General features: G+C 35.0%; 3 protein-coding genes and 2 long non-coding RNA genes across 42 annotated transcripts; 4 read left to right on the forward strand and 1 right to left on the reverse strand.

Annotated features, from left to right (window-relative positions):
• The first annotated feature begins 25,562 nt into the window (after positions 1-25,562).
• Positions 25,563-47,973, forward strand: LOC129923930 (uncharacterized). Of its 11 annotated transcripts, none has more exons than XR_008775879.1 (12): positions 25,565-25,633; positions 25,884-25,984; positions 26,088-26,182; positions 26,353-26,494; positions 26,589-26,752; positions 26,908-27,095; positions 28,645-28,773; positions 29,899-30,074; positions 43,604-43,642; positions 44,571-44,844; positions 45,846-45,946; positions 46,075-47,973. It is a non-coding gene; the product is annotated as an uncharacterized LOC129923930 (long non-coding RNA). The 11 variants fall into 11 exon arrangements; XR_008775881.1 differs by having other exon boundaries at positions 25,577-25,633; positions 25,852-25,984; positions 43,583-43,642; positions 44,131-44,844; XR_008775876.1 differs by having other exon boundaries at positions 25,578-25,633; positions 25,852-25,984; positions 44,131-44,844.
• An 8,295-nt stretch (positions 47,974-56,268) lies between these two features.
• Positions 56,269-71,704, forward strand: LOC106070657 (ras-related protein Rab-22A-like). Its single transcript, XM_056017052.1, has 7 exons — positions 56,269-56,526; positions 61,856-61,952; positions 62,457-62,526; positions 64,025-64,118; positions 65,802-65,831; positions 66,543-66,668; positions 67,127-71,704. The coding sequence occupies exons 1-7, from the start codon at positions 56,469-56,471 to the stop codon at positions 67,315-67,317; spliced, it is 666 nt and encodes a 221-aa protein (XP_055873027.1). The 5' UTR covers positions 56,269-56,468; the 3' UTR covers positions 67,318-71,704.
• Positions 71,705-72,745: 1,041 nt separating this feature from the next.
• LOC129923942 (uncharacterized) lies at positions 72,746-88,634 on the forward strand. The gene is made up of 2 exons (XR_008775899.1): positions 72,746-74,269; positions 88,468-88,634. It is a non-coding gene; the product is annotated as an uncharacterized LOC129923942 (long non-coding RNA).
• LOC106070658 (uncharacterized) lies at positions 76,919-92,914 on the reverse strand. The gene is made up of 4 exons (XM_056017210.1): positions 92,742-92,914; positions 89,746-89,895; positions 88,494-88,629; positions 76,919-85,875 (listed from the first exon to the last, which is right to left on the reverse strand). Exons 2-4 carry the CDS (start codon positions 89,886-89,888, stop codon positions 79,177-79,179), a joined length of 6,978 nt encoding a protein of 2,325 aa, XP_055873185.1. The 5' UTR covers positions 89,889-89,895; positions 92,742-92,914; the 3' UTR covers positions 76,919-79,176.
• Positions 92,915-101,134: 8,220 nt separating this feature from the next.
• LOC106059486 (intermembrane lipid transfer protein VPS13C-like) lies at positions 101,135-243,375 on the forward strand. 28 transcript variants are annotated; one of them, XM_056016728.1, is made up of 94 exons: positions 101,135-101,364; positions 102,302-102,325; positions 121,181-121,224; positions 122,094-122,136; positions 123,655-123,750; positions 124,438-124,539; positions 125,897-126,066; positions 127,334-127,393; positions 128,212-128,292; positions 128,943-128,966; positions 130,777-130,831; positions 131,980-132,110; positions 133,318-133,424; positions 134,079-134,253; positions 135,519-135,581; positions 136,067-136,196; positions 136,723-136,823; positions 137,625-137,689; positions 138,225-138,311; positions 139,307-139,508; positions 140,418-140,476; positions 141,452-141,604; positions 142,750-142,834; positions 144,048-144,132; positions 144,233-144,350; positions 148,104-148,218; positions 148,370-148,450; positions 149,740-149,808; positions 152,192-152,348; positions 154,253-154,291; positions 156,621-156,703; positions 157,738-157,847; positions 158,105-158,244; positions 159,133-159,261; positions 160,117-160,220; positions 161,361-161,528; positions 162,394-162,522; positions 163,186-163,364; positions 164,113-164,266; positions 165,787-165,910; positions 166,555-166,694; positions 167,541-167,710; positions 169,366-169,490; positions 170,649-170,798; positions 171,310-171,443; positions 172,695-172,808; positions 174,193-174,297; positions 175,686-175,838; positions 177,062-177,155; positions 177,519-177,542; positions 181,119-181,189; positions 184,646-184,774; positions 188,544-188,663; positions 189,484-189,609; positions 190,566-190,715; positions 192,192-192,314; positions 193,610-193,759; positions 194,482-194,622; positions 196,232-196,395; positions 197,911-198,037; positions 199,824-199,955; positions 201,905-201,991; positions 202,342-202,359; positions 204,533-204,664; positions 206,613-206,714; positions 206,917-207,018; positions 208,368-208,391; positions 208,701-208,724; positions 209,032-209,055; positions 209,369-209,392; positions 217,592-217,702; positions 218,962-219,108; positions 219,564-219,695; positions 221,860-221,993; positions 224,921-225,053; positions 225,173-225,295; positions 226,027-226,139; positions 227,252-227,405; positions 227,715-227,849; positions 228,092-228,173; positions 228,760-228,829; positions 228,964-229,072; positions 230,709-230,828; positions 231,790-231,911; positions 232,550-232,631; positions 233,224-233,337; positions 233,627-233,702; positions 233,808-233,971; positions 234,764-234,845; positions 235,219-235,306; positions 236,910-237,119; positions 237,431-237,554; positions 239,131-239,202; positions 239,902-243,375. In XM_056016728.1, exons 1-94 carry the CDS (start codon positions 101,265-101,267, stop codon positions 239,959-239,961), a joined length of 10,077 nt encoding a protein of 3,358 aa, XP_055872703.1. In that variant the 5' UTR covers positions 101,135-101,264; the 3' UTR covers positions 239,962-243,375. The 28 variants fall into 28 exon arrangements, with proteins under 28 accessions (XP_055872703.1, XP_055872696.1, XP_055872717.1 ...); XM_056016721.1 differs by lacking the exon at positions 209,032-209,055 and adding an exon at positions 215,434-215,496; XM_056016742.1 differs by lacking the exons at positions 184,646-184,774; positions 209,032-209,055 and adding exons at positions 186,055-186,072; positions 215,434-215,496.
• Positions 243,376-243,793: the final 418 nt, after the last annotated feature.

Here is a 243,793-nt window from a genome sequence, read left to right on the forward strand (position 1 = left end):
ACAAAAACAAAAAGAACAAAACCAAAAACAAAAAGTTGTTTCAATCATATAGAACTATATAGATCAGTGCATCCATGCCGGAAATGGATTATCCTTACCACGATATTTAACTTTTTCTTTTCTTGCGCTGATGCGCGAAGATTTCAACTACTGAACTAGACATCTAGACTAATTATTACTAATTAGACCTAGAATATCTAGATCTTGCTGATGCCAACAAAGTGGAGTACCTTTCAATGTGTCAGCTTATTCCTAGACTTGTTATCTAATGGTATGTACTAGTACTACATCTACATCTAGACTTAATTTTTATCTAGATCTAGATTATATTTATTATTGACTACATCTATTATAATCTATACTTATACTAGATCTACTAGTTAGTTACCTAGATCTAGTAACTATACTGTTACTATACTATTATTATTATATCTGGATCTATACTTTTATATAGATCTAGATTAGATTTGATTAGATCTAGTCTAGTCTAGTCTCTCTGTCTCTAGTCCTAGTAAGAAGTAATTGCTACTAGATCTAATAGTAGTATTTACTAGTATATAGATCTACTAGGCTATTTTTTCTTATAGCCATAGATTATGATAGATAGGTCTACTACTACTACTATACTAACTACTAGAATTACTAGATCTACTACTAGAACTAGAGAGTCTATATTTGGTATTAATATTTATATATATATATTATATAGAATCTAATCTAGAAAAGTAGAACCAGTTACCACTACCAGTATCCTGAGTCCTGAGTATCATGAGTATGACTATGCCGTATGAGTATAGATTTATATATTATATGAATCTAACTCCAACCTCACAAAGTATATCTTATTATCTAGATTGAAATTTTGAATCTAGAATCTAGATCTATTTATTAAATTCTTTTAGTTTTAGTATTACTACAAGCAGTACTTCTTCTTCTAGCCAGCTTTATTGCTGCTGAGCTGTGAGCTCTTTTGCAGACTGTGCCAAGGAAAAAAAGTGTGCTGTTTTCTTCAGCTGTTCAGCACTGCCATACAGGGTGTTGGTTATGTTGGGCTGTAGTGGAAGTAGGGTCTGCCTAAGGTGGATTAGGGAGGGGCATTCAAAGAGGATATGGTTTACGGTTTCAAAGGGGTGGGCGCAATGTCTGCAAAGGGGTAGTTGTGTGGAGTTTATTTTGTTCAGGTGGTAATTTAATAGTGGTGTGTGTCCTGTTCTTAGTTGGAAGATTGTAGATTGTTCTTTGCGGGGGAGGAAGTTAATACTGTCCAGTTTGTTAGGCGTAGTCATTTCTCTGTACATGGCTCTGCCTGTGTTTCCTGATGCCCATTGGTTGAGCCACTCCTCTTTGTGATTGTTGACTAACATTGACCTTAGGGTTTAGGGTGAGGTAGTTAACAAGTCTATCTGGTTGTTCCATAGATGAACCTGCCTTTGATAGCTTATCTGCCTTTTCATTTCCCATGATGCTAATGTGTCCAGGGATCCACTGTAGTGTAATATTGATATTTAATTTTGATATCATCTGGTGGATTATCACAATGAGTGTTGTCAACTCTCTTGGGCTGTTTGAGGTGCTGCTGTTAAGTGCTTGCAGAGTAGATTGGGAGTCTGTAAAGACAACAATATCTGATGGTGGTTGCACTCCTTCATATAATTTGTTTTCCACTGTCTGGAGTGCTATGGTAATTGCCTCAATTTCGGCTTGGAAGTTTGAGCAGTAATCACCACAGGGTGCGCTTATCTCAAAGTGTTTATTTTTAGGGAAGACCAGGAAGGCACCAAGACCAGCATTGATGGTAGCTTTGAAAGCCGATCCGTCTGTATAAATATGGATAGCTGTTTTTTGATAGCTTTCGATACTTTCAAGCGTGCCTGCTTTGAGCTCCAGTGGATTTGATTCTTTTGTTAAGGTGTTATTTAGTAAATGTGTTTTGATGGTTGGTTGTTTGTAGTTTAGTCCGGGTGTAATGTTTGAAAACCTGGCAATTTTTTCTCTGTTATTGGGTAGGTGGTGTTTTAGGGCTAGTTCGTCAGTAAGTTGGATCAGAGTCCTTTGCTTTTTTTGGTTGTTTTTCCTATTTCTCTGTGTTAGTAATTTATTTGGATGATCGTCCTCCAACCTTCTGTATTTCTCAATAGCTTCTAATGCTGCTCTGTTGCGCCTTAACTTAAGAGGTTCAATATTGGAGTCTATTTCACAGGCTGCTGTGGGAGTAGTTCTCATACCTCCACTAATTAACCGAAAGGCTTGGTTTTGGATTGTATCTAATGATGATTGATATGTTTTGTTGGCAGCTACTTGTATGGAGAGACAGTTATCCATTACAGATCTGACATATCCAGTGTATAACTGTCTTAAGGTTTTCTTTTCAGTTCCCCAGGATGTTCCTGCTAGGTGTTTTATTATGTTTAATCTTTGTGATGCCTTTTCTTTTAAATCTGCCATAAAGTGTTTTAGAGACAGTCTTTGGTCTAGTTTTACACCAAGATATGTTGGATTTTCTTCTTTATTTATTGGCTGAGAGTCTATTTTTAGGATGTAGTTTCTTTTTGCTGTTTTGTTGCTGTGGCTAAAGATTTTCTTTGTTTATTTCCATTTTCCATAATTTTGAATATGTGGAGATAGTTGTGAGGGCTCTATTTAGTTTGGATCTAGTCAGCACTGGATATTTCTCTGTAGTCCAAATGAAAAGGTTGTCTGCATAAAGTGCCTTATTGACCGAAATGAGGTCCGGGAGGTCATTCATGAAGATTAGAAAGAGAGTGCAGCTAAGGGCTGAACCTTGTGGTAGTCCTTCTTCCAAACTTTTTTTGCTAGAGATGGCACCTTCGAATCGGGTTTGGATGGTTCTGTTTTTTAAGAATGCCCTGATCCAGTTGTACATTTTTCCATGGATGCCCATTTTTTTCATCTTCAAAAATAGACCTTTTCTCCACACTCTATCATAGGCTTGCTGCAAATCTATAAATACTGCTGTAGTGTGCTTGTTTTCATGAAACCCTTCTACTGTGTCCTGGATAAAACGAAAGAGGTGGTCTTCTGTTCTACTTGCTTTCCTGAAGCCAGCTTGTACATTGTGGAGTGAGCAAGTACTTTCTAGCCACCAATAAAGTCGGTTATTGATCATTTTTTCTGCCATTTTGCCAATGTTGGATGTTAGAGATATTGGTCTATAACTTTTTGGGTCTCCAGGTGGTTTATTTTTCTTTAAAATGGGTATTATGTTTGCGGTTCTCCATTCCTGTGGTATGTCTCCAGTTTTCCATGTATGGTTGATAAAGTTAAGTATACAGTTTTGGGCCTGTGGTCCTAGTCCCCGAATCATTTCATTTGTTATTTTATCGGGTCCAGGGGATTTTCTTGACTTGAGGCTTTTTAGGGCAGTATTGAGCTCATGTAGAGTGAAGGGAGTGTCAAAGATCTGACAGTTGACTGTTGGAGCTTTTTATTATATTATATTATATTACTGAAGGCCTGGTCCAGTTGTTTTCTTGGCTTTGACTTGTTAATGCTGTCAAAATATTTATTGAAGGTTTCAGCCTTTTTAAGGTTTTCTGTTATTATGTCGTCAGTGCCTTTATAGGTTGGGGGTTTGTTATTTGTTTCTTTCCTGCTAGCCGGTGCAGAAGGGTCCAGGCCTTTCGACCATCCTTGTTTAGATCTAGTTGTTCGCATGTTGTCGTCCACTTTTTCTTTTTTTTCTGTTTTAATTTTGTATCTTATAAGCCCTGTCAATTTGTTGTACGTTGTCTTGTTCTCTCTAGTAGGATTTTTTTCTATAGTCTTCCTGGCCATTGTTTCTTTCTTTTACTAATTTATCTAATTCAGGTGTCCATAAAGGTTTGTATTTCTTAACTTGGCCTCGGGGGATGTATTTTTTTGCTGCTTGTAAGATGTTGGAGACTATAGTTGTGTAGGTTGAATTGACGTCTGTCTCAATTATACTTGATAGTCTTGTGTCTGTTTCTTGTGAAAAAGCTACAAGTAGTACAAGTAAGTACTAAGAGTCTAAGTATTAGTATTTTATTTATCGACCTAAAAAAAAAGGCTAAATTTAACTGACTAGGTACATTGTAGCTTTAAAAATTGGGCAAATATAGGTCTAGTGACTAGTCTAGTAGTAGATCTAGAATTCTAGATTCTAGTATTTCACATTCAGGACATTAGCTTACAATTCCATAGAATTATTAAAATAGCTATAAATTAAATAGCCTATGGCATAGGCCCTATGCACACTAAAACCAACAAACCATTGATGAATCTGCCCCAGCCTCCAGATCAGTCACCAGTGGGCTCCGATGGGGACGCTATCTGCATATCAGCCGTACTAAGAGTTTTAGTGAATTGCCACTAGATAAAAAGTATGTTCTACTTTGAATGATGGCATTTTCAGATGAGGTTATGAAACCAAGTCTGCTTCACGAACATATATATAGCAATATAAAAAATAATTTTTAAAAGAATATTCATGAACAATTATAAAGATCTACTATTAAAACAACATTAAAAACATAAAACGGCAAAGCTGGATATGTTTTGGTAGCCTCTTAGAAAAATGCATAGCTTTTTTAAAAGTCTTATGATACTGTTTGAAAATTGATTAAAACAAAATTTTTTTTTTAAAAACATGTTATACATCTGTTAGTGATGAAATATTATTTTAAAATTGTCTAGTTATGTAGCTTATAAATGACCACATATAGGAAACCATCAGTGGTTGAACGCAACAATGACTTCATAGTAATATAGAATAAAGAACAGACCTATTCACACTATTCACCTAGTAAGTTATAATACACAAAAAAGTTAAGCCTGCAATTTCATTTCTATTTGAATCTAATGAAATAAAATTGTAAATAAAATACAAACCCATGCCAAAAATAATCTCATCTTTCAACAGTTTTGTGAAACATGATAAAAAAAGAGATTAGACTAAAAACTTAAGTTCGCTGGGATGTTAACATAGAAGGCACACACGTGGTGTAGCTATGGTGGGGGGAGGAGGGGGAACAATTTGAAAATCCCCTGGGCCCCCACTTTGTGGGGCCCCAAATGAGTGTCTTTTTAATTAAATAAATTAAATATTACGCAAAATGCAGGGGCCCCCAAAGAGTTCAAGCCCTCCTGGCCCCCAAATGATGGAAAATTCCTAGCTTCGCCCCTGAAGGCACAACTGAGATGTGGCTGCATTTAAATGTTTCAGTAAAGTTTCAAAACTGTGGTCAAAAATGGAGTTATGTTTTAGCTTTTTCATCAACATACATGGTTAACCAAGATTTAGTGGGTGACAAACTTAATGAATAAGCAAAGTAATAGACTGGATGTAGCGACTAGAGGAGACCTTTGCCTTGCTTTGGCTAATTTAAAGCTTGAAATTTCTAATATTGTCAGACTGCAGGAGGCACAAGTTTCCCATTAGCTTAATTTCTTTTTGTAGTGAATTCAGCAATAATAATGTTTATATTAAAAGAATAAAACTAAATTTACAATTAAACTAAAAACAGTAGGCCCAAATATTTAAAAGGGGGTTATTCTTAAGGATTGGAAAGAAAGTTATGACAGTGAGATTAACTTTTGTGTGTAATCACTGCAAATTATTTGACATCATTTTTGTATAATAATAATATTGGCTGTTTGCGCCTTCAATTCCGAAGATTACGGGTGAGAGCAGTAACATAATTACGCAGACCCAGTTGAGACCTGCATATTTTCCAGAATTTTGTGCAGACAAAGCCATTGTCTGCTGGCGGTCTATTCTAGTTTTCTTTCCATCTTTCCGTCTGTCTTCAATAATGGCTTTTCTTTGAGTCTTAAATGTTTGTTCCGCAGCTTTTGTGTGATAGCTCTTCAACTGTCTCTTTCAGAGGACATCTGCTACCAGGTATTTTTCCTCTATGCCAGTGAGGGCAACAAAGAAGATCACCTTTGGCATGCGGTCATCTCTCATCAGCATAAAAATTAATTTAAAAATGACATTTTGTTCAAATTTGCCTTCTTAACCTTTTTTATAAGTGTTTTTCTTAGAGAGGGGGCGCTGGCAGATTTTTTTTAAGAAAAAAAAGGGGGGAGGTAGGCCAAGAAAGGTTGAAGACCACTGCTCTAGATTTAGATATGATTTTTGTAAGCTATTATAATACAGCAGATGAAAGTGAGTAGGGCAGAGGTTTAAATGGACAAAATGGTGGTTAATCTCTCTCTCCCTTAGCATGACAAAGGGAATCAAACTGATGTGCCCTGATTCAAAAATTACAGAAAGTAGGAAGATCTAAAGCTACAGTTATAGTCACTAGTATCTTAACTATGTTCCATTACTTATGAAAGCCTGAATTCAAAAAATAACATCAGGAATATTCAAGGCTTACTTTGATAACAAAAGAAAAGCCTTTGCTTATGCAGAAAAAAGCATTAACTTTTTTATCCCATGTGCCCTTCTTCAACACATCTGTTTGTTTTCAAGCATAAGAACCTAGAATAAATAGCCTTATCTTACAACAGCTAGGGAGCTTATATAATTCAGCAGACTCTATATTAGAAACAAGTTCAATGACTAGTTAGGATTGTATGTCTTTTAAAACAAATCTTTATTTATTTTTATTTGTGATAGTAAAGCATGCCAAAGCTTTCATTGTTGAGTCTGCAAATAATATTTTGAAAATTAAAATTTGAATACTTTAAAAATGTGAAAAAAATGTCCAGTGTCTGCATACTCTACTGGTAGCTTGGTGTCTGCATACTCTACTGGTAGCTTGGTGTCTGCATACTCTACTGGTAGCTTGCAAAGAAATCGCTCATAAACAAAACTAGATGTCACTAGATCCAGACAAACAAACCATTGCATCTGGTTTAAGTCTAAATGCACTTCTAGCATAAAGTCATATTCTTTTAAATGAATTTTCTGTTGGTGCCATTACGGAATCAGGAATAAAACACTAGAAGCACCATGATCATAACATCATTGCCAAATGTAAAGAACTGATTCCTATTCTAGACAAGTCTATGAACTACGACAAAGACTAAAAGTGTGAATATTTTGAAAACTTTACAGCATGTCTTATAGAACTCTTAGACTGTGTTATTTTTTTTTTGGTTGCTGCATGCCTGTATTAGTGTATCTTACTGAGATTGAAGGATTTTAGTCTTTCCTGAGTATATTTCTTTATATTTAGAAAAATACACAATTGCCCCTCAAAATACATATTTCCAGGTCTGGGAATACACATTTCCATTTTGGCATGTAGGCATCTCTTGAGTCTTTATAATTCGTCCTATTGCGACGGCCTAGTTCTATTGGGAGATGGTATTACTACTTCTAATCTTTAAAATAAGTAAATTGTAATTTATTTCTCAAGGGTGGCCAGTCTTCAGAGACGACTTTAGCATTGGATGAGGCCCTGATCGAGTGTCTTTAGGGGCACGAATATTTGTTTGATGAGCTGAAGATGACGAAAGATTCTCTTTGTGGCGGGGCTCCGATCGCTCTCTCTCTATATATATATAATATATTTATCTCTTTCCCTCTCTATCTTTCTCTTTCTATATCTATTTTTCTCTTTCCCTCTCTTGTTAGCTTAAAATAATGGTACACTCATTAGCCTAATATAACACTAAAGAACACTGCACGCTAGATACACGAGACTCTTTCATAACACACTCTCTAAAACACAGGTTACACACAACACAGTATGAACTTTCTTACCAAGGGGAACAACTACATGTGGCAATTTACGTCTCGAGAGACGATCTTTTCCCTTTGCAACTTCTTGTGTGACTAAAGAGGCCAATCCTTGATACACAGCTGCGATCGCAGGTTGGGCATATATAATCACCAGGCGCCGTTGCATTTTCACCCTTCTTTCTGCTTCTGTTGTGTATGACATCTGCAATCTGTGACCCTTTCTTTATGCTCTCTCTCCATGTGGATCTGTCCAGTGCCACCTCTTTCCAGTTGCCAGTGTCGATTTTGAAGAGCTTCATGTCGCGTTTGCATACATCCGTATAACGTAAAACGTAACACACATACATAAATACAATGTCAACATGTCTATTTTTTTCTCTCTTTCTTTCTCTCTGTCTCTCGTTCTCTATGCCTCTCTCGTCTGGTATGCTTTGAATCTAGTATCCTCCTTTGGTTTCTAATAAAATTTATTTAAAAACAATGAGGACAGCATTGCTACAATAACACATTGGACGGGTATCATCGGGGCTCCAATCTCTCTCTTTTTCTCTTTCCCTCTTATGTTAGCTTAAATAATAATAATAAGGCTTGTCTTCGAGTCCCAAGATTAACGAGGAATGCAATACTTCTCATGGATACGCAGTCCCATCTGTGACCTACATATTTTGCCACTTCATTGTCCGCCGGTAGTCGATATTAGATTTTCTGTATGCGACGCTGGGTACATCAAACTCTTTCATAACACACAACACACAATAGGAGCTTTCTTACCAAGGGGAATAACTCTATATTCAAACGTCGTTTAGTATGCAATTATTCTTGTATCCTCCTTTGGTTCCTACAAAAATTTGTTTAAAAAAAATTAAAATAGCATCACTACAATAACAAATAATCAGAGACTGTCTCATCACTGGACCTGGCCCTGGGCGAGTGTCATTAGGGACACGAATATTTGTACGATGGGCTGAAGGTGACAAAAGATTCTCTTTGAGGCGGGGCTTCAATCTTTCTCTTTCTCTTTTTTTTCTTTCTGGTTTTCTATTTCCCTCTCGGTTTAGCGAATTTAGGAAATTTAGGCACCCGGATAATTAGGCACTTTTTTGACAAGACGGAAAATTAGGCACTGGAAAATAGGCACTCTTTAATTAGCGACCTTAATTTTGAAAATAATATTAAAATTTTAACGTATATTTCATCCTTAGACCATGGGCTATCAGTGACGTTATAAAAAAAATAGCAACTATAACGATTCTTTCTGAATTTTCTTGATATAAAAGAAAAGCTGACAAAACGGGGGAAAATGACAATCACGAGAATGTGTGGGTGGAAAAAATGACTCCGGATTAAGAGCCATTATAAAATGATGATTCTCCTCTCATTTCTTCACCTCCTTAGCCCTCCCCCCTCCACGCACTTCCACTAAAAGGAGAGGATTTGTCGCGGGTAGATGTTGAGCTAGGTCGTGAAAATTACGCAATGAGTCTCAAGGCTACACACTGAAATTAAGGGCAGGGAACAGCATTGTACCAAGGTGTTAAAATTAGAGTGGGAATGAGGAGGAAGGCTTTATGCGCGTTACTTATAGGAATTAAAATATACTGATCAACTTACGTAGTATTCATATTTTATAAACAGTCTTAATCTCTTTTATCAAAACTCCTTCTTTCTATTGTTAATGGGTAGGCCCTTTGTGAAGATCTATTGTGTGAGTGTATAGGTGTGTTACCTCCTTCAAATATTATTTGTGGTAATTAATTTTTATTGAATATATATGTAAATTTATGTAATATAATATTTGTATAAAATGTATATGTTTGGAAATTGCAAAACGGCTAGAAATCACGATCAAATATGTTTCGAAAAGACATGAGTTAAACATTTCTATGTCATGTTTTTTTTAATGGAATATTGGTCTCTTGTAGATACTTAGTCTGCTTATAGCAGATCGTTGATGTTCCAATTTAACCCCGCCTTCTCTATCATAAACCAAATTTAATATATGACCTATTTACTACAATTTTCGAGAAGGTATGATATTCCCCCATTCCTTTTATGTTCAGTACCACATACAATTTTTTTGCTCTTTAGAATGAAAAATAAAAAAGTCAAAAAAGGTTTCATACACACATTATTAAACAAACACTTACACACACACATATATATGATTAAAACAACAACAAAACATTCGTTTCCCTTTCAACACTGCCCAATGAAATTTAACTATCTGCATTTCCTTTATATTATTATTTGTATTACTGTTATTAACATTATGATGGTTAAAACTGAAATTCGTCTACCAAAGTTTTTGAAAGCTCTGCAAAGCCTATAAAATTGAACTCCCCAAACGTCCATTTGTACTATATGCTGATCTACTTTCCTTACACCGCCAGTGTGTAGCCTTGAGACTCATTACGTAATTTTCACGGCCATGTTCAACATCTACCCACGACTAATCCTCTCCTTTTAGTGGGAGTGCGTGGAAAAAGGGGGGGGGGGCTAAAGGACATTACGCACGTTACTTCGAGGTTTAAACAAGACCAATCGTTGTTATCGCTATAACAATAGGCAATATGTCTCGGTTTTTATGTTAATAAACTAATACAAGTATTTAGTTTATATACAATATACAATAGTAATCCAAATATCTATAGTTCTCTCTTTTTATATTAATTAAAAATGAACAATTCTACTTGGAAGAGGTAGTTCCGAATTCCCCCCGAGTCACGTGGTTGTGTGTATACAACGCGCACCGTGCTTAGTTTTAGTTAGTTTGTAGTGGGACTCTGAAGCGTTTTAAGTCAATATTTAGTGGTTTCAATTTACTCATTAGCGCTAAACTATAATTTGTTAATAACAGGAGAATCTAGAGATACATTTTTTAAATAGTTTCAACTAAAACAAATAGTTACGTTGGCCTATAATCTGCCATACTGAGATCAAGATTACTTGATCTACAATGAATGATTACACTTACAGTTCTTAGCATTCGGGTAACCAGTCCTAGAAAAAAAAAAGTAACACTTTCATCCCCCCCCCCTTTTTTTTTCCTCTGCCCAAAAGTAAACAAGCTTGAACTTGAGTACAACACTAAAAGTTGGACAGCAGACCAATGTGTATTGGTCAGATAGCTCTAGGGCTAGTATGTAGTCGATATGTCGACTAGTTGTTACAAAAGATAAAAAGACTGCCATGAGTTTTCCTTGTGCGTATCTCACTCACAAGGAGGTCTACAGAAGCTAGTGAACGCCTTAGCAGCTGCTTGTCAAGAGTTTAGCCTTACTATAAGTCTCTCCAAGACCGAAATCCTGGCACAAGACGTCGCAGAAATACCTATAATACAAATTGGGAACCACACCCTTTCAGTGGTGCAGGAATTTACCTACTTGGGTTCAACAATTGTCAGTAACCTAGACTTAGACATCGAGCGAAAAAGGATAGGAAAAGCTACCACAGCATTGGCAAAACTCTCCAAGCGCGTCTGGGAAAATGGTAAATTGACCACAGCGACCAAAATCCTAGTCTACAACGCCTGTGTTGTGAGCACTCTCCTTTATGGCAGTGAGAGCTGGTCAACATACATGTACCAAGAGCACAGATTGAATAGTTTCCACTTGCGCTGCCTGAGACGCATAATGGGCATCTCTTGGAGGGACCATGTCTCCAATCAGGAAGTTTTAAGATTGGCCAATATGAACAGCATGTATGCTCTCCTGACACAAAGAAGATTACGCTGGCTCGGAGATGTCACCCGCATGCCAGATGGCAGAATCCCGAAAGATATCTTATATGCTGAGCTTGTGGAAGGAGTCAGACCCAAGGGCCGCCCAAGACTAACATATAGAGATGTCTGCAAGCGAGACATGAGAGCCTCAGGCATCAGCGAAAGTATGTGGGAAAACATAGCCAAAGACCGGAGTGCATGGAGACAGACTGTGCGTGCTGGGACAACCCTTGCTGAGAACAAAAGAATTGAAGCGGCTTTAATCAAGAGGGATAAAAAGAAAGCTGCCCTGTCTGCTAGCCCTAAATCAGAGGCATGCACATGTACGAATTGTGGCAAAGTCTGCCGTTCTAGAATTGGCTTGATTAGCCACACCAGATTCTGCCCCGTCTCAAGATTAAGCCAAAACCAGTGACTCATTTGGGCGCATCCATTGCCTTTCGAGACAAAAGGAGCCATATAATAGGCTTGAGTTGTTTAGCGAACAAATAACACATCTGATAGTCAAGGATAAATCTAGATCTACTCTTACAGTTACACAGGTCAAATGTGTCTTACCCCGCCCTTTCATTGTTAAATTTGGTTTCTAAGTAATAAAATGGATCTAGATCTATTTCGTCGACGCATTTTTGAAACTTTAATGTAACATTTTGTGAATTTCTTAAAAATGCTAGAACTTTTAATAACATAATAATGCATCATGTATCCAACACAAAAAATAATTCTTAATGTTATCGATGTGCATAATGTATTAACGATTGGCGTAATATGAAATACATATAACGTTAAAAAATAGCTGAAGTTTATGAAAATAACAATGTTTCAACTAATATGCATATTATCCCATATATAGGCCTATAAATATAAGTAAATAAATTTATAAAAAATTAATAAAAAAAATATACGTGTGTGTGTGCGTGCATGCGTGTGTGTGTGTGTGTTTTGTGTAGTTTATACCAAGCCTTTTTTTAATCTTACAAGAACGTTTGTAAAAACATCTTTTTCTGTATGCATCATCGGCAATGTGTTGACGCTTGCTGTGAACTTTAAAGGAAATATCATTGAATGATTGATAATTTAAACCAGGGGTGGGCAACATTTTTCTACCGAGGGCCGCATTAAAAACAATTGGGGACTGGCGGGCCGCATAATTTTTTTTTACTCTCAATTGAGGAATTACAAAAAAAGTTAGCAATATCTTGAACTAATTTTATGAATAGTTTTTTAAATTTTGGTATTGTCCTTTTACATCACAACATTTCACCACAAATGTACAATTGTACTTAATGTGAAGCATTTAACTGTTTACATCCGTGCATCTGTAACTGTAGAACTAGCCTGCTAGTTTTTTTACTCTTGCGACTGCTGTCAAATTACAGTCAGTGAGCATCGGCCTGTTATATAACACTTGATAATTTTGAAACAAACGAAATAAAGCGTGTTCACAGATAAATCAGGTTCAGAATAATGTGAAAGCTTCGCAGCAAAGTTTTCATAAGTATAGGAATACAGCTTCTGGCAGTCATGAAACTTCTGTGGAAGAACTCACTGGAATTACTCTTTCATGTCATATTTTGCTTGGAGGTATGTCATCCGGCGCTAAATCAGCTTCTGCATTAAATGGTGAGCTGATGGTATAAAAACTAGTTCCAATTCTTAAAATTTATTTTTAAATTCCACAATAAAGGAATCCAAATAAGTCTTGTACTTTCAACCATTTCAGTAGAAATAGTTTCACCTTTCAGCTAAGGAAAATGATAAGACCCGATTTCACTCGCCGCCTCAAGAAGTGGAATAACTTTGTTTGAAAAAATTTAAGATGCAGATATATTTCATTTGCAAACAAAACATTGCAATGTCTCCAATGATAAGCATGAAGTTTGTCTTCAACTTTTCATTAGAAATATTAGTAACAAAGTCACAGTCAATGCCCTTCAATGAACCTAACTATTTCTTCCTTGAGATTCCATATTCTTCTAGTCCAGCGGATGTAACCGAACATCGGAATGTTTTGTTTCCAAATCGTCAAGTACTTCTCGGAACTGCCAGTCATGGCCGGCAGATAATTGGAAGCCCTTGGCAAAGTGACAACAGTAAAATATTCAATTTATTAAAAACCTATGGTTCTTCAACAATAACATTGAGGACAAGTTTCGCTATTTCTTCTCTAAATAATAAAACAGTAGTTAGTGCAAGGCCCTCACCAATTGGGGACCCTAAGCTGTTTGTCTATGCCTAAGGCTGGCCCTGTGCCAATAATAAGATCATTGAGAAATCAATTCCAACAATATATTTGATATTCAATGCTTTATTTAATTAAAAAGCCTGTTTTTCTTAGTCAAAGCACCAGCTCCGTTAGTTGTTACACTTGCCATCTTGTACAAGCCGACCCAACACTTTCAACACAGTTTTTGATAGAATTGAATAAATACTGGCCCGTGTTTGTCTTTGACTGAATGCTTCGAAATATTGCCATTTTAAATAATCTTCGCTTACTTTAAACTTTTTAGAATGAAGTTTAAAGACAATGTTTATTTTGCCCCTTCGTGATAAGTGATAAGAATCAAAAGTTTCAATAATTTCTAGATCTATAGATATTTACAATTATTTATTTAAATATTTTTTGCATTTTTATATGTGTAATGTGTGGAAACATCTAATCGAATTAGGCGTCGGCGGACCGCATAAAACACTTCGGCGGTCCGTAATTTGCCCACCCCTGATTTAAACCCATCCTTAAACAGTTCTTGGCCCTTTATGAAAACATTTGTAAAGTTATTTGAAAATTCAGGGAGTTCGTTGATGTACTCTATATATTTTAAAATGTTTGTAAGTGTAAAATTTCGTAAAAATAGAGGAGCAACAGCAATGGAATTATAAGAAGACAAGGCCATTCTCCTCTTTGTTGTCCAACAATCACGTGACTTTGGTTAAAGTAGGTCAGAAATAAGGAACTACCTCATTCAGCGGTAGAGTTCTTACTATGAGTATTACCTTGAGTTCTTAAAAAAAATAACCAATGAATCAGGCTCCCTTACACAGGCGACTATCTCACAAGAAATAAAGGTTTATGTGCCGATCATCAGCATCCACATTTTTACCGCCCCCTCCCCGTTTCAAAAGTACGAGCCCCCCTTTCCTTTTTCAGGAGCACTTCGGTTAAGGGTTAAAGTAGATGAGGAGAGAGCGATTATATTTATCACCAACACTCTCCGACATAATATACAATAAATATTTTATAATATTATTTAATCTAACGTATTTACATTGGTAACTAAACATGTACACAAATCGCGTAATTATCAATTTCAAAAACTCATCCGACAACCATGGGGGTTGGTGATGGAGGTGTAGCAATGAGTGGAGAATCATCTCTACCTCCCCTCCCCTGAATCATGTGATTTCTATATTATATAATGACTCTTGATTGGGAGTCTTTTTTTTTTTGCCACACATTCTCATGATTATTTTTTTTCCCCGTTTTGTTTCAGGTTTTCTTTTGTATCATGAAAAGTAGTAAGAATCGTTATATTTATTTTTAGGTCAACGATAGCCCATAGCCTAATAATAAAATATCCGTTAAAATTGTTTAATTATGTTCAAAATTAAGGTCGCTAAATAAAGAGTGCCTAATTTTCCGCCTTGTCAAAAAGTGTCTAATTATCGGGTGCCTAATTATCCGGTTGCCTAAATATCCGGTGCCTAAATTTCCGGTGCCTAAATTTCCAGACATCCTTGTTAGCTTAAATAATAATAAAAATAATAAGGCTTGTATTCGAGTCCGAAGATTAACGAGGAATGCAATATTTCTCGTGGATACACAGTCCCAGCTGTGACCTACATATTTTGCCACTTCAGGGCAAGCATAACTATTGTTCGCCGGTGGTCGATTAGATTTTCTATATGCGACGCTAACACTCGATGCTGGGTACATCAAACTCTTTAATAACACATAACACACAATAGGAGCTTGCTTACCGAGGGGAATAGCTCTATATACAAACACATCAACACAATGTCAACATCTCTATATTTTTCTTTCTCCTATTCTCTCTCTCTTTGTGTGTTTCTCTCTCTCTCTCTCTCTCGTCGTTCGGTATGCTTTGATTCTACTATCCTTCCTTTGTTTCTACAAAACTTTATTTAAAAAAACAAACAAACGAAGATAGCGTTACTACAAGAGCAATTAATCAATGGCGTCTCAGCATTGCATGGGACCCTGGGCGAGTACCAAAAGGGACACGAATATTTGTACGATGGACTAAAGGTGTCGAAAGATTCTCTTTGTGGTGGGGCTCCAATCTCTCTCTTTCTTCCCTCTAAGCCTTAATCTCTCTCTTATTCTCTATCTCTTCCCCCCTTTCTATCTCATTCCTTCGCTCTCTTTTCTCTCTCTCTCTATTTCTCTCCTTTTTCCTCTCTTTGACCCACTCTCTCTCTCTCCCTCTTTCTCTCTCTATCTCTCTCTCTCTCTCGTTGTAGTTTTGACCTGGTATGCTTTTCGCGCCATTTGTCACGTGAGCCATTGGTCGATAAACTCTTTGTCCACACACGAAAAACACACACACACACTCATAACCAGCGCTTTATAAATAGACTTCTATGAATTCTCGATGACAGAATGTTTTTTTTTTTATGTTGGTCATCCAGGGTCTATTATTACTGAATGTTTTAATTTTCTTCTTTGATATAATTATAGTTTCCACAGAACTGGATGTACGAATTAACAGTTGTGGTAAGTTCATCTGTCTGGGCAGTTGTTTACAAACATGTCCCAATCTGTTTGCTCCAGGCAACTTTGTGGCTGTAAAACAGCGTCGTCAGACCATGACTGGATGGACTGTACTTCGGGTTTTGTTGTTTTTAAAACCGATTTGTACACGGGTGTAAGTGTGGTCCGACTCTCCGAGGGAAAATAACGATCGAGATGTGTAGGCCATTTTTATGTTGCTATAACACATGTCCAAGGTTTTATCGTGCCTTGTGGGACAATTAACATATTGACTATGTGTTGGCAAGTGTTGAGCTAACGAGAGATGATCGAAATCTCCCATAACTAGTCGGTCAGCATCAGACCTTTTTGTCCCAATTATATGTACAATGTTTAGTACCGGGTATATGTTTTGCTGCTTTCTCTGTGTTGGCTGTGGGTGGTATATACTCAAGTATGACGTAAAATTGTGTAAACTCTCTCGGCAGGTAGTATAACCTGAGATTGTTACATAGTAGTTCAATATCGGTCGTGCACACTTTAGTTTTGATTGAGATATAAGGCAAGATGATAAGGTTGCGTAACATGATCCACTTTATTTAGAATCTTATAATGGCAAGCGATTATAGATCTAATTGTTATAACAATAAGCTACATATTAGAAATTTAGTTTTCAGTTTTTCAACACCGGGAAATATAGATCTATTTGAAATATGAAATTTTTACAATTTATTGTAGTAGCGGTATCGTAATATTATTGGGTTGGAAAGATTCCATGTCTCTTGCAAAGCAACACCAAGTATGCAACGACATCTCCAACCATTAATAACCTTGACCTTGTGCTAGTACACGTAGGGAAAAGAATTAGTTTATTTTGATTTGATTTGGAATAGTTTATTTTGGGAAAGGGGGTGATATGATATGACCATTACTTTTTTTTTTGACGGTACGCACCGCTACGGCGTACCGGCACCTTTTTCAATGTGGGCAAAAAATTGCCTTTCTTATATTTTAACGTTTATTATTAATTTATAAATAGTTAAAAGTAAGGCAATCCATCACTGAGTGCCGGCATCTATTTTCTTTTTACAAAAATAAAAAGCACTGGGTAAGACCATTAACTTATTGGCACGAGTCGCCGTGGTCTATATTAAATCACGATGTTTTGCACTGAGCCGACTTCTGCACTGATCGCGAAGGACCCGCTCGGGAAAGACAGCCTTATGAACTCTCCGTGACCTACGCTTTCTTCGATGTAGCGCAACCAGAAAAAAAAAATCTCAAGCATAGAAGATTACTTCATAGACGGTTGTGATGGTAGACTGGCAGACGTCTGTAGCGCGGGAAGACCTGTAACACTAAGACGGAACTGTTCGATGGGTCAACCGAACTGGACACTTCGTAACAGTATAAATGTCAGTTGGTCGACACAGGTGAACGTGGGTGGGTGCACTATGAGCTACAACCCCAGCTCCATTTTGTTTTATCCGCTCTAAAAACTCCAAAAAGGGGGGGGGGGGGATAAATACCTGTGTGGTGAAGCACTTGGCTTCCTATGGTTCTCAGCAAGAATTTCTGAAGACTGGTATTTTTAATTTCGTGATAATTATGACGCCTGTGTCTACACAACTCTAATGGGTACCTGGCATTAATGGGGCGGGGTAAAGGAGGTTGGTCGTTGTGCTGGCCACATGACACTATCGTTAAGCGTTGTCTTTTTAAACAGACAGGGCCGGATTAAAATGCGTCCAGGCCCCGGGGCAGGATTTTGTCCCATACACTTTTTCGAAAAGCTTTAAAAAGACTTATATGATTATTATGAATAACAATACCGGTACTTAAATCCGGAGCTACATTTACATATTATTATTATTATGAAAGACTCATGAGCATGCAACAAGCGGGCACTTGTTAATCACGACAATGTTGCCAACCGACGTAAGATTGTGGTGGCAAAAATACAAATAGAATGTTTGACCAAAAAAAAAAGTTCAGACCCGTCATAATTCGGTTATATTTTTCTTTTTTTTTTTATAGAGGCTGTAGCCCGGCATGATCTCACTTAAATCCGGCCCTGAAAACAATGGCCTTTACATCATCTGACCTACAAATGGTGAGGTCTGAAAGGATACTTTTTATAATACCGGTACTAAAAACAAGGGAGAGAAAGCATGTTTGCTTTCATTGAGTAGTTCCACAAATTCAGTTTTAAAAAAAAAGTCTAATTATGCTTCCTAACGATTTTCTACATGTTTTACTTTTGTTCATTTCCCCATTATTATAACATGTAGTTGATACAAGTTTAGACCTGACCCTGAATTCTGAGATCCAGCTAGGCTCTCACAATCTCGGGGACTTTAAACCAGTCGTGCAGACCGACCTCCGTCTCTATTTCGTAGGTGTTGACTCGCACCCTCTTTTTTTCCCACACACACAAATGAAGAGATGGTGCGAGAATGGATAAGTAGGCCTATTGCAACAGTGGGCATCTGTTCATTAACAGCACATCAATCTCTGGTCAGGTGTGTTGTGGGGTCACGGAGGTCACGGTTGTGGCAGCGAGCAGTGAGAAAAGGTTACATCATACGATATCACCAGCTGCTTGCTTCATAGTAACTTTATACATACTCATCTCTTTGCCTTTGATTCCGAAGATTGTGTGACTAAAGATGAATGCCCCATTTAACGTGGCAAAGCAGACCCAGTTGCGACCTGCATATTTTGCCACAACTTATGCATAAAAAGCAGGTTCTCTGAGGCCTACGTTCTTTTTTTTTTTTCGTCGACTGCGCCTGTCTTATCTGATGAATTACAGAGTTACTTCAAAGGAAAATTACGGCCTGTGAGAATCCAGTTATCTAGTTAATTAGTGATTTAGTATTTTCCAAGTCATTGCTTTTCCTGGCTGATTCAGACAACCCATTCCATGCTCTAATACCACCATTGAAGAAGGAGCACTTGTACACATTTGTCCTAGCACGTGGAACAAGTAATGTGCTTTACCCTGCTGTCTTTCTGAGTATTTTATTTTGTTTTCAGAAAACTTTCAGACAAGATAATTTTTATTGATCCAATCAAATGGAAATTGTTTGTCTAGAACTGTCTTTGTCTTTGACCACCTCAAGTAACTACTGTAACAATAACAATATAGATGCAAATGCGAACACCATTCACACACGGAACACATACACCCTAACAACCAGCGCTTTAGCAGTTAGACTTCTATAGACTTCACAACCAGCGTTTTATAAATTAGACTTCTATTGACTTCACAACCAGCGTTTTATAAATTAGACTTCTATTGACTTCACAACCAGCGTTTTATAAATTAGACTTCTATAGACTTCACAACCAGCGTTTTATAAATTAGACTTCTATTGACTTCACAACCAGCGTTTTATAAATTAGACTTCTATAGACTTCACAACCAGCGTTTTATAAATTAGACTTCTATTGACTTCACAACCAGCGTTTTATAAATTAGACTTCTATAGACTTCACAACCAGCGTTTTATAAATTAGACTTCTATTGACTTCACAACCAGCGTTTTAAAAGTTAGACTTGTATGGACTTCTCGATGAAGACAGATGACCTTTCGTGTTTGTAAATTATGGTACAGCTAGTGTTATGTAGTATTGCTACTTTACTTTTTAACCTTCTGAGTGATTTTGATCATTGTGCTACTCTAATCAAATGTATTCTTTTCTGGCAGTTGTTTTTCTCTGTCACCTCGATCATAATGGCGATTTGATCTTTATAGCGCCTGGGGGAGAGGGGGGGGGTCTCTGTTACGCCATCCTTCATTACGCTTGGTTTAAAGATCGCGTTTGGCATGCAATCATTCCAATACACAATACTCATATATAATAGAATAATTTTGGGATTAATTTCCAATTGAATGACTAATACGTGAGGTAGATTTAGCAAATTTTATAACCAAGTGCTTAAAAAAATTAATTCCAGTAGGAAAAATAAAAGTTTAGATTTCAACAGTAGAAAGGTGGAAGAAATTGGTGTTAATATAAAGGCCTATAGGTCTGTGATTTGTCTCAATTTTGAAAGAAAAAAATATATCACGAGATTTTTTAATTAGGGATCACTAAGTGCGCAAACAATTCCCGAAATTCGCAAAGTAGGCCTACTTGAATTTTATCTAGTGATCTTAATCTTCGCACATTTTAAGAATTTTTAATTGAAGTAGAGCGAGAGAGAGTGTGTGTGTATCTATGATGCAGATATTCTGCTCTATGACAAAGTTCGTTGGTTATAGAGAGAAACATTTTAAGCTTCAATTTTTACCGATTAAAAAAAAACATCTTATTATTCACTATTCACTGTGCAGAGATAACGAACGATCTGTAGATGACAGCTCTTTTATTTTTATTACGAACATGTAATGCTAATTTAAAAAAGATCAACAACGTCATAAACATAGTCAATATTTGATGGAATGGTTATTAATTATTTACGATGGGGGATTATTTACGAGGATGGTCGTGCGGTATGCGCGCTGGACTGTCGTTCGCGATGGTCTCGGGTTCAAACCCAGCCCGCTCCCCTCTCCCGTCGTCCTGATGACGGTTTGGACTAGGAAGTAAATTATCTTCAACTCTGAATGAACATCCGAAACATGTAAAACATTTTACAAACAAACATAATAATTTAGTGAAAAAAAAAGGACATGTTATTACGCAATCCTTTGTGTAATTTAACCATCGAATTTGTCGGCACATCTGGGAAGCGTGGTCGAGCGTGACCTCCGTGACCTATGTCGAAGGCGCCGGGTTGAGAGACTAAGAACGCTTGAGCTTAACTTTGCTTGGCTACCTATAAAAGGGGCTCGAGGTTCGACTCCCGACTCGAGCAGTTAACAAACAAAAAATGTAGGCTCAAGGCCATTACAAACTTTAACAGGAGAGCTAAAATGACACAAACTAATCTAAATAAAAAGTTTTAAACAGATATGTCTTATTAATGTTCTTCTTGAATTTAGTGTAGCATGTCTGTCTGAGATCAATGGGGAGTGAGTTCCAAACCTTTGGTCCGTGCACAGAAATTGCCCGCAGACCGTAGCTTGTGAGGAAGTTATAGTTCTAACATGTGTTGCCTATAGGTAAATCCGGCCCTGGTATAATACTAAGTTTAATTTGATGTAGGCCCCCCAACCTAAGACAAAGGTAACGGTAGTCGCGAGATTGTACTTTAAATCCTAATTATTTCAAATAAAAGTGTCTCCAGGGCTACTAACTCTGATCAAACTTCAATTTTGTATTGTTTATATTGCTCTCTTTTGGATGACGAGTTTGCCGACCACTGGTTAGTATATTGTGTGTATGTGTATTGAGGGGTCACGGGTCAGAGTAATTTAAGCGATCTATTGTGTCATAGCAACTAAACGTCGAAGTGTGGGTCTATCTAGTTCCGGATGTAACAAATGCACATGTCTCGGATAAACTGGCCAATCCCAATCTATTAGACGTAATCTCGGTCAAGTTTTGACACAGAAGCCTATTGGTCACGTGCGGTCGAAGTGAATAGAGCTCAGTGTGTTGCCAGCATTCAAATGAAATGGGACGCTCCTATGAGGCTAATCCTATCTATTGCCTATCTCGTTATATCCCTTGTGTCTAATCTTCGGTTCCAGGTATGTTTGCAGTGTCTTCTAGATCTAATTTAAATTTAGTAATGCCATCTTATTATCTAGTCAATATTTACTTGCTTTGGCAACTAACTCTTTATCAACTTTATGGTAATTCTGTCAAAGATTAAATAACTTTTATAACATGATTAATTTATGTCTAGATTCTAGAGATGTATAGGCTATAGACTATAATATGGATTATAGATATAGACTATTCACTCTTATAGGGAATATAGGCCTTTTAGATAAAGTAAATTTGCTTACGTCACGATAACGATAACCGGCTCATCTGTATCTAGATCTAGAGACTCTTAGTATCTAGAGGTCTAGATAGATCTAGCTCTAATCTAGATTGAGATTCTAGTGGTCTATAAGCCTAGATCTACATATTTATTACTATATATTTCTAGGCTAAAGATCTATATATATAGTATATTATATATATATATATATATATGGAGGCGCAGCGGCTGAGCCGTAAAGCGCTTGCCTTCTGAACCTGGGGTCCCGGGTTTGAATCCCGGTGAAGGCTGGGATTTTTATATCGGGATCCTTGGGCACCTCTGAGTCCACCCAGCTCTAATGGGTACCTGACATTATTTGGGGAAAAGTAAAGGCGGTTGGTCGTTGTGCTGGCCACATGACACCCTCGTTAACCGTAGGCCACAGAATCAGATGACCTTTACATCATCTGCCCTATAGACCACAAGGTCTAAAAGGGGAACTTTACTTTATATATATATATATATATATATATATATAGAGAGAGAGAGAGAGAGAGAATTCTAGATCTAGTAAACATCTAACTACTGTTGTGTTATTGTTACCTGCATCAAGTGTATCCTAGGCCTAGTCTTACTTTGTACTTATCATATTTGTGAAAAGAAAATGCTGCCTTAATAACATAACTAGTTACTTAGTTTAGATTTTAGGTCTTAAGTTGTTCATTTGTGTCGAAATATGCATTGACGACTTGGTCTGCATAGCCATGTGAAATACTGCAGGCCTACTCATCCATAATCTTTGTATTAAAGATGGTGTTACTCATCCATAATCTTTGTATTAAAGATGGTGTCACTCATCCATAATTTTTGTATTAAAGATGGTGTCACTCATCCATAATAATCTTTGTTTTAAAGATGGTGTCACTCATCCATAATCTTTGTATTAAAGATGGTGTCATTCATCCATAATCTTTGTATTAAAGACTGTCTGCTTATCCATAACCTTCACAGTCCTTTGTATTAAAGATGGTGCCTTATTATGCTAGAAATATAACTTAGATCTAGTGGGAAGCGTGGTCGAGAGACTAAGTGTGCTTGACCTTGTCTTGTCTTGGCTACTTAGAAGGGGGCTCGAAGTTCGACACCCGACTCGGGCAGAGTTGCGCTTACTGAGCGCCTAAAGGCAGCACGGAAAACCAATTCCTAGATACCCCCCCCCCCACTGGTCAACAAATAAGATTGGACCAAAGCGCTCTGAGCATGCTATAGGCATGAAAGTAGCGCTATATAAAAGCTATAATAATAGTGTTTAAAAAATTTAGCAACCAATTATATTTTAAACAGGAGTGTTGTAATGAATAGTTTTTAACTTTTCTTTTCAGATCAAAACACAGATCTCTTCTTTGTAATATAAAAAGGGAACATCATACAGATTGCTAGAAATTATTGCCTCTGAGAAGCAGACAGTAAATAAAAACGCTAAAAAAATTGGTGTATCAAGGATGCCGGCATTCTTTAAGGCAAGTAGTCATTGACAAAGGTAGAATTTAACAATTTTGAATTTAATGTCATTGTCATAAAATTTTCCTAATAAGCAAGGGCAAGCTATTAAACCACTGATTTAGCAAAGCAAATATCTGTAAGTTTCATTCTTTTTTTGTGTGTTGCTTTATCTTTTGTGTTATTGCATGCAAATTGAGCATGTTTTTTTAGATGTTATTTAAAGAATAATTATGTTAATTAATAACTCGTTAAGCTTCATATAGTTTTTATAGATCTATTTTTAATAGTTAAGTTGAAATTTTATCTTCAAAAAAACTTAACAACTCTGATTTCATAGTCCAATGTTTTATATATTCATTATCATAATTAAATTTGTGAACATTTTCAGATCAATGTCTAGTTATCAGATGATTATAACCATCACTTGTGAGGAACTGGTCAGAAGTTAAAACATGTGTAAAGTGTTATGCTACAAAGTGTTATTTAAGGCAAGTAATCCATTCATTGTGATTTAGGCATTTTTCATTTAAATTCATTGTTTCATTTGAATTATGCTAATTAGGAACAGGAAAGCTGTGGAACTACTGATCTAGCAAGTTGTTTTTTTTTTGTATTTTTTTTTTTAATGTTTTAGTTATGTTCTTTTTTTTTTTTTTTTTTTTGCATGCAATTTGAGAATATATTTTTAATGTTTATATAACATTTAAAGAATAATTTTCTGATTTTATAGAACATTTTGTAATTAAAAATATATGCATAACAATGGTTGAATTTCATAATGCTTGATGTGCATCTCGAAATAATGAATTCAAACTTTTTTTTGTTAGCAGCCAAAGTTTCAACACAAGCTTCATATCACATTAAAAATGTTCAGAACGAGATATTAAGGTGTACAGCCTTGTGAGCGAAGTGAAGGACAGTTGACAGATTGTGTGTGGTGCCCCAGCAGTTCAACAAAGGAACAGGTGAGGGTGTTGTGATGGAAAGTAGTGAAGATAAGATGATCAAGTTTTTTTTTTTTCCAAAGACATTGCTTCAAATGCTATAATTTATGTAATTTAGACTTAAGTTTCTTTTGATGCTTGCTTAATAAAGAATAGGCAGGCAGTTGGTATATATAGATATTGAGCAGCACAGTAAGTAATAGTATAGTTTTTTTGACTTTGTACTGCATGCTAATTAAACTTGTTTTTAATATTAACATAACACTTTGTATATTTTTCTGTTGTCTTAGTTTTTGGAAACTAGTTTTAAATATATGCATATTAGAAAAGCCTGATTATGATTGATGTATTATTTATGAGATAGGTAAACTCAGGTTTAGCCTTACTAACTTGGTAATAAAGTCAATATCTTCAAAATAAACTCTTTCTCTTTGCAGTCATAACATCCATATTCTCATATTTTATAACATTTTCAGTTCCAAATGCAGTTTACAGCCAAGTGATCTAGAAATGGGATCTAGATTATGAGAACTATGACTAAGAGACATCTGAGAAATAAAAAGCACCTATAATCAGAATTGTAGCAAGCTTGTACCATATTTCTCTTTTTAAGGCAAGTGGTTCTTTCCAATGTTACATTTAACTACTTTAATTTAATTCATTTCTTTTCATGTATGTTAAATAAGAACCAGTTTCTTACTACAGACCTATCAAAGCAAGTATATTTTTTTTCTATGTATTTGTATATTTTAATTGCATTTTTTTTTTTTTTTTTTTTTTATTGCATGCTAATTGAAAATGTTTTAAATATTTTCCTAACAATTTAAGAATATTTGTTTTCTGTTATCTCTTAGCCTTATGGTAATTAGTTTCAAATGTATACATAACAACTTTAATAAATTTTCTTCACTTTAATATTTAAAGTGCTAGATCCAATTGGGGATTATCTCATTATGAAGCTTAGTCAAAATCCCAGTATCTTCACTAAGACTTTTGAATAGCAATTTTTTATTAGATGCCATTTATTTGTTTAAATGCTCAGCTACTTGATATCTAGTTGAATTCAAATGATAATAATTGCATCTTAATGTGTAATTATACAATTATTTATTTACCTTGTAGTTGTTTTTTTAATCAGTTCAAGATGAGTATTGATTACTAATCAACTACTAGCCTGGAAGATAAAAGCCAAAGCTGTAAACAGACAGGTCAGGTAAATATATGAATGAAGAAATTGAAACTAGAAGTAAACATCATGGGAAGTCTAATTATAGGGCAAGTATTTTTCCTTCATATCTTATTTAACATAGTCAAACCATGCAATACTTATAGGCTTAACTATTGTTTTCATAGAAACAATGTTATTTTAAATATCATGATGAGATAGTGTATTTAAGAGATATTGTAGTTCAAGTTTCCATATTTAATCAGCTTAACAAGTGCACATTCTCTGCTGCCAACAGTACCAATTTGTCATCCAAGCAACAAATATTCCTTGGTAATCTGCTATCAGATGACAGTTATCTCTTTGGCATTTTTATGAATTAAAGCTTTCAAAGCCAAAGTAAGACTTAATTTTTTCTTTTCTTTAACTGCTAATTCTAAAATAATTTATCATTGCATGTTAAAAATAACTTGTTATACATTTTTCTGTGTTTTTGGTCAAGCTTCAGATTTGCTTAGCATATTCCTGTACTACATATCAACAAATGTTTGATGGTTTGTCTGGTTCATCTCTTAACACTATGAAGATGGCTACACTGTGAGTACAATGTTTTAATTTCATTCAAATCACATTTTACAAAAAAGATAATGGAAATTAAATTAAATATATTATTTTACTATTATTATATAACAATGTTATTTTAATATCATGAGATAGTGTATTTTAAGAGAGATTCTAATTCAGTATATGATGTTTCCATATTTCAGAATCTTAACAAGAAAACATTCTGTTGCCAACAGTACCAATTTGTCATCCTATCCAAGCAACTACTATTCCTTGGTAATCTGCTATCAGATGATTACAGTTTTCTCTTTGGCATTTGTATGAATTAAAGCTTTCAAAGCCAAAGTAAGACATTTTTTTTCTTCAACAGTTAATTCTGAAACAATTTATTCAAATTTTTTAAACATTATTCTGAACTATTTTCTGTGTTTTGGTCAAGCCTTAGATTTGGTTAGCATAACCCTGAACTGCATATCAACAAATGTCTAATGGTCTGTCTGGTTCATTTCTCAAGACTATGAAGATGGCTACACAATGAGTACAAAGTTTTATTTTCATTCACCAAACAAATTTTACAAAAGAAGAAAATATTAAAAGCTATAGGTATTTATTTTGTTAGATAACTATCTTTGTTATTTGATGCATTACTTAGCCTTGGACAATGCATCATCATAACTAATATAATATTAAAAGGCATTTATTAATTTACCAAATTTAGGTCAATCAAATAAGATTATGTAATCACAAACTGTTTTCAGGGTATCAGCTATCAGCAGTGCACCCCTATGATACACAAGTCTTCATTGCCAAGTCACTCTGCCAAACAGTGTGTACACCTTTCTTGCATTGGTAGTGACCCACTTTACTGTCATGAGTCTGGATATGTCAGGCCAAGGAGATCAAGTTTGTGTCCAAGGTTACTTAGTCAATTCTCTAAGAAAAATAGGTGAGTTGAATTCTAGTGTACCAGTCAAATATCTTAAAGCAAAGTAAAAAAAAAAAAATAATTTTAAAAGCATATAAAAATCTGTTATAAAAACATAAAATGTTAGTTTTAGAGTACTAGTTTTAGAGTACTCGTTTCAGACCAAGTGATCATGGGTCAGATAGTGTCAAGCTCAACTGTTTCTATGGCCATTGGTTAACCATGGGTTGTTTGGCCAGCAAATTTTCAAACATTGCTCTAGTTTTAGGTTTATAATCTACATGTTTTCTTCTAAAGTTAACAAATTAGGACCAAAATGTGAACTTTTAATAAGGTGGTGTAGTTGCAACCACACAAGAGCTGCTTCACATTTACTATTTGAATGGTGCATACATTTTTATAATAACTTACCTTCTGATTTGTAAGGTTGATATTTTATTAATATATATATATATATATATTATATAAAGCAGAATGTTTGGCGTATGTATGTTCCAGTATAGAAATAAAAACTTGATAAAACTTGGCAGAAATGTTCCTTGGGTACCAACTTAGACCGTAGTGTATGTATTGTGGCCCTAAAACAAACTTAAGACCATCAAAAAAAAAAAAAAGACCAGCTCTATTACAGCTATAGTATTTTATGGATCTAGGCGATGTTTACAATGTTGACATGAGAAAAGATCGAAAGGATTTAGATCTAGATCTAATTTTTAGAACTAAACTTTGCACTTATTTTTTTTTTTGACACATGAAAATACAAAATATAGTTTATTTATTTCATTATTTAATAAAATTAACCTTCAAATTTGTGTTACAAAATCATTTTTACATTAGTTCGTTATAGTCTATGCCTAGGTCTAAAACTCTTATTGAACTCTAAGATGATAAAACTTTTTTTTGCAAAGATAGTTTTATGCTTTAACACATGAACATACTAATTATAGTCCATTCATTTCATATTTTAATCAAAGTAACATTTAAATTTTTTTAATACATTCGTTCGCTGTTCGCTAAAGCTGCGTAGCCGTGTTGAGATAGGCCTATATTCATTCATGAAAAAAGTTCACGCATGCGCAGCACAGAATGAACTCTATAAAAGCCAATTTTTAACTCTAGATTAGTCTAGATCTAGATCTTTGTCTACCTCAAGATCTACTTTATACTTTAACACATGAACATACAAAATTAAGTCTATTCATTTCAAATTTTAATCAAATATATGTAGGCCTACAAGCAAATGTTTTAATTTGAAAAAATGGATTTAAGTAGATTAGCTATTTTGATTTGATGGCTTCATTCATACTATTTTTATATTTACACATTCGCTTTATTTATTACATTATTATTTCGTTTAAATGTTTTAAAAACACTATATCGACAGTAATAAGCAAATAAAGACCCGCGGGTCGCTGGTAAAATATATCTAGTATATATATATATATTAATACACTTGGGCAAGGGCTATTACTGTTTCCTTTTTTTTTTTTTTTTTTTTTTTTTTTTTAGATTGACATTTTTCTTTTAATTTGTAAATTTGCTTCAACATTCAAGTTTGTTTTTTTTAAAGACAGACTCTACATGCTACTGATCTGGAGGTTAGTGGCTCAATCATTGTGCACTGATTCTTCACTGATGCCTTGATTCTCCACTGTCAACTTTATTGTCATAAAGTTTATCTAGTGATCTACATATCAAGGTAATAAATATTTTTTTACACTATAACCCAAGAGCTTTTGCTTTAAGATGCATTGTTTTTACAATAGGAGCCTAATTCTGATGTATTTTTTTAGGACCCTAGCAATAGTTTCTTAAACTTTCAGACAATAAGAGCTAGTTTAGAACGAAACACAAAACTTAAGCCAGATCTGTATAGTCTTTTGTTTTTCTAAAAATATTTTAAATAAAAGTCTAGATAGGGTAGCTTATAAGGCCTACTTGTGAAATTAGATATTTTTAAAATGTGTACTTATACTTTTGATATTTGAAGTATTTTAAAACTAGCTACATTTTTCTATTTATGTAATTTATTTATTTTGTTTGTATTATTTACTTATTTATTTATTTATTTAATTATTATTTTAAAAAAAAATTAGTTACCTCCTTTTGTTTAATTGGATAGCATTTCAAAACCTAAAAGATGGAGCTGTTGGGTTAAAAACACAAATTAATGAACTCACATTAGACTGCATTACTTCCTAAATATTTAAAATAAGCAATTTGCTTCATTCTTCGTGGCACATTTATGTATATAGCCAAATGAAAAGTTGAATGTGATTTTCTTATTTAAAAAAATGTTCCCCTTTCAGACCTTGCGATCTATAGGAAGGATGATGTAAAGGTCATGTTTTGTGGCCCACAGTTAACCAGGGTGTCATGTGGCCAGCTCAACAACCAACCGCCTTAACTTTCCCCAACTAATGTCAGGTACCCATTAGAGTTGGGTAGAATCTTGACGTACCCAAAGGTCCCAAAATTTAAAATATCAGGATTCAAACCTGGGACATCAACTTTATAAGCTAAGTGTGTTACCGCTCAGCCACTATACCTCCTATCAAAGAGAGATACATAAAAAAATTGACATTAAAATACCATGAAGTCTCATAAACCTTTTCTATTTTTCCATCACACAGTGAGATAGTATGACTATTATTTGAAAACAAAATGACCATCACTAAAAAACACATTCTTTTTAAACATTAGGTCTGAGACAGAAAAAGCTCTTCTTGAATGAAAAGAAATTTTATCAATATTGCATTTAAAGGTTATGCATTTAAATGTGATGTATTTGTTAAATAGTGCATTTTTCTTATCTCACTTATAGACTAAATGGTCAATTAAACATGAGGTCAAGGAAAAAGGATGAACATTTCAAGGCTACTGAAGGAACATTAAACGTCTCTCTCACTGTGAAAAGATTCTACCGATCTACAAATGATCAACATGTTTTATCTTAGGTTCGTCTGCCATTTCTTCAAATGGAGCCATATTAAGAATAAGGTAAGAAATATTCTTATACTTCACAGCATTTATTTTTTTGTAAAGTGATGATCCTGCATTAGTTGTATGTTGTTTGTGTATGTTACTTTAAATATCCTGCATTAGTTTTATGTTGTATGTGCATGATAATTTAAATATCCTGCATTAGTTGTATGTTGTATGTGCATGATACTTTAAATATCCTGCATTAGTTGTATATGTATGCATGGTTCCTGTATTTGTTTTGTATATTATGATGTCAGTAATTACTTCACAAACACTTCACACACAACTTGTAAGTTCACCTGTCTAGTTAAAGAAATCTGTATTGTATTTGTTTTAGTAGTGTCTAGTTATGAAAGTAAACTGAATTTTCATTTGTTAAACTTAGTGATATACCATTTTAATTTCAGTTAAAATATGTGGATGTTCCTATTAAATTTTTCAGAAAAACTGCATTGCTCTGAAATAATTCCAACTGTATAAATGTAAATATATTTCAACAAATAATGGAATTGGATTCTTTGTCATTTGGATTAATTCAATAGTAATGTATTCTAAATATGGAATTCAAACACAAAAATGAAAAGTTGTGAATCACCATCAACTTTCACTTTGCCACTTGGAGATTGGGATGATTCAAATTACTGGAGATTGGGATGATTAAAGTTACTATTGTAGCAACTATGTGTTAATGTGCATGGTCTTAACACCCCAGTACTTAATTGGACAAAAAAAAAAGGATCTCCAATTCACAGTGATATGTACTATTGCATAAACAAGTTGACTTGACTTCATGTAGATCTTTAACTAAATAAACTGTTTCAATTCTTCAGTGTGTGATAGTGTGAAAAAAAACATTTATGGTTTCTTGTGATTATGTTCAATATAATGACATATTAAGTTGACTTGAATACTCTTAAAATGTTTCATTTCTAAGGTGTGGAAAAATGTGCATTATATTTTCATGTTGGGAGTTAATGTGAAAACAAAAATCTACTATTCCATGTGATACAATTGCATGCAAAAAATCCTAACCCTAACCCATTCAATGAACAATCAGTATGAACGTTTCCACCAAAGGAAATGTTGCCGCTCATGATGCATCTATTTATTTGGCTCCAGATATTCAACTGATGCACATTCGCAAAACAAATGTAAAAAAAAAAGATTTAATCCATTACATGTATATAATTGTGCAGGAACATTTGGGATTGTCATTTGTATCACACTCATCTCTCATTCATTGAGACTCTACACTTAATCTGGTGATCTAGATGTATTTGCAATTCACAGTGAAATCATTCTTTGAGTGCTTAAAAAAGAAATTCATACGGATGTATAACTGTGTTAGACGTCTTCATTTATATTCCAATTGAACGTTTGTAACAATAAATATAACAAAAAATGTGTGATAATTAGCAGGTCTTTGACCTCTGCACTTAATGTGGTGATCAAAATGTGTTTGCAATTCCCAGTGAAATCATTCTTTGAGTGCTTAAAAAAGAAATTCATACGGATGTATAACTGTGTTAGACGTCTTCATTTATATTCCGATTGAACGTTTGTAAAAATCAATAATTAAGTCACACTCAAGGAACATATGAACGTGTCCATCAAAGGAAATATCGCCGCTCGTGATGCAGCGCACACTAATCAACATTTGCACTTGCAGACCAACTAAATAGTTGCGGAGAAAACACATTTAATTGATGACATTACTATGTTTAGCTTAGGACTTTTCAAAAGCGAAGACTGGACTCTTTAGCCATCTTCGTGTTTATAGGAATGATTAATGGAGGACTTTTAAAAGCGAAGACTGGACTCCTTAGCCATCTTCGTGTTCATAGGAATGATTAACGGAGGAATTTTATAAGCGAAGACTGGACTCCTTAGCCATCTTCGTGTTCATAGGAATGATTAATGGAGGAATTTTAAAAGCGAAGTCTGGACTCCTTAGCCATCTTCGTGTTCATAGGAATGATTAATGGAGGAATTTTAAAAGTGAAGACTGGGCTCTTTAGCCATCTTCATGTTTAAAGGATGTAGTTGAGGATTTTTTTTCAAAGAAGATCGGTCTCCATGACCATCTTCGTACTTATAGGAAAGGATATTGTATTCATTTTTGAAAAATTGAGGATTTTTAGCTGAGGACTAGATGTAGTAATATTGTCATCAATTGAATTGTTGATCCAAGACGAAATTGTTGGTTATGTCTGTGCATTTGTAGACAACCCAACAGTGCACATCCTTTTTCTTGTTTTGCATTTTTTTCACGTGCTACAATGCCTTGGACAAAGCATCATCATAACTTGGAATGTTAAAAGGCATTCAAAAAAACAACAAAGAAGAATGAGTTTGTAAAATAACCGGTTATTTCGGCTCAGTTGAATAATAGTTGGGACATAATTAGTTGAGTGCAAGCTTTGACGCTGATTCAACTCACTCAACATTAGTTGAGTGCGAAGTTTGTGAGGCTGATTCAGCCCTCAAACCGGATGCTTGTAGACCACCTTCAATAGCTTGAACACGACGTCATCAAAAATATTGTTACAGTCAGTTCATCAAAATGAAGCTGTAGGTCAACAAGCTCAAAACAGGAGTCAGTGAAAAAAGCAAGCCTGAAACTTTTTATTGGGCTCCAACTATTCAACTGATGCACGTTTGCAAAACAAGAGTAAAAAAAAAAGGATGAAAATATAAGCCATCAGATATATGATGATTGTGCAGGAACAGTTGGGATTGTCGTTTGTATCACGCTCATCTCTACCCTATCCATTGAGACACTGTGAAGTGATGTAACCAGTGAGGTTTTGTAACAACTTTATTGAATTGTAATGAGGATATCTACAAACATTTGTGTACAAATGTGTGCTAATTAGCAGGTCTTTGACCTCTGCACTTAATGTGGTGATCAAAATGTATTTGCAATTCCCAGTGAAATCATTCTTTGAGTGCTTAGAAAAGGAAATTCATACGGATGTATAACTGTGTTAGACGTCTTCATTTATATTCCGATTGAACGTTTGTAAAAATCAATAATTAAGTCACACTCAAGGAACATATGAACGTGTCCATCAAAGGAAATATCGCCGCTCGTGATGCAGCGCACACTAATCAACATTTGCACTTGCAGACCAACTAAATAGTTGCGGAGAAAACACATTTAATTGATGACATTACTATGTTTAGCTTAGGACTTTTCAAAAGCGAAGACTGGACTCTTTAGCCATCTTCGTGTTTATAGGAATGATTAATGGAGGACTTTTAAAAGCGAAGACTGGACTCCTTAGCCATCTTCGTGTTCATAGGAATGATTAATGGAGGAATTTTAAAAGCGAAGACTGGACTCCTTAGCCATCTTTGTGTTCATAGGAATGATTAATGGAGGAATTTTAAAAGTGAAGACTGGGCTCTTTAGCCATCTTCATGTTTAAAGGATGTAGTTGAGGATTTTTTTTCAAAGAAGATCGGTCTCCATGACCATCTTCGTACTTATAGGAAAGGATATTGTATTCATTTTTGAAAAATTGAGGATTTTTAGCTGAGGACTAGATGTAGTAATATTGTCATCAATTGAATTGTTGATCCAAGACGAAATTGTTGGTTATGTCTGTGCATTTGTAGACAACCCAACAGTGCACATCCTTTTTCTTGTTTTGCATTTTTTTCACGTGCTACAATGCCTTGGACAAAGCATCATCATAACTTGGAATGTTAAAAGGCATTCAAAAAAAACAACAAAGAAGAATGAGTTTGTAAAATAACCGGTTATTTCGGCTCAGTTGAATAATAGTTGGGACATAATTAGTTGAGTGCAAGCTTTGACGCTGATTCAACTCACTCAACATTAGTTGAGTGCGAAGTTTGTGAGGCTGATTCAGCCCTCAAACCGGATGCTTGTAGACCACCTTCAATAGCTTGAACACGACGTCATCAAAAATATTGTTACAGTCAGTTCATCAAAATGAAGCTGTAGGTCAACAAGCTCAAAACAGGAGTCAGTGAAAAAAGCAAGCCTGAAACTTTTTATTGGGCTCCAACTATTCAACTGATGCACGTTTGCAAAACAAGAGTTAAAAAAAAAAGGATGAAAGCCATCAGATATATGATGATTGTGCAGAAACAGTTGGGATTGTCGTTTGTATCACGCTCATCTCTACCCTATCCATTGAGACACTGTGAAGTGATGTAACCAGTGAGGTTTTGTAACAACTTTATTGAATTGTAATGAGGATATCTACAAACATTTGTGTACAAATGTGTGCTAATTAGCAGGTCTTTGACCTCTGCACTTAATGTGGTGATCAAAATGTATTTGCAATTCCCAGTGAAATCATTCTTTGAGTGCTTAGAAAAGGAAATTCATACGGATGTATAACTGTGTTAGACGTCTTCATTTATATTCCGATTGAACGTTTGTAAAAATCAATAATTAAGTCACACTCAAGGAACATATGAACGTGTCCATCAAAGGAAATATCGCCGCTCGTGATGCAGCGCACACTAATCAACATTTGCACTTGCAGACCAACTAAATAGTTGCGGAGAAAACACATTTAATTGATGACATTACTATGTTTAGCTTAGGACTTTTCAAAAGCGAAGACTGGACTCTTTAGCCATCTTCGTGTTCATAGGAATGATTAATGGAGGACTTTTAAAAGCGAAGACTGGACTCCTTAGCCATCTTCGTGTTCATAGGAATGATTAATGGAGGAATTTTAAAAGCGAAGACTGGACTCCTTAGCCATCTTTGTGTTCATAGGAATGATTAATGGAGGAATTTTAAAAGTGAAGACTGGGCTCTTTAGCCATCTTCATGTTTAAAGGATGTAGTTGAGGATTTTTTTTCAAAGAAGATCGGTCTCCATGACCATCTTCGTACTTATAGGAAAGGATATTGTATTCATTTTTGAAAAATTGAGGATTTTTAGCTGAGGACTAGATGTAGTAATATTGTCATCAATTGAATTGTTGATCCAAGACGAAATTGTTGGTTATGTCTGCATTTGTAGACAACCCAACAGTGCACATCCTTTTTCTTGTTTTGCATTTTTTTCACGTGCTACAATGCCTTGGACAAAGCATCATCATAACTTGGAATGTTAAAAGGCATTCAAAAAAACAACAAAGAAGAATGAGTTTGTAAAATAACCGGTTATTTCGGCTCAGTTGAATAATAGTTGGGACATAATTAGTTGAGTGCAAGCTTTGACGCTGATTCAACTCACTCAACATTAGTTGAGTGCGAAGTTTGTGAGGCTGATTCAGCCCTCAAACCGGATGCTTGTAGACCACCTTCAATAGCTTGAACACGACGTCATCAAAAATATTGTTACAGTCAGTTCATCAAAATGAAGCTGTAGGTCAACAAGCTCAAAACAGGAGTCAGTGAAAAAAGCAAGCCTGAAACTTTTTATTGGGCTCCAACTATTCAACTGATGCACGTTTGCAAAACAAGAGTTAAAAAAAAAAGGATGAAAATATAAGCCATCAGATATATGATGATTGTGCAGGAACAGTTGGGATTGTCGTTTGTATCACGCTCATCTCTACCCTATCCATTGAGACACTGTGAAGTGATGTAACCAGTGAGGTTTTGTAACAACTTTATTGAATTGTAATGAGGATATCTACAAACATTTGTGTACAAATGTGTGATAATTAGCAGGTCTTTGACCTCTGCACTTAATGTGGTGATCAAAATGTATTTGCAATTCCCAGTGAAATCATTCTTTGTCTTTGAGTGCTTAAAAAAGAAATTCATACGGATGTATAACTGTGTTAGACGTCTTCATTTATATTCCAATTGAACGTTTGTAACAATAAATATAACAACAAATGTGTGATAATTAGCAGGTCTTTGACCTCTGCACTTAATGTGGTGATCAAAATGTGTTTGCAATTCCCAGTGAAATCATTCTTTGAGTGCCTAAAAAGAAATTCATACGGATGTATAACTGTGTTAGACGTCTTCATTTATATTCCGACTGAACGTTTGTAACAATAAATATAACAACAAATGTGTGATAATTAGCTGGTCTTTGACCTCTGCATTTAATGTGGTGATCAAAATGTGTTTGCAATTCCCAGTGAAATCATTCTTTGAGTGCTTAAAAAAGAAATTCATACGGATGTATAACTGTGTTAGACGTCTTCATTTCTATTCCATTGAACGTTTGTAACAATAAATATAACAACAAATGTGTGATAATTAGCTGGTCTTTGACCTCTGCATTTAATGTGGTGATCAAAATATATTTGCAATTCCTAGTGAAATCATTCTTTGAGTGCTTAATAAAGAAATTCGTCTTATATTTACCTGTCATATTTTCTTAGTTTTACCTGTCATATTTTCTTAGTTTAACATGTCATATTTTCTTTGTTATGCCTTTCATATTTTCTTAGTTTTACTTGTCCAATTTTCTTAGTTTTTCCTGTCATTTTTTTCTTAGTTTTACCTGTCATATTTTTTTTAGTTTTACCTGTCATAAGTTCTAGTTTTACCTGTCATATTTTCATAGTATTACCTGTCATTTTTTCTTAGTTTTACATGTCATATTATCTTAGTTAAGCCTGTCATATGTTCTTAGTTATACCTGTCATAGTATCTTGTGTAACACGTTTATCATTTGTAATGACTGTGGTATATTTCACTAGTACACCATTAACATATGTTGGAAAAAATTATAGTTCTAGTTCAATATTATACACTGTTGCTTGAACTTCATTTATATTAACATTATTACTTTGTTACCTATTCTGATTTCCGATTCCTTATCTATTTATTTCTTGGTACATTATAGTTTGGAGAATTAGATTCTTGTCTTTGATGTTGATAATAAATTTCTCTTTGGTGATCTAGATTCCAATAATATTGCTTTTAACAGGATGCATTTCTTTCTTTGTTCTTCTATTAATGAGTTAATAACACTCAAAGTCTTGCCACTTAGTTTACAGATGAATATATTAGAACAAGTATCTTCATTGTAATTGCAAGTTTTACAGATAGTCTGAAAATAACTATTTATTTCATCAGTTTCATAAGGTCCCTCATTTTTTGCCTATAAATATTCTCTTTATGTTCACGCTTGGTAGTTTTTTTGTCTCCCTTGTTTTGAATTGCAGCTTTTATTTTTCAGTTTTTTTTTTTTTTAATTTCTGATTCTTTGTCTGGTTTTGCATCCTTTTAATTTCTTTCAGCATCTAGTTGCATTTCTCTCTTCTCTTTGTGCTATGTAAATATTCTCTATATGTTCACGCTTGGTCGTTTCTGTTTTGTCTCCCTTGTTTTGAATTGCAGCTTTTATTTTTCAGTTGTTTTTTTTTTTTATTTCTGATTCTTTGTCTGGTTTTGCTTCCTTTTAATTTATTTCAGCATCTAGTTGCATTTCTCTCTTCTCTTTGTGCTCTCGCCAACTCTTTCAATATCAACTTGATTTTCTTTCCTTTCCATTTATGTCAAAACATCTTTCTTTTCTTCATCTTTAAGACCAAACGATTCAGCAACTTTCTTTAGTTCAGTATATCCATCCATGTATCTATTAATACTTATCAAAAGTACAATGGCATTCTATACTTTTTTATAGATAATAATGATATCTAATATCTTTTATAGTTTACAATCACTTACAATATTATCAAGCCAATACTATTGTGATTAACATAACACACTAAATTGTCAACAATCTAATAATCAATGTCATAATCAATTATTATGTTTTTACAATATATTATTTGGTCATATAGAAAGAGAAAACAAAATTAATAAAATATTATAATGTAAAAAAAAATGTAACAAAGTTTATACCAAAATGTTACAATTATATAAATGATGATATGATGATGACTCAGTGCACTGAAAACTTTCATTAAATTGAGGAGGATTCGAGCAACACATTGACCTCACTCTCTTACCCTAAAGCACAGCAGGAAAAAAAGACAGAAAATTTTCAAGAAATACTACATATACTTACAAATATAAATAAAAATGACTTAAAGACCCCAAGAAATTGTGCACAATATTAATACAATGTAAACATTAAAATAAACAATAGTCTAAACACAAAAATCTACTAGTGTTAAATCTGCAACCTCTAAAACCTTATGTTCTGATCATATATATATATTTTTTTACACATTGAAAAAAGACAAAATTTAACAAGGACACAATATCAGTGATACCAAATTTTTACAAGAACAATACTGTCAACAGCTTTCTAAATATAGAACATAAAAATTAAAAATGAAAATCAAAATTATCAGTAATATATTTCAATACTGATTATCTTCCTGTAATGTCATTGAATACTAGCACTGATATAGCTCATCACTTTGAAGAGTGCTTCTTAATCTTTTCACTGTCCAACTTCAATAGAATGTATATATAAATATATATACTTTTACTGCACAAAATTACTGACTATTACTTGAGATGTATAATATACATCAGCACAAAATTACTGCCTGTGTCCAAATTTACAATTACTGTCCAACTTCAATACAATTTTATATACTTGTACTGCACAAAATTACTATTATTTGATGAGATATATAATATACACAAATGTAATGTCTGCCTGTGTCAAAATTTACAATTACAGTTCAACTTCAATGCAATATATATATTTGTACTGCACAAAATTACTGACTATTACTTGATGAGATATATAATATACATTGGCATAAAAATATTGTCTGCCTGTGTCAAAATTTACAAGCACCTGAAGTGTCTGGTAGATTTTTGGGGCACCTTTTTCATCCTTCAACTGTCTACGAGTGTTTACATACTATTTACTAATGAGATATAAAATATACACAAATTTACTGTCTATGGTGTCAAAATTTACAATTACAGTTCAACTTCAATGCAATATATATACTTGTACTGCACAAAATTACTGACTATTACTTGATGTGATATATAATATACATTGGCATAAAAATATTGTCTGCCTGTGTCAAAATTTACAATCACTGTCCAACTTCAATATACTATTTACTAATTAATTGTTGGTGCACCTGAAGTGTCTGGTCGATTTTTGGGGCACCTTTTTCATCCTTCAACTGTCTACGAGTGTTTACATACTATTTACTAATGAGATATATAATATACACAAATTTACTGTCTGCCTGTGTCAAAATTTACAATTACAAATCAACTTCAATGCAATATATATACTTGTACTGCACAAAATTACTGACTATTACTTGATGAGATATATAATATACATTGGCATAAAAATATTGTCTGCCTGTGTCAAAATTTACACTGTCCAACTTCAATATACTATTTACTAATTAATTGTTGGTGCACCTGAAGTGTCTGGTCGATTTTTGGGGCACCTTTTTCATCCTTCAACTGTCTATGAGTGTTTACATACTATTTACTAATGAGATATATAATATACACAAATTTACTGTCTGCCTGTGTCAAAATTTACAATTACAAATCAACTTCAATGCAATATATATACTTGTACTGCACAAAATTACTGACTATTACTTGATGAGATATATAATATACATTGGCATAAAAATATTGTCTGCCTGTGTCAAAATTTACACTGTCCAACTTCAATATACTATTTACTAATTAATTGTTGGTGCACCTGAAGTGTCTGGTCGATTTTTGGGGCACCTTTTTCATCCTTCAACTGTCTATGAGTGTTTACATACTATTTACTAATGAGATATATAATATACACAAATTTACTGTCTGCCTGTGTCAAAATTTACAATTACAAATCTTCAATGCAATATATATACTTGTACTGCACAAAATTACTGACTATTACTTGATGAGATATATAATATACATTGGCATAAAAATATTGTCTGCCTGTGTCAAAATTTACACTGTCCAACTTCAATATACTATTTACTAATTAATTGTTGGTGCACCTGAAGTGTCTGGTCGATTTTTGGGGCACCTTTTTCATCCTTCAACTGTCTATGAGTGTTTACATACTATTTACTAATGAGATATATAATATACACAAATTTACTGTCTGCCTGTGTCAAAATTTACAATTACAAATCAACTTCAATGCAATATATATACTTGTACTGCACAAAATTACTGACTATTACTTGATGAGATATATAATATACATTGGCATAAAAATATTGTCTGCCTGTGTCAAAATTTACACTGTCCAACTTCAATATACTATTTACTAATTAATAGTTGGTGCACCTGAAGTGTCTGGTCGATTTTTGGGGCACCTTTTTCATCCTTCAACTGTCTACGAGTGTTTACATACTATTTACTAATGAGATATATAATATACACAAATTTACTGTCTGCCTGTGTCAAAATTTACAATTACAAATCAACTTCAATGCAATATATATACTTGTACTGCACAAAATTACTGACTATTACTTGATGAGATATATAATATACATTGGCATAAAAATATTGTCTGCCTGTGTCAAAATTTACACTGTCCAACTTCAACATACTATTTACTAATTAATTGTTGGTGCACCTGAAGTGTCTGGTCGATTTTTGGGGCACCTTTTTCATCCTTCAACTGTCTACGAGTGTTTACATACTATTTACTAATGAGATATAAAATATACACAAATTTACTGTCTGCCTGTGTCAAAATTTACAATTACAGTTTAACTTCAATGCAATATATATACTTGTACTGCAAAAAATTACTGACTATTACTTGATGAGATATATAATATACATTGGCATAAAAATATTGTCTGCCTGTGTCAAAATTTACACTGTCCAACTTCAATATACTATTTACTAATTAATTGTTGGTGCACCTGAAGTGTCTGGTCGATTTTTGGGGCACCTTTTTCATCCTTCAACTGTCTATGAGTGTTTACATACTATTTACTAATGAGATATATAATATACACAAATTTACTGTCTGCCTGTGTCAAAATTTACAATTACAAATCAACTTCAATGCAATATATATACTTGTACTGCACAAAATTACTGACTATTACTTGATGAGATATATAATATACATTGGCATAAAAATATTGTCTGCCTGTGTCAAAATTTACACTGTCCAACTTCAATATACTATTTACTAATTAATAGTTGGTGCACCTGAAGTGTCTGGTCGATTTTTGGGGCACCTTTTTCATCCTTCAACTGTCTACGAGTGTTTACATACTATTTACTAATGAGATATAAAATATACACAAATTTACTGTCTATGGTGTCAAAATTTACAATTACTGTTCAACTTCAATGCAATATATATACTTGTACTGCACAAAATTACTGACTATTACTTGATGAGATATATAATATACATTGGCATAAAAATATTGTCTGCCTGTGTCAAAATTTACACTGTCCAACTTCAATATACTATTTACTAATTAATTGTTGGTGCACCTGAAGTGTCTGGTCGATTTTTGGGGCACCTTTTTCATCCTTCAACTGTCTACGAGTGTTTACATACTATTTACTAATGAGATATAAAATATACACAAATTTACTGTCTGCCTGTGTCAAAATTTACAATTACAGTTTAACTTCAATGCAATATATATACTTGTACTGCAAAAAATTACTGACTATTACTTGATGAGATATATAATATACATTGGCATAAAAATATTGTCTGCCTGTGTCAAAATTTACACTGTCCAACTTCAATATACTATTTACTAATTAATTGTTGGTGCACCTGAAGTGTCTGGTCGATTTTTGGGGCACCTTTTTCATCCTTCAACTGTCTACGAGTGTTTACATACTATTTACTAATGAGATATAAAATATACACAAATTTACTGTCTGCCTGTGTCAAAATTTACAATTACAGTTTAACTTCAATGCAATATATATACTTGTACTGCAAAAAATTACTGACTATTACTTGATGAGATATATAATATACATTGGCATAAAAATATTGTCTGCCTTTGTCAAAATTTACACTGTCCAACTTCAATATACTATTTACTAATTAATTGTTGGTGCACCTGAAGTGTCTAGTCGATTTTTGGGGCACCTTTTTCATCCTTTAACTGTCTACGAGTGTTTGATTTGTGATAGGGCAAAGCAATTGTGAATATATAATATTAAAAATAGATTTTTATTAATTTATGTAAATGTTTACTATTTTCACCATCTGAGCTGTGAATGAATCTTGTTTTTAATGACCCAACTGTATAAAACTTAGCTCTTGAGCTATGAAGGGGGAATAACCCTTGAGAGATTATGGGCATGACATAGCCTTAATTGTGCTGATGTGCCAAAAACAAAAAATATCAATACCTTCCAACTGTTGGGCACCTATAAGGTCATCAATTGTTGGAATACTTCATCCCTCATACCAACTGCTGGGCACCTCAAGTGTGTCCTGTCAGCTATTGGGGCACCACAAGTGTCCTAACAACTGTTTGGGCACCTCAAATATCCTTTTAACTGTTGAGGCACCTTAGGTATCGTATCTATTGTTGAAGCACTTCAAATGTCCTATCATTTGTTGGGGCATCTCATTTATCCTAACAACTGTTGGGCACTTCAATAATCTTATTTTTGGGCACTCCAAGTGTTCTATCAATTGTTTGGGCACTCCAAGTGTCCTATCAATTGTTAGGCACCTCATCGATCATACCAACTGTTGTCCACCTCAAGTTTGTCCAATCAGCTGTTGGGGCACCACAAGTGTTTCAACACTTTTTAGGCACCTCAAATGTCCTTATAACTGATGGGGCACCTCAATATCCTATCAATTGGTAGGGCACCTTAAGTATCCTAACAATTGGTAGAGCACCTCTAGTGTCCTATCAATTTGTAGGGCACCTCTTGTCCTATTGTTTGGTAGGGCACTTCAAGTATCCTATCAGTTGGTAAGGCACCTCTTTTTTCCTACCAACTGTTAGATAACCACAAGTCTCCTATTAACTGTTGGGGTACCTAAAGTATCCTATCATGGGGCATCTCATTCATCCTAACAACTCAATGGTCTTATTGTTGGGGCACTCTAAGTTTCCTATCAATTGTTGGGCACCTCATCCATACCAACTGTTGTTCACCTCATGTTTGTCCTATCAGTTGTTGGGGCACCACAAGTGTCCTAACAACTGCTTGTCCTTTTAACTTATGTGGCACCTCAAGTGTCCTATTAACTGTTGGGGCATATCAAGTATTCATTCAACTCTCTCTCTATATATATATATTATATTATATTATGTTAGTTTTGATTACCATTATAAATAAATAAATAAATATATATGATTATGGTTATTATATATTATATATAATCTGCAGTGTTTTTACAAATGTGTAGTCCTGCTTATTACTCCCAGAACCACTTTTTTTTTTCAGTTTCATTAGCAACATATGAATTTATATATTTGAAATGTTTAATCACACTTCTTTTTACTGAAGTTTAATTTTTTGTTAACAGATATCAAGCTACAAAATAAAATTCCAATTTTTTAGGTTCTCGCCTATATCTGCAATTTATATCTATATATTAAGTTTTGTTTCCTTGAACTCTTTCAAGTTTTTGTTACACAACTTTATATTTCAGATTCTTTTTGTTCTTCCTTAGGTTCAAATGTATCAGTTGTTTTTGTTGACAGATATCAAGGTACAGAAATAAGAATCTAATTTAGAGTTTTTTAAAGCTTGATTAGTCATATTTGCATTATTATTTCCAATATGTGCCAGAGTGTCTGCTAAATGTAACTAGTATGATTAAAAACATGGTCATTGCAAAGTCTAACATATGGACAAGTAGGATGCTTGGGGCTTGATTCAGTGAAAGAATGTTGGACAAGCAGAAGTGTTATGGAGTGTGTGTGTTTTTATGGTGACTGTGGTAAGAGGTAAGCGATTGGATGTGAATGATGCAAAAGTGGCATTGTCGTCACTGGGTCTTAGTTAGGGGAGACGACTCCAGAATGTAAGACTGAAAGGTTGTGTTATTGTAGTGAGTTAGATTGTAAGAAATTTTATTACTTAAGTCTACTACATTTATTTCATGTGATCACAAGTATTATAAATGTTATATTTAGTTTTGTTCACAAGGAAGTTGTTCAAGTTCTTATTAGCTAAGATATATTATGCCTTCAACAGTTTAGTTGCCTACCAGCAGTTTGGTGCTACAAGTCAACAACAGACTAAATTAAATAAAGCCATGTCTATTTCTACATGATTTTGTTGCTACTAACCTGGTGTTACTAACAACTAACTCGAAAAGGGAGAGGGGAATTATCATCTTATTCATGTACTATTTACATTAGATTTTTACCAAATTATTAAATTTTTACTACCCTTACTATTTTAACTGTGAATAGACCTTGATTTTAATGATTTAACTGTATAGAATTTAGCCCCTGTTATGTAGAGAGAGAGAGAGTAGTCCTTAAGGGACTGCAGGCACGACATGGCCTAAATTGTGCAGATGTGCATAAAATCAAAGAAATAAAACATTAACAAAATGTGTATTATAATTGTCACTTTTCCTCTACTTAGAATTTTTTTCTCTCCTAGATTTTCATAATTTTTTGTTGAAGTCATTTCAGTTCTCAATTATTTTGTGCACCAAGTTACAAGAAAAAATTTAAGCAAGAGAGGTCACTACACTAAGACTTTGTCTTCTCATAAAGGATGGCTGCCTGGTCATGTGATATGTGCACTGGACTGTGTATGGTCATCTTGATGCTCATATCTTGCCTGATGACATTTATTCTGCTGAACATTTGGTCAAGGAAGTAGATTCTCTTCAGCTCTCAAGAAACATTCAAAACATGTCAAACATTCGACAAGAATATCAAGTGCAATGTACATGTAAGTAATGTTGAAACATCTGATCTCATTTATGCATTCTTGAGGACAATCTGCAGCCACTAAACCAGTTACATCAGATCTGGATAAAGTGGTCGCTTCCTCTTCATTAAGGCTAGAACAGCAAGATTTTATAACTCTTTTACTCCACTTTCTGTCAGTGTGTTTCATGGTCATTAGTCACATCACAAAGAGGTTTAGTTTATTAACCAGTGGTTGTGTATGACTGTGTCTTTGTATGTTTTGTGTGTGAATGTTGTTCCTGTTTGTATCTATATTGTCGTTGCTATAGTGGTAATCCTCCGGGTAATCATAATCAAACTAAATTTTCATTTGTTTGGATCTTATCTGGTGGGAATTTTAAACTTAGTAATCTGCTCTTAGCTTACTTTTTGATTTTTAAGTACATTCTAAAAGAAATACAATAGATAAGGATAGAAAAAGAAAAGCAAACAATAAAGAGATTTGCTGAAACAATATAAAGTGAAATAAAAATATATATAAAAAAAAAAGAATAAACCTGGAGATTTTGAAGGAAAGACTGCTGTTGCCAACTCAACAAAACCAATGAGTTTGTACTGCAAGCAAAAGAACTTAGTTGTGATTTCATTTTGCTAGAAATGCACAAACTTAATAGCATAATTTTCACTCTAAATATTAAAGCTTTCTGTATTCTGTACACCAGATACACTACATAGCTAGTTATTTATTGTTTTCTGGCATAATTGAAAATCTCCAATAAGTTCCTTAGACTTAAATGACTTAATTAACCTTAAAATTTTTAAAACTTTATTTGTTTGTTATTCTTTGCTGCTGTATTAGATGTCTTGGGTGTATTTTTTTTTTCTTAAAAGTTTATTCATAAAATACTAAGTTAAAACATAAAGTGAAACCTGCATCATCATAATAGTTTTGTTTAACATGAAAAGAAAAGCAACAAAAGAATTTTTTTTTTCCTTTTCAAGGCAAAAGTTTTTCTTATTAATTTTTTTATTCTTATATAGACCAACATGATGAAAAGGTAGACAACATGATGAAGATGTAGACCAACATGAAGATGAAATGTAAACCAAAAAATGGGTCAAGAGATGTATGGAATACAATGGTAAGCAATGCTGTGTATATCTCTTTATATTTTCTTTATACTAAACCCCTGAGTAAAGCTTTGCCAAGTTTTGTGTTTCACTGACTATAAAAATGTTTTTATCAAATTTTGTTCTCTTGTATTGACAGTGAACATCTTGAGAAGTAAAACAATTCCTAGAGGCAAAGACACAGACACACCGGATCTATTAGAGATTTTCCTTTTCTACCATCATTTAGAGACTTCCTTGTGCTCTAAGGGAACCTGTCATTATCTTTTGATTGCTAATTGGCATTGATGTTTTTACATTCCTACTGCGTCTGAAAGAAATTAACATTTCCCTAATGCTACTTCAAAACCAGACCTTCTCAAGACAATTTTAGTGACCAAGCTGCAATATGGGACTCAGTAGGAAACAATGAAGAATGCTCCTAACCTCAGGTTGAGTAACCATGCTCACCTACTAGAGTGGCGACAAATACTTCTACACCCACAGTTATACATCCTGAACCCTGTAACCCAACCTCACAACATGGTTACATTACCGGAAGTGGTCGCAAGGTCAGAAAACCTAACAGATACAATGGATAGAACAATGAACAGGTACAAGTACTCAAGTGATGTACTTTGTGAGAACTATTTAGGTGGAATCACCATAATTGACTTGTATAAATCTTGTTCTATATTTAGGTATATCTTGACAATCAGTCCAGTCATTTGTTCATTTTTTTTTTAAATATTCCTTTTTTTTTCCCTCAATCTTCTTGTTGTTTCAGTTACATGTTTTTGTATTTTGAAGGAGGAAGGTGCTTTGGTATATTATCGTTATTATTATTGTACCAGTATTAAGCAAACTTGTATATCTTTAATTATTCATGAATTCTAAAGCAGAACGTCACTTCCACTGGAAAATGTTGTAACAACTATACGTGTCTTCAGTTAACATTCAATACTCTGTACAGTAACAACGCCAAGGCCTTGCTAGATTATGCTTTTAATTCAATTTGTTATCTCCCCTGCTTTAGTGTGCTATCATATAATTTTTTGTGTCACATCCCTGCACAATTTGTTCTATGCTTTTTTACAGTATAAATAGCGACTTGACATTATTTAGCTCTATTATAATATTGTTATATTATTATATTTAAAATAAAACTGTTAACATATTCTATGCTGTTATAATATAAATGTTTTGCTGTTACCATGAATACAGTTTTGAGTTTTTGTCTTATTTCTTAGAGGAGAAATTTTTCATAAATAATAATAATAAGGCTTATCTTCAAGTCCGAAGATTAGTGAGAAGTATGCAGTATTCCCCAGCTAGGACCTACATATTTTGCTATAAATAAAGATTATAATAATATTTACTACTTGGTATTGTCAGTCTTCACTAAAGCAATGAGTTTATCCCCTTAGTGTGTTTAAAATTTTCAAATACTAATTCACTTTGTATTATCTATTGGTGATCATGGGGTATCCACTTTGTCATCTCCATAGTCTCTGGTGTTAACACTCACTGTCCTGTTGGAGGTTACGGCTAGGATGTTATCTCTCTTTCTGATGGAACACATGTAAAACCAACAAAACAAACATTAGACCTAGACTTTATTAACAGGTAAATTTTTATAATTGTGAACTGGCGCTCCCAAAGCTACTTTTATGTATTTTTAATTTTATTTCTGTAGGCTAGTGCTAAGCTGTATACTTGTATTTCTGCCTATTATATGGGTTAGGGTGGAGTACTTAAAATAGAGCCTATGCTGTTTCCTGTACTGTTGACCAGTGGTATCTGTGTAAGTTTTAATTATTCTGTAACTGGGACTGCCTGTAAGTTTCAGAATTTTTTTTTTATTATTCAAAATTTTACTATGTGTAAATCTGTTTTGAACAACTGTCAAAATAACTAGCTGTTTTTTTTTCTAAAGTTTGTTTTAAAACTATGGCCAAGCCTCTGCCCAGTGCTGTCATGATGGCCACTTCTAATGTTTATGTACTAGATTGTAACTGCTGCCTTAGTCATTGAAATTAAAGTCTCATTTTTGAATTTCTTCTTTATGTTTCTAGATTTCTTTTAGTTCGCTAGTTTAGTTTAGTTGTCTGGTTGCTTAGATGACTCAAACCCCTTGGTCACAGAGGTGCACAGATACAACCCACCCAGTAGTGTTACAATCTGGCAACTGTAACTTCTTGTTATCCCAGGCTAGACATGACCTTAGGCCCCGCCAGGCTAACATATTCTCTCATTCCAGACAGCATTGTCCCTAACAATACATAATTACCTTGCTTTAGTTGTAGAATGAAAGATGAGCAAACAGTTAAAAGTTTCTATAGAATTCACTTGGAGCTGTGGTGGCTAAGCGGTAAAGTGCTTGGCTGCCAAACATAGGTCTAGGGTTTGAAGACCATTTTTTTTATAATAGTCCTAATATAAAGAAAAACAATTAGGCACCTTTCAGTCCACCCAGCTCAAATGGGTTCCTGACATTTAATGGAGAAAAGTAAAGGTGCTTGGTCATTGTGGTGGCCACCTGATACCCTCATTGACCATAAGACACAGAAACAGGATTTTTTGTATCATCTGTCTTACAGATCGCAAAGTCTGAAAAGGGAAATTTATTTTAACTTGAATATTTTCACATTTTGCCCTACATCAAAAAGCTTCTCCCATTTTTTGTCTATCATTCACTTTGTCTTTGGAATGGTTTCTTTTTGATAATGATTGAATATTGAGGTCAAATTAGACTAGTTGACTAAGAGTTTGTATAGTGTAATCACTGACTAAATCTTTTTGGTAATTTTCCATTTCATGGCTGATTAAAATTCTTCATGTTCATTGAAGTAATTACTGTACATTTCAAGGCGTGTTGAGGCCATCACAATGACCTGTTGCAGTTACTTCCCTTTATCATTAACTTTCAAATCCATTAATAGTTGTCTCAAAATATAAATTCAGACCGAACCTTGATGATAGATAAATATATGTAAAAGGCATGTTTTATTTAATTAATTATCCAAGAGGTTGTTTAGTAAATTACTATTAATTTAGAGTTATGTCCTCTTGAATCAGTTATGATACCAATTTATTTACCCAAATATTTTAAAAACTCTCTTAACTACAAATTTAAAATACCTGATACCTAAAGACCGGATACCCAAAGACCTGATACCCCCAAAGACCGGATACCCAAAGGGATTTAAACTAAAACTTTTGGTTTGCTTAATGATCAAGATTCTTCATGTTGCAGTTTCATTCAAATATTAATTTTATAAGCAGCTTATTATTGTATTAGGAAAAAGTTAAGATATTGTTATGATTTTCTATAAACCCTTGACAAATCAATGTGGCTAATTCAAGAACCAGACAACTTGGGCTCTGATACAACGAGACACTTTAATGAGTGTAATAAATAATGATGAGAAAACAATCAAATACTTTACAAATGGGCAGAAGTCAATGTCTGAATATAACAACTATACACAACTTCTACTTGAATCTCGTTCTCACCTTAACCTTCTTGGTCCTCTCCGAGTCAGACTGACTTGACTCAACAGCTCACTGTTCATAGTCAGATAACCAAAACACCGTTGACCTACACAGAGAATGTTTACATCAGTACTTTTTAAGTGCACAGTCCTGTGTCGCATGTGTTGGTTGATTACACAGAGGGCTACACTGACCAGCATCACACTTCAGTTACAACACTTAAGTTTTTCTTTATGACGCTGCAGTCATGTAGCACTATAATATAGTCAATTCATCATATTGACTATATGTGTTAAACTAATAGACTTGGTTCCATAAAGTTGGTACATATAAAATGGTTCCAATGGAATACATTTCTGACAACCAGTCCATCTCCTGGCTTTCACATGTGGCTCAGATATTGGGTACTGCAGAACTGTTTTTACTAATAGGAGAATGGGCAAATGTGAAAGACCAGCAAGCAGGAGGGGCTTTTTAGGCTTGGCTGGCTACCCACCTAAGAGAAGGAAAGCCTCTCTTGTCATGCAGCTATAACCAACATAGGGAAGCCTCTGTTGCCATGCAGCTATAACCAACATAAGAAAGCCTCTGTTGCCATGCAGCTATAACCAACATAGGGAAGCCTCTGTTGCCATCCATCTCCTCAACACTCCATCTCAGACTTGGTTCCATAAAGTTGGTACATATAAAATGGTTCCAATGGAATACATTTCTGACAACCAGTCCATCTCCTGGCCTTCACATGTGGCTCAGATATTGGGTACTGCAGAACTGTTTTTACTATTACTACTACTACTACTACTACTAGATCTCAAACAAGATAAGATCACAAATTAGTTAGATAGATCTCAAATAACATAAGATAAAATGTGTAAATTAAGGAAATAAAGCATAATAGAGGAAAGCAAAATTACAAGATAGATATCAAACAGTATTAATCATTTAGCCTTTTTTCCCAGCTAATAAATTTCATCTTTGATTCGCAAACAAAGTAAAATGAGTCTTTAAAAAATTCTGTACATTTTTTTTAACAAAAGAGAAAAAATAATTACAAAAACTAAACAAAATAAATGTAAAGGGCTTTCAGTGACTTTAGAACAGAACAAGTTTCCCTTAAACGTTCAATCTCCTCAACACTTCATCTCCTCAACACTCCATCTCTTCAATACTCCATCTCCTCAATACTCCATCTCTTCAATACTCCATCTCCTCAACACTCCATCTCCTCAATACTCCATTTCAACACTCCATCTCCTCAATGGTCCATCTCCTCAATACTCCATCTCAATTCTCCATCTCCTCAACACTCCATCTCCTCAACACTCCATCTCAGACTTGGTTCCATAAAGTTGGTACATATAAAATGGTTCCAATGGAATACATTTCTGACAACCAGTCCATCTCCTGGCCTTCACATGTGGCTCAGATATTGGGTACTGCAGAACTGTTTTTACTAATAGGAGAATGGGCAAATGTGAAAGACCAGCAAGCAGGAGGGGCTTGTTAGGCTTGGCTGGCTACCCACCTAAGAGAAGGAAAGCCTCTCTTGTCATGCAGCTATAACCAACATAGGGAAGCCTCTGTTGCCATGCAGCTATAACCAACATAAGAAAGCCTCTGTTGCCATGCAGCTATAACCAACATAGGGAAGCCTCTGTTGCCATGCAGCTATAACCAACATAAGAAAGCCTCTGTTGCCATGCAGCTATAACCAACATAAGAAAGCCTCTGTTGCCATGCAGCTATAACCAACATAAGAAAGCCTCTGTTGCCATGCAACTATAACCAACATAGGGAAACCTTTGAGGAAAAATCCGGAGGCAACCCTTTAGTTTGCAGCCTACAGTGCTACTCCCTGGCAGGGCCTGCGATGCCTCAAACTGTAGTGGCACTTTCCATTCCTTTGAATATATAGCTGTGTGGGTAACATCATTGCAACCACAATTGATGTCAGGAAAATGAGATGATTCATAGCTAATGTTTGGGAAATGAGATGATTCATAGCTAAAGCCTGGGAAATGAGATGATTCATTGCTAATGTTTGGGAAATGAGATGATTCATAGCTAAAGCCTGGGAAATGAGATGATTCATTGCTAATGTTTGGGAAATGAGATGATCCATAGCTAATGTTTGGGAAATGAGATGATCCATAGCTATTGCCTGGGAAATGAGATGATCCATAGCTAATGTTTGGGAAATGAGATGATCCATTGCTAATGTTTGGGCAATGAGATGATTCATAGCTAAAGCCTGGGAAATTAGATGATCCATAGCTAATGTTTCGGAAATGAGATGATTCATAGCAGCTTTGTGACTGAAGGAGGCCATAGAATCAGATCAAAGATTGAGATTTGCTGATAGTTTAGACAGAAACTTGCTCAAAAACAAATATTGTTACAAAGCAATTAGCTAAACAAACCTGTTTGTAAGAGCTTTTAAGTGACATATGGAAAAGCAAATGATCTCAAATTAGATCATATAAATCACCAACAAGATAAGATAGATCTCAAACAAGATCATATAGATCTCAAACAAGATAAGATCACAAATTAGTTAGATAGATCTCAAATAACATAAGATAAAATGTGTAAATTAAGGAAATAAAGCATAATAGAGGAAAGCAAAATTACAAGATAGATATCAAACAGTATTAATCATTTAGCCTTTTTTCCCAGCTAATAAATTTCATCTTTGATTCGCAAACAAAGTAAAATGAGTCTTTAAAAAATTCTGTACATTTTTTTTAACAAAAGAGAAAAAATAATTACAAAACTAAACAAAATAAATGTAAAGGGCTTTCAGTGACTTTAGAACAGAACAAGTTTCCCTTAAACGTTCAATCTCCTCAACACTTCATCTCCTCAACACTCCATCTCTTCAATACTCCATCTCCTCAATACTCCATCTCTTCAATACTCCATCTCCTCAACACTCCATCTCCTCAATACTCCATTTCAACACTCCATCTCCTCAATGGTCCATCTCCTCAATACTCCATCTCAATTCTCCATCTCCTCAACACTCCATCTCCTCAACACTCCATTTCAACACTTCATCTCCTAAATACTCCATCTCAACGCTCTATCTCCTCAACACTCCATCTCAACACTCCATCTCCTCAATACTCCATCTCAACACTCCATCTCCTCAATGGTCAATCTCCTCAATACTCCATCTCAATTCTCCATCTCCTCAATACTCCATCTCCTCAACACTCCATCTCAACACTTCATCTCCTAAATACTCCATCTCCTCAATACTCCATCTCAACATTCCATCTCCTCAACACTCCATCTCGACACTTCATCTCCTCAATACTCAATCTCAACACTCCAACTCCTCAATACTCCATCTCCTCAACACTCCATTTCAACACTTCATCTCCTCAACACTCCATCTCAACACTCCATCTCAACACTCCATCTCTTCAATACTCCATCTCAACACTCCATCTCCTCAATGGTCAATCTCCTCAATACTCCATCTCAATTCTCCATCTCCTCAACACTCCATCTCCTCAACACTCCATCTCCTCAACACTTCATCTCCTAAATACTCCATCTCCTCAACACTCCATATCGACACTTTATCTCCTCAATACTCAATCTCAACACTCCAACTCCTCAATACTCTATCTCCTCAATGCTCCATCTCCTCAATACTCCATATCTTCAATACTCCATCTCTTCAATACTCCATCTCAACACTCCATCTCCTCAACACTCCATATCAACACTCCATCTCCTCAACACTCCATATCAACACTCCATCTCCTCAATACTCCATCTCAACACTCCATCTCAACACTCCATCTCCTCAATACTCCATCTCAACACTCCATCTCCTCAACACTCCATCTCCTCAACACTCCATCTCCTCAACACTCCATCTCCTCAATACTCCATCTCCTCAACACTCTATCTCAATACTCCATCTCCTCAATACTCCATCTCCTCAACACTCTATCTCAATACTCCATCTCCTCAATACTACATCTCCTCAATACTTCATCTCCTCAACACTCTATCTCAATACTCCATCTCCTCAATACTCCATCTCCTCAACACTCCATCTCCTCAATACTCCATCTCCTCAATACTCCATCTCCTCAACACTCCATCTCCTCAACACTCTATCTCAATATTCCATCTCCTCAACACTCCATCTCCTCAATACTCCATCTCCTCAACACTCCATCTCCTCAACACTCCATCTCCTCAATATTCCATCTCATCAACACTCCGTCTCCTCAACACTCCATCTCCTCAATACTCCATCTCCTTAACACTCCATCTCCTCAACACTCCATCTCCTCAACACTCCATCTCCTCAATATTCCATCTCCTCAACACTCCATCTCAACACTCCATCTCCTCAACACTCCATCTCAATACTCCATCTCCTCAACACTCCATCTCCTCAATATTCCAGCTCCTCAACACTCCATCTCAATATTCCATCTCCTCAACACTCCATCTCCTCAATACTTCGTTTCAACACTCCATCTCCTCAATGCTCCATCTCCTCAACACTCCATCTCAACACTCTATCTCCTCAATACTCCATTTTAAAACTTGAGCTTCTAAACTGAGGGAGAGCCACTTTTAGTCTAGAAACAAGTAAAAAGAAAAGCCAAAAACTGTCAAGGAAGGGTCTAGATCTAAGTTTAGATGTCAACACTTCATTTCTCAGTATATTTGTTTGTTTAGATTTATGAGCGAGGATTTAGTTCAAACATGGTGTTAGAAGAAAGGAAGAATTCTAAACTAGGGAACAAGACAGTTACTGCTTTAGTTGCTCCGAGAGTTGCATCTTGATTTATAGGGTACTGCTTAGTTGAAATAGGTTGAAACCATGTTCTAACTCAAGCTTAGTGATGGTTATCTTTGTTTTGGTTATAAACATATTCACTGTTACTTGCCTATCATTTTCCAGGATGAGGGCGTGATGGCTGAGTCGTTAAGGTGCTAGGCTTCTGAACCTGGGGTCCTGGGTTCGAATCTCGGTGAAAACTGGGATTTTGAATTTCGGGATTTTTAGGGCACCCCTGAGTCCACCCAACTCTAACTTTAGTTGAAGAAAGTTAAGGTGCTTGGTCGTTGTGCTGGTCACATAACACCCTCGTTAACTGTAGGCCACAGAAACATGACCTTTACACTATCTGCCCTATATAGGGCAATATAGACCACAAGATCTGAAAGGGTACTTAAATAAGTATTTATTTAACAACCAACACTATAAGCTTGAAGGGCAAACTAAGAGCTTTCACAGACCCTAGTCTATAACCATCTTTTTGCATTATCTTCTTCTTCTTATCCTAGATGATTACATCCTACTCAGGTCCCTAGGTCAATCTAGTCATGCAAGTTAGTCTATGACTTAAACTCTGCCGATGCACTGGTTTCCTGGCTGACTCAGGCAACCCATTCCATGCTCTACTAGCATTAGGGAAGAAAGAGTATAAATTTGTCCTAGCATTTGGAATGAGGAATGTGCCTTTATCTTTGTGTCTTTGTAAGTATTTTTTAAAGCTTTGTTTTTGTATTTGAAGTTTATAGTTTAATGTTTTATGCATAATTGCTACTTATTTATTTTGAAGTAAACTAAACATTTAAGGGCACATTGGGATATTACGTGACGCCCAAAAATTACTTTGTTTTAAGCCCAATCCCCAAGAGAGTAATGTAACAAGAAAATTAGAATTTTACAAAAGACTTATTTGTTAATTTCCATTTTCACTAATAACATTTGTCATCCTGGTAGCTATAGAAATGATGGGAAAAGTATCGACCTTTATAGGCACTTTGATGATGTGAAAAGTATTGACCTTTATATGCACTATGATGATGGGAAAAGTATTGACCTTTATAGGCACTTTGATCATGGGAAAAGTATTGACCTTTATATGCACTTTGATGATGGGAAAAGTATTGACCTTTATAGGCACTTTGATGATGTGAAAAGTATTGACCTTTATAGGCGCTTTGATGATGTGAAAAGTATTGACCTTTATAGGCACTTTGATGATGGGAAAAGTATCGACCTTTACAGGCACTTTGATGATGGGAAAAGTATTGACCTTTATAGGCGCTTTGATGATGTGAAAAGTATTGACCTTTATAGGCACTTTGATGATGGGAAAAGTATCGACCTTTACAGGCACTTTGATGATGGGAAAAGTATTGACCTTTATAGGGAATTTGATGATGTAAAAAGTATTGACCTTTATAGGCACTTTGATGGTGGGAAAAGTATTGACCTTTATAGGTACTTTGATGATGGGAAAAGTATCGACCTTTATAGGCACTTTGATGATGTGAAAAGTATCGACCTTTATAGGTACTTTGATGATGTGAAAAGTATTGACCTTTTTAGGCACTTTGATGATGTGAAAAGTATCGACCTTTATAGGCACTTTGATGATGTGAAAAGTATCGACCTTTATAGGCGCTTTGATGATGTGAAAAGTATCGACCTTTATAGGCACTTTGATGATGTGAAAAGTATTGACCTTTAAAGGCGCTATGATGATGGGATATTATCGACCTTTAAAGGCGCTATGATGATGGCAAAAGTATCGACCTTTATAGGCACTTTGATCTTGGAAAAGTATCGACCTTTACAGGCACTTTGATAATGGGAAAAGTATCGACCTTTATAGGCGCTTTGATGATGATGACCGGCCATGCAAAATAGCGGCGTATACTACGCCGCCGTCGCCGGTTGACTAGTAGTATATATAACTCTATGTTCTGAATCTTCCAAATCAACCTTTTTTTATTATTATTATTATTGAAATACACTCTTGTGAAAAAAGAAACGAAAAGAAAAAAAAATGAAACCGGAAATGGTCATCAATAGGATTTCCTTGTTTACAAACAACATCAAGATGGCGAAGGTTTAATCTTTTAGTTTTATCAGTGACTCATTACTTAACTATCTTAGTGGTGGGGGAAAAAAACACATCGACTACTACAAAAGCATCTTTCTAGATTACGTTATTTAAAAATAGACTCTAGATTTAATTTCAACAAAGGAAATCAATAGTCTAACCGGAAATGAATGATCTAAACATGAAATCTCTAGAGGCGAAAGTGGTGGTGTTAGGTTCACAAGGTAACTTTCAATCATTAGTTAGCACATTAAATATATTATCTATAGATCTATTAAACATTGATTTTAATCAATCACAAAATGACTATAGAGTCCTATAACTTAATGTAATCTGAAACTAGACTAGATCTAGATTAAGATTATAAGATAAATAGATTCTAGACTCTAGACTTTATATATCAACTTTCTTTACTTTAATCTAGTTTATTATTAATCTAGTCAATTCTAGTCTATAACTATAATAACCTATACTCTAGATCTATGACAAAAGATAGAAATAATCTGTAATCATGTAATTTATTGTAATAAAAAAGTAATGTAAAATTTTGTAATACATGTTTTGTATAATATAGAGTATAGAGGGATCAGATCTAGATTTAAATTCTAAATTTATCTTAGCAGATTTCATTTCTAGTCTAGATTCTTAAGCTAAGACAAAGAGGACTGTTTTTCTATTGGCCTATTCATTTTTATAACACAATTCTAGCCAAATCAAAATGAAATATGTTTGTATTCATTAACTGAAATGTTTTGTTGTTTGTTTTTTTCAAACAAAAAATTTTATATTATACAAAACATGTATTACAAAATGAATGACATTATTACCAAATTTGATAGATTTTATAATAGTTTATAATAGTACAGGAAAAGAAATCAAGGATTTTAATATGTAAACATCTTTCTATTTATATCATGGTTTTAAAAAAATGCAATAAAAATAATGTCATCCCTAAAAGTACAAAAAAAAAAAATTCAAATTAAATTTATTTCATGATCTTTTAAAGAAGACAGATGTCTTATGAAATGATCACATAATGTTTATTGTCGTCTTTTTATGTTGTGTATTCAATTAAAGGAGTTACAGATAAACACACAATTTTCTTGGAAATAATCTCTGTAATATTTCCAACATAGAAACAGTTAAAGCAACAGTGCTCATCAAGAAAATGAATTGTTCAATTTCCATTTCGAGATAATCTAGATTTAGTTTATTGTGATATTTCCAATATCAATAGTGACAGATAAACTCCAAAGGATCACAAAGATTTTCCTTGCTTTTATCCAGCGTAAGTTTACATTTTCTTGTGCGTCTCAAATATCAGATTTATTAGGCCACAAAATCATTTCGCTGTCTACATTGCATTATAACTAATTATAGTGGAACAACCAAATGTTACATTCATGAAATTTTATGTGAATGAAGTGCCTTCTCCTGAAAGTCTTGCTAGTGGTTTGATCTGTGGACAACACATTGATTTTTTTTTTCTTTTCTTCTGGAGGCATTGGTAATTCGACTAAGTCTTCAATTTTTCATGCTCAATAATTGCAGTTTAAGATAAGATAATTTTTATTGATCCAATCAAATGGAAATTCAGTTTGACTACAATTGACAACCTAGCGTAACTAGTGTACAATAACAATATAGTTAACATTTTTTAAAATATTTTTTATTTCTGATGAAGCTACTCTAAACCGTTAGAATAATGCTTTAAATTTCAAATAGTTAAATTGCATATATTACCTATTACCTTCATTTGATCTCAACACATCAACTGATACTTGAAATATGGCAAAGGCAGAGTGATTGTGTTTATGATAGGTTCAACTTAGTTTTTGTTCTTCTGCATCAGCCTGACACTGAACGCTGTGGCAGAAAGAAGAATTCAAGCCTTTGAGAGTAAATGCTACAGAAAAAAATCCTTCTTAGTAGTCATAAACCATAATCACAAATTATTCTTTTCTTCCATCTGTAACACAAGACGATATCAATGTAAAAAAAATTAATAAACATTAAAAGTTGTAAACAATAAACACACATTGAATTCCTTTCTTTTATGTTGCTTTTCCATTGCTTTCTTTGTCTGCCTCTTCTTTTTTTCTGTAACTGTTCCCTGAAGAAAGGTCCTTGTGAGCCTTGAGGATCTCGTTGTGGGCTATAGAGTTTCAGTTTGCATTTTTTTATAGTGGTTAGTTTCGTGTGCATCTAGAGCTGCTTGTGATGATTCTCTTTTGTGCACCATAATGGTTTGTGCATTCTAAATTCCTAAGAACGCGCTTTTGTTGATGTCATTTTCTTCTTTGCCTCTGTTGTGGTTGTGCTGATGGCGGATCTTTTGTTGCAGTTGTTTTCTTCCCCAGTATTGGGGACGCAGGCTTGGGACTGTGAGGAGTCGAGTCTGTAGGCTTGGTATTTGACTATCACCCATGGTGTTAGGGTGTGGGTGTTGCGAGCCCTGATCGACTGTGGCACTGAGTTTAAGGTGTGCTATAGTTTCTTTGAATATAACTTGTACTTGCCTTGTAAAAGCTACTAGATCTATTATTCGTTCATCATAATATTTCATTTGCTCATTGAATTTCTAAACTTACGATTTTGTTTTTAGCTAATGTAAGTTAACTGATCGCTATCGTTGAACAATTGTTGTATTCACTAAATGTTCAGTTGAATAACCTTTATTCAGTGTTAGTCAGTCACTGTTTCCTATGCAGATAATATTAACTTTGGTTTGCACTGTTCAGGGTGGGAAGCACGGGGCCGTAATATCATACCCTATTTAAACTGTTATCCCCCACCCTGACAGTTAGCAGGTCATCATTGGGTCCCCTTGTTTCTAATCTCTTCCTTTTCGATCCAGTATTTGTAGGTGATACCTAGAATCCTTGTCTAAAAACTTAATTTCATTGCTAGGATCTTCCTTTCCTCTAGTTCTGCAGTTAGCAAACATATAAGAATGTAGCCATAACCAATCAGTCTTATCAGCTTCCAAGTAAAACTAAAATTGTATTCTTAGCTTGTGGTGTCTGTACTCTCATATGGTTGTAAAAAAATGGACGCTGAATGCTAAGGCTAAAAGAAAAAATCAAGCCTTTGTGAGTAATACTAGAACTGGTGGGCATCAAATACCAGGAAAAGAAGACAAATGAGTTTATACTTTTACAAGTCAACACTCTGGCTGGTTAAAAAGAAGAAACTCCCCAATACTGTTAAGAGATGAAAGCTGAATTGTGGAAAGACATCCTTCAAAGTACAGAGCTGGCTGGTCAATGTAATAGAATGAACTGGCCTCTATCTAAATATCCTGCTACGAACAGTTATTGACTGGGAAAGGTGTAGGAGTTTGGTTGCGCAAACTGTCATAACACCCCTTGACGAAAGTCAAGAGACAGATGATGATCTTATACTTGGATGATGGACAACTAAACTATTTATTCCCCAGTGATGTAACAGTCATCATTATAACAACAATAAAACACTCCTTCGTAGGGACATGATAAAAAATAAGAAATCTATTCCTCTATTAATAAAAGTATTGTGGGACTAGGAGAAGGAAGAGAAGGCCAAGGTCACCCCATGAATTATCATGTATCTAAGTAATAAATTTTTTTTTAAAATAGTTTTCTTATTACAAAATCAGCATTTTTTTCAGCTGTAAATGTTCATGCTTATTGTAATATTGGCATGCATGTAAGGACTTTTAAGATATGAGAAATTAATTTGCAGCATTAACAATAGTTTCCTTGTTCTTCCCTGACATAAGTATTTATTCAGTAAACCTACAAACTAGTAATCTATTAGTATAACTTAATAGCAATTATATTAAGAAGTTGTCAGTGTAGGAGGGGAAAAAAATAATTTAAACATGAAAAAAAATTTTTTTTTTAATGGAACCATTTTTTATGGTTTATACCTGAAAAACAAAAAGTGTACATAGACAGAGTGGATAACCTTTTATTTATTGAACTGAGTCAACAAAATGACAACATAGAAAAAGACTTGGAAAGAATGAAACATTGGGAAAATATATTTAATTAAAAAAAAATAATTTATATATGTATTTAATGTCTGGACGACCTAACTATTTAACAACAGTTATACAACCCTATGTCTTTACCAGTTTTCATGTATCTGACTAATATGTTGGCCTCCTTCAGTCGTTGAATGACCATGGTTCATTTGATAGAGTACTTTTTCATGTGACTTAACTCTTTCTCTCCGTAATTATTTACCATATTCTGGTGGAATTAACGTTGGTATCGTCAGTTAGGAGAGAAAGAGTTAAGAACCCATTTCTGGAGAGACATTCCTGTCCACATACAATGACTGTAAAGGTGACATTTGCATTGATGGTAGAGGAACACATTTTTTATTTGACTCTCCTTCCTCCTGACTTGAGGTCAAGATTTCTTCAATGTTCATAGCTTTCTTACTCATCATCTCTTTCAACATAGTGCAGTCTAGTTAACCAAAATAGATAAAGTCCAGTTGTGATCTTTACTCACCTACCTGTAATTACTGTGTGTTACTTCTTAGAGTGTTAGTCAGTAGACTAAGCTGCTTGTGTAGAGTATATATATATATATATGGCTCCTTTTGTCTCGAAAGGCAATGGATGCACCCAAATGAGTCACTGGTTTTGGCTTAATCTTGAGACGGGGCAGAATCTGGTGTGGCTAATCAAGCCAATTCTAGAACGGCAGACTTTGCCACAATTCGTACATGTGTATGCCTCTGATTTAGGGCTAACAGACAGGGCAGCTTTCTTTTTATCCCTCTTGATTAAAGCCGCTTCAATTCTTTTGTTCTCAGCAAGGGTTGTCCCAGCACGCACAGTCTGTCTCCATGCACTCCGGTCTTTGGCTATGTTTTCCCACATACTTTCGCTGATGCCTGCGGCTCTCATGTCTCGCTTGCAGACATCTCTATATGTTAGTCTTGGGCGGCCCTTGGGTCTGACTCCTTCCACAAGCTCAGCATATAAGATATCTTTCGGTTTCAAAGGTTGTCATGGCCAGGGGTGTCAATGGGGTTAAGCTCCCATTGTCTATAAAATACTCCTAATGGCATGCGTCTCAAATAGCCTCTGACAACTAAGTCCAGCACCTGGCCTGCTCGTGTGGCTTAGATATTAAGCCCGGCGAAACTGCTCTTACTAACAGGTGAAGGGGTGAAGGCGGATACCTGGCGCCACAAAACCGGGAGCTTCGGGCAGATGTAGAGTATATAAGTATCTTTTTATCTTATAAATTACAGATGTTACTTCAAGAGAGAAGATAAGTATGTCCTACACCAGGTGCAAGCTGGCTATATGGGCATTCAGGGAAATGGCTGAAAGGGCCCCATGGGTGCCACTATGGCACATGTCAGACTGTTCAGGGTTTTATAATGTTCTCTAATAAAACAAAGAAAGTTATTCTCTTTAACATAATATATGCACATTACCAATGTCTTCTAATTATCCTGATCAAAAAAGTTATTCTCTTTAACATAATATATGCACATTATCATTGTCTTCCAAGTACCGCTGATCAAAGAAAGTTATTATCTTTTCAGGAGTGGGCAAAACCAGTGTAGTCATTCGTTATGTTGGTGGCATGTTCAGTAAAGCCGTGAGCCCGACTATTGGAGCATCTTTCTTCACTTACAAATTGTACGTGGGAGAACTAGTTTAAAGTAATCTGTAAACATTGTTGTTGATAAAGAGACTTACTACATCAAACTATTTAAAGTAATCTGTAAACATTGTTGTTGACTTACTTACTGCATCAAGCTGTTTAAAGTAATCTGTAAACATTGTTGTTGATAAAGAGACTTACTACATCAAACTGTTTAAAGTAATCTGTAAACATTGTTGTTGATAAAGAGACTTACTACATCAAACTGTTTAAAGTAATCTGTAAACATTGTTGTTGACTTACTTACTATATCAAACTGTTTAAAGTAATCTGTAAACATTGTTGTTGACTTACTTACTACATCAAACTGTTTAAAGTAATCTGTAAACATTGTTGTTGACTTACTTACTACATCATACTGTTTAAAGTAATCTGTAAACATTGTTGTTGACTTACTTACTACATCAAGCTGTATTTTTTAAAAATCTTTTTGTATGTCATTGATAAAAAAAAAATGATTTCTCTTGTCACTGTTGTAGGACACTTGAACAATACAGAGTCAAACTTCAGGTCTGGGACACAGCGGGACAGGAACGGTTTAGATCTATGGTAATAATATTTTATTCTGGACTGTTCAATTGTCTATGACCTTTTTTATGTAACCTGACTTGTAAATTATTGTCACACACATACACAAAGATTTAAATTCTCAAAAGAAAAAAAAATGTTTAGTTACTCAAAAGAATTGATTTATCATTTTTTTGTAGGTAAGTTTGTGTTTATTGGAAACGAAAATGTCTATTATCAAACGGATGGATGACTGCGGAGTTTTGTGGTTAGTGCTTTAAAATGTGACAATGCTTCCATCCTCTGTGAACCTCCAGGAGCTATAAAGTATAGCTCCCTCCCCCTTTTCAGACCTTACAATTTGTAGGGAAGATAATGTTATCTGTTTCTGTGGCCTACAGTTAACTAGGGTGTCATGCGGCCAGCACATTGACTAACTACCTTTACTTTTTCAATGTCAAAGGACCCCCTAGGTTCAGAAGACTAGCGCTTGACCTCTCAATCACCTCAGGCTAGGACGTAATAATCTATGTGTCTGAAGGAACATTCCAAAAGTAGAAAATAGAAACAAAAACTTTTCAATTTCACTGGAAAACACTAAAACTGGGAACAAATTTTAAACGCTGAAACAAAATAAAATAGCAAGTAGTGTGCGCAAGTTCTAAAAGTTAAAATAAATTCTATAAAAATTATCTTAACATTGTTTAGTTTTTCTGAAATAGTATAGCCTCCTCAGTTTCTCAATTTATATTTATACTGGGATTTTGAAATACATGATTCTGGTGACCCTGTCACATTCATCAATATCTTACTTTGTTGAGCCTCACATGGTCTGTCGATCATCTTTCTGCGTTCCTCTCTGCCTTTTTCCTTGCTCAGAATCTTTTTCAAAGACAGGCCCGTCCATAATTTGTTTTCTTCATATTCCTTTTTTTTTTTGGTCTGTTTCTTCTTCTTTTCTCTGGTTCTGCTCCTTGTAGGAAGGTCTTTCCAAGCCCTGAGTGCGTCATGATATCAACATACAGTTTAAATGTGTTTTTTTTTTTTTACAGTTGTCATCATGGGACCCACCTTTGGGATTGTTTTGAATGACTTCAATTAATCTATTAATGTTCCATGTATAATTGATTGCTTTTAACTGATATCAGGTCTATGTTTGAAATCCAGTATTTTTTTACCTTTACCTATGCCTTAGTCTTTTGGACCGTTGGGGCACCAAGCAAGACTCATCGACTGTCTTTCTCCATTCCTCCCTGTCTTTTGCCCTGTTTAGAACCTGTTTCAATGGCAGGCCCGTCCATTCTTTTATGCTGTCCTCCCATCGCTTTCTCTGTCTGCCTCTTTTACTTTTTCCTGGTACTGTTCCCGGAAGGAAGGTCTTTGCAAACCCAGATGATCTAGTATTAATTAATCTTAACCGGTAAAAAAAGAAAGATTCATCTCTTATATTGTTTTTAGGAGTACATTAAAAAAGAAATAGCAATGCTTTCTGTCAGTTATAACCAAATCTTAAATGTTCTGATTTTTTTTTTAATTTCAGGCTCCAATGTATTACAGGAAGGCCAATGCTGCTATGTTGGTCTATGACATCACATCATTGGAGAGTTTCTATGACATCAAAGACTGGGTCAAAGGTCAGTTTGAAACTAAGGTTTCTTCTTTCACATCTATTTATGTGGATGGATGGTGTCACCTGATGATTCTGTAATGTGACTTTGGGATTGTTTCTCTTTTAGGCTTTCCATCTGTCAGGATGGTTAACTAGACTTCACTAGAACTAATATTTGATGAACATTTCAACAGATTACTTCAAATAATTGTGAAGCTTCCTTTGTAGCTGACACACTTGTTTTTAGACAAATTCATTGACACCATATAATTTCAATATATCCGGTATAAGTATTACACAACCTGAATTAGTGCACCAGTTGTAAGTCCTTCTATCAAATCTTTATAAATCTGACTGAGACCTTTAAAAGTATTTTTCTTGTATACAGACAGGTCTAGATAGGAATTTTCCTGCTTATATACAAGCACAAAACCATTTCCCATTTGTATCTTGATGGCTGTTCTGTTTTTTATAAAATTTTGGATGTTCCTTCAGAAATAAATATTTTTATGTCCTAGTCCAAACACCCTGCGGGACAGCAGGGGATGGAAGTTGACAGGATTTAAACATGGGACCATTGTGATCACATGCAGAATGGCATACCAGTTATCTCACTATAAATTGAATATAAATTACAGAGGTTCCTTCAAAACAGAAGATTATTGTTTCCTATGCTTCTTCATGTGTTAACCCAGTCAGCATGTTAATTTGAGACACTCTGCTGAATCATTGATTTTCTTAACTGATTCAGGCCACCCATTCCTTTCTCTAATGGCAATAGAGAAAAAGGAGCACTTACACTAATTTGTCCTTGCATATGGAATAAGAAATGTGCCTTTATCTTATGTCTTTTCAAGTATTTTGTTTGGTTTTGTATTTTAAAGTAATTGTTTATTGATAATTGCTGCTTTCCTTTTTAGTCTTCTCTTAGGGATTTTACTAATGGTGTTACTCTAGTAAAATGTGGCCCTAGTTTCACATTGTAAGCTTTAAACAAAATTAAAATTGATTGTTATGAATTGGGTAACTTCCTCCCCCGCAAAAGCCATCTACAATCTTTCAAGAACATGACACACACTTCTGTTAAATTACCGTCTTAACAAAATAAATCTCACACACCTACCCCTTTGTAGACACAGTGCCCACCCTTATGAAACTGTAAACATCTTCTTTGAATACCCCATCTTAATCCAGACCAAAAATGCGAAATAACTAGGTATTATAATAAATAAAAAAATATCATGGAATCCCCATATTGATGAAACTATTAAAAAATCAAACATTAGGGCTTTTTATAAGAAATTTCTACAAATCAAATAAAAACATAAAACTAAACTATTATTTAACCATGGTTAGGTCAATAATAAAATAATAATAATCTTAATTGTCCGTAAATATGCATCCTCTGTTTGGGATCCCTCAACTCAAGAAAACATTAAGAAACTGGAACAGACACAAAATAGAGCAGTGAGATTCATAACAAATGAATATTCACATTTGACTATAGTAACACCTTCACTAAAATCATTAAATTTTGAAAGCCTTCAGGCTAGAAGACTTAAAAGTAAAGTAGTAATTATACATGTCATGATTAGACAAGAAAGTAATTTCAAGTGCAGTAACATTACCCCATTCAAAATCAGCTAATTATGTAATTTCTTTAAGTTCTTTAATTTTTAAAATACATTATTTTTATTTCTATCTTCAGAACTCAAGAAAAATGTGGACACACCAATAGGTAAATCTCTCCTTTGTCATTCTAGATGTCATCTTACTTACTTTACAATCAACAAATATTATCAGTTGTAAGAAGCAAGGTTCCTGGGTGAAGAAAATAATGACCAAATAGAGATAAGCTTTGAGGTTGCTAAAAATACTGACTTGAAACATTCTTTTTTGGGGACTTGAATGGTCCAGGTAGGTAGTAGACTGGGACCAGGTCCCTGCTTGGCAATGGGGCTAGTTTAGAGGTCCATGGTTCAAGTCTTCTTTTAACGTATCTATGTTTTAAAGTGAAAGTTCTCCTTTCGGACCTTTTTGATCTATAGGGCAGATGATTTTAAATGTGGCCAGCACAATGACCAACCACCTATACTTTTCCCTAACTAATGTCAGGTATCCATTAGAACTGGGTGGACTCAGAGGCACCCAAAGATTTAGAAATTAAAAATCCCAGTCTTCACCAGGATTTGAAACCAGGACCCCTAGTTCAGAAGCAAAGCGTTTTACTGCTCAGCCTCCTATCTATGTTTTGTCATATTCTTAACCTTTTCTCTGAAAAGTGGAAGTTCTTGAAGGGAGACAATCATTCTCCCCCCCCCCCCACACACACACACATATAGATACACACATACATACATACACACACATATACATACATACATACATTTACTCTCTAGTTCAACTAATGTTGTTTTATTTCTTTGTAAATGTAATAATGTTTCCTCAGTTTTATGTCTCCTGGGAAATAAGAGTGACCTTGACAGTGGGAGAAAAGTCAGTAAAGAAGATGCAGCAGAGTACGCCAGCTCAATAAATGCTCTATTTTATGAAACCTCAGCCTTAAAAAACACAGGTACTGGTACTTTTATTAGTATTTAGTGTCTCCCCCTTTCATCCTGTCTTGCCCCAAATTTAAATTTTACCAATAATTATTATGTTACTTTGATATGTTTCTCAGATAGTAAAAGCAAATAATAAGCCAGTATTTCCTGATTTTAATGTGCTTAATCTTTCCTATAATCATTGCAAAAGTTTTTAAAATGATTATTAGTTTATAAGAGATATTTTTTTTAAAAAAGACGACAAATGTTTCTTTGACACAAAAGAAATCTAAAATTATTTTTCTTAAAAGAAAAATGATTTAGATATTACCTTCACCTATTGCAACTTGGGGCATCACACATGATCTGTTAATTGTCCCCTATCCATTGCAGGCTTGTCCATTCTTTTATGTTGTCTTCCCATCGCTGTCTCCTTTTATTAAAATGACCTTTGCCAGTTATTTCAAAGCCATTTATTTGTATTACACAGGTATTGAAGATGCTTTTCTTCAAGTTTCCAAGCAACTGATCCACCTGTATGAGACAGTCCCTAACAGTGGGATGGGCTCTCTCATATCTCAGCAACCACCAGACATGTTTGCAGGAAGCCAGGCTCTAAAACTGCCAGACCGACAGGAACCAGGACAACAGCAGACGTCAGAATCCAACTGTGCTTGCTGAGCATATTTGACGTCTGCTTAATTGAATGCTTGTTCCAGTCGTCATGAAACATTTTGTCACATGACAGACTTGCAGTGTGAAAGGTCAGACATCGCGTGAAAGACACTTCTCGTGGATGTTAACAGAAAAACATTTCAATTTCTGATCAGGATTATAACAAGACATGTGTTTACATTCTTTCATCTCACAGGAATGAGCTTTGACCTTTGATTTTCTTGCCAGATTTTTCTGACTGCCTCGTGTTGCTGACCTATATTTCTTTTTATCTTTTTTCCCGTTGTATCAGAACATTTGAGAAGAAAAAAAAATACTTCCCCAAGCTCAGATTGTTGCAATGGTCTAATTTACTTTTGTAATGGTAGCTAATATAAAAAGGCTTTTATGATGTTGATAATGTTTTTTGTTGAACACTGTTTATCCTGGGGAGCTGGCGTCATCATAAATGCCACGTTGTTTTTATACTAATATTATATTAAATCCCAGCAATCTATGTTTGCAGTACCAGCTTGTTTTAAAATTGTATTTTATTGACAATTTTGTAAAACACATTAGAAAAAGCTGTTTGGGATTGTAATATTTTTGTTACAAATAGAATTTTTGTAAGATAATACTGTACTTTTGGTGAAACCAAGCAGCTATTACATTTACTATACTGAATACAGTTGTGTTAATAGTGCATCCCTTCATAATTTTTGTTGTTTTTACGTAACGGTAATAATGGTCTTGGTGTATAGTAGATTAAAGAAACACTACTAAAAATAATAAATCTTTCCCTGATGGGTTATTAGTTTTATTTAGGGAATCTTCACTTATTTGTTGAAAGTGAAACTTTTACATTCTATAGAATTATTGTGTCTTATAATAACAACTGTACAGAAATACACTTACACTTAAATGAAGCATTGCAAATTAGTATATATACTCTGGTTCAATATTTAAACAAACTTCTGGGGATGAACTTGGGTTTTTTTTCTTGGTTGTGATACATAATTTAAATAGTCTCATTTATTCATACATCAGCAGTTTATAGGCTATCTTTTTTTTTTTTTTTTTTGTTATTCAAATAGGTTGTGATGATAGATAAGAGATGCAGAAAAAAATATGCAGAGAGGTGAAACAATGAACTCACCCTTAATCTTCGGAGTCGAAGACATAGCCACTAGGTTGTGATAAGGGATCTTTCTCTATGAACAATGTTTTTACTAAGCTCGTTTTGAAAGTTATTCTCGAAATTTTACCCGACAACTTAAAGTGGTTACTAATATTTTATTTGAAGAATTATTGTTTCTGTAAAAAAACATGTTTAAAAAAAATGTTTTTATTATTGCCATCAGTCTCGTCCGTACATTTTCAAATAGTTATACAAGCTAAACAAATTGTATGAAATGTATATTTTTATCATTTTGTATTGCATTCATATCAGTAATATGTAGAACTTTTTCATGATGTAATTAAATACAAGGTAATGCCAGTGATGATTAGACAAACCTTTTCTTTTCATTCACTTAATGACAGTTTTTACTATTGCACAATTCTGGAAACTCTAGTCAGCACTATTTCACTTCATGTCCTGAGTGTCACTTAGTAACGTGTATTTTACTTGCTTTAAGGTTTCTTACATTGTCTAAATTTTTTTGTGTCTACAAATATTGAATAACTGTTGAAAGCCTATTTCAGTCTAATACTTCCATGAACTGAGAAGTCTTTGATTAGTTTAGATTTGCAACCATATTTTCAGTGTTGGTTACACTTCTCATAAGTTTCCAAAGTGCATGATAAAGTGATACTAAATAAGCTGGCAAATAAATTTATTTGTTCTTGTCTGAAGACACAGAAAGGAGATTTTTAAATAATGTCTTTACATCATGTTAATTAAGTCAAATACATTATTGAAATGAGCTTGTCATCAACTTTGCAAGGGTTGAAATGTAAACATTGAATAAGTGAATTTTGGTGTGTGTAGAATAAAGATGTTTTTCTACCCTTTGAAACATATGGTATCCATGTTTTATGCTGGTGTCAACAAAGTCTACTTAGTATTCAACAAACAGAAGATACAGATTTTCTTCAGTTTCCCAATGAAATGTAAAACTAAAAGCTATTTAAGTCTAAGTCTTTGTTATGGTTGCCTTATATTGTCAAACTATTTTCAAGACAGCCTTGTTCTATGTCACAGATGGCATCTTTCATCTGTTTGAATTGCAGTGCTTTCATTTGTACACATTTTGTATATGAGGGGAGATAATTTAGTAAGTTTATATACATTGATGTATGGCTCTTGTTCCTAGACACAATTGGTATTCCCGCAGTGTCCTCTCTGAGGTGCATTCCTGGGTGTAAAATAAAAGATAATGGTCACTCTCTTAACTAATTTGATTCGTAGACATACTATACATTACAGTTGGCAACCCACTTGGTTGCAGGTGCTGGTTGAGAGAATACCATAGAACTCCAAGATTGCTTGGGTAAGAGTGCTTGGGTTTGAAATCACAAGTACAGCCTCTTCTATATGAACAGCTCCATCTGCCCAAAGTTCAAAATTAGTCAAAATGCCAGGTATCTGCCTTAAAATCTTCGTGGGTCTGAGAGAAGTTTGGCTGGGCCAAGGGCTTGACCTGAATAAAATATTTACTTATATTGAGATTGACATTTTCATCTTGATTAAATTAATCATCACAAGTTTATATTAATAATAAATGTACTGTTATTTTTTGTATATTTTATTGTATTCAGATTTTTAAAATTTGAATTTGTCACTTATTAATGAATTCTCCAGACATGTCTGTGTATATCATCATACAATGGGATATCAACTATTATATCAAATTGCTCTTTATGTTGATAGTATTTTTTTATTTTTTTTGCTAAGAAGCGTACATGACCTCTGCGTTAATGATTACGACTGCACATGTTAGTTCCTGCTAAATTAGTTCTATTGTCGCTGTTGTGTCATTAAGCATGGCTGCTCCATGCTCTGTTTGCATCAAAGAAAAGCAACATGGTTCAAAGATGATATTTTTTAAAAAGTTTTTGTGGTTGAAAGGTTACCAAGGGCTGAAATTCATTGAAGACTTTCGATACAGTACGGGAATAGTGCGTTGCATTATTAGATTGTCAAAGAATGGATTGAAAAATTAGACAATCATCAAATGTTAAGCATGATGATGGAGCCAGACCATCATTTACCACATCGAGGAAATCATTGAATGTGCACTTGACATAATTCTCTTAAACACACAAGTAACTATTAATAGAGTGGCACATTGCAAATTAATCATGGTTCTGTCTATGAAATCTTACATAACAGACCGGGTTTCATAAGGTCTGTGCAAGATGGGTCCCAATTGAGATTCAATGTTGAAAGAGGTGGTGCACTTCAGACTCTAGCTAAATCAAAAATCTCCAGAAAGCTTGTGCAATGGTGAACCAAGTGCATTGACAAACAAGGGGAGACTATGTTGAAAAATTCTGTACATGTATGTTTCCTATGTGTATGACAATGAAATGTTTTAACCACATTGCAGACTTTCCCTCATCTATATTCAACAAGGGAAGTTGGCCAGTAGCACTCCTAAACTAAATGAACTGTCTATATAAAATACATGTATTGGTTTTTTGTCAGTTGTCTACTTTGGTAGACTTTTTTTTTTATGACATACATATGTTACAATGATCCGTGAATCATTATAAAACTTAGCAAAGTTGATATCTAGCTAAAATAGTAAATATGTGGAAAAAAAAAGGTTGAAATTTTTTTGTTGCAGAAAATCTTTACCCATAATTTTGTAAATTGTTTGCAAAAAAAATTACTGCCTTGAAATGCATTGATAAAACAAAACAAAAAATTATTATTACAACAGATTTTAAAAAATATTTATAATTTAATACCTTTTCACTTTCACTTTTTCACATCAGTACCATTCTGTCCATCATAATCTTATAAAGGGACAAATACTATTAGAGTTTAAACATATACTTACTTTGATATTGTCAGATATTTTGTTTAATATAATAAATAGCTATTTTATGTGTTACTCATACTGTATGTTTATTTTTGTTCTAAGAGCCTCAATGTATTTATATGAAAGATTGCGAAAGGTGCCACTGTGAGGCTAAAGCATAGACACACCTTCTTACAGATGAATTAAATACAAAATAAAAATAATGTAATCTAGGTTGCTTGTGTGTACACATATCTCTCTTGATACTTGCATTAGTTTTGTCCCATAGTCAAATAATCAATGTACAGTGGAATTCAAGCCTGCATAAATCAAAATTCCTCTTGACTGAATTCATTGTTTGTTTGTTTGTAGTTTCCTTCTTTGTCATTGATGCCAAGTCAGTTAACCCAGGATTATTATAATAAATACTGACAATATTCATGCAACTTTTCACCTATTTTCAATCATTCTAGTCTTATCTTATCAAATAATAATAATATTTATTGTCCACGTGGAAATCTATCTTACAATTTGTGCATTACCCCAAACAAAAAACATAAGAAACCAAAATGTACATTCACGCCGGACTCACTCATAATTTACATGTGACAAAGTTTATATCAGATAGTTCCTATTTAATGATTTGATTGCCAGGGGACAACGTTACTTCAAAAAATAGGATGATTGCGTCCTAGGCGTCATGCATCTAGTCATGCATGTTAACCAATGACTTAAATTCTGCCTAGTCATTGGTTTTCATGGCTGAATCAGGCAACCCATTCCATGCTCTAATAGCATTAGGGAAGAAGGAGCATTTGTACACAATTTGTCCTAGCTAGAACGAGGAATTTGACTTATCTTTGTGTCTTTCTGAGTACTTTATTAAATTTTGTATTTGAAGATAATGGTTCAGTGTTTTGTGTATAATTGCTACTTTACTTTAGAGTCTTCTATCCTGAAGGCTTTCTAAATTTAGTGATTTTACTAAAGGTGTCACTCTAGTCAAATGTGAATATTCGTTTGTTATGAATCTCACTGCTCTATTTTGTGTCGGTTCCAGTTTCTTAATGTTTTCTTAACTTGAGGGGTCCCAAACAGAGGATGCAATTATACATAAAACACTGAACCATAATCTTCAAATACAAAAACAAAATTTAATAAAATACTCTGAAAGACACAAAGATAAAGGCACATTCCTCGTCCCATATGCTAGGACAAATTTGTACCAATACTCCTTCTTCCCTAGTGCTATTAGAGCATGGAATGGGTTGCCTGAGCTAGCCAGGAAAACCAGTGACTTGGCAGAATTTAAGTCATTGGTTAATATGCATGACGCGTAGGACGTAATTATCTTCTTTTTTTTGAAGAAACGTCTGTATTATATAAGATAAGATTTAAGCGTGTATACGCCATCTAGGGGAAAAGGTCATGTACCTATCCGGGTGGACAGTATTTAATTAGGCTACATGACTGATCCAAACTAATTGATACAGCTACACTTCGTATAAAATTTGTTTTTACAAAACAAAAAGTGTTTTTGTTCTTACAAGAGTATTTTAAAATCTTGATTCAGTTCGGGGTAATGATAGTTCGTTCGGTTCGGTCGTACGTGAGGTTCTAATTCGGTTCGTTTGTTTCGGTTTGTTTTTCCCATCGCTAAATTAGAGAGCTCATAAAATATTTGCCGCCCATATACTTCCTGTCATCCCGTCTATTTCTGTCTACGTCACGACTACTTAGACGTCCGCTTAATCTATATTTAAATGCGTTTAAAAACATTTTTTTTTTTGGGTTGGGTGTTAAAAAAACTATACGTTTTCATTCACGCATTCAGACTAGACGAAGCTTTCACTCATTGGAAACAAATCGCATTACCTACGGGTAAATCAAACATGAACGCGGATTCACGCATAACACATTTTTGTATTTTAAATAGTTTTTTGCTAATTGTATTTTTGATCTAGTGTGAATGGCGTTTCGATCGTAGTGTTTGTATTGTACGTATATATGAAGTTTCGGTTGTAGTGTTTGTTGTGTACGTGTAAATGACGCGTCAGTTGTAGTGTTTGTAGTGTACGTGTAAAGCTTCGAGTTTATAAACGATTTTTATATATTGCAAACAACACCTTACACAGATACTAGGGAAATTACTTAAATCATGCATCCCAAGCCAGGCGACATTTCTTTTTGTCTGCATACATACAATGTTAGATTACACCCTAAAGTGCAAGACGGTGCAACATAACAAGACTTTTTTTTACAATACAATTCAAGTCACTCCTATATAGAGGAACCTGAGTGGACAGCTGATCTCAAAAACGTCTCGAACGATTATCCTAGAAATGTAACAGAAATGTGATAATAGATATGGTCTCCTTCAGTAGCGAAGCGATTATGGATCATCTCATGGAAATAAGATGAATGCCTGGGCATTAGCTGTCGTCTGAGCAATGTCGCCAGCACATCAATTTCTCCCCTCTTCACGCAGCTGATGTATCCAAAGGAACTGCAGTGCCGATTCAGCTAGGGGTCAGCGACATCGAAGGTTCACCCAGGGTGTAGCTATAATTTGGGTGCTGTAAACTGCCTTATGCTCCTGATTTTTCCTCAGGGTTGACTTCCGAAGCCTTTTCCATGATTGGGTATAGCTGCTAGGAAACAGGTTTGAATTCAGAGTTTTCCTTCTCCTAGATTGGTAGCCAGCAATGGCTAACGAGCCCCACCTGCCCGAAGCGCACTGGTTTAGGCGCCAGTTACTCGCCTTTGCCCCTTCTCCTGTTATTGAGAACAGTTTCGCCGGACTCAATATCTGAACCACAAGTGAAGGCCATGAGTTGGACTGGTTGTCAGAGGCTATTTTAGACGCATGCCATTAGTAAGCATTTTATAGGTAGTAGAGTACCATTACCACTTCCGGCAGTTGCAACCTTGCGTAACCTAACAGAAATGTATAACGCTGAGAAAATAATTACTAGCTCTTTAGCCACACGAGGAAAACTCAATTTTGAATGGTATCATTTTTTTTCAAAGTACCGTAGCCATTAAATAAAAGTAAATTTGCTTTGAAACTAAATCTAGTCTAGATCCAACATCGGTTTTGTAAGGACTATTACGTTCGTGAAACTCCAAATGTAATTTTGCGCACTCTTCTTAGTCTATTTGTAAATGTCTATTTATTTATTTAAATTATTCAGTAGCCTGTTTAACAAATGGGATGACGCGATAACTTAGTAGGCCTACATTTAAAGCTGCTTCAATTTCATTAAAGCTTTTAATCTGTGCTTATATTTTTGACGTCAATCTAATATAAATTACATCTACATTCGAGATCTAGAAGCAAATCTCGGCTAGATCTAAATCAGAACTTTAGGTCAAGTGTTAAACCTAGATGTCCATGTAATAAATTCAAATTCAAATAATCGCACAAGTATACCTTCTATGCGGACGAAGATATCTATTAAGTCTTCTAATTTTCACCTGAAGATCGGTAGTTTGATTCCACTTATTGTGATATGGCTATTGCGTTTTTGCAAGTTTATAAATGCTGAACTAATAATTACTTCTCTTATTTGAATCACATTCGTCACCCTATTATTACAGTTCCTCTTTATCTAGGATTCCTGCACTTGACATAAATAAATATACTTTAATGTAAATTTAGCGCACCATCTTGTGTAGAAATTAAACATATGGGCGAGGTTTCCTGTGTTGCCTTTACTTTAGGCGCTCCTTAAAAACAACTTTTCTCGAGTCGGGTGTCGAACCTCGAGCCCCCATGATAGTCAGCCATGCCAAGTTCAAGTGTTTTTATCCCCTCGGCCACAAATCTCACACATCTTTTCTTGTATTTCGATGTTCACGTTGACACATAGTCGATCTATCAACACGAGAAAACACATAAACGTGATGTGTGTAAAGAGCTTAGTAGAAGTGGTATATTATTTCAATTACACGGAACTTACAGGCATACGGCATTCTAAAGTTGCCCTTTCCAGGGTATAGGTAAGAAGTCCGTTTTAGAACATTTTAAATTGTACTCATTTTAGTGTCACACACTAGTTTTAGAACCACTGTGACACAAGGTGAATTAGTAGTGATTTAGTAATCATGTAACTACTTCGTGCCAATGCACGAGGAAACATTGGGTCGGTAATTGACCACGGGGTGATTTCAGTGAGTTGATCTTGGACTCTTCTAGAGAGAGGGGTATAATGGATGTCCTTTCCAGTGTAGTGATGTATAAGTAATAAAGTTATTATAATTGATTTGTATTCAGGATATATTTCATTGGATTATGATTTATGATGGCTGAAGTCGCCAATATCTTTTGTGAAATATTTTATGTAATAAAAACCATGTCTGCTGACCTTGCGTCTATTAATGATTCTAAGTGTTGAGGTCGGAGAGTTCAGTATGTTAGTGTTCTTACGCACCAGCAAATCTAGTGCGCGAGAGAAAGTATTTAGTTAAGAAGTCAGAACATTATAGTAGTACCAGAAGAGGTATCTACAACACACAGAGGCAGACCAATTCAAGACCGTCCAGGCCTATACCAATAACTAGGCCGTGACACTTAGGTCATTCTTGAGTTGCTTTTTAGGATTGACAAAGACTGGCCCAACTGATAGCTTCTTCCATCCATTACTTCTATCACAGCCACATAGACAATACCCAAAGGATAAAAATGATAATCACTTCATAATCAGTAGGAACTTGTTCTTAGCAGAATGACATGGTCAATTTCTTAAAAGCACAAATCTCTTATAATTGTTATGAAAGTAAAAACCACCTCACAAGAACATTTCAGCAAGCACTTTGTCAACAAAAAAAAGTCAAGAGTGAAATATGAAATATCCTGTTTGATGACTTTAAAAGCAAGGGAAGTAATTTCAACACATTTTATTCAGTTATTTCCCTTGTTAAAGAGAACATTGATTTTTGATAATTCAACCCCCCCCCCCCCCCTATCATAAGAAGATAATCAAGCACAAGTACATAGATGAATTATGAAGCTAAAAACAACATTGGCACAGAGCATGAGCTTAAGGAAACATAGTGGAGGCTTGTTGTTCTGGCCATTTTACACCTTCAGTTCGCGTCAGGACCTGTCAGAGCAATTTGGAAGTATAAAGCTTAGCTACTCAATAGAACTGGTTTTTGAGCCAGATACAATTCAACACAACCAACAGGAGTATGGGAACCTTTGGTATGTTTGGACTCATCCCTAGCATTCTAGAGCTGTGCAGCTCAAGTTCAAAGAACTGGTTCTTGAGCCCAACAAAACCAGCAGGAGTATGGGAACTTGGTATGTTTGGACTCATCCCTAGCATTCTAGAGCTGTGCAGTTCAAGTTCAAAGAACTGGTTCTTGAGCCCAACACAACCAACAGGAGTATGGGAACTTGGTATGTTTGGACTCATCCCTAGCATTCTAGAGCTGTGCAGCTCAAGTTCAAAGAACTGGTTCTTGAGCCTAACACAACCAACAGGAGTATGGGAACTTGGTATGTTGGACTCATCCCTAGCATTCTAGAGTTGGTTCTTAAGCCCAACAGAACCCAGATTAGGTGCTGAACACTGAATCATAGGAACTCAACTTGGTCAGCACAATATCACTATAGCTCTACCTCTGTCCCACACAAAAACAAACAACATGGAAAGTGATGAAACAACAGGAATTTATTACTAAAACATACAAATACACAAAAGAAAACAATTCTATGATAACAAATACTGTTATTATAGTTAGAAACGAAATAAAGCCAATTTGAACACAATAAAATAGACATCAAAATGTTCCAAGATTACAGACTGAGTTATTTCAGTGAATGTTTATAATCATAACTCTAAAATGTACAGATAAATCATTTATTACCATATATATATCAATATATCAATTTTTGCATGACGAATAACAAAAATGGTCAGCATATTTAACTTTATTTGGTATGATCAATCTAATTATTATGGCAGTCTCTACGTGGTATGATCAGCCTAACAATAAACAATTGCAGTAGTCCATGAACCACAAAATCCAGATGTCACACCCACAATTCAAAACTAAATCTTGTAAACAAACAAAGAACTTTCCCATACCATAGAACATATAAATATGGTTCAGTTGTTAGAGATGTGCTTGCTAATCCTAGAGGTTAAAGACGTCAGGATTTTTATTAAGAATAGTACGCCTGTACTGAATTCTCTGAGAGCATACTCAATTTCAAAAAAGGGGTATCGAGGAAAATAAAAGCAGGTGTCGATGGGTCAGCCACAGTAACCTCTTATAAGCTAGAACCCAAAAGCATGATTTAATTACTTTATGGTAAAATATATTTAATAAAAAATTAATTATTAAATACAAATTAAAGCAATTAAGATATAAACTATTTAAAGCAAGGACATATAATTGTCAAAGTTATATTTAGAAAGTAAGTAAAGTAAGTAAAGATAATATGTATATGTTTTTAAAACCACAAAAGTTGGATTAGATTGGAAGAAAAGGCTGTGAATTAAAAAAAAAAGAGAGATATGATTTAATGATGAAGGCCTATTACTTTACATTAAATGTCTGTAATTAATTGAACAATATGAAATGATTATAGATACAGAAAAATGCTATGTACTTTTACTGGCTGGCAAAAGGAGGAACTCCTCAATACAGAAAAGAGATGAAAGCTGAGCTGGTTCAGTCATATTGCAAGACATGACACTATCAAAAGTCATTCTTCTACAGTGGAGGGGGAACAAAAAAAAAAGGGTGGTCAAAAGAAAAACTGGCTGGACAGAATACAAGAATGGACCAGCCTATCTCTTGATGTCCTGCTAAGAACAGCTGCTGACCGGGAAAAGTAGAGGGACTTGGTTACTGTCACAGCACCCAACATTGAAAGTTAAGGGACAGATACATGCACCAAAAAGTTGTTATCATATGAAATATTCCACACATGAAATAATACAATAATCTTAGCATTGATAGTGTGGACCAAAGATTAATATATGATCATAAATAATTGCATCAAAGGAGCCAAAAAAAAGTGGCCCATTCTATGTAAAAAAAAAGTGGCCCATTCTATGTAAGATACCATAGTAGGAGAAACAGAGTCAAACAAAGGTTATCATCAGTTGAAATGAATCAAAAATATCAATACTAGCTTGACTTTTCTTTTCCCTTTTAAAGATATTATTATATAAATAGGAATACTTCACACAGATTAGATCAGACCCTCATCACATTTTGTCTTCTTATGTCATCAGCATTTTATTTACTCTATTATTTGACACAAATACTTCTCAAATGGGGAGTGGTGGATAAGCAATAAAGGGCTTGGCTTCTAGATAGAGAGGTCTCAGGTTCAAATCCAGGGGAAGACTGGGATTTTGAATTTCAGGATTGTCAGGATCAAAGTACAGTGTACTTTCAATTAGAAAAAAAGAAAAGCGCCCTAATGTACTGCTTACTGGGGCTAGTAACCAACTTTTGCCAAATGGTGTAGCATTTCATAAAATGTACTTCAAGGATTACAAATGAGTAGATTTAGCCAACCAAAAAAAAAAAAAAAAAAAGAGTTAACACTGAACAGAACAACATTTTCAGTTTTGGTTGAAGCAAGACCTTCAAGCTCCTTTCATCAAGGTTATCCAACTTCACAAATGTCTGGTATATAGCATACTTTAAACAGTCTGAGAACATGGTTATACAAAGTTTTGTATTCTCAAAGCAAGAACTAGAAAAACTATGACAGGAGCAGACAGCTTATACTCAGACCCGGTGCAACACAAAGTATCTGTTATATGATTGAAATGAAATGGTCCATAGGAATTAAGGCTAAGCTGTAGCGTTGCAGGCCATCAGAAACGCAACCACTCACACATACAGCTATACACTGTACAGTATATACACATCTTTAGAAATAAACCATTTAACCCTCTGTCCACCTTGACGAGTCTGATTTGGGCTGCCGGCCAGCAAAATTGACCACAGGTTTCTTGGGGTGGACGTAGATCACTTTCGGACTTTTCTGCAGTCCGTTGTGAGACAGTGACGTAGTCAGATTACTCTGCTTGAGAGAAAATGAGGTATCTATGCAAAGTGATGGTTCGGCATGAGCTTTATTTGGTGCCTGTTGGGCTCCAGAGGTTTTTGCAGTTAGGCTCATTGTGTGTTGTCTCTCAGGCAGTAGAGATTTTTTTTCTGTGGGTAGATCCTCAATGTCTGGATCAACACCTTTTCCTTTAGCTACAGTCACTAAGTCTGAAACAGCTTCTTGTCTAGCGTTTTTCAATTCAATGTCTGACATATCAACATAGATCGACTTTCTCCCGAAGTTGACAACAGGTTTACTTGGATAGACCATAATGAGCTCAGATTGTGGTGGAGCTTGAGAAGTTTTTTTAGGTCGACCACATTTAACTCTAACGTTTTGAGAAAAAGTAGATTCATTTCTATAGATGAGATGGACCTTTTTAGCGTCATTGTCTAAGGTGGGAAGAATAAATCTATCACTTTGTGAAGATCCTGATATAAGGGGGACCATTTTCTTGAAGTCCTCTTCCTGTACGAAACAAGTTTCACCAAAGGTTATCGGTAACGACTCTTCATCGCTGTCACCCTGCAGTTCGTGTTTAACAACTTTGTCACGTGACATCACATCATCAGCTGGTTCCTCTTTGATTGTAATGTCACATGGTAATACATCATCACCTGGTTCCTCCTTGACAACAATGTCACATGATAACGTATCATGATCTGTATCCAAACCCTTGCCCATTGAGTTATGCCCGGATAAGGAATGGTCACTGAAGGTTTTGTTGCGACTGACGTAACCTGGAAATAAAGGTTCCACTTGATCACTTTGGTCAGCTGGGTTTTTAACATAAATATCTGTGACAGAAGTATCATTAGGAGTAACATTATAAGAACCAAAATCAGAGACAGAAGCAACAGTATCATTATGAACTTTGTCATCAGATTTTGGAGTGTATGAAACATAAATGTTTCCTTCATCGTCTGTCTTTTTATCCACCAATTGCTTCGCTCCCGATGCTTCATAGGACTGGCTAATAGAAACAGGAGGTGTAGTGCTTACGTCAAGATTCGTTTTCTTGACTTTGCTGGTGTAGTGGACAACTGGTTTGGTGGGCATGACATAAACTAACTGAGTTTTACCCACTGTGACATTTTCATACACGTGGCTAGCCAAAGGGTCAGGCTCCTCCTCCTGAGAGTTTTGTTTTGACACGCGGTTGGGATGGTTACACGATGAGCTAATTCTCTTCTTTGCAGAAGAAATTATAACTCGGTTTTTCTTGTCACAGCAGCCAGGATGTTCTGTCAAAAAATGTCTCAGCAACTCCTTTAAGAGTTTAAATTTAACATTACAAATGGAGCACTTTAAAATATTGTCCTCCTGAACACAGGGGTAGCGTCCCTTCTTTCCCTCCTCATTGCCATCATCCTCCTCATCACTGCCCTTTCTTTTATGACCAGTGCTACCATTGCCTCTGACAACCTCCCGCCTGTTGGTGCTCCTGCAAGAGGTGCGGTGGTGACCCTGACTGGTGGGTCTGTGGTTGCTGCCGTGTTCATACTTCCCACGGGTTCTCATACAGACACAACTTCCTTTGTCTTTTAATGGTGATGATAAAAATGAATGTTTCATGTCTGATTGAGATTTGTTCAATCTATACAAAAATTTCTGTCTGATTGGAACAAGTTTTTCTCTCCATTTTCTACAAGGTTTCTTCACAGACCCAACATTCAGTTTCCTATTTGACTTCTTCACAGTGCTCAATATATTTCTTAGTTCTAAAATGTTACATCTCTGAAAGAACACATTTTCATGGATGAAAGGCTTAGTGAAACATGTCCATGCATGGCAGTGACCAGGATAGAGGACTTGAGGCAAGGAGAGTTTATGTTTAGCACTGCAGTAAGGTCTTTCATAAAGCCTTTTTCTCACCTCTATCCTATGTGCATAATTATCAATCCCATGTCTGCAGCTAGCTGGAGCTTTTAGGGATTTAGTATTTCTGATTATATGAGACTGTGAGAAATGTAACCATTTTGATTCTGGTCTTAGTAAAACAATCTCTGGAAACACACTCTTGCATATTTGATGCTTTTGTTTAGAAAACTTGGTCAACATTCTCGACACTTCTGAATGATACTGACAATAGTGTCTTTGTTTAATGATGTTTTTCTTTAACAATGAGATCACTTTTCTTTTACTGGATGTTCGATTTACTGATGATGGGCAGAAAGTTCTGAAACCATGTTTTTCCCAAAGCCTATCCAAATGTGTAATGTTATTCTTTAAAGCCAATGAGCTCTTAAAGGAACATGTGGTGGAGGTGTGCAAGGGTTCACAGTCTGTCGGACTATCATTCTGGCTATTGCTGCTACCACTATTGGTTGTGGCACTTTCTTGGTGCCCAGTGCAAACCAACCCATTGGTGTGAGGTCCACTGGGGTTATTTCTTCCTCCACTGCCATAGCTATCATCACCATCTCTGTCTGCATCATCCTCCAAGTGAGAAGCAGGTAAGTCTATGTCTCTGCAGGAGTTTCGCCCAGGAGATCTCTTCTTGAATGAGCTACTTCCCACGGCTCCACTACCCTCTACATTTGTAGCTGCAGAAGGGCCTAGCTCTGACTGGTCCACATCGGAACTTTCATTGTCACCAGCTGGAGTAACTGCATTGTGGATATGTTCATGTTGATATAACTCAGTGCAATTAGCATCGCTTGTAGATGCACAGATTTCTGAACAGGTTTCACTACCTCGAGTTCTTTGCCCTAGACAATCAGATGGAATGTTGTTCTTTGAGTTTATGACAGAGTTTTCATTTGTCACACCAGAAGTCATGACATTGTCATTTGTCACACTACAGTCCATAACAGATTCTGTGTTTTCATTTTGTAGCTGAATTTGATTAGTCTCTTCTCCTATTTCTACTTCATGAGGTAACAAGGCGAAAGATTTGTTCATCAAAGTTTTCTTAGATTTATTTTGGTCATCCAGAGAGTTAGGCTCAGATTCCAACGAGACTGGAGATTGTAAAGATTTGCTCACTTCAGCTGCCAGGTCACTGTCCAAAAGAGGACTGAATGACTCCAAAGTTATTTTATGTACCTGGCTGTCCTCTCCCTTCTGACTTAGAGACACAATGCTGGTGGTAGCATGACCAAAGGAGCTGAAAGAAGACAATTCCTGAGTTCTATCATGGTTTGATGTGACATTCTCATTCTCAAGGTTTCTCACTTGAGATTCGTCTCTCGCAATCTCGCTCAACATTTTTGTATTTAAATTGCCCCCATCCAAACAAGAATTAGCTTCAGTCTCAGAAGAGGCTTCTGAACAGATGTCTTTACTATCATCTCTTACACTGTTGGTGACCAGACTATTCATATCCACATCCTTGGGGATACGACTAATTTCACAATTACTACCTGCCTCTGAATGAGTGTCATGTGTGTTACTGGTCCCACAGAATGTCTCAATCTCTTGACGCTGAACCTGTCTGTCTGTGCTTGCGTTCTCTTGTTCAGCACAGTTTTTAGCTAAGGGTGTATCATCAGAGCCTGTCACCTCCATGTTGTCTTGACCAAGCATCTTGTCATCTGTGCCATAATCAACATTATGCTCTGAACTGTCTGAGACTGATAAAGACTTGTCTTGTGTTTGTTTCATAATGGTATCAATTCCAGTCTCCGTTTCACTGTTACCATTTGTCTCTGAAGCCACAAGGTTATCTTTTGGACCAGTCTTTGCTTTCAAGGCTGAAGAGTAGTCTGTTTTCTCTGATTCAGTGCCGCTGTCATTCCCAGAGTTCTCCTCTATTTCTTTGCAAGTTTTCTCAATTTCTGAGAAGATATCAAGTAGGTTGTCCGTATCCTTGACAAATGCAGGAAAGGTCAATGGAACTACACTAGATGAAGATTGTGAACTGCAAGAGATAGAATCTTTAGAACTTTTCAAGTCACTTTCTTGGGTCTTGTTATTTGCCAGTTCTTTCTCGAGCTTTTCATTTTTTGTTTCAGAGTTGTCGTGATCCAAGTTTTGAACATTTTCACTCACGCTGCAAGTTTTAACATTTTTGGAGGAAAGCTCGTCTTTCTCAGCTTCACCCTGGCATCCAATATCTGAATTTGAATTGGTATGATTCTCTTCTGGAGATTTCTCTTTCCTATTGGATTCATCTGCATCAGAATCTGAATCAGAATTTTCTGCAAGGCAAACTTTCCATCCCTCAATGTCTTCTACCTCTAACTTGCTGCTTACAATGGCTGGATCACTGAGAGAATCAACAGAATTGATTCTCGTCAGACATACAGAAGCAGTCAAGCTGAGTTTGTCGTCTTGGCCCAAGGGCGACTGTTTATTGTTGAGTTTTGGGTCGATTTCCTTGATGATTTGTATGCTTGATTCTGATGTGTCCTCTTTGTCTACGTCTATAATGACTGTGGATCTCTTCTCAGGTTGAGAAGGAGCATTACGGCCTGACCCAGGTTCATCCTCAAACATTATAACAACATCATCGTCATCATCCAGGACTATAACTTCATCAGTGGTTGGCACAGGTTTAGCAGCAACTCTCGGGGCAAGTGTCTTGGCAGGAACAGTTGATCCTTTGCCTACACCTCTCCCCATTTTTACAGGGTAGGCAGTGTTCTGGGCTATAGTCCCCCCTCTTCCCCTTGGAAGACTAGCAACAACACCGCCTCGTTCCCTGGCTCTAGGAGCCCTAATGTTAGATGGGCCAGGGTACCGGCCACCGTTGTTTAAAACTCCTTGTGGTGGCAGCCCTGGTTTTGAAACATGCCGCATTTGTCCACTGAAGTTTAAAGAATCTAAGAACATGCCACCTCTTCCAGGAGCCACCATTCTACTGGTTCTGCTTGGACCAGGAAAGGCTGGCTTAGCATGAGATGACCCAGTAAGATAATTCTCAGTCTTCCCAAAAAATGTTGTGGAGTTTGAGAAATTTTTGTTCATTTTATTTGGGATCAGCTCATCAGTGAGGGTCTGCAGCATGATTTCAACATAATCCCTGGAATCTTGTTTTGAGCACTCCATACTGCTAGAAGGGGTTACCTTGTGATCGATTCTTTTAGGAGCTGTTACCCTAGAATACCTCGGCACTAAGTCAGTGCCTTTATTAGGTACTATCCGCATAGCTTGGGATACTATTTCCACACGATTTTGGATCCTAGCAGGGGGGAAAGGTGTTTTTATTTTCAGTTGGTTAGCAATAGCTCCTTGCTTATTCGTTTTGACATTAGGAGTTGGCCTGTTGGCACTTGGAGCTATTGGAGGACAATAGTTTGGGTTAAATCTGGCATAACCACCTAGACCAGGAATAACAGGAACAGGGGGAACAGGCGGAGGTGCTGGTGTTGAAGATCTGATTGAAAGCGACGCTGAGCCTCGAGTGTGGCCTCTGAAACCTCTTGAGCCCCTGGCCTTTGTCTTGCCGTGAGAACGGCTGTAAGGAGAGTAGTCTCTGTCTTCCAGTTCAGATTTCATCATGATTTTATTCAAGGGCAAACTCTTATCAAACCCCAGTCCAGCAAATGGTGATGTATTACTACTGCCTGGTTTGCTTACTTTTTTTCTTACACTGGTGTCAGGCGTTGATGAAGATGAACCAGGGCTGGCTTTATCTCTTGATTCAACATTTGGCTGGGCTTTAGATTCTTCTTTTGGAAGGACTTCATCAATGCACTTAGGTTTGTCTTCATGTTCAGTTTTTGCTTCATCCTTCGAGTCAGTTTTAGATTCATTCTCAAGTTCAGTTTTAGGTTCAACTTTACTCTCAGCTCTAGGTTCAGACTCCTTAATGTCTTTAGTAGGTTTAGATTCTTCATTCTCAACTAAGGGTTTGGATTCTTTACTCTCGGTTGTGGATTTGGATTCTTTACTCTCGGTTGTAGATTTGGATTCTTTACTCTCGGTTGTAGATTTGGATTCTTTACTCTCGGTTGTAGATTTGGATTCTTTACTTTCGGTTTTAGATTTAGATTCAGCCTCTCTTTGTTGGTTCAACCTTTGCAGTCTCTGCTGGAGACGTTCTCCCCTGGTCTGCTTTCCACTCTTTGGTAACACTTCCTGCTCTTCCTCCAACAGAGTGTCGTAGTCTAAGTCTAAGTACTCATATTTAGGACTCGCTTTCTTGGGCACAATCATTTCTTCTGGTATGTTTAGGGTGCCCCTGTCAATCAGCATCTTGCTCCCTCTTCCTCGACCCCTGGCCAATGATGCCCTCCTGCCGCGATTTCTGCTAGGTGGGTGCCCAAATGCTGCGGGGTCAACAGTGAGACCCATCTGGGTGAGACTCATGAGGTATGCCTCCACAGCTGGATCATTGTCTTGGTGGGAAGGATTTATTGGTTCGGGTTCAAATCTTTGTACACTCTGGCGCCGTCTCTTTGTTTTGGGCTCATATGAGATATCTAGCAGTTCCTGTTTCACAACCAGAGGCTTGTTATTTATCTCTGGCTCAGGGTCAACAACTTGTAGCACAGGTTTGACATCTTCTTCTTCATTGAACTGCTCATCGTCATTATACTCTATCGACATACATCTGTCCGTGGAAGCCACTTCTTCCTCTTCTTGATTCTGCAGACAAATACAAATATAATGTAAATCATAATGTCTTGAACTAAACTAACTTATCTTATAAATAACAGATGGTGCTTAAAAGGAGAAGATAATCATTTCCTATGTATTAATCTAGTCATGAGTGTTAATTAGACTGTAACATTGGTTTTCCTAGATGACCCAGGAACCTGCCCATGCTCTAATGGTACTAGGGGAAAAAAAAGAGCACTTGTAGTAATTGGTCCTAGCATATGGAATAAGAACTTTGCTACTGATACATAACAGTCTATCTTGAAGACAAAGTTGTCCATAAGGGGGATGATATAACTTTGATCCATTTCTGTATCGAAAATTGATCAGGTCATTTTTAAATTGAAGTTTCCAATGTTCCATAAGAAATGTAGATTATTACCACCAAGTCCAAATCTACTACTACTTCAGCACGGGGTGGAAGCAGACAGGGTTCAAACTTTAGGTAATGTCTTAACAACAGTTCAAATCACATACCACACAATAAGCCAGCCACCCCTCTATCCAGATTCAAGCTGAGTTGTGTTTGCTGAGCACTAAAGGCACAGCACAGATACGCCAGCCTGCACAGATACGCCAGCCTGCAACAGATATGCCAGCCTACACAGGTCCACACAAGAGATTTGGACCAAAGGGCACTGAGAATGCTATAGCATGAAGATGCGCTCTACAAAAGTTTCTACTTGGAAAAAAATTTCGCCCTTGCATTTTAAAATCTAAATCAATTGAGGTAAAGAAAATCCACTTCTTACACGGATGGCTGCCTAGTCGTGTAGTATGTGCTCTGGAATAACCAGAATGGACCTCATTCACCAATCGTAAACAAAGAACATTTAGTCACGTGATCTTATTGATAAAACAATGAAAAAAAAAACTGTCACGTGACAACCATCATGAATTAAACATGAGATCGTAAATTATATAGAAGAGATAGAGCACCACATGGCTAAATGTTGTTTGTTTATGATTGGTGAATGAGGTCCATTCAAATAATTAGTTCTGTGTTCAATAAGTTGCTAAATTTAAAATAATTAGTGCTGTATCCAATGAGGTGCTAGATTTATAATAATTAGCTATGTATCAATTAAGTGCTAGATATAAAATAATAAGTTCTGTATCCAATGAGATGCTAGATTTAAAATAATTAGTTATATATCCAAATAGGTGCTAGATTTAAAATAATTAGTTTTGTACAATGAAATGCCAGAGTTCAAATAAATAGTTCTGTATGTGGTTAGTGCTATGGAATGTCATGTTGAAGGTCCTGGGTTTAAACCGCTGGCCTACCCACCATAATGGAGGTTGGGGCTACGATGTAATAATCTTCCATTTTGAAGGAACATATGAAACATGTCAAATAGAAACAAAACACTCTGTGTTGTACTTATCTTATCTTATCTTAAATAATACAGACGTTACTTCAAAAAAGAAGATGATTACGTCCTACGCGTCATGCATTTAGTCATGCATATTAACCAATGACTTAAATTCTGCCAAGTCACTGGTTTTCCTGGCTAGCTCAGGCAACCCATTCCATGCTCTAATAGCACTAGGGAAGAAGGAGTATTTGTACAAATTTGTCCTAGCATATGGGACGAGGAATGTGCCTTTATCTTTGTGTCTTTCAGAGTATTTTATTAAATTTTGTTTTTGTATTTGAAGATTATGGTTCAGTGTTTTATGTATTATTGCTACTTTACTTTTGAGCCTTCTGTCCTGAAGGCTTTCTAAATTTAGTGATTTTACTAAAGGTGTTACTCTAGTCAAATGTGAATATTCGTTTGTTATGAATCGCACTGCTCTATTTTGTGTCTGTTCTAGTTTCTTAATGTTTTCTTGAGTTGAGGGGTCCCAAACAGAGGATGCATATTCTATTATTGGCCTAACCAAGGTTAAATAACATTTTAGTTTTATGTTCTTATTTGATTTATAGAAATTTCTTTTAATAAATCCTAATGCTTTGTTTGATTTTTTTGTAGTTTCATCAATATGTGGATTCCATGACAGTTTTTCATTTATTATAACACCTAGGTATTTTGCGTTTTTAGTCTGTGTTACTGGTTTGCCATGAATAAGATAAGTGGAATTAATTTGTTTTAGTTTTTTTGTTACTCTTAACAACTGACATTTTTCTGGGTGGAAAGACATGCTCCAATTTGATTCCCATTTCTGTAATTCATCTAATTCTCTTTGTAAAATATCTGTGTCTTGTGTTGTTTTTATTGTTCTATATATTATGCAATCGTCTGCAAATAATCTGACTTTTGTTCCTGAAGTAATGCAATTTGGTAAATCATTTATGTAAATTAAAAATAGTAGTGGACCCAAGACTGTTCCTTGAGGTACACCTGAGTTTACTGTTATCGGTGTTGATTTAGAGCCATTTATTATTACAGTTTGTTCTCTCCCTATCAGAAAGTCTTTAATCCACTGATGCAGTGGACCATTAATGCCGAAATATTTTAATTTTTTAAGCAAACTATGGTGGTGAACTTTGTCAAAAGCCTTAGAAAAATCTAGTAAGATAGCATCTATTTGTTCACTATTTCTTTCACTAATACCATGAAATTTAATTTGCAGACGTCAGCCTGACATTTCCACCTTACCTGCTCCTTCAATTTAGCCTGGGATGAAACAAGGTGTTGCTCAAAGATCTGGACATCAGAAAAGGTCAGCCCACAATGGACACACTGTCCAACCAAAGAATAACCCTTCTCACTGGCATGGATGCTGATGTGAGTGCTAAATAGGAAAAGTTAATTACAATTGAGAGTAAAAATACAAATACAAATATATACAAATATGTCCTCATTAACACATTCTTATTTGTAACTTTAGTTTTCATCTAGTATCAATCCTTGTTATCGAAAGGGCAGAAGATGTAAAGGTTTCTTCGGGTGAGGATTAACAAAAAGATGATTATGTCATATGAATGTTCCTAGGTCTATCTTGTCATGCATAATAACCATGAGGACAACGGTTTTGTCTGCATCAGATGTGGCCAGCATGACAAACTGCCTTTACTTTTTCTCAACTAATGTCAGGAACCTATTAGAGTTGGACCCAGGCTTGCTACAAATCCAGAAATTCAAAATCCCACCCTTCACAGAGACTCAGTTCAGAAGCCAATCATTTAATTGCTCAGCCACCACACCACCTATTTTAAGATGACTGGTATAAATTAATTAATAAAGAAGTAATTCCTAGATTCAATATTATAATATGTAAACAAAATCTAACAGTCCATTCAATTTTCATTCTCTTAAATTCTCATAACACAAGGAGTTTACAAAATTAATAAAAACTCTTATACCATAAACATTCAGAGAACATTCTAATACATTTATTTAGACCTATAATTCAAGTTTCACTAAGTGTTGTTTTGCTTTTTACAATGATGTTCTGAAAAATGTACGACCTAACAATGAAATACTTTTTTACAAAGGTGAAGGCATCATTATTAGATAAAATATTCAAGTTCACCTTTTAGTTTAGGAAAAACATTAATTAAGCCTACTTTTTGGACCAGGTCGCCAGAGATATGTGAGCATTCTGGGAGACGTGCATAGATAAACAAGAATAGTATGTAAAGAAATATAAAAAAAACTAATTTGAAGAAAAAAACTGCACATAGTTTTTTGGGGCCACAAACAACATTATTAGGTCAGAAACTATTCAGACCACCCTTGTAAGTTGAAGAATAAATCAATATTATGTTCTCTTCTGGGTCCAAAACCATTTGAGGGCAATTATTTGAGTGCTTAAATTGAAAATATGACCACTATTTGATAGTACCCAGTACCTAACTATTTTTGTATAGATCTACTATTGCTGATCAGTTATTTGACTTCTGCTCACCTGAAATAAAAAGGATGTGAGAAAATTTTCCCACATTCCCCACAGGTTTTCCCATCACCAGAACAATCAGGATTGTCAGAAAATTCTGGCTCTGTCATATTAGTATCATCATCTTTTGGTGGGGATGTTGCCAAGTTGGACATTTTCAGCCTGTCGTGGCAGAGAAAAAAAAGTACAAAATAGGATTATAATTGAAATATTATATTTCTTTTGACAGAAATTCTAGAATTTTTGTATTAAGGGTCAGACTTAAACATGAGAAACTCCTAAAGAGATATTTTAATTTTAAGAATATGCAGTTCATCGAAAAAAAGAAACCAAGTTCTAACATACTTGTAATGTAACTGAGTTGTTTATTTTCTGCGATTCCACTGTGTCAGAAGGTCATGTCCGCTGTGTGTGTTCATAGTACTTAAACAATGACATGTGAGACATGTTTGTGCATGCTCACTGCTTATTGTAATCATGTTGAGTAGAGTTATTTCTATACAGTGCTCATCGAGAAAAGTCTTTTTGTGAGACTATAAATAAATTGTAATGAAATAACTCTACTAGAATACCAATATCATGGCTTTATTCAACAAGATAAAAGTAAAGGCAGCTCCAAACCTACAGATATTATTATTACTATTATTAAAGCAAGTAGCGCTTTTGGGTGCCTCCAAGTGAGGCTTTTGCAGAATGTATCACTCCAGCTGCCTACAAAAATCTGTTTCTACCTAGAAGTGGTTCTCACCACCCTTTTGTATGGCTCTGAGACCTGGGTGCTCTATTGAAGGCTCCTTGAATGCTTTAATCAAAGGTGCCTCCACTTTATATTCTGTCAGGCCCACATGTTATGTTCTGCTGGAAACACTAATTACCTTTCGACAATTGCACTGGGTCTGACACTTATTCCGCACAGTGGATGACCCCATGCCAAAAGTGATCTTTTGGCAAGCTTTACCATTTAGACACTAAGCAGTTGACAGAAACTACCTCCCCCATCCCCAAGAGAAGACATATAACTCTGTGTCAGTTATTTTAAAAAATCAATTTTTACTAAATTCACAGAAAAAAACTAATAAAACTCTTATAAATATAAAGAAAAATAGACCTAGGGATTAGCACCATGTTTCAATTCATAAATAGAGTCTACAGAGCTCAAAAAACATTAAAGTTTCATTTCAGGTTTAGTTACCTTCTGATCTATCATTTGACTCTAGAGAAACTATAGAAACAGAATAGATCTATTTAAATATAAAATCCATGATGACATTCAATGAACCATGCCATAAAGTCATAGTCTTTGGACTTAGGATGGCACACCATTTCTAACAAACTTTAAAAATAACTTTTGAGTCTTTTTTAATGTATATATAGATCCAGATCTATATATATATTTAAAAACATCAATATTTATCTAGATCTATATTAATCTATAATAATATAAAATTTACATTTTATTAATTTCTAGCATCATAAAAATATTGTATGATACTAATTTATTATCAAACATTTGTTGTTGTTGGAAAACATTTATATTTTAAAATAAAATTTCATCCTTCCTGAGTCCCTTTTTTATTATAATTTATTATTTAAATTTAAAGATCTCTTAGAGACAGTGATTTGATTAGAGTCTGGAAGATCTATTTAAAAAATTAAAATTTAATTTTTAAATTACTAAATTTTTAGTCAAAACACATTTTAAAAATTTATCAATAACATTATAATTCACTATAAAAAATTTAATTGGTAGACTAGAACAGAACAATAGTGATGTCTTAGATTTAGATCTAGAGTCATCGACTTCCGGGGCGCCCTGATTACATTGTGGCATATGATAATCAGCATTTGTTTTCTATCATTCCTTTCATATTTTGTTATCTCTATAAACTAGACATATATTACCCGCGGCCCGCTGGTTTTTTGTTTGCGTATAACTGTCGATGAGTCACTGAGAGTTGTTTGTAAACAATTAAATGAAATAATAATGTTATATATATAAGTAAAGCGGATGCATAAAAATGTAAAAATAGTATGAGTGAATGATGCTATCAAAATAGCTAATCGACTTAAATCCATTTTTTCAAATAAAAACATTTGCTTGTAGGCTTACATATATTTGATTAAAATTAAATGAATAGACTTAATTTTGTATGTTCATGTGTTAAAGAATAAAGTAGATAGACATAGAGTCATAGATCTAGATCTAGAGTAGTCTAGAGTTAAATATTGGCTTGGATAGAGTTCATTTTGCAAGTGCGCATGCGTGACCTTTTTAATTAGATGTACGCGAATGAATGAAACTATTAGAATATATATATATATATATATTATATCTTAAATTAAAAACACGGCTTCGCAGCTTTAGGGCGAATGAATGCATGAAAAATGCTTTAGAGAAAACAAATTTGAATGATTAAAATATGAAATGAATGGACTACAATTAGTATGTTTATGTGTTTAAGTATTAACTATCTTTGCGAAGAGAAGTTCTATCATCTACTTAAAGTTGAATTAGAGTTTTAGACCTAGGAATAGAAAGATGTGTAACATTATTTTTATGGTATTGTCTAATGAAAGAATGCTCATCAGGAATTCTACATTGACAGATATAAGGAACAAATTTATGTACAAAATGCTTTTGAATCAGTTTTGAAACACAAATTTGATGGTTAATTTTATTAAATAATAAAATCTATGACTATGGACTATAGTCAGTATAGTGTCTATATATTTTGTATTTTCATGTGTCAGAGTAAAAAACTATATCTGCGCAAAGTGCAGTTCTTAAAATGAAATCTAGATCCTTTCTATCTTTTTTCACATAAACATGGCATAGAATAGATCGATGAAGTTATAATCATAGATCTAATGCTTTCATACTATTCAATTTATTCATAGAGCTGGCCAACTTTTTTTTTTTTTTGAGGGTCTTAAGACACTTACTTTTTAATTTTAAGTTTGTTCTACTAGATCTAAGTTCTAAGTTCTAGGCCTTAAAAGATTTTTACCTTTTCAGTTATCGATAATTAAGTCTAGATTCTAGGTCTGAGTCTAGACTCTATATTTTCCAAACCTAGAATAAAGGTCTAGATCTAAATGTAATTTCTCTTAAATGATAAAATTCATAAATATTCTATTAATTATGTCCATAATAATGATAAATGCGTAGGACGCCATTTTGCGTTGAATAAAAGTGTTTTTGCTTCTTTTTTATAATGGAGAGTTAATGTATGTTTACATAGGCTATGGAAATAATTAAACTAGGGTGAATACGGATAGCGAGAAAACATGGGCCTCAGCTCTCGAACAAAAGCGTGCTATACGAAAAATGGCCAGCTCCTCTACCACCAAAGCAAAAGCCACCTTGACCTGCAATATATGTGGACTAGGGTGTCTCTCCAAAATAGGGTTTGTTAACAGCAAAATGAAAAAGTGTTCGAGATGAACCATATAGTCGTTCTACGATTGAAGTATGCCAATGAAGATGAAGGTGAATACGGTTTCCTTGGATCCAAGTTTGTAGCTCTATTATTATTATTATTATACACAGTACAAATAAGTGACCAATGCATCATCAACTCTATGGATTTACAAAACGAATACAAATTAAAATCATATACTCTCAACAGCAGTTTGCTAGGCAGTTTGTCTACACAAGATGCGGAAAAAATATGTAGGTCGCGTAGTCATGAGAAACACTGCATTCATCCTTCAACATCGGAATCGAAGACATTGCTATCATTTATTATTAATAATGATAATATGTAACAATTCTAGCATGTCTGGTTAAAAAAAGGAACTGCGTAGACCAGTGGCGTAGCTAGGGTGTGGGGAGGAGGGGGGAGAATTTAAAAAATCCCCCTCGGGTCCCCACTTGAGGGGGGTCCCCAAATGAGTGTCCGAATTTTTTTAAAAAATAAATTAAATATTACGTCATTGTTATGTTATCTTGCTTTTCACGCTGTTATATAAGTCAGTGACCCTGTTGCATGTACTCTACACAGATTTTAAGCACTTTCCGTGCAGAGTTACTCTCAATTTCAATGAGTAACTTCCATAGCGCTGACTAGTGCCGTGTTACTCACAGGAAGTAACTTGTTATATATGGTAGTTTATTTCATCATCCTTATCATTGAAGAAGAAATCTGATAAGAGCGCTGAAAAAAAAGGAGACCATGAACGTGCCGAAAAAAAGTATCACTATTCAGATGATTCATACAAGATACAGCAGTCGAAGAAGTGAAAAAGGCTCTTGATTGGAGAAGTAGTGCTGAAGAGACTCCTGGGGAATACCTTTTACCACAGTCAGAGAAACCATCTGAAGTAAGTGATACAGATGATGAGTCAAGTGATTTTCTTCCAAAATCACTTTCTCCAGAAGTGGAAGAAGCTGTTAACTACAAATAGACTTCGGATAGATCCAGCTCCTCTTCTCTCCATACTTGGGATGTCTATTTTGTTTTGCATGCGTACTGTTTTCTGAGGCACCAGAAAAGACATCTAGTGCATTGAGCAAACCATGAGCTGGTTTCACCAAATGGAAGAAACCTGAGAGACTGAAAGAACATGAAGAAGTGGAAGTAGAAGAAGAAATGCTTAAGGCAGAACCAAATGAACTGTCACACGTGTTTCATGCGCAAATTTTGAAAAATCAGCAGTATTGGAGAGATATTCTGAAGCGTGTAGCAGCAGCTATTAAGTACTTAGCAAAAACAAACTCAACTTACGTGGTCACAACGAAAAATTGAATTCACTCAATCCTGGGAACTTCCTAGCATCTTTGAAATTTCTTTGCAAATTTGAAGTTACGAAACACCACTTACATAGAATCGAATATGGGAAGACACATTCTTTGTAACCAGAAACTTAAAATGTGTTCATAAACTTGATGGGCAATAAAGATAGGAAATCAATTGTTGGGAAAGTCAATCAAATTTTTACTTTTCTCTGATGCTTATTTCCACCCGAGATGTTTCTCATCAAGAACAAGTTTCTCTAATAGTTGGTGTCCTGGATGTTGATAATTTCGAAATAAAAGAGTCATTTATTGGTTATTTTGAAATCTGATGGACAACATTATGTAGAACTTGTTCTGAAAACTCTTAAAGACATTGGACTGGACTTTGATCTGTGCAGAGGTCAAACCTATGCTAACGCAGCCACAATTAGCCGTCTGGCTGGCCTGCAGAAACGTTTCAGACATAAATTCAAAGGCAACATTTATGAACTGTGTAATCACATCATTCTCTGAACCTGGCAGCTCTTCATTCTGCTGAGATGGATCCAGCAATCCACTTTTTTTTATGGAACTGTACATGGATTGTTCATTTTTATTTCACCACCTTGTTCAATTATGTCATTGATGCACGAGCACTTTTCATCAAACCAGTGCCACAATCACCAATTGACATAATGAGGAAGCTGGCTTCATTTGGTAATGATTTGTGCTCAAACCTTGCAACATCCATTCAAATACTGCTAACTCAGGCCACTTCCATTGCTTCATGTGAGAGATAATTTCAAAGCTCAAGTTAATCAAAAACTATCTCAGGAGCACAATGACGCAAGAAAGGCTTAGCATGACTTTAATGTCAGTGGAGTCACAAATACTAAACACTATCGATGTAGATGATGTTATAGATGCCTTTGCTGCACAGAAAGCATGACGTGAAGCGATATGAATTGAGATTTGTCATACTTGCATTATTTCGCTAATAAACAACGGTATTATTCATTGAAAGAGTCTTAATGATTGTTAATTTTACTGATATACTGTACTAATTTGAATGTAGGGTTATATATTTATTAGGCTAAGTACATTATCTCATGTCATGATGTTAAATGTCAAAATGCAAGGGGCCCCCAAAGAGGTCGATCCCCCGGGCCCCCAAATACCTAGCTACGCCCCTGGCGTAGATTGGCCAAAAATAAGTTGTATCTAAGTTTAACTGGCTGGACAATGTAAAATGATGGACTGGCCTCTTTCTTGATATCCTTCTAAGAACAAATGCTGACCGAGAAAAATTGAGGGATTTAGTTGCGCATCGAACTGTTACAGCACCCCTAGGACGAAAGTCAAGGGATAGATGATGATCAACCAAATTTTATAAAGACTAATATATCCTTAGAAGTTTAATTTTGCAAGAATGAATTCTCCCCCAGTTTCTTTTACCATTAGCCTGGAGCATATCATGATAGAAACTGTAGTTTCACCATAAAAGGGGCGACCATCAATTTCCAATATCAGGCTTTCATTGATATTGACTTCCTATGAGAAGATACAGGTAGGCCTACACGAATCGGTATTTAAAAAAAGAAAAAAAAAGTTTATTCTTGGTAGAGATAACCCAAGATGTTGCATTCAGCTAATGAACCAATCATTAGAATTTGACTCATTTAAATATCTAGGGTATAAATTAGCTAGAGCTGGACGAACTCTTGAAGTGATTGTTTATCTTCTATAATGATTATGAATATCCTGCAGAGTAACATCATCTCCGGAGTAAAATTAGAACTGTATTTTTAGCTGTTACATAAAGAAAATTGACGCCGAACTCTGATGCTGGGTATAAAGAAAAGAAAAATGAGTTTGTACTTTAACAAGTAAACACTCTGGTTAGTAAAAAGCTGGAAGTCCTCAATAATGTAAAGTGACGAAAGCTGAGCTGGTTTCTCCATATTGTTAGACACGACTCAGTGACACATATCATCCTTCGAGGTACTGAAGAAATGGAATTCCAATGAAAAACTGACTAGACAACGTGAAAGAAAAATGGACCGGCCTCTCTCTTGATGTATTGTTTGTAAAATGTTTAACATGTTTCAGATGTTTCTTCAGAAATGAAGATTAGGCCTATCTACTTCCTAGCCCATAGCCTACCTCCCGCAGGACGACGGGGATTGCAGTGAACAACAGAACGACAGTCCAGCGCGCATACCGCACGACCAGGCAGCCATTTACTAAAATTATTACAGCTGCTGACCGGTAAGAGTTCAAACTACAAAAGTTTAGCAAATTCTCGATCAATGTGTTAGTGTGTGAATTGTCAAGAAATGGAAACTGTGAATAAAATGTTCTTTATAATGTAATCTATTCAGTTAAAACTTTTCATTTCTCTTATATAGGCCTATATATATATATATATATATATATATATATATATATATATATATATATATATATATATATATAGCAACAGTATGCTTACGAAACTCAAACTCGGTACTTGTTGCTCGAAAGCCAGTCACCTAAGAAGGTGCTACAATGCACATAAAACTTACTAGAAAATCAAGGTCCATTATACACACAACAAACCAAAGTAGCTTCAGAAAGAAAAATCTACACATTTTGGCTTCTGAACCAGATGTCTTGGGTTCGAATCCTCGTGAAGACTGTGATTTTTAATTTATGGATCTTTGGGCGCCTCTGAATCCATCCAGCTCTAATGGGTACCTGACATTAGTTGGGGAAAAGTAAAAGCGGTTGGTCGTTGTGCTGGCCATATGACACCCTCGTATTCAAACAGTTATCTTTCAAATTTCCAGCTTTGGTAATACTTTTTCGTAGTAGCCTACTATGTCATAGATAACACATAGGTGTATGATGCATAAATAACAAAAATTATTCTTTTTTTTATTACTAAAAAGACTTTTTCAGTAGTAAAAATGGTATAAAATTAATTAAAGTATGGAAAGTATACGTTTCTATATTACAAAAACAAATTACAAGAAAATATTTTTTGACTTATCCGATTTAGATCAAATTTAATATTTTTAAACATTGTTTATTTCTGTCACTAACCATTTGTAGTGACACTATCTAATCATATAAAACTATTTATTGATAACAATGATGCAATATGCTCAAAGAATTAGATGAAATACTGAGAGTATTCAATTAGTTGCAGATGTCTACTTATCTAAACTCTTCAATCCGATGTAACTATTTACGATTTTGAAGCAGCAATCTACCAAACTCGTTAGCAGAATGAGCCAAATGAAGTTCATTCAAGGAGCCAACTTTTTAAACTGTAAATCTTTCAGAAAAATTGTGCTGTAAACTTAATTCTCATTTCTTTTACTCCAGTAGCTCTAAGACGGCACAAGGATGCAGAATTTCGAACTCCACAATACTTTATTTTTTTTTTAAGTTCAGTGCATTTCAAAGCTGCAAATATCAATATTAAAAGGTGAAAAACCTATTTCTGTAACCTTGGCATTGAAAGGTTTTCTAACAAAGGTTAATGTCGCTTAGCCGTTTCTTAAGTTTTTAGACCTCTTATAATAGTTTTCATCATATTTAAGATAAAATAAGATAATTGTATTGGTCCAAAACAAATGGAGACTAGAATTGTTCACCTCAGCTAAACTACGACAACAATAACAATAACAAATACGAATAACAAACACACTCACACACAACCAGCTTCTATGTACCGTACTTCTTGGTGACGACAGATGACCTTGAAACACTTGTAAATCTTTCTGACCACTTCAGGCAGGAAGACCAATGGCTTGGCAGAATTGAAGTCATTTGTTAACATGCTTGACTAACGCATGCATGACGCTTAGGACGTAATCATCTTCTTTTTTTTTTGAAGTAACGTCTGTATTATAAAAGACCTATTGTAACAGTGGTTGAATGGAGAGATGGTAGCTGTGTTTGAGAGATAAGCGACGATTTTTTAAATAACTTTTTTTTTTTTTTTTACAAAGTTTACATCAACTCACTTTGTCTGTCCGTCTGTCTGGTAAAAAGTTTAAACGCTTTTTTCTCTCATTACTCATTCTCGGATCAAGTATTTAGTTAAATGATTAATTATTTTGTTTGATTTCGAAATAGTCGATAACAGTTCCAGAATTTCGTTTTAAATAGCAGAAAGGGAGCTAAAGCCTGTAGTTTTCAGATAAATGGCAGTAATTAGCGGCTACTTCCCCTTAGACAAGCTTTGGTTTTAAAAGGTATTCTTTTTCCTATTGCTTGTTTTTGTTGTTGTTGTTGAAATTAAGACAATGTTTATAACGGATAGTTATGCTTTTATTCAATAAACTCGATGCGTTTCTCCCTTGAGTAGCAATGATTCGAAGAATTCCTCTTTAGAGCCTTTAGTTGAAATAATTACTCACACAAGACATACATGCACCTCCTCCGCGACGTCGTTGCCCCTAACGACCAATCGACCGAATAATGGTAGGCCTAAACAAAAAAAAAAAAAAGAAAGAAAATGTACCTCTGTACCTATGTTGCTTTGTTTGCCAAACTGATCCCCGCAGAGCGCAGTACTTTTAGGAAGATGTAGATACTGTATTCGTGCTATTGTTGCTGCATAAACGTCAAATAATATAATGCAATGAACACACAAATGTAGAAACTCAGAATAAATTTATTAAGGTTCATTTTAAGGCCACTAAAGTTACTAAATTCATAGCAAAAAATATGCTCTCTCGGAGACTCGAACTAGGTACCCTTTGCCCCAATCACCTAAGATTGAGCTGTGATAAGTTCGTTCATACATTCAAGGAGCAATGACGTTGAAATGGTATCAAGTTCACAAGACTTATTTTGCACCTTTAAAATAAGACAATGTTCAGAGACATTGAAAGATTGGAGAGTGTTCAAGCTATGATGAAACTGAAACAGGTGACCTTCATATCATCTGCCCCATAGATCACAAGGTATGAAGGGAAAAGGGCTACATTACAAGCTACGATGAAACAGATGACCTTTTTATCATCTGCCTCATAGATCACAATGTCTAGAGGGGTAAGGGCTAGTACTTTACAAGCTACGATGAAAGCGATGGCATGTCATTTCTTATCGCCTCATTCTGGCCAATGAAAAATGTATTGAAAAAAACTGGGATAGATGACGCTAAGATTCTTTAATTGCTCTGCCGAACATTCCAGCGGTGAACCTTTTCACTCAAATTAATATGCACGTGTTGAAATGTTGAGATAATAACTAGTTCAATGAATGAATAGTTTTTACAAGTAAAATGCTTTGATGAATAGTTATGGAGTAAATCTGAAATAATGTACTGTGAGGTTAGTAAAAAGAGATTATTGAAATAAGCAATCGACTTCTCTAAATCCTTGTTAGTTATATTTTTTTATGTTAATTCTGTGGCATTTTACGCCTTCAGAGATGATCTTTTCCCTTTGCAACTTTATGTCATTATAGAAGTCATAACATATAAAATCCTTAAAAACAATTGGCACCCACTAAACAAACCACAGTCACATTGGATCTGGATGGTTGGCTCCTCTCCATTAGGGATAGAACAAAAAGATTTAATAACTATTTTATTCCAGTTTTAGTCAGGGTGTTTCAGTGTTCTTTGTTGTCGCAGAAGTCAGCCAGAATAACCAACGACTTGGCAGAATTTCAGTCATTGATTAACATGCATGACTAGATTGTGTAAGTCATTTGTTAACGTGCATGACTAGATTGACATGACACGTTAAGGACGTAATCATCTTTTTTTTAAAGTAACGTCTGTATTTCATAAGATAAAAAAGATCCTAAATAGCTCCTTGATGGAAACTGATGTATTGATTTTTTTCGAATATCTTCTTATCTTATAAGATACAGACGTTATTTTCAAAAAGAAGATGATTACATCCTTAACGTGTCATGTCAATCTAGTCATGCACGTTAACAAATGACTTACACAATGGGAGAAGGAGTAGGCCTACTTGTACAAATTTGTCCTAGCATATGGAACAAGGAATATGACTTATATATGACGAGCTTTGATATCTCCAATCATGTGATTCACTTTTTTTTTTTGGATATAAATTTGTCGATGAAGGCATATAGTCAGACCTGTCTTTCGATACATTCACTGACCACCTCAGCAAAGAGGTTTATAATAGCTACCTTTATGTTTTACAGCATCCAAGGTGCTGATGGACGAACAGACTGTACGAGTGACATGCGGTGCATGGCTATCCAGCAACTTCTTCAAGCAAGAATTATATCTGATCTGCACGTCTGTGTTGCTCAGCTGCTTTTAGTTTACGGGAAGTCGAATTTTTCTTGGGCCTTCTTGGTTTTGATAGGCGCATTATTTCCTACTTTGCCTGAAATCTTCAGACATCGTATGGAATACCTTAAAATAATTTCGCACTTTGCTGGTACATGTAGGCCCTATATATTTTATATATTTTCACCCTCTTCCCTCATTTAGCCCTCAAAATCTGGATCCGATTAGTACACTACACTACTGTATCATTAATTTGTATTTTTATGCATGATCTAATCAAATTTAACAGTGTTGAACATTTCCTCAAAATTCAGGATAGATGTAGACTCTCTTTCTTTCTCTAGAAGTCTAGATTCTATCATACAACACACGGCGATATATGGCGGTGGTTATCGAAATTCCTAATTTTTATTTCGCTCATTAGCATATTGACGAAAACAATATGGCGAACACCGGTATATGGATTTAAGTCTCGAGACAATTCAGTCAAGATTAGTATATATTTCGTCATTGAAAACACTTTGTATTTGATTAATTTCACTCACAATGGTGTTCGAAACCATTTTGGTTGAAATAATCAACCGCTACTTGGGAGCATTTGTGGAAAACTTGGATAGTTCACAATTGCAGATTGGATTATGGGGTGGTAAGTAGTAAAGTTTAGTAACAGTAAAGTACTTGACTTAAGTTAGATCTAAGTCACTTAATTAAGTCTTAAGTTAATTTTTAAAGTTAATAAAGTTAAACAATAAAATTATTAAAAAATTAAGTAGTCACAGTGACACTGACAGTAGTGATAAGAAGTGACTGAAACTTAACTTTCATTAATCATACTAACTTATACTTATAGATCTAGATCTAGTTATACTACTACTAGTACTACTAGTCTCTAGAATCTAATCTAGATCTAGAATCTAGATACTAAGATAGTAGATCTACTATTTAATAACTAGAATTTAACTAGATCTAGCTAGATCTAATTGATCTATCATTTAGCATTCTAGGAATAGATCTATGACCTAGTCCTATGTCCCTATGTCTATGACTACTATGAGTATGAGTATCAGTACTATCATATAAATCTATCTAAGTATCTTATTCTTAATTCATTACTTTGTTCTTTACACTTTACTTCAATACTTGACTTAAAGTTAAATTTATTCTAGTCTTAATCTAGATATCTATCTCTAGTAGATTGACTGGTCGTAAATCCAGGTAATACTGTAATAGTAAAACTTCCCATCTCTTAACATAATAATATGATAATATCTATCAAATCTATGTCTATGTCTATAGACTATACTCTATAATCTCTATAGATAGTTATATACTAAGAATTTAAGTAGATCTAGATTATATATATATATTAATATATATATATATATATTATAATATATTCTATATTTAAGTATTATACTATAATCTAGATGTTTCGACTATATTATTATTATAAACTAGATCTCGACTAGATTGTCTAGATGTAATATTTTTACTGTGAATACACTGACGCACTTTACTGTCTATAAGTATGAGTGTAGTTGACAATGCAACTTTATTAATACTTGCGTCTTGTTTTTAACCAGCAATACTTAACACGCAGGCCACAGGTAATTGTTAACATTTATGGGTTCATAATAAAGTTTTATTTCATGTTGACAATTTTTTTTGTACAAGTTTGTTGTTTCAGATTTAATTAAATACTTTTAAGTTCATTACAATCATAACATTTAAACCTTGAAGTATATCTATTATTATTGAAGTTTTAAATTCTATTACAAGTATACCAAGTCCCAGACAAATCTACAGACTTTTATTAAGACTCGAATTGAGATCCTCTTGAGCACTGTTTGTTGCATGAGGTGACAAGTTGCTTCCTCTTATATTAGTCAACTTTAACAGTCTTGGGTCCACTTTTACCTTTACCTTTACCTATCCCTTAGTCTGTTGGATCGTCGGGGCACCAAGCAAGATTTGTTGACAGTTTTTCTCCATTCCTCCCTGTCTTTTGCCTTGTTTAAAACCTCTATCAATGGTCCATTCTTTTATGTTGTCCTCCCTTCTTTTTCTCTGTCTGCCTCTTCTTCTTTTTCCTGGTACTATTCCCTGAAAGAAGGTCTTTGCTACTATTTTTAATATACATTAATGATCTACCAAATTACCTGAAGGAAGGTCTTTGCTACTATTTTTAATATACTATACATAAATGATCTACCAAATTGCATTAGTTTAGGAACAAAAGTCAGATTATTTGCAGATGATTGCATAATATAGAACAATAAAAACAACACTAGATACAGAAATTTTGCAAAGAAAATATTAGACAAATTACAGAAATGGGAATCGAACAGGAGCATTTCTTTCCACCCAGAAAAATGCCAATTATTAAGAGTAACAATAAAATAAAAACTAATAAATTCCACCTTAAATTCATGGTAAACCAGTAACACAGACTTTACCTTACCTTTACCTTTTACCTATCCCTTAGTCTGTTGGACCGTTGGGGCACCAGGCAAGATTTGTCGACCGTCTTTCTCCATTCCTCCCTTTTTTTTTGCCTTGTTCAGAACCTCTCTCAATGGCAGGCCTGTCCATTCTTTAATGTTGTCCTCCCATCGCTTTTTCTGTCTGCCTCTTCTTCTTTCCCTGGCACTGTTCCCTGAAGAAAGGTCTTTGCGAGCCCCGTAGATCTCGTAATGTGGCCAAAGGTTTTAAGCTTTCGTTTTTTCACAATAGTAAGCAGGTCGTCATGAGCTCCGATCGCTACAGCGATCGGAACACAGACTAGGTGTTATAATAAACAAAAAAAACTATTATGGAATCCCCATATTGATGAAGCTATATAAAAAAAATTTAAACAAAGCATTAGGGTTTATTAAAAGAAATTTCTACAAAACAAATTAGAACAGCTCAATAAAACATTAAGAAACTGGAACAGACACAAAATAGAGCAGTGGGATTCATAACTAGTGAATATTCACATTTGATTAGAGTATCACCTTTAGTAAAATCACTAAATTTAGAAAGCCTTCAGGATACAAGACTCCAAGTAGCGACATAAAACACTGAACCATAATCTTCAAATACAAATACAAAACCTAATAAAATACTCAGAAAGACACAAAAATAAAGGCACATTCCTTGTTCCATATGCAAGGACAAATGTGTACAACTGCTCTTTCTTCCCTAGTACTATTGGAGCATGGAATGGGTTGTCTGAGTCAGGCAGGAAATCAATGACGTGATAGAATTTAAGTCATTTATTAACATGCAGGACTAGATTGACCTAGGAACACTCATACCCATAGAATATAATCTTCTTTTTTGAAGTAACGTCTGTATTTCTTAAGATAAGATCCTCATCCAAGCTAGTTTTGATTTTTAAAAATCTTCTGTGAAATTATGGTGCCTGTTGTCTGTGTTGGCCTGTTTTTGATTGCTCATTTTAACCTCAATGTCACTACAATCTTTTTATGAGTTACCGCAACAGACATCTCTCTCATCTTTTTACATTTCCCATTTAAAGAGTATCACTGATACAGTCTCACAGAGGAAGGGAAAAAATAGATTTTATAATGTTTTGTTTGCAAAATGTTTTACTTGTTTCGGATGTTCCTTCAGAGTTGAAGATAATTACTTCCTAGTCCAAACCTCCCGCAGGACGACGGGGGATGGGAGTGGGCAGGGTTTGAATCCTGGACTATCGATAAATCTGAACGACAGTCCAGCGCGCAAACCGCACGACCAGGCAGCCATCCTGCCAATGTTCCGTTCTTGCCTAAGTTATGGGCAGCAAGTTAATAACATTGAAATAATGGCACTGACAATTTGAATGGCATGTTATCTTACCAACAAGTAATTGCATTTACGTTGGCAGATTTTGTATTGCCCCACAGTATATAGCCTAGATGTTCTTTTGTAATTCATATTAATATTACCTTGAAAAATTGTCTCTGTATGACTTTTCTTTGCAAAGTTTAAAAAAGACTAGGAGGATATTATCTATAGGTTTTTTTTTTGTTTTTTTTTCACTCTCGTATGTATGTACATTGGTTACATTTTTTTAGGTCCACATAAAATTTATCAACTATAGTTGACAAATCACAATGATTTTGAAGATGGAACATATCAAAGACAGTTTATAATAATAATGTTTTTTGTAATCCTTATTGTAAAGCATGTCTCCATGCTAGTTACTTGTGTTAGTGGTCAATGATTCATGCTATATATATACAGTTGATTACACATTCTAGCAGTTTATATGGAGTTACACTAATATACTTAATTTTTGTACTCATGATCTGTGCTACAGTGTTAGCACAGTGACTGATGGTCCTTATTTACACTGTCAGTATCAGGGACAGTTCCTAAGTTGATAGTGTACAGATATAGCAAGTTTTTGAAAGTGATACGCCAGTTTTATTTGCAGTGATATTGTTACCAATTGTGATGACTTAGGACGATATAGTGTAGAATGAGGGCAACAGCTTGCAGGTCTAGTACTGTGTGTGTGTGTTTACACACGCGTGCATGCATAGTTATAGTCTGCTACTCTATTGGCACGGCCTTGAAATTGTTCAACATTCTGTCATCATAGAAATAAAAGGAATACTCGACCCCCTTCCCTCTCGCAGTAATGAAATAGAAACGGACCTAGGCATAAACAGGATGCTACGCCACTGGCTTCCATAAATGTGGTGACACCATTAGGTTTTAGAATTAGATAGAGCTGGCAATAGCTCTTTTCTAACGCTGGTTAATAAGATTTAAAAAAAAAAAAATGAAATAAGACCTCCCCAGCTAATTTAAACAGTAAATATTTTTCTTTTTCTGTAAATGTGTCAAAGGCAAATTCTAGTAGCTAATGTAGGCCTGCACTCCTATGCACCCATTTTCAGACCAAAGACTATAATGACGCCCATGACAGTCTGGGATTTTCATTTAGGGACGAAGAAACTATAAATAGGTTTAGTGTACAACATTTCGGAAGTGCTGATATGCTATGTTTTTTTTTTCATATACATAATTTTATATTAGACTTCATTCTATGACGTAATACATTTTGAATAACAAATAGGCAACTCGTTTAATAACGGTGGGCTGATACGAAGATCTAATCCTACGCAATGAGGTTTGCAATTATGACTAAATTCTTTTTTCGTTTTGTTGGCGTCCTTGACATTGCTTAGTTTGTCGTGGCACCCTTGATCTACATTCAGATCAGAATACATGTAATAAAGATCTATTGTTTATTTTATTTTGAAATAGATTATCAGAGATTAGTGCTTAGAGTTCGTTCACTGATAAAACGGAGAACGTTTGAAGATACAAGAATGTCTCAGCCATTGTTTTCTGTTCAGTGGAGCTGATAACAAAGTTATCGCTTGACTGATAACACTCCAGTGTGGACTTGGGCCACAGATGTAGCCGTCTGTAGTATTGTCATTCCTTGCGTGCTCAGCTATTCATGCTTGGATACACATCACATTTGTTTTGGCGGTGTGTGTGTGTGTGTGTGGGGGGGGGTTTAAAACAATATCCATGCGATTATTATTATTGTCTATCATCATCAAGTCCTTTGTGTTCCTCATGGAACATGGGGCCTCAGTAAAAACATGCCACTCTCCACTGTCTCTTGCTGGTCTTCCCATCTCTTTCCTGCCCTCTCGGCTTCATCTAGTACACCGCGTCGTCGCCTTGTTCTTTTTATCTTTCTTTGCGTCTTGTCCCTTTGGGGTTTTAATCTGATGACACCCTCTCTGGCTCTGTTGTTGGCATCTTTTCTTAAGGGTGCGAAATCTCTTTTCTATTATATAAGTGCGCGTTTTTTTTTTTAAGATTACATATCATTTGGTTTAGACGAGAATTGCTAAGTTTTTGTGCAGGGGCGTAGCTAGAAATTTCCCATCATTTGGGGGGCCCCTGCTTTTGCGTAATATTTAATATTAAATGTAACCCCCCCCCACACTAATTTGGGGCCGCCCTCAAGTGTGGGCCCAGGGGATTTTCAAATTCCCCCCCCCCCCCCAGCTACGCCACTGAACGTATGTAGAAGGGGTTTGTATTATAATGCCCTATTGTGTAATTGCTACTAAGCTGAGTTTATAAGGACATATAATCTAGTATGAATCGCGCGCGCGCTCGTGTGACCGCTTGGTTTCACATGTGACAAGTTTGCACGTGATGGAAGCACATGAGTCACTGGCGCGCGCGCTGCAACATCTTAGTGAACGAACTGGGCGTGTTTGCGGGGGGGGGGGGTGCTATGACGAACTCAAGAAGATGAGAAATGTATGTTTTTTTTTGGGTGGGGGTGGGGGACTCTAACGAAGATATTTCGAGGCATAAAAACTATAAAGTGCATACTCCCAGCTGTTCACCATGAGACATTTTCCCCCTGGGCGTCTCGCCACACATTTCCACGTCGCCGTGCACGGGTCACAAAGCTGTGTTAATTGGAATGGCGATGGTCTGTGTTGTGCGCGAAAACAAGCACCATTCCAACGTTGATGCGCAAGCTGATTGTTTGCAGAGTTCCTTAACATAGGTCATCAATTCCGAGAAGCCCCCATCGTGCCCCCACAAGCCATATAATATCAAATCCGCATTTATCAAAATTTGGTTTCTGATTGAAAAAAAATGTCGCTACTGTGGGTATCAAACTTATCTAGATCTAGACATCGTAAAGGACTTCAATTGATCTCCCCATTTTAGTTGATCTTTTTGAGTGGGAAAAAAAAAAAAAGAAGACTTGTAATCACACTAAATTTCCACTAAGGATCAATAAAGCAGTCTTAGTCTTCATTGACCGTCCACTGACAATACCCACCTGTGTACCGAGTCCTCGATGGGCGGCATGCCACAGGCACAACTGGTCCCCCCCCCCCCCCCCTTTCCGTTTTGTGGAGGCAATTAAACGGGATTTTTTAAATGCGATTGTATTTCATTGTAAATATCAGGAATGGATTTGAGAGAGGTTTGGTGGGACTCCACAAGAAAGAGTCCTCCACAAAAGAGATAAGGTATATCCGAAATTCGACCGGTCAAAAACTTTTTTTTTTTTTAAAACATTTTTTTTTTTACGCTGACAAAGATGTCGTGATTAAAAAGTGTACGGTTGTAGCGTGCTCGGAATAAGTAAATACATCTCGGGATTTACGACAGTGCGTCTACCAAAGGCATCACCCTCCACAAGCTCAAAAATGTAAACTTTTTAAAACTAAACTATTTTTTAAAATGGAAAGTGAGATTAAATTGATAAGAACTCAATGTCTTTCTTTTAAATTATAGCATGCGTTTATATACAAGTATTTCCGTTCATAAGTGGATCTTTATTGAAGCTTTCGAAAAATTGTAGTGGTCTCCAAAAAAAAATATTTCCGCCCCTGACCTCCCGGTCCTTGTAAATATGATAACTATGATATGGCTGTTGCTGAAAAGTCCTGAAAATGTGTACTTATTGCTGCGTCATCTCTTTTCATTGCGTACTGTGTTAATGGAGGACAGGTCTGTGAATTAAATACATAGATACATGTATTTAAAAGAGCAGATATATCATCTTGCAGGCTTTCCAGAGAAAGTCTTACATGTCATACATCGTCAGTAAAAAAAAAAAAAAAAAGAATAAAAGCTTGTTATCTGTAAAACCGATGTCGATCGCAATTTTTGATATTGTTACGCTTTTCTCTACCAAGGCCTTCTGTAAACATTGCTCAACACATCTAACTCAAGAACTTGACATTTAGAGTTCCGAAAATATTGTGGTACTTATATAACTAAATCCATCAACAGCCAATACTACACAATTGGCTACACTAACTACAATGGCTTTGCTACACAACCGAACTGCTGTACCAAACTCTTCTAGTCTCCCTGGAATTGTACAGCTACATTCTCATGGACTCACACGTGACCTCCGTGATATCGAAGGCGCCGACTCACATAGTACCACACCGTCCTTACTGCCTTGCTGTCCTGGACTCACAGGGTACCGCAGGGGTCACGGAGGTCACGTACCGCATCGTCTTTACTGTCCTGAACTGAACCGCCCTTTCTTACACACTGTCTCTCGTCCGTGAAGGCTTTCGATCACATGGCCATAACATGGGTCACAATTGCGTGTAGTATGTACTAGTAATACTGTCCCTTGACAGCCGTTCGTTGACCTGCGTGATTTGTCTGGGTCACTTTTGTAAATAGGTCGCACACACATTAGTTACAACAATATTATGATATTGGCAAAAAAAAAAAAATGAAAAGATATTTTTATATTATGAGAGTGAGACAGAGACTGCGAAAGACAATGTCTTACTGATATAGAGATGTGTCTTTTTTTTTTCTGCTTACTGACACACGTGGGGAACGAACGACAGATAATCAACGCAAAAACACATCCACAAAACAATATCAGTGCGTGGTCGACAAAGATTTTGTATGCACGAAATCAGTCGAGACACCACTTTCTAGAAACATCGATAAGATGGTATGATTACATTTCCTATTAGTATTGTGTCAAGTATAATAACCAATAGTTTCGTGTCTTTATTTTGGTCATGAGTAGAGTGTATGGAACGCGTAAAAGTAAGTCATAAAGTCATGGGGGTTTCTCCGCTTTTCAACGAACATGTACTGCCTCGCTCCGCTGAACTCGTTCCTGCTCCAAGTGGTATCGAGTCCTACGTCTTGATTGAAAAAAAACAACAAAACAAACAATCTATTAGCTGAGCGTATAGAGCTTGAATGTCCAATGAAGTAAATCTGTCTCGTGTGTTGATCCCTGGGTCAAGGCTTTTCACATCTCACGTAGAGTATATGATGTTCTACAAACCAAACACCTTAACATTTGTATATTAAACATGTCCTTTTGTAATAATTAAAATTAGCCTGTGGTGGCTGGTTAGTAAGGTGCTTAGCTTCCGAGCCGAGTTCTTGGGTTCGAATCTCGGAGAAAGGCTGTTTTTTTATTATTTTTATTCCGGGAGTCTTAGGGCGCCCCAGTGTCCACCCAACTCTAATGAGTACCTGACATTAATTGGGGAAAAGTAAAGGCGGTTGGTCTTTGTGCTGGCCACATGACACCCGACATTCAAACAGATGACCTTTACATCATCTGTCCCATAAATAGCAAGGTCTGAAAGGGGTACTCTACTTTAAAAAAAAATACTTTTTAAAATTAGTCTGTGCACGAAACCTAAGTTCCTTTCCAAATGTGCAATGTAGGTCATTTATGTTCCCTCCAATTTGAAAAGATATTTCGTTTGTGTCGTGAGAACCAATTCGTCCCTCACTGTCGCCTATTCTCACCTGTATTGTAGTGTAATCCTCAATAAAAGATTAAATGTCAATGTGGCAATCGCACGATTCTCCAAACAGATAGTCAAACACTCTGTAAACACATATCCAATAGCAGAAAGCGATACAGGTAGTCCGAAATCTGAGAATTTGACATTCTCCCCCCCCCCCTTTTTATTATTATTATAAACAAATTTATATCATTGTTTATTTATTAGGAAAACACTTTTAGTATACGGATATGTGTAACAGTATATACAGATTCTACTCGAGTTAACAGATTGTCTTTCTGCTAGATTCCACCACTTAGTAAAATCCCCGTTGGTTGTGCACTCTTACTAGAAACACAGAGCGAGCGAACTTTGTCCCCACAGGCAGAGTTGCACTGGAGTCACATTCTTGGAGGCTGGCCAACTCTAGCAGATATAGATGTACAATTCTTTGTTTTGTGCTAGGAACTTTTATTCCACATTCTTGCCGTGGGCGTCTCTTAATTGTGGGCAGAGAAGAACAAGAACAATGGCTGTTAGTATATTATACAAATGGGGCATGGTTGATGAGTGGGTAAAGCGCTTGGCTTCCAAACCGGGAGGTACCTGGTTCGAATCTTTGCGAAAATTGTGATTTTGGTGTCCCTGGGTACCATTTGGAGGGGGGGGGGGAGCTTAAAGGCGGTTGGTCTTTGTGCTGGTCACATGACACCCTTGTTAACTGTCGACCATAGGAATAAATGGCCTTGACGTCATCTGCCCTGTAGATTGCAATGTCTGAACGCAGTACTTTTACATATTACATTATTTTATAGGATTCACTAATAAGTCTCATTTTTAGTAGTCGTCTAAATGGTTTTAGTACTTTAAATGTGTCGTAGATTTCTTATTAGACTTAAGATTGGCAGACCCTCGTGGCCACGTTGTACAGACTTGTGACGTGGTCTCCGTCTAATATCTGGCACAGTAAAGGCTTGAAAATTTATTTTTTTTAAAAGCTTTTCAGGCCTTTTATGGCGATTGGTCTCGATCTCCGTCTAATATCTGGCACAGTAAAGGCTTGAAAATTTATTTTTTTTAAAAGCTTTTCAGGCCTTTTATGGCGATTGGTCTCGATCTCCGTCTAATATCTGGCACAGTAAAGGCTTGAAAAGTTAAACTCCGTCTCAATGTAATATTTTTTTTAAAAAGCTTTTCGTTCAGTTTTGTCTGTAATCGTGTTCTGATTTCTAGAAGGATTCAAATCGAAGTTTCAAATGTTTTGTTTGTTTGTGAATGCATATTTGAAAGCAATGCCTTAAGCATTGAAACATTAAGACACGCCTATGTTCAGCTCGTTTATTTAAGAAAACTAAAACAAGCTCATATTCTGTTTAATGCCTTAAACATTGAGAACATTAAGACACGCCTATGTTCATCTCGTTTATTTAAGAAAACTAAGACAAGCTCATATTCTGTTTATGCCTTAAACATTGAGAACATTAAGACACGCCTATGTTCATCTCGTTTATTTGAGAAAACTAAGACAAGCTCATATTCTGTTTAATGCCTTAAGCATTGAGAACATTAAGACACGCCTATGTTCAGCTCGTTTATTTAAGAAAACTAAAACTAGCTCATATTCTGTTTAATACCTTAAGCATTGAGAACATTAAGACACGCCCATGTTCAGCTCGTTTATTTGAGAAAACTAAGACAAGCTCATATTCTGTTTAATACCTTAAGCATTGAGAACATTAAGACACGCCTATGTTCAGCTCGTTTATTTAAGAAAACTAAGACAAGCTCATATTCCGTTTAATAAGCACGTGTATGCATTGAGGTGAATAAGACATGTATCCATCCCACTCTAAACACACCGGACTGTTATCACATTGCTTTCAGTTTCGCAAGTTTGACCCTTTTCGTTGAATGTCTACTTCGGCCTGTTTGACATTCTAGTTTGAAATGAATTGATTCACCCACCCCTCCCCATTTTCACTACCCCAGCTATTGACAAGCTTATGACAGCTGAGTGATAGCGTTTCACCCTTCAAAAGTTATCAACCGATCTAGGCCAGTCTTGCTACATAGGCGCCAAGTAAATACATCTACTACTAACAAGTAAAATAAAAACAAATACTTTTTTTTTTACAAATCAATTCCTCCTATATACAGCTCTGAGGGTGATTACTTCGCTCCGATGGTTTTGATAATTTTTTAATACTTGTTGTAATATACAGATAATTGATGTATGTTTTATTGTACAGATAATTGATGTATGTTTTAATATACAGATAATTGATATATTATTCTTTTTATTTTATTTTCAATGTTTTTCTGACGTAATTTTTCTGCGCATCCAAAACTGTCAATTTTTCACCCGGCTGATATGTGACGTCACACAAACCTATTAATTTTAATCTATTGACTGTGTAACGGAAAACCATGCAGTAAAGTTTGCATTCTCGTAAAAGAAATAGATCTTGTAAACAAAAAAAAAAAAAGAAATACATTTAGATCTACATGCTTGACTAACTATGGCAATGTGTATTTTCTCAACACACACACACAAACACTATCGAGTGGTCGGCTTGTCATGACCGACTACACGTAGCCTAGACTAGCCTTACACTGACCAGTTTGTTAGAATCAGTCAGACACACGATCTATATACTTTTTGGGACAGGGAATATAAATGTTTCTAAGCATTAAAAAAATGGTGAAATGTTTACAACTTTTTATACAGAATTTAAATATGTCAATAACTCAAATTTGAAAAACCATCGGGAGTTTCCCCGTGGCGAGGTTTTTAATATTTAACCCTTTTCTCTCCTAACTGACGATACCAGCGTTGATTCCACCAGAATGTGGTAAATAATTACGGAGAGAAAGAGTTAAAGAAATTACGGTTTGTTAACTCTAGGGGAAGTTGATTTTACTTTTTTTTTCCCGGCTCACATAAGAAATTTTGTATAACAGGCACACTACGAGCTAACAATGAGAAGCACGACATGGCCTAAATTGTGCCGATGTGCCTAAAGTCAAAATCAAATCAAATCATGAGAACAAAATGAACAATATATATATATATATATATATATATATATATATATATGAATGATTTAATACAAAACTAGCTAGGGTGATGGGTTAACAATGGCATATAGTTTGATGAAATAATCTCATTATAGATTGCTTATAGAGGAGTGGATAAGTGTCTCTATTTTTGCTCCTTATCTTTGCACTGCTGGTTGGGTGGCCGCTGGACTCGCCGGCGTAGTAGATGCAGGATGCGCTCTGGGCTGATCTTCTTTATCTTGTCAAAGCTTATCGTCTGCAGCAAGAGGTGGGAAGGGCATGCAGTGGACAGCTAGGGCCGGGGGCAGGGCAGTTGATACTGGGCAAGTCTCTGAGCAATAGACCGTAAAAAATTGGTCGTGGGCACTGGGCTTTAAGCCGTTTGTAGTGGGCACTACTCGCTGACAGAGGGGGTGGGGTTCTGGCGTTATCGGCTCAGGTTTTTGTGACACTGTAGACCTAGTCGATGCTGAGGATGTAGCATGTGTAGACAGTGCAGATCTCGATCTAGTGGTGACAGAAGCTGCAAGTCTGGTGTGCGTAGTATTGCATCACAAATAACAACCAGGCTGAATAAGAATTTTTACACATTTACTTTGCAGTGCATCACTTCTCCAGTTAACTGTCTCCAACTGGAGATCATTAAAAAAAAAACTAAACTTTTTTGACAAAAAATTAAAAACCGTTAGCATAAATGTGTTTGAAATATGGCGAATAGTCCTCTCCCCTACTAAAGAGCCTCCAGTGTTCGTTACTATTAATAGTGAATAGTTGTACAAGTGGTGTATTTTTATGATAAAACTGCTTGCATAAATGATTTTTTAAAATGAGATTTTTCGCTTTTAGAAAATAAAAAAAGTAGCCGTTGCATCAGAACTTTGAATGGACAAAAATATTATGATGTCGGATTTTCACTATCTTTTCTAGTTTACGAGAACTAAACGTGACAGACGGACAGACATATCACACAAAACTAATAGCGTCTTTTCCACTTTCGGGGGGCGCTACAAAAACAAAATATTGAGACATCTCTAGGATAAAATACTATACGACTAGGGACCTACCACTTGGCATGGCTTGAAGTACTCACCAGAGGTAGGATTACTTCACTTGGAAAAGCACACGCCCAACAAATTCACGCGCGCGCAATCATGCAGGCTGCCCCATCCCCCCTTTTTAAATTTTTAACTTTGACGGCTGTATTGAGTCTCAAGTAATCTAGACGGTAGCGTCTGGCTGATGAACGAAGGCTCTGATACAGACGCGTGGTCTTCGGGACACCTCCCATTGGCTCCGATATGACATACCGGTAATGAAAAAACGATGTTGACTCGACAGCAGGAAAGGTGTTTGAAATGCTACACGGTCTGGGTGTGTGTGTCTTTGTTTGCACACACCCAGTTAGCACTCGTATCTTTGTGCTCACATTATCTTATATTTCTTATAAATTACAGACGTTACTTCAAAGGAGAAGATTATTACCTCTCCATGTGTCACTTTGCGTGTCATGTGTCACTCTGCATGTCATGTGTCACTCTGCGTGTCATGTGCCACTCTGCGTGTCATGTGTCACTCTGGTTATGTTGTATGTTAAACTCTTATCTTATCTTATATAATACAGACGTTACTTCAAAAAAGATGATTACGTCCTACGCGTCATGCATTTAGTCATGCATATTAACCAATGACTTAAATTCAGCCAAGTCACTGGTTTTCCTGGCTAGCTCAGGCAACCCATTCCATGCTCTAATACAGTGTTTCTCAAACTTTTTTGTCTGGCGGCACAGAAAAAAAAACTACAAAATTTCGCGGCACACCACGAAGAGCAACAGTTGTTTTATAATAAAAATTGTAAGAAGTCTTTCTCTTTTCTTAGATTTGATTTCAGTCAGTGCTGAAAATCCAAACTCACAAAACCACGAAGCTGCAAATGGAAGAATTATTTTGATTGCTTTTAAACTGATTGCAGGATATAACTTGTTGATTGAAATCCAAAACACATCCAGGCTTTTCTAGGCAAAACTTGACTTAAGAACTGCATTGTTTTTTAAATCAATGAGCTGCTCTGCTTCTTCAGTTGTCAGATTTGTAGCTTCATTGTTTCCAAATGGATAGCTGACCCATCCATATTCATTACTTCCAACTGTGCGAAAGTAATGCTGCAATGCTGACTGCAGGTGTGTCAAAGTGTCCAGAATTTCGGGAGTGATTTCTTTATTTGAAGCACATTCATTGTAAGTAGGAAAGCAGTCGAAGACTCCTTTCGAGATCTTACTTTGCCACAAAGACAATTTTTCACCAAATGATTTCAGTTTTGAGGATGCAGTGATGATGGTTTCCGATGGTCATTGAAGACTTAAATTCAATGAATTTAATTTGTCAAATAAATCAGAGAGAAATGTTACCTTAACCCACCAGATCTCGTCATGAATAGAAAATCCAAAGTTTTTTTTTCCAGTCTCCAAGAATGAAATCAGCTCAACCTTGAGTTGGACGACACGCTTTAACACTTTTCCCCTGGAGAGCCAACGTTGGTGTGATACAGGAGACATTTGTAGACTGAATCCATTGCTTCACAAAGCTCTGAGAAAAGTTGGGATGCAAGCGGTCGAGATTTGATGAAGTTTACAACTTCAATCACTTGATCCAGAGCAGACATCAAATCTTTCGGTAAAGATTTGAAGGCAAGAGCTTCTCTGTGGATCATGCAGGAACAACTAATACATTTGGATTTTCTTGACGCACGAGAGTGACGAATCCCTTTCTATTTCCCTGCATGGAAGGACAGCCATCGGTGCAAACGCTGACAGTTTTTCCACTGTAGTTTGAATAGCAAAATGTTTTCGTTCACCACTTTTTTAAATTTTTCGACGGCATCGGCCCCAAGGATAGTTTCAACAACTATTGCTAAAGCTGGTGCAATGATTGATTCAGCCTCTGTGTGTGCTTTCTTGCGTTTTGCTAATAACTGAGCAACCTTATAACTTGCTATCAATCCCTTTTCTGGCAGCTTTAGGTACTTCCTAAATTTTTTAGCTTGTTTATTTTGTTGAGCCCTGATGTTTTCAAAGTACCGTAGTTCTTCGGTTGCGCTTTTACAGCTGGATATTTTGTTTCCAAGTGTCTCTTCAATTTGCCTGGAACAGAGTTGCATTGCAGATCAGACAGAATGGCAATGGAGCATCTTCAGGTCCCGAAGATATGAAACCATATCTGATGTAATCTTCTTTGTACCTTCGTTTGGTTCCATGCTTTTCATTTAACACTTTCGCAGTTTCATTCTTGCTAACGTATTTCTCCATGGATAACAATGAATAACGCTTTGAGATAATTTGTTATTATTAGCATACATCTAACCAATTTACATGAAACACATCGCTTATTATTATTGTTAACAATTCAAGAACTGCTGTGCGTCTGCTAAGGTGGCCATATTTTAGTCATGATAATAATATATATATAGTGCAAAATTCCATAACCTGAATAAATAACACCCCTTTCCGTCAAAATGGAACGATCCACTACTATTACTGGTCATTGCAAGTTGGGATGTCATCGCAACGTAAAATAAAAATTTAATAGTAGGCAGACCTGTGTAACACTGCACGTGTTGTGGCGTTCTGAAAACTCCCGCGGCACACCTGCAAATCTTCGGCGGCACACTAGTGTGCCGCGGCACACAGTTTGAGAAACACTGCTCTAATAGCACTAGGGAATAAGGAGTATTGGTACAAATTTGTCCTAGCATATGGGACGAGGAATGTGCCTTTATCTTTGTGTCTTTCAGAGTATTTTATTAAATTTTGTTTAACTATTTAAGTCTTACACGCTAACGCAGTAACAGTGATGCTTATTCATGATCTAATGAAATCTAATGCGATCACAAGCTTATTGCCACGTAGTCCTGATGGTCTTTGAGAAGTTTATTATGACCAATAGTTGGCTGGGTCTGTTTTAGTTTTGTTTACATCAGCTCTTTTGTTTTTTTCTTTTCCTAACATTTTAAGCATATGCCCCTCAAATTTATATGTTGTATGTTTGACATGTTTCGGATGTTCCATCAGAGTTGAAGATAGTTTACTTTGAACCCTCGACCATCGATAAATCCGAACGACAGTCCAGCGCGCAAACCGCACGACCAGGCAGCCATATGGTTACACTCATTAATTTAAACATTTAATTTAAAAAAAAAAGTAAAGAAAGAATAGGGTATGGTATATAGAAACCACACATAGACGGACCTGTGGGCATTTTTCTTTGATTGCAGCATAGTATAAAATCGATCGTGCATAGTCTCATCGATTGGGGGCATTGTTTCTTCGATTGTAGCAGTGACATCGATTCTAGGTTGAGTTCAATACAAAACCCAACGAAGAAAAAATCTATTGACTCTGATCCTTGTGGGGGCCGACTTTGTACAAAGCGAAATGGTTCACTAGGATTCTTTCTTGAATTCATAAACCTAATCAATAACGACATTGTTTGACATGCCACTTTGATGTAAATTACAGTACATCCAAGGCCGACGTGCATTTTCTATTTCAATATGTGAATTTTTAGTTCTTTTTAAAGTGACATGTTCTGTCATTGCTTACATGAAAAGTAAACCAACGTGTAAGAAGATTGGTGACTCACAATCCTAAGTTTTAGCGCGACTGTTAAATTCTTATCGTTGTCAATCCTGGCGAGATTTTTTTTTAACGCGCTGCTGTTACTCAATCATTGAGAAATACCGCACACGAACAAGTTGAGGGTTCAAAGGGCGCCCAGTTCACGTCTGCCCTGCCAATCGTTCCTCCCAGAAGTGCTAAGTTTATCATTGTAGTGATTTCATCCAGGCTGGTCGGTAACCGGGTCGTGGGACTCCCGCTCATTTTCTTGACCTACTTCCATGGTTCACCTGGCTGTCAATCAATATTTGACGCCTGCTCGTTCGGGACTCGATTTGATTCTTTGTTCTCTCCCCTATAACAGTTTACAGTTTTACGTTAGCTTATTTTTAGCTGTCCCTGGATGGAAAAACTTCGGTTGTTTATTTGTCTTTCCGTCTGTCCAAAAAAAAAAAAAGCGCTATTGAAAATCATATGTCATAATCGCCTTCATCACGCTCGCTTTGATCTCGCCTCAGCGGCTACTTAAAGTGTTCTGAAAGAGAAACAAAGCGAACTAGTTTGCAATAGTCTTTTCACACCAACTAAATGCGCTATAGAAAAAATTCAGTTGCAATATGATCTTCATCTTGAAATAGGTTCGAATTTTATTTATGGCCTCCTCTCAAAGCGAAATATGTGTTTGTAATGAAACGTGTCAGTACTACCTACTACCTCACACTTTGTTATCCTGTTTTAATAAGTAAAGGGCGGATTGGGGTGAGACAGCACGTTATTAGGCGGAGTGGGGGGGGGGCAACATATTTTGTAATAATTTATTTAATGATTATCTGTTTCAAAAATAAATTTACGCTGACCTAGTTAGACGTTGAAGCAACCGGCATATTTGTGAAATGTCTGTAGCGTAGCTTGCTAGCAACCAAGTAGGCCTACTGGACCAATAATTGTTGATTGTCGCACGTTGAATCGCACCACTGTCCAGGCGAATTTGTGGAAGACTCATGAAACTCTCAAGCTAATGGAACCTCCCCTCCCCCTGTCTGACTGAAATATTCACATGGGGAGGATCCAAACGGATGGACATTTTTTTGCGTCCCTGTTGTTCATGGCTCGATTCAAAGACTCTCCGGACTAGAGATGAGTCCGAAGTCCGAGCACAACGGGAAACTCCCCCCATTCCTGTTCAGCCGTGCGGTTGTCAGCCATAAAACAGCTCCTTAAGATTTTTGTGTGGTTTGTGAATTGCACTCACAACATTACCACATTTGAAGGAACTTTTTTAAACACTTTCAAGAAAAATCGAAAAAAAGACAACGGCCATCCTCTCCATCAGAACAACGTCAGGTCTTCGCGTAGTGGGCGACTGCTGTCAATCAAAACAAGAACAGAGCGGTACAAAACCTCGTTCGTAGCTCACTCGGTCAGACTATATCAACGTCACTCGTTGATCAGGAAACATGAAAAGGACCAAGATGCCTGTGTGTAGTCGCTGAATGAATGTTGCGTCTGTTGTATTTATGTGTATGTCTTCTGTTGTGTTTTTATATGTGAAAAGAGTCCTTGTCATCAAGACAAATTCCCAGAAGGATCAATAAAGCAGAGTCGTGGTCTTGTTGGGACATACTTCTTTCCTCACCAGTGCTATGAGCTCGCCACTGTTTCACACTCCAACGGGGGTTCTGTTGCACTAAACATCTCCTCTAACGACCGTTTCCACCCGGACGTCACTAGGAGCGGCGCCTTCGATACGGAGGTCACGTTAGGAGGCGCTAGAGCCTTGGCCCATGTTCCAGTTTCGTACGCCAGATTTTGTTTCAGATAAATGAATCAAATAGCCTCACAGTAACCAAAGGGTGGAAATACAGACATAAAGAGCATTCTGTTACTCACTAGCTCTGTCTGCTGTTTTCAGTGAGGCTGGACCACATAGTTTCTCACGTCCCAACAAACCAACTGAAGCATTTTTATAATTCATTAATTTCCCTGTTAAGAATCAGTTTGACTTCTACAAAAATCTTTTTTTTTTATATGCAACTACCCTGATGTCTTCACAGACCAATTTATAGATTTTAGCAAATTGAAAGATGATTAGACTTTGGTTTTCACTCGGCGTTTTCGGCGCTTAGGGCGGCACGTTCTCTCTTCAGAGTTCGTTCGTAGGCGGCTTCTACAGCTTGTTCCTATCATGCGCCCACGAACGTTAGGTCTTCTGAGATGGTGCGATGCCATTGTTAGACGTGGCTGGCCTTCTTTTGCCTCCCTTCGGCTTCCAAGCTTGTCCAAGCTATGTTCCGCGAATTTCATACGAAGATCGGCAACCACTTCACTTAATGGGCGAGTGCGGAAAGGTGACTTGTTCTTGGTGTGCTGTTTCTAGGGTCCATCTCAGCAATTTCTGCTGAGCCACATTTAGCCTCTTTTCAACCTTTATGGATGAGCTCTACGTCTCGCAAGCATAGGTGACCGCGTTGGACAATGATTGTATTGAAAAGGTGGACCTTTGTCCCCCAGGCTAATTGATTTGTTTGTTTGTTTGTTGTAGCTTTATGTGATCTCGCGTGTGATAACAGGAGAACTTTTCCAGTTGTTCAAGCTTTGTGTGTGGCCAATGTTAACGGGGATACCAGTGCACCTGTGGGCTATACTCGATGTTGAAGAACATAACAGATTTTTATGCAGAGATGTCGCCAGAATTCGAGGGAGGACATATTCTTCTGCTATTTTCCAGATTGATTTACGCTGGACACCATCAAACACTACTAAACTGATCAACTGATTGTTGGTATTACAGGCTTTGCTCCACGGTTTGTTGGACAAAAATCTATCCAGTACAGGATCTGCCTCTTCCCTCTTCTTTAGCATGCCCACTCTTTTCTGAGCCTTTAGATGTTTTTTTTTGAGTATTCTGCAATAGGAAGTGGTGGATGGACCATCAGTGCAAACCCATAGTTAAAATTCACATGCCGAAAACAAAATATATATGCTTAAGTAATATTTGAAATAGATTTTACTACATTTTTAATAGACTGTTATTTGGAAGTTTACTTTTTGTGATGTTAATGGTTAATCATGTTATTTTTGAGACTTGATTTTCCTCTTTTATTTTGTTGTATACCTTTGAGGAAAGTTTTTCTTGGTTGTTTAAAACTTATAATAACACATGAGAGTCATTTTTTTTAGCAGCCCTCTTAAGTAAAAGTCATAGTTTTTGTAACATTCTGTTCCTAAAAGCTAAAAGAGCTCTTGAAAATCAGGTTTTACATTGCTCTCATCGAGAAAATCTTTGTGTGTTATTTAATAGTTATATAGTCCCCAAACACATTATATATTTATCATGTATTCAACAAAGATCATTTCTCTTCCACAATTTCTGCTACTGACCAAACCATTGTCATTGTGAATGTAACGTAATTGTGAATTTGTGTACAATGTTTTGAGTATGACTTACCATCAAGGGCTAGACCCTGTTTCCTTATTTTAACTAGTTAATAATACACATTTTTATTTTCTGCAGGCGATGTTGTTCTCAGCAATTTAAATCTCAAAGAAAGTGCCTTGGTAAGTAATTCTAAATGCAGATCTATAAGGTTTTAAGCCACTTTAAGCAGACCATCTTGCCATAAGCCAAGCTCATTCAGTTTTTAAACTAAAACAAACACAGTCAGATTGAAGTAAGTAAAGGCCCCGGGGCAGGATTTTTGTAGAGGCCGCTACACTTTTTCGAAATGTCTATTTATAATTATAGTAATACTTATGTCTAAAAGCATGCCTTATTTTAAAAGAAAAAAATATAGTACTTGTACATTTTATCTCATTTTTCCATCCTCTTATACAATTTTTAATATGTGTATTTTGGTATAAAAATGTATTTTTTTTTAATTGATGAACTGCCAAAATCCAAAGCTACTTTTTAAAATTACAAGCTTGCTACAAGCAGACACTTTCTTAACCATGACAGTGTGACCAACAACAAGATTTAAACCATTGTCTGTAAAAATGTGAAAAAAATATTTAAGAAAAAAAAAAAAACAAGTCGAAATATGGATCTATTTTGTGTATTGTTGAGGCCCCCTTTTTGTGGAGTCCCCTGGGAAGTAGCCCAGCCCGCCCTGCTTTAAATCTGGCCCTGAAAAAAACACAGTTCAGCCCCTTACATTCAACCAAGCTCATTTTCTTAACAATGTTGGTTTGCAAATAACAAGGCATTTCATAATACAACATTTTAGAGACTAAATTACATGCAGTATCAGATAAAAACAATTTATTTTGAAAGTAAAAATGTTTCCTTTTATTTAGCTTTGTTACAACGGCATCTGCATCATCTGTGTGAAGAACACATATTAATAATTAGTAATAATTAATCATAATAATTAAGCTGATAGAATCAAAAGTTCAGAAATGTAATTCTTCTAATTATTTCTCTACAGGATGACTTTGATTTACCTGTGAAAATAAAAGCAGGCCATATAGGTCAGTGAAGTTTTATGTTTGATAGTGTAGCTGTTATTACATCTCCATTGTTATTGACTAGATCTTCTTAATCGTGGATAGGCATATTCTTGAGACTATTTTTGCACGCCTGTTTGGGTGTGTTTGAAGAGAATGTTTTACATATCTGGCGTGTCTCTTGAGGGGAAGGTGAAGGACAAGCGATGTGGAATGAGAGGAAAGGTTATTTGAAAGTTTAAAAAATCTATTTGCTACGTACTTTTGTGTGGCACACTCTCCTTCAAATTTTTGCAATCTGAGTGCACCCTGGACCAATCTCTTTTGCCAACACAAGGGAGAGGAGGGAACATTGAACTTGACATCACCATCTTAGAGGCCCCCACTTTGCGAGTACTGTGACTCTCGCCTCACCGTGGAACATATCCTCGTTGATTGCCCCAGATACCAGGATGTCAGGGCGAAATATTTTAGAGCCACTAATCTAAAAACACTATTTAATAATGTCGACCCTGGGAAGGTACTGGGCTTTATTCGGGAAGTGGGGCTATCTACGAAGATGTGATTTCTGAATTTGTGAACATGCACTATTTACATTAGATTTTTACCAAATATTTAAATTTTTACTACCTTTACTATTTTAACTGTGAATAGACCTTGATTTTAATTATATGACTGTATAGAATCTGGCCCTTGTTGTTTAGAGAGAGAGTAGTCCTTAAGGGACTGCAGGCACGACATGGCCTAAATTGTGCCGATGTGCCTCAAATCAAATCAAATCAAATCAAACCATCTTAGAGACTTTTACTTTATATATAACATATTTAATTTAATTTACTTATAAGAGACTTTTACTTCAGCCAAAACATATTTAATTTAATTTACTTATAATAATGACTTGGGTTAATGAACTGGGTGTCTCTGGGTTTCAATCCCTGTGAAGATTAGGATTAATTTTCAGGACTTTTTTTTATGGTGCCCTCTTTTTGAATGCCCCTTCCTAATCCACCTTAGGCAGACCACCCCAGCCCAACATAACCAACACCCTGTACGGCAGTGCTGAAAAACTGAGGAAAACAGCACACTATTTTTCCTTGGCACAGTCTGCAAAAGAGCTGGCAGCTCAGCAGCAAAAAGCTGGCTAGAAGAAGAAGAAGAAGGTGCCCTTGAGTTCAACCAACTCTAATGCGTACCTAACATTAATTTGGGAAAAGTAAAGGTGGTAGGACATTGTGCTGGCCACATGATGTCCTTGTTATCCAGAAGCCACAGATGATCTTTACCTAATATATCGCAGTGTCTGTACTTTTAAAAATAAACAAGGACTATCTTATACTGTATGTGCAAATGAAAGTTTCAAATGAGTTTTTTTTTACATTAAAAACTAAATATTACGCAAAATGCAGGGGCCCCCAATGAGGTCAAACCCCCCCATTTCCAAATGATGGAAAATTCCTAGCTGCGCCCATGTCGTAATATGATGTCATGTTTTAGTAATTACTTAAGAATTTATATTATTAGATGTTTTTTAACTGTGTCCAGGTAAATTGACCTTAAAAGTCCCATGGAAGAACCTTTATACAGAGCCAGTCATTGCACAGGTTGAAGGCATTTATGCCTTGGCTCTACCGAATGTTGGTTAGTATGGATTTGTTAATATCTTTAGAGAGTATAGGTTTAATTTTTACCCTACTTAGTTAAGAACAGTTCTTTTATTTTTAGAAATCGAAGTTGTTTTTTAAGCTTAGTTTATTTTTTTTTTACTGCAGACTATAAGCTTTCAGCCTTGGTTGTACCAAAATGATCATGAAAATACTTGAGAACATTTTTCTCATTAAATTATATCAACTGAAGATTATTTTTGTTGACATGCTTTAATTGAGCCTTTTCTTTTAAATATATATATAGTAGAGAAATATCATCAATTTTACTGCTTTAATTCTTAACATTTTTTTCTATGTCCAACTTACCATTAAGTTTTTCCTTCCCTTCTCTTCTCTATCACATGATCAGCAAGTTTTTATGCAGGATTTCTCCACCTTGCCAAATATTTAATCAATCTTTGTCTTGGCATTCATAGCATTAAATAGACTTATATATAAATTGATGTTTAAGAACATTAAACTACTGGAATTATGGAATAGTGTGAATTTTTAAATATGATTTTTTCTGTTGAATACTAAAAATATCATTTTTATAACATAAATTCTGTTGAATACAAAAAATATCATTTTATGACATATTTTCTGTTTCTGTTTTCCTTGAGAAGGTAACAGATCTCATAGTTGGCACTGATCTAGTTAACATAATGTTTTATTTCCCTAGCCATTAAATATGATGAAGAAAAAGAGGCCAAAGCCATCCAGGATACCAAACAAGCTGCACTTGCCAAAATTGAAGAACTAAAGAAACTTGAGGCTGAGAAAGGTAGGAAATTCCTTTCATGGAACGTCACATTTAGTCAGACCTTTGTATGAGCATAATATGTTAACTTTGATTTGAGGATGGATGTCTAGTTGTGTTGGTTAGCGCTCTGAACATGATCTCAGTGGTTCCCTGTTCGAACCCCACCTTCTGCCATCCCCTGCCATCATGGACTAGGTTTGGGCTAGGTTGTAATAATCTTCTTTTTTGAAAGAATATCTAATCATGTTAAAAAAAAAAATAAACCTGGAAATAGAAAATATCAATAAGTTTTCCTTTAAGTTATCTTATCTTATCTTATATAATACAGACATTACTTCAAAAAAGAAGATGATTACGTCCTACGCGTCATGCAAATTAACCAATGACTTAAATTCTGCCAAGTCACTGGTTTTCCTGGCTAGCTCAGGCAACCCATTCCATGCTCTAATAGCACTAGGGAAGAAGGAGTATTTGTACAAATTTGTCCTAGCATATGGGACGAGGAATGTGCCTTTATCTGTGTGTCTTTCTGAGTATTTTATTAAATTTAGTTGTTGTAGTTCTAACCAAGTTCATATACATAAGGCTTTACTTCGAGTCCAAAGGCTAAGGAGGAATGCAGTATTTTTTAACCAAGTTCATAGTGAGTATATATCTCCATGAATCAAAACATTAAAGTTTTATTAATTATGTTTTCTTATTTTATTTGTATTTGGTAACTATGGTAACTAGACTTGCAGCTACTGTCTGCTCCACCTATTTCCAAATATATTTGGAAATGTTGTCTTTATCATAGGGCAGAAGGAGCGTTATATAATATATATAACAATAGAACTGTTTATTGATCTCCTAGATGTGTGTGTCAACTCAAATCACAATAATTATAATAATTATAGTAACAATGTTGACAAAAAAACAGCAACATTATAATCTACCTGCATTTCCGTTTGTGTGTCTCTATGAAATTATATTTTCCTATTCTTTCATCCTAGTTATCTTTTCCTATTCTTTCATCTTAGTTATCTTTTCCTATTCTTTCATCTTAGTTATCTTTTCCTATTCTTTCATCTTAGTTATCTTTTCCTATTCTTTCATCTTAGTTATCTTTTCCTATTCTTTCATCTTAGTTATCTTTTCCTATTCTTTCATCTTAGTTATCTTTTCCTATTCTTTCATCTTAGTTATCTTTTCCTATTCTTTCATCTTAGTTATCTTTTCCTATTCTTTCATCTTAGTTATCTTTTCCTATTCTTTCATCTTAGTTATCTTTTCCTATTCTTTCATCTTAGACATTCATGATCTGATTTTTCAATGTCTGCACATTCATTGTCTAGTTTTGTAGAAAGTTGATTGAATCATATCTCTAACATTTCCTCAGATAAGCCCAAAGAACCTAAAAATGACAGTTTTGTTGAGAAGTTTGCAACACAGGTCATTAAAAACCTACAAGTCAGGATATCTAATATCCACATTCGGTATGAAGACAAGTACAGTAACCCTTCCAGGCCGTTTGCGATGGGATTCACACTCAGTGAGCTACTCTTTCACGTGAGTTATCAAAATCTCTGCACTTGGTATATAAAAGCTGTTCATAATTTGTTTTCTCCATTGATGCCTACTAAGACTGAACAATATTTATGTTTGCACCTCTTCTTGTCTTAGCCAATTAAGGAGTCAGGTCAGGTGCCATGTCAAACAATTAGAGAGTCAGGAGTCAGGTGCTATGTCAAACAATTAGGAATTCAGGTGCCATGTCAAACAGTTAGGGAGTCAGGTGCCATGTCAAACAGTTAGGGAGTCAGGTGCTATGTCAAACAATTAGGAATTCAGGTGCCATGTCAAACAGTTAGGGAGTCAGGTGCCATGTCAAACAGTTAGGGAGTCAGGTGCCATGTCAAACAGTTAGGGATTCAGGTGCCATGTCAAACAATTAGGAAGTCAGGTGCCATGTCAAACAGTTAGGAAGTCAGGTGCCATGTCAAACAGTTAAGGAGTCAGGTGCCATGTCAAACAGTTAGGGAGTCAGGTGCCATGTCAAACCATTAGGGAGTCAGGTGCCATATCAAACAGTTAGGGAGTCAGGTGCCATGTCAGACAATTAGAGAGTCAGGTTTCATGTCAAACCATTAGGGAGTCAGGTGCCATGTCAAACCATTAGGGAGTCAGGTGCCATGACAAAATCCTGAGCATAATGGGGACATCTAATGTTTCTTGCCAGTGGAGGCAACCACCCAATAAAATTGTCTGTCACACTATTGAACACATTATGGGGAGCGCCAAAAAAAGATTGTTTCTGTTTTCAACATATCTTTCATTTCAGTCTTTGTTAGCTTACTGGATGACATTGATAATTATAGACAAATGGTTTGAAATGATTGTATTTGAAGTATTACAATATGGCATATAATATCATTATTATTAAAATAAAGTTAAGGTCCTCCTTTTTACCTTGCCATCCGCGGGGAACAGATGATGTTTCTTTGATCGAGAGTTAAAGAGGGTGTCTTGTGGTCATTACAATGACCAACCACCTTAACTTCTCAAGGGTATGTCAGTTACCCATTAGAGTAGGGTGGACTGGGGGGGGGGGGTCCCTAATAATTCTAAAGTTCAAAATCCCAGTCTTAAACTGGATTAGAACTGGGGACCCTTCAGTTTTAAAGCCAAGCGTTTTACCACTCAACCATTACAACCTCTAATATTTTTATCATGTTGATTTAATGTTTAAATGAAGTATTATATGCATTGTGACTAAAAATTAAGGATTAATTATGTGTCAATATTTAGATTCATCTTCTTTAATTTTTTTCTGCAGACAACAGACTCCAACTGGAAGGAGACAGTTATCAAAGAGGCTGTCACACAAATATTTAAGGTGGGTTTTCCAAGGGCTCATGATGATTGTCTGGCTGGGTTCTCTGTGCTAGGATGTCATCATTTTCAAATCAGTCAATTGGTTAGACAGTAATTAGTTTATAAACACCTGCAGAAGCTCTAGCTGTTTCCTAAGAAAGTTGCTGTTGAAGTATTTTTAAACACATTTCTTGCATTATCATCATTATTTGTAGGATGTAAAATTGTAATTTTGTGGTACCTATACAATAGATTTTTTTACCAGCACAAGTAAGCACTTTTACTGTTTTCAGGTATTCATCATTTCTAGCTGGTACACTAAAGCTATACTTGAATCTTCAGTAAAAATTTACATTGTAACTTATAACTATCAAAACCAATCGTTAGTTCATTCAGTTATTTTGCCAGATCTATATGTTGCAATTAGCATTTACAGATATATAGATATTTTTATGACACGATTAGGACTTAGTTATTTGTTTCAGGAATAGGGGGCAAGTTTTTACTTAGTGACGATGACGTGATATAACTTTAAAAAGTAAGAACACTCTAGGAGACGATATAAACAAGACGCTTTCCTTATCACAGTAGAAATAAGAAACATTATACAGATGGCTTGTCGTAGATGACATTCGACGGTTCCCTTCCTGAGTATTTAACGTATTTGATGTTCAGCACTAGCGTCGACTACCTATATTGATTGTTGCGGCCTTTCGCCGGTGTTACTTAATTCGTTTGATGGTTACCTCCTGTTTTTTTTCATTTGTTGTATTTGACACTGCGGAAGAGCGCTTAAGCATATACATAAATATATATATATATTTTTAATATATTTTCCAGCTTGTCAGACTGGATTCTCTGTCAGTGTATTGGAACAGTAAAGACAGGCTGATACAGGATCTAGACAGGAAAGTCATTCTTGTAAGTTGATTAATTATTTTGTTGTATGGTAATAAATTATAATTTCCATTTTTAATTGGGTATTATTTCTCTCCCTTTTCCAACCAATAGATATATAAGTTAAAATGGTGACTGATACAGTCCACACCAAATCAAGAATTCAGCTTTTTGATACTCTTATTAAGGACTTCCTGTGAACAACTGTTTTAGGGGATAAAGGTTACTCTTTAATTGAATAATAATTAAACAGACAGTACTAACATTCTGGTAAGAACACCCACATAATATTGCCTTGTGTAAATATATATCAGGCAAAGAGATTGAATGGTAGAAATATGTCGATTTCAAACCAAGCGATCTCGAGTTGAAATTCTGATGAAGACTTTGACATAAAGCATTTTTAAGACACCCCTGAGTCTACACAACTCTAATGGGTATCTGACATCAATAGGGGAAGCAAAGGTTGTTAGTCATGGTGCTGGCATACAAACTTTTAAATACAGAGAGAATTATATTTAAGTAGCCTTAGCATTTGCAATTAGTATTTTTTTGTTATGGTTATCTTTGTTTTAGATATACCATCTTGACCACTATCAGACGTATTCTTGATATAAACAAACTCTAGTCAGTTTTGTAATTAATGTCATCTTAATATGTGTTCATATTTTCAGGATTCATTACAAGAACTTTTTCAGGTTTTATTATTTTTTTTTATTTTCCTACTGTCTATAATCTCTGTATGCCTGTGTAGACCAAACTTGTTTTAATGTGTTTATAGAAACTCACCTGATAAATTGATCCACTCTTTCATTTTCCTTCTGATTCCATGCTTCTATACATTGCTCACAACAAACTAACATCCATTGTCTAAATAATTTAATCCTTTGATTTCTGTAGCTTGTCACATGTGAACTTTTTTTTTAATAATAAGTAAATACAGTTTATACTTTTATATATCAAGTTTTAACACATTCTAGTTAACTAGGCCTTTACTTTGGTTCATCCGTCATTTACTGACATAAGTATATTGCATTATGCCCATGTCACATGGTTTGACTGTGCATTGTGGGTACGGGCATGAAACTGTGATGTCACATCTTGTTTTTTTTGGCTTCACTTGGTTCATCTTTACATGTTCTTGACATTTCAAGAGCTGAAATACCGCGAAATCACTTGTTTTAAAATACTTTTGAAATAAACTTTAGAGGTTCAAATGACAGGATATGACATCAAGACGTTCACAGCTTCTAACTTTTGGTGTTGCTGCTGTTGTAAATGCTTGAACCTTTGTAGTGTGTGTGTGTCAGTGTTGTTTTATGACATGAAATGAAAAGACATCTCACATTGTCTTCACAATTATATGAATATATATGTCTTTGATTCCGAAGATTAAGGATGAGTGCACTGTTTCACACGACTATGTTGTGATCTGCATATTTTTCCACATCTAATTCAGACAGAGCTGCTGTCTATTTAAGTTTTTCTTTTTATCTTCTGTGACGGTATTCAACAAGGGTTTTTCTATAGGTCTCAAATGTGTGTTCGGTGGCTTTTTTTTTTTTTTTTTTTTAAAGCGTTCTTCAACTTTCTCTTTCAGAGACCATCTGTTGCTTGCTACTTTCTTCAATGCCAGTTGTCACTATTAAATAACATACTATACTCTTCCCAAAATCTTAATAAACTCTAAAATTATTCCTAGTCTTTTGTCATCCCTATACGATGAGGTTAGAGCATGTGACTTGTATTAGTCCAGTTTATTAGTCATGTTGTTCTGTACCTAATAATTTAGAAAAAATAAATACACGACCTTCTTGTTTTGCATGATGTGTTAAACATGTTAGTAGATTTAGAGTTGCAGTGGAACCTCAGCTAATGACTATAATCCATTCTGGAAAGTTGGTCCGTTTGCAAAGTGTTCAGTATCCAAAACAATTTTTGTCTTAAGAAATAAAGCAAATAGATTTAATTGGTTCTCAGCCCCTGTTGACTTACTAATATATAAAAGTTACAGACTATATATGTATGTTATTTAAATGGCAATAATAAACACACAAAAATATTAAAGAAAGCATTTCAACAGAAGAAAACATTTATGTTTACTAAAACTTAAGAAACTTTTAGTTGTTATCCAAAATCTTTCCTCTTGAAGGTGTTAGGTAGCCAAGGTTCCACTGTAGTTAGAATGTAGAAATAGGAAGAATATCTTAGAATAATAAATACTATTTATGCTATTTGTCAGTTGTTTTTTTTTTAATCATTCAGTAGCTCATTATAATCATTAAAATTTATATTTTGTGAAGTAAAAGATTCTGAATTTTATGTTTATTTTCTAATATACTATTTAAGGATCAATACAATGTGTTCTGTAAAATCAATCAATATTTCATCCAAAACGTTCGATCTTTGATTGATGTTGTTTCTATATTAGGATGATTTCCTCTCATTTTTCAATATAAAAAGTCATTGGTTAAAAAAACATCAAACACGTTTCTATTTTGATCACAGGGCAAGCTCCAGGACAACATTGCCAAGCAAGGAACAAAACCACATTTACAATATTGTAAGTCTTAGAATTGGTGTGGACTAGCAGCATAATTATTGCTCTGAATGACTCGGGATGCTCCAACAAACATATATGAGTTCTATAAAGATTTAGAGCATCCTGAAAGGTTTCACTCAAGTTGTAATTGTTCCTTAGGAAATTGTTGACCAATTCTGCTATCTTGGCACCATCATCTCCAACGCTGTGATACTGGATAAAGACATCAACAACAGGATAACCAAGACAAAGGATATCAGAAAAGAGTGTTGGCCATACTGTGGAGACTACCAATACCAAACCATAAGTGTACGGGACCTGTTTGATGAGCACTCTACCATACAGAAGTGAAACATGGTCAAACTACTCTTGGCAGGAAAAAAAGCTGAATATCTTCCCCCTCTGATGCTTAAGATGGATTTTAAAATAAGGTGGCATGATAAAATAACTAGTGAAGAAGTGCTGCGATGAGCAGAGTGCCAGGACGTGGGCACTGTTATCAACATAAGACACTTTGGCTGGCTTGAACATGTTCACAGAATACCACAAGGTTGACTGCCACAAAACATTCTGTATGGTGATCTGATAGAAGGGAGGAGAGCAGGGGTTCTCAACCTGCGGGTTGCGACCCCCTTGGGGGGTCGATTGACGATTTGCCAGGGGTCGCATGAGACGATCCAAAATATGGATTGTTACTCATCTATTGCTGTATGTGTGTGTGCGGGGAGGGGGGTTGCGGCAGAGTGGGGGATTGTAAAAAGGGGTCGCCGAGCATAAAAGGTTGAGAACCGCTGGAGTAGAGCCACTGATGTATGTAAAGGCAACATGATGCTCTTCAAAATTGACACCACCAAATTTGCAAAAATGAGGCACTGGATCAATGGAGAGCAAGCTTTAAAGGAATGGTCCTGGATTGCAAGTGACATACACACCAGAAGTAGAAAGAAGGGTGAAAGTGCGACATTGTCTGGTGATTACAGATGCCCAACCTGTAACTGCAGTTGTGTATCAAGAATTGGCCTCTTTCTTCACATAAGAAGGTGCAAAGAGAAGAGATTGTCTCTTGCGACTTAAAAAGTCACTAACGTATACATTTAAACTCCTGTCTATTTGTTATCCTTCAAAAACATTAATATACTCAGAATGTATATTTTTTTCTCCTGCCGTAGTGTTCAAGCCAATCTCAGCTGTGGCTCACCTCAGGTTGAACACCAAGCCTGAACTCACAGATTTCACTCTGCCTAAAATTTTCTTGACCTTGGTATTTGATGAAATAGCTGTGGGACTGTCAAAAGATCAGGTACTTGATGTCTGCATCTGTTTACTTCATTGTAAAATTGTAGACGCATGTTTAATGCTAAGTTCTAATATTACAATGAACTAGTTGCCCTAAAGATTTAAGATAAATAAGTTGTAATATTAAATTGTGCTAGTTGCCCTAGAGATTTAAGATAAATGAGTTGTAATATTACAATCAACTAGTTGCCCTAAAGATTCATGTTAAATACGTTGTAATATTACATTCAACTAGTTGCCCTAAAGATTTTAGATAAAAATAAAGTTGTAATATTATTGAACTAGTTGCTATACAGCCCTAAGATTAACAAGTTTTTAATCTGAATGGTTTACTTGAATGTTTTTTCTAACTAGATCTTATACTTTAAAGGAAAAATGGAAATATGGAAATCCAGAATTTATAGTATTTGTTTTTGTTTCTTAAGATGCTAGTTAACTGCCTGCTATTGAAACAGATAAGCTTTACAAAATCTGTTCTCATATATTCTCATATATTCTCATGTTCTCATATATTATTAGATTGAAAGTTCTAAAACAGATACCTTAACCATGCTCATTAGGTTTTAAAGAAAATGAAAACAAAAAGTTATGAATCAGCCGATGGTTAAAATAAAAATATATACTACAATGATACCACAACATTGTAAACCAAACATAACAAGAAAGATTTAGATAGTCTTTTAATCTTAGTATCCAGGAACCCCCAGAACATCACCTGTAGAGCTAGAACTTAAGAATCTCATTAGCTCACTATAGTCTTCCAATCTTGATGTTCAGGAACTCCAGAACATTACCTGTAGAGCCAGAACTTAAGAAGCTCATTAGCTTACTATCACTCTTAACCATCTTCATTTAAGAGAATGTCTTAAGTGTCATTTGGGGGATGGCTGATGTCACAACGCTTTTCATGCAAAACATTTCAGTGGTGATGTGTCAAGTAGCATGACTTCCTGGTCAAGTAGTAACCACCTTGGACTTTCATCTTGATGGTCCTGAGTTCAAACACTGCCCATTGCCATTCCCTGCCATCCTGCAGAGGTTTTTGTCTAGGGCGTAATTCTTCTTCCATTCTGAAGGAACAGCAGAAACTTGTAAAATAAAAACAAAAATCTCTTTAAAAAAACTTAGTCATTTGTTTTAAAAATATGACATTTAAAGTTCTGTTTGAAGCCTCTCTTTTATTTATTTTAACTCAAAATTTGCTCTTCTAGTATGATGATATATTAGAATTATTAGAAGCCATAGAACGGATGAGTCTGATGGCCAGGTATAAAAAGACAAGGCCTGATAAACCATACAAAGGGAATGCAAAATTATGGTAAGAACAAGTTATTGAAGACATTTTGTTTTTAGCACTTAGATATCTCTGATGAATTTTATCTATAATAGAGGAAAAATTGAATTTTTCTAAGTTTTAAAAATAGAACACAAAAGGAAATAAAAAAAAAAGATAAAGGTAACACTTTTTCAGAGAAATTTTCTGTGTAAAGGATTCTGTGACAGTTCCAGAGGGGTAGCTAGGGTGGGGGGCAGAGAGGGGGAGAATTAGAAAATCTCCCCGGGCTCCCACTTGAAGTGGGACCCCAAATGAGTTTTTTTTTTTTACATTAAATATTAAATATTATGCAAAATGCAGGGGCCCCCAAAGAGGTCAAGCCTGGGCCACCAAAGGATGGCAAATTTCTAGCTACGCCACTGGACAGTTCACATATTCAGATCCCTCATTGTTTTTTTGTCACCAGCAGTTCTTAGAATATCAAGAGAAAGACTGGTCCATTCTTTCATGTTGTCCAGCCAGCCTTTCTTTCTCTCCACTGTACCTTGTATCAGACAGTATTCAAGGGCAAACGTAGCCTGAGATGTTTGCATGAAGAACTGGGTCTTTGTTTTTGTTTTTCTGAAGCCACCCCCCCTACAGAATTAGAGTAATCCAAATGAAATGTTGAGCTTAATTGCTGTATTGCCTGTCCAGGTGGGTACACGCCTACTCTGCCGTACTGGAACATACTGTCAGGCGTCGGAGGAAGATGTGGAGCTGGCAGAACATGAAGAGACACAGAATGATAGTGAGAGAGTACAAGGACTTGTACACTGTCAAACTGGACTCCAAAAATAAAATCACAGTGAAACAACAGGAACGTCTAAAGGTAACTTGTCTAGTATGATATTTACAAAGGAGGGGGGGGGGGGGGGGGTTTGAGATCAGTCAGTTGTTTGCATTACCATCCTTGACTACCATAAAATTCTTTGTTTATTGATTTAGAGCATTGTATTTTGTCCTCCTTTACCCAAACGAGGAAGACAGCATGACTAGAGGTTGCCCAGCTTAAGGCGGGCGGTAGCTGTCCATTGGGATCCCAGGATCCCACCGACAGATGAAAGTGGCCCCTGGCACTCTGTTCTTCGCCAATTTGAGCGTTTGAGCTTATAACCGGTAACTGCCACTTCCCTGTTTGGACGATGCCAAAGACAAAGCTGGAGTGTCCTCTCCAGTTTTTGGGGTTAGGTATTTGAATAAGCAAGATGAAAGCCTGGGCATTGTATATGGTCGACACAGCATTTTCTTTCTCTCTAGGCAGCTGATGTGACCAAAGGAACAGAATATCTGATACAGTTTGGGATTAGTAGTGACGCAGGCTCTGCCAAAATGAAGCACAGTCTGCCTCATCTGCCTAACCTATATATGTTCTTTACGGTTCATTTTATATTTAGAATTTAAAATATGCTTAATGGATCTTAGAGAAAATCCTAGTGTTTACAGGGAATGTGACCTAAAGAGGATTCATGAACCAATATGAGTTCACATTACCTAGTAGCGGGTGTTTAATGGCCATGTATTTACACCTTTATTTTATTCATGTAAAAGCTATAATTCTAATTGAATATTTTTATACACCTTTATTTTATTCATGTAAAAGCTATAATTCTAATTGAATATTTTTAGCTATACCCTCTACTAGGTAATGTGAACTCATATTGGTTCATGAATCCTCTTTAGGTCACAGGGAACATAATGTCATAATGCACATATTTCATAGATTCACTCTAGTGAAAGGTAATGTGGCCCATAGATGTCTTATTTAACTTACTGCAGTACTACTGTGCTGTGAAAAGCTGTTTCCTTTGTTAGTAGTGAATATAAGATTTGTGCTCTGTTTTCAAAATTTACCATAGATGACCCTGTTAACAGAACAAGTTGTATAGAATAGTTCTTCATGATGTTTAGTTGTGTACTATTTTTTTTATTTGAAAGATCTTATTTAAATGTCTCAGCCAAAATATTCATTAGTGCAATTTATTGGTCTGAGAAAATGTTTACAGCGCAGTAATTATATATTTTTTTTATGTAGATTTTTCAGTTCAGACTATATTTATACACATTAACATTGTTCTCCATTGATTTTTTGAACAGAAACTTGAAGAAGATCTTGATGTCTTCAATATTTCACTGTGCAGGAACCAGGCAGAGGTCAATGTAAGTTTTACTTTTTTTTTTTTTTTGTTAGACATTAGTTGCACTTTGTGGTAGTCCTGTTTACTAGTAATTATATAATAAATTGAGTAACTCTTAGCTGTTAGATGTGTTATTTAATTGAAATAATACTTGAAGGCTTGTCTTAGGTCTGAAGATTAAGAAGGAGTTTTTTTTTTTGTTTTTTTTTTGCGGGTATGGAGTCCTAGCATATTTTGACAAATTCAGCACAGATATAACCCAAAATATTGCCTTTTGCTTACTGCCATCCTCCCATTTGGAAATATATAGGTGTCAAACAATAAGGCAGTGCCATCGCTATTTCACAGTCTTGTCTCTGATGGAGCACAGACTCCTTTGTTGAAAGGGTTTGAGAAGCCTTACTTGCTTTCTGTACAGCACCCATGTCTCAGATCCATACAGAAAGTCTGAAAGAAGTTATAACAATTGGTTGCCTTGTTAACTCTCTGTTGATTTTGTTTCCTCAGGTGGTGAAGCTGGGGAAGAAAAGAGAGGAAGAGGGCAGCCGTGGTTGGTTTGGAGGCTGGTTTGGTGGCGGCAAGAAAAAGGAGCAGGCCAAGCATTCATCAGGAAAAGAGGGCGACCTTGAACAATTAGGTGAATTATTTTCTGTATTTCCTAATTGGGGTAGATGAAAGTGATTGACTTCTGAACCAGAGGTCCCGAGTTTGAATCCTTGTGAAAACTGGGACTTAAAATATTAGGATTTTTGGGTGCCTCTGAGTCCAACTATCTCAATGTGTACCTCACATTAGTTGGAGAAAAGTAAAGGCTGTTGGTTGTTGTGCTGGCCTACTTAACTGTGGGTCACAGAAACAGGTGACCTTTACGTCATTTGCCCTATAGATCACAAAATCTGATAGAGAAACTTGACGTTTACTTTCATTTCCTGATAAAGTCAAAACATAGCACTAATATATTGTACAGATTATCTAGACCTACATGACTTCATCCTTTTGACCTCCGTTGGAGCATAAGACTGCAACAGTAGATTGCCATCTGGGCAATGTCCCTCAGTTGGGTCTTGTCCATGCTTCCATTTTGTACAGATTATGGCTGATGATAGTGTAATTTTAAGCATAGTATTAATCATTTTTAAAGAACAAAAGTTTCTTGATCTCAGGGGACAAGTTTCAAGAAGAGTTTACAACAGAAGAGAAAGCTAAACTCTACAGTGCTATTGGCTACGATGAGAATGCTAAAGATCCAACTTACCCTGAAGAGGTAACCCGAATATTTATTTAAAATATTTTTTTGTTGACTCTTAAAACATCACATAGAAATCAATTCATATCACTATCACTTTTAAACTTGTTTTCTGAAGTCAACATTTTACGAGATGGGGGTTGAGATCTGTCAGTCTTTTGCTTTACAATCCTTGATCACCTTGCAATTTTTTGTACATTGGTTTAGAGCACTGTATCTACCTATACATGTCCTTCTGTACTTAAGATTCAATTTATATTTTAGAAATAAAAATATCCTTAATGTACGTAAGAGAAAAAGTGTGTACATTTGTTGCATTGCTAAGTTTGCCCTATACAAAAAATTGCTGCAATGGCTGTTGGTTTTTGCTAAGTGTGTCCTATCCAGCTCAACTTTGTTTTTCGATGTTTTAGGCTATGGATTTCTGATTGGTTCTCTCCCACAAGCTGACAGTAGATATCATTACAGGAGTGTTGTTTTTTTTGTGTGAGTGACTCTTAATGTCTCAGAACCATACAGAAAGATTGACTGTTAGTGTTAAAGATTTAGATCTTGTTCTGTAAAGAGAGTGCTTGGAGCACTAGACTGAAGAGTGGTAGCTTTATTAATGTGATTTCATATACCTTCATCAATTCAACCATCTTTACTATCCCTACTTCCCAGATAGAGGAAATTATTTGTCACGCTTGGGCTCTCTTGTTTGCTATTAATTTTCATCACTTCAGTTTTCTTATTGTTGATCAGTAGTCCAGTCTTGTCTTGCTTCTTTCAAAACTGTGATCAATGTTGTGTGTATATATATATATTTGTTTCTTTCAGTTTGTAGCAGTGAGGCTTGTGACAAAACTCAACAAATTGTCTCTGACCTTAATGGAAAAGAAAAAGTGAGTGCAACATTTCTTTTTTTAGGTCATTAGTGTAGTGCACTACAAAAGCACCAGACATCTTGAAATAATTAATTTAAATGGTACTCAGAGGCTTTCAGTACGTTTCTAAAAATAATGACTTACAACTGCCTACAAAGGCTACCAGGTTGCGTGGTGTGCTTTATGGACCGTCGTTTGATGGTACCAAGTACAAACATTGCCCCCCGGCTTCCCCCCCCCCCCTAGTTGGGCTAGTCTTTTTGCTGTTAGCTATAATAAATGTCAGCAATTTCTATACTCAGTGACCTAGATAAAGTGAATTAATCTTGAACTAATTTTTTACCCAAGTAAAAATGTTGATTCCATAATATGCAACTTGAGGATATTAAATGCAGCATCGCACAAGTCCTGAAAAAAAAAATGAAAATTTGAATTATTTAAATAAAAGTTGGAATGAAAGCTGACAAATTGAAAGCTAGAACAATAACATTTAAAAATATTGCATACTATTAATTTTAGAACACTACAGAACTTCATCTACTTTCTGTTTTAGAATCCCTGCACAAAGTCAACTACTCAAATTGTCACTCTCAGAAATCTGTGCAAGTTTTGGGCAAAGGCCTGCAGCCAATGCCATCAGGTAAGTAGATCTGTTAACTTAGAACAATGTAACATAATGTAACTTCTTAATTAATTAATTATTAATGTATTGCCTTTCTATTGAGCAACAAATTTGGGTTTAAAAAAAATAAAAACTATAAGAAAATGTTTACACCATAAAATATTTGCTAGATTAGCTTGAGAGATTGTATTGTAAATGGCAAGAGTAAATCCAAATATTGAAACAAAGAAATCACATTAAATATTTAATATTAAGTTCATGATAAACTAGTTGAAGGTTAGTATTGACATGATAAACTAGTTGAAGGTTAGTATTGACATGATAAACTAGTTGAAGGTTAGTATTGACATGATAAACTAGTTGAAGGTTAGTATTGACATGATAAACTAGTTGAAGGTTAGTATTGACATGATAAACTAGTTGAAGGTTAGTATTGACATGATAAACTAGTTGAAGGTTAGTATTGACATGATAAACTAGTTGAAGGTTAGTATTGACATGATAAACTAGTTGAAGGTTAGTATTGACATGATAAACTAGTTGAAGGTTAGTATTGACATGATAAACTAGTTGAAGGTTAGTATTGACTGGCTCATACTGACCACAATACCCCTGCACTTTTTCCTTTTTAAGTATTAAGTTAAAGTGACATTCGAACCTTACTTAAATGATTCCTATATCTTGAGCAGTCAGACTTGGTCTTGACCTGACACATCCTGAGCCTTGATCCTTAGTCTTGAATAATACTCAAATGCACTTGATCTAGTACAACATCAAAAATGACAATATATTTTGTGTTTATCTAATAGTTGGCTTAAAATTTTGGTGAAGATTAGTAAACCGGAATCATTGGCTGTCACTGATGCCAAAAAACTTTAATGACTTAGCATTTATTTTGGGAAATTAGTCTGATCCCCTAGTCAATGGTTTGCCATAGAAAAAAAAAAATATTGTTCGCTCCATGATTTTACTTTGTCTTTGAGTTTTCATTTATTATTATGTTCCTGATCCAGGCTAGACCTGAAAGTGGACAAGCTTCGAGTGACTGGTGCACCAAGGAAAGATTACACTCCCAGGTTGATTAGCTCGTTTGGTGTAGCCACTGGAGAGGATGTTTCCCTTTTGACCGTGACCTTTGAAACCAACCCTCCAGATAAACTTTGTGACTCGAGAGTGAAGGTCCATTTCCGGCCATTAGAGATTATCTATGATGCAGTTAGTATTGTTGTTCTTATATGCTCATAGAGTTTTGTTTAATGATTGATAATACATCAGCTATTTAATCTACAGAAAAATAGAATCCTTTCAATCATCATCTGAGAATGTGTTTGTTATTCCAAACTGATTGAAATCAACACACCATGTCATTAATCAGTTGTTACACTTAACAAATAAGAAATACTTTTTAAAACTCCCAATTTAAAAGTTAATAATTTGGCAAAAGATTGGGGCAAATGTTCTGAAGCAGAGATAAAAATCACTTTTTATAAAAATAGCTACCTCAAGATAATAAAAACTTTTGCCTGTGTGGGGTAAATTTTTAGTTGCATTATAGTCTAGCATCCCCATATCAACATGGACTGAACATATAATGTTGGTTGCTCATCTTTAGGATGTTTTGGAAATTAAAAAATATATAATAAATATATAAATATACAATGAACAAGATGGTAGACAAGCTCCTTGAATGGTGTGCCACAAGAAAGAATGAAACAATTTAGATGAGCTATTTAGTAAAAAGAAATATGGAAGGCTTTACCTTATGGGCTGGCCTGTTAGTATTGTAGGTATCAAAAGCACCTTCCAACTGAAACGTGAACTATTGAAAAAGTGTATGTTAAATATTGTATTTTCTTCATTTTTTTTTGTTTGTCAATTATTTCCATTAATTAAATTATATTATTTTATATTAATTAAATGATCTTATTTTACTTTGATGCCATGGTGATACTTACAATCCTAAACCACTGCACACATTAAGTTGCATGCAGAAAGTGAGAAATGCCCAGCCAGTAGTGTGGATAATTTTACTTTTAATAGAAGGTTACAATATATTTATCACCTGGATTCTATTACTTTACAAGAGATGAGATTCAGCTTTCATTCTCTGTATTTATTTTTCAGATTTCAGTCAATGGAATGTCGTCTTTCTTCACTCCTCCAGAATCTGTCAGGCTGAAACAGTAAGTAGAAGATTTGATAATAATAATAATAATAATAATAATAATAATAATAATAATAATAATCTTTATTATCCGTAAGGAAATTTGTCTTACAATTTGTGCATTACACCAAACAAAAAACATTATAGCTATAAGAAACCAAAGTGTACATTCACACCAGACTCACTCATAATTTACATGTGACAAAGTTTATACCAGATTGTTCTTATTTAATGATTTGATTGCCAGGGGAACAAAAGAGTGTTTGTGTCTGTTTGTCTTTGCTATCGGTGTCTTGTATCTCTGATTAGTATAAAAAAACATATTGTAATGTTGGTACATGTGTAATGAGTAGTTTCATCATGTGTGTATATAATACAAAATTACGATATGTTCTGTTGGATCATCATATATGTATAAAAACATGTTCTGTTGGATCATCATATATGTATAAAAACATGTTCTGTTGGATCATCATATATGTATAAAATGTTTTAGTGTCACAGATTTACCTTTCTCAGGGAATATGTTTACTTTTACAATTGTGATGAAGTTAGAAGAGTTTACTTATGTATATCATTAGCTAGCCTTCCTACAGGTCTTATACTAGCTTTCTTACAATACTGTAGTATGCTTGCTAGCTTTCTTCTAAAAGTTCTGAGAAAGAATTTTAAGAGTCAGTCTAATTTCACTTCTGTTAGAGTGTAGTAGATGCATTGAGTATTTTAGGTTGAAATGTCCATGTCTAGAGCGTAAGTAGATGTAAACATTCTGTTGCATTTGACTTCTTTTCTTTATAACTATATATTATAGTCCTGGTTAAGAAGAAATACTTTTTCTGGAGGGTAATTTACTGTACTCTTTTATTGCTATCTGAAAATTTAATGTCATACCTCATCTGCGCTTTAAATTGTAGAGAATTGCCCCCACAAAAATTGATCTCTAAATTTCGTTTTTTTAACCAAATTGTTATTCCATTGTTTTCTTGCTGCATAGACTATCCAATGCGGCCATGGCCAAGTATGATGACATTAAGGCACAGACAGCCGCTGGGGTGATGTACTTGGCAGAACAGCGAAAGTATGCGGACATTGATATTATGATGATGCCTTCATACATCATAGTACCAGAAACTGGAGAGTTCAGGAAGTATGGCTATCAACATAGTCCCTACATGTATATGAACTGGGGCCCTGGGTTCGGATCCTGGTTTACACAGATTTTTAATTTCGGGATCTTTAGGGTGCCTCTGAGTCCACCCAGCTCTAATGGGTACCTGACATTAGTTAGGGAAAAGAAAAGGTGGTTGGTCGTTGTGCTGGCCTCATGACATTTTGTTAACCGTGGGCCACTGAATCAGATGACCTTACATCATCTGCCCTATAGATCACAAGGTCTGAAATGGGAACTTAACTTTTTTTTTATATGAAAAGCTAATTGTCAAAGATAGATCCTATGACCTACCAATTATAGCCTCTTGGTGTATAATTGTACTGATGATAGCAAAATCAAGTCGCAAGCAAAGATAATTACAAATGATTTTATTTATCATAGAAAAATAATTATAAACAAATATATAACTAAGTGGAAATATGCTCCCAGGCCAGTGAGCGTCAGATAGCTTCAAGAGAAAGTGGCACCTTAATACTGTCTACCTGACTGTATGTTCTAATTGAAAAGGAAATCACTCCTTCCATCAACAATATTTTTTTTTTAAGTTTATTCCGCTTTTTATGCAATCAGTTTAACTTTTACCCACATATAAAACAATTTAAATATGCCACTTATGACTAAAACTTGTTTATATTTGATTTTAATATAATCTCTCATGTCTGGTGGTTGAAACTTGGTCTATTTTGCTAACATCTATAGATGTATACATCCAATTTGGAATATGTTACATATGGCAACAGTATTGTAATTTTCCTTGTTCGGCTCATATAAAATAAAAGCACTTATGAAACATTCTACACATTGGCCAGTGGTTAAGTCTGCCTGCTTAGCTCATACCCACATCCCACACATGGTCAGTGGTCAAGTATGCTTAGCTCATACCCACATCCCACACATGGCCAGTGGTCAAGTATGCTAACCTCATACCCACATTGTCATCTAATCTTTTGTTTCCACATTTGCTTAACTTGTCCTTCCTAGGAGAAAGACGGTCGACAAATCTTGTGTGGTTTCACAACAGTCCAACAGACAATGGGATAGAAGGTGAAGGTCCCTTCTTAATAGTATAGTTATAATGATTGGTTCATTTTGAATTCCAACGGTGTTCTTGTATATCTCAGGGATGTCAATATGTTGCTCCTGAATCTTGGCCAACTGACAGTGAAGAGTGAAAAGACTCAGGAAATCACCAAAGACATTAAAGATGTAAGTTTTTTTTATGTAGCTCTTTGAGGTAAACACATTAAAAAATTTAACATGTTACTTTCTGTTCAGCTATTACTTGGTTTAAACACAGTGTGTTTCCGCTATAGATAAACAGTGGCTTTAATATTGTCAAACAGTTACCTGTATCCTAATTGATCACTGTTTTTATTGCATGGGCTGATCTTTAGTCTGGACCAGGGTTCTGTGTTCTGCAGGCTGGGCCTACGGGTTACCAGCTCCTAAATTTTGCTCAAAGTTGACTCCCAGGGATTTGCATAGTTTTTCTTCTTCTTGGGCAAACTAAGATTAAGACTGCTTTCTTGATTCTTAAGGAAAACTGTTGTGATTACAAGGACTCTTTTTTCTCATCTAAAGACAACACGACAGAAACATTCACCTTGGCAGAACGTGTGGTGCTTCTGATCCCAAACTGTATCACTGCAGTTCCTAAGACATCAGTGTGTGGGGGGTGGAACTGCTTTGGGGGTGACATTGTTCAGACCATAGCTAATGCCCAGGTTTGATCCATAATGTGACTGGCAACACAATTACAGACTCTTTGGCCCACCAGGGAGGGCAAATTCCACCCACTGATCAGGCTGTAAGCTTTCATCAAGCCCTGGCTATAATACAAAAAACAGAAATGGAAAAGTGGTTTGAGTGCTGGGACAAGTCCCAAAAAGCCTGTGGAGTCTGGGAGCGCATGAGGCGCCCTGACCGCACTTCCAAGTGGTGGAGGCTGTCCAGGCCTGAGCAAGCTAGCACAGTGCAGTACAGGCCATTGTCCTGTTGGCTCATATTTCTCGCGGCTATGGCCAAATTTTGATTCACGGTGCCCCCGCTGCGGGAAAGAAGAGGAAACCGTGCCTCATATTCTGTTTGACTGCCCCAGACTTGCTGATCTCCGTCTCGACAGGTCTTGGAAACCTAAATTCTCGACATGTATGGCGACATTTATGTACTACGCAAGACAGCAGGGTTTCTGTCTAGGGCTTTTGCAAGAGAGGATTTGAGCCTCTCAAGCCCTCACTCTAATGGAGTTGGATGATGATGATGATGATCCATAATTGCCTTGCATCTAAAAGAGGCCATAGATTGAATGAGTTTTTTGGTTATTCTAGTGGTTTCATAATGAAACCTGTCTGGAAGTGTTGTGAAGAGAGATCCATGTCACCTGATCTTCTGATTGTCTCCTTATGTTTTCTGCCTTCAGTTATCACCTATGGAGCTCACAGACATTGCCTATGACAAGTTCCACCTCAAGCTTGATAATCTGCAGCTCTTGTTTGTTCAACCAGGTAAGTTGTATGAGTATTTTGCAGTTAAAAAAATTCTCTAAATATGAGTCTCAGAGTTATTGTCCAAGATAACTAACTGAACTTCATCTCTCCCCCCCAGGTGATGATTGGCATGAAGAGATGGCTGCCCCCATGTCTCATTTGTTTATCTTGCGGCCCCTGTCACTCAATCTACTTGTGGAGAAGTGTATCATTGCTAATGATGCCAGCTTGCCAATGTAAGTTTGAACCTGCACCAGTCATATGGTTACATTACCTACATCAGTGATGCCCAAACTATGGCCCGCGGGCCGGACGTAGTTTCATCCGGCCCGCCGAACATCGGAACAAAGTGTCGAAAAATAAAAATAGAGATGAATGGATTTCATTCGAATGTAATATTGTCTTATATTCATATTAGTTTTCAAAACGTTTATTTTTCGGCGACCATAGTTGACGTTATTTGTATTCATTCAAGCTGGCCGTGTCCTTGACATCTTGGGTGTATAACACAGGGCATCATTACTGCATTCTTTTGGTTCGTGTTCTTTTGGTGGTAATGCAAGTAGACTCTAAATGAAGAAACTTCTAGAAAAAGGGGACAGATCTTTACTTTTTTTGATAATAATTCAACGGTTTAATTGTTCAGACAAAGTGGCTGCTGTTTATTTTCTGGTACAGAGTGGCTGCTGTTTATATTTTGGTACAGACAAAGTGGCTGCTGTTTATTTTCTGGTACAGACAAAGTGGCTGCTGTTTATATTTTGGTACAGATAAAGTGGCTGCTGTTTATATTTTGGTACAGATAAAGTGGCTGCTGTTTATATTTTGGTACAGACAAAGTGGCTGCTGTTTAAATTTTGGCACAGACAAAGTGGCTGCTGTTTATATTTTGGCACAGATAAAGTGGCTGCTGTTTATTTTCTGGTACAGACAAAGTGGCTGCTGTTTATTTTCTGGTACAGACAAAGTGGCTGCTGTTTATTTTCTGGTACAGACAAAGTGGCTGCTGTTTATTTTCTGGTACAGACAAAGTGGCTGCTGTTTATTTTCTGGTACAGACAAAGTGGCTGCTGTTTATTTTCTGGTACAGACAAAGTGGCTGCTGTTTATTTTCTGGTACAGACAAAGTGGCTGCTGTTTATTTTCTGGTACAGACAAAGTGGCTGCTGTTTATTTTCTGGTACAGACAAAGTGGCTGCTGTTTATTTTCTGGTACAGACAAAGTGGCTGCTGTTTATTTTCTGGTACAGACAAAGTGGCTGCTGTTTATTTTCTGGTACAGACAAAGTGGCTGCTGTTTATTTTCTGGTACAGACAAAGTGGCTGCTGTTGGAAACCAAAACATTAAAAAATATGGCAACATTGTAGGTTTGGGCTGCAAAGAAAAAGATTGCTAATATACGCCTAGTTGGGTGATTTTAGCCATTGACGAGAAAATTAGTTGATGGTAAAGGCGAACTACAGAGCTTCTTGCTTACAGAAATTATTGCTATTGATGTGGCCCGCGACACGAGTGTCGGAAATTAAAAAGGCCCGCAGACCGTACAAGGTTGAGCATCACTGACCTACATCAACATTAAACTTATTGCTGTCGGTATTTATCTTTCTGGATAGGTTTGTTTTTCCTCTACACTCTTGTCTAACAGTTTCCCCTTCCAGACCTTGTGGTCATCTGTCTCTTTGGCCAACGGTTAACAAGAAGGATGTTATGTGGCCAGCACAACTACCAATCCCCTTTACTTTCCCCAACGAAAGACTCAGGGGCGTCCTAAAAATTCTGAAATTCAAAATCATAGCCTTCACAGAGATTCGGTTCGGAAGCCAAGCGCTTAACCACCCAGCCTCCACTCCCACTCTTGTCTAATGTAAGAGAATTTTTTTCCCTCTACACTGTAGGCTATTTAATGTCAGAGGGCTTTCCCTTTACCCCCCTTATCTATCTGAGATAGTTTTCCCTCTACACTGTAGGCTATTTAATGTCAGAGGGCTTTCCCTTTACCCCCTTTATCTATCTGAGATAGTTTTCCCTCTACACTGTAGGCTATTTAATGTCATAGGGCTTTCCCTTTACCCCCTTATCTGAGATAGTTTTCCCTCTACACTGTAGGCTATTTAATGTCAGAGGGCTTTCCCTTTACCCCCTTATCTGAGATAGTTTTCCCTCTACACTGTAGGCTATTTAATGTCAGAGGGCTTTCCCTTTTACCCCTTATCTATCTGAGATAGTTTTCCCTCTACACTGTAGACTATTTAATGTCAGAGGGCTTTCCCTTTACCCCCCTTATCTATCTGAGATAGTTTTCCCTCTACACTGTAGACTATTTAATGTCAGAGGGCTTTCCTTTTACCCCCTTATCTATCTGAGATAGTTTTCCCTCTACACTCTTGGCTATCTAACATAAGAGGGCTTTCCCTTTACCCCCCTTATCTATCTGAGATAGTTTTCCCTCTACACTCTTGGCTATTTAATGTCAGAGGGCTTTCCCTTTACCCCCCTTATCTATCTGAGATAGTTTTCCCTCTAAACTCTTGGCTATTTAATGTCAGAGGGCTTTCCCTTTACCCCCTTATCTATCTGAGATAGTTTTCCCTCTACACTGTAGGCTATTTAATGTCAGAGGGCTTTCCCTTTACCACCTTATCTATCTGAGATAGTTTTCCCTCTACACTTTTGGCTATCTAACATAAGAGGGCTTTCCCTTTACCCCCTTATCTGAGATAGTTTTCCCTCTACACTGTAGGCTATTTAATGTCAGAGGGCTTTCCCTTTACCCCCTTATCTATCTGAGATAGTTTTCCCTCTACACTGTAGGCTATTTAATGTCAGAGGGCTTTCCCTTTACCCCCTTATCTATCTGAGATAGTTTTCCCTCTACACTCTTGGCTATCTAACATAAGAAGGCTTTCCCTTTACCCCCTTATCTATCTGAGATAGTTTTCCCTCTACACTGTAGGCTATTTAATGTCAGAGGGCTTTCCCTTTACCCCCCTTATCTATCTGAGATAGTTTTCCCTCTACACTGTAGGCTATTTAATGTCAGAGGGCTTTCCCTTTACCCCCTTATCTATCTGAGATAGATTTCCCTCTACACTGTAGGCTATTTAATGTCAGAAGGCTTTCCCTTTACCCCCCTTATCTATCTGAGATAGTTTTCCCTCTACACTGTAGGCTATTTAATGTCAGAGGGCTTTCCCTTTACCCCCTTATCTATCTGAGATAGTTTTCCCTCTACACTGTAGGCTATTTAATGTCAGAGGGCTTTCCCTTTACCCCCTTATCTATCTGAGATAGTTTTCCCTCTACACTGTAGGCTATTTAATGTCAGAGGGCTTTCCCTTTACCCCCTTATCTATCTGAGATAGTTTTCCCTCTACACTGTAGGCTATTTAATGTCAGAGGGCTTTCCCTTTACCCCCTTATCTGAGATAGTTTTCCCTCTACACTCTTGGCTATCTAACATAAGAGGGCTTTCCCTTTACCCCCTTATCTGAGATAGTTTTCCTTCTACACTCTTGGCTATCTAACATAAGAGGGCTTTCCCTTTACCCCCTTATCTGAGATAGTTTTCCTTCTACACTCTTGGCTATTTAACATAAGAGGGCTTTCCCTTTACCCCCTTATCTATCTGAGATAGTTTTCCCTCTACACTGTAGGCTATTTAATGTCAGAGGGCTTTCCCTTTACCACCTTATCTATCTGAGATAGTTTTCCCTCTACACTGTTGGCTATCTAATGTCAGAGAATTTTCCCTTCTTCACTATTGGTTACCTAATGTGATTTTTTTTTCATTTATACCCACCGAACTATTTAGGATGTGACTCGAGTATATACAAAAATATGTCTAATATTGTTTATGGAATGATAGAAAAGAAATAACAACAAAGATAACAGTAGTAAGAAGAAAACATGTTTGTACAAGTTTTATTATTATAAGCATGGAATTCGTTTTATTTTTGGTTTTCAAATGTAGTTTTGTGTCACTCCCCAGGCTGAAGACCAAAGTCTTGTTGCCATTAATTTCACTGAGCATCTCTGACAGCAAACTGAACAAGATCATGAATTTAGCAAGCAGTATTCCATTACCTGAACCAGGCCAACAAGAGGTGACCCATATCTTGAATTAATGTTTTTTTGGGTTGTTGTTTTTTTAAATAGAAAATGTGTAGAGTACACTTAGCTACATATTTACATTGTTTCTTAATTAAAAATACAAAATGTGTGCATAATAAATTCACTTTATTTAATTTGTTCCAGATAAAGGATTCTTTTAATGAAGCTGATTTGAGCTTTTTTGAAATCTCTTCCGGAGTTGAGCAAGGGTTTGCAGGCATTAAGGTGATTACCTGTATTTAGTTTATTGGACTAAACTAGCCTTTAAAATAAGGGAGAGAAATTTTCTGCTCTCAACCTAATACATTAGGACGCTGACTCATGATGTGAGCAGTATTACATGAGTCATCCTCGGAGGTCCTAGGGAAATAGTGAAAGACAATTAAGCCATGGGTCACCAATGACATCCTTGATTTATGGGATGCAAGAAGAGAACTAAAAAAGAAAATTAACCCTTTGCTGGCAGAAGATTATAGTTCAACCAACAAAGAGCTGTGCACGAAAATAAAGTCGTCAAAGAAAGGATAAATGACCAGTGCAAAATAATAAGACTGCTGCTTGAAAGTTTTCAGCAGCAAAAAAAAAAAAAAAGCCTATGAGACATTAAATGCTTGAACCTCAAACCCTGCTCCATCTCCCTGGAGGTTTGGGCTAGGATGTAACCATCTTCAATTTTGAAGGAATAACCACAAAGCAAACAAATAGACAGGAAACCTTCTGGATCTTTGTCCCAGTTTGCTGAGAATAGCTAGGCTTCTTATATGTTGACCATGTAGAATTAGATATTTCTTTATCATTTAATTCTTGTGTAACCAATAGACTGAAACAGTTCATGAGATATTTCTATAAATCAAATAAGAACATAAAACTAAAATGTTATTTAACCTTGGTTAGGCCAATAATAGAATATGCATCCTCCGTTTAGGGACCCCTCAACTCAAGAAAATATTAAGAAACTAGAACAGACACAAAATAGAGCAGTGCGATTCATAACAAACGAATATTCACATTTGACTAGAGTAACACCTTTAGTAAAATCACTAAATTTAGAAAGCCTTCAGGACAGAAGGCTCAAAAGTAAAGTAGCAATCATACATAAAACACTGAACCATAATCTTCAAATACAAAAACAAAATTTAATAAAATACTCTGAAAGACACAAAGATAAAGGCACATTCCTCATCCCATATGCTAGGACAAATTTGTACAAATACTCCTTCTTCCCTAGTGCATGGAATGGGTTGCCTGAGCTAGCCAGGAAAACCAGTGACTTGGCAGAATTTAAGTCATTGGTTAATATGCATGACTAAATGCATGACGCGTAGGACGTAATCATCTTCTTTTTTGAAGTAACGTCTGTATTATATAAGATAAGATAAGATGTTTGTGACAAAAGTGACACTTTCTAAATTCTTATGAAAAATAGACTCGGTGTAGAATAGGAATTTACAAATGACAATTATGTGCAATATTTATAATTATTTCTGTTGTAAAAATGTGTTCCTTTCTTCTAGGCCCATTCAACTACAACACCAGATTATACCAACAAGACTCAACTAGCCTTAACCTTTGAACTCCACAAGGTAGGCTTCAGTTTATCAGTTTTAGTTTGTATTAGTTTAAATACATTCTGTCATTTTGTTTCCTTTTTAGATTAATAGTGTGTCATGGTAACTTAAATGACTATAAAATCTGCATTTGTTTTGTTAATGTGTACATGAAAATCTTATTTTTGTAAGGTTTAATCTGTAATATGTGTGTAACACAGAGATACCTGCTTAAACAGGTCTTCCCAGCATCCTAACAATGCTCAGACACCACCACCTGCGCTTTGTTGGTCATGTCTGTAAGATGTTGGACAAAAAAGTCATCCTTTACGGAAAACTTGGGACTAGCTTAAGGAAAAACTGGTCGACCCAATCTCCGATACATGGATGTAATCAATCAGGACCTCAAAGCAGTGGACTGCTGGGAAGACACTATTTGGAGAGAGCTTATGACCAAGAAAGCTGTGGACATTGATGTTGACTACTGGGAAGACACTATGTGGAGAGAGATTATGACCAAGAAAATTGTGGACATTGATGTTGACTGCTGGGAAGGCACTTATGTGGAGAGAAATTATGACCAAGAAAGATGTGGACAGAAAAAAAAGCATTGGCCTCAGGTTGCCAGACGAAAAATGGCTGGCTCCTTTACTACCAAGGTGAATGCCACCTTACCTGCATTATATATCTATGGGAATGCCTCTCAAAAATAGGGCTCCACAGTGATATGGCAAGGTGTTCTACGAGATGAACTATAGTTGTTCTTCGACTGAAGGAGATCAGCTATAATCTGCAATAATGCAACATGAGTGAGCTTGAGGTTGTTGGCTGCCTTCAAGGGCTAGGGTTAGGGGATTTCTTTTTGTGGCTATAAATCCCTATTTTGGAGGACCATTTTTAACTCTTTCTCTCCTATTTGATGATACTATCATTGTTTGGACTCTATTAAATTAATTTTTGTTTTTTATAAACATTAATACGTGTTAAAAAGAGCATGGATTCCCCTTCAAATCTAAACCAAATAAAATATTTTGTAATAATAGAGTAATAGAAGCTTAATCATAACAGGAAAGTGAACTGTAAATGAACAAAAAGGAATAATTTGGTCAGATCTTGGAAAATAATTACAGAGAAAGAGTTGACCATAATGGGTAAAACTGGTGCCTGCATGGGTGTTAGAGGAGTCAAGTCTTTTTTTCTGTCTGGCTCATTTATCTTGACGTGCTGAGATAATAGTTTGCTTGTTGACACGTCTCTCCACAAAGTTCTGTCTTGGATTATGTCTACCTGGTAGTCAACATACATTCCCACCCTGATTAAGTATATACACATAATGGAAGTAGGGTAAACCAGTTTGCCTGATGTCTGCTGCAAGCTGTTCATAGAGGATGGCTTCAGGATTTTATTTCATTTGGTGAACATGACCAAACCAATTCAGCTAGTGTTATTTGAGGAGGGTGAATATACTGGGAAGACTCAATTGACGAAATGTTTCAGTTTCAGTGTCACTACCTTGTCCTGTCCTGGGACTTTCAGAATATGTGGAGACAGTGCAAGTGGAATTTATTTATTTTACTCTCTTGCTTAGCACATGTAGCTAGTCTCTTGTTCAAATGTATTAAGACACAGCCATCATAGACTCTAGACGCATCCATTGTGCATTCTAGAATCCATCATGTTTTTGGTTGTTTTGGTTTTCCCAAACACTTTAGCTTATTGTTTGTAGACACACAAGTTTGTTAGCATCAAACTTCCACTCCAAGTGGGCTGTTTCATACTTACTATCGACTACATAGAGAAAAGCCGCTGGCTGCACATGGTTTCTGAAAGAGTCTTTCACAAGGGTCGCAGGACACACATTCGGGACCCAAAGAAGGGCACTGCTGAAAACAGGCTCAGAAGAAAAAAAAAGTTAAATAGATCCTTTGGAGACAATGGCTTTGTCTGCATTGGATGTGGCAAATTTTGCAGACCTCAACTTGGTTTGTGTAATCATGTGAAATATTGCACTCATCCTTAATCTTCATAATCGAAGACAGTACCTTATAATCAGCTATATAATCCTAGTGAAGACGGGTATTCTAATTTGGGGATCTTTAGGGAGCCTCTGAGTCCACCTGACTCCTATGAGTACCGGACATTAAAGGCAGTTGGTCATTGTGCTGGCCACATGACACGCTCATTAACCGTGGGCCACAGAAACAGATGACTTTTATACCATCTGTCTCGTAGATCACAAGGTTTGAAAGGGAAACTACTTTTTTTTAAACCTATATAGTGTCTCAAATCATTTGAATTGTTTTGCGTTAGAGTGATTTTTTTACATTTCTTGACACACAATATTTCAATTTGATTTTATGAATTATTTGTTTTATTTTGTAGATTTCTGTTTAAAAAATATTTTTTTTGTTTGTTTCAGATTTCTATTGAAATCTTAGAGACTGTGGACAAGATGGAAGTGCCATTCCTGAAACTGATAGTTAACAACATTGGACTTAGTGTGAAAGTTCGATCATTTGACATGGCTGTGCAAGGTTGGCTGGGAGCTGTCTACTTGCAACATCTTCAGTACGTTGGTAAGGTGATTTTGTATTATTTGGTAGACTATAAGTCCTTTCACTTTATAACAGCATTGGGTCCTGAGCCATGTGTCAACTGTTTCTATTTATCTCTTTGCCTTATGGTAACATTTGAAGTGATTTTTATATACATTAAAACTTTTCTTATCTGTAACCTGCAAGCTTTTGCAATAGGTAACATTCCTTATTTTGTTGTTCCATTTTACTGACTTACATTTTGGTCAATAATATGTATTATTTTCATTCTTCTTAAATTGGGTTATCATAAGGTACCCAAACCATTGGGCCATTTAATGTTAAGTGTTTTAGATCTAAACTCATCAGCTGCTTACTTCTCAATTCTTGAATGAAATTTTAAATGGCAGAGGTTGGTAGGATTTCTTTATTGTTTTGAAATTCTTTCTTGTCCAAATTAACTCCTTTATCAAAACCTAATACCTCTTTATGCATCTTCTCCTTCCTAGAAGTTAACATGTTGTTTTTAATAGAGAGTATCTATTAACTTTACATTATCTATTAAAAATATATATTTATTGCTTAAAATTTGTAATGGATTTGGGTAAAGATATTTAGGATTGTAATGGTAATAGGGAGGTCAAGTTTGGTGATTCATCATATGGATGAAGGTATTTAAGATTAGGGAGAACAGATACAGTTGTTATGCTAGGTTTTTTTTTCTAACGTGCTTTTGTATAGTGCAATTTCATGCTGATAGCATCCACAGAGTGCTACTGTCTTTTGTGGACCAGGACAGGGGGGTGTATCTGGCAGAAGATTTCTTTGCTATCTTTAGGGGCTCAGCAAACATAACTCTACTAGAGTTGGGATTCAAACTTGGGCCCCCTTTATAGGTAACCAAGCTACTTATGTCACTCAGCCACACTTCAATGTGAAGTCGTGATATGGGGAATAGAGATGTCAGTTAACTCTTTATCTCTGTTATTATTTTGGCACTTTCTGACAGAATTTTTTTATTTTTCACCTTTGAACCTTCTACCATGTTATGATTGAATTTCAATAACATTTTTGTTTGTAATCAGAAAACGTAACTTTTGGTATAGATTTACAGGAGAATAAATGCTCTTTTTATAAAACACAAATTACAGTTAACAAGACCAAACATTAATTTAAAAGAGGTCAAATCAACGATGATATCGTTAATTAGGAGAGAAAGAGTTAAGTTAGTGGTTCTATGGAAGCAGGTGTTGTAGTTTAGGGAGAACAGATTTCATTGAAAACATGTTCCATTATAAATGATATGTTTGTCCATGGAAGGAAACTGAAGTTGAAGAAGTGTTACATTGATAAACATTCCTGAGTTATTTAAAAAATTTTTCACTTATCATTAATAAAAAATATTGATTGATGTTTTTAAAAAACTAGGTTTGATTTGGCAGTAGTTGTAGAGAAAAATTGTAATAAAATAACATGGTTAGTTATGGTAATTTATAATTGCACACAATTTGTTAAATAAAATTCCTTAGAGACATTTTGAAAACCTGGTGGCTGGAAGTTAAGAGTTTTTTTTTTTAGATTAATTGAAATAAAAATTCACTAATCACATCTAATCACTTTACATTCTTTTTCTAATAACTGGAAATGAGGTGTGTGAAGCTCTAAGTCAATGGTTCACAGTAATCTAGTACTTGATAGTCACTGTAACTGTCTCTGCTTCCTCAGACAAAAAAAAACAACCATTTCTTGACTAAACTATTTATGTGGCCAGTCCTGTGTTGTGTACCCTTCCTTTCTTTTTGTTGAATCTTTGAATGAGTTCCTGATCAAACTAATAACTTTATTTCCCCTGTATGTTGTGTTGCTAATTATTTTCCTTTGTGAGACCTTTGTGTTCATTTTTGTAGCCCACCCCCAACTAATCCAACTAAGTTTCTCTCACACAGTTTCTGAAGGAATCAAAGAGCAACTGAAAAAATTTGAAGGTTAGTGTTCTCCTGCTATTGAAACTGTAGAGCAAGCAATGACTAGCTTCTCAATGACTGGTCTAGTTTAGGTATTGGGTGAAACAATGAAACTACATTGAGTATTATGAAGTTAAGATTTTTGCTTACTTTAAAGAAGATTATGTAGCTTAACCCTAACAGCAACAAGCGTCTGAAACAAACTGTCCCCTATGACCAGTACTGGGATCCCTCCGACAGGACTTGGGGTGAAGAGCTCCTGGTCCAGGCCTGTTCGTTGTGTAAAAGCCTTTCCAACAATCAGCGACATAATGACTCCCGATTCCCTACTGGATTTTATCAAAGGTCCCCTATTACCTGAGCTCCTCAGTGCCCCACCCCTCTTTATTTAACCCTTACTATCTTTTAAGCTCTAGATCTAATGAAAATCAATATTTTCTATCAATTGATCTCTTGCAGTATCATTCAATGGAATAAAATATTATTCTTTATAAAATTCGTTCTTTTTAGAGTCTAAATCAACTAAAATACCAATCAACTTTAGGCTTATTACAAGCCTAGACCTAACTTTTACATGCCTGGTTCATGTTTTATGCAAATTTTCTGAAATTTTTCCTGTAAAATCACACCAATTCAATGTAAACACTGGGGTGCAGCCATTTGCAAATCTAAACATGTAGTTTAATTATGATTGGTAGGTTATCTTTAGATGGGTAGTTCAATTTTTAAAATGAAATAGGCAAATTACCAAAAAAGTGGCCCACTGGCAGAGTGGCCATTTTTGAAATTACAGAAAAAGCAGTCCACCAGTCTGGTAGTGTTAATCACATGTTTAAAGTTGTAATGATTAATATTTATTATATTGATTTTCTTTAAGAAGCTTATTTAAAAAAAAAGGTTTATTCTTCAAAATGACGACTTAATAATTAATGGTTTGAATATATTAAGCCATCATCCATGGATTCACCTCAGAAGATTTAATTGGCTTAATAATGTTCTTATTTTGGTTTACATGTTTCCCATATTCCTTCAGAGTTGAAGATTATTACATCCTTGCCCAAACCTTCTCCATGCTGGCAAATAGGGTTCAAACCTGGGACCTCAGAATTGATGGTCCAGAGTGCATACCACATGCCCAGGCAGCCATCCATTTTTTATAGAGGGAATATCAGTAGCATATAAGAAAAGACCTATTTCTGAAATCTAATATATCAAATTATAGAGGGAATATCAGTAGCATATAAGAAAAAATACCTATTTCTGAAATCTAATATATCAAATTATAGAGGGAATATCAGTAGCATATAAGAAAAGACCTATTTCTGAAATCTAATATATCAAATTATAGAGGGAATATCAGTAGCATATAAGAAAAGACCTATTTCTGAAATGTAATATATCAAATTATAGAGGGAATATCAGTAGCATATAAGAAAAGACCTATTTCTGAAATGTAATATATCAAATTATAGAGGGAATATCAGTAGCATATAAGAAAAGACCTATTTCTGAAATGTAATATATCAAATTATAGAGGGAATATCAGTAGCATATAAGAAAAGACCTATTTCTGAAATCTAATATATCAAATTATAGAGGGAATATCAGTAGCATATAAGAAAAGACCTATTTCTGAAATCTAATATATCAAATTATACAGGGAATATCAGTAGCATATAAGAAAAGACCTATTTCTGAAATCTAATATATCAAATTATAGAGGGAATATCAGTAGCATATAAGAAAAGACCTATTTCTGAAATGTAATATATCAAATTATAGAGGGAATATCAGTAGCATATAAGAAAAGACCTATTTCTGAAATGTAATATATCAAATTATAGAGGGAATATCAGTAGCATATAAGAAAAGACCTATTTCTGAAATGTAATATATCAAATTATAGAGGGAATATCAGTAGCATATAAGAAAAGACCTATTTCTGAAATCTAATATATCATATTATAGAGGGAATATCAGTAGCATATAAGAAAAGACCTATTTCTGAAATCTAATATATCAAATTATACAGGGAATATCAGTAGCATATAAGAAAAGACCTATTTCTGAAATCTAATATATCAAATTATACAGGGAATATCAGTAGCATATAAGAAAAGACCTATTTCTGAAATCTAATATATCAAACAATGTGTTTCTAATAAGCATGGTTTTTCTTTAAATTTAAGGTCATGGCATTATGCTTTGTTCACATATTTCTCAAACCAGTTTCACTATTGCTCACTGCTAGTGATTGAAAATATGTCTCTTTCTGTGCATATGTATGTTGTTGTTCTTGGCTCATTAGCTCTGCATCTGTTGTGAACACATTGTTCTTTTTATTGGTCAGTGAAAACAGGTGAAATGATTAACATTATCAATACCCCATTCCTTGAGGATGATCAGTACTTGCTGTACATCAATTACTTACAGGTGAGTACTTCATTGAAATATTTGACAAAATGGGATGTTGAAACATAATTCTTTAATATATTTTTTTTTTTTTTTTTTTGCAAGTTTGTGTTTCTTCAGAAATTAAGATTATTTTATCCAGCCCAACCCTCTTGACGTTTGTAGGCAGGGTTTGAACTCAGACCATTGTGATGAGGAAGTCCAAACCCCATTTAGATGTCCACATATGGTTCCAGATGACCGCATCCTTTTTATGAACCATTTGACCCGGGAAAAGATTTTATCCCATAGCCAGTATGAGGAATCGGCTCATCACCAACCCCATTGTCTGGAGTCCCCCTGCAACGATGATCATTTTATCACATCTGTCTGGTCATAGAACACGGTCCCTTGAGCCAACAACATGAGTTCCTCCTCTCATGTGAGGCTGGAGGCGAAGCCCACTGGGGGGGGGGCCTCCATATGCCTACAATGTGCTACTGCCCCCGTGGGAGGACCATCACCGCCCGTATGGCCCCCATTGGGGAACAAAGCAAAGGGTTTCACACTGGTTAGCAAGCCTTTCTCACATCTCCACCTCGTGCAAGTATTCTCACTAGAGCATACCGTGGTAGCTCACTGGGAGCCCTGTTGTTCACGTACTTAGCCTTTCCACTTCCCCAGGCAGACGTTTCCATGGAGGTGCCACACTGAGGCGACGGAGGCATTTCTATACCCCACAACCAAGCTGTTAGTAGCTATCTATGAATGCTGCTCTTGGTACAAGAATTAGGCTCATGTGCTCCTTCCTTATCAAACTCTATTTGAGGGAGGGCCTGAGATACTCAAATTCTCTTTAGCAAAAGACCTTTATTGCTTTATTGCTGGCTCACAACATACCTAGTTATAATTTCAACTTAGGAAGAACCCTTTGATTGTAATGTACCACATGACTATCTCAACATTAAAATTAATTGGTTAAGCTCTGAAGATTTCCATATCACAGTTAATTCAAATAATTCGTCTTGATCACCAAAACCTTACTGTGTAAAGACTTAAATCTGTCTTCTCTATAGGCTGACAAAAAATGTCCTGATTTTGCAACAACATACCAGAACATAGCCCAGTCTATCACAGTAGAATTTTCTACACTGGACATAATCTTACACCATGGTGTACTCATCAGGTAAGTCTAAATAACAAAACATTGTTTAGTACAGTTCATGACTGTAGTTTTTTTTAACACTGGACATAATCTTACAATCCCTATTAGCCCAATATATATATATATATATATATATATATATATATATATATATATATATATATATATATATATATATCAAGAAAGAGCATTTTAAAAATTGTTTAAGACATAGGTTATCCTTAGTAATATTAAGTATGGAGTTCAATTTTGCTAAAATTCAGGTATTTATATTTCAGCTTAATGCAGTTTGCCCAGAAGTTTCAGCCCCAAGAGGTAGTACCTACACCCAAAGATAGTTTTGAACGGAAGTCAAGACAAAGCAGCATGACATCTCTTGGATATTCAACTTTCTCTAATTTAAGAGACGCCAGCAGAGGTTAGAACTTTGTGCTATAGCTATTTGACTTTATCTATAAACTGTAGAACAGAAGTTAGAACTTATTGCTAGAGCTATTTGACTTTATCTATAAACTGTAGAACAGAAGTTAGAACTTACTGCTAGAGCTATTTGACTTTATCTATAAACTGTAGAACAGAAGTTAGAACTTACTGCTAGAGCTATTTGACTTTTTCTATAAACTGTAGAACAGAAGTTAGAACTTATTGCTAGAGCTATTTGACTTTATCTATAAACTGTAGAACAGAAGTTAGAACTTATTGCTATATTTGACTTTGAATTTATATTTGACTTTATCTATAGACTGTAGAACAGAGGTTAGAACTTACTGCTAGAGCTATTTGACTTTATCTATAGACTGTAGAACAGAGGTTAGAACTTACTGCTAGAGCTATTTGACTTTATCTATAAACTGTAGAACAGAAGTTAGAACTTATTGCTATATTTGACTTTGAATTTATATTTGACTTTATCTATAGACTGTAGAACAGAGGTTAAAACTTACTGCTAGAGCTATTTGACATTTTCTATAAACTGTAGAACAGAAGTTAGAACTTATTGCTAGGGCTATTTGACTTTATCTATAGACTGTAGAACAGAAGTTAGAACTTATTGCTAGGGCTATTTGACTTTATCTATAAACTGTAGAACAGAAGTTAGAACTTATTGCTGAAGCTATTCGACTTTATCTATAAACCATAGAATAAATTGCTTGATTGTTTGCCATAACCATATGTTTAAGACTGACTGCTCAAAATCTTAAAGGGTTAAAGGCGTTAAGGGTTACACTTGTTTGAGATATTCTGAAACCAATGATGTCAGAATGTTGACTCAAATTTGTGTTCTTTCTTTACAAAATGTGTACAGTCAGCAGCTCCATGAGCAAGAAGTCAGTGGGAATTGAAGTGGTGATGATGAAACTAAAGGGAGTGATTGACAGTATCCAGCTTAGTCTGTGCAATGAGATGAGTATAGTCATGCACTCCAAGATTGAAGGTTAGTTCTATGTCTCTGTGTTTGGGCTTAAGTCTTGCAGCTCAAACATACCAAACTGACAAACAAAAGCTGTCCATCAGTCAATCTCTTGATCTATTTCCATTCCTATTGCTTTCTCTTGCTCCATAACATACATGCCAAAAGAGAAAAATGAAAACAAGGCCATTTCTATTTAACATGGCATCACACCTTAGAGCACCTAAAATCTGTAGGCACTAGCTGAGTCAGGATTTGAAGCCAAGCTGTTTAAGCCACTGGGCCACACATCCCACTTCCCTATCTGCTGAGAGAGTATGTCTTGGTATGACCATTGCTGAGAAAAAATGGACAGAGACTAGAGAAAGAAAGAAAGTTTTTTATGTGATAGCCTCCAGACAGAGTCATTCTCATGACCACATTTGTCCTGTCATGGTAGATTTTACCCAAGAAGAAGCAATCTACATCAGTCACTCTTCTGGCTGTATCCATTGTCTTTTAAGACAGAACCTTGGTTAGGCCAAAATAGAATATGCATCCTCTGTTAGTGACCCCTCAGTACAAGAAAATATAAAGAAACTGGAACAGACACAAAACAGAGCAGTGAGATTCATAACAAACGAATATTCACATTTGACTAGAGTAACATCTTTAGTAAAATCACTAAATTTAGAAAGCCTTCAGGATACAAGACTCCAAGTAGCAACATAAAACACTGAACTGTAATCTTCAAATACAAAAACAAAATCTAATAAAATACTCAGAAAGACACAAAGATAAAGGCACATTCCTCGTTCCATAGGCTAGGACAAATTTATATTTATTTTGAAAAAAAGTACCAGCCTTTCTTCATTGTTTTCTCACTCTTTTTTTGTATAGGGATTGAACTAGGAGCTAGGAAATTGAAGGACAAGTTAGGCCTGACTGCAATGATGAGGAAAATTGAATTGATTGATCCAGACCCAAAGACAAAATACCCAAAGGTAAATTAGTTCTTCACTTTAAAGATGAGTAAAAATTTACATGTAAACACCAACGTTTTAAAACATACTATTAGATTTATTTTTCATACACTTTCAAGAACTTTTTAACAGTTTAAATTTTAAAATGTTGTTATATTTTCTTCACCTTGTATAAGTGTAAGCTGTTTTTGGGGATGCCACTAGTAATTGCATTAGTTTTGAAGAGTTCGAGATAATACATTCAATCTTCGTTTTCAGTCATTTTCAGGTTTTTATCAAGTTCTTTCCCTTGTAATAAAAGAATGCTTTAAGTTGACATTTGTAACCTTTCTTTCTCTCTATTCTCTTCTATCTCTCGAATTTGTTTCCTGTCTTTGTTGCCAGTCGTTCCGAATCCAATATATTCACTCTTGCCATAACTGCCTGTGACAGTGCCATCAATCTTCAAAAAACTTGGAGGGAGAAAAAAAAACTTGGAGGGGAAAAAAATGCTTACTGAGACGACAGAAGACATGAAGGTTACTGGTTTTTTCCAGAGCAATTAATTTGCACTAAACTAAGCATTATATTTTATTGTTTTTCTTGCTGAGTTTTATGAAATTCTACCTCATCTGCCTTTCTGAAATTGCTGAAATGATGTTATGGCAGTAGCTTTATCAAAGTGTATGTGTAATTCAGAAGACCTACCAGTATCTTTTGAAGAGATTTTTCAGTTTAGGCTCTAACATAACTATGAGGCCTGGTGGCTAACTGGTAAAGCACTTGGCTTCTGAAGACTGAGATTTTTTATTTTTGGATCTTTAGGGCATCTCTAAGTCCACCCAGCTGTAATGTAATGGGGAAACAATAACCATGGGCCATAGAAAGACATGACCTTTACATCAAATGCCCAATAGACCTCATGGTCATAGTCTCCAAAGAAAATAAGTATATGAATAATATTGGCATTGAAAAATCAGTCTTCAAAATTTGTTATTTCTTTCTTGTAATGAATTGTATTTGTTTCTTATAATGGATCCATCTCATCGTGAACTGTTGGAACACCAAACATGATCTGTCGACTGTCATTCCCCATTACTCTCTTTCTTTGGCTTTGACTAGTCTCTGAAGGATGAAGGAACATAACCTATCGTATTGACAAGCATTCTTTTTGTGTTTCAGATTTTCTCTGTCACTGGTGGAGACATGTTGAAATTTGAGATGATCCAGTTCCAGAATGGGACAGAGGGGTATAAATTTGGCGATGTCCAGAACATTGACCTGGATATCTACGTCCAGCTAGGCCGAGCTCGTATTGTCTTTGTCAACAAGTTCATTCTTTCCCTTATAGTAAGTATATAACATAATAACATAGGGTTCTTTGCTACACAAAGGGCTCCATTACAAAAACAGGGCTTTTTGCTACACAAAGGGCTCCATTACAAAATAGGGTTCTTTGCTACACAAAGGGCTCCATTACAAAACAGGGCTTTTTGCTACACAAAGTGCTCCTTTACAAAACAGGGCTTTTAGCTACACAAAGGGCTCCATTACAAAACAGGGCTTTTTGCTACACAAAGGGCTCCATTACAAAACAGGACTTTTTACTATACAAAGACTTCATTATAAATCAGGGCTTTTTTTAGTTCTATGATTTTCAAATTTTTTTTTTCAAATACTTCCTACAACTATGTTCTAAAACTACATTCAATTTAATGTTATATATAATTTATTATTTAAAAAAATATCCAATAACTCTTTATTTGGGTTACCTCAGCACGCTTGTGCAGCTAAACAACTTGTTTTAAAGTCTGTTTCCATCACTGGCTGACTTTAAGCTCTCAGAGCTTCAGCTCCCTTCACTTGAAGAAGTTAAGCAGTTTCTACCCACTCAGTCACACATTCCACTAATAGTTATATTGCATTGAAATGTTACTTCAATTCATGAAACACCTTGGATAAAACAAAGTAATGTCCACCCATATTCATGAAACACCTTGGATAAAACAAAGTAATGTCCACCCATATTCATGAAACACCTTGGATAATACAAAGTAATGTCCACCCATATTCATGAAACACCTTGGATAAAACAAAGTAATGTCCACCCATATTCATGAAACACCTTGGATAAAACAAAGGGCAGTAATGTCCATCACATTTATCTGTACCCTGTGTGTACTGCACTCTCTTAATATGAAAATCTTGTTTTTAGAATTTCCTTGACAACTTCTCCATTGCCAAGACCAAGTTAGACGAAGCAAGCAAGGCAGTGAAAGAAGCCTCCAAAGACGTGGCTAAAAATATCCAGGAAAATGCTCCGAGGATAAAGTTGGATGTTGCGGTCAGTTTCTCTATTTTTGTCCTACTTTAGTCCCATTTAGCAAAAAAAAAAAAATGGAAAAAATAAAACTTCCCCAAAGTCTAACTGTACATCTAGATAAAGTAAACAGTGTGATTGCATGACAGACTCTTCAGTATTTCTTTAATATATGAGTCTGCATTAAATGAGTTAAACAGTTTCGAGATTTCAGTATTTTTGGTAATATGGTATTTCTTATAATAATCTTGATGTTTCAATCTTTCTGGTTGGGCCAGAAAGATAAACCTACATCAATTATAAGGTTTGATAGTTTGTATACTCAAAGTAGGCCATGTTACGATGAGTCTTACACTTAGAGTTGGTCTATGTTACAGTCAGAGAGTTTGACAGTTCCACACTTTAAGCTGGCCTATGTTACAGTCAGATAGTTTGACAGTTCCACACTTAAAGTTGGCCTATGTTACAGTTAGAGAGTTGACAGTTTTACACTTAAAGTTGACCTATGTTACATAGATAGTTTGACAGTTTTATACTTAAAGTTGGCCTATGTTACAGTCAGAGTTTGACAGTTTATATTTAAAGTTGGCCTATGTTACAGTCAGAGTTTGATAGTTTCACACTTAATATTGACCTATTATGGTTATAGTATTTCAGTATTGATTTTTAATTTTGTGTGTGTAACAGATAAAAGCCCCACTGGTGGTCATCCCCAAGTCCTCCAGGTCACTGGAGGTCATGATGATCAACCTGGGGGATATCAACATTGTCAACAAATTTGAGAGGCGGGACAAAACTGAGCCTGCTCACCGGGCACACATCATGGAGCAATTGGTGGTCATGCTGACCAACCTGAGACTTTCCCGGTAAGTCATAGGTTTTACATGAGCCCTAGTAAATTTTAAAATATTTTTGTACATGGGCCTGAGTCAATGTTAAAAAATGTTGTTTTTTTAATATGCTACAAGTAGTTTGTCAATAAATTAATGCATTAACATATACTCTGTAGGGATTTTTGAATTATAGTTATGGTATAAGTGTCACCACAGAGCAGCATCTACTTTCAGTCACAGACTTGGATTTAGAATGCAGTAGTTCTTTTTTTTTCCCAAACTTTTGTATCAGAAGGGCAGTGTACTAAAACCACCCTTAGAAATTGAGTACTTTATAAAGCTTTTTTATGTCTTTTTTCTAGTTTACATTTGTACACATTATAAAGAGTTAAAAAAATTTATTTAATACAAATTATTTTTTTGCTCAATAATAGTAGGCAAACTCTATTTGTACACATTATAAAGTATTTAAAACTTTATTTAACTTAATTAAAGTACATATATTTTATTATGCAGACAGATTTTGTTCCCACAATAAACAAAGGTAGAAAATTCTTTTCAACTCTACTAAATTGAACATAATTAGAGCAGGAACAAAGATTGGATATGAAAAGCAACATTTAACAGATGGATTAAGATGGAATGTCAATAGTTTATGTGCTCAGATAAAAGTCATTGGTCTGATTTGAGTGAACTATTTGGTGAGAGTTTAATATGTAGTAGGGTGAGCTGTGCAGTAAAAGTGGTAGATCATTGTTCGAATGTTTTTCTTTATTGACAGAGGCTTGCTGATCAATGAGGATGGAGCCATTAATTGGGAGATCACCATATTGGACCCCATCACATTCAAAGTGAACATTTTGAGGAACCTATCGACAGGGTGGTACCATGGTGTTCCCGATATTGAAATTGGCGGGCTTCTGGAAACTATTAATGTAAATAGACTTTTACCTACACTTTCTCTGGCCATTTTACACTATTACTGGTCTTGTAATTTCATAGGTCTGTAAAGAAAACTTCTAGTTTAATCAATTTTTATTTTTTTTACAAATTTGTACAAATACTCTTTCTTCCCTAGTGCTGAGTCAGCCAGGAAAACCAATGACTTGGCAGAGTTTAAGTCATTGATTAACATGCATGACTAGATTTACCAAGGGACTCACTTTAGGACATAATGATCTTGAAGTAACATCTGTATTTGATAAGATATAGCGCTGTATTAACTAACATAATGTAGGCTCAAGGAGCTATGAGAACACAAGAGACCTAAACACAAGGGTTAAAATGACAAACTAATCTAAATAAGTTTTGAACAGATATATTTAAATGTTCTTCTTGAATATATCAAAGCATGTTGCTTGTCTGAGCTCAATAGGGAGCAAGTTCCAAACCTTTGGTTCATGCACTGAAAAACTCAGTAAACTGTAACTTTTGAGGGAGCTCAGGGCTCTCATAAGAACATATAGAGTGATCAGTTCACCAGGGTACAAGGGCATTTCTAGATGCACTCATGACAAAGTGTGACCACCTTGTAGTCAATTCTTGTAGTGATCATCTCTTGCCATTTCTCTCTTTTGCCAGAATTAGAGTCTCTTTCATTTCCTTCTTTTCCCAGAAGCTCTTCTTTGCAAAAAGTCAGCTCTGTGCATCTTATGAAGTGATCAATCTCTTTTTATCCCTTGACTTTTGTTGTAGGGGCGCTGTGACAGTTAACATAACCAACTCCCTTCAATTTTCTCCTATCAACTAGAGAGATAGAGACTGATCCATTCATTTATTTATGGTCAATTAGGAGAGGATTTTCTACCGTCAATACGACTTAGAGACCATCCATATCTGCATGGAACTTAGAGATCTACCTATATGTGCATGGGACTTGGAGACCTACTTATATCTGCATGGGACTTAGAGACCATCTATATCTGCATGAGACTTAGAGACCTACCAATATGTGCATGGGACTTAGTGACCTACTTATATCTGCATTGGACTTAGAGACCATCTATATCTGCATGAGACTTAGAGACCTACCTATATTTGCATGGGACAGAGACCATCTATATCTGCATGAAATTTAGAGACCTACCTTTATGTGCATGGGACTTAGAGACCTACTTATATTTGCATGGGACTTAGAGACCTACTTATATTTGCATGGGACTTAGAGACCTACCTATATGTGCATGCAGAACCAATTAAAAAGAACAGCATTAGTAATCCTTATTGTTGAGCTGATAGACTTTAGAAAGGTTAATTAGAGGTTTTAATTATACTTAGTCCTAAGCGGTTGCCTGCATCTAAGATTTGTCATTTGTCTGAATGACACTTCAATGTATTAGGATCTTCACATAATTTATTTGTAGCCACAAAATATTCTTTCCATATTCAAATTTAGGATACCATCTTTTAGTTTGCTAGTGTCAATCTAAGATATATTTTCTTTTTTTTTTTCCAGATTCAATTGAACAAAGATGACCTTGCCTTGGCAATGAATATATTGGTGGGCAACTTGAAGGAGAGAAATCCCAATGACTTGATCACCATCCAGGTTGATTCAGCTACTAACATAGCTGCTAAAGGTAGTCAGCGCATTTTACTTTTAGTTTTTCAAATATGGTATTAAACTTTTGAATTTACTCATCAGGTTATCTAGTCTTACTCTGCTCTTAAAAGAGGAATCTTCAAATGAATATTTTTTTTAAATGATGCTTTTCTTGTGATTGTATGTTTAGCGAAAGACTTTTTTTTTTTTTTAGAAAAAAGATTTGCAGTTACATTACACTATTTTTTTAAAGAGGTCTAATGTATTTTTTGAAAAATTTACATTTTGAAGTTCACAGTTCATGAGCTTAAGACAGTAACTGTAATGATAAATAAAAAATCCTTAAATATAAAAATAAAAAAATGACAAAGAAACTTTTAGACTATTAGTTACTTTCAGAATATTCTTAATGCACTGAAATTAAAAAATGTGAAAATAGTTACATAACTGTATTGATAGCCCATGTATCAACTATAAATAAAATCAATCATAATGAGATTTAATGATATATCTTGCTTAGCCTAAGGTCTGTGAATAAATATTAAAGAGAAGGATATCTATTTGAGTCCATTAACTTTATTCCATACAATTTAAAACAAATATTTGTTCATTCCAAAGTTCTTTGTTTATTTTGTTTGTATACCCTGTACCCTTTACAATTACTGTCATTTATTTGTCTAGCCGAGGTGACATCCCTTGATTTTAAGCTGGCTGATAGTGAAACAAAAACAGTCATCCATGAGGAGGTCTACACCAGCACGAAGCTGGATTTCAAACTATCTTCTATCATTGTACAGTTATACAGAGGACGTGTCAACATGGTCAGTATTCAGCCTGATCTCTACTTTGTTTTTGTAATTTAAAAAAAAAAATTTTCTTGTGTTTCTTAGGTCTTTCAAATTTCTTCTCTCTCTCTCTCTCTCTCTCTCTCTCTCTCTCTCTCTCTCTCTCTCTCTCTCTCTCTCTCTCTCTCTCTCTATCTATATATATATATATATATATATAAGGCTAGGTTTTAACCTAATAAGAAAAACATAACTTTTTACTTGAAACTTATAATGGACCTTGGGGGGTAGATATTAAATTCATCTCTTTGCATTGATTGCAAGTCTATCAGCTTATCTTTAAAAAGCCTAACTGCTTCAACTTCCTTTATTATTGCTTGGAACCCATTAGATTGAAGTGTGATGCTTGTCATAATGTACTTGGCTACTAAAGTGTCATGAGTTTGAATCCATGGGACTGGGATTTTGAACTCCTGGATCGTAAATAAACTGAGTCCACCCAATTCTTATATATATTTGAAATAGGCTGGTTGGTCATTGTGCTGATCACATGACACACTGGATAGCCATCAAGCATAGAAACAAATATGCTTTATCCCCTCTGCCCTGCAAGGTCTGAATGGGGACCTTTAATTACTACTAGAGCTTACAGGATTTAAGAGTAAGACTTAGACTGCATTTTTTAATCTTTATGTAAATGTTTTTGTGATTACAAGGACTCTTTTTCTCATATAAAGACAACACGGTGATGTTCTTAAATAAAAAGAATTCATTTGGAATCCACTTTTGGACTAATACTGTCAATGTTAAGCAGCTAGGTCATACTCTTCTCTTCCCAGTAAAGCTTTGTTCACTGACCTATATGACTGTTGTTCTCTACAGGAAGCTGGAGAGAAGACCAGGTCAAGTAAGAAAATGCTGTCCCAGTTGTGTCTCCATAACCTGTTCCTTGCTGTGGAGATGAAATCTGACCAGTCGCTGCTGGCCAAGATGGCCTTGGTGGACTTCACCATGGACGACTGTCGGGCAGAAAGAGAAGGAGGCATTACTAAGTGAGGCATTTCGAAACCAAATCAAATTCATAAATGCATCTCGTTAACTCTTTGGCTACCTTTTACATTAATTAATACAAGCGCTTAATTTTTTTCTTCAAACATTGTATTTAACACACCTGTATAAATGGTCCAACTGTATTTTAAGAAAGCTGTTGTGAAAGCCAGACTCATGTTTTGTCTGTGTTGTATTGGTACCAACTACACCCTCTTACCTCACAAGCATTCTTTTTTTTTTTTTTTGTTCATCGAGAAATTGAGTAATAGGCATTGAATGTGTAGTATTTAGCCTGTGCTGAATGTGGCAAAATAATGTAATAACTGGGAGGCAACTCAACCAGACATATGTGTTTATTTACAAGAGGACATGACAAACACATAGGGCATCTGCCTTGAGCACAGCATCCTCATATCGGCTCTAGACTTGGGCGGAAATTGTTCTTCTTCCTCCTCATGTAAACATCCTTCCTAGTCTGGTTTCTAGATGTGCGCACCTTCTGCACTAGCCTGGATGGCGGTGCGCATGGCAGAGTTATAATAATATGAAGGTCTCCGCTGGGCCTGTGTTTCCTCATTAATCTTTGGACTCAAAGACAAGCCTAATTATTATTATTTAGCACCCCATATCTTCTCTACCAAGACACACACACGTACATCTTGGTATAATTTAGCCATTTAGTTAATCAACTTATGTTCCATTACAATGTAGTCAAAAAATATGATAGGGTTGTTATTTTTCCCCTGACAATTTTTTAAATGTGGCCCTCTGACAGTAGTTTGAGATGTCTTTTTTTTGTCCATTTGTCACTATTGCCCTCATTTTAGCTTTGCACACTGACAACCTTGCTATCCTTTAGAATATATATATATGATAATAATAGAATTATCTTCATTTTTAAAAGAAAACTTGAAACTCCTGAAAATTTCACATTTTCATTATAAAAGTTTAAAAAACATTCAATATGTAATTTTACAATTGTGTTATGATATTTGTAAAATTGATCACATTCGATAAAGAAATGCAAAATTTAGTAAAAATATTGAGTAATAAAATTGATTTTTTGAGATAATTGAAATTAAATCTGGCAACAAAAAAATATAAATGATTTATTGACTTAGCTTAGAATTTAGTAAACTTATCATAATTTTGCAAAATATTTTTATGTTGTTCAGGTTAGAACATGGTATAATAATAAAAGAAAATAGTTGAAATTATGTAAAAAAAAATTTTGGAATGTAATATCTTTGAAAAAAAGTAAATTTAAAAAATACTTTATAAAAAAAAACAAAGCTTATATTAAGCATTGTATCAGTTAGTTTAGATCAAACTGACAGAGTGAGTAGATATAAGCTTTGTGATAAGTATTCTTTCTTAATCCATTCATGATACTTTTTTACAAATATTTTTTTGTATAAATAAATATTATTGTTGCAGTGGACAATTGTAATAAAATGAATTTTTTTTTACCAATAAAATAATCTTATCTTAAAATAAGCTAAATGCCCAACACCACTATCCTCCCCTCTTGAAGTTTTGTCTCAGCTTTTTTTGACTAGATCTGCGTTGACTGCTACTGCTGTGTTCATTTCTTGTCATTCTAATCCACACCAGCCTGCAATCAGAACATGATTAAGTCTTACTTTATCTTCATCAGGCTGATCCGCCGCACAGCTCACAAGAACAAGGCTAGAGAAACATTAAGCAGTCATACGACCGCCAACGACTCTGACATCTTTATTGACCTCCTTTATAAACAAGATGCCGAGCAAAACAAAATAGGTAGGTATGCTTTAGGTTCACTTAGAAGTGAATCAGGTGCTGAGACCTGTAGCACTTTTTTTTATGTAAGCCCGCATTTCATGAGAAGATCATAGCCTGCATTTCATGAGAATATCATTTCTTGTGTCTCTATGTACAGATGTTTCTTACATCTTTTCATGTTCTGTGCGAAAATCATTTATTGTTATTATTCCAATTCAGGGCTTGCATTAGTAATAAGTTAAATTAAACATTTTCTAATCTATTTTTAAAGGGGTTTTGTTGAGCTTGCATGTTTAATAATAAAATATTGATATTCTTATACAGCCACCAGGTACCAATGTAACATCTATTTAGAACCTGGTCACTGCTAGGTGATGGTGCCGGGTTAGGGTCTGTTGTTGAGTCCTCCTCGGGGGTTTATCTATGTTTCATCATATTTTCTTCACTTTCTCTCAACAGCCTTGGTACATGTTCATATGTTTATTCATCATATGTTTCAGCACTAAAAGCTTCAAACTCCTTTTATGTTTCATTATTCCTTTTCCTGAAGCTTTATATGTATTAATGTCATCATCTTGTATTGTTAGAGAGAGATAGACGTAATTTAAATTAGGATCTTTGTTTGACTGTGTTGACCCTTAGTATAGAATTTATTGTGAGGACGGTTATGGAAAGAGATGTGGGTGGGCTCTGGAAGGAGAATGTAATCATGAGGCCAGATCACAAGCTCTTTCTTTTTTGAACGCTGGCTGATCTAAGAAAATATTACACTGGTACCTCCACTTCAGGGCTTATCTATAGACCTTGTGGTCTATAAGGCAGATGATGTAAAGGTCATCTGTATCTGTGTCCTACGGTTAACGAGTGTGTCACGTGGCCAGCACAACAACCAACCTCCTTTACTTTTCCCCAACTAATGTCAGGTACCCATTAGAGATGGGAGAGTCTTCACCAGGATTCCAACCCAGGTCCCTCGGTTCAGAGGCCAAGCGTTTTACCGCTCAGCCACCATGCCTCCCTAGGGCTTATCTATGTTTTGTTATATTTTCTTCCCTTTCTCTCATTCACCTTGGTACTTTATTGCTGCTATTATGTTACATGTCAAGAACCTAAATAGTAGAAATGTCTTCCTATAAATGTCTTGTCTGCCATTAAATGTGTACTTGACTGTTCCAGTCCAGCTTCAGATATGTTCCATACATGTCTGCGTGTGCCTGGAGTTTATCATGAAAGTGATGGATTTCTTCATGAGTAGTGTGCCAGCAGCACCAGTGGTAGTCAACAAGCAGACCCATTCACTGTCTGTAAAGACCAAAAAGACAGAAGGTGAGTTTTGTGAATTTTTCATTCAGTGTGATAAGTGAAACTCAATGGGTTGCTGTGGTAGTGAAGAAAATTTCTGTATTAATGACTTTTTAAAAAGTATTTAGAGATAAACTTTTTTCAAGACAAGTTGACCAAAACTGAGACTAGCCTTCAGAACTGAAGATTATTATGTTCTAGTTCAAACCTGCATGACAGCAAATGATGTTGGGTTTCAACCTAGAACCATTATATCTCTACACATACTCAATTAGCTAGGAAGATACTGATTTAGTTTCTAGATTTCTTCATGTCGTACATTTTTGATGGATAAAGTGGAAAGGGCAGAGCTCTTCCCCTTACGATAAGCTTGGTTTTTTGTTTTTTTTTAAAAAAGGATTTTTTATGTTATTCTTGTTCCCATTCTCAACATTGCATTTGGTTCCCCAAACAAATATTTGTCATTAGAGAATAAAATCTGTTCAGTTCTTCAACAGAAATTTAAGTCTTAATGTCTCATTTGATTTTGTTTCAGTGAAACCTCCACCGCCTCCTACTGTACCTGAGAAGTTTGTTGGCTCCATGGATATTGTGGTCAAGGTGGCCAAGCCAGAGATCTACATGATAGAGGATCAGATGAATCCTCACACCAACAGCCTGATTGTAGATGTAAGTGATTCAAGTAAAATTTGTTGTTTGTCTGTTCTTTTTTGTAGAATGTTGCTGTTTATAATAATAATTATTACATATTATAAAGCCCTGTTCACAAACATAACATAATGTTATAATAACATAAACAACATAAGAGTTAAAATAACAAAGAGTTTTATAACATATAGGTATTAATGTTCTTCTTGAATATAGTGAAGCATGTTGTTTGTCTGAGATCAATGACCCTAACTTTTGAGGAGAAACATTGCTTGACTAGAAGCGTTGAGTCCATCGAGGTAGAGGGGCATTTTTGTTGTATGTCAAATTGTGGCCACATTGTAGTCAATTCTTGCGTTCTCAGGGAGCCAATGGAGTGTACAAGTAGCATAATCACATCTTGCTTTTTTTATATTGCTAGTAGGTTTAGTGGAGGTGGGGGTGACTGAGTGGTAAAGCGCTCGGCTTCCAAACTGAGGGATTCTGGGTTCAAATCTTGGTGAACTCTGGGATTTTCAATTTCGGGATCTTTAGGACACCTTTGAGTCCACCCAGCTGCCCCTGACATTAGTTGTGAAAAAGTAAAGATGGTTGGCAGTTGTGCTGGCCTCATGACATTCTTAGTAACCGTGGACCTGAACATCATCTGCCTTATAGATCGCAAGGTAGAAAGGGGAACTTTACTTTGTAGTTGTAAAAGTAAGACTTTTCGTGCAGCGTTGTTATGAATTTGCTGCAGCCTAATGATTTTGTCATGAGATATACCAGCTAGCTCTGCATTGCAGTAGTCAATGTGAAAGAGTATGACAGCCACAGCTATCTGTTATTTTTAATTGAATAAGCTTACATTCCTTGTAATCAAAATGAATTTCCAACAAAGCAGTCTTAGTCTTAGACACAAAGCTTAATAAATAGCTTAATATAGATTTATCATTAATTTTTAATAATCTTTTACATGGACCAGTGGGGGAAGGGGGTATCTGGGATTAGGTTTTCTGTGCTGCCTTTAGGCGCTCAGTAAACACAACTCTTCTACAGTCGTGTGTCGAACCTTGAGCCCCCTTCATAGGTAGCCAAGCCAAGTTCAAGCGTACTTGGCCTCTCGACCACGCTTCCCATAACATCATGAACCACCAAACTGAATTATTAAAGTATAAATTGGGTTAAGATAAAAAAAAGATTTAAAATTATTCAAGTACAAGATAATTAACTCCAGTAATTAATCTGACATTTACCATTGGATTAAATTCCATATGATTTGCTTCCTTGCAGGTTCAGCTGGACTTTAGACTGAGAATCAATCCTGACGTCATTAACATTAATGGTTCCATCAAGGAGCTGAGTTTGGTCTCCTGTATATTTGGTCAGCCTGAAAAACAGCAAAGTGTAAGTTCCCGTTATTGGTTGTTTATGATTGATTTGGTCAAGTATAGCCAGGCTCCCATTCAGAGATACATGCGTCATAGGACTGGAGGACCAATAATGGGTTCAATAGTGTTCTCTTAAATTAAGATTTCCCTATACTTAATGACAGAATAGTGGGGAAGCCTTTACTGTCTCTTAGTGAACTGAGTGGACATAATCTTTATTTCAAAATTAAGACTTCTTATATAGAAATTTGGAGTGAACAGCCAAAGGAATTCATGCAGTTCCATAATTTTATTGATGTAATCATATACATATGTTAAATACATTTTTGACCAGATACATATGTTAAATACATTTTTGACCAGATATATATGTTAAATACATTTTTGACCAGATACTTATGTTAAATACATTTTTGACCGATTTACTTCATAAAATTAGCTTAGTGGTCAATTTTTGGTTACTATTGCAATAGAGGCACTGTGGCTGAGCGGTAAAGTGTTTGGCTTCCCAGGTTCGAAGCTGGGATTTTTTAATTTGGGATCTTTGGGCACCTCGGAGTTCACCCAGCTTTAATGGGTACCTGACATTAGTTGGGGAAAAGTAAATGCGGTTGGTCATTGTGCTGGCCACATGACACCCTTGTTAACTGTAGGCCACAGAAACAGATGACCTTTACATCATCTGCCCTATAGACAACAAGGTCTGAAAGGGGAACTTTACTTTTTTACTTTAAGTGCAATAGAAAATCGAGAGGATATTTTGTAGGTCAGATTTAGGATGTAACATTCCATCATCTAAAGAAGATATTTTAAAGACTTCCCTACATGCTACTGTATCTGGTCACATTGTCTTCCGAGATAGGAGGAGCCATATACATGTTACTGTTTAATGCAGCTGAAATGGTTGGATTTTATTCCAACCCCCATTCTAGTTCTAGGAAGTAAAATTAAGCAAATAAAAAGCTACTTTCATGAACATCTTCAAGAATTTCAAATAAGAAAAAAATTAGGACCTGTTATTATGAGAATTTACTGTTTACTCTCTAAAATTAGTGTTGACAATTCCAACTAATTTGTAAGGTTGAAATTTTTTTAGATTAGTTTGTCATTTTAGCTGTGGTGATTATGTTTGTGATGTTATCACAGCGCCTTGAGCCTACACAATGTTTGTTAACAGCGCTCTATAAATTAAATTATGATTATGTTTGAAATGAAGGAAACACAATTCATTGTGGTCCCTTTATTATTATTATTATTATTAGTAGTAGTAGTAGTAAGGTCCATTAAATATATTTATTATTTCTGTGAAAATTAATGTACAGATAGTCTGCATTAATTTCAGCATTATTATCATGTTAACTAAGAATCATGATCCTTCTTACTTGTATTTGCTGCTGTAGATCTTAAAAAAGACTAGACTTGTGTCATTTCTGGAGAAGACACTTCTAGAGATCTGCTATAACTACTATGAACATACCTGGGAGAGGCTGCCAGTTTTAATCTATGTGGGCTTGCTTGGACTGTTTATTTTACATTTGGTTCACTATTTGTTTGATCTTTTAGACAGCTTTAAAAAGTTTCAAGGTTTTCTTTGTATTTTTAAAAACTTTGTGAATTTTATTTCAATTAGTTGTTTTTACTAAGTCTTCATTTTGTTTCTTTTTGTGAGCATTGTAAGAAAAAAAATTGTTACATTTTTTTTTTAGTTTTGGTACCAAAAGAAATCTTTTTTGTGGGTTGAGATCATTTAAAAAAACAACATTCATAAGACTTTCTTGCAAATAGTAATGTATCATTACTTGAAATAGAATAGTTGATACCTTCTAGTAATTTACATTGCATCTGAGTAGAATTGTTAATTGATAGCTAATAGTATTATTATTGCATCTGATACCTACTAGTAATGTTCAGTTCTTTTAATTGCATAACTCAACCATTGTAAAATATGTAGCACTGAGTATGCTTTAGGACAATGGTGGAAAACATGCTACTACAAAAAAAAAAAAAAAAAGGATTTTCTTTATTAGCAGCAAACTTCAACATGCCCTATGTATCTATTGTTACTCATTCAATATATAGCTGATAGCTATATATATAAAAAAAACATTCCTTAGTGTATGTCTATGTTTGATGAATGTAAAAGAACTGGAGAACTGTTTGAATAAAACAATCTTCTCATTTGCTACTACTAAGTTATCTAAGGACATTATCAATGTCTGATGCCTGTTCATTCTTAACAGTATATTTTTTAAAATTGTTTTATTAGATCATTACTACCTATAATTTTATGTCAACCCCCAAAGTATTTTACTTGGACCAGTACTTCTGTAGATCTTTCTTCTGCTATTCAAATCTGGATGTGGCAAAATATGTAGGTCTCAGCTGGGACTTTGTAGCCACTTGAAATACTGCACTTCTCATTTTTAGCCACTTGAAATACTGCATTTCTCATTAGTCTTGGGACTCAAAGACAAACCTTATTATTATTATGTGAAAAATGAACTAATATTCACCCTCTGGCACTGCCAGGGTCAAAGAAACAAAATTCCTTTTAGTCCCTCAGTGTCCACAGAGAAATTTTCTGGTGATGTGGCAGGTCTGCAGCAGTACCGCCCTCTGACAAGCAACAAGAATCTTCTTAGGGATGTTAAGGGCCTTGTTAGGTCAGTTGTCATTATCCCCTCTGTTGATATAACAGGGTATAATATTATTTTAGACAAATTCCATAACTGCTTAATCTTCAAGCTTAGGGTTCCATATTTTCTTTGTTTTTCCATTTCAGTTTTCCTTATATTATGGGATAGTGATATTATTATTATTCAAATTTATAAACACTGATATAAGCTTTCTAGCTGAAAAAATGTCCTATGGTTTTGTTGTTTTTATTTTCTAGGTCCTTCATCCTGTCGATATAGATTTAATGGCCAATGGTCCTAATGGTAAGGACCATCACATTGATGTCATTATCTCAGACTTTATTTTTACCATATCACCACCTACAATTCGTCTGATCACATCAATTCTGAACAGCATGTATGAAATATCTGTAAGTTGATTCTGAACTTTTTTTATTTGTGTGTTTTTTTTTGTTTTTTTTTCACACACACCCTTTCCAGTGTACAAGATTATAAAAATCATATAGCTGAATGGCATAATCAAAACACTGGCTAGAAGAAGTGTATTCAGTGTACAGAAACTAGAAGTATTCATAAACTTAACATTTTTAAAACCATATAAAAATTTTCTTTGCACTTTGAAAATGAAAAATAAAAACAAACTAAGAGCAAAGTGAATAACCTTTAGTAGGACAATCTCCAATAAGATTACTTAAATAAAAAAAAAATTATAAACAAATGGTTGGCAGTATAAATATACCAACAGGCCATGACTGCTTCGAATTTTGTGGCCTGACCTCCTCTGTGACCCTTGCAGATCAGCCTCAGTTTACGTCTATCGCCTTTGATGAAGTATAGTAGGAAATCTATCCTAATTTGTCATTGGAAAGGATTTTTGGTCCATGTCACAATGAAGAGGTGATGCTTAGGACTTGCTATGGAAAGGCTATGTATGGGCAAGGGAGACTTACTAATTGCTTCCCTTTCACAGTTACTAGCCACAGAATAATGTTACCACACGTGAAGCTTAAATCAAACCAAACCGTTATATATATATTCAAAGCTGGACTGAATTACGTGAGTCAAAGACTAAGGGAATAAACTTTGACAAAATCGGTTTTGGAGCCAAATGACACCAATTCTGCGTCAGTGTTGCATTCCTTTGGATCCGGTCAGTATTAAAGGTAAGCAAGTATTGTCGTGTTGGTAGTCCAGCTATCACAAATTCACTACCCAGGCTTTCTTCCAGCAAGGGCGAGGTCACTCCATCTCTAACAGGTATTACAAGTGGCATCAACTGGCCTCCAAACTGGAGAATAAAAAAAAAACCAACTTTTGACACCCAAAAGATACCACCAGAAAAATGTGTTAATCACAAAAAGTAAAATAAGATCTTCAACAGATTCACAACTTTAAAGATATGGCAAAATAAGTAGGTGCCAGATGGGTCTTGGAAACCATATAAAATACTAAATCACTAGACAATAAAACATTTGCAAAAATATATTTGAAAAACTTTGGAATAGGCAAAATAAGTAGGTGCCAGATGGGTCTTGGAAACCATATAAAATACTAAATCACTAGACAATAAAACATTTGCAAAAAATGTATTTGAAAAACGTTGGAATTAACAAACTATTTCTTTGCTTCCCAGCCTGAAGATGTAGTGAAACCAGTGCCAAAAGATCATTCTAACATTTGGGACTTAAAACCACTGGACAAATGTGACTTCTGGTTCACACAGTCAGGTAAGGAGTGGTCTCCTCATGTCCAATATTACAAAGACATTTTCTTTCAGACTTACATGTATATTTATTTCTTTTAGACATGTATACATATTAAATGCTTTGATATAATATTCTGTGTGCTTTATCATTATAGGTATTGTCTTTGTTAATATTAAAACTTCCTTAGACAGGACAAGATTAATCGTCACATTTTGACAATCACAGAAGTTCATGCGGAAATCTCTTGGAAGCGTGTACTTCTCATCTTATTCTATTATTATTTGAACTTGTTGAATGAACTCAACATTAGTTTTGAATATTGTTCAGCCGTTGTCATTCAAATGTCATTGCTGTATTTGTTTAACTGTATTCACTGCCTTGCAGGTTTAAAAGGAAACAAAGAGAAAGGCAAGAGAAGAAACAAATATTAACCTCTCCTACTAACCTAGTTACATCTTTTTAGATAAATATGTGGGTTTTTTTTTGCTAGTGTAGTTGGGTCTTAAAGCATTCCTAGTGGCTGCATTCTCTTTACCTTTTGCCCAGTGAACTACATAGTAGATGGCAGAGCTCTTTGGTAGCAGTTTTAAACACTGGAGAACTACAACATAGATCTAGTTTTTTTTTAACTGCTTTATAATGTATTCTATATAATCAAGAAATTAGAAAGCTGATTTTTTTTTTTAAAACTGTTCAAGTTAGCATTATGTACAGAATAATAGTTGAGTCCTTTTCTACCCCTCCCAAAAGATTTGTCTCAGAAATATGAGTCTTTATGTTTAATACTTGATCTGATTAATATAATTTTAAATATATTTTTTAACCTATCATTAAAATGAAAGGGGATAAAATCTGTTCCATTGCTTAACTTTTTGGGCCATCCTTGAATGAGGCTAAATATGTTGCACTCTGCCTTTTTTTTTTTCTCTCCCCAAAATCTTGAGTGCTTGGGTTTTGTTTTTGGTGATGTATTGAATAAATGGAATGCTCCCAACCAAGTTTCTTATGTCTGCATGCAGCAGTGAAACCCTGGGTTCACATTGGCAGCATATATTCTCTATTTTCATAATACAGTCTATAGTTTTGAATATATGTTTAAATTTCATAGTGAGTAAAGTAAAGAATAAATATTACAGTGGTTTACTGGTGGATAGTAGTATCCTTAGCAATAATTTCAGCTTGGTTATTTGATATATCAATCTATATACAGGTTTTAGTATACAATTGATTCTGCTGGTGTAGATAAAGCATGTTTAATAGTATTTAGCTAAAAAAAATTAACATGTTTAATAGTATTTAGCTAAAACAATTAACTTTTGGTGATTTTTAGCATGGTAACTTCCATTTGGCCAAGGCTTGCAGTATAATTATATATTGTGTAGGCCAAATCCTTTTCTTAAAATCAGTTTATTCTCAAGCAAAATTTTAGATTAAATTAAAAATTATTCTCTGCTTGGTGATGGAGTTTAGTTCTTGATTATTGAATGCTTGTTTAATATAAAATACATTTCTAAACACGTTTACCAAAGTTATTTTATTCTCTGAGGTCAAGGTCAGTCCCAATCAGCACATCAGTTGGACTTAAAACCGAACATTGCATAGGACAGATGCTGTAATGTTTTCCTATTGACCCCAAAATTAACAGAATATTAACTAAATTCATGTTCTTCAACAAGTGTCAAGTCCTAATTATAGATTTCCAAAATGCCTGGCTTCACCCCAGATTTGAACTCAATGTCATTTGTTCTGAAGCCTAGCACTTCAGTTCAGCCACCACTCCCTCCCCTCTAGACAGTTTAAACATTTTAACTTGGCGATAAACATAAATTGTGTTAAAAGGAGAAAACGTACATAATGTATTGATATTTAGACACTTGTCTCTCATATATACATCTCTATTATAAGCTTCATTATATTTATATTTTATTATAATTACACCACTGACTATATATAAATATATTCAAATTAGTTATTACAACACCATGTTGCACACAGTAGAGCTAGAGTTAATTTAGCTTATATAAAAGAAATGTTACGACTGTAGACAGTAGGGATTTGAGCCAATTAAACAAGCAATCTTCTGCTACTAAGTTATAATTCAGTAACTCCAAGACTCTGTAGTTCAAGTAGAAACAGGTTTTAAACTGTGGAGTTCTGCTTGAGCTCAATAAATACTATGCTGTGCATTATTGTTTAAAAAAAATGAAGACCTCTGGACTACAGTCAAAAGTGGCTGAACTAGAAAAAGCTTTTTAAAATATACATATTTATAATACGATCTATTTATAAATTAACTATGGGTTAAAGATAAAGTTTGTATTTTTTATTCTTAATAATTTATTTTCATGAGCTTTCCCTATAAAGACTAAATTAACACAAATCATGAATTTTTGCTATACCTCTATATTAATGTTACAAATAAAATAATGATAGGATAGCAGTTTCATTGTTTTTTTGTTTTTTTTTTAGAGATAGACCATGTCCAGCTATAATCCATAGACTTAAAACAAAGACATCAAGATACTGTCTCCTGAAGCCTTAATATTGTCTTCTTTATATTACTCCAAAATGTTGCTTTATTCTTGATTTAATTTCAATAAATTGCTAAGAAGATGTACAAAATAGTAGAACAGTACAATTCTTACTTTTATCTCAAGAGAGATGCTTACCAATAGTTTAGTCATAGGTCATTGTGCTTAAACTTGACTTGTGACCGTTCGCATGACTAAATCCCTACACTTTTCCTGATCAGCAGCTATTCTTTGCAGGATATCAAGAGACAGGCTGGTGCATTCTTTTACCTTATTCAGCCAGCTTTTCTTTGAACGACCCTTTCTTTGTGCTCCCTCCACTGTACCTTAAAGAACAACTTTTACGAGTGAGTCATGTTTTACAGGATGACCAAACCAGCTCAGCCTTTGTCTCTTCACAGTTTTGAAGAGTTCTTCCTTTTTTTGCCAGAGTGTTGACTTGTAAAATTACAAACTCATTTGTTACTTCTTTTCCTGGTATCTGATACGCAACACTTCTCTGTAACATTTACTCTAAAAAAAACTTCTTTCAGCCTCAGCATTCGGTGTCCAACTTTCACAACCATATAGGAGAGCAGAGACCGCTAGCGAAGAAGACAGTTTTAATTTTACTGGGAAGCTGATATTACTCCTCCAGATTTTCCAGTTTGCTCACGGCAGCGGATGCCAAACTTAGACATGTTTTTATCTTGATCCTCCATCTCTTGTTATGCTTGACTCTAGGTATTTAAATGAGTCAGCTTCTTGAAATGTTTGGCCACTCAACATTATGCAACATCTCGTACTATCTCCACACCAATGTTAGTAGCTAGCTACTAGCATAAACCTACAAAACCTTTCTGTCTAAAAATTGGACACAAACTATAAGCTTTAATCTGTTTAATTTCAAATAAATAATACATATTTTCTTTATTTTTGTTTTCTAATTATTATTATTTTAGACATTCAAAGGGCTTGAAAAAAGAGTTTTCTAAAAATGTTTATCCCATTTTTTTTCAATGACAGAACTTGGTGACACCACTTTCTCTTGTTGTATGTTTTTTCACTACTCTTCAATGGCCCTGTCCAATACTTGCACACTTCCTTAATTCCCTACCTGAAGACGGTGACTTAGTCTGATTGTTTCATTATTAATTAATTAGTCTGTAGTGGGCTTCAACCTTGAGTTCCACAGTAATATAATATTAGGCTTCTCAGCTACGTTTCCCTGCTAAAACAAGTAAAGTAAATAAGAAAGATGATTTGTTCCATATATATTTAATTAACAGTTCATTTTTTAAATTTTGGCTTGTTATATACTTATCCATTATAAATACTGGAGATTGTTTGCCTTTCATATGGAGAAGGCATGAATAAAAATAATTAAAATGAGAAAATACGAGTAAACAGTAACTTTGACTTATATAACTCACTTGTTAAATTTATGGTTAAAATCGTCTGAATCTATTTATAGGGGATGATTCATCTGTGGAGATTGGGCAAGTCCTGGAAGAAGATGATGTTTCAGATGTTAGGGGAGAACTGGTATGTATTTGTATGCCATTGAGTGTAGTGTGAGAATAGTCTATAGTTTGAATAGTTTGATGTAAATAAGGACTAATTTTCTTTAACCAAGTAGTGGCTGAATTGGGCATGACTAGAATGTATCTGTTCTGATATAGTTTTTCTCTGGCACAAACTCCACTCTCCTCGCTCTTATTTCATCAAATCTGGTTAACACAGTCTCTTATTTAAGTTGTAAATAAAATCATTTTAAATCTCTATATAAACACATTTCTTGGCAATTATGCTGCAAGTAAAAGATAATACCAAAAAAAAAAAAAAGATTGCTAAGCTCCTTCATACTGATTTGTCAGTACACTCAGCTTTTAGTTAGACCTGTAAGGACAGCATCCATATTTGACCTGTGTGGACATAGCACCCAATAAACAATATAGATACAGCAGCCCATTTGGTCTGTGTGGACATAGCACCCAATAAACAATACAGATACAGCAGCCCATTTGACCTGTGAGGACATAGCACCCAATAAACAATACAGATACAGCACCCCATTTGATTTGTGTGGACATAGCACCCAATAAACAATACAGATACAGCAGCCCATTTGGTCTGTGTGGACATAGCACCCAATAAGCAATACAGATACAGCACCCCATTTGACCTGTGTGGACATAGCACCCAATAAACAATACAGATACAGCACCCCATTTGATCTGTGTGGACATAGCACCCAATAAATAATACAGATACAGCACCCCATTTGGTCTGTGTGGACATAGCACCCAATAAGCAATACAGATACAGCACCCCATTTGACCTGTGTGGACATAGCACCCAATAAACAATACAGATACAGCACCCCATTTGATCTGTGTGGACATAGCACCCAATAAATAATACAGATACAGCACCCCATTTGGTCTGTGTGGACATAGCACCCAATAAATAATACAGATACAGCACCCCATTTGTTCTGTGTGGACATAGCACCCAATAAACAATACAGATACAGCACCCCATTTGTTCTGTGTGGACATAGCACCCAATAAACAATACAGATACAGCAGCCCATTTGGTCTGTGTGGACATAGCCCCCAATAAACAATACAGATACAGCACCCCATTTGATCTGTGTGGACATAGCACCCAATAAACAATACAGATACAGCACCCCATTTGGTCTGTGTTGACATAGCACCCAATAAACAATACAGATACAGAACCCCATTTGATCTGTGTGGACATAGCACCCAATAAACAATACAGATACAGCACCCCATTTGATCTGTGTGGACATAGCACCCAATAAACAATACAGATACAGCACCTCATTTGATCTGTGTGGACATAGCACCCAATAAACAATACAGATACAGCAGCCCATTTGATCTGTGTTGACTGTCTTTATTGGTGTAAACCTAAAACCCTGAGGTTGTCAGCCAAGCTCTTGACAATTCAGCCCATCAGATGAATAGAGTGAAATATAACTTCCACATTTTCTATTTGTTTCACCAACTCTTACAGAAAACATACACACAAATAACATTGCTGCATTACAGTTGACCAGTTACAACAACAAAACAAATATCAATTAAGAAATAGACTTCTTTCAATTTTCACTTCTAGTTCACTGATAGAGAATAACTTTTATATCACATATCTGACTCCATCTGTCTCAGAAGACAATGGATGTGCCCAGATGAATCAGTGGTTTTGTTTTTTTTCTGAGTCAGGGCAAAATATGGTGTGGCCAAACAAGCTGATTCATATCACTACAAAATTACTCTGCAAAATTACAAAGTAAACATCTAGTTCATATCTCAAGCATAATGTTTGCCTTAACAATATAGAAAGGCACAAAGATAAAAACACATTTCCTTATCTAATTATGCTAGGATAAATTCAAACAAAGCTCCTTCTTATCTAGTGCCATTTGAGCATGGAACAGGTTGCCTGAATCAGCCAGGAAAAACCAATGACTTAGCAGAGTTTAAGTCTCTGTTTAACATGCTTGACTAGATGAACACATGGATACACAAGGGATACAATTCTCTTTACTTTTGAATGTACAATTGTAATATATAAGATGCGAATAAAAGGATGCAACTCGCTGTTGCATAAATACCAACACAAAAATACAAACAGTATCACTGTTACTGACAGACATCCCAAGATAACATCACCTTCTGTATGCAGTCAGTAACAGACATTTCTATGAACAATAACCCCTTCCTCTTAATAAATCTCCCTGAATGCAGCTAACAAAAAATTTCTTGGTATCACTGTTCCCTGTCTCCTTCACAACCCTGAATACTTGTAAAAGACATTCATTAGTATCACATCTCCATCTCTTATTCATTGTCCTTGTATTTTCCCAAACAGAGAATAGATGTCTGTAATGAAAGTATAGTACACACTTTTAAAAGTTTACATTGAAGATCTATACAACTACAAAATTGATTTCTTAATCATGTTGACCATATGCGAGATGCCTGTAGGCACATTTCTCATAGCAGTATTACAATATTTACAAAACAGTTAGTGGAACTACTTGTGAAATGTAAATGAAAAGGGAATTCTTGTAGAACGTAATAAAATATGTGGTTTATTTACATGATATCAAACAAATTGGCATGATTCTTTTTGATGAACATAATAACTTCTTACTCGGGTAAAATACTTTTACATCACACTAAGTTCATTGCTTGACTTTACTTAAGCTTACTCACTTCAACTTATAAACTTTAACTCAAACCAACTATTTCTCTTGACTACATACTTGTACTGACTAACTTCTTTCACCTACATACTTGTCCTGTTTACTGTTCAACTAACATTCTCCAGCTCCTTGCTGTAGAGTGGTACAAAAACTCGTTCGTAGCTCACTCGGTCAGACCTATCACCGCCACTCATTGATCAGGGAACATGAAATGCACCAAGATACCTGTAGTCGCCAAATGAACTCTTTATGTTGTGTCTGTTGTTTTTATGTGCATTTTTCTGTTGTGTTGTCTTTATATGAGAAAAGAGTCCTTGTAATCACAACAAATTTCCGTAAGGATCAATTAAGCAGTCTTAGTCTTAGTCTTAGTCTTAATCTCTCATGCTACATTAACTTCCGGTCATACCTAAATCATGTTCACTATTTACATTTTCACACTCTATATTCACTGAAGTACAATAAGGTCCAATAAGTTCACTATTTAGACTGTGTAACATATATTAGCTCATCTTTTATCCCTGTTTGCAGCTAACGAAATTACAAAGTAAACATCTAGTTCATATCTCAAGCATAATGTTTGCCTTAACAATATAGAAAGGCGCAAAGATAAAAACACATTTCCTTCTCTAATTATGCTAGGATAAATTCAAACAAAGCTCCTTCTTCTCTAGTGCTATTTGAACATGCAGCTAACAAAAATGTCTATGTCTCATCATCCCACCTCTTGATTCTTTTCCCCTGTATGTTGCGTGTAGACATCTCTAGGGAATATAACCTTGATGCTGTACAAACAAGACGTCCTGATTGAACTCTTGGCCTCCTACCTGGACATGATCTATCACCAAGTGTTGGATCAGTTTATTCCTCTCCTGTCCTACACTAACGTAAGCCTGTCTTGCAGTTTAGTTACAGGTTGAGTTCCAGTTGAGTCCCATTTAGGTTGAGTTCCAGTCAAGTTACATTTAGATTGAGTTCCAGTTTAGTCACTGGTTGAGTTCCAGTTGAGTGACATTTAGGTTGAGTTCCAGTTTAGTCACTGGTTGAGTTCCAGTTGAGTCACATTTAGGATGAGTTCCAGTTGAGTCACATTTAGGTTGAGTTCCAGTTGAGTCACATTTAGGTTGAGTTCCAGTTGAGTTGCTCATCGTTGCAGCTTTCTCTGCATTGACTTTGTTCCTCGCCAGGTTACTTTTCTTGTTTGAAGTTGTTGTTTTTTTAAATTGTAGTTTTAATTTTTAAATGTTTTATAATTAAAAAAAAAATAATTGGTTACAAATGTTGGAATTTCCAATTGCTTATAGTTTGTACTTATGCATGTTTGTAAAATGTTTTGTTTAATGTTTTACATAATTCGGATGTTCCTTCAGAGTTGAAGATAGTTTACTTCCTAGTCCAAACCTCCCGCAGGACGACGGGGGATGGGAGCGGGCAGGGTTTGAACCCTCGACCGTCGATAAATCCGAACGACAGTCCAGCGAGCAAACCGCACGACCAGGCAGCCATTTAGTTGTTGTATTGTTTTATTAGTTGTTTTTTTTTTAAGAAGAAAAATGTATGTTTACATCAGATTTTGTTTATTCTCAATTTTTCCTGAGACAGCTTCTGTAACTTAATCTCCTCTAACTTAACCTTCTGTAACTTAATCTTCTGTAGTGTCTCTGAATGACATGTGGATTTGATTTTAGATTTGTTAGTACTAACTTTGAAGTAATATTTTTGTTAAGTAAAGCACCCCTTTCATACCTGGTGATCTATAGGGCTATGGCTGACCATTTATAAGGGTGTCATTGGGGCCAACATATTGAACAACTGCCTTTACTTTCACCAACTAATACCAGGAAGCAATCAGAGTTGGGGAGTTCTAAAAATCCAGAAATTCAAAATACCAGTCTTCACTTAGATTTGAACCCAAGACCCTCTCAGTACAGAAGCCAAGCATTTTACCACTCAGCCACCATGCTCCATTTTTATCATAAAAAATATTTACATCTTAGTTTTGAATTTGTGTGTACATAGAAATGTATTTTTCTTTTTACCTAGTCAACCCTTACACTGTTATATAGAGTAATATTTGTGGTTTAAATGTAGTTTTATCAAAGTTTGATTTTTGTAATTATTATAAATGTTTCTCAAGTTAAATCCCCCCCCCCTTATTTTATTCTAGACAAAGTCCTCAGAGAAGGTATGGGACATTAGTAATACTGTTTGATGTAGCTGAAATAAAATGTGTCATGCAGCATGTGTTTTATTATCTTATCCTTAGCTTGTTTTGAGTGTTGGTGGTTGAACATGTATTTTTCTTATCACCGTTGCTGTTGGTTTGGCTTTTCTACCAGTCAGAAGCAGAGTTCAGCGTTGAAAAAAAAATGGCTTAAAAAGCTTGACCTAAAAAACGATAGGAGCATTTAATTTTTTGCTGTATTTTTTTAATAGTTTTTTTGCTTGTTTGATGCACGTATGGCTTCTCAAAAATCATCCTCATTTCATTTCCACTGAACGCTGCGATGGTATGTGCTTAATTCATGTCTTGGATGCTGTTTTCCAAGGAAATGTTCATGTTGCAAAGAAAAGCTAACCTAAAGGATATGGCTGGGTAATGTCAGTGGGGCTCAAGTAAATTCTGCACATTGATACACATTCCAACACGAATCAGAACAAAAGTTGGATTTAAGTAGCCAAAGGATTTACTTTTTTTGTTTATATTATTTTGGTTTCTAAGTTATAAGATATTTTGAGTCAGCAATGTTGCTTCAAAATATAAGATTCACCTTTACTAGTATCCAAGTTTATTGACTTGTTGAGGCATCTGCTGACCGAACTGACTTAGTATTCCTGACAACCATCTCTTACCGTGATGCCTAATAAATCAAGTAAATGTTTCATCTTATGAGCCTTGTGCCAAGCAGCAAGGGATGTGAACATTGAAAGATAGTCCATTGAATAAATAGTTCAAGAAAACATGACAATTGTATGAGTTTGTCAAGCCTAGACTACCTAGTCATATTTAGTATTTAACACTGGGAGCGGAATTTCTTTCTGTATCAATATTTCACTTTTTTTTTCTTTTCATTATTTTAAAATCTAGTTAGTTTTAAGTGGTTTTAACATTTTAATGTTTGAATTTGTCTTAATGAAAGGAAACCTCCTGCAGAAATGATTCGTTTAATTAATATTTAAGTTTAATGACTTTTGTTTCAATTATGTTTACTTTGAAATTTAAATATATTGCAAACATTTAACCACACATCCCATTTAGGATAGGGTAGAATGCTAATCTGTAATCAAGAATATTTATAGAGGTGTCTTTAGTGAGTTAACTACAGTAGGAGCTGTGACATATTTTAAATAGGTAATACTGTCACAACGGGCTGTTGTCTCAAAGTGTCAACTGACCAAAATTTAATATTAATAACATTTAATATCAATGCTAAATCTGGCAAAATCCCTTTTTCTATATTTTAACTGGTACGCTTTCATAAAGATGTAGTTGAGAAATTTGATTTTCAAGCAGGAGTTTTCCTTTAACAGATTGTTTTTAATGTGGTTGTTATTAAACTTTTACTGTGGCTTGGTTGGTAATCAATATTAGAGTGTATCTGGCATAAAACTTATTGAAGGAATAATCTGCCATTGAATGCAAACATAGAAACATCAGGCTAAAAATGCAGACTTTTTTTTTTCTTTTCATTTTTTGTCTGTTTTCATTATGTATTAGATTTAAACTATATCTTTTGCCTATATTATGTTTAGCTCTTAGCTATATCTTTTGCCTGTATTATGTTTAGCTCTTAGGCCTTCAGTCTATGTGAACTAGCCAATATATTCACTGCATGTTTTGCTAAATAGTGCATCAGATTGATTTCATTTTTTTATATAACAAAGCGTGTGTGTTTGTTTGCTTTCTAAATATATATATTTTTTTTACCTTTGTTTAAAAGATGTACTGACATAATATTGGAAGTATTCTTTTTTTTTGTGTGTGTTTCATGTTTATAATACGAAAATAATGATTAGTAGTTTTATGCAATTGAAGCTATAACATGAAAGTGGAAGGTTTACAAATATATGTCCATTGGATGAAGTTAAATATCTGCATTTCTGTGTGTACATTAGTACTATGTATCTACAGTTCTCATCCTATTGGGTGATAACTTTGAAGTGCATTGAGACCTCTGTTAGTTTATCCAAGATATGTCTGTATGTGTTTATTAATCATCAGTTATTAATTGGTGTACTTCTAATCTAATCAAATGTTCAGCTTTTGTCTAAATGAGTGAGTAGTGCTTTATTTTGTCACACTTTATTTGTGCCATGCTTGTTGATTAGAACTGTTACCATGAGATTTCATAGTTAAACTGAACTAGACTTCTATAATCCATATATTTTATATAGACTTTTTAAATCTACTAAATGTTATGATTTGGAATTGGAATGAAAAATTTACAGCTGAATTGTCATTTTATATGAGAATTTAGAATTTTTAGATAAACTTTTTTTTAAGATAGAGACTATTCATGAGCCTAATACTCATTTATTTGTTAATGATTGCAAAGTGCTTTTTTTTTGTTTTATTGTTTGGTTTAAATATTGCTTTTTTCAAGGTACTTTTAATCTTAAGTTATTTTTCTTATATGTCTTTTGTTGTATTTTTAGCTGATCATGAATGCCCCTGTCGTTATCATCAAGCTGGAGGGAGGCATTGGGCATCGTACTGTTCCACTTCTCATGGTGGAGTCGTCCTTCTCATGTCAGGTTCACAACTGGACCTCAGATGTAAGTTGGATTGGATGCACAGCACAAAGGAAACAAAAGTATTCAGAGCCGGAGGAAAGAAGCTGATCAATGCTTGGTTCTTTCCTCTGTTGCTCTTTTATCTTTTTCGGGTGATGAATGAAAAGAGAAGTGGTTGTAAATATGTTTACAGACTCTACATACAAAATTTAATTTCGAATAATGTAGCACGGGTATCAGGTATTGTTATGCCCTATTAGAATTCAAGGATGGCCCCAAAAAGTTTGTTTTTAGGGGGATTTCTTTTCATTTGAAAATATTGTGTTTATTTTGGGGAGGGGGGGCATTACAGTGCAGGGAGATGGAAGGCTGCAACGAATAAGTCTAAGAAGTGTTTGTGCTTACTCTATAATTGGGTGTTCGCATACTCTATAACAGATGGTTGCAGCCCCTTTGTTTGTAAGATGAAAGGGAAAACAAAGGACATAGAATTTGAGGACTAGAAAATTGTTTTGGGGTGGGAGATTGTTGTAATGCTGCCCATTTTATAGAGTGGTTTAAGAGTGTTCAGTGCCAAATAAACAAATATACCAATTATTTAAACCATACAAGTATCAGCTAGTATTTTTTATAAAACTTTAAAAATTGTCTCACCCATAATACTCTCAATATAAAACTCTGATAATTATAGACCTTTATTAATAATTTTTATGTTACAAACTCAACAACTGTAAGTATCTCTGCTTACTAGACTTGTTGAATATTATGCCCCATACTAATTTTTAAACTTGTACATTAATAGCATATATAGCTTTTGTTATAAGTATATAATTTTAAGCAAAAAAATGTATTTCATTAACAGCTTTTTTTCGAGAGCACCCTGAGCTTGGAGATTGCTTACAATAATGAAAAGAATGGAGTCTGGGAGCCACTCTTGGAGCCAGTCGTAGACAAATCTCAGATGCACAAGTGGGAGCTAGCAATTAATGTAAGTTTTCTCCGAGTGGTCTTGCTGAAGCAGTTGAAGGGCTGACTAAGTCTCTTAGTAATTATTCTCATTTTACTGTTGGGTGTTGAAGCTTTTGAGTTAGGTGATAAGATCATAAGTTATGCTGAAATGTAGAATGGGTTTAGTCATTGGTGAACTGATTTTACAAAGTGTTGTTGTATACTTTAACCAGTGGCAATATAGATAAGAATTTATAACTAGTAACTTAAAAATATGAATTTGTTATGCTCTTGTAAATTAGTTGCTTTTGTTCTGTGTTTGTAAACGGCATAATTATAATAATGTAATAATTAAAATAAAGTTTCACACATTGTATGTACTTTTTTGGCTAGAAATAGTTTCACTTAAAAGGATTTGTATCATCATGACATTTTCAGTTCACACAGCTCTACATCAGTGCCAGTTTTAACACTTTTGTATCATACATTTTATCAAGAAAGCTAATAAGTATTATCCTCTGTGACATTTGCATTAACAGTGAAGAAGAAATCAATAGAAAAGATATTGTTACGACTTGGGAGTGGTCTAAAGAAAGTAACTCACAGATTCTCAGGTCGCTGATGTCTCTCTTTTTGCCGAAGCACAATCCAACCATGGTCAATCAATACTCCCAGTAAAAAGAAATAATTTCACAGTACTCCTAATGAAATTTACATATCCCAATTTACAAACAAAAATTAAAGAAAAACAATCCTATGTCAAAAAATCAACAATCATCACTCCTTTTGCTTAACACATTAACACACTCACTCATGTCATTTTTGCCCAACAGCATAAACAAAATTCAAATAGTTCTCATGTGGAAAAATGGTTAGTTAGGGGGAACAGGTTTACAACAATACATATGAAACAGTATGTTTTAAGAATTGTATGATTCCAGGTTTCATTCCACTTTGAATTCAAACTTAATTGTGTCTTGTTTCTCTGTGTACCAGATGCTCAAAAATGATCCGATTCAAGTTGTTATGGACGAGGATCCTTTTGTCATCCCGCCCCCTAAGCTGGTCATTAACGTGACGGCATCGCAGCCACTGCAACTTATTATGACCAAGACATGCCTGGACGTCTTAGCTAACCTTAGTCAGGTGAGATCCTTTCTGGTACTGCATAGCCAGTGTTAGTTTGTTGACCGAGCTTGATCAGGTATAAATGGAAAGAGTTAACTTAAAGAGCTAGGTGTAAGAGTTTAAAGTCAATTGCTAAACTTTGTCTTTATCAGTATAATTAAATTACTGATTATTATGGAGTGTGCATGCAGTTTTGATGATGTAACCTTGAGGAAAGAAGGGCAGATGCTTTTGGTTGTGTAGGCTGAAGAAACCATGAAGTGGTCTGGCATAATTTATGTAAATAAAAAGGACGTGTGAAAGTTATAGAAGGGACTAGCAAGAGATGTGAGACAGAAAGACATGTATTTGTAGTGCTCTACATTTTGTTCAAATTATCATTTTCATTTCTAATTTTACATATAACTTTTTTTCCAGTTGAAGTTGTGTATATTTATAAATAAAATTAATATTAAGTTTGTTTTAATAGAAGTCTGTTCAAGTTTATTTAAGCAACATGCCTACATTGCCTTATTTACACTGTTTGGAGCTACAACTTAAGGCCGGTACAAGTGATTCTTATGGAGTGTGCATGTTTCTGGTTTCTAAAGTATCCATGAGTAAAATTCTGGTAGATAATTTGTTTTTGGGGGCTTGGTGGCTGTGCAGTAATGCGCGTGGCTTCTGAACGGGGTTCAAACCTGGTGAAGACTGGGATTTTTAATTTTGGAATCTTTGGGTCCACCCCGCTCTAATGGGTATCTGACATAAGTTGGAGAAAAGTAAAGGCAGTTGGTTGTTGACCACATGACACTATAAGTCATAGAAACAAATGACCTTTACATCATAATCACTAAGTCTGAAATGGCAGCTTTAATCTATTTTCTGAAGGGATTCCATGAGTGGGTCCATGAGGTCCTAAATAAGGGAGTAAAAGTTGAAGTGGGAAAGTATAAGCTGGGATTACAGAAAGATGTCTAGTGAGTTAAGTTTGTTTAAATTGTTCAAGATCATATTTCACTTGTGTTTCTATCTACATCTACACTTAAGTCATAAGCTGTAGATATTGTCAAGAAAAGCTAAGCTCAATTTTTTTTTTTTTTTAAAGAAGTTGTTCAAGGTTTTTTTTTCTCAAGTCCCACATTTAGAAATAAATTCACCTTCAACGGATTAGTTATAATAGCTGTTTGCAGCTACAACCCAACTACTGTGTATAGAGATTAATTCACCTTCAACAGATTAGTTGGAATAGCTGTTTGCAGCTACAACCCAACTATGTATAGAGATTAATTCACCTTCAACAGATTAGTTGTAGTAGCTGTTTGCAGCTACACTCCAACTACCGTGTATCAACACTTGATATATAGAGTTGTTGTTTTTGTATGAAAATAAATCTGCTATTCAATACAAGATAAAGCAACAACAAACAATCTGGATGGTTTTGTTATGTTACGAAGAAATATTTTCATCTACTGAATGAATTATTATTTGTGTTTTACTTTTCTACCTTGCCAGGCTTTCAGTGAAGCTTACAACTTGAGAGAGATGGAAGGGAAACTTGGACAAAAAATTGTGCCTTATGTCTTTAACAATGAAACTGGACAGAAAATGGCCATGAAGCTGGATGCAAGCTTTAAGGTAATCTTGAAGAGATGTTTATTTGGGCAGCTTTAAGGTAATCTTGAAGAGATGTTTATTTGGGCAGCTTTAAGGTAATCTTGAAAAGATGTTTATTTGGGCAGCTTTAAGGTAATTTTTTTAGAGATGTTTATTTGGGCAGCTTTGAGGTGATCTAGAAGAGATGTTTATTTGGGCAGTTTTAAGGTAATCTTGAAGAGATGTTTATTTGGGCAGTTTTAAGGTAATCTTGAAGAGATGTTTATTTGGGCAGTTTTAAGGTAATCTTGAAGAGATGTTTATTTGGGCAGTTTTAAGGTAATCTTGAAGAGATGTTTATTTGGGCAGCTTTAAGGTAATCTTGAAGAGATGTTTATTTGGGCAGCTTTAAGGTAATCTTGAAAAGATGTTTATTTGGGCAGCTTTAAGGTAATTTTTTAGAGATGTTTATTTGGTAAGCTTTGAGGTAATCTTGTAGAGATGTTTATTTGGGCAGCTTTAAGGTAATCTTGAAAGATGTTTATTTGGGCAGCTTTAAGGTAATTTTTTAGAGATGTTTACTTGGTAAGCTTTGAGGTAATCTTGTAGAGATGTTTATTTGGGCAGCTTTAAGGTAATCTTGAAGAGATGTTTATTTGGGCAGCTTTAAGGTAATCTTGAAGAGAGGTTTATTTGGGCAGTTTTAAGATAATCTTGAAGAGAGGTTTATTTGGGCAGTTTTAAGGTAATCTTGAAGAGATGTTTATTTGGGCAGTTTTAAGGTAATCTTGAAGAGATGTTTATTTGGGCAGCTTTAAGCTAATCTTGAAGAGATGTTTATTTGGGCAGCTTTAAGGTAATCTTGAAGAGATGTTTATTTGGGCAGTTTTAAGGTAATCTTGAAGAGAGGTTTATTTGGGCAGTTTTAAGGTAATCTTGAAGAGATGTTTATTTGGGCAGTTTTAAGGTAATCTTGAAGAGATGTTTATTTGGGCAGTTTTAAGGTAATCTTGAAGAGATGTTTATTCGGGCAGCTTTAAGGTGATTTTGTAGAGATGTTTGTAGAGATGTTTATTTGGTAAGCTTTGATGTAATTTTGTAGAAATTAGGGCAGCTTTAAGGTAATTTTATATATATTTTAATTTGGGCAGCTTTAGGGTAATTTTGTAGAGATGTTTTTCTTGGCAGCTTTGAAGATAATTTTGTAGAGATGTTTATTTGGGCAGCTTTGAAGATAATTTTGTAGAGATGTTTATTTGGGCAGCTTTAAGGTAATCATTATTATTAGAGCTTGTGGTAGTGACTAAGTACTGAATGTCTTTGTCATCTACTTACAGTTGAGTGAGAATAGTACCAGCATAAACCTGAATGAAATACCTTCCCCAAGTGAAATCTCAGTTGAGGTCACTTCATCAAAGACTCTGGCCAAATCATCTTCAATCATCCGAGCCACACAATCGCAAGAAGAGAAGAGGATCAGTTTTATGGTAAACTTTGACCTTTTCAGTCTCAACGAGCTCATCAAAAGAAAAAGAAATTTAAATGTGACTTGAGAAGTAGGCAATAAACTTTTAAGGAGGGCCAACATTGACCTAAACAGAAATTTTAAAAATTTAAGTTCCCCTTTTAGACCTTGTGATCTATAGGGCAGATGATGTTAAGGTCATCTGTTTCTATGGCCAATGGTTAACGATCAGGGTGTGGATTGTGTGGATTTTTTTTCTAAATGAATTTCTGATTTTTACAATACTTTTTATCTACTCTAGCACTATGTGGATAGTATATGGATTTCTGGTTAATGTCAACTCAAGCGATACATAGATAAAATATTGTAGAATAATTTAATGTCTTTTTATGTGCTTCTTTTTTTCATCACTATATGCTAGTATACACATAAGTTTGACAGGTTTATAAATGCAAAAAGTTTCACAGTACATGCACAAGAATCTAACCCAAGTAAATCAAAGTGTACCAAAACCTAACCCAAGTAAATCTAAGTGTACCAAAACCTAACCTAAGTAAATCTAAGTGTACCAAAATCTAACCCAAGTAAATCTAAGTGTACAAGAACTTAATCTAAGTAAATCTAAGTGTACAAAAACCTAACCCAAGAATCTAAGTGTACAAGAACTTAACCCAAGTAAATCTAAGTGTACAAGAACCTAACCCAAGTAAATCATTTCTAGATTTATGGCTTCTTCTTCTCTAGATTGAAGGTGCCTCTACCATGTATGAGATGCCAATCAAACAAGCCAGAAAGAGGCTGTTCCATATCAACAACATCAGCATTTTGGCCAGTAATGAAGTCTTTGTTGGACAGAAAATCATAACATTTAGTTCGGCTGTCATTGTAAGTCTGACTTCTGTTGGCTTCCTTGAAACTTGCAAGTAAAACTCATTTCTTATAATTTAATCCCAACCTAAAAATATTTGATTATCATATAGTAAAGCCAAAAACAATTATTTATTTTTCATTTTCTTAACATACTTAGAAATTAAATAAGTTATCCCTAAACATGGAAGGCCTCCTTGTCATGTTAAGTGTGCTTTGGACTGTCGTCTGTTTTAATTATTCTCTGACATCCTGCAGGAGGTTTGGGCTAGGACCTAAAAATCTTAAATTCTTGCAGAACATCTTAAAGGTGTAAATTGAAAGAAAAAGCATCAATGTTACATCACTGTATTCATCTCTTACACATAACTGATTCTCAGGATACATTGCTTGTCTGCTAGATGTATACAATTATTATCTTATCTTATCTTATAAAATAAAATACAGACGTTACTTCAAAAAAAGAAGATGATTACATCCTAAGTCTCATGCATCTAGTCATGCATGTTAACCAATGACTTAAATTCTGCCGAGTCATTGCTTTTCCTGGCTGACTCAGGCAACCCATGCCATGCTCTAATAGCACTAGTCCATTGAAATCAAGTTAATATGATGGCTTCTGTCATTTTCTATATCAATTTAATTTAATTTTTATATAAGTTGTTTGTTTTTACCTTCCCTATCCCTTGGTCGGTCTGTTGAACCATTAAAGCACCACTCACAACCTGTCGACCATCTTTTTCATTACTCTCTTTTTCTCTTACTAGAATCTCTTTCAATGACATTCTTTGATGTTGTCTACCCATTGCTTTCCATGATTCTTTTTCTTATCCTGGCACTGTTCCCTGAAGGAAGGGCTTTGAGAGCCGTAAGGACTTTGTGATATGGCTATACAGTTTTAGTGTGCGTTTTTGTGACATTGGTCAGCAGATCAACATGGGACCCAATTTCTCATGTGATCCTGTTTCAAATATCCTCATCTATGATACAGTCTTTTTTTTAAAAATAAGTTATATGTTTTAATTTCTTTAAATATTATTACTTTATTAAGTCAAGAATCACTTGTCTATAAACATTATTACTTTTGTATGTCTAGAATCACTTGCCCATAAATATTATTACTTTTGTAGGTTAAATTACTTGTCTATAATTTTATTACTTTTATAGGTCTAGAATAACTTGTCTTTAAATATTATTACTTTTTTTGGTAAAGATTCACTTGTCTTTATGTATCATTACTTTTGTAGGTTAAAATCACCTGTCTATAAATACTATTACTCAAGGCTATGGCCAAATTTAGATTCACCGTGCCCCCACTGCAGGAAGCAGAGGAAACCATGCCTCATATTCTGTTTGACTGCCCCAGACTTGCTGATCTCCATCTTGACAGGTCTGGGAAACCAAAAATTCTCGACCTGTATGGCGACATTTATGCACTACGCAAGACAGCAGGGTTTCTGTCCAGGGCTTTTGCAAGAGAGGATTTGAGCCTCTCAAGCCCTCACTCTAATAGATTTTGGATGATGATGATGATTACTTTTGTAGGCTAAAATCACTGGTCTATAAATATTATTACTTTTGTAGGTCTTCTAAAATCTCTTGTCTCTAAATATTATTACTTTTCTAGGTAAAGAATCACTTGTCTTGCCTGGTGAATGTGCTATACAAAGATAGCCATGAGGTCAAATTGTGTGGACAAGTGTTCCCAGACCAAAAGTTTTGTATACCCATCAATGCTGTTTATAGTTCCACTGGAGAAATCTTTTTCCAGCCCCAGCCTGAGAATGAAAGGTCAGTTTTTTTATAAGAGAAATGCAGCTCCATAATTTGTTTAAAAGTTGTCTCTCTTGTATTGATCAGTTTTAATGTAGTTATCAATCTCTTAACACTGATTAATAGGGTTACCCATAAACACAACTTAGGCTACTGCAGACAAATATAAAACACTACTACTAAATAATTGTAAAAAACTTGATGCAAGGAAGAACAAAATTAATTGAGAACAATATCACCTACAACTCACCTATCCCTTAATCACCACGCAAAATTTGTCAACTGTCTTTCTCCATTCCTCTCTGTCTTTTGCCTTGGATAGAACCTCTTTCAATGGCAGGCCCGTCCATTCATTTATGTTGTCTTCCCATCGCTTTCTCTCTCTCTGCTTCTTCTTCTTTTTCCTGGTACTATTCCCTTAAGGAAGGTCTTTGCAAGCCCCGAAGACCTTGTAATATGGCCGTAGAGTTTTAGTTTCTGTTTTTTTTTAGCAGGTCATTGTTGGGTCCAGTCACTCTAGTAACCCTGTCTCTAATCTCTTCGTTTGTGATTTGGTCTTTAAATAAATGTGATACCTAGGATCCTTTTGTAGCACCTCAGTAAAATCAAAAGCACCAGTCCACTTTTACACCAAGAACCAATTCTACTAACAATACTTCTTCTGTCATACAGTAAATTCAAAACATTCAGTCCACATAATGTGCAATATCTTGATCTACTAGACTGCTGGGGTACCACACATGATCTGACAACCATCTTTTCCATTCCTCTCTGTCTTTTGCTTGATTAGAGTCTCTTTCAATGACAGGCCTGTCTATTCTTTGCTGTTGTCCTCCCATCCTTTTCCCTGTCTTAAGGTTTTTTAAAACTGGTACTGTTCCCTGTAGGAGGTCTTTTTGAGCCCTGAGCCCTTGTGATACTATGTGCATACTGTTTACATTCATAGCCTCAGAATATATAAACAGAGGAATGTAACTCATACAAAATAAAAACCATGAATAATTATGAAAAGAATCGTAATACTTCAATAGTGAATACCCTTACTATAGTGCAACAGTCATTCTTATAGCATTTACAGAGCGCTATGGTCAACGAGTTTCGTGTGCAGCAGCCGTCTCTTTTGGTTTTACTCATATCTACTCGGCGCCAAAAAATCACAGTGAATGAAGATCCCTCTTCCCCTTACATTGGTTGTCCACTTCACCAATCTGGGCAGCATAGTTTCACTAGCGTTGGTGTGTTCGCCAAAAGTGTCGCAACACAATTTCATACATAAATAATAGCAAAAAATAACAATACATTCTGTCTCCCCAGACAGTAGGTTTTATAAATTATAGCTAGGATTAGTGTGATTTTTTTGTGAACATTTTGGATCTTCATCAAGAAAATAGATGTAGCTAAATGTGTAACTATTCAGAAACAGAGTGTTGATGTTTGTAATCAGGAGGAGGGGAAAAAAAAAGCTTTGTAGCTTTATAAAGTTTGTTGGGTTGTTTTTTTTTCACCACTGCTTGATTTTTTTTTGTTTCCCAGCTACCTGATCTCTAAAGAAAGTATCAATGTGAAGACCTACTTGCCAGAAGTCAACGGTAAAATTGTACAATTTAGTTGCCCAGTGGAACAGCTGGACATTGGAGAGAGTGAGATCTACTATTTTAATGTAAGTAGCCACTGTTGGCTTATCTTCTAAGTCTAAGTGTGATGCGAGGTATCAGGAACTCCTATTCCCCTGTTTCATAAATGGATGTGAATGTAGTCCTTGTTGGTAACAAAGGCCACATGACACCCTCGTTAACTGCAAGCCTGAAGAGGCCCAGTAGCTGAGTGGTTATGTGTATTTTTCTGTTGTGTTGTCTTTATATGAGAAAAGAGTCCTTGTAATCACAACAAATTTCCGTAAGGATCAATAAAGCAGTCTTAGTCTTATTAAAAGTGCTTTGCTTCCAAAATCGAGGGGTCCCGGGTTCAAATCCTGGTGAAGACTGTCATTTTTAATTTTGGGATCTTTAGGGTGCCAATAAGTTTGGCATTAGTTGGGGTAAATTAAAGGTGGCTGATCGATGTGCTGGTCCTATGACACCCTTGTTAACTGTCTGCCACAGAATAAGTTGACTTTTACATCATCTGCTCTATAGATCACAAGGTCTGAAAAAGGATACTTTACTTTTGTATTTTACTGTTGGTATTACATTAAATTTTTTAATATTATTTGTTGGTTTGCTATGTGATATTTAGCACAAATCTGTGTTGAAGATTTTGATTAATCCAAAAACAACAGCAGTCTAGCCAGAAATAGCAAACAATTGTATGAAAAGAGCCAATAATTATGCATTTATTTTTTGGGGGCAGCACTGCATGTATACAAGTGGTATTGATTCAATCTCTTCTGCATCTTGTATCTCTGCCTACTTCCCTTGCTCTTCCCAGTCTGTCACCTTCATCTTTCCCTTAGTCTGTTGAACTTTTGGGGCAACACAAATGATCTGTCAACCATCTTTCACCATTTCTCTGTGTCATTTCGCCTTGAATAGAATCATTTTCAATTCAATGCCAGGCCCATCTATTAAGTTATGTTGTCTTCCCATCACTTTTCTTTGGCTCTTCTTCTTTTTCCTTGTACTGTTCCTTGAAGGAAGGTCTTTAGGAGGCCTGATTACCTTGTGATATGGCCATAAAGTTTTAGTTTTTTTATACAGTGGTCAGCAGGTCATGGTGGTGCTCAATAGCTGATCTTTCTAATCGCCTTGTTTCTGATGCGATCTTCATAGGAATCTAGCCCTTGTTACACCATCTAGTATCATCTTTAGCTTCCCTCAATTTTTAAAATATTTATATCCATTTATATAATCCTTCATTTTATTAAGATTACTTACTTACTTAGAACTTAGGTCCTCCCTCACTGTTCAGCGCATTGGGCAGCAAGCACAAAGATGTGTCACTAGCAATGTCTGAAGCTTCCTCTCACCTGGTGTCCACTGTTCTGAGGTTTTCCATGAAAAGTGTGGCACCATGTTATACGAGGACGTCCCTGTTTGCACTTTCCTCGTATCAGCCTCCATGTCGTTGCAACTCTTGGAATTCATAATTCATTTAGTCTGAGAACATGTCCCGCAAACCTCATGCTACGCTCTGTCACAGCCTCATTAAGTGTTCGACTTCCAGTTCGGCATAGGATTTCCTTGTTTGAGACAAGATCTAAATAACTGACTCCCAAAATCCGTCTCAGCCATTTTTGTTGAGCCACATTTAGTCTTTTCTCAATTTGGGCAGATTATTCAAATTAATAATATCACTATTGTCAAACCTTTAGATTAAGGAAAGGAGAGATTCTTGTGACTTTGAAATAAGAAACATATTTCTCTATATTTCTACTTGCATATTGTTTTGTTTATTCTTTCATGTAGAGCGCTCTCTGATAACAGATTGAATGTTTATCTCTGTGACAGGTGATGCTGGATCTGGAGTCAGTGTACAAGGAGAACACCGATGAGATGACAGAGAAAATAATGACAGTACATCTCCACCCCAACATTATTCTACACAATTTACTTCCTATTGATGTCACTTACAGTATGGAGGTAGAAATAGACATTTATAGTCTATTTTAAATAAACATTTTTTGTCTTAAATACACATTTCTAGTCTACTTTAAATAAATATTTCTTGTCTTAAACGCACATTTCTAGTCTACTTTTAACCACTCCTTTCTAGTCTACTTTAAATAAATATTTCTTGTCTTAAATGCACATTTCTATTCTACTTTTAAACACTCCTTTCTAGTCTACTTTAAATAAATATTTCTTGACTTAAACGCACATTTCTATTCTACTTTTAAGCACTCCTTTCTAGTCTACTTTAAATAAATATTTCTTGTCTTAAACGCACATTTCTATTCTACTTTTAAACACTCCTTTCTAGTCTACTTTAAATAAATATTTCTTGTCTTAAACGCACATTTCTAGTCTACTACTGGTTCATGGAAACTGAGTAGTAAACTCTTGACTTCTGAACCAAGGAGTCCCCAGTTTGAATCTTATTGAAGAATGCAATTTTAACTTAAGGATTTTTAGGATGCCTTTAAGTCCACCCATCTCTAATGGGTACTTGACATACGTTATGGAAGTAAAGGCAGTTGATCATTGTGCTAGCCACATGAAGTGGACATTATTTTAGAAATATTCACAAATAAGAAAGCAGTACTCTCTTTTTGTCTGTAATTTACAAACAATAAACATATAATCTCCACACCAAAACTAGCTACAACAGTGTTGCCTCTTGGATGGATTATGGTCTAGACTCCAACCCCAGTTTAGTCTTTTGTTGACAGGAAGAAAGGAGCATCTATGAGAGACTATGTTTTCACTGAACACTTTCTCTCTCTTAAAGAAACAACTCGTGCATACAAATAGTAATAATTCTAATATTTAAATACTCAAAACATATGTACATAAGAAACAAGGTCTATCCTTGGATCATTCCAAAAACAGAACTAGTAACGCACAGCAAACTGCCACCTCCTGCATGCTGTCCAACTAACTCAAAATTTACTTCACAGAATCAAAATTAATTTGCCCCCTTCTTTATTATTCCCGTTAAACTGTTGACCAGGATCTCACCCCCTTGTGATACCCAGCTTCAACTGACCAATAACTGAGGTATAGTAAAACTACCACAATTTAGCCCTACATTTTTATTTGAAAAAATATGGTTTGTTAACTGTCAGCCATAGAAAAACAGATGAGTTTTATGTCATCTCCCCCCCTGGATCTCAAGATCGGATAGGCAAACCTTTGACCTTATAATGTGTTGCAGTCGAAACACATACACACACACATTTCTCTACCTGATAGAAACAAAAATTATTAGATTTTAGGCAGCTTCAGAGTGAGACAGCTGGAGATTACTGACAAAGGATGCCGGATACACATTAGAGGCCAGAAGAAAATCCACTGCCAAGGACAGACTTAGACAGCGAGAAGAAAATCTAAATCGACCACCTGCAGAATTGGTTATGTCTGTGCTGGGTGTGGCAAAATATTGGAAATACTGCATTCCTCATTAATCTTCAGACTTGAAGACATGCCTTATCACACATTCTTTATACACTCAAACTCACAATTTACCTCTTATAATGTTCTAATGTCCTTCTCTAAATGATGATTATATTGTCCAATTCTGATCAATGCATTAATTTAGTCCATAGTTTTAATAAGTGATTTAAATTGCTCTAAGCCATTAGTTTTCATGGTCAATAAAGGTGTCATTTGACAGTGTCAAGCAAGTATTTCAGATGACTTGAACAAAAATCATTTTATTAATAAATCCATCTGATTAGCCAGTTCAATTATTGTTCAATTTGAAAGCAGACATTTATTAATCAAAAAAGGTTCCTACTATTCGAGTGTTTACATTCAATAATGTCAGTTTGTTTGGAGATTTGACCAATTCAAAAATATTCTCATTCAACAACTTAGCTCTTTGAAAATGATAACTTGTGGCTGGCATTCTCTTTTGTTTCTTTCTCCAGAAGAGTTCCGCAGTTTTGACCCTACCAGCTGGACAGCACCAGGCACTGATCAATGCATCAGTGAATGAAACTACATTGGTATTAGAGGTACATCAGTGTGATTCTACTAGTTTTAGATCCAATATTAACATAAAATGTATACAAATCTTGCCACACAATCTGTACGGAATCGCATGGGATTTTAGTAATCTAACATATAAAACATAATTACTATTGTAAATATATATAGATTATGAAGTTAAGATTATATTAAAAACAAGGGTAGGTATATTTATTTCAGACCATGTGATATTGACATTAAGTTTCTGACCTGTACAGGAAATTGTTTTAGAATCTTCTAACAGTTGTAATTACATTATTTTCTACACTTATTTGTTGATGATTGCAAATTTGTATGCTGTAAAGTTATTTTAAATATGGTTTTATTATAAATATAGCAGCCTTTGGAAATAACGGTATATTTCAGTACTAGTTATCTAGGGTTTGGCTCTTTTTACTTCTTTTATATTATCATAAATTATCATGACAGAAGGTCATATTTCTTTTTTTCCTAAGGATTTTCATAATATTCTGACACTTTAAGAAAAAATAAAATAAGTCTGTCAGATGTGAAAACATATACAAAATATATTTCATTCCTTTGATTTTGGTTTGGTCTGTTCATTTTAAGAATTTTTTTCATAAATATTTATTTTGTCTAAATTTTTGTTGAAAATTTGTGTTGTATTTAAATTTTGCAATTCATTCTACATGGTCAGGGTTTTTCTATATGTCAACTGATTCTATTGGTGTACTTAGGTCAGTTATCTACTTGCTTTATGATAGTCTTATATATTGTGATATTTGAGTTTGTGACTTGAAAAGCTTTTGATCTAACCATGATTTTATCAATCTCATTAAATCAGTGTTTCCCAAACTTTTTCCTTAAACGAACACTTTGTGCATTCTGAGAATTTATCAGAACACTTTGCTTATTTTTTTTAGATTAGTTTTTTTTTTCCATATCGTTTAAAAAAATGTATTAAACCTTATTCTAAATTAAGCATTTTTTTTTTGAAGTATGAAACAGAAAAAAAAAATATGATATATATATAGATAGATAGATCTAGATGTAAAGGTCCAATATCTTTGATGCTATTGTGTTCTTGAAAAAAAAACTTCTTGTTATCAGGCATGATGCTGGTAAGCTGAATTGGCCTATCCTTATGGCATCGTCAAGCCAGTTTATATAATTTGATTTTTTTTTGCAACATAAAAATCCTTCTTCACACAAACAGGTTATAGTGTAAACTAAATTAAAACAACAAGCAGCTTGTTTTTAAATATTGTGGCACTATTCAGAAAAACTTGACTAGTAATCATTGAATGGTTGATCTTTAATTAAATCTTTGTTTCAAATTAGAGTCAGAATCTAGATCAGTTAAACATAGTGATGTTATAGAATTTTGTTACCAAGAACCTTTTTTTCCTGTATTTGCTTAAAGTTTTTATTCACGTGTAGGCCTACTAGTTAATTACTCCTGTAGTTCATGGAACATCTAGTCAGGCCTCGCGGAACACTAGGGTTCCATGGAAGAGAGTTTGGGAAACACTGCCATACATCATTCTGTTCTGCCTTTCATACAGTTAACAGTTGTTCTGTATTAAATGTTAGGACTGTTTCTAACAACTAGATGACATAAAGACATGAGTGTAAACAGTTGTTCTGTATTAAATCTTAGGACTGTTTCTAACAACTAGATGACATAAAGACATGAGTGTAAACAGTTCTGTATTAAATCTTAGGACTGTTTCTAACAACTAGAGGACATAAATACATGAGTGTAAACAGTTGTTCTGTATTAAATCTTAGGACTGTTTCTAACAACTAGATGACATAAAGACATGAGTGTAAACAGTGGTTCTGTATTAAATGTTAGGACTGTTTCTAACAACTAGATGACATAAAGACATGAGTGTAAACAGTGGTTCTGTATTAAATGTTAGGACTGTTTCTAACAACTAGATAATATAAAGACATGAGTGTAAACAGTTGTTCTGTATTAAATCTTAGGACTGTTTCTCACAACTAGATGACATAAATACATGAGTGTAAACAGTTGTTCTGTATTAAATGTTAGGACTGTTTCTAACAACTAGATGACATAAAGACATGAGTGTAAACAGTTGTTCTGTATTAAATGTTAGGACTGTTTCTAACAACTAGATGACATAAAGACATGAGTGTAAACAGTTGTTCTGTATTAAATGTTAGGACTGTTTCTAACAACTAGATGACATAAAGACATGAGTGTAAACAGTTGTTCTGTATTAAATGTTAGGACTGTTTCTAACAACTAGATGACATAAAGACATGAGTGTAAACAGTTGTTCTGTATTAAATCTTAGGACTGTTTCTAACAACTAGATGACATAAAGACATGAGTGTAAACAGTGGTTCTGTATTAAATGTTAGGACTGTTTCTAACAACTAGATGACATAAAGACATGAGTGTAAACAGTTGTTCTGTATTAAATCTTAGGACTGTTTCTAACAACTAGATGACATAAAGACATGAGTGTTCATCTTATTGTACATCTCTTCCTTTATCTGAATGACTCTCACGTGCCTTGTGTCTCTGTATATAGATCCCTAACTACAGAGGTAATTCATGGATTGGAAAGAAACAGGTCAGGTTAGGTGTGCCAGAACTGAGTGTCTGGACTTTTGAAACTACCTTGCCAGTAGAAGAGGATAAAAAACCAAAGAAATTGACCATGGTAAGTTTAGAAGTCTGTGAAATTCACTGATGACTGACTTGGATCACAAAATACACACATTCCCTCCCGAGTTACTAAACCTAAATAACTTTGTCTTTATGTCTAATAACACACAATTTATAGTGCCTTAAAAATATAGTTTTTTTTTTTTTTTAATATTTTTATTATTGTTATTAGTAGCAACTATGATAAAACAAGTACTGTTGACTTAATAGTATGGCACTTTATAACCCCAGTACTATCAGTAATCCAACATAAATTCATGTTATTAATGTACACTGTAGTACGTATTTCAAATCTAATTTAGCGCAGTACGTGAGAGCGGAATATCATATGTTTTGTATTTTCAGATCAATGCATTTTTCTTTATTGTCTATTGTTTATGTTATCCCCTTGAAATGAGAATCTCATATTACATCATATAACAAAATATCCTTGACATATTTGGTTAAATTCTTTCAAGTACAACCTTTGGTAATTTTTATGTTTTTGGTAATCCAACACACACACACACACAGACACTCTGAACCTCCATTCCAGTCAGTTACAGAGAAAATAGTAGATTGCTAGAACATAATCTTTAGAGCTCCTTGTCACGAATTCAAGGATATTTCTGCTCATTCTGCTAGCTACTTGACATTATTAGTGGTAGAATATAGATGCTTGGTTGGTATGTCTTCATAAATAGGATCATAGTTTTATTAACATATCCTTGAAAACACCAAGGGTTGGGTTTTTTACTTTGCTAAAATATTGAGTATTAGCCATTCCCAAATCTGTCTTCTTTATAACAATGCATAAAGTAATAGCTTAGGGAAAGATAGCTTTAAGATTTTAGGTTGAAAATAAATTGACTATATGTTTTATATAATAATAATAATAATAATAATCTTTATTGTCCGTATGGAAATTTGTCTTACAATTTGTGCATTACACCAAACAAAAAAACATTATAACTATAAGAAACCAAAGTGTACTTTCACACCAGACTCACTCATAATTTACATGTGACAAAGTTTATACCAGATTGTTCTTATTTAATGATTTGATTGCCAGGGGAACAAAAGAGTGTTTGTGTCTGTTTGTCTTTGCTATCGGTGTCTTGTATCTCTTTTGTGATGGTAAAATCACAAAATCCTGACACAAAGGGTGATTCTTTATTTCGAGGATCTTGTCAGCTTTTTTATAGATGTTTGTCTCAAAGAACTGCCCAAATGGGGTTTGTTTTTTGCCAATGATTTTACTAGCAGCATTTAGGATTCTATAAAGTTTATTTTTATTTTTAATGCTCAGATTGCCATACCAGGCAGTAATATTGAAACTTAAAATATTGCAAATATGAGCGTGATAAAACATAGCCAAGGCCTTTTCGCTAACATTAAACGAGGACAGTTTTCTTAGTAATCGTAATCTTTGCTGCCCTTTTTTTGCTGATATAATCAGTATTTGCAGTAAAATTTAGTTTATTGTCTAGGATAGTACCAAGGTATTTAAAGGTTTGCACAATTTCAATAGTCTCTCCAGCTACGGAAACAATATCATTTTCCTTCTTTTCCCTACGAAAATCGATTATCATTTCTTTGTTTTTTTTTTACATTTAATAATAAAAAATGATCTTTACAGTATTTTTCAATGTGTTCTATTTCTTTGAAATACTCATTTACGTCTGAACTCTCTGAGAGCAAGGCAAGAAGAGCCGCATCATCAGCGAATTTTGTGAAGGAGCAAAAAGGACTATCGGATTGAAAATCATCGGTATACAAAATGAACCACAATAGCGATGTCACAGCTCCCTGGGGCGCCCCTGTGTTAACTATGTGTTCATTTTAAATAACATTGTTTACCCTAACCCTCTGAGATCTCTGGGTCAAAAATTCATTTTTGTCCTAAAAAAATCCAACACACAAATGGTTTGAATTGACATTATGTTTGCTTGTATCTACTGTAGGACCTGGGCTTGCACTGTTCAGAAAATAGTGGCAGTTTTGATATGACACTGTACTGCCCCTATTGGATTGTTAACTTGACCTCTAGGACTATAGCTCTAAAAGTAAGTTGTCCTTAGCTAAGAAGGTAGTTTTTTAATAATCTGATTATAGGTTTGAAAGTAATCTGACAACAAATTTTCGAGCATGAGTTAACTATCGCTTGATTTGACTTTAAAGTAATTTAATTACATAGACTTTTGAATTAGTATGAATGCTTAATCTAAATAGCGAAGTAAATCTTACTTACCTCCCTTGACTGAACAGGAAGATGAAAAAGAGGCTCCGTTTGTCCAAGATGCTGAGGATAAAGAAGTCATGCTGTATTTCTTCCGAGACAAACCTTTCTTTGGAGGAAATAGGAGGAAGGTCAGTCAAATGTTGCGTCTGCCACTTGATGCTTGTCTGTAGATAAGTAATAAGAACATTTGGTTTTACTGTTTGCCAGATAATGGTTTATATGTCTACATTATATATAAACCTTCATGACCGTGACTGTTCAGCTTGACAGTGGTTACCTATCTATATTGTATATAGACTTTCGTGTCCATGACTGGCATTTTATTTATTTTTTTTATTTTCCTGTGACACATTTATATCTTGTTCTGACTGGACATTATTGGCTTTGTCCTACAATTGATATTATATTTATATCTCTTTGTCCTGTTTCTTACATTATATTTATATCACATTGTCCTGTACTTACTATTGTAGATCTCTTTATTCTGGGCTTTTCTTTTTATACTATCAAAAGTGTTGTATTCTTTTTCCAAAAGATTGTATAGAAAGTGAAATTTTTTTTTTAAATTTATTAATAATTTTCTTAAATCTGTCTTATGAAAATAATGTTTCCATGAGTTGATATATTCCAGTCTTTCCAAGTGTCTGTTATTGTCTTATATATTTACACAACTTTTTCTTGCAAATCAAAGTGAACTGATTTCAGTGTGTAGTCACGTATTAATGACTATTTCAAGTACTGCAATCAAAAGTAGGCTCAAATGTTTTGCCAAACATAAACTATTTTAGTTAATACAATAAACATGCATTTATGTGACGCTGTGGGACTAAGTAAAACAAAGGACGTTTGGGCCATGGGGCCTTCATCAGCTGCAAAACAAACAAAAAACAAACAAACAATTAACTCTAAATAGGCCTACGTTAACTAATCTGTCCGATGTTCTTCTCTATCAGGCAGAAGAGAGTTTTTAGTTAAGTAGATGCTGTCATGTATTTTTTTTTCACCCTTTGTTTCTTGACCTTTTTTTGAATAAGTAAAAGACTAACACTAACAGGTGAGATACACAAAAAATGACTTGGCTTGATTGGATCTGGTAAAGTCGTAGAAGAATAGGATAAGAATTGCTGCCTATAGAAGAAGAATTTATTTTTCTTACTTCCTTATCCATTTAAAGGCGTTTATATATATGTATATATATCTTATACTCTTAGATCACTGACGTGTCCTAGTTTTTACTCTGTATCTTAATGGGGCATGACGTGACTTCAATTGTGCTTATGTGCCAAAATTCCAAAATATCAAAAAGCAAATATGTATCTTAATGACCAAATACTAGAGATTAGATTTCACTGAGTTATTTTGTTCTCTACTTGGAGACATGGATGATAGCTTGAGGTGCCAAAGACAATATAATTTACTAGACAATTCTGTTCACTCTAAAGAATATGCATGTCAACATTCTCTCTATAATATACAGGAAACAGAGGCAATAATTAGGACGGTAAGTTTATCTAAAAAGATTGAGCGTATTGTTTGTTTTTAAAACTAAACAAGTCACTCTGTTTTCTCAACAGCAAGCTTCATTTAACCAACTTTTTTTTTTTAAAGTTCTTCTAAAATTCCAAAATATCAAATAGCAAATATGTATCTTAATGACCAAATACTAGAACTTTTAGATTTCACTGAGATATTTTGTTCTCTTCTTGGAGACATGGATGATAGCTTGAGGTGCCAAAGACAATATAATTTACTAGACAATTCTGTTCACTCTAAAGAATGTGCATGTCAACATTCTCTCTATAATATACAGGAAACAGAGGCAATAATTAGGACGGTAAGTTTATCTAAAAAGATTGAGCGTATTGTTTGTTTTTAAAACTAAACAAGTCACTCTGTTTTCTCAACAGCAAGCTTCATTTAACCAACTTTTTTTTTTTAAAGTTCTTCTAAAATTCCAAAATATCAAATAGCAAATATGTATCTTAATGACCAAATACTAGAACTTAGATTTCACTGAGATATTTTGTTCTCTTCTTGGAGACATGGATGATAGCTTGAGGTGCCAAAGAAAATATAATTTACTAGACAATTCTGTTCACTCTAAAGAATATGCATGTCAACATTCTCTCTATAATATACAGGAAACAGAGGCAATAATTAAGACGGTAAGTTTATCTAAAAAGATTGAGCGTATTATTTGTTTTTAAAACTAAAACTAATCAAGTCACTCTGTTTTCTCAACAGCAAGCTTCATTTAACCAACTTTTTTTTTTTAAAGTTCTTCTAAAATTCCAAAATATCAAATAGCAAATGAGTATCTTAATGACCAAATACTAGAACTTAGATTTCACTGAGATATTTTGTTCTCTACTTGGAGACATGGATGATAGCTTGAGGTGCCAAAGAAAATATAATTTACTTGACAATTCTGTTGACTCTAAAGAATATGCATGTCTACATTCTCTCTATAATATACAGGAAACAGAGGCAATAATTAGGACGGTAAGTTTATCTAAAAAGATTGAGCGTATTGTTTGTTTTTAAAACTAAACAAGTCACTCTGTTTTCTCAACAGCAAGCTTCATTTAACCAACTTTTTTTTTTTAAGTTCTTCTAACATCTCTTATGTATTGCATTATTTTTGACCAAAAATGATAGCTTCAGACACCAATACTTGGACTTGATAATTCTCTTACTCAATATTGACATCACAGTTATATGACAATAATGTTTCATGTTCATCTAAGACCAGACTTTACCTTTATGGGTTGTCTAATGGTTATGCCTGCGCTGGCTGTGTCAAAATATGTAGGTTACTGCTGTGGCTGCGAAGCCACAGGAAATACTACTTTCCTCATTAATCTTGAGACTCAAAGACAAGACTTATTATTATAATTGTTTTTAACTTGGGACAAATGAAGCCTTGAGATACAATGGAAGGCTCTCTCTTTGGTGTGAAGTTTTATTATATGTATTTCTAGAGCAGATGTATCTAAAAATCAAAACAATATTTGTGTCTTGTAAATGTTTCAGATTAATGTACTAGAATCATGTGTTGTTGTTTTTTTACACAATTTTTTTTTTATATTGTTACACACCTATAAAGTTGAACTTGTTCATGTTGTAGAAAAGTTGTAGTTGATACTTTTAGTGTTGTCTTCCAAATGTCAGTGTACAACAATATTTCATGTCTTGACAGAATGATTATTCTGAATCTTAATCACTGCTTTAGGTCTTTGACTATAGTGTCTTTACTGTAGAAAAATAAAATTAACTGTTTATACTTTGACCCTGTCTTATCTGCAAACTATTGTAGTTGTTGCAAGCAATTAAATTATGTTAGCTCTAACATTGTCATCTATATGTGATTCAGAGTTCTGTAACATTGTCATCTATATGTGATTCAGAGATCTGTTACATTGTCATCTATATGTGATTCAGAGATCTGTTACATTGTCATCTATATGTGATTCAGAGTTCTGTAACATTGACATCTATTTGTGATTCAGAGATCTGTAACATTGACATCTATTTGTGATTCAGAGATCTGTAACATTGACATCTATTTGTGATTCAGAGTTCTGTTACATTGTCATCTATATGTGATTCAGAGATCTGTAACATTGACATCTATTTGTGATTCAGAGTTCTGTTACATTGTCATCTATATGTGATTCAGAGTTCTGTAACATTGTCATCTATATGTAATTCAGAGTTCTGTAACATTGACATCTATTTGTGATTCAGAGTTCTGTTACATTGTCATCTATATGTGATTCAGAGTGCTGTTACATTGTCATCTATCTATATGTGATTCAGAGTTCTGTAACATTGTCATCTATTTGTGATTCCGAGTTACATTGTTATGTATTTGTGATTCAGAGTTCTGTAGAAACAAACAGCTCCTGTCCTTGTTGCTGTTCATCACCTCCTAGTGATGTCAAGAAAGTGCGGCATGGAAAGGGAGTAGACTTCTTTCTTTAGTTTCATTTTTACAGAGTTATAGTTCTTAAATTAAGTGATGAGTTTCTAAACAATCTTTCCTCTTCAGTTGCTGAGGTTATTTCATGTTTCTTGTTTACAAAAATATTTTCATTGCAAATGTTTGATTACTTTGGTCAGAATTCCAGTTGATCATTTTCTGTGTTCATGTTACCTTGTATTTCATTGCAAATGTAGACATTTAATGCAGTGTGAATTTATCATGTTGGTATGGTTGCTTAGTGGTAAAGTGCTTGGCTTCTGAACTGAAGGTCTTTGGTTTGAATGTCAATGAAGACTGGGATTTTAAATTTTGGGATTTTAGAATGCCACTAAGTCCACCCAACTCTAATGGGTTCCTGAAGTTAGGGAAAGTGAATGTGGTTGGTTGTTGTGCTGGCCACACAACACCCTTGTTAACCATCAGCCATTGAAACAAATGACCTTAGCATTATCCTCCCTATATATTGCAAGGTCTTTATGAGGTAATTTACTAAACTTTCTAATATACCATGTATTTTGTACGATTAGTTTCAGAATGTTATCTTTTATGATTAGTTTCATAATTTCATCTTTATGTGATTAGTTTCAAACACTTATTCCACTTGATTGATTACTTAAGCCAGAGTTCCAGTTATTTTATATTTCACTGACAATATAGGCATTGTTAATGTATTGTGTGTTTGTCTATGCTATTTGTCCCTTGTGTACCAAATCATTCACATAGAATCTGTTTACATTTCATTCATATAAAATGTACAGGTGATAAGTAATTTTTTTTTAGAGTCTTTTAAGATATGTTTAATTAATTTAGTCTCTTTAGGATTAAAACTTTTTGAAGAGAATAATTACTTGTACTAAATAGTAAATTGATTGTCAGTGATATTTGAATACACCTATGGCAGGCTGCTTAACAAAGGAAAAATAACAATGACACAGGCTTAATACCAAATGAAATACACAAATAACCCTGTCTTTGTTGTACACAGCTTCCTTCATAGCTGCCATTCCTAGGGGGAAGTAAAGACTGTCATACATAGTACACTGGTGCACACCATAAGAGCCGCTCGCTACATGGCAGAGTTGTTGCAGTACTTTTACTTTATAAAATACATTTACTGGTTCTACTGTACACTCTAGACACACTGATTTATAATAATATAGATTCATATGTCTTCTATATAGTGTCAACTTACTGGCCATATAGAATATTTGGTCTACTCAATGGTATAGTCTCTGATATAAACATTAGTATCTTCATTTTGTAATGTCTAAACTAAGATGGTCTCTCATTGTCTCCGTTTCAACTGTTTGTTTTACAGATCAAAAGTTTTTTCAGGAAAACACAATTTTCTTTTGTAAGTTTCAATATTCTGCCTTGGCAGAGATTTGATTCAGACTAATGATTTAGAAGATGTGCCAGAGGACAGGTGCTGCTAGTTACAGTTGGATTTTCATAGTTAAGAGAAAAAAATCTTTTTAGTGCATTTCTTCTACTATCTCTTTCTCTAGCCTAAACCATTACATTGTTATGTTCTTTTTATGAAGTTTTATATACCATATCATATATCCATTTATGTTGTGAATAGCAGCTATGTAGCTTCTTTTTGGCTAGGATATTTTCCAATTTTATATGCTGATATTAGATTATATATGCTGATATTAGATAAGATTAGATTTGTAAAAGTAAATAAGTCTATATCAAACTATGCAGGGTTATTTTGAAAGGGTTTTATGGATTTTTTGAGCTCTACTTAGTGAAGAAGTTTATTGACCCAGTTCACTAAAAGGTTTTAAAGTGTAAAAAAAAAAAGTGTTTCTCTCCCTTTGCACACTTGGTCTCAGTTTGAGGAACAGCAGATCACTTGGTCAATTGGAGATCAGCTGTTGACATTTGGCAGCAGAGGCTAGACTTTGATCTCAGGTTGAAAGAGTTTTTCTCTTCAAAGAGTTCTTCTCTTCTCTTAGATAAAGGGTGGGCAGTGCTTCCTAATGGTCATAAACCTAACTCGCCTTTCTGTAGATAACTGGCTAGGCATGTGATCATTGGGTTTCTAATTCTAATATCCTCTGTTGTCAAATTATTTGTAGATCATGTGATATACCTGTGGGAGCCACTCAAGATATTGTCTGATGAAGTCTCAGAAAACATTTATTACTTAGTTTATTAATATCGTCTTGTAAGATTTCATTTAACAAAAAAACACCACCATTATCCAAAACAACACAATTGTCCAAAACAACACTATTATCCAAATCAACACCATTATCCAAAACAACACCATTATCCAAAACAACACCATTATCCAAAACAACACCATTATCCAAAACAACACCATTGTCCAAAACAACACCATTGTCCAAAACAACACTATTATCCAAAACAACACCATTATCCAAAACAACACCATTGTCCAAAACAACACTATTATCCAAAACAACACCATTATCCAAAACAACACCATTATCCAAAACAACACCACTATCCAAAACAACACTTCCTTTGTCTTTGCTTTCCATTGGGTCTATTTTGGTTTTATATTATCAAAATGCTTAGCAATTCAAGTTTTGTAGATATCGTTTGATTTATACAAATATTAAAGACATTGGCTTTATATCATAAAATAGATTTCACTGATCACTTCACCATTAAAAACAGAGATTTGTTTTATCTTTTACTGACTGACACAGAACCAAATTATTTACTAGCTTTGTATTTCATCTTTCTTCAGACAAGTTTTTTTCTTTTACTAAGTCATATGTCTTTGCTTTTTGTTAATACAGTTATAATATTATTTCAAAGATTACAGTTATATAGCTTGTTTTTAAATTCTAGTTAGCAGTTTGTCATATTATTGTAAGTTTTACTAGCTGGGGTGTAACTATTTGTTGACAAACTGGGATGTAAATATATGTTAATAAACTGGGACATAACTATATTTCAATAAACTGGGACATAACTATATGTTAATAAACTGGTATGTAGCTATATGTCAATAAACTGGAATGTAACTATATATCAATAAACTGGGACATAACTATATTTTAATAAACTGGTATGTAGCTATATGTCAATAAACTGGGATGTAACTATATGTCAATAAACTGGGATGTAGCTATATGTCAATAAACTGGGATGTAGCTATATGTCAATAAACTGGGATGTAACTATATGTCAATAAACTGGGATGTAGCTATATGTTAATAAACTGGGATGTAACTATATGTCAATAAACTGGGATGTAGCTATATGTCAATAAACTGGGATGTAGCTATATGTCAATAAACTGGGATGTAGCTATATGTCAATAAACTGGTATGTAGCTATATGTCAATAAACTGGAATGTAACTATATGTCAATAAACTGGGATGTAGCTATATGTCAATAAACTGGTATGTAGCTATATGTCAATAAACTGGGACATAACTATATGTCAATAAATTGGGATGTAGCTATATGTCAATAAACTGGAATGTAACTATATGTCAATAAACTGGGATGTAACAATGTCAATAAACTGGGATGTAACTATATGTCAATAAACTGGGATGTAACTATATGTCAATAAACTGGGATGTAACTATATGTAAATAAACTGGGATGTAACTATATGTCAATAAACTGGGATGTAACTATATGTCAATAAACTGGGATGTAACTATATGTCAATAAACTGGGATGTAACTATATGTCAATAAACTGGGATGTAACTATATGTAAATAAACTGGGATGTAACTATATGTCAATAAACTGGGATGTAGCTATATGTCAATAAACTGGGATGTAGCTATATGTCAATAAACTAGAATGTAACTATATGTCAATAAACTGGGATGTAGCTATATGTCAATAAACTGGGATGTAGCTATATGTCAATAAACTGGGATGTAGCTATATGTCAATAAACTGGTATGTAGCTATATGTCAATAAACTGGAATGTAACTATATGTCAATAAACTGGGATGTAGCTATATGTCAATAAACTGGTATGTAGCTATATGTCAATAAACTGGGACATAACTATATGTCAATAAATTGGGATGTAGCTATATGTCAATAAACTGGAATGTAACTATATGTCAATAAACTGGGATGTAACAATGTCAATAAACTGGGATGTAACTATATGTCAATAAACTGGGATGTAACTATATGTCAATAAACTGGGATGTAACTATATGTCAATAAACTGGGATGTAACAATGTCAATAAACTGGGATGTAACTATATGTTCATTAACTGGGATGTAACTATGTCAATAAACTGGGATGTAACTATATGTCAATAAACTGGGATGTAACTATATGTAAATAAACTGGGATGTAACTATATGTCAATAAACTGGGATGTAACTATATGTCAATAAACTGGGATGTAACTATATGTCAATAAACTGGGATGTAACTATATGTCAATAAACTGGGATGTAACTATATGTCAATAAACTGGGATGTAACTATATGTTGACAAACTGAGATGTTTCTGTGAGTTTTGAAAGCTGTGATGTCTTTGTCTTTAAACTGTGATGTTCTAAACCATTTCCGCTGATGTCATGTAGGAATCATCCAGTGAGAAGAAGAAAGAGAAAGAAAAAGTCAGAGAATTAAAAACGCCAGGCAAAGTAGGTGACTCTGACCCCCTAGTGAAGCATGAGTTATCTCAGCATGTCTAGTGCCCTGTTTTTGTTTCAGCACATTGTTATATGGTCTTGTGGCTTGGTTTTTAGATATTGTCATGATGGAATATTGCTTTTTTTTTTTTGTTTCAGCACATTATTATATGGTCTTGTGGCTTTGTTTTTAGATATTGTCATGATGGAATATTGCTTTTTTTTTGTTTCAGCACATTATTATATGGTCTTGTGGCTAGGTTTTTTCAATATTGTCATGATGGAATATGGTTGTTGTTTTTTTTGTTTCAGCACATTGTTATATGGTCTTGTAGCAAGTTGTTAGATATTATCATGATGGAATAATGCTTTTTTTTGTTTCAGCACATTATTATATGGTCTTGTAGCTTGGTTTTTTAGATATCATCGTAATACAATATTACTTTTTTAAAATTATTTCTTCTGGCTGTTGGTGACATTTTTTTTATTGAAGTAAAATGGCTTTTTGAGGTTATGAAAATGATTGTTAGCGAATTCATTCCCTCATTGCTTGATTGAAGGTGCGTATAAGTTTGTGTGTTTATCCTTCAATGCAATGAATGCTTGTCTCCTTTTGATCATTGGTCAGTTGAGGAATTAAATTGTGCGTTGTCTTAATTTAATTTTTATTAATATTTACTATTATTATTATTTATACTTATTATTAATGGTCCTTTGATTTGAATATCTGATTTAAATCCAGCATCCTTGAGACTACAAAGGGCTAAGCAACTTTTTCTTTTTATGACTGTCATCAGAATTCCAATCCACTATTTCTTTTTATAAAACAATTCACTTGACTTCTGTTTGTAAAAAAAAATGTTTGTAAAATGTTTTACATGTTTTGGATGTTCCTTCAGAGTTGAAGATAATTACTTCCTAGTCCAAACCTCCCGCAGGATGACGGGGGATGGGAGCGGGTAGGGTTTGAATCTGGGACCATCGATAAATCTGAACGACAGTCCAGCGCGCAAACTGCACGACCAGGCAGCCTTCTGCTTCTCTCATATTATCAAAATGGCAGTTCTTACCACACTACATATTTAGCATTAAATATTTCTTACCTAAACAAAACTGATTTATAACCCAAAACCAATTTGAGAAGGGAATTAATTCATGGTGGCCTTTGATTGAGTTTAAAATTGAACTGTTTTAAATGCTAAAATCTTAAAGTTAAGTTAAAATACTTTCCATTAATATTAGATGCGAATAGTTAATAATAAGCCTCAGATCTGTTTTGTTATTTAATTCTGATGTTTTTCTCATATGTACATTCAAAACTGTTTCTACCCGTTTTTGAACTGACTCTAATAAAATAGATAATTAATTATGAAATTTCCCCAACAAATTCACAACTCAATTGGGCTGATATCTCATATGTTACTGGTGTAATTTTATCAAACATTTTTGGGAGTCCAGTAGATAGCTAGATTTACTCAATACATCTACAGCAAATTTAGCAGTACAGTAGAGGCAGGCTAGCTTTAATTCATTTGTAACATTAAGCTTTTTTGTGTTGTGGCTATCACTCTTTAGCTCTAGTTTACTGTTAACATTTTTATAAGCTTTGTTTTTTCATTATATTAACTTCTTGCTTATCCAAACATAGTAGTTCTCTATTAAATTAGAGCCTTTCTTTCCTGTAATGAGTTTATGTTTTTCATTTCAAAGTTTTATTGCTCTTGGTTTTTTAAATTAACATGCTAATTGAAACATACTTGTACATACTGTTTGATGAAACTTGTAATTATTTGCATGTCTCTGAAGTGGATACAGTAACTTTTGTTCTGAAAAAAAAAAAGAAAAAAAAAAGCTAAGATTAAATAGGTTATATGTTTATCAGATTTCAGACATATTTTCAGAAGATAAAATAGAAGCCATCTTATATGCTGCTTTAGCTCACAAGTCCTGTATGATTGATGTAACATTAGAAATAAAAAAACAAAACCTGTCAATTTTGATTGTACTTTACCCTTACGCATCAATTAAACTTTGTCTTGGACACAGGGTAAGTATTGATCATTGATTGTCTGCTTGCAATAACTTTTTGTTGTTTTGCCCCCAACAGGTCATCCTAAAAATTGATGATTCTGAGTGGTCCGATAAGTTTTCTTTGGACACTGTAGGAACTGGGGGTAACGTGATGTGCAAACATAAAGCTGGAGGCTACATCACTGAGGTCAGTGAGCACTTTGTCTATAGTTAATTATTATATAATTAAGAGGGCAACATACCTATGCAAGCAGGTCTAAAAATTAGTCTTACAAAATTAACCCTTACTCTCTTACCTCTTTCTCTCCGTAATTATTTTTCAACGTTTGGAAGGCATTCTTCATTTTGCTCATTACTATTTCACTACCCCTGTTATGATTAAGCTTCAATAGCTTTGTTGTCTTTTATCTGAAAATGTTGTATCTGGTATAGAATTAAAGGGAAATGCATGCTCTTTTTACATCACACAGTGATTTTTATAAAATTAAACATTAATTTAATTTAATGAGGTCAAATAAACGATGGTATCACCGATTAGGAGAGAAAGAGTTAAATATATATATATATATATATATATACACTCTCTGATACTTGTGCTTCACTACTTACTTTTGGCCCCTGAATTTTAGTATCCAGTACGTCTTCCCTCTCACCAAAACTACAATAGTCCCAAATACATTCTCTGACTATTCTTACCTTTTAGTTCTGCATCTAGATGTAGATCTGGCCCTTACATTCCCTCACACACTTGATCCCAGACAAACGCATACAGAAAAATTTTTTTTTAATTATATAAGTTTGTCTACATGGGCAAGCTTATTAGCCCTTAAATGCAATTAAGTGTTTTCTTAACAACAAAGAACACATCAGTTTCAACTATTAAACTATTACTATTCACCTCATGTCACCTCACATATCCCTAAGTCTGTTGGACCATTGGGGCACCATGCAAGATTTGTTGACCGTTTTTCTCCATTCCTCTCTGTCTTTTGCCTTGGATAGAGCATCTTTCAATGGCAGGCCCATCCATTCTTTTATGTTGTCTCCCTATCACTTTCTCTGTCTGCCTCTTCTTTTTTCTCCTGGTACTGTTCCCTGAGAGGAAGTTGCGAGTCACAAAGACCTTGTAATATGGCCATTGAGTTTTAGTTTGCTTTTTTTTTTTTTTTTTTTTTTTTTTTTTTTTAACAATAGTTAGCAGTAGTAGTAATCCTGTCTCCAATCTCTTCATTTGTGATGTGGTATTTAAAGATTTAATTATTATTATTTGTCTTTATTAAACCTCACAGGGAGGGATAAATGAAAAACAAGACATTGGTTGGGTAAAATTGACAAGGGAGCTTGCATTTATAATTATATATTTAGCGGGAATTTTTTGTGGGGGAGAAACTACAATATTTCTGAATGAAGCTAGATAAATAATTATTTTTTTTGTGTGTTCATCAGGTGGGCATTACTATCAAACTGACCTCTTCTGGCTTGACCAAAGTGGTGACTTTCACTCCATTTTATTTACTGCTAAATGCCTCTGATATACCTCTTCATGTGAAAGAATCAGAAAAAGAGGACGAGATAATTCTTGCACCAGAAGAAGTAAGTTTCCTTAGGTCTGCTGTCTTGTTCATTGTCTGTCCAGACTTGTGTTTATGCTTTGAATATATATTACAAACATAGACATAGATTTTCTATTGTTGTGTTCTGAATTAAATTTTTGTTGCTTTTGGAGAGCTTTTGCCCACACTGACATAGAGGAAAGTAGCTGTCAGCAGATGGCCTCTAAAAGAGATAGTTGGAAACCTCTCATGAAGGGTGCGGGACACACATTTGAGACCTAAAGAAAAGTCCTTGAAGACAGATGAAGGAGACATAATGAAAAGTTAAATAGTCCCCATATGGATCACAGCTTTATCTGCACCAGATGTAGCAAAATATGCAGGTCTCAACTGGGTTTGCAGAGTGATGCGAAACTCATCTTTAATCTTCAGAATCATAGACATTGCTTAGATTTATTATTACAATATGAACAGTTTTGCTCTTTTTGTCTCTAGTGTAAACACTTCTACCCGAAATCAAGCCACAAAGAAATGAAAATCCAAGTTCGACCATTTGACTCGTTAAAATTTTCCACTCCATTTCACCTGAACAAAGCTCACACAACTCTGCTCAAGATTATAGACAAGGTAAGACTTGATGAAGCTAATGATTCAACTGTTTGTCTAGATGTTCTTAGCATTGGAGAATCCTCTCTTTTATAATGATTTTATGATTGAATTGTCTATCAGGTTTTAATGTAAATATTTGAGTGATTTTGTCATAGAAATATTCTGCAGACTGTTCAAAGAATCACAGTATTAGAATTTGTATCTTTATATTGTGATGATCTCATGAATTAAGTTTGCTGCTATTAAGTTTGCCATGTTTTCATTGCTTTACTGTCAAACAGGACATTCTAATTATCTAAATATTATACTGATTTTAGAGTGGAATATTGACTTTTTAGAAAGGCCCATGGAAAAATACAAAAGTCTGTAAACTCATTTTGAACTGAATGTTTGGAGCAAAATGGGAAATAACTCTTGTCACACTGGATGTGAACCATCATGTTGTAGAGAGTTATCGCCCCAATTTGAGTGTGATGTTAGTTCCTAGATCTTGTTGAATAACACTCTGGAATAAAGAGGAAACAATAACTTTCATTATCAAAAGTTAAAACTCAATTTGAAACATGAACATGCACAGTAGTTCCTCCAAATTCAGTTTTATCAAATTCAATTGAACTCAAATGACAAAGAAAACTTTTATATTAAGATAAAATTTCAACTGCCTGCCTTGATCCTTTCATCTTAATAGCTTTCACCTGATAAAATATGTCAATTACACCATTTGTAAGCCTCCATGCACTGTCTTTTGCTGGGATTACCTCCATGAAACTCGGTCTAGGTATCTGGCAGTGTTCTTCTGGGTGTCCTTGTCTCCATACAAGGCAAGACCCACGCATGTTTTGTTTGTTTTACATGTTTTGGATGTTCCTTCAGAGTTAAAGATTGTTTACTTCCTAGCCCATACCTCCTGTAGGACTACGGGGGATGGGAGCGGGCAGGGTTTGAACCCGTGACCATAGATAAATTCAAACGACAGTCCCGCGTGCAAACCGCATGACCAGGCAGCCATCCATGCCAGCCATGCACCAGTTCTATCAATTTCATGACCAAGTGTACCTTACAAAGATCACCATGAACATCTAAAGTTGTATTGTTAGACCATTGTTCTAGAAACTTTTGAAACCTTGTACTAGAGCAAAAAACAAAGCTAATAAAAGCCTAAGGGAACTAAAACTAAACAGTTTTGATATGGCTAAAAATATAGATATTTCTAGAACTATTCTTAAGTCACAGAATATAAAAAGGTCAAAGGTGAAGAGTCAAGATCATGTTGCTTTATTTTTGTGGGTTCATTAATTTCAATTCAGTTATATTGGCCTCTATGTTTGGAATAACTATTTCATATTAACCAAACAACAGCAAAGGTTATATTATCTATTGTATTCTATTTTTACTCAATTGCTCTAGAAAATTTATGTTAATGATTTATTAATGATTTTGGAAATGCTTGAGTGTATTATGGCCATTGTATTTTGAACAACCAAGTGTAAGTGGGTGATGGCATCACAGTACTATTGACATTCTAAAAGACTTCCTTTGTTAAAAATGTTTAAGGCCACACTTCCTGCACTTGCCATATAGGCTTGTGTGTCATTTATGCTGATTTTTTTTTTCAGGAACTACAACAAGGTATGCTTTTATGGTCTTACGTTTTTCAAAAGCTAAAGCCAAGACCTTAAAATAAATAAATTTTCATAACTTTGAAACATATTTCTTTTTACCTTTTACTAGCTAGTTGAAAATTACTGGGGGAAAAAAAAACATTTATACCTTAACATCAAATTTAGATTTTGGTAACACTGCATGAACCATGCTTACTAGTAGCAATTTCGGTAACTCTTCTGATGGCAAAGGGGCGCAGTGGCTGAGTGTTTAATCGCATGGCTTCTGAACCTGGGGTCCTTGGTTTGAATCTCGGAGAAGACTTGGATTTTGAATTTCAGGATTTTTAGGGTGCCCCTGAGTCCACTCAACTCTGATGGGAAATGACTTAAGTTGGGGAAAGTAAAGGCGGTTGGTTGTGCTGGCCACATGACACCGTGCTCATCAACTATTGGCCAAAGAAACAGATGACCTTAACATCATCTGCCTCATAGACTGTGTGGGAACTTTACTTTCTCTTTACTTCTGATGGTATAAATTAAAAACAAGTTTTAATGGATTTGTTGTATTTTTTCCACAGTATGGAGGACTACAGGCTGAATGTCACATCAGTGAGTCCTCTATGATCACCACTTTTCATCTCTACAAAACTGGGATGGCCACTGTCCTGTTAGTCAATCATACATCACAGTGTGTCATTACCTTTAGACAACAGTAAGGCATTGAATTATACTTTCTATGTTGTGTCTTATGAGTTTTCAAGCGATTTTAATAATTTCAGGAGATTTCAGGTCTTTTTCATATATTTTGAAATTACAGGAGATTTCCATGAAGCCCTGGAAAACCAGGAGACCATAGAAAGCCTGTTATTATATATATATATAGGTTATAATGGTTTAATTTAATAATTTACACCTAGAATTAGCGGGGGCCTATGAAATCGAAGGACCCACTGCGACCGCATCAGTCCGGCCCAGTGTCTTGCTAGTATTAACTCCTCTTTGTGTTGTGTGTTTATCAGTGCTAATTTTTCTCTGAGCTGAACCAAACTGAACAAAGACTGGTTCCTCCAATACATAGGTCTTACTTTCACGTTGCAATAAACCAAGGCAATGATGCCTGTCTAAACATAGGCTCAGTAGACACAAAAGAAATGTTCCACAAGTTAAACCATATGACAGTATTTTTACAAAGCTTATTTCAACTCACTTTATCTGTCTGGTAAAGAGTTAAAATTAATTTTTTCTTCCATTTCCTATTTTCGTTTCAAGTTAAAACTTTTCAGGACGACATGAATCAATCCAAAAAATTAACCAATTAGTCCATTAATTATTGGTGATTAATTATTTTGTTTGCTTTCAAAATAAGGGGGGTAAATGCTACTTAATGAGAGATGTGGGTGTATAAATGGATTTAATCCTCGTATTACATTGTCAGTGACAGTGATTAGCGGTTCTTTACCTTAGACAAGCTTTGTTTTTAAAAAAGTAATCTTTTTTTCTTTAGCTCGTTCTGAGTTTCAATACCTGATTGTCGGCCAAGTTATGAATTTTACCATGAGCTTGGATTTCTTCGCTAAAATTTGTTGAAAATATAATTGTTCCCCAATTGTTGAAAATATACTTGTTCCCCAATCGTTCAAAATATACTTGTTCCCCAATTGTTCAAAATATACTTTTCCCCCCATTGTTCAAAATATACTTGTTCCCCAATCATTCAAAATATACTTGTTCCCCGATCATTCAAAATATACTTGTTCCCCAATTGTTCAAAATATACTTGTTCCCCAATTGTTCAAAATATACTTGTTCCCCCATTGTTCAAAATATACTTGTTCCCCCATTGTTCAAAATATACTTGTTCCCCCATTGTTCAAAATATAATTGTTCCCCAATTGTTCAAAATATACTTTTCCCCCCATTGTTCAAAATATACTTGTTCCCCAATCATTCAAAATATACTTGTTCCCCGATCATTCAAAATATACTTGTTCCCCAATTGTTCAAAATATACTTGTTCCCCAATTGTTCAAAATATACTTGTTCCCCCATTGTTCAAAATATACTTGTTCCCCCATTGTTCAAAATATACTTGTTCCCCCATTGTTCAAAATATACTTGTCCTAATTGTTCAAAATATACTTGTTCCCCAATCATTCAAAATATACTTGTCCTAATTGTTCAAAATATACTTGTTCCCCCATTGTTCAAAATATACTTGTTCCCCAATGCCCTAATTTTGTGATAGGACATCAGATAAAAAAGTGAATACATAATTGTAAAAAAAAAGTTCTTTTAAAAGAATTTATCAGGGAAATAATGTAGTACAAAGACTTGCCATGATTATTTAGTACAAAGGCTTGCCATGATTATTTAGTACAAAGCCTTGCCATGATTATTTGGTACAAAGGCTTGCCATGATTATTTGGTACAAAGGCTTGCCATGATTATTTAGTACAAAGGCTTGCCATGATTATTTAGTACAAAGACTTGCCATGATTATTTAGTACAAAGGCTTGCCATGATTATTTAGTACAAAGACTTGCCGTGATTATTTAGTACAAAGGCTTGCCATGATTATTTAGTACAAATGCTTGCCATGATTATTTAGTACAAAGGCTTGCCATGATTATTTAGTACAAAGGCTTGCCATGATTATTAAGTACAAAGGCTTGCCATGATTATTTGGTACAAAGGCTTGCCATGATTATTTGGTACAAAGGCTTGCCATGATTATTTTGTACAAAGGCTTGCCATGATTATTTAGTACAGAGGCTTGCCATGATTATTTAGTACAAAGGCTTGCCATGATTATTTAGTACAAAGCCTTGCCATGATTATTTGGTACAAAGGCTTGCCATGATTATTTGGTACAAAGGCTTGCCATGATTATTTAGTACAAAGGCTTGCCATGATTATTTAGTACAAAGACTTGCCATGATTATTTAGTACAAAGGCTTGCCATGATTATTTAGTACAAAGACTTGCCGTGATTATTTAGTACAAAGGCTTGCCATGATTATTTAGTACAAATGCTTGCCATGATTATTTAGTACAAAGGCTTGCCATGATTATTTAGTACAAAGGCTTGCCATGATTATTAAGTACAAAGGCTTGCCATGATTATTTGGTACAAAGGCTTGCCATGATTATTTTGTACAAAGGCTTGCCATGATTATTTTGTACAAAGGCTTGCCATGATTATTTAGTACAGAGGCTTGCCATGATTATTTAGTACAAAGGCTTGTCATGATTATTTAGTACAAATGCTTGCCATGATTATTTAGTACAAAGGCTTGCCATGATTATTTGGTACAAAGGCTTGCCATGATTATTTGGTACAAAGGCTTGCCATGATTATTTAGTACAAAGGCTTGCCATGATTATTTAGTACAAAGGCTTGCCATGATTATTTAGTACAAAGGCTTGCCATGATTATTTAGTACAAAGGCTTGCCATGATTATTTAGTACAAAGGCTTGCCATGATTATTTGGTACAAAGGCTTGCCATGATTATTCAGTACAAAGACTTGCCATGATTATTTAGTACAAAGACTTGCCATGATTATTTGGTACAAAGACTTGCCATGATTATTTGGTACAAAGACTTGCCGTGATTATTGTTTGATTTCTTGTTCCCAGGGGAACTAAAGATGTTGAAGTAGAGCTACAGCCACAGACATCGCAACTTTACACCTGGTCCAACCCCACTGGTATCCGGGAGATAGTCTGGTCATGTGGTCTCAAGAAAGAAATGAAACATGCACTAGATAGAGTAAGACCATCAAATGTCCTCTAGAATAGACTTTTTGCCTTTCTGAATGTAGTTGCAGAGATAATATTGAGTTGCACATAATGTCTCCAATAAACCATTCTTTTCTTTCCATCTTGTAGGATCATATCGAGGAGTTTTTTGCGCAGAGTGATGTCAAAGTTTACTTCGTCTCATTCTTAGATGGCCTTCAGCGAGTGGCCATGTTCACCCAGGATGTCTGGTTGGCCAATTTAGCGCAAGAGGTAACGTCTTTTTGTCTGTTAAGCATATCAAGTAGATAATCTTTTGGCTTGTAAAGTGCACTGCATCTATTTTGTAGGAATGTTATTCAACCTTATGCTATTTTTAACATTTTAAAAATGATTTAAACTTGTAAAAGTTAAATTGTCTTGTTACTTTGTTGTCTGGACATCAATTTTGTTTTTATTTTTAAACATGGAATTGCTTGTCTTGAGTTTCTTGTAAGGTCACAAATATTGTCTTGGTTTTGTTGTACATAATTCGGACATTCCTCCATCTTTGGCTACCTAGAAGGGGGCTCGAGGTTCGACACCCAACTCGGGCAGAGTTGTGTTTACTGAGCGCCTAAAGGCAGCACGGAAAACCAACTCCTAGATACCCCCTCCCCCCCACTGGTCCACAAATGAGATTGGACCAAAAGCGCTCTGAGCATGCCAAAAGCATGAAAGTAGCGCTATATAAAAGCTATAATAATAATATTTGAGGATAATTACATCCAAGCACAAACCTCCTGCAGGACAAGGCGAAATGGCAGAGGGAAGGATTTGAACCTGGGACCGTCCTGACTAGCAAATGACATTCTAGAACGCATAACACGTAGATTTTGTTTTCTTGAGTTTCTAGTCAATTCTCAATTATATAGAGATGTCAAAGTTTACTAAAAGTCTATATAGGTTGGTTAAAGTTATAGTTCCATCAGCTATGCCGTAACTAAAATTAATTTTATTTGCAGGCTGGTGAACTGGAACAAGCCGATCAAGAACTTAATCTCAAGATTCATGACATGGGCTTTTCCCTGGTCAACAATGAGCTCTGCTTAGAACTGGCTTACATGGGAATCACCAGGTCAGGGGTCACTTCTTCTACCCAGCTTTTTGCTGCTGAGCTGTGAGCTCTTTTGCAGACTGTGCCAAGGAAAAATAGTGGGCTGTGGTGGTAGTAGGGTCTGCCTAAGGTTTAGGAAAGGGAATTTTAAGAGGATATGGTTTACAGTTTCATAAGGGTGGGTTCAGTGTCTTCAAAGGGGTAGGTGTGTGGAATCACAATAGTGTATTATCTACAATGAATAGCATGGTTGGATGTCTTAATGAGTTATGTAAACTGCTTGGTTACTATTAATGGAGGTTTGAGTTTGAAACCTGACTCTGCTGATATGTGTTTCTCGAGTGCCTAAGGACAGCATAGAAACCTTCTCCTTAATATGACCTCCTGTCCACAAAAGAGATTGTACCGCATGAAAGATGTGAAAGTAAAAAGTTCCTCTTTCAGACCTTGCGATCTATAGGGCAGATGATGTAAAAGTCACCTGTTTCTGTGGTCGATGGTTAAAAAGTGTGTCATGTGACCACCTTTACTTTTCCACAACTAGTGTCAGGTACCCATAAAAGTTGGGTGGACTCAGGGGCGCCCAAGAACACTTAATTAAAAATCCCAGCCTTCACTAGGATTTGGAAGCCAAGCTCTGTCACGGGCCTCCATGAAAGATGTACTATACAAATATAATTTTAACAAAACTTGAATGATAGCAAAATGTTGACAGAAATGTTTATGTTTTAAAGACTTCAGCTTTTATATTTATTGTGTTTATATCCATTTTAAAATGTTATACATCAGTTGTTGGTTCAGTGCCAGAAAAGTGTCTGACCATATAGAAACCTTAAAAAGAATGTTATAATTTTTATCCTAATTATACCCCATTACTTAATTTTGCAAGCTTTTCAATTAAAACAAACAAACAACACCTTTAATGGTTGATTCACAGATTAATTATAAAAAGAAAAAAATTCAGTGCTCACAAGCTAAAATTATATTTTCAACTCTTTTAATGTTTTTTTTTTTTGTGTATTGGATTTCAAAAAAAAGTTACAGTAGAAGATTTATTAGAGTTTTTAAAAAAATAGAAAATTATGCCAGGAGATTAATTTTTATTTCATTTCTATCATCATTTTTGTGTTCAGCTCTGGAGTGATCTGGGAAGAGAAAAAGAAAAAATTCAAGGCTGTGACCATCAAAGACAACCTGATCCTAGAGCATGCCTACCAGAAGTATTTACTGGATAAAGAGATGAAGAAATCAAAGGAAGGCCCAACGGTTCTGGAAAACAAATTTGAGGTAAGGGCTGTCATGAATCTTGTTTGTAAAGTACTTGCAGTCTAGGTCATGTGATAGTTGGATGACAAAATGATGTCATGAATCTTGTTTGTATAATAAACAATAAATAATAGGTCATGTGATATTTGAATCACAAAATAATTTCATAAATCTATATATAGTACTCATGTGATATGGTGATGCTTTTGTTTTGTTTTTAAAATGTTATGTTGTATAATTTATTATTATTTATATCAATTGTCAAGACAGAGAAATCTTACTTGAAAATTCAAACTTTTAACTGCCAACTTTTACATGTAACACCCTCAGGTGGACTTTGACAAGATGATATTAGTGAAACCTCGGCAAGCTGAGCTCAGGCGCAGTTTTGCTGATGGCATTTGGGTACAGATGAGGCAATCGCCTCACTCTACGCAACTCCATGCAAAGATCAACCGCCTGCAGGTTAGAACTGGTTTCTTTTGAACAAATTTGAAGGGACCCTGTACTGATGTTTGTAATCAAATTGCTAATATTTTTAGTATCTTCTTCAACATATAGACATGGTCATGTCTTTTCATAAGTCTCTTAACTATAGATGAATAACTAAGTCCGCATATACAAGCATTCATTTTATTTAGCATATAAAATAGAAGAATAAAGCCTTGATTTGCATTGCTTTAGGTTTCTTTATGTTTCTGTTTCAGTTTGACAACCAACTACGTCATGCTGTATTCCCAACCATACTGTCGCCACTGCCTCCACCTAGATCAGTGGCAGCAGAAAGTAGTAAGTCACTAACATGTCATGTCAGTCTTCTTCTTGGTTCTCATCTGTAACATTTGGAGAAGTCAAATAACTAGTCCTAGTTTGACTGTGCCGTAGTGTCCAGATTAGGCAGTTCTATTTTAGAGCTTTTATCCTTGAAAGAGTTTGAATGGGGCGAGTCACTCAACTGGGATTCGACATTCTCTGGTGACACTCCATGGTGACACTGGTACTCATTACTATCTTAAGGGACATAAGTTGTTGTAAGTGGCCGTTCTTTAATACATTGACCAGGGGCAGAAGCAAAAAGGAATAACTAAATCAAATGATGGCTACAACCTTGAGGCTTGTTCATTTTATCAACAGCTATACATCAGGAGTGCAGATACATTGTACAGACAATGGTCTGCTGCAGATTTTCCATATAAAATGCATTCTAGTATTGTAATGAAGCCTCTGTGTTTTGGCTGAAGACAATTACATGTATTAAAAAAAAACAACAACTAAGACTTGAATTAGCCGTCTAGCTTTTGTTCTTCTGACCATTTCAAGCAGATCAAGTATAATAGTTTGAATATAAATATAATATATATAATGTTTTTTTCAGTTCCTAAACCTTTTATTGAAGTCAGTTTGATGAACAAAATACATGAACACAGTAACCTTGTTCAGATCAAGTAAGTTACTTGAACATGTTTTTGAATGCATGCTGTCAAGAGAAATGTAAACTAACTCATTTATCACAAGTAGTGTTAACCTTTGATTCCAAACTTGAGACATTCAGATGATGACAATGTGTCTTGACTTGCAGGTATTTCAAAGTTTTAATTCAAGAAATGAACTTGAAGGTGGACCAAGGCTTCCTCAGTCAGCTATTAGCCATGTTTGCCTCGGATATTTTAGCATTGAGAGATCAAGAGGTAAGGTCAGAGTTGAGTGACGTGATCGTCAAGTCCATCCTTCCCCTCGTTACCTCTCCCCCCACATGCTACAAACATTTTGTTTCTGCTATTTCTTCTATTACTTTCCCTTGTCTTGTTCTGTGCCCAAAGAGGAGCACAATTCTCGACTGTAAGCTTGCTGTGAATTTTTTGGGCTTTTCTAATTGGTAAATACAGACTCCTCTGCCCCATGCAACACTATAAGGGACTAGTTTTTCCCCAGTCATTGAGGTTGATTCAGTTTTCCTTGAGGGATCTTTTCAGGGTATGTTTACATCTCTTGTGTTGATCCTCTTGAATCTTGAGCTCCCTACAAAAGAGTCACTTATGAAGTTGACTATCAGACAATACAAACTACATGATTTCTCCTGACAGTCTAACATCCACACACTGTTACACAAAGTATTGTAACTACCAAGTGAGTTGATGAGTGATCCAATTGAAATATGGAATGTAATGATTTCATAACAAGAAATGATAAAACATTGATACTTTGCATATGCAAAAAGAACATACACAAAACATGCATAAATCTTATCTCTACGCCGGTGTACAAGATACAGAGCTAATTTATAATAATTTTAATATAATAATCTTTAGGATCATTCCACACATGATGCATTGGCCACTTCACAACTGTTTCACAACTTATCTCTATAGTTCCACACATGATGCATTGGCCAACTGTTTCACAACTTATCTCTATAGTTCCACACATGATGCATTGGCCAACTGTTTCACAACTTATCTCTATAGTTCTTTAGTTTGTTGGTGTGGTGTTTTAAATGTCCCCCTTGTTGGCCAATTTCTTCACTGAGTAACAAATCTGTATTGAAGTGATGTATATCTAAAGATCTCATTCTGGACATTCCTTGGAAAAAGAACATAATATCATGTATGTGTATTGTGGAGACTGGAGATACGAGAGGGCACAAGTGTCAATGTCTAGATGAGAGAAAGATGTTTGTTGATATGATAAGGGTGGGTGACTGAGACACGAGTGAGAGATGTGAGACAATAAAAGTGTCTAGATACTATGGTTTGAACAGGTATATGTGAGAGGTACGGGTGGAACAAAGGTATTTAAGGCCTGATTTTGTTAGTGTGAGTTAGACTTTGGAGAGTGAAAGTAGAGCTAGAACTTGTAGTGAGAAGTGAGAGCTTGTAGATCGAATCATAGAAAGTTTGTAGAAGTTGTGTACAGAGAATAAAGTTGAAGTTTAATTCTAAAAAATACTTGTATAATAAATATATTGAAACTGCTACACCGTACATTTGTCCTTGCATTATTGAAAAATAAAAAATAGCAATCATCAACAGCTAAATAAACATGCTTCATAACATATCCTTCCATATGCTAATCTAGTTGTGCTGTAATAGTACTTTGGAAAAAGGAGCTTTTGTATTAATTTGACCTTGCATATAGTAAAAAAAATGTGCCTTTATCTTTGTTCTTTTTTGGTGTTCTATTAAGTTGTGTTTAACTCTTTGTAAGTTAGGGTTTAGTGTTTTATTGCCACTTTATTTTTTTGTCCTATGTCTTGAAGTGTCTCCAAGTTTGAGTGATTTTACTAATGGTGTGACTCAAATGTTAGTATTCATTTGTTGTCTCTAGCCTACCCTGTTTCAAGCTGATGTGGACAGCACAAAACTAAGTCTGAAGGAAGTAGCTGGTGTTTCCATCCAGGCCCAGAGGGTCAGCTTCTATGACTATTTCCACATTTCACCCATCAAGGTAATTACTTAAACCATTTTTTCTGATTGGAAAAATTTACTTCATAAAACATGTCATTATGTGTTCGAGATAATTGTAATTTTTATTTTACCCAATAACGCCTATTGTCGTATACTGCGTTATTTATGGTAGACTGTGATAGGAAGTTACCAGCATCACATCTAAGTCAGGACGAGAAAATTTTTTGATTGAAAACTGGATGTGTGTCATCAAATTTTTTTGTTTTCTGAACATTTTTTTAACGAAAGTGTTGGTAAGGCTTAGCAAGAAAATTTAGTGTTAGGAGCTTTTATTTATTTTTTTCTAAAGGTATTAAAAGTCTTTATTCTTAAAACTTTATAGACTTTTAAAAAAATATTCTTTTAGACCTCTCTTTTCTTTGTTTAAAATGGGAGACTGGCTTTATAGGGTTTAACAAAATGTGTGTTTTTCTTTTACTTTCTCTGTCAATGGTCATGTTTAAAGGCTAAGATTTACTGAGATGTCATCATCTGATGGTATAGCAAACTTAGTGCACTATGATCCAATCTCTTTTGTAGAAATGTGGGAGCTTAGTGGTATTTTTTTTCTCTGTGCAGTGGTTGTAAGTCTACTGTATGAACTCAAATGTAGCAGTTTGAAGTTTACAAACTATATAAGTTAGCATTATCATACACTGTATGAACTCAAATGTAGCAGTTTGAAGTCTACAAACTATATAAGTTAGCATTATCATACACTGTATGAACTCAAATGTAGCAGTTTGAAGTCTACAAACTATATAAGTTATCATTATCATACACTGTATGTACTCAAATGTAGCAGTTTGAAGTCTACAAACTATATAAGTTACCATTATCATACACTGTATGTACTCAAATACAGCGGTTTGAAGTCTACAAACTATATAAACTTTCATTATTATCATTATGTTTAGTGATCTGATATTGGTTAGTTACCTATATATATCCTATTGTTTCAGATCCATGTGAGTTTCTCCCTCCAAGGAGGTTCCATGAAAGACACCCCCCAGGCTCACATTATGGGAGTCTTCTTACAAAGTGTTGGAGTTGTCCTCACAGATGTCCAAGATGTTGTCTTCAAGTAAGTTTTCATTGAACTCCCCTTTTGATACAAAATTGACCTCCCTCTTTTCATACTGTAATCCAAGTTATTAAATAGTTTGGCTCAAGCTTTTCTATTTTTTCTCCTGTTGATCTTCAAATTTGAAAAGTAATGATTATCATGTTTCATTTTCTTACATTTCATTGTTTCAAACTGGAGTCCAATAAATAAATTATTTGAATGTCATTTTTAATGTTTTGTTCATGTTTTCAAGAATAGAAACTGCACAGATCTAGGTCACATTTTTGTGACCCTAAGAGTTGTCTTTCTATTATGAATAAAGTTTTATGAAGTTTATATGTATTATCATTTTTTTTTTCCTCAAAAATGAAAGTTTACTTAAGTTTACTCAATTAAATAGGACGTAGGATGTAATCATCAGCATAGAATGTAATCAACTTTTTTTTTAGTATCATGTGTGTTTCATAAGATAAGAAAATAAGTCTATAAATGTTTTATGACTCAATGAAATAAGTCTATAAATGCTTCCTAATTTATGACTCAATGACTCAACAAAGTCTATAAATGTTTCCTGTTTTGTGACTCTACTAAATCAATTCTATATATGTTTCCTGTTTTGTGACACACAATTAAATGAATTCTATAAATGTTCACAGGCTTGGCTACTTTGAAAGGAATTATACTTTTTACAACAATACACAGTTGACCAATGAGTTTGTTAGACATTACAGTGGACAAGTGAGTCACTGATTTAGTCCTTTAAGTTGGTTGAATGTGTAAATGATAAAAGACTTTTGCTTTTAAGTTTATATAGTATACATGGTAGTAACAATTTAAAGTTTATAGAGTGGACAGTTGAGTCTTTGTCGTTACACTGAAATTTATTCAGTGACCAGGCAGGTATAACGTTTAAAATAGGTCAGAAAAATGGAATTCAGAGTTAGAAAATAAAGGTCCACTATAAATATACGAAATGGGTCCACTATAAATATATGAAATGGGTCCACTATAAATATATGAAATGGGTCCACTATAAATATACGAAATGGGTCCACTATAAATATACGAAATGGGTCCCCTATAAATATATGAAATGGGTCCACTATAAATATATGAAATGGGTCCACTATAAATATATGAAATGATATTGTACATGATCTCTTGCAGACTTGCTTATGTGAACTGCATCATTAGTTGAACAGACAAGAGATCTTTGCCTCTCCTAGCTCTTCCTTGCCCTCTAGTTTGCTGGCTTAGCCATTCAAGGTCCACATGACAAGCAGTATATAGTTTAAGTTTGTTTATTTGTCACCTTTCGTTTTCTTTTCAGGCTGTCAAACAGATGTACGTTCTTGTCCTAGGTCTGGATGTGCTTGGCAATCCATTTGGTCTTCTCCGTGGACTGTCTGAAGGCATTGAAGATCTTTTCTATGAGCCCTACCAGGTTAGCATTTAAATGAATTTCTTTTTAACATAGAGTTGCATGTACAACGGAGGCTTTAAAAAAGTGTTACACGTCTTTAATGTTACAATTTAGTACTGAATATTTTTTTTTACTATTTTGGTCATTACAAACTTTTATCTTTGGAGTTACACCAAAATTGTATGCCAGGTATTCACTGCGATAGCAGCAGAGAAAGGAATAGTTATTTTTTGTATACATTCCTACAGAATTGAAGCCTTATCAATAAAATAACTTGCATCATTTTAATCTGTTTTTAAACTGTTTCCAGGGAGCTATCCAAGGACCTGGAGAGTTTGCTGAAGGTCTGGCACTTGGTGTCAGAAGTCTATTTGGTCATGCAGTTGGTAAGTCGACCCAATCACATATTGATACATTTTCTGCTGAAGTTGTATGATAAGATTTAGTTTTAATGCCATTTGTTTTTAACCATGTCAAACATTGATTGCCAGGTGGTGCTGCTGGTGCTGTCTCCAGAATCACGGGCACTCTGGGCAAAGGTCTGGCAGCTCTCACTTTAGATGATGACTATCAGAAGAAGCGCAGAGAGCAACTCAACAAGCGTCCAGCCACCGCAAGTGAAGGGTTTGCTCGTGGAGGCAAGGGCTTAGTCATGGTCAGTGTAAATTCTATCTTAGTATAATGTATAGTTGTTGTTTTTTTGTTACATACATTTTAAATTTATATATATAATTTATATATAAAATTAGTTTTCTTCATGTAACAAATTTACATGTTATTCTCATGTCAATTATTCATTGTAGCTGGGAGACTCATGAACATTATATCTTTAATTTAATTTTTCTCTTTAAAGCTCATTTCAATCAATTCAATGCTCCTCTTTTTAAGTCCCCAGATCTAAAAACAAACAGTAAGAAACTAGAGCAGACACAAAATAAAGCCACGAGATTTATAAAAAAAAAATGAATATTCACATTTATAAAACCATTAATAAAATCACTAAACTTAGAGACACTCAGGACAGAAGATGATAAAGTAAAGTTGCAATAATACATACACCACGAAACCATAATTTACTAATAGCAAAGAAAAACACAGATATAGAGGCACATTTCTTATGCCATATGGTAGGAATAATTTATACAAGTGATCCTTCTTCCCTAATACCATTAGAGCATGGAACAGGTTGCTTGAATTTTGGCCGATTTTAAGACACTGATTAAAATGCACGACTAGATTAAGACTTAGAATTACATAGGACGTAATTATCTTCTGCTAAGAAGGAACATCTGTAATTTATAAATCAGATTTTTTTCCTTTCTACTGAGAATGTGTCTAAAGCAAGGTGCTTGAATTGTCTCCATTTTTACTTATCCAAATGTATTTGATCTGCTGGTGACATGCAATTATAATTGAACCTTTACATTATTGACATGACTTCTCCCAGGGTGTGTTTGATGGTGTGACAGGTATTGTCAGGAAGCCAGTGGAAGGTGCCAAGCAAGAAGGTGTCACTGGATTCTTTAAAGGTAACTAGGGAGTGGCTTAATTCATTTTTCTGATGTTTTATGTAATATACTTAGCATTAGCATCTGTTGAAGTAGATTTCTCTTGTGTGACAAAATATTTTCTAAATCTATGTGCCACTTTTGTAACAAAATATTTTCTAAATCTATATTTCACTTGTGTGACAAAATATTTTCTAAATCTCCTCTGTACTTGTGATTTTATCAACTATCAACTTTTCTGTAGTGTTTCAATCAACACTTTTGTCTGAACTTGTATTAAAATCATTTCTGTTCTGTACTTGTGTTTCATGCAATTCTTCTGTTCTGTACCTGTGTTCAAATCAACTCTGGCTATTTATTTGTGTGTCAATACATTATGTTTTCTAATGTTCAGGTGTGGGTAAAGGTTTAGTTGGTGTGGTGACACGCCCAACATCTGGTGTAGTGGACTTTGCCAGCAGTACTCTGGAGGGAGTCCGAAGGTAAGAATGCTCAAAGGTTAACTAATGCAAGGATCTGAAACACATTGACTAGTGACCAGTACTTGAGCAACTAGGTTCAGTTCTCTGATATCACTGTTTCAAAAATTCCACTGATGAGAAGCTTGTTTTGTGATGCTATTAACTCTTTCTCTCTGTAATTATTTTTCTTGTTCCAATAGTATTATTCATTTTCCTCATTTGTATTTCACTATCCTGCTATGATTAAACTTCAATAACATTTTTGTTTGTTATCAGAAAATGTTATATTTGGTATTGAATTACAGGGGAATGTATGCTCGTTTTACACATCACAAATTAAAGTTTATCAATCCAAAAACCAATTTAGTTTAATACATAATACATAAAACACTGAACCATAATCTTCAAATACAAAAACAAAATTTAATAAAATACTCTGAAAGACACAAAGATAAAGGCACATTCCTCGTCCCATATGCTAGGACAAATTTGTACAAATACTCCTTCTTCCCTAGTGCTATTAGAGCATGGAATGGGTTGCCTGAGCTAGCCAGGAAAACCAGTGACTTGGCAGAATTTAAGTCATTGGTTAATATGCATGACTAAATGCATGACGCGTAGGACGTAATCATCTTCTTTTTTGAAGTAACGTCTGTATTATATAAGATAAGATAAGATAAGTTTAATGGGAGTGAAATCAACGATGGCATCGTCAATTAGGAGAGAAAGAGTTAACAGACAAGTTCTTCATTTTGAATGTTCTCTCTTATTTTTAATTACAGTACTTTTTGCTTTGAAAATAACTATCTGTCAAGAAGGCTTCTTTTGTTTTTTAAATGATTGTCTAGTTAATGAAAACCTTGTGAGACTACATTGCAAGCAATAGTTTTAAAAAAAAATATTAAAGAATGAAGAGGGCATTGATGGCCAGAAAATGAAAAACTGTATTTGAAGATGGAGACGGATTTATTTTATTGATCCATAAACTACAACATTTATATTTTCATAAGATTGTTATAGGGAAGGGGAGGCTAAGTGATAAACAGCTCCAGCTCCTAACCAAAGGGTTTCAGGATCAAATTTCAGTTCAGCTGGGATTTTGAATTTTGGGATTTTTTTTTAAACGCCTCTTAGTTTACCCAACTCTGATGGGTAACTGACATTAGAAGGTAAAGCTGTTGGTCATTGTACTGGCCTTGACCATAGCCCCTAGAAACAGATTACCTTTCTCTGCCCTATCAGTCGCAAGGTCTATGAGTTACCACAGTTGTTCTGACATTTGAAATGTATATCTCAAGAGTAGTGGTTGATTGTAGTGCAGTCTATCAAAGCTAACTAAAGTTTAACACAGCATGGGAGGGGAGGGAGGTGGCAAGTTATATGTCAGGGGATCTGAAATCTTAATGTCGACTGAAAATTATCCAGGCTTTCAAGAATGTCCCTGAATCTGCCCAACTGAAACATTGAAAGTAATGTTAATAGGTCTGCTTCAATTGACAATGGCAATTTCTTCAACAAAACATGTTGTAATGCTTTAATTTCAAAGTCTTTTCATTTAGATAACTCTTTGAACAGATCTGTTTTTTATCTGTTTTTATATTTTCATCTTTTTTTTTTCTACTAGGATTACTGACTTCACGGATGAGATCCATCGCTTGCGTCCAGCTCGTAGATTTAACAAAGACGGCATTGTGCGTCCATACATCTTGGAAGAGGCTGAAGGTTTCAATTTGCTAAGGGAGACAGACAAGGGTCAGTATGTTGATACTGATGAATATGTTGCCCACTTCAAGGTCAAGGAAGATGGAAAGACTGTCTTTATCGTCACAGACAAGTAAGTTATTTAGTTCAGGAGTAGAGAATAAGAAGAGAGCTCTGACATTGTTCAGTATTTAAGAGAAATGGTTAAGATTGGTTTCTGTGAAGGATGAAGACTCTGGAAGCAAAATATTGTTGGGATAAAGTCTATTTACTAAATGAAATCAAACTTTTTTACAATGTGGAAGATGTTGACCATATTGACATTTTGTAAAAGTTGCATTATGATAATAGATCAATTATATTAAGAATAATATATTGACTTTTTTTTTTTTTTATGATTATTCAAGGGAAAATAGTTTTTCTTTATTATTTTCCTGTTCACAGACGAATCTTGCTGGCTAAGAGAGGTGAATTATTTGGCACCTGGGATTCTGAATGGATGTTTACCTACCAGGAACTTAAAGGGGAGCCAAAAATTACCAACAAAGGCCTGGAAATCACTTTAAAGGTCAGTTGATGGTCATTCAACTTGTTCTAGAATTAAGTACATCTCTGAATTTTTGAAATGCTTTGTTTTTGTAGGTGTATATGTCCAACTTGGCTTGTACATTTTCAGATGTTCCTTCAGAAAGATTATTATCTACTAACTTAAACCTCCTGACAGGGGATAGCAGCATGTAGTGATTGAACTCAGTACCATTGAGATGACACTCGTAAAAGCATACCACCTGACCAACCAGCAAGTTATTTGAATATAGAGGCTCTAGAACCAATCATTTAACCTCCTTTTATATAGAAACATCTTCCATTAATATTTCCACACTTTAAGAACAAAAAGTGGCAGTACTACAGTGACACCGGCAACAAACAAAGTGTGGCATTTATTCAAAGGGGATTATGATGGTTCACCTTAATAAAAGGAAGCTATATATGAAGAACTTCACAAACCAGATGAGAAAGCCATATTACTTGTGCTAAGATAGAGGAGGACTTTTTTTAATTTTTAATTATCTTTGAGATGTTCTCACCAGCACTGTAATTAAAGAAGTCTATTTCCTAGTAGCCAAGTAAAAGTTGGCAATTTTCCTCAATTTGAAGTAATTAAAATTCACTAAACCCCACGATGACCTGCAAACTAGTGTAAAAAAAATAAATAAAATAAAACTCTATGGCCATGTTACAAGTTTTGGGGGCTTGCAAAGACCTTCCTTCATGGAGCTGTACCAGGAAAAAAAAAAAAGAAGCGGAAGAGAGAAAGCGATGGGAAGACAACATAAAAGAATGGACGGGGGCCTGCCATTGAAAGAGGTTCTATCCAAGGCAAAGAGAATGGAATCTAGTGTGGCACTCCAACGGCCCAACAGACTAAGGGATAGGTGGAAGTTGAAAGCAAAACTTACTGCATACAAATCTTTCTGTATAAATAGCTTCTCTTTTGGTGAGACACACATGAAATCATGTGCTCAGTGAGCATAATACAATGTGGAAGAATACAAGCAGAAGAAATATTGATGCTAGACTGGTACGGAGATTTACAAATCTAAAAATAGCTTTGTAGTAAATATGAAACAGGTAGAAGTGGTACTAAATAGTAGTAGCTCAATTTAGATTACAATGAAAGATGAATTCTTATCTTTGTTTTGTCTTCATTACGCCTTGTTACAAGTCTTTATTGTATATTATATAATGGCTTAGAAGACATTAAGAAAGCTTAACTAGAACCCTGCCAGACAACAGCTTTGTTTGTTTCATATGTGGAAAACATACAGGTTGCAGCTGGGTTTGCATGGCCTTGTGAAACACTGCACTCATTCTTAAACATTGTTATTCAATACATCCATCCCAGTGGCGCTACAGCCCATGGAGGGCTCTGGCCTGCTTCAACACATCCTTCCATTCAGACCTCTCCTGGGCCTTTCGTCTCCACGCCCTAACCCCAAGCAGTTGTAGATCTGCCTCCACATCATCAATTCATCGTATTCATGGTCTACCTTTGGGTCGCCTGCCTTTTAGTTTTCGACAATATACACTTTTTGCTCCTCTGATTGCTATTCAATGTTATAATGTTTCTGTTGACTTTACAGACTGAAAAGAAAAAAATGTTTGGATCTAATGTGACAAAGAAAGATCTTCACACAGATCTCAAAGTGGCTCAGGTGCGTTGGTCTCTTTTACTTGTCCAATATGTTCTTTTGTCTATTTGTATTGAAATAAATAAATAGGGTCAGAAGGTAAAAATTCTTGCTTGTGTTCCATAATTGTCTTGAGATCTAAGAATAAAGTAGTCTATAGATTTTTTTGTCCACTATGACTTCTTGTATCTCAAATTCTAGTTTTAGCTAACTTATTATGTATAACTGTATCTGTTTTGACTTCTGATTATATATTAATTTAGTACTGGGGATGCAGATGTCCTCTAATTATCTACACTGCTAATTACAATGAGGTCCTGGGTTCAAATCTCTGTGAAAACTGGGATTTTGATTTTGGGGATTTTGAGGGTGCCCCTGAGTCCACTTAACTCTAATGTGTACCTGACTTTAGTTGGGGGAAAGTAAATTGGGGGTGGTTGTTGTGTTGACCACATGATACTCTTCATGTTTACCGTCGGCCATAGAAACAGATGACCTTAACATCATCTGCCCCATAGAGGGCAAGGTCTGAAAGGGGGAAACTTTTTTCTTATAATGAAATGATTCTTTTTTTCTCATATTCTCTAAACTACTTTTCTTTCTAACTAGGCCCCTAAGTCATTCTCTTGATTAAAATAGATCTGAAAGCATTGGTTAAAAAAGATGTATTTTGTGTGACTATAAAGTGTAGTACTGATAAGTGTTAAATCTTTGCCTCTGCAGCTGATCCTGAGTAAGATTCAGGAAGTTATGGCGATGGAGCGTGTTGAAAGTGGAGTGTAGTCGCACTAGATAACTGCTACGATCGGTGTATCACTATGCCCTGCATTCAACAGACAGACAAGGAAAAATAATTAAGGATTACCTTCAGACCGTTTATTTCCTACATTGATACATCTCTCTCTAGAGAAATAATAGAAGTAGAATCATTTTCTTTTTTTTTTTTTTTATTTATATTTTAAGCTTGACTTTTGAGAGGATTTCCATTAACTCTATTAATTTTATTCTATCACAAAGTGACTTTTGACCTTGACATTTCATGATAACTTCATTCCTCCTTTTGTGTGTGTGTGTGTGTGCATACAAGAGTTACCCTTCTTTGAAAATACTCGACTAGAAATGTGTGCTATGTATGTTTACTTTTACTATGAATATTTTGATTTCGTACATTTTTTTTTAAAAAAGTAACTATACAATCCCTTATAGATTAATGTCTGTACTATACAATAAATTGATTTATTTTTGTAAAAAATACATTTACCATTGTATAAAAAATTACGTTTATAGTTGTTTTTTTTGCTTATCTATAATTTAATTTAATTTTTTTTTTTGCTTTGCTTTAATTTTTTGTTCATTCTTTGTGTTAGTTATGTTAGTAAGACTTAAAATCATTTTGTGTTCATTCATTTTTTTATCTTTTATTTTATAATCTAATGCTTTTGATTGATTATAATGTCTTTTTTCTGGGTTTTTAATTGAATCTTATTTTAATGTTTCTTGTCTCTCCGCTAATAGTGCAATACTTCTTTGAAGTTGTTTTTTTTTTTTTTCATTCTTCGAGACGTGTGAAAATATTTTAATCATCGGTTGAGTCTCGATAAAACTTTGCAATATCTATACATCCGTGTTCAAGTGGGTTTGTACTGTTAGCATCATTCTCTGGTCATGTGATTCATCAAGTCATTGGGCTCTCGTTCTGTTGAAACCTGTGGTTTTGTTTCTAGCTATTTTGTATATCCATCACTTGAATTCTACTGCTTTTAGTTTCATTTTAAAATTCTTTCCATTGAATAATGTACAAGGCTTCACTTATTGAATACAATCATCTTATTAATATCTCTTATAGCTTTAAATAGCTGGGTAGTCAACAATAGTTACTACCATTTGTGAATATAAGAATTGTATGCATACAGTAGATGGAATGTATCTTTTCATAGATTGAACTTACTTTATACTGTGGATAGATTCACAGTAGATCATAGTATTTAAAAAAAATAATATTGATAGGTACTTATCCAAGATTCATATTAATTAGCATATTTCATTTAAGGCTATGTTAACTTTAATAGAAATTAAAAACTTAGAATTAATGTTAGTATATTTACTAACTCTAAGGTAAATCATATATCAATACATGTTTATAACTTTATTGAATCAGTTCTGTGTTACATTAATTATCAATACTTGTCTGACTCTAACTGTACTGGATCAGTATTGTGACACTGCATCTCAAGCTTCTCTCGCTGATATTTAGGTTCATTGGCAGCAAATATATTTCTCTTTCTCCTAACGAAACAATATGTGATTTTGAAATACGTCACACAGGCTCTAATTGATCAGGACTTGAAAAGAAAAATCATTCTGCTGTTTCTTTTTTCAGTTTAATTATTGTGCTTTTTGTCTGGGGCCTTCTTTTATTTGTTTGTTCTTTTTTATATTTTAAAACGATTTTTCTATTTTTTTTAATATGCATAAACAAATAAATCATAATTTTTTTGTTGTTATAATGCTAATCTTTTTCAAATGAAGTTGATCACACTGAACTCCCATCAATGGAAGACTTGCAAACTTTGAATGTATATACTGTAGAGTGAACTCAAATATTTGTTTGCAATACTTTAAACAGCTCACAGATAATGTTCAGCTCCACCAGAGATATTTTGAGCTTTCTATATGAACTACCAATAATTGTAGTAACTTTCCTTTATCTTCCTTGCATGTAAACTATAACACAGCTTATGAATTTCAATTATCATGAAAGGAAATGTTAATTTTTAACTGTTTCAGTTTGTGTTTATTCATATTAAAAAAAAACTCTTCCCATATCTTGATCTCATTAATATTCTTCTATGTTCTGTAATATCTAGATCAATGTCTTGAGGAGATTCTCGTTGCCTTGTTCAATCAGATATAATACTTAGGGTTCAAGGGCACAGATCAAGGGTTGAAGCATGGGATTAAAAGGTTGGAGATGTTACAAATCTGTAAATACATTTTCTGCCAGTGAAAGCTGAAAACATGTCTGTCAGAAAGAAGGGGACATAACTCACACATGAAGGCACATAACTATATTTTCCCACACACAGGCACTAGATTTTTTTTAAAAGTCAATACGCTTATTCTATAAACTGTATGGTTGCCTTGAGTTAGTAAAGATTGAAATTATCTACTGCTTCCTCATTGGCTATTTTTTTTTTCTGTGGCAGCCAATTTTTTTTTTGACTTCTTAGTTGGCTGCATACTATACAAGTTTGCTAAAACATAGACATGCATATTATTCAACAAATCTAAATAGAGTTGGTAGAGGGCCAAGCTGACAACTTGGAACTACTTTTTCAACCCTAGACTTAGTGGTGTGTGCTATTTTATTTTGAGAATGTATTTCTTTGTTTCCTTTTGTGTCTTGTGTAACAAGTTGTAACAATGTTGACATTTTTTGTTTATGTTACTTAGTTATTGTTATAGTATCTCATGTACTATTATAACCAAATGTAAACTACACAGGAAATAATTTTTAAAAAGAAAGCCATCACTTAACTACATTTGACTTTTGTTTCCTAAGAAATGTTTGTCAAGGATGATATGAACTGTCTACAGTCCATAAGTATCAGGGGTACAATGGCTGAGTGGTACAGCATTTTGGCTGCAGAACAGAGGGTTTGAATCTTGGTGATGACTGGGATGTCAAATTTTGGGATTTTTAGTATGCCTCTGAGTCTCTAACAAAAATGGGGAAGTAAGGAGGCTGGTCATTGTGTTGGCCACATGACTCCTCATAAACTGATGGCCATAAAACAGATGACCTATACATCGCAAGGTCTGAAATGGTTGTTTTATTTAAACTTTTCTTTTATTACAGTGAAGTTTTTTTTTAAATATATTTCTACAGCAATAAAAAAGTATTAAAAAATTGGAAAATAAATTGTTTCCTGTGTGGTGTTGAAACAGTGCATACAATTTAGTGATTGTATCTGCAATGTTTGTGTTCTATATTTAGTAATGGCTTTTAGGTGACGTTTGTTTTATTTCATTTGTATTTTTTTAATTTTTTGAGTGTTGTCTTACAAATATTGTTTCGTTTCATTGAATTGTTTGGTTTTAAATTTCACAATACTTTGCGTATAGTCACTATGCTAAAACTTGTAGTTAAAACTTCTGCTGCAATAGGTGATTGATGAATAAAACAAATTCTATGAAGTTTGTGTTTGTTTGTTTGTTTTACTGCATTATTTCCAGGCCTGGGCAATGTCTGCCCTAGATAAACTAGCTAGAGCTTAAGAGTAGTTAGTTTATCCTTTCTGGTTATCGTCTAATGGATGTCATGTGCAAGGCTAAGTTTAGGGTTAGGATGTTATTTAGTATATTGTGTTCTTAGAAGGGAAAACAGAGATGTTAATTATATCCTCAAATTTCTTTATTTTTGCTTTTAAAACTTTAAATAAAATGTTTTGCCTAAAAGAGGTGTCTCCCGGAGGTCGTAAGGCTCTATAAAGATCAAATGGGGTGCAATTTTTGGCCTCCCTGGCATAGAGGAAAGTGTAGGACGTAATTATCTTCTTTTTTGAAGTAACGTCTGTATTATATAAGATAAGAGAAAAAGTATAGGACGTAATTA

This window comes from Biomphalaria glabrata, chromosome 18, assembly GCF_947242115.1.
Source record: "Biomphalaria glabrata chromosome 18, xgBioGlab47.1, whole genome shotgun sequence".
Lineage (NCBI taxonomy): Eukaryota > Metazoa > Mollusca > Gastropoda > Planorbidae > Biomphalaria > Biomphalaria glabrata.

Excerpts from the sequence above, each read along its gene's own strand:
- LOC106070657 (XM_056017052.1), top strand. The coding sequence starts at position 56,469 with ATGAATGATCTAAACATGAAATCTCTAGAGGCGAAAGTGGTGGTGTTA. Across the intron at positions 64,119-65,801 it reads CATCAAAGACTGGGTCAAAG|AACTCAAGAAAAATGTGGAC; the intron begins GTCAGTTTGAAA and ends TTCTATCTTCAG. Across the intron at positions 66,669-67,126 it reads CTCAGCCTTAAAAAACACAG|GTATTGAAGATGCTTTTCTT; the intron begins GTACTGGTACTT and ends TGTATTACACAG.
- LOC106070658 (XM_056017210.1), bottom strand. The coding sequence starts at position 89,888 with ATGTCCAACTTGGCAACATCCCCACCAAAAGATGATGATACTAATATG. Across the intron at positions 88,630-89,745 it reads TCACATCCTTTTTATTTCAG|CACTCACATCAGCATCCATG; the intron begins GTGAGCAGAAGT and ends TTTCCTATTTAG. Across the intron at positions 85,876-88,493 it reads AGGCTAAATTGAAGGAGCAG|AATCAAGAAGAGGAAGAAGT; the intron begins GTAAGGTGGAAA and ends ATTTGTCTGCAG.
- LOC106059486 (XM_056016721.1), top strand. The coding sequence starts at position 101,265 with ATGGTGTTCGAAACCATTTTGGTTGAAATAATCAACCGCTACTTGGGA. Across the intron at positions 209,393-215,433 it reads CAGAGGCAATAATTAGGACG|GAATCATCCAGTGAGAAGAA; the intron begins GTAAGTTTATCT and ends GATGTCATGTAG. Across the intron at positions 221,994-224,920 it reads GTCATTACCTTTAGACAACA|GGGAACTAAAGATGTTGAAG; the intron begins GTAAGGCATTGA and ends TCTTGTTCCCAG.